The sequence below is a fragment of the Carcharodon carcharias genome, chromosome 1, assembly GCF_017639515.1.
Source record: "Carcharodon carcharias isolate sCarCar2 chromosome 1, sCarCar2.pri, whole genome shotgun sequence".
Lineage (NCBI taxonomy): Eukaryota > Metazoa > Chordata > Chondrichthyes > Lamniformes > Lamnidae > Carcharodon > Carcharodon carcharias.
The window spans coordinates 189685025-189903687 of NC_054467.1; the positions used below are offsets into that span (position 1 = coordinate 189685025).

The following is a 218663-nucleotide window of genomic DNA, read 5'->3' on the forward strand; positions in this document are numbered from 1 at the left end:
ATACATAGAAACTCTGTTTCTAGTGGTTCAAGGGGTCTGGGACAAGGATGTAAGAATAATTGTAAGATTAAAAACAGAATAGAAGTTTTGTTTCTTTATACAGAGGGTCGCAAGGCTGTGGAATATGCAAACAGAGTTAGTATGTGAAACAGATATCGTGAACATTTAAGAACGGGTTAGGTAAGTGATTGGTTACTTTTAGAGCTGAGTATTCTTTACATATTTCTGGTTGGTCTCGCAACTTCCACCTTCCATAAGGTTCAGCTCACCGAAACCTCTGCTGCCCATATCCTAACTTGCACTAGTTCATTTTTAAAATCATTCATGGAATATGGGCATCACAGGGCAAGGCCAATATTTATTGCTCATCCCTAATTGCATTTGAGAAGGTGGTGGTGAATCTTCTTGAACTGCTGCAGTCCATGTGGCGTAGATACATCCACAGTGCTTTTAAAAAAAAATTGTTCATGTGATGTGGGTGTTGCTGGCTAGGCAAGCATTTATTACCCATCCCTAATTGCCTTTGAGCTGAATGGCTTGCTAGCCCATTTCAGAGTCAATGACATTTCTGTGGCTCTGGAGTCACATGTAGGTCAGAACAGGTAAGGATGACAGATTTCCTTTCTTAAAGGACATTAGTGAACCAGATGGGTTTTTATGACGATCAACAATGGCTTTTTCTATGGTCATCATTAGACTTCTTAATTCCAGGGTTTTACTCTGCCATGGTGGGATTCAACCCTGGGTCTCTGAATTACCAGCCCAGTGACAATACCACTATGCCACTGCCTCCCCATTGGGAAGCAGGGAGTTCCAGAATTTTGACCCAGCGATGAATGAACAGTGATATATTTCAAAGTCTGTGTGACTTGGTTGGAAACATTCAGGTCGTGGTGTTCCAATGGCTTGCTCTCCTTTTGTTATAGCTGGTTGATGTCATGGGTTTCGAAAAAGCCTTGGTGAGTTGCTACAGTGGATCTTGCAGATGATGCATAATACAGCCAATGGTGCACCAGTTGTGGAGGGAGTTAATGTTTAATATAGTGGATTTGGTACCAATCAAATGGTTTGCTTTATCTTGGATAATGAGCTTCTAGTGTTGTTGGAATTGCACTCATCCAGACAAGTGGGGAGCATTCCGTCACACTCCTGATTTGTGCCCTGTAGATGGGAAGTCAGGAGATGAGTTACTTGCCACAGAACACCAAATTTCTGACTGCTTTTGCAACCATGTGGCTAGTCCAGCAAAAGTCAATGGAAGTCAATGGTGACCACCAGGATATTGATAGTGAGGGGTTCAGCAAAAGTACTTAATATCAAGGGGAGGATTCAGCAGCCATTGAATGTCAATGGGTGGTGGTTAGATGCTTTCTTGTTGGAGCTGGTCATTACCTGGCACAAATTGCCACTTATTAGCCCAAGTCTGAATGTCGTCTAGATCTTATTGAATGCAGGCTTTATTATCCACTATGTTGCAAATAGAACTGCGCACTCATCAGTGAACATGCCCACTTCCGAACTTATGATGGAGGGAAGATCATTGATGAGGCTGTTGAAGATAGTTAGGTCTAGGACACCACCCTGAGTAATTCCTGCAGCTGAAATGACTGGCCTCCAATAACCACAACCATCATCCTCTGTGTTGATTTGGCTCTTGCCAGTGCACCGCTGGCCTATATCAGCTCCCAACTGTGCAACACCATGATTTTTAAAATCTTTATCCTTGTTTAAAACTCAGTCTCACCTCTCCCTACTTCTGTAACCACCTTGAGCCCTAAAAGCCTCCCAGTTGGTTTTCTGTACTTCTCAAATTCCAGCTTCTTGTACATTGAGGATTTTAATTGCTCCAACACTGACAGCTGTGTATTTAGCTGCCAAGATCTAAGCTCAAGATTTCCCTCTCTAACCCTCTCCAGCTCTATTTCCCTTTAAGATCCTCCTTAAAACCTAACTCTTTGACCAAGCTTTTAATCATCAAAACAAATATGTTTTAGGGCTTGGGGACAAATTCTGTTTGATGACACTCCTGTGAAGCACCTTGAGACATTTTACTACATTAAGGGTACTATATAAATGTTGTTGGTTGAAAGCAAGTTGGATAATGGCATATGGGAACAGAGCAGGCACATGGGATTAGGACTGCTGCTTGTGCACAGGATAAACACCAACACAGACTGTTGGGATGAACGTTTTACGTTGTTACAGTACCTACATAATTATGTAAATATTTGTTCTAAGGATGATAGTGTTATATTTGTTTGATAAGTAATAGTAATGGAGAGGGAGCTTGAATACTCGTGAACAAAATCATTAGGTAGTCTATTACTTGAAAATGTCTTCAAAAAGGAAAGTGGTTTAAAGGGCTACTTATTTAATTGATCAACCTCAAAACTGATGATCTAGGATGTAGAATGTGCTTTATCAACAATGCACTTGATTACTGTACATATTTTTGCAACTCAAACTGGTATTACATATCAGATCACTGTACAAAAATACAGAATTGTGAGCTAGCAAACAGTAGACTGAGGTCCTTTAACAAAGGCATTGCTGTTCATTTTTTAAAGCATTTTTATAAACAGCTCGGATTATGTCATTATCTAAAATAAACTAATGGTTACCTGATAACTAGTTCATTAATGGGTGTAGTAATTTAGTTAAAATCCTTTCACTGGAGATACTGTCTCAATTTTTCTTGCAGTATTCAATGAGCACAATAGACTTCCTGTCCTCAGATTCTGCTAGGGAAAAATATTTAGCGGATAATGTCTAGATAATGTGTGTCAGGATAAAGGAAACTAATAAGAACAGCTAATAGCTTGTTGCCATCCAAAAGACAATAGTTTGGATTCTTGATAAACATAGTAGCCTGTGAAATCTCTTCTTGATAGTCTGCATACTGCTTGCTCAATGACATTGATTCAAGTCCATTCAGGGCCTGAAATACAAAAAATGTTATTTTATTTTGCATTATTTTAAAAGTACAGAATAATATATTTCACAACAGGGAATTATTGCCCATTGTATGGTAATTATAGATAGGTAAAGTAAAAGCTGATAGCATTCGGATTTTAGGATGAGCCAGTGAATATGTTTGGTGTTAAAAATATTGAACTGGTAATTTGGGTACATGAAAAATAAAAATGCCTTCAATGGTTGATGCATTCAATCTGGAACTCAAATAAAATCTTTTGCTTGTAGAAATCTATGGGAATCTATAGTTGGAACAGGTGTCACCTGTGGTTCAGTGGTGGCATTCTCACCTGAGCCAGATGGCTCTGTGTTCAAGTCTCACTCGAGATTTGAGTACACAATCCACGCTGACAATGTCAGTGCAGCATGGAGGGAGTGCTGCACTTTCAGATGCCGTCTTTTTATGACACGTTAAACCGAAGTCCTTTCTGCCCTCTCAGGTGGATGTTAAAAATCTGGCACTATTTTGAAGAACAGGGAAGTTCTTCCCAGTGTTTTGGCTAATATTCATCCCTCAAACCAAATTTCTAAAATTAGATGATTTGGTCATTTATCTCATTAATGTGTGTAAATTTGCTGCTGTTTCCTACATTAAAACAATGACTAAACTCCAAAAGTACTTCATTTGAGATGAAGTGAGGTTGTGAGAAGCACTATATAAATCCAACTCTTTTTCTTTTTTCCTTGTCTTCTTTTATACTTTCCTAGTTCCATTTTAAATATCTCTGCTTTAATAGTCACTTATGGTGGAAACCTATGGTCTAATAATACTGCAGAATTGAAACATTCCTTCCACCTATCCCCTTCTAAATCCTGAAATGGTGCTTCCTCATTACTAGTCTCCAGTCAGCAGAAATAATCTTCCTTCAGAATTTTCAGAACCTGTTTTTGAAAACCCTTCAACCCTTTCCTAGGAAAATTTCCATTTTTCAAAGGTACCATATAAGTGCAAGTCTTTTCTATTTACTTTGCATTTTACTATTCTGCAGGAGGCTAGAAAATCAGTATGCCACGGGATAAGCAATCCAGTCAGCTCTTTTTGCCCATTCTATCCCACCAGCCCATGCCAATTTATTTCCCTCAAATGCCCATCTAATTTCCTTTTGAAATTACTGATCGTCTTAAGTTCCATCAGCCTCATATGCAGCGAGTTCCAGATCTTTACCACTCCCTGCATAAAAAAGCTCTTCCTCATGTTCCCCTGTATCTCTTATCCAAAAGTTTAAATCTGTGTCCCCTTGTACGATAAGCTAATTCTGGTCACCACACATTAGGAAGAATGTGAGGGTCCTTGAGAGAATGCAGAGGAGATTTACCAGAATGGTTCCTGGGATGACAGATTTTAGCTACAAGGTTAGCTTTGGAGAAGCTGGGGTTGCTCTCCTTGGAGCAAGGGAGATTTGATAAGAGGTGTGCAAGATATGACAGGTTTAGATCAGATGCTATAGTGTGGTGGTGGAAGATAATGTAAAGTGTTTCTTGAGGGGTGAATTCTGATGAAATGAATGGTCTTCCTTAGCTGTAATTAACTTCTGGAAAAAAAAATCCAGTATTGAACTCATTGTGTAAGTTCTAAATACCTGCTGTGCTTTGGGAGATAACTGCAGTTCTGTGCCAGGCTTTATTCGAATGCGGTTCTCTGCAGGAAGCTGAACCAACAGGAACGCTGACATGCTTCGCGCCACCACTCTAAATCTATAGAGACAAACAATCGGAAATATGAATACCAACCGGCATGAAATGAGGGACTGAAGTCAGTTGCACAGGAAAGGCTGAAAATCTCAATTTCAAGGAAGTGAATATGTAGAGAAAGTGACTAACATGTGAAAGCAAAACACTGCAGATGCTGGAAATCTGAAATAAAACAGAAAATGTTGGAAATAATCAGGTCAGGTAGCATTGCCGAGGAGAGAAACTGAGCTAACATTTCAGGTTGATGACCTTTCTATATAAGTTATATTGCTGAAAAAGAGACATGCCATCAAAACTTTTTGTCTTGCACTCATCAGGACAGCTTGCAAGAAATACCAATAGTAAAGGGAACAACAATTTAAACTGCCTGAGAAGAGACTGCTGATTGGTTGGCAAGTGGACTCTGATCAGTAGAGGCATTGCCATCGAGAATGCAGCAGGGAACAGTTAACTGCCAAACTTCTGTTCAAGGTCAAATCAGGCAGGTTGACTTTGATTGGTCAAGGCATTATCATATGGAATGAACCAAGGAATGACTGCCCTCCAAGCTATCATTTAGCTGAAAAGGCGTTATGAATGGACATGCTCTTAGTGTCTGCAATGGACAGGGCCCTGTGTGCGAATATTTAAGTTTGGCCTCATCAGCAAGCTATATAGGGCCCGAGCCATTTGCTCACTGTGCAAGCTTGATGCTGAAACAGAGCACATTAAAGCCATCCTGTAGGATAATGGCTACCCTGATCAGATCATTTCATGCTGTATATCACGCAAACTCATGAATGGGCCTAAGGCCTTCACCTTCGGTCCTGAAAAATGTCCAGTCTACCTCAGATCACCCTGGAAGGGTAAGGTGTCTGAAAAATTTGAGCAAGTGAAGCTAACCATTGCACGCTGTTACTATGCAGTAGTAACATGAGTGGTATTCTCTACTAATAGGATACTGTCATCAAGCCAAAAAGACGTTCTGCCTATCACAAAAATGAGTAATATGACATATGACTTTTAAAACCAGTGTGATGCCAGGTATGTAGGCAGTACATCCCAACAACTGGCGGATCGTATCAAACAGTACGTCCCTTTGGCTGTCTGTAACAGGCAAAGCACTGACCTATACCCAACCAACCCGTGCTTGTAAAAGTCAAAACAGTGTCCAACATTAGATGTGATTGCACGATTGGACAATGCTCGCTAAACAATCTTGATTGTGCTAAGAATTATACTGAAAACCAATTTAAGATGATCAGTAGGACTTGCAGTGTGGCTCACTTATGCATGCTAGAAGCCACACATATTCACACATAGCACCCTGTTCTTTGCAAACAAAAGGAACACGTCCACGGATTGCGCCTTTTACAACTAAACAAAAGCTTGGAGAACAGCCATTCCCTGGTTAATTTCCCATGACAATGCCTTAACCTGTCTGGTTTGAATTTGAACAAAAGCTTGGCAGTTAACTGTTCCCTGCTGCATTCTCCATGGCAATGCCTCTACCAGAGACCACTTGCCTTTACCAGTTAGAGCATTTTGGCCAGCCAATCAGCATCCTCTTCTTATGCAGTATAAACTGTTGTTCCCTTTACTATTTGTATTTCTTGCAAGCTGTCCTGATGAGTGCAAGGTGGAAAGCTTCGATAGAATGTCTCTTTTCTCAGCAATAACCTATATGCTTATCACCCTCCTGATGAGTATTTCCAGCATTATCTAGATTTATATTTGTTTGCAGACCCCACATCATGTTCAAACAAAGAATCATTGCAATCCCTCCTATTTTAACTCACTGTGGAGTGTGAGATGCCAGCCACCTCCGTTAAGACCAGAAAATGACAAGTGTGGGATCGAAAATGCAAAAGATTGAAAATACGAAGTATGGTCTTGCGTTATATCATGAAACTGTGTAACTGTTGGTTTACAAACTCATCTGAACCCTGTAACTCTCAAACTACAATGTAATATACAATCCTAATCAACCATTATTTTCATGTAACTTACAAAGTCTTTCATAGCTATTATGAATTCTATAAACCTGTGATATAAAATAGACAATTTTGAAATCTTATTTATTTAGGTAAGCAATCTTAAAAAAAAAGCCACTTTATGCAAAAGCGATCAGATTTATATATGCTGCTGCTTCTAGCTGAAACCCATTAAAAAGCTGTTAGTATTTAGTGCGCTGGGCATTAGAAAATTTTGATGAAATATGTATTTTAATAAAATTTCTGATTTTGAACACAGCTTGCCAAAATATCTATGGGGAGGATTTTTCCCTCGTCGGGCGGGCTTGGGCAGTTAGGAAGCCGACTGCAATCATGTTTGGACTGCAATTTCATGATGGCAGCCAATTAAGGCCCGCCCAGTGTGAATTGTGTGCTGCAGTGCTCAGCTGTGTGGGGGGGGAGGAGGGTGAGTGTGAACATTGCGCTTGTATGAGGTTGTGCACTGGAAAAGAGATGTACAATTTTTGAAATAAAAAATAAAGAATTTTAATGTGTTAGATAAACATATTCCCTCATGTAAACTCTGTCACATGAGCAGGGACATGTTAGAATTTCGGATGAAATTAAAAAAAAAATTTTAATGACAGATCGAAACCTCATACCGCCCATGGATGAGGTTTCCTAACAAATTCAAAGGCCGCCTGGCCTTTTCGCCTGCCCACCAATCGTAAATCAATTGGATTGAAGTGGCCTTAACAGGTCTTTTAATTGGCGGTGACGTGCTGCCAACTCTCGCACATGCGTGCCCGCCGACCGAAAAATCACGCGAGTGCGTGATGACATCGGGACGCTCACCTGACGTCATTGCGTGTCATTTTACGTTCGAGCAAGTTGGGCGTGCGCCCGCCTGCTCAGCGAAAAATCCTGGTCTATGTCTTATATCGGGGTTAAGCATAAAGAAATACATTTCTGAAAATGAGAAATTAAGACTGATGTTGTGATCGTTCAATTTCTTAAGGAATCATATTAATTTATAAATTAGTTGTTGAAAACAGGGAGGAAGGCAAAATCACACTGCAAAATATTTAGTTTTGCTAGACTTCACACAAAATTCCCCACCTGTTGGAAAGGGGAGATTTCCTTCCAAGACCAATAGCTCCCAGAATTCCAGACGTTAGTTTCTCCTCTGCCAGATGACATTGTTTCATTTGAAATGCATTTAGTATCCTCATTAAAAAATCCAGTGCAGTTATATCGTTCTGTTCAAGTTGGATTAATGTTAACTGCAATATTTTGTGCCACCATAGGAACAGCTTAGCCTCATCATTTGTGTTGCTGTTTGATAAACAAATTAGCAAAGTTTACTTTCAGCAAAAAGAAAAATCTCACATGAATATCCACTAGATTAATAGTCACAATTCCTAAAGTCTGAAATGGCAAATTTTTGGAAACCCCTGTTGATCTAGTTGCCAACTTCTGTGTTTCCAGCTCACAATGAACCCCACCAATTGCTAAAATTGCAAAGAGTTTTGGTTAGACCACATCTGGAATACTGTGTCCACTTTTGGTCTAAACATTTGAGAAAGGATATACTTGCATTGGAGGCAGTACAGCAAAGATGTACTAAATTGGTCCCTGGAAAGAGGGGGTTGTCCCATGAGAGGTTGAGTAAATTGGGCTTATATTCCCTGGAGTTTAGAAGAATGAGAGGCGATCTCATTGCAACGTACATGATTCTGAAGGGGTTTGAGAGAGTAGATGTTGAGAGATTATTTCTGCTGGCTGGGTATCTAAAACACGTGGGCACAGTCTCAAGATAAGGGGCTGATCATTTAGGGGGGCATGAGGAGAAATTCTTCACTCAGCGTTGTGAATCTCTGGAATTCTCTACCCCAGAGGGTTGTGGATGCTTCAATGTTGAATACATTTAAGGCTGGGATAGACAGATTTATAGTCTCAGGGAATTAAGGGATATGGGGAGTGGGTCAGAAAATGGAGTTCAAGCCCACGATCAACCATGATCGTATTGAATGGTGGAGCAGGCTCGATGGGCTGTAGTCTACTCCTGCTCCTATTTCTTGTGCTCCTGTTCTAACTTTAAAATCTCTCCTTCAGCACTTTTCTTTGGTTTCTACACTATTAGCCATTTGACAGTGGGAATAACAAGTATATAACAAATGGGAATAACAAGCCTCCTTAGATAGCACCATCTAAATCCACGATCACTACCATCTAGAAGGGCAAGGGAAGTGGACAGATGGGAAAATCACCACCTGGAAATTCCGCTTCAAGCCACTCACCATCCTGACTTCCTTCACTGTCACTGGGTCAAAATCCTGGAACTCACTCTCTAACAGCATTGTGGGTGTATTTACATCACATGGATTGCTGCGATTCAAGAAGGCAGCTCACCACCACCTTCTCAAGGGCAATTAGGGATGGGCAATAAATGCTGGCCCTAGCCAGCGACACTCACATCCCATGAACAAGTATAAAAAAAAGCTTATAATAGACTCCAAAGGACAGTTTTTTAAACATTCAAATGACATGAACTGGAAGATTGAAAAGCCAAGAACTATCTTGAAAATCTCTGTGCACTTTTCAGCATCAAGAGCGGAAATACTGTTGACACTTACCGGTACCGGCAGCCAGACCATACCTGAACAATAAACCGGTTGATGTTACTTTTGGAGGTACTATTAAAAATCTTAGCCAATTAAATTGTAGCACTGATATCACTAGTGCACCTCTTTAACAGGTCCCTTGGCACAGCTGAAAGAAAAGAATTGTCCAGATGCCCTGGCCTACATTTCTCTAGTGCCGCCAAAAAAAAATCAACAATTTAATCGCTATTTATGCAATGTTATTGTGCAAATTGTCTATAATATTTGATTATGTAATAAGTCATTGAATAACTTCGAATTTCTTTCATCCATATATTTGTATTTCCAAAAGGCGTTCAAATAAGGTACCGCACATAAGGCTACTTAATAAGATAGGTGTTGTGGGTAGTTTATTAGCATGGATAGAGGATTGGCTGACTATTGAAGACAGAGAGTTGGGATAAGGGGAGCATTTTCAGGATGGCAACCTGAAGTGGAGGGCCACAGGGATCAGTGCTGGGGCCACAATCATTTACAATATATATATTAATGACTTAGATGAGGTAAGTGAATGTACCATTGCCAAGTTTGCGGATGACACAAAAATGGGTGGGAAGGCAAGTGGTGAGGATGACACAAAGAGTCTACAGAGGTTAAATGAGTGGGGAAAAAACTTGGCAGATGGAATATAATGTGGGAAAATGTGGCAGGAAGAAGAGGAGCTGAATATTATTTAAATGGAGAAAGACTGCAGAAAGGTGCAGCACAGAGGGATTTGGGAATCCTTGTGCATGAATCCCAAAAAGCTAACGTACAAGTTCAGCAAGCAAATGGAATGTTGGCCTTTATTTCAAAGGGAATGGAGTACCAAAATAGGGAAGTCTTGCTAAAACTATAGAAGGTGCTAGTTAGATCACACCTAGAATACTGTGAACAGTTTTGGTCCCCTTATCTAAGGAAATGTATACTAGCTTTGGAGGCAATCCAGTGAAGGTTCACTAGGTTGATCCCGGGTATGGAGGGATTTTCTTACGAGGAGAGGTTGAGCGTGTACTCATTGGAGCTTAGAAGAATGAGAGGCAACCTTATTGAAACATATAAGATTCTTAGGGTAGATGCTGAGAGGTTGTTTCCCCTAGTGGGAGAGTCTAGGACCAGAAGGCATAATCTCAGATTGAGGGGTCGGCCATTTAAGACAGAGATGGGGAGGAATTTCTCCTGAGAGGGTAGTGAATCTGTGGAATTTTTTACCGCAGAGGGTTGTAGAGGCTTGATTGTTAAGTATATTCAAGGATGAGATAGACAGATTTTTAATCAGTAAGGGAATCAAATGTTATGGGGAAAAGGCAGGAAAGTGGAGTTGAGGATTATCAGGTCAGCCATGATCTCATTGAATAGCAGAGAGACTGGATAAAGCCCTATATCATTTTAAATTGTTTATCTTTCTTTATTGTTGCACACTTATTCTATTAAAATAAAACAAGTATTTGGATTTTTTTCTGACACAATTGTGGCTCCAGATTTGAAGTTCCTTGCACATTAAACAACACTGTCTCATCAGTCTGATATTTCCAAAACTATTTATAAGAAAAATCTACAAAAATTCTTTCAGAATCACTTAATTTATATAGCTCCCTAAAGTTATTCTAACTTAATCAATATTACCTGGGAAAGACTTGCTCTATCCATTTGTTAAGTAGAACTAACATTTTCATTTCATTGGACAGAGTCTGCTCCATGTTCAAAAGCTGAAGAATGTACACATAAAGTGTCAAGTAACTTCCCAAGTCCAAGCACTCTTTTAGAAATTCTTCTGCAGTTAGCTCCGGAACTTGAAGAGACACTAAAATTGGTCCCCATCCAAAATATTGATCAAGGCATGCTCCTAGATTTGAAAAATGCACATCTTAGTTACTAAAAATTAAAAATCTGCTTCATCACAAATCATCATGGCAATGTGTTATATAAGTTGCTTGGGCAGAATTATTTTGTACCGTAAAAGTTTTAAATTAAAGGTCGAGACATATTAAAAGAATGCACAATATTAATATTGCTCAGTATTAAACCTAACAATTCTGAGACCAATTAACATTTTACCAATTTATATGGAATTGTAGATGTAGTGTCATGGATAAATGGGGTCAACTTATAGTCATGCAGAAAATACTTCTAGGTGAAATATTAAGCAATTGTACAAACAATAATATATTTATATAGTGCCTTTAATGTAATAAAATGTCCCAAGGTGCTTTACAGAAGCATTATAAAACAAAGTATGGCATCAAGCCATGTTAGGACAGGTGACCAAAAACTTGGTCAAAGAGGTGTGTTCTAAGGAGTGTCTTAAAGTAAGAAAGTGAGAAAGGTGGAGAGGTGTAGAGTGTGTATTCCTGAGTGTGGGGCCTAGACAACAAAAGGTGCAGTCACCAATGGTGGAGCGATTAAAATTGGAGATGCACAAGAGGCCAGAAATAGCATGAGGATATCTCGGAGGGTTGTAGGGCTGGAGGAGATAGCAGAGATAGGGAGAGGCGAGGCCATTGAGAGATTTGTAAACAAGGGTGAGAATTTTAAAGTCAAGATGTTATGTGACTGGGAACCAATGTAGGTCATTGAGCACAAGGCTAATAGGGGAACTGGACTTGATGTGAGTTATGACGCAGGCAGCAGAGTTTTGAATGATCTCAAGATTACAAAGGGTAAAATGTGGGAGACAAATCAGGAATGAGTTGGAATAGTTTAGAGATAATGATGGCTTGAATGAGGCTTTCAGCAGCAGATGAGCTGAGACGGGGCAATGTTGCAGTGGTAGAAATTGGTGGTCTTAGTGATGGTGCGAAAACGAGGTCGGAAACTCATCTTGGAGGTCAAATGTGACACCGAGGTTGTGAACAGACTGGCTTAATCTCAGATTGTTGTCAGGGTGAGGGATGGAGTTGATGGTTAGGGAAGGAGTAGGGAATTAAAACAATATTTTTCTTCTCAATATTTAATTGGAAGAAATTTCTGTTCATCCAGCACTGAATGTCAGATAAGCAGTCTGATAATTTAGCAACAGTGGAGGAGTCGAGAGAGGGGCTGGTGAGGTAGAGCTGGGTGTTGACAGCGTACGTGTATTTGAATACATGAAATAGGAGCAGCAGTAGGCCAATCGGCTTCTTGAGCCTGCTCCACCATTTATTAAGATCATGGTTGATCTGTTTGTGTTTCGAATTCCACATTTCCATCTGCCCCCGATAACCTTTGATTCCCTTGCCTAACAAGAATCTATCTACCTCCGCCTTAAAAATATTCAATGACCCAATCTCCACCACATTCTGAGGCAGAGAATTCCAAAGTCGCACAACCCTCAGAGAAAAGAAATTCTCATCTGTCCCAAAAGGGCGCACACTAATTTTTTGAAAACAGTGTTCCCTACTTTTGGACTCATCCACAAGAGGAAACATCCTCTCTATGCCCACCTCATCAATACATTTCAGGATCTAATATACTTCAAATGAGTCACCCCTCACTCTTCTAAACTCCAATGGAAACAAATCCAGTCTAACCTTTCCTCATAAGACAAACCGCTCATTCCAGGTAGCAATCTAGTAAACTTCCTCTGAACCGCCTCCAATACATTTACATCTTTCCTTAAATAGAAGACCAAAACTGCCTAAAATATTCAAGATGTGGTCTCACCAATGCCCTGTATAACTGAAGCATAACATCCTTACTTTTATGTTCAATTCTTCTTGTAATAAAGGATAGCATTCCATTAGTCTTTTTAATTACTTGCTGTACCTGCATACTAACTTTTTGTGACTCATGCACTAGAACACCTAGATCCCTCTGCAACTCAGAATTCTGCAGCTGTTCTCCGTTTAAGTAATACTCGGCTTTTTTATTCTTCCTGCCAAAGTGAACCACTTCACATTTTCCCACATTATACTCCATCTGCCAGACTTTTGCGCGCTCACTCAACCTATCTATATCTGTCTGCATCCTCCTTATGTCCTCTTCACAACATATTTTCTTACCAGTCTTTGTGTCATCTACAAATTTAGCCATCATGCCTTCACTCCCCTCATCTAAGTCATTGATATAAATTGTAAAAAGTTGAGGCCCCAGCACAGACCTCTGAGGTACTCTATTTATCACATTCTGCTAATCAGAAAAATATTCATTTATGCACACTCTCTGTTTTCTGCCAGCCAGCCAATCTTCTATCCATGCTAATATGGTACCCCCAACACCATGAGCTTTTATTTTTCACAATTACCTTTGATATGGCACCTTATCAAATGCCTTCTGGAAATCCAATTACAGCGCATCTACAGGATCCTCTTTATCCAAAGCATGTGTTGCTCCTTCAAAGAACTCCAATAAATTGGTCAAACATGATTTCCCTTTCACAAAACCATGCTAACTCTTCCTGATTACTTTGAATTTCTCCAAGTGTCCAGCTATAACCTCCTTAATGATCAATTCTAACACTTTCCCCCACGATAGACATCATGCTAACTGGCCTATAGTTTCCTGTTGTCTGCCTCCCTCCCTTTCTTGGATAGAGGGGTTATATTTGCTACTTCCTAGTCTGATGGAACTTTTCCAGAATCTAGGGAATTTTGGAAAATTAGCACCAAGGATCCACTACTAGAAGCAAAATATTTGTTCATTTCATCCGCCATTTTCTTACTACCTCTATTAACTCCCCATTCTCACTCTCTAGAGGACATAGACTCACTTTACTTACTATTTTCCTTTTTTAACTACCTGTAGAAGCTCTTGCTATCTGTTTTTACATTTCTAGCTAGCTTCCTCTCATGCTCTAATTTCTTACTCCGGATTAATATTTTAGTCATGCTCTGCTGTTCTTTATATTCTGACCAGTCATCTGACCTGCCACACATTTTTGCACAGTTATATGCTTTTTCCTTAAGTTTGATGCTATCCTTACATGTGGGAACTAATGCTGTAGTTTTGGATGATGTCGCAGAGCGGCAGCACGTAGATGAGAAATAAGACGGGGGCCATGAATAGATCTTTGGGGGAATGCCAGAGGTAAGGGTGCAGGAGCAGAAAGAGAAACTATTGCAAGTAATTCTCTGGCTACAATTAGATAGATAAGAATAGAACCATATGAGAGCAGCTCCACCTAGCTGGACGAGAGTGGAGATGCGTTGGTGGAGGATCAGCCACGTCGAAGGTTCAGACAAGTTGAGAAGGATGAGGAGGGAAAGTTTGCTGATGGCACAAAGATAAGTACGAAACTAAGTTGTGAAGAGGACATAAGGTGGCTGCAAAGGGATGTACAATGCTTCAGTTATATAGGGCATTGGTGAGACCGCATCTAGAGTACTGTGTATAGTATTGGTCTCCTTATTTAAGGAAGGATGTAAATGTGTTGGAAGCAGTTCAGCGAAAGGACTAATGCCTGGAATGGGCAGGTTGCCTTATGAGGAAAGGGTGGACAGGCTAGGCTTGTATTCGCTGGAGATCAGAAGAGTAAGTGATTGGAACATACAAGATCCTGAGAGGTCTTGACAGGGTGGATGTGGAAAGGATGCTTCCTCTTGTGGGAGAATCTAGAACTTGGGGTCACTGTTTAAAAATAAGGGGTCACCCATTTAAGACAGAGATGAGGAGAAATTTCTTCTCTCAGGGGGTCATGAGTCTTTGGAACTCTCTTCCTCAAAAGTGGTGGAAACAGGGTCAATGAATATTTTTAAGGTAGAGGTAGATAGATTCTTGATAAGCAAGGGGGTAAAAGGTTATCGGGGAGTAGCTGGGAATGTGGATTTGAGGTTACAAACAGATCAGCCATAATCTTATTGAATGGCAGAGCAAGCTCAAGGGACTGAGTGGCCTACTCCTGCTCCTAATTGTATGTTCGTATTCACACAATCACAGTCACATAGGATATTTTGATACTGTGGCAGGGTGGAAACCTGATTGGAGGGGTTCATACAGAGTTCCAGGAAAGACTGGCATTTATTTGGAAGGTGACAAACTGCTGAAGGACTTTGGAGAGGAAAGGGAAGTTGGAGATGGGAGGTTAGTTTGTAAGGCCAGTGGGGTCAAGGGTAGATTTTTTGAGGAGAGGGGTGATGATAACAGATTTAAAGGAGAGAGGGACAACACCTGAAGAGAGAGAACCGTTTTATCAGTTAACGTAGGGACCAGGAGAGGAAGGTGGGCGATTAGTGGCTTAGTGGTAATAGGAGGTTACAAGGTGGTGGGTTTCATGGACAAGGTGAACTCACGGAGGGCATGAGTGGAGTTATGGGAGAAACTTGAGAAAGATGCGAGTTCAGGGCTAGGGAAGGAGTGAGCATTACAGGAAGTTTGGCCAAGTGGGCTAGTGGAAGGGACAGCTTTGGCTGGTCTCAATCTTAGGTGACCAAAGTCCACGAGCTCTTGTTCTTATTGTTGGAGGTAAGGGTGGAGGGTATAGGGGAGAGGGGTTTAAGAAGATGGTTTGTAGTAGAGAAAAGAAGCCAGGGGTTATCTTTGAATTCCAGGAAGATTCTGGAATAGTGAGCAGCTTTTGCAGACGAGAGCAGGACCCTATAGTGTTTTAAGTGGTCAAGCCAGATCTGGTGATGGATGGCAAACCCAGTTATTCACCATATCCTTTCAAGTCTGCATGCCTTGGATTTAAAGACAAGGGAGCTTTATTTCCAGTGAAGCTTGCAATATGGCTCTGGCGATGAAGAAAAAGGATGGATGTATGGAATATTTTGTGGAAATCTATTGCACTGTTCAAATTAGCTTTGGCCATTTTGTAACAGCATTTTGTGGCCTCTGTTCCAACTTATTTTACTTAGATACACAAGCATAGAATCATGAACACAAGATGTGTGTAAACTCAGCAAAAATATTATTCCCTGTCTTAATGATAAATTTTTTCATTATGACAATAATTACCATTTATAAGAAATAAAACTCACATTTATTGCAAAAATTAACTTAATTTACATATTACACTGAAAATTTATCCTTGTTAATGAATGTACCTCTGAAGGTACATTGTAACACATGAAATAATACTTGTTTTCTATCTCAATTACACAGGTCACTTATGAATTGACTGACACTAACCTTAGAAAGCATGACATTAATATCTCATTCTGACTGCCAGATTCCAAACTGGCAAAAAAACTCCTTTTATCAGAAAGCAAAAAGAGGCAGACTGATCTCTAATTCCTTTCTCCTTGTTGAGAATTGGCTCACTATGCTGCCAAGCAACAATGATAGCTTGTATTTATATAGTACCTTTAATGCAGTGAAACAGTCCAAGGTGCTTCACAGGGGTATTCACACAGGAGTATCACATAAAGAGATATTGCGGCAGATGACCAAAAGCCAAAAAGATTTTAAGGAACATCTTAAAGGAGGCAAGAGAGGTAGAGGCAAGAAGGTTTAGGGAGGGAATTCCAGAGCTTATGACCTAGACAGCTGAAGGCTAGGTCATGAACAGTGCAGCAATTAAAATCAGGGATGCTGAGGAGGACAGAATTGGAGTGCAAAGATCTCAGAGTGTTGTAGGTTTGAGGAGGCTACAGGGGCAGGGGTGGGTGAGGCCGCGGAGGAATTTGAAAATAAGGATGACAAATTTTAAATAGCGCCACTGCTTCACTGGAGCCAAATGCAGGTCAGTGTGCACAGGTAAATGGTTGAACAAGACTTGATGTGAGTTAAGATGGGGGCAATTTTGAATGACCTTGTGTTTATAGAAGATGGATGCTGGGAGGCCAGCCAGGAGTGCATTGCAATAGTCAGGTCTAATCAAAGCTACCATCTTAAATGAAAACTTCTGCCTTGGTGTAATAGCCATGGCAAATACATGGTCTGTTTAGCTATGTCCTCAGGCATTTGTTCAGCACCACTGAATGAAAACCATTCTAATGTGCAAGGTGTGAACTTCCATAGTATATGGAAGACATCCAATTGTCTCTTGCTGATCTGATATACAAGAATACACAGTTTTGAGACAGCTTATTCTTCTGTTGTTTCAACCAGTTTGTCTTAAACTTCCTAGACAGCCTACTTCTTTGCTGGGACTCTTTGTGAACTTAACCTTCCAGGTCAAATATAAAAAAAATCTTGGAATGTTACAGGGTCATCTAGCTAGGTAAAAGGTGAAGAAAATGAAATCAGCTCCTCAAACATACACATATTGCTTACCATCCTTGAAATAAGCCATGATGCACCCTTCAGTCGTTTCTGCCATGTGTCTAACAGATGCCAGACTTTGACAAGTTGCAGTCAGTAATGGTAATGAGAGATTATAGTGCACCTTAGTCTCGATCCAAGACCGTAAACTCACTCGCAGTGATTCTGCTGATGTAACACTAGTGTTATTCAGCATCATCAGTACTTCCATAAAAAGGCTGGCTATTGCCATGTGACGCAATTGACTGTCCACATCTGAGGGAAGGATATGGAAGAAAAATACTATTCATGAAAAATTTACTGATGAATCATCAGTTTAACTAACTATACAATAGGACAATTACTAACTTACCTTCAATACATTTTAATGTGATTGTTGAAAGTATCTTTGTAATGCAAACATCTGGAATTTTTTCCTCTAAAAGTCTGTAGGCGTTGGATCAATTGAAAATTTTAAGACTGAGATTGATAGATTTATTGTATATAAATTCATAGATTTACTGTTATGTAAAGATATCAAAACATATGTGTCAATGCCAGGTAGATTAAGGTGAGGTGTAGATCGAGAACAATTAAGGATGGGCGATGAATGCTGGCCTTTCCAGTGGTGCCTCATCCTGTGAGCGAATAACTAAAAAGAATGACCTGATTGAATGATGTATCAGACCTAGGGAGCTGAATGGCCTACTCCATTTCTATTTCTTTCCTTCCTAGTTCAAATAAAATTGTGCACGTGCCTGTGCATGAGCATGCATCTATGGAAGTTTTTCCGCATCCACAAAGTGGGTCCAACACCCAAGATAATTATTTCTGTGAAGAGTGAAGGACTTCTGAAGTTATCAAAGGTTATCTGTAAATAATGGTACAAGTAACTGCAGTCTCATGTAGTTACTTGACTGTCTCTGGCAATCTTAGAGGGATTTAACAGTTTTGCCTTAATTAATGGGGCGGGGCAGGAGGAGAGAATGACAGGTGTAGGCAGTAACATGTCAGAATGGTTCAACTAGTCTTTCCCTATCTTTGACGGTTGGGCATCTCATCTCTATGTTGTTCTTGTTCCATTCACCTGGAGATGCTTTGGTAGTGCAGATGTCCTACTCTTTCTACATTTTCCACAAATATATGATCAAGTGTACTTGTTTTAAAGCAGTTAAAACATGATGAAAAGCACACTAGACAGTACATGATGTAATGAATAACACAAGTAAAAGCTAGAACTCAAATATTTAGAAGGTGCATTGACTAAATCAGAAACCGGATTTCCACTGACATAAACATCCCCCAGGTAGTTTTCAGACTGCACTGACCTGGTGGGTTAAAGATAACAATATCATCCAGTAGTGTTATCATTTCATGTTCTAGTTGAGCATGGACTATCTGAGCATTCTGATCCAAAGTGATGAGGTAATGGACAACTTGATGGACATATGCCCTACACTTATGTGTAGCATCCTAAAGAAACCATATATACAGCATTAGCAACTGAAGTATTCAGCAATGTGAGGTTAAAATAAAAACAATTTTCTCACAGATACAATTCTGCTTTTGTTATGTGAACACAGAATATTTAGCAATTTCTGATTTTTGTCCAAACCAGATGAATAGAAGACAGTAATCAGTGCACAGATATCAAAATCATGATTTCTAAATAAATCAATCTGATTTTTCCTCCCCTCTCTGCCCTTACAGTTGAGCCAGACGCTCAATGTTTCTTCTCATGCATGCATCAATTGTAGAATCTTGCTTCAGAATCTGAGGATATTCTGCAATAGTGGATTCAGAAACTCTCAGCATCTATACCAGCAAGGATTTCAGGGCATAGCAAGTGGCAGCCATTATTTAGCCTCAATTTCATTAGTTTTGTTTTCTAGCATTTATAATGAGTTTGCAATAATCACACTTCACATTGTGATGCAGGTAGGTCTAATTTCAGAGCTGCTTTAATGACACACACAAAGTATTACTGAATCAACATACAAGCCGATTTGAAATAATTGCACAAGATGCATTAGTCAGTGAATATTGTTTAAAGGCAACATGGTGGTGTATGACGCACTGGAAGACATGAATTAGAAAAGCATTCATGTAAATTCAATATAAGTCATCCTGACCAAACAATTATTTTTATTTTTTTATATATATATATATATAGATATACAGAGACATGTAAAAGCTTTTTGTCTTGCACTCATCAGGACACTTCGCAAGAATACCAATATAAGGGGAAAACAATTTATGCTGTATGAGAAGAGTGTGCTGATTGGTTGACAAGTGGTCTCTGATTGGTAGAGGCATTGCCATGGAGAATGCATCAGTGATGGTGACCGACAGTAAACTGCCAAGCACTGTTGGAATTTAAACTAGGCAGCTTGATCCTGATTCGTCAAAGCATTGCCCTGAGGAATGAGTCAGCGAATGGCTGTCACTTATGTTATTAGCTGAAACATGCATAATGTTTTTTCTGTCTGCAAAGAACAGGTCCCTGTGTATTAATACATGTAGCAAACGCACCACACTGCGAGCCCGACTGACAATCTTAAATTAGTTGTAATTCTTAGTACATTGAAGATTATTTAGCAAATGTTGTCCAATAGCAGAATCACATTTAATGTTGGACATTGTGTTTTGCAAATATAGGCCAGCTGGGTACAATCTGTACCTTGCCCGTTGTGAACAGCGGCTGGGGTATGCTGTTCGATACGATCTGCCAGTCTTTGGGACACATAGCCTACATTCCTAGCATCAGACTTGCACCAAAATTCATATGCCACATTACTCATTTGGGTGATAGGCAAAGCATCTTTTTGGCTTGATGGCAGCATCCTGTTCGCGGCGAATACCACTCATGTTGCTACTGCATAGTAACAGTCTGAAACGGCTAGCTTCACATGTTATTTTTGGGATACCTTGCCCCTCCAGAGTAATCTGAGATAGACTGGGCACTTTTCAGGACCAAAGGTGATGGCCTTAGGCCTGTTCATGAGATTGCATGATATACAGTGCAAAATCAGGTGTAGCTATTATCCCGCAGGATGCCTTTGATGCGCCCTATTTCAGCATAAAGCTTGCATGGTGAGCAAATGGCTCGAGCCTTATTCACAAGGTTGCCGATAAGACCAATTTTAAAGCATGTAGCACCATAAGAACCCCAACACGTATATTGACCAGTGAAGGTAGGCTTGTGGTAGACCATGATAGAGAATCCCCTGGCAGATTTTTCTACGAGCACGTCAATGAATTGGCCAAACGGTTGGGCGAATTGTTACAACCAGTTTTGAGCAAGTCTTCCAGATACACGGTGAAGGATTCCTTCACATTTGTCAAGGCCATTGTGTGTCATGAAGATAGTAACATGTATAATGTTATTGGAAATTATTTTAAATTGGACATGTAGTAGGGTCTGAGAGTCTGGGCGTGAATGTGTGTGTCTTAACTGAATTAAAGCCAGCTAGTCTGGGTGCCTTGATGTATAGTAGTTTTGAGATGTTAACAGTAAGGAACAGGGTACATTTGCATTTTGTTGAATAAACCATTCAAAGACTGGGGCTGAAATCTTGCACCTAGCTAGGAGACACCAAGCAATATGTTTATATTTCTAATAAAATTGGTACAATGAAAGGGGTTTCATTGCTAGAAGAGGTGGAGTTCAAAGGGCCTGATGATACAATGAGAATTTGCATTCAAAGGGAAGGCTAGGTACATATAGAAAAGTGGGTGTATAAGTCAGAGGCTTGCTGCCTGTAAGCCTACAACTGTGCGAAACCAAATTGAAAGGAAACTCATTTTGAATTTGTAAGACAAAATGTGCTTTGCCTGGTGTCTGTTTAAGTCTATGGGTTATTGTTGCCTTGGGAAAGATTACCTGTGAGTGATTAATGTGGGGATTTGTTTAGAAGTTATTAGGTAGCAATTTGTAGACATGTGCATATGTTTAAATTTGTTGTTAAATTAATAAATGTTTAATTTAATTTATGTAAAAAATCTCGAGGCTTAGAGGTTTTTATTCCTGAATTCAGAGCTGCATCTCAAACATACCAATTGAAAATATAGGTTATGACAGTTGTTTAAAGTTTCCCTCTGGAATTTTAAATAACTCAGCCTTTACCAGCTGCTGTATCGTAACAACAGTACTTGCATATCGATAGTAATGTTGTGTCCATGTTCTCATTTGACATTGCTAGCCGATTCACCAATGGTACAATTAAGGAAGCCATACATATTTGCGCTGCAGCAGTATGTCATGGCAATCTAGACCCACCACCACTGCGTGAATCAGTATTCACTAAACTTATGAACTCGGCCACTCGCGCAGTTGAGATCAGCTTTAACAACATGATGTTTACCCCAATAGATGGTGTTGCCATGGGATTCCCTCAAGGCCAGCTCTCGCAAACATCTTTGTTGGGTTCCATGAGAAACGTGTCTTTGATGGAATGACACTAAACCTCCTACCCCTTGCATATTTCCAATATGTGCCTGAAACGTTCACTATATTTAAATCTGCAGCTGCATGTAATAATTTCCTTGCATGTTGTTATGGGATCCATCCTGGACTCAATTTCACCTTTGAAATAGAGCAGTCAAATGAACTCTCCTTCCCTGATGTAGTAGTAGAAAAGTCTGCCAGGGGATTCTCTACCATGGTCTACCACAAACCTACCCTCACTGGTCAATATACGTGTTGGGATTCTTCCAATTCCACATGCTATAAAATTGATCTTATCGGCAACCTCGTAAATAAGGCTTGAGCTATTTGCTCACCATGCAAGCTTGATGCTGAGATAGGGCGCATCAAAGGTATCCTGCGGAATAATGGCTACCCTGATCAGGTCATTTTGTGCTGTATATCACGCAAACTCATGAATGGGCCTAAGACTGTCACTTTCGGCCCTGAAAAGTCCCAGTCTACTTCAGATTACCCTGGAAAGGCAAGGTACCTCAAATATTTGAGCAACAGGTGAAGCTAGCCTTTTCATGCTGCTACTATGCACTGGCAACACGAGTAGTATTTGCCACTAACAGGATGCTGCCATCAAGCCAAAAAGACATTTTGCCTATCACTCAAATGAGTAATGTGGTACATGAATTTCAGTGCTAGTGAGATGTTAGGTATGCAGGCTGTATGTCCCAGAGACTGGCGGATCGTATCAAACAACATGTCCCAGCCGCTGTTCGCAATGGGCAAGGTCAAGACCGTACCCAATAGGTCCGTGCTTGCAAAACTCAAAACACAGTGTCCAACATTAGATGTGATTCCTCAATCGGACAATATTCGCTAAATACTCCTCAGTGTACAAAGAATTATGCTGACAGCCAAATAAAGATTGTCGGTCGGGCTTGCAGTGTGGCACATTCGCATAAACTGGAAGCTACATATATTAAGATACGGGGCCCTGTTCTTTGCAGAAAGAAGATGTGCAAACATTATACCTGCTTCAGCTAAACAAAATAAGTGACAGGCATTCAGGGCAATGCCTTGACCAATTAGGGTCAAGCTGCTTGGTTCAAATACCAACAATGCTTGGCAGTTAACTGTCAGTCACCATCACTGCTGCATTCTGCATGGCATCGCCTCTACCAGTCAGAGTCCACTTGCCAACCTATAAACACTCTCTTCTCATACAATATAAATTGTTGTTTTCCCCTTCAATTGCTTTTCTTGCGAGTGTCCTGATGACTGCAAGACAAAAAGCTTCAATATGTATCTTTTTTCAGCAATACTCAAGTTCTGTACTACCAAATGACTATTTAACTACTTACACTGTGTATGTCCAAGGTTTCACAAAATCCCGCAGCAACCTTTAAAACCTTCAGTATCAGTTCAGCTGACGGATTTTTTAAAATGACAACGGAAGGTGAATAGTGGCTACTGAAGTAGTTGATGACATTTTGGTATGACGCAATGTCCACAAAGTGCCAGGGTATTGCATTTGATTGTCCAAGAAGGTTATGTAATGGAGATTCCTGCAGAGATCAGCATTAATAGCTGGGTTAGTAAACCTAACTTACAAATTCAATTAAATAAGCGTGATTATGTAACCTTTTTCACCAAAGTATCCAAGGTGAAACAGTAAAATTCTTTTAGATCATCTTAGAATCAAATAGGTTTAACTGCACCTACATGCTTGTGAAGACCTGAAGATACCAAGAAGCAATTACTTTTCAGAACATAAGAAATAGGGGCAGGAGTAGACCATATAGCCCCTCAGGCCTGCTCCACCATTCAATACAAACATGGCTGATCATCTGCATTTTCCAGCCCCCTCCCCATATCCAACCATTTGCTGAGACACCAAAAATCTGTTCATCTCAGCCTTAAATATATTCAACATTGAAACATCCACAACACTCTGGGTCACAGAATTCCAAAGATTCACAACACTTTGAGCAGAAAAATTTCTCCTGATCTCAGTCCTAAATAATTAGCCCCTTAACCCGAGACTGTGCCCCGGGATTCTAGATTCTCCAGACAGGGGAATCAACCTCTCAGTATGTACCCTATCAAGCTCCTTTGAATTTGGTATGTTTCAATGAGATCACCTCTCATTCTTTGAAATTCTAGGTAGCATAGGTCCAATTTAGTCACCCTTTCATTGTAAGGCAATCCTCACATCCCAGGTACCAATCGAGTGAACCAATTTAACAACATAAACAAATTTATTGCATAATGGAAATATTAAGTTTCTATGCTAATATCATGCTAATGGAGGACAAAAACATCAAATCAGAATTTTTGTAGCTATTAAGATAAATATATTTCATAATACTACAACCATCTAACTGATGTTTTCTGTATTCTTAAAATTCATTATAAAGCTACATTTCAGACACATGAAGGACAGATTGTTTCTCTCTTCTTAATGCTTTTTACCTTCTTTCTTTCTCCTCAGGTCTGCTATACAAAAGTTATCCATGTCCAAAAATATATTAATCAAACTTTTCCATCATTTGTGTTGTTTCAAGATGATGTATCTTGTTGACGTCACCTGCTCATTTTCCTCCATCACCGCCTGAGTAAGACACCGTAACTCTCTGCCCCTTTTTAGAATCTCTGTGGCCATATGATACTTCTATTTTAAGATTGGCTGTAGCCAGTTTGTATTTTTAATGTCCGTGAATTATGTCATTAACTTTAGTTGCACAAATAGATAGTTGTATCTCACATTTTTGACTGTGGTACATCAACTCACACATGGACTTAAGTACAGGTTTGAAGTTATACTTTTTAATTTTGAATTTTAAAAATTACTTTTCTGGATAAATTATAGAATAGGCTAAATTATATTTTAGCTGAGAAAATGGCTTTAAATACAGCAAATATATTATAATGATGCTCAGTTACTCAAATAATTCATGGATCTGTTGCTTTATTGATAAGTATTATGTTACCTCCTAATAGAAAGCTAATCAAGAGAAAATACAAAGCTACTTACTGGTTTATTCATAAGCTTGTCTTCTTTTGCTAGAAAAACCATCATAAACAACAAATAGATAACCATCATCCGTGTTTGCACGAGAGGTTGGGGATTCCACGCATCAGAAAGAACACTGACCCAGTTAACTTCACATAGCAAAGTTCCCAAAAATAGGAAACAGCTCTTTGGACTTCCTCTCTCTACCTGAAAAATAGCATCAAGATTAAACATTGAGAATGATCACTGTCCTCTCCTTGGGTTTATGCAGAACTAAATGAAGATTAAATATAAACACTGAATGGTTGAATATTCCTCTGCATTACAACAGAGTCGTTGCCAATTATAGCCACATCTCCACAAACAAAATAAATAGAAAATCCTTGCAGCTGAAAAAGTCAATTCCCTTATGCTCACAACACTTCCTCTGCAGCAATATTCTGTACTAATATTCCAAATATTTCTCTTTCTCAGACTATCTATCTTTTGTTAGTGATCTTCTCTCCACTGAATGATCTAAAAGGCAACCAATCATCTGGCAAAGTTCTATTTCATTGTTTTAGCAATGATGAAGTTATTACTTTTTACATGATTATCAAATGCTCAACTAGGAGCGTAAGAAAGCACCATTCTTCTTCCTTTGTAAAAGTGCAAAACTGTTAAATAAATCATTGTACTGCCAAGCAATTTAATGTACTGTTCACAAAGGCAAAATACTGTGGATTTTGGAAACCTGAAGTGAAAACCAAGTGTTGGAAAAACTCAGCAGGTCTGGCAGCATCTGTGGATAGCGAAACAGAGTTAATGTTTTAAGTCAAATATGACTCTTCTTCAGAACATACTATGTATTGTTCTTTTGTTTTATCCATATAACTGAAATCCCCTCCCCCCGGAGCCATTCTCGTAAATCTCTTCCAGGCCCTTTCCAATGCCTGCACTTCCTTCCTAAAGTGCGATGCCAGCAATTGGACACATTACTCAGCTGAAGTTGAACCAGTGGTTTATAAAGACTGATCATAACTTCCTTCTCTATGCCTGAATCCAAGAGCAATTAGGGATGGGCAACAAATGCTGGCCTTGCCAGCGATGCCCACATCCCAGGAATAAAAGAAAAATAAATAACATCCAGGACCCCATATGCCTTATTAATCACTTTCTCAACCTGCCCTGCCACCTTCAATAATTTGAACACATTTACCCTGAGATGAAATCTGTGGTTGCAAGCTGTTGTCTGCACCGACTGCGGTTTCAACACCTGTGTATGTTTAAGACAGTCCCTAATTGAAAAATAAGCCAAAGCTCCAGGGGCAGAATTTTGCCCTTGATGGGCGGGCGGGCCCGGCCGACTCTGTGGCGGGTGGGCAGCTGATCGCCGCTGCCGAAACGAGCCCTGCTGCCATTTTGAGTGGGTGGGCCAACTAAGGCCCGCCCAGCGTGTCGCCCGACAGGATGCGTTATGTGCTTGCTGTGCGGGTGGGGGATTCCCCAACTGCCAGAGTGTGTTCTTTCGCGCATGTGCGCGAAAGAGCGCACATCTCCCTGAGGCAAAGTGCTGCCTCAGGGAGATCGCTGAAAACAAGTGAAACTTTAAAAATAGAAAAATGAAAAAATCATTAACATGTCCCCATCACGTGAAAATGTCATATCAGATGGGACATGTTAATGAACTACACAAAGATGTTATAACAATTTTTAAATTCTGATATCAAACCTCATCCCGCCACTGGATGAAGTTTGTAAAAAAATCAATTACCCGCCTGCCTGTTGGGCCCGTGCACCGACCCGAAGTTTGCACAGGCCCCTCAAAATCCTGGTCGATTGGAGAGTAAGTGGCCTTAACAAGGCCTTTAATTAATGGCAGGTGCGCGTCCCCCTGCATAGTGCGCCTGCCGACCGAAATATCGCGATATCGGGACGCGCGTGCGACATTTTAAGCACTGGTGTGCTGACTCCACCACCTGCATGCCAGCCAGAAGATTCTGCCCCAGGTTTCTGGGTTTGGGGTTATAAGTTGGAACTTCTGGCTGTGACATCAGATTTCTGCCTGTGCCTTCAGTTGCTAGGAATATGAAAGCTGACTGGGAAGGTAGAAAAAACACAAAGTTGAGAGGTCAAATTTTATCAGTGGTCAGAACAGACACAAGGCTCTTGAAGTTCAGTTTTTTCAGCAGGAGAAGAACAGTACAGTGGCTGTGGGGAAGCTGCGTGTGTAAGACAGTTAAAGTAGAAAGTCGTGGCACAACAGAAGACCAAAAAGAGTGGTTCCTTGAATAGAATGGAGAAGGATCTGGAAAGGTGTGCCTTTGGTAGACATTGTACTTGTAGAACTTGGGTGTAGTAAATCTGCTGTCTCTTGGGACTTTTGTGCCTAACTCCTGCATGAAGAAAGGAACCAAACCTCTAACTGGAAAAGACTAAGTTTTGAGGGACTTTGTAGTTAGATTATTGCCGTATATGCTGAAGAGGCTACTGAAAAAATCGAAGAGATCTATCTTTGTTGTATCAGCTAGTGTAATGTATGGTATCTATTGAATACAGTTTACCTGTTAATTCATGTTTAATTTACATTGATTTTAGTTTGATTGTTACAGTATAAGTTTTAAAAAATGAAATCTTGTCCATCAATTTCTTCAGTTGGTGTTTGGGAAGTTCAGTTCTTTTACTGGTCTCCACGGGGATCATAACCACTTCCAGCTTCCTCTGCTCTTGTACCCCCTTGAGAATCATATACTTTATTCTATTTTGCTTCCCCTCATTCTTTCTACCAAAATAAATCACATCACACTTCTTTGCATTAGATTTTATCTGCTGCATATCCGTCTATTCCACTAACCTTTGTCCTTTTGAAGTCTAACCCTATCCTCATCACAGTTCACAATACTTCCAGGTTTTGTATCATCTGCAAATTTTGAAATTGTGCTCTGTACACCCTAGTCTAGGTCATTAATATAGATCAAGGAAAGCAGTGGCCCTACATCTGAATGCTGGGGAACTCCATTAAGTACCCTCCAGTCTGTAAACAATCATTCACCACTACTGTTCCCTGTCACTCAGCTAACTTCATATCCATGCTGCCACTGTCCCTTTTATTTCATGAGCTTCAACTTCTCTAACAAGCCTGTTATGTGGCATTTTAATCAAACACCTTTTGACAGTCTACGAACGCCGCATCAATCGCATTACCCTCATCTGTTATCTCATCAAAAAACTCAAGCAAGTTGGGTAGTTATATGGTAATAATGGATACCTGGCTCAACTTCTTCAACTCTTTTTTCCCTCTCTGCCCTTTACAGTATTTATATCTCAGTCTATATTAGGATAATTGACATCCCCCATTATAGCTACTCTAAAGGTTTTGTACACCCCAGTAACACCCTTACAATTTCTTTCCTCTATTTATTTCCCTCTAGTTGGTGGCTTATAGAATACAATCAGTAGTGTAATAGTACCTTGAATATTTCTCAATTGTAATCAAATCGATTTTGTCCTTCACCCCTCTAGGACATCCTCTCTCACCAGCACTGTAATATTCTCCTTAATCAATATTGCCGCCGATCCTCATTTCTTTCCTTCCCTATCTTTCCTGACCACCTTGTATCCAGGAATATTTAGTACCAAGTATTCAGTCCTGTCCTTTTTTGAGCCAGGTCTCTATAATTACCACAATATCATATTCCCAATATGGTTACCTGCACCTGCAGCTCACCAACCTTCTTTATCACACTCCCTATGTTCACAAACATGCAGCATAAACATAATTTAGGCCATATTGCATTTTCTCCTATGCTGATCCTACCTAATGCCTCATTAAATGCAAATGTTTGCAAATAATTTCAATGTTTTATTCATTTAGCAGGGAAGTCTGTAATTGGAAAAGACAAAGGGAATTTGTGGATGGAAATTTTATTCTCAAATGGTTTATTCTTTTATCAGCTATTCATTTAAGTCAGCTGGATTGTACATCCAATAAACGCAACAAGACATAAATATTGATGCACTCAGAACCTGTAAAATCAATAGTTAGAGCAAAAGTGTGTTGAATATATTTAACTTCATAGAAAGTTTGAAATGAGAACGACTTTTCAAAGTGACCTACTTTAAAGAACTCTTCCATTAAGGCTTGGTCAGGGTACAACTCTTTCCATGGCAGTTTGGAATATTCCGAATGGTAGGTATACAGGATATACTCTGACATTTTGGGTACAGTGCAAGTTTCACAATAATGCATCAAATGGAACCAGAGAGCTCCTCGTTGGCCAGGAATTAGTCTATCTGTAAGGAAAAGAGTGGAAAATATAATATTGTATATAATGAAGAGACTGATAACTGCTATGATGTTAACTATTTTCTGTTTAGGCTAAAACAGCAAAGAAAAACGACATATGCTTGTGTCTTTTTGTAAAGTACATGTCCCAGCAAACTAGAAAATCATTAATGCAACACCTCTATTCAAGGGAGGGAGGGAGACAAAAAGCAGTAAACTATTGGCCAGTTAGCCTAACATCTGTCACAGGGAAATGTTAGGATCCATTATTAAAGAGGTCATTGCAGGACATTTAGAAAATCAGAATATTAACATGCAGACTCAACATGGTTTTGTGAAAGGGAAATTGTGTTTAATTTGTTAGAATTCTTTGAGGAAGTACCAGGCAATGTGGATAAAGGGAAACCTATAGATGCGGTGTACTTGGATTTACAAAAGGCACTCCATAAGATGCCACATCAAAGGTTACTACACAAAATAAGAGCTCATGGTGTAAAAAGTAACATGAATAGAGGATTGGTTAGCTAACAGGAAGCAGAGAGTAGGGATAAATGTATCATTTTTGGGTTGACAAGCTGTTCTAGTGGAGTGCCTCAGGGATCAGTATTGGGGCCTCAACTATTTACAATCTATATCCATGACTTGAATGAAGGGATGAAACATATGGTAGTTAAATTTGCTGCTGCTGATGCAAAGATAGGTAGGAAAGCAAGTGGGTGGACAAAAATTTGACAAATAAAGTATAACGTGGGAAAACGGGAACTTGTCCACTTCGGTAGAAAGGCAGTATGTTATTCGAATGGAGAGAGACTGCAGAACTCTATGGTACAGAGGGATTTGGGTGTCCTGGTCCATGAATCACAAAAGGTTGGTATGTAGGTGCAGCATGTGATTAGGAAGGCAAATAGAATCTTGGTGTTTATTGCAAGGGGAATATACAAATAGGGAAGTGTTACTGCAGCTATACAGGGCATTAGTTAGACCACATAGGAAATAGAGGAGTAGGCCATGCAACCCGATTGAGCCTGATCCACGATTCAACTAGATCATGGTTGATCTTCTACCATTTTCCTGCACTTTCCCATATCCCTCGATGTCTTTAATATCTAGAAATCTATTGATCTCTGTCTTGAACATACTCAATGAATGAGCCTCCACAGCCCTCGAGGGAAACTGGAGTACTGTGTACAGTTTTGGTCTCCTTATTTAAGGAAGGATTTATTTGCATTAGCAGTTCAAAGGTTCACTTAACTGATTCCTGGGATGCAGGAATTATCTTCTGAGGAAAGGTTGAGTAGGTTAGGCCAATAATCATTGGAGTTTAGGAGAAAGAGAGGTGATCTTATTGAAATATAAAAGACTCTGAGGGAATTTGACAGGGTGGATGCCGAGAGGATGTTTCCCCTTGTGAAGGAGTCTAGAACTAGGGTTCAGTTTAAAAATTAAGATCTCTCATTTAAGAATGAGGTAGGGACATATTTATTGGGTGTGGAAGCAGTTTGGGACGGTCTGACAATGATGTATAAATGCAAATACTTTCTCTTTAACATTATTGTGTTATGAGTTACTTGCACCTGGGATTAACAATAATCATTTTGACACGATCATGAACAGCTGGGCCTGACCTTACAACCACCAATCTACAATATCTGAACATAAATTCATATTTCTCAAAATCCACCTTTCTTTCCAGAATTAAAGAATCTGTTTAATTAAATCAGAGTTTACCTTTAAAACTTTGATGCAGATAATCAACACATTTAGTGAATAGCTTCACCATGCCAGATGCTACTGGAGTGTCAATCTCTAGCCAGGGATACGAACGGTTATTGCTGTAAGTTAAAATACAATATTGGGAAATGAACATTGTTACAATTTGCAATTCACACTATCAAAAATGGTAGCCTGTGATAAAATGACCATTCAAAATCATGTAAGTAGCAGAATTAGGAAGAAACAACAACAACTCTCATTTAACATAGTAAAACGTCTCAAAGCACTTCACAGAAGTGTTATCAATCAAGATTTGGCATCAAACAAAGTAAGGAAATATTAGGACAGATGATCAAAAACTTGGTCAAAGAGGTAGGCTTTAATGAGATTCTTAAAGGAGATAGAGGCATACAGATACAGAGAGATTTAGGGAGGCAATTCCAGAGCTTAGGGACCAGGCAACTGAAGGTATGGCCACCAAATCTAGAGCAATTAAAATTGGAGACATGCAAGAGGCCAGAATTGGAGGAACTCAAAGATCTCAGAGTACTGTAGGGCTAGAGGAGAGAGAGATAGAGAAGTTGAGGTTATGGATTTGAAAACAAGGACAAAAATTTTAAAATCCAAGTATTGTTTATCCTGGGATCAATGTAGATCAGGGAGCTCAAGAGTAATGAATGAACGCGGCTTGGTGTGAGTTAGGCAGCAGAGTTCTGAATGAGCAAGTTTATTTCGGATGGAAGATCGGAGGTCAGCCATGATATCGATGGAATAGTCAACTCTGGACAACAAAGGCCTAGGTGAGGATTTCAGCAGCAAATGAGCTGAGGCAGGCACAGTTTGTGCAATATTATGAAGGTTGAAGTAGGTGATTTTAGTGACAGAGTGATATTTATGAACTTAAGAAACAGGAAAAGGCCATTTGGCTCCTTGAACTGCTCCACCATTCAGCAAGATCACGGGTGATCAGGATTATATGTTGCCGCCCTGGTGCCAGGATCAAGGATGTCACTGAGCGGCTGCAGAGTGCTCTGAGAGAGAAGGGTAAGCATCCAGAGGTCATATCGATACCAGTGACATAAGTAGAAAGAGGGATGAGATCCTGCAGGCAGATTTTAGGGAGCTAGGAAGGAAACGAGTAAAACCTTATTGATAGTAAACTCCAGATTACTCCTGGTACCACATGCTAGTGATTATAGGAATAGAAGGATTGAGCAGATGAACGCATATTTGGAAAGATGCTGCAGGAGGGAAGGCTTTAGATTACTGGGACTCTGGGATTAGTTCTGGGGGAGGCGTGACCTGTACAGGCTAGATGAGTTGCACCTGAACAAAGCCAGGACCAAAGTCCTTATACCGTGGGTGTACCTACATCACATGGACTGCTGTGGTTCAAGAAGGCAGCTCACCGCCACCTTCTCAAGGGCAATTAGGGATGGGCAATAAATGCTGGCCTAGTTGGCAATGCCCACATCCCACGAATGAATTAAAAAAAAAGGTGGTTTACTAGCACAATTGGTGAGGGTTTAAACTAACTTGGTAGGGGGATGGGAACCAGGATGTAGCAATGGAAATATGGAACAAGGTGTACATAGAATTTGGCTGAATATAAAGTGTTCAGAGGGAAAGTGATAAAGGAAATAAGAGAGGCAGGGAGAGTATGAGAAGAGACTGGCAATTACCATTATATAAATAGTGAAAATGTAGTAAGAGAAGGGATGGGGCCGATTAGGGACCAAAAAGAGGATCTGTGCATGGAGACAGACGGCATGGCTAAGGTACTAAATGAATACTTTGTGTCTGTCTTTACCAGGGAAGAGGATGCTGCCAAAGGCATACTGAAAGATGAGTATATTGAGACAATGGACAGACTAAAAATTGATAAAGGGAGGTATTTTGAAGGCTGGCTGTTCTTAAAGTGGATAATTCACCTAGACCTAATGGGATGCATCCGAGGATACTGAGGGAAGTAAGGGTAGAAACTGCCGAAGAACTGGCCATACTCTTTCAATCCTCCTTAGATAAGGGGGTGGTGGCAGATGATTGGAACATTTCAAATGTTAAATGTGCTCAAAAAAGGGTGTAAGGATAAGCCCAGCAACTACAGACCTATCAGTTTATCCTCATTGGTTGGAAAGCTTTTAGAAATTATAATGCAGGACAAAATTGTCACTTGGGCCAGTGTGAATTAATTAAGGAAAACCAGTACGGACCTGGTTAAGGAAAATTGTGTTTAACTAAATTGAGCTTTTGATGAGGAAACAAAGGAGGTTGATAAGGGTAATGCAATTGATGTGGTGTACATGGACTTTCAAAAGACGTTTGATAAAATACCAAAGTTGAACCAGATGGAATAAAAGGGACAATGGCAGAATGACTGAGTGACAGAAAACAGAGAATAGTGATGAACAGTTGTTTTTAGGGCTGGAGGAGGGTATGGGGTTCCCCAGGACAAGGGCGAGTGCTTTGCTTGACCTATATTAATGACCTAGACTTGGGTGTAAAGGCCACAATTTCAACATTTGAAAATGACACAAAATTTTGTTATGAACTATGAGGAGGATAGTGATAGGCTGCAAGAGGACAAAGAAAGGCTGGTGGATAAAATTCAATGCAAAGAGTGTGAAGTGATATATTTTAGTAGAAAGAATGAGAAGCTGGATAAAATGAAGGTTACAATTTTAGAGGGTGTGCAGGAGCAGAGGAACGTGGGGTTATACATGCACAAAAGGTCGTAGGATAGGTTGAGAAAGTGGTTAAAAATGCATGGGATCCTGGGCTTTATAAACAGAGACATAGAGTACAAAAGCAAGTTACAGCGAACATTTATAAAACACTTGCTTGATCTCAACTGCTGCCTGGTATCCAATTCTGGGCACCACACTTTAAGGTGTGAAGGCTTTAAAGTGGGTCCAGAAAGGATTTACAAGAATGGCTCCAGGGATGGGAGACTTCAGTTACGTGGTTAGATTGGAGAAGCTGGGACTGTTCTCCTTGGAGGAGAGAAGATTGAAAGAGCAGTTCAATTTCATGAGAGATCTAGACAGAGTACATGGAGACATATTGTTCCCATTGGCTGAAGAACCAAGAAACAGAGCACATTGATATAAGGTGAATGACAAAAGAGCCAAAGGTGACGTGAAAAGCAGTTTTTATGCAGCGAGTATTTAGGATCTGGAATGCAATGCTTGAGAATATGGTGGAAGGAGATTCAATTGTGGATTAGCACCCGAAGGAAAAAGTCTTGCAAGTGACAGGGAAAGGGCAAGGGAACTGGAGTTGCACTTGCAGAGAGTGAGGCTAGACACAACTCACTGAATAACCTATTTTTGTTCTGTCACCATTCTATGAGTCAACCTTAACCCCACCTTCCTGCATTTTCACATATCCCTTGTTTCCCTTATTACCCAAATATCTATCAATCTCTCTCCTGAATATACTCACCATCTGAGCATCTCTGATTGAAGACATTGCTTCTTATCTCAGTCTTAAATTGCCAATCACTTATTCTAAGTCTGTGACCCCCTGGTTCTAGGCTGTCAGTTGGAAGGCTGGTGAGATTCCCGCATTGCCTCTTTTTGGGAAGGCCTGCCGCATTTTGTGTCATCCCAGCAGTTCACAGGCCAGCAGCAGGCCTTCATTAAGCTGCAGTGGCATCAGGGAGGTGGTGGCTGCTGCCGGTACAACATTCACCTGAAGCTCAGGATGTTGCTGGATCCCAGTCCAAAGGTGAGTGATGGCGGGAGGGGGTTGCAGGTTGGGGGGGGTCACAATAGAGGAAGATCAGCAGCAAGAGCAGCGGAGTGGCTCTCAACAGCCTTGTGCTGAGTGCCTGACAACAAAGGACACCCCTTGGACCCTGCAAGCAACCCACAGGTTTGCCTGTTCTGCTCCCTGCACAGCAAGCACTGCACCTGCTGCTGGTTTAATACCAACAGCGGTGGGATGAAGCCCTTAAGTGGCCATTAATTGCCTATTTAAGGGCCTCAATTGGCAGCAGGATGGGAAAGTCGTCTATTGGATTTCCCACCATGGACTTAATTGGAGTGGAAGCAGGAAGGTGGCAGGGTTCCCCACCCACCACCCTCCCACCTGATTAACTGCACTCCCTGCCATCAAACTCACCACTGGAGAGCATAAGATTCTGTCCCTGGACCCCCAACATCTACCTTGTCAAGCCCTCTAAGAATTTTACACATTTTAATGAGGAGTAATTTCATTCTTCTAAATTTGAGGGAATAAAGGCCTCATAAAACAATCTGCCTAATACCAGGAACCAGTCCAGTGAACCTTAGTTGCACTGATAAGGACTGTACAGAGTTACTGGAATTTTTGGCAGAGGTGGCAGCCTTGCCCACAGGCTAAAAAGCAGGGGCCTCCACCGAGAACACCTTGCACCCTGCCACTGCTAACCAGTAGCAGCAGGAGAAGGCCCTGAAGTGGCCATTAATTTGCCACTTAAAAGCCTCAATTGGCTCAAGGGTGCGTGGTCCCCCAACATCTACCCTGCTGCTAGTAGATGGGTAGGAGATGGGCACGGTACAACCTGCCAGACCACCTGATTTTATGCCCCACCCCACCCCCACCAGATTGCTTCTGGGTGGGTGGGGAGAAGTGGGGGGGAGGTGAGGGCAGTACATAAATTCCAACCCTATTCTTGAGGTCGTTGCATCAAGCCCCTACATTTACAGGTTCCACCAGGGCTATTCAGCTCCTGACCTCATTACAGCCTTGGTTCAAACATGGACAAAAGAGCTGAACTCCTGAAGTGAGGTGAGAGTGACTGCCCTTGACATCAAGGCTGCATTTGACCGAGTGTGGCATCAAAGAACCCTAGCAAAACTGGAGTCAATGGGGGAAACTCTCCACAAAGGAAAATGGTTGTGGTTGTTGGAGGTCATCATCACTGCAGGAGTTCATCAGGGAAGTGTCCTGGGAACAACCATCTTCAGCTGCTTCATCAATGACCTCCCCTCCATCATAAAGTCAGAAGTGGAAATATTTGCTGATGATTGGACAATGTTCAGCAACATTTCTGATTCCTCAGATACTGAAGCAGTCCGTGTCCATGTGCAGCAAGACCTGGACAATATTCGGGCTTGGGCTGATGAGTGGTAAGTAACATTCGTGCCACACAAGTGCTGGATAACGACGATCTCCAACAAGAGAGAATCCACCCATCTTCCCCTTGACACTCAATGGCAACACCATCGCTGAATCTCCACCAACAACACTGACCAGAAGCTGAACAGGATCAGACACATAAATATTGCGGCTACAAGAGAAGGTGAGAGACTGGGAATTCTGTGGCGAGTAACTCACCTCCTGACTCCCCAAAGCCTGTCCACCATCCACAAGGCAATCAGGAGTGTGATGGAATACTCTCCTCTTGCCTGGATGAGTGCAGCTCCTTCGACACTCAAGAAGCTCAACACCATCCAGGATAAAGCATCTTGCTTGATTGGCACCCCATTCACCACCTTCAACATTCCCTCCTCCACCACCGACACAGTGGCAACAGTGTGTACCATCTACAATAGGCTTGTCCAATGTGCTGCCCACGAAGCCCCACTATGCGTCCCCCGGAACCAGTTTTCAAAATGCCAGTCAAATAGTTAAGTTTGAATGAAGGATTCTGCTTGGTACATCTCCTTCAATCACAGGCCTTTTCTCTTTCACGTTTGTGACTTGTAAGACTATGGAAGCTAGTGAGTGTATCGGCAGCAAATGTGGCAAATAGTCTGTGACTGGAGTAACAGTGAACATCAGCAGTGGCGAGTTTGGTGCCGGGAAGTGGAGGTGCTCAGGAGCAGGGCCCAGGCGGGCTGGAGCGGGGCTCAGGATAGTTCAAATGGGACTCAGGCAGGCCAGAGGAGAGCAAGAGGTCGCTGGGGCAGAGACTCAGGGTGGGACTGGCGCAGGCGGGGGCCGGCGCAGGGCCAAGGCAGACGGGCTGGGGCAGGCCAGCGCCAACAGCAGAGCTTGGGACGGGTAGAGTGTGGACGGTGGGGCATGGAGAGGGTCTTTGTGAGGCATGGAGAACATCGGTGGTCTCAGAGAGCAGAAAGGGAATGTGAGGGGGACAGGGAAAGAGTGTGAGGGCAGTGGTGTGTGGGGCAGAGCGTGTCCATAAGTCTGGCTCACACCCGGTATCTGGATTCTCATTCATCCTCACCTCCACAAGCCAACGTGCATCTTCATCCAATCTCACAATGGGTGTGGATGCATGAGTGAGCACCCAGAGACTGGGAATGAGCCGGACACAGACTCTCACCCTATAACACTCTTAATACTTATCTTTATTTGTTACACATTGTTTTTGTTCAGCAAGTTGTTTCTCTTCAGTAATTTTTAAATTCATGTTTAATGTTGTGCCAAACTTCATCTTTCCAAAGTTTGCTCACCAGCCCCTTGAGTGAGAAAAATTTTGAAAGTGGCCCCCATGCAAAAAGGCTGGGCAAGCCTGATCTACAAGATGCACTGCAGCAACTCACCAAGGCTCCTTCAACATCACCTTCCAAACCTGCGACTTCTACCATCTAGAAGAACAAGGGCAGCAGAGAGATGGGAACACCTTCACCTGGAAGTTCCCCTCTAAGCCACTTACCGTCCTGACTGGAACTATACCACTGTTCCTTCACTGTCGCTGGGTCAAAATTCTGGAACTCCCTCCCAAGCAACATTTACACCACATGGTCTGCAGCGGCTCAAGAAGGCAGCTCATCATCACCTCCTCACGGGCAATTAGGGCAATAAATGCTGGCCTGGTCAATGACACCCACATCCCAGCAAAGAATTTATTTAAAAAACTGCCATAAGACTGATTTCCTCTTATGCTCCAATCCTTTGTAATACAGGCTAACATACCATTTACTTTCCTAATTGCTTGCAGTACCTATGTTAGCTTTGTGATTATGATATCCTGGGTCAAATACCACATTAAGGTTGTGAATAGTCTCGTTCAGCCTCATACCGTTACCAGGGAGAGGGATGGAGTCAGTGTCTAGGGACACTTCGTATTAATAGAGAGGTAGTACTGGAAATAATTAATTGGATTGAAGGTTTGTAAATCCCCTGGACCAGATGAGCTGCATCCCAGAATGTTGAAGCAGGTGGCTGTAGAGCTAGTGGATACATTGATGGCTATGTTTTGAAATTCTAAAGATTCTGGAAAGGTTCCTGCAGACTGGAAAGTAGCAAATGTAAACCACTATTTAAGAAGGGCGGTGGTGGGGGGAGAGAAAACAGAGAACTACAGACCTGTTAGTTTGACGTGAGTAATGGGGAAAATATTAGAATCTATTGTAAAGGATGTGATAACTGGACACTTGGAAAATAATGATATGATTGGGCCGAGTCACCATGCATTTGTGAAAGGGAAATTATTTTTGATGAAGTTTTTTGAGGATGTTACTTGTAGCATAGATAAAGGAGAACCTGTGGGTGTGGTGTATTCTCATTTTCAGAAGGCCTTTGATAAGGTCCCAAACAGGAAGTTAGTAAACAAAATTCTAGCACATGGGCGGTATGGATTGAGAATTGATTAACAGACAGAAAACAGAGTAGGAATAAACAGGTCATTCTCAGAATGGCAGGCTGTTACTAGTGGGGTAGCGTAAGGATCAGTCCTGGGGCCACATCTGTTCACAATATTTATAAATGATTTGGATGTGGGAACCAAATGTAATATTTCCAAATTTGCTGATCCAAAACTAGGTGGGAATGTAAATTGTGAGGAGGACGCAAGGAGACTTCAAGGGAATTTGGACAGGCTAAGTGAGTGGGCAAGAACATGACAGATGGAATATAATGTGAATAAGTGTGAAGTTATCCACTTTGATAGAAAAAACAGAAAGGCAGAATATTTAAAAGGTGAAAGGTTGGGAAGTGTTGATGGCCAAAGGGATCTGGGTGTCCTTGTTCACGAGACACTAAAAGTTAGCATGCAGGTGCAGCAGGCAATAAGGAAGGCAAATGGTATGCTGGTCTTTGTCCCAAGGGGATTTGAGTACTGAAGTAAAGAAGTCTTGCTGCAATTGTATAGAGCCTTGGTGAGACCGCACCTGGAATATTGTGTACAGTTTTGGTCTCCTTATCCAAGGAAGGGTATACTTGCCATAAAAGGAGTGCAACAGAGTTTCACCAGACTAATCCCTGGGATGGTGTGACTGAATTATGGGGAGAGATTGGGGAAAATGGACCTGTATCATCTAAAGTTCCAAAGAATAAGAAGTGATCTCATTGAAACTTACAAAATTGTTACTAATATCTAACTAAATATCTAAAGTGGTGGTCACAGGGTAGAGCTGGGTGTTGCCAGCATACATGTGGAGCCTGACGTGTTTTCAGATGATGTTGCTGAGGGGGCAGCATGTAGATGAGAATTAGGAGAGATTAGATAGGCACTTCAGAGGGAAGGGCATGGGAGTGGGAAGTGAAGCTTCCCTGGTGATTCTCTGGCTACAACTTGATCATTAAAAATTGAACCAGGAGAAAGAAGCCCCATTCTACTAGACAATGGTGGAGGTGTTGGTGGAGGATGGTGTAGTCAACTGTGTCAAAGGCTGCAGACAGGTTGAGAAGGATGAAGAGGGATAGTTTACCATGGTCACAGTCACATAGGATGTAATTTGTGACTTTGATAAGGACCGTTTCAGTACTGTGGCAGGGGTGGAAATCTGACTGGAGGGACTCAAACGTGGAGTTCTGGGGAATATGGGCACAAATTTGGGAGGCAGCAAAACCTTTCAGAACTTTTGAGAGAAAAAGGAGGTTGAAGTGGGGCGTTATTTTGCAAGTACAGAGGTGTCAAGGGTGAGTTTTTCAAGCACACTGGTATAGATGGCATACTCGAAAGGAGGGGGACAGGATCTGAGGAGAGAGAACCATTGGAAATATCAACTAGCACGGGGGCCAATAAGGGAATTTGGATGGCCAGAATTTTATTGGAAATAGGGTCAAGAGAATAGGAGGTGGATTCATGGACAAGGTGAGCTCGGAGAGGGCATGAGGAGAGGTAGGAAAGGAACTAGAGAAGGGTTAGAATTCAGAGCTAAGCCAGTGGGAGCCTTTGGGGGAGGTTTGACCCAGTGGGCTAGGGGAAAGAAGGAAAGCAGCAGAAGTTGCTGAACAAATAGCCTCAAGTGACAAGTGGATGAGTCCCTCGCATCTGTTGGTGGAGGTGAACAGGGAAGAGGCAGAATTTTAAGAAGTGTTGTATTGGTCATTACCTAATAGGGAATGTGAGCTGAGTTCAGGCCATCACGCTCATCTTTCCTTACTGATAGCATGTTATTGCAATAGTAATCCTGCTTGGTACAACAGGAGCCACAGGGTCAGAGTTAATAGGAATTCTACAACTGATCTGAGATGATGGACAAATAACACTAACAGGAAAAGCATTTGGAGTAAACCGTTGAAGTTAGAAGCATATGTAGCTAATCAAAATACTGGCATTTTAGAAACTGCGATTTAAGTGTAATACAAAGAGATGGTTCTAAGTTTTCAGTACGTTAGGATTGATCCATCTGGCAAAACAAGGAAGCTACTGGATATGGGAAGATATATAAATGCCCCACAGTACCTCATAACAAAAACTGCAACACTGAACAGAGTTTGGAAGTTAGGTCCAATCAGAGATAGGTTGTAAAAATTCACTTTTGAGGTGCCTTTTAAAATTAAAGAGAAATTAAACAATACAGATGTGTAGGAAAAGTATTCCAGAAAGCAGGACCACTGTCCCTTCATCCCAGTGACAGGTGTATAGTAATCCGGAATTAAAAGGGCCAAATTGCGAGCAGATACGTGGGTGTGGAAGAAGTTGCAGAGATAGAGTGGAGTCAGTCCTGGAGGGATCTGTAGATATGAACAAGGATTTTGATGTCAACATGTTGTACGATGAGGCATGCATGGGAATTAGGCTTAGTGTAAAATACAATTGCAGGCAGTGGAGTTCTAGAGTTAAAGTTGTGTAAGATGGAGCTCAGCAACCTGGTGAAGAAACCATCAGAGAAATCATGCCAGGAGGTGACAAAGGTGTAGATGACGATTATTGTGGCATCAGGGACCCTAAATGTAGACTAGAGGGTTCCAATTAATTTAAGGTTCAGTATCAAACTTTGAAGATGGGGAGGGTATTCCAAATTGGTAATGATATTTTCCTGTATCAATAAATTTCTCTTTTAGTTTCATCATAATAGATACAGGGGAATGGACCCCTTTTCCCCTTGTGAACCTTCAAGTTAATCTTAATTTGTCAAATCAGATAAGGTCAAGCCTCAAATATTGAAGCATGTCTGATGAATGATTCTGAAAACTAATCTAGAATTTTGTAAAGCACATGATTTGACTGTTTTACATGAAAACATACATCAGGGGGTAGTATTGTACCATGATCAAATTAATAGTAAACTAGAAAATGGAAGTTCAAGATTAACTTCATATAAGTTTGTTAGGAATGATGCCCTAAACTAACAGTGCTTCATTACACATACAAAGACGGCAATATATTACAGTTCATATTACAATAAAAGTTTCCATAACTGCTACAATTAAGTTGCTTCCAGTTTTGTATTTTCCCAGATCACAGTCATTCTTTTGCCACAGTATACTTACCAGTGTTGGAGGTTTCATTATTTCCATTTTCAAACTTGAAAATCATATTATGTTTTACACGTAATTACAAAAGTAGTTACCTTGCTTCTTCTGTATTTAGCACCAGTAGCCATGGTCTGAAAAGTCCCAGCAGTTTTGAATATACCATTTGCAAACCTACAATGAAATGATCCCAAATCATTAATACTAGAACAATGAAACTAGTACCATGTTTTGTCCACCCAATTTACAAATGATGCAATAATATAAATTTTATATTGTGCCTACTAGAACATAAGAGATAGGAGGATTAGGTCGTTCAGCCCCTCAAGCCTGCCCTGCTATTCAATAAAATGATGGCTGATCTGCCCCAGACCTCAACTTCTCTTTCATGCCAATTCCTCATAGCCCTCAACTCCCCGGTATTTCAAAATTCTACCTACCTCCTCTTTAAATACTTTCAGTGATCTAGCCTCCACAAGCAGTCCATGTTCAAATGCAGCAAGACCTGGACAATATCCAGGCTTGGGCTAACAAGTGGCAAGTAACATTAGCACCACACAAGTGTCAGGCAATGACCATCTCCAGCAAGAGAGAATCCAACCATCGCCCCTTGATGTTCAATGATATTACCATCACTGAAACCTCCACTATCAACATCTTAGGGGTTACCATTGACCAGAAACTGAACTGGACTAGTCATGTAAATACTGTGGCTACAAGAGCAGGTCAGAGGCTAGGAATCATGTGACGAGTAATCCACCTCCTGACTCCCCAAAGCTTGTCCACCATCTACAAGGCACAAGTCAGGAGTGTAATGGAATACTCTCCACTTGCCTGGATAAGTGCAGCTTCCACAACACTCAAGAAGCTTGACACCGTCCAGGACAAAGCAGCCCACTTGATTGGCACCACATTCACAAACATTCACTCCCTCCACCACCGATGCATAGTAGCAGCAGTGTGTACCATCTATAAGATGCACTGAAGGAATTCATCAAGGCTCCTTCCATTGAACCTTCCAAACCCATGACCACTACCATCTAGAAGGACAAGGGCAGCAGATAGATGGGAACACCACCACCTGGTAGTTCCCCTCCAAGTCACTCACCATCCTGACTTGGAAATATATTGCCGTTCCTTCACTGTTGCTGGGTCAAAATCCTGGAACTCCCTTCCTAACAGCACTGAGTGTACCTGCACCACATGGACTGCAGTGGTTCAAGAAGGCAGCTCACCACCACCTTCTCAAGGGCAACTAGAGATGAGCAATAAATGCTGGCCCAGCCAGCGAAGCCCACATCCCATGAATGAATAAAAAAAAACACCCTGGGGTAGAGAATTCCAGACATTCACTACCCTCAGAGAAAACCCTTCGCATCTCAGTTTTAAATGAGTGTCCCCTTATTCTGTAACTTTGTCCCCTACTAAGTGACCAAATCGTAAAGTATATTAATGCAACAGTTAATCAAAGTGATAAATTATTATCCCCATTATTTGGAGTGTTCTCAATTTCAGGTGACTTTGTTGTTCTCAGAAAGTAAGCAGATTGCTAATCTATCTCCCCTTTCATTAATTAGATGTTCCCAATTTTGGGAAACCCAAAAAATGAGCAATATACTCTTAGGGAGTTATTAATACTGAATTTCAATATTAAGTGAATAGATTTTATAATCCTACTACACCAAATTATTCCACTGTGTCAGACATGGTTCAGTTGGTAGCATTCTCATCTGAGTCAGAAGGTTGTAGTTTTAAGGCCTCCTCCACCTCCAAAGATTTGAGCATAAAAATATAGGCTGACACTCCAATGTAGTTCTGAGTCTGTGCTATAGGAGGTGCTGTCTTTTGGATTAGACTTTAAACTGAGGGGCTGCCAACTCTCTCAGGTAGACATAAAAGATCCCTTGGCACAATTTTGAAGAGAAGCAGGGGTGTGTGCTGGTCAATATTTATTCCTCAATCAACATCACTGAAAAAAGATTGGTCATCACATTGCTGTGCAAATAATTGGCTGCCACATTTCCCACATTACAACAGTGACCATACTTCAGAAGTGCTTCTTTGGCATTGAAGTCTTTGGGGACATCCAGAGGTCACGGAAAGTGCTGTATAAGTGCAAGTCTCTCTTTTTCTTTCGAAATACTTGTTCAGGAAAATTAACGGTTGAAGCCAGACAACTCAAAACTGTTTTTTTTCTATTGAGGCCTGTTATGTGTCAGATTAATTTTATTCTTAGTCAGATCATCAAGTCTTCACAAAAATACTCCTATCCAGTGAATTTCTTCTAAAGCATAGTCAATTTAATGTATAAACTATGGTAGCAAGATACCAACAACAGTAAAATGTCAATCAGTTCTGGTGCTATTGTTGGAGAAAGAAATATTAGTCAGGACATCATGTGAACTCAATGCTCTTCTTCAAACAGGGAACCATAACAATCACCTAGATCAACTTAGAGATGGGACCTGGATTTAACACCTCATCCAAAAATCGCAGCTGCTATACCCCATGATTTATATGCTCAAGGCTTGAAGTGGGGATTGGGCTCCCAACAATTTTATTTAGACAAGAGTTACCAATTGAATCAATCTGACACTATGTTCACTAGACAATGTACTGTGTAAAAAAGCACTTAAAATGAGAGAATAAAATGTATTTCCACACAGAACATACTATATTTGAATTTGTGCAGTTTAGAAAAGGAGTCAATTGACATTTTAAATGTCATTGTGGTCATTTCAGCAGACATAAAACTGGACCTACTTTCTTGAAAGTAAACAATTTTCTTTCAGAAGTATTTGTTTAAAAGCTCGCTTTCAGTGCAATAGATATTTGTTAGAATTTTTAATTCATATGCAACCTGGGGCCCCGTTTTTCACTCTGATCAATTGGTTAATTTAAAAATGATTATAGCATTAAGGAATTAACCATGAATCGTCAATCCAAAGTAATATGCACATTTCAAAATGTCAGTTATTAGCATTGACACTACCATTTTACTTTAACACAGTATTCAGAAAGTGAAAGTACAATGCAGCTTTTCTTAATGAAGTATCAAATGCCGTTTCATCAATCCTTTCCTTAAGTTAATACCTGTTACATTTTTGCTGCTGGCTGGAGGTTCTTGGGCAAGTTTGGCAATCTCAGAATCAATGAGAGACCTAACAAGAAACATCAATAATTTCTTCACTTCATTCATGTATGGAGTCCACTTTGAGAACAGACCAAAGCTCCTTAAATCTGGTTTTGAAAGACGCAATTTCAGGAAGAAATCAGAAAGCCATTGTATGGTCTCCAGCACCTGTATGGTGAAACAAAGTTCAAAAATACTTTCAGTTCATAGTATGTACTTTTCTCACAGATTACATCTGAAAATATTTCGATGTTAAAAATAATCAACAAAACTTGCACGTAAAATATCAATTTTTGGAAAAGTTTTTGATTCCTCGCTGTTGAGCAAGTTAGGATGGTAGAGTGATTTGAATTTTGAATCTCCTTTTCTCATCCCAAATTCTTCAGCTTAAAACAGGATGATTCAGTACATAGATAACTCAATGCATGTTGCCAATGTTACTTCCTGGCAGTGTACTTAAAACTACATAGAAAGGGGCCCTTTGGAAACTATTGCCCCTACCTCTGCTGGCTAATGTGCTTGATTAACAGACCCACTCCATAGAAGCTAAAATGCAAATACTGCCTAGGGATACAACAACAAATGATGAAGCTACCAGATCAGTTTTAGTTGAGAATTCTTTGATAGAGAAATACTTTGATAGGAGCATGGTGTTTCTATTTGTCCAGTTATCTACAGCAAACATCCAAATTCACAGTTAATTGCACTCATGAGTGGTACCGCCGAAACTCACTTCTGTAATAGCTCTTATGAGATATTTCTCATTCTCCTTCATTGGGCTGATGAGCATCCTTTATACAATGACCCAGGAGATTACAAAGCTATAATTCATGATGAAGGGTGAGTTAGCAGTATAACAAACTACGGATCAATACTTATCTAATTATGCAAATGTCTGAGGAAAAAGCCAATCATGATTGTCAATGTCAAATTTTACAACACTGGTAAGCCATTTCTCAGGAATTGACCATTTTGTTTATTCAAAATTACTCTTATTTGAAGCCTTACTATTGTGTTACCGTCCTTAGTAGTTCCAATGGGCATGTTTGTGTGAACACAGTGTGCCTGCTATATGCAGTGGCTGGTGTAAAAAGCACAGAGTTCTGTCTCTCCACTTCTAACTAAAATGAAGCAATTAAAATGATACTGCTGTTCAAAGAAATGCACAAAGCATTTATATTAAATTCTTTGCTATGCTTTTTTAAACACAGGGTATATCATGGCTGGTCAATTTGCCCCAAAGAATCAGATGCACTAAATCTCACTCATTACAAGAGACAGTCACTTCAAACTTATTTAATTTTCTGTCAATATATTTATGGAAAATATTCCTGATTACAGATAAGCTATAAGAGGTGAAAGCTGTTTACCTTATTTATCTATAGAGAATTGCCTTTTCATAGGCATTTCTAAATGCAGTATTAGCAAAGTATTTGTTAACATTCCTACAAGAATGGAGTAAAACAGAGGAAGTAAATTATTTAGTTTCAGATGTAAATGTACTGAAACTAATGGCAACTGCCTATGTAAACTTGTCACGCTGTAATTACACCCTGTGCACCTACAAATTTATAATAGTTTATAAAACTAAGAACGTACAACCTTTAAAACATGAGTACTGAGTGATGTCTGCTTGCCCCAGGCAATTATCCCCTATTCTCTAACTCTATTTCACCCGAGGATTAAATCACAGTGCAGAAGAGGCCCTTTGGCCCATCAAGTCTGCACCGACATGTGAGAAACACCTGACCTACCTACCTAATTCCATTTACCAGCACTTGGTCCATAGCCTTGAATGTTATGACATACCAAGTGCTCATCCAGGTACTTTTTAAAGGATGTGAGGCAACCCGCCTCCACCACCCTCCCAGGCAACGCATTCCAGAAAGTCACCACCCTCTGGGTAAAAAAGTTTTTCCTCACATCCCCCCTAAACCTCCTGCCCCTCACCTTGAACTTATGCCCCTTGTGACTGACCCTTCAACTAAGGGGAACAGCTGCTCCCTATCCATCCCGTCCATGCCCATCATAATCTTGTACACCTTGATCAGGTCACCCCTCAGTCTTCTCTGCTCCAGCGAAAACAACTCAAGTCTATCCAACCTCTCTTCATAACTTAAATGTTTCATCCCAGGCAACATCCTGGTGAATCTCCTCTGCACCCCCTCCAGTCAATCACATCCTTCCTATAATGTGGTGACCAGAACTGCACACAGTACTCCAGCTGTGGCCTCACCAAGGTTCAATACAACTCCAACATGACCTCCCTACTTTTGTAATCTATGCCTTGATTGATAAAGGCAAGTGTCCCATATCCCTTTTTCACCACCCCACTAACATGCCCCTCTGCCTTCAGAGATCTATGGACACACATGCCAAGGTCCCTTTGTTCCTCAGAACTTCCTAGTACCATGCCGTTCATTGAATACTTCCTTGTCAAATTACTCCATCCAAAGTGTATCATCTCACACTTTTCAGGGTTAAATTCCATCTGCCCATATGACCATCCCGTCTATATCTTCCTGTAGCCCAAGACACTCAACTCACTGTTAACCACCCGGCCAATCTTTGTGTCATCCGCAAACTTACTAATCCTACCCCCCACATTAAAGGAGATTAACTACAAAGTAATTACCTCTCTTCAAAACTTAAAATTGGGAGGGGAATCACAAAACACTATTTCACACAAGGGATACAAAAGTCTGGAATTCACTCCCTAAAAGGCTGTGGATGCCCAGTTAAATGCCATTTTCAAGACTGAGATCGATAGATCTTTGTTAAGTAAAAAAGGGAGGTAAATGGACCTGAGGTGCAGGTCAGACATGATCTAACTGGATGGTTCTTCTCCATATTCATTTACGATCTGAAGAAATCTTTTAGGGAAGGGTTGCTTTTTCAGATTTCCTTAGTCATGTGCCGCTCAATTCTTATCCGAGGGTACTGCCAACATACTTGGGAATTGGCTGTTTGGAGCTAAGGAACTACAGAGTGATTTAACCTTCGCCTTCTCTCCACATGAGGAAGTACCTAACTTCCATCCTGATTGTATGACTGAGATATGGAATTTCCAAGCAAACTGAATGCTTGAATATCCTACGTCTCCATTGTCTAATTGCTGAGCCATTAAACCTCATTTCATTTGGATTTTTAAAAAAAATTCATTTACGTGGGCATCGCTGACTAGGCCAGCATTTATTGCGTATCCCTAACTGCCCTCGAGGTGGTAGTGGTGAGCTTGCCCTTGAGGCGGTGGTGCTGAGCTGCCTTCCTGAACCGCTGCAGTCCATGTGGTGTCGGTACACCCACAGTGCTGTTAGGGAGGGAGTTCCAGGATTTTAACCCAGTGACAGTGAAGGAATAGCAATATATTTCCAAATCAGGATGGTGAGTGACTTGGAGGGGAACTTCCAGGTGGTGGTGTTCCCATGTATCTGCTGCCCTTATCCTTCTAGATGGTAGCGGTTGTGCGTTTGGAAGGCACTGCCTAAGGAACCTTGGTGAGTTCCTACAGTGATCTTGCACATGGTTCACACTGCTGCCACTGTGCATTGGTGGTGGAGGGAGTGGATATTTGTGGAAGGGATACCAATCAAGCAGGTTGCTTTATCCTGGGTGGTGTTGAGCTTCTCGAGTGTTGTGGGAGCAGGCAAGCGGAGAGTATTGCATCACACTCCTGACTTGTACGTTGTAGATGGTGGACAGGCTTTGGGGAGTCAGGAAGTGGATTACTTGTCACACGATTCCTAGCCTCTGACCTGCTCTTGTAGCCACAGTATTTACAAGGCTAGTCTAGTTCAGTGTCTGGTCAATGGTAACGCTCAGGATGGGGATAGTGGGGGATTCAGTGATGGTAATGCCATTGAATATCAAGGGGCAATGGTTGGATTCTCTCTTGTTGGTCATTGCCTGACACTTATGTGGTGAGAATGTTACTTGCCACTTGTCAAGCCAAACCTGGATACTGTCCAGGTCTTGCTGCATTTTGACATGGACTACTTCAGTATCTGAGGAGTTGCGAATGGTGCTGAACATTGTGCAATCATTAGCGAATACCCCCAATTCTGACCTTATGATGGAAGGAAGGTTGTTCATGAAGCAGCTGAAGATGGTTGGGCCAAGGACACTACCCTGAGAAACTCATGGAGTTGAGATGATTGACCTCCAGCAACCACAACCATCTTCCTTTGTGCTAGGCATGGCACCAACCAGCAGAGAGCTTCCCCCCTCCCACCCCCAATTCCCACTGACTCCAGTATTGCTAGGGTTCCTTGATGCCACACTCAATCAAATGCTGCCTTGATGTCTAGGTCAGTCACACTCGCCTTAACTCTGGAATTCAGCTCTTTTGTCCATGTTTGAGCCAAGGCTGTAATTGGGTCAGAAACTGAGTGACCCTGGCAGAACCCAAACTGAGCATCAGTGAGCAGATGATTGCTAAGCAAGTGCCACTTGATAACACTGCCACTGACCCCTTCCATCACTTTTACCGATGATGGAAAGTAGACTAATGGGGCGGTAATTGGCCGGGTTGGATTTGTCCTCCTTATTGTGTACAAGACATATCCGGGCCATTTCTTGAAATGACATGGAGTGAATCGAATTGGATGAAAACTGGCATTTGTCATGCTGGGGACCTCTGCAGGAGACAGAGATGGGTCATCCACTTGGCATTTCTGGCCGAAGATTGTAGCAAATGCTTCAGCCTTATCTTTTGCACTGATGTGCTGGGCTCCCCCATTGCTTAGGATGGAACCTAAGTGGAACCGCCTCCACCAGTGAGTTGTTTAATTATCCACCACCATTCATGGCTGGATGGGGCAGGATTGCAGAGCTTAGATCTGATCCGCTGGTTGTGGAATTGCTTAGCTGTGGCTATCACTTGCTGCTTATGCTGTTTGGCATGCAAGTAGTCCTATGTTGTAGCTTCACCAGGCTGTCAACTCATTTTCAGGTATGCCTGGTGCTGCTCCTGGCATGCCCTCCTGCACTCTTCATTGGACCAGGGTTGATCCCCTGGCTTGGTGGTAATGGTAGAGTGGGGGATATGCCGGGCCATGAGGTTACAGGCTGTGGTCAAGTACAATTCTACTGCTGCTGATGGCCCACAGCACCTCATGGTTGCCAGTCTCGATTTGCTAGATCTGTTTGGAATCTCTCTCATTTAGCATGGTGGTCAAGCCACACAACATGATGGCGGTTATCCTCAATGTGGAAGTGGGACTTCTTTTGCACAAGGACCACAAGGTGGTCACTCCTACCAATACAGATGCATCAGCCGCAGGCAGGTTGATGAGGTTGAGGTCAAATATGTTTTTCCCTCACCATCTGCTGCAGACCCAGTCTAGCAGCTATTTCCTTCAGGACTCGGCCAGCTTGGTCTGAGGTGGTGCTACCGAGCCATTCTTGGTGATGGACATTGAAGACCCCCACCCAGAGTACATTTTGCGTCCTTGCCACCTTCACTGCTTCCTCCAAGTAGTGTGCAACATGGAGGAGGTAATCAACAGGAGGCTTCCTTGCCCATTTTGACCTGATGCCATGAGAATTCATCGAGGCTGGAGTTGATGTTGAGGACTCCCAGGGCAACTCCCTCCCGACTGTATACCACTGTGCCACCACCTGGTGGTGGAAGTACCCAGGTTGGAGATGGAGGTGTTTAGGATATGATCTGTAGGGTGTGATTCTGTGAGTACGACTATGTCAGGCTGTTGCTTGACTAGTCAGTGAGACAGCTCTTTGAATTTTGGCAACAGGGTTGACAAAGCTGGGTTTGACGTTGTCGTTTCCAGTGCCTAGGTAGATGTTGGCTGGTCCGAGCAATTTCATTCCTTTTTATTGACTTTGTAGTGGCTTGATACAACTGAGGACATTTAAGAGTCACATGTAGGCATGTAATTCCAGATATTTGTTGAATTCAAATTCCATCTGCCATGGTGGGATTCGAACCCAGCCCCCCAGAGCATTACCCTGGATTATCAGTCCAGTGACAATACGACTACCTCACCACCTCCCCCTATTATTACTGAAGATTTAGAAACTTTGCTTACCAAATCCACCATTTTGTTTTGTGAAGTGAAGAAAAAGAAAGGTATGTTAAACACTGGCCTAATTTGGTTCTAGTATTCTCAACTCCAACGCAATAATCTTATTGAATAGGATCAATATTACAGCAACAGGGTTGAATTAAGCATGGGCTGGTGCATGAGAATAAGAAAGGACCAAGAAACAAACGTGATGATGAATGTCATGAGACAGGGTAAAAGAGAGAATTTAAGGAGTTAATGATGTAGAATGTATGTGGAGGGAAGAAAGACAAGATTAAAATGAAAACGAATTTAAGAAAGAAAAATAGTGAGAGAAAAATATAAGAATACTTGTAATGAAAAACAAACCAAGAAACTCCAGAAACAATTTCAGAAGTCTGAACATTCTGAAGGTAAGTTATTCACCCAATTTTCTCAGGTTGGAAGACTTTGCATTACCTGTTCAAATGATAGGCTAATCTTTTGGGAATTTTGGGCTTCTGCACATCTCGCAATTCTAGGCTCATGTTCATCCTCAGAGGTACAATTTAAGGTTTTCAAAGCAATCTTCCAGCAGTCAGGGTTCACCCTTTGTTCTGAAGAGCCTTAACCAGAAAGAAAGAAAAAGGAGTGGACAACATTTCTTTCTGCAAATGCTCTTCCAATTCAGCACTATCTTGTGTTAATTATCTTTCTTACAGCCATTAAACAAATTGCCGTAGATGGCCGCGTACAAGTCAAACTCTGAAGCCTCAAAAAATCCCTCCAAAAACGGGGGTCGATTTACATGCCTCGTATAAAAGCGATCTGCCAGCTTGGGTGCGGATGCTCGCCATTTTTGTCGCTTGCCAAGTGAGGTTGCTCTGCGTGGGCATGCTTTAAACTCCCGCGCATCTTAGCAACACAGCCCATATTGCGTGCTTTATCCCTCACACCCTGTTGTAAGGTACTGGTAAGTAAAATATTTGTGGGGTGAAAAATTGAGGCTGACTACTAATGCAAATATAGTGCATCTTGATTGAAAAGGTGGGGTCGACATGTACACTGAGTATTTGCAAAAACATGATTTTTGGGGGACGATAAAGTAGTTGCTTAGCTTCCATGCTGGGTCAACTCATACAGTGCGATCTACAGTATAACAGCATTGATGCAAAAAATACTTAGTGCATCTGCCAACGCGAGACTAAATTGAAATTGCTGCCTCAACTTCCATTTGCCATCAGATTTCATGAATAGCTAAAGTTCATCTGCTAATAGGCTGAGGATGGGAAGAAATTAGACCAAAAAAATTTCACTGTGTTGGGGGAAGGTAATTTTTTCCAGGAGCCTTTAATAGAGGGCAGGATGGAGCCTGGATTTATTTCTTGCAGGTAGGCTTGTGGAAGAGGAGAGAAAGAGATTACAGGAATACCATTTTTGAAACTACACAACTTCAGAAGGAATAATGGTCATTTAAGGTTGACATAGGACTGAGGCATAGGAATATTATAACTATTAAAACATGAAAACACTTCCAAGCTAAATTAATATTAGCTTTCTAATATTCCATACTTTTCTATAACATACATTTGGGTAACAGCTTGACATACAGAAGCAAAATATTAATTGCTTCCTGGCAGAGCTTATCCATGAGGCAAAATCCCAAAGAGATTCAAACAGTTCAGACAAATCTGATCTGGGTTTGACAAGTCAACTGGATAAGCAATTCAGGTTTACCACTTAAAAATGTCACCTTCCATATTTGTGAAAATTTCTTCTAATAGAGAACTTACTCTGCATCAGAAGTCTGAGGAAGTCACTATAGTGATCAGGGAATTGATACTGTAGAACATACATCCAATGTTTGCAAAAAATGTTAAAAGCCATTTGAACTTCTTCTTCTGGTTGGAAGCCACACAAAGTAAGGGCTAAATGAATCATCTCCAACAGCCGAGTCCGTTCAGACATAACTGGCTTGGTAGAATTCAACCAGAGCTTAAGGTCAAACTGTAATATAAAAACATGTCAACTTTTATCTTGGGAACAAGATAGGATCCTAATTCTTGATCGATACATACATCCACACATAGTTGCATATGAGCACTGTCACCTTTTCTGGGGAAGCCACATGTTATACATGAAAATAGTATAGTAACCACATAGATTGCAATGTACATCAAGGAAGAACAATCAATTGCAAACTCCCTTACATGTCATGTACATAGTGACTTGGATATAAACTGCAGTACTTTCATTGCTGGGTCAAAATCCAAGGATTCCCTCTCTGACACCATTGCGGGAGCAACATTAGTAGATTTGATAAGGATGTTCAAAATCAAGAGAAGTCTGGACAGAGTAGCTATATAGGGAGAAACTATTCCCATTGGTGGAAGGGTCGAGAACCAGGGAACATCAACTTAAGGTGTTTGGCAAAAGAACCAGAAGCGACAAGAGGAAAAACTTTTTTTTTTGGAGTGAATGGTTAGGATCTGAAATGCCCAGTCTGACTGTGTAGTGGAGACAGATTCAATTGTGACTTTCAAAAGGGAATTGGCTAATTACCTAAAGAGAAAAAAACTGCAGGGTTATGGAGAAAAGGCTGTGGAGTGGGGCTAATTGAGTAGCACTTAGAAAGATAGCATGAATAGAACAGGCCAAATGGCCTCCTTCTGTGCCGTAACCATTCTAGGATTCTGGAATCATTCTAGATCACCTCAAGGCCTGGAAATGCTCAAAGACAAGGACTTGAGGAAAGCTTGGATTTGGTGAGGAAGACAAAAGAGAATAGTTACTTTCCTTCTATCTATGCAATAATCTGTTAGTTGTGAACACGCTTCTCTATTAAAGAAGGTGAAAAAAACATTGGATTTGGCAGTCCAAAAGTTGGATAGTTGGCAAAGTAAGAAATATGATCATTTTCAGCTGTGTAACTAGAGAATGTTAATCAAGTGTTCTGTCATACACATCCTTTTCAGCCAATGTTGGTTCAGCTCATAAGATAGCTTTGGCAACCATAAGGTTAAGAATGAGAATTGTGTGTAAAGCATTTAAGAAAAATCTGAGATCTCGACAAATTGAAAGTGCTGCTTTGTAGAGAGGAACTTTGCACTAAGGACAAAAGACAACAGGCTAACTAGAGAAATAAAGCTAAAAGGCAAGAAAGACAGGAACAAATGACCAATACAAAGATTACATCAAAAGAAACAAAGCTCTGTCTGTACTGGGAGATAAGTGAATTAAGTAAATCATATCAACTCAAAATGGCTACAACTAAAGACCAAAAATGTCAGGCAAGGAGCAAGTGGTGGAAGGAATATTTTGAATAAATATACACAATATATGGGGCAAGGTGGATGAACCAGTTCTGGAGAGACCACACTGTATGCAGGCAAGTTGATGGCAGATTCCTTGGAAAATAAAGTATAGATTCTTATTAATAGTTTGAAACAGAATAAGGCTGAGAGAAATAATTGCAGAAATAATTCTGAAACTGATGTAAAGGCTGTTTAACAAAATCAAAGAGCAAGTATCTGATGACTGGGAAAAGGCAATAATAATACCAATTTTCAAAATAGGAGACGAGCAAAAATAATAACTACAAATTCAATATTATTCAGGTTAGAAGACTTCGCTTGAACAATGACCCTGCCACTGAGTTCAATATCTACCCCCTCCATCACTGTTGTACTATGACTGCAGTATGTACTCTTGATCTACAACATGCATGGCAGCAATGCATCAAGGTTTTTGCGATAGTGTCTTTCTCTCCTGTGACTCTTAGTACTGATGAGGACACGAACAGCAATATCCTGAGAACACAATCACTTTCAATGCGCTAAGTAAATATCCCAGAATTCTGTACCAAACAGGGAGCGCAATCACCATAGGACCGCAGCATTTCAAGAAGGCCCACAACATTCAAAAAACAGTTAGGAATAGGCAATAAATGCAATCCTGCCAGTGTCACCTACATCCCAAAAACAAAACATATGAAATTTAGCTATGGCAGCTAAAAGAAGGCAGACAAAGTTGCACCATACCACTGACTTTGAATTCCTCAGCTTTGAAACAAGTTTTGATTCAGTGAAAGGGCAAATACAAAATAATTAACGGGGCAACTGGAATGAAACTAGTCATATTTCTACAGTTTTTAAAAAATGAACAATTTTACCTTTGTTAATAACATGAAGATGACATCCCCACTATCCGTGTGGAGGACCTTGACAACTTCCTCATAAAGACTCACAAATTCATCTGGAGATATATTTGGAGTGAAATATGGTGACAAAAGGTTGCATAGTCTTCTATTTTGAAGAACTTTTTTCAACACAGTTTTGCTTTCAGTTTTAGCACAACTAAGGAAAACCTAAATAAATCACAGAAAATATTTAAATATTTAAAAAGTTGAATTTTTTATTGCACCAAGTGAAGATTTAATAATCAAATTATGGAGTAAATATAATTTAATATATGCATTAAAAAGCTGCGCAACGGTTCAGTTGAACAAATTAGAAATTCTAACAATGTGTTATGTTCAGTGTTAGATTTCAAGTAACCTTGAATTCACTAATTCAAAACATTGATGATGCCATTAGTATCTGTTAAACTTCAAAGGGGAGATATTACTGTTAGTGATGCTACTGTCCAAACACTTAATGATTGCACCAGATTTCCCCCTCAATTTGCAAATAGGCACTAACTTGTGCAATATAAATGGGCTAATACCTTTGTTAAAATAGTGAGAAAGTAATTTGATACAAATTATCAAGGGCAATTAGTGATGAGCAACAAATGCTGGCCTTGCCAATGATGTTCACATCTCATGGAAGAAAAAAAATGTATTAAGTCTTAACATGATAACATTGCCATTAGATGTTTTACACACAAACTACTGTAAGAATACTTGCATAACATAACTTGACATACTTGTTTTTTATGCACATTTATGAAAAACGGCTGGCACTATGAGTGATGCCGTTACAAAGAGAAACTTTCACAGGAATTTCCATTATGATAGATTGCACCTCCTTTTTATGTTCAACACTTTAATGTTCCATCTGATGGAAAATCCATCAATTGCGTTTGCAAACGTAACAAAAAGAAAAAAAATATTTTACCTTTCTGGTCTACACTAAATAGCAAATCAAATCGACATGACAGAAACCTTAAAATTTACATTTGTCAATTATTTAATGGATAGATACACCTCATGCTGTGCTGCTATGCCAAACAGCACCCTTGATTTGGTTAAAAGCAAAATACTGTGGATGTTGGAAATCTGAAACAAAAAAAAAAATAGCTGGAAAAACTCAGCAGGTCTGACAGCATCTGTGGAGAGGAACACAGTTAACGTTTCGAGTCCGTAAGACTCGAGTCATACAGACTCGAAACGTTAACTGTGTTCCTCTCCACAAATGCTGTCAGACCTGCTGAGTTTTTCCAGCTATTTTTGTCTTTGCCCTTGATTTGGTTCCTGTTTTGAATTATGAATCCTGTTCATTCTCATGCCAAATTCCCTTCTCCACTATTTTAATAAAGCATCAACATGTTTATTTTAATTGGGTTTAATCGTTTGTTTGCCCATTGTCACCACAGCCCTAGTAGGGCTGTTGGCATCATCTTGCTTCTTCTCTGGCTTTCAAGCTTCCTGCAGTCCAAGTCTTAATGTTATCCAACCATTTGATTTTTCTTCTTCCTCTTCTGTTTTTACTCTCAATTTCTCCTTCAATTGTTGTTGGGACAAAGCTGGTTGGGTCTTGTTTTCAATGTCCGTACTTGGCTATCTTTGTTTGAATGAGATCACCTTTCATTCTTCTAAACTCCAGAGAATTTAAGTCCAATTTACTCAGGCTCTCATCATAGGACAATCCCCTCATCCCAGGGACCAATTTAGTGAACCTTCACTGTACCGCCTCCAATGCAAGTATATCCTTTCTTAAATGTGGAGGCCAAAACTGCGCACATTACTCCAGATACGGTCTCACCAAAACCCTATACAACAGTAGCAAGACTTCTTTATTCTTATACTCCAATATCCTTGCAATAAAAGTCATTTGCCTTCCTAATTGCTTGCTGCAGCTGCATACTAACTTTCTGTATTCCTTGTACAAGCACGCCCAAGTCCCTTTGAACATCAACACTTACAAGCTTTTACTTAACTTTTAAAAAATATTCTTTTTTATTCTTATGACCAAAATAACTTCACATTTCCCTATATTATACTCTATCTGCCATCTTGTTGCCCACTCACTTAACCTGTCTATATCTCTTTGCAGCCTGTGTCCTCCCATAAGTGGAAAGCTTACCTTTCCACCTAGCTTAGTATCATCAGCAAACTTAGATACATTGCCCTCCGCTCTTCATCTAAGTCATTAATAGATTGTAAATAGCTGAGGGCTCAGCGCTGATCCTTGCGGCACTTCCCTCCACTGCCTGCCACTTGAAAATGCTCCATTTATGCCCACTCTGTTTTCTATTCATTAACCAATCCCTTATTCATGCTAATATATTACCCCCTGACTACATGATCCCTTATCTTGCCTATTAACCTTTTGCATAGCAACCTATTGAACGCCTTTTGGAAATCCAGGTTTATGACATCTACTGGTTCTCCTTTATCTACCCTACTAGTAACATCCTCAAAAAACTCAAATGAACTTGTCAAACAGGACTTCCCTTTAGTAAAACCATGTTGACTTGTTCTAATCATACTATGCTTTCTAAATCCATTGTCAAGACTTCCTTAATAATAGATTCCAACATTTTCCCAATAACTGATGTTAGGCTAACTGGCCTGTAAGTTCCCACAACCCTTTTTCTGGTACATTGATGACTGCAGTCTGAACGTGGAAAAATTCAGCAATTTTGCTTCCAATTTCCACCCCTCTCTCACCTTCACATGGTCGATCTCCGACATTTCCCTGCCTTTCCTTGATTACGCTGTCTCTATTTCTGGGGATAGACTGTCTACCAATATTCATTACAAACCCACCTACTCCCATAGCTACCTCGACTACACCTCCTTACACCCTGCTTCCTGTCCAGACTCCATTCCATTCCCCCAGTTTCCCTGTCTCCATTTTATCTGTTCAGATGATAATAACATCCACAACGGTGCTTTGATATGTCCTCCTTGCTCCTCAAGAGGATTTTACCTCCGCTTCCCTTACTGTAGTTAACAGGGCTTGCAGCCTTCTCCCATCCATTTCCTCTTCTCTCATCCCTTCCCTTTCCTCCCCGAACCACAATAGGGTACCCCTTTTCCTCACTTTCCATCCCACCAGCCTCCATATTCAAAGGGTTATCCTCTTCCATTGCAGCCAACACCAGGATGATGTCACCACCAAATACATCTCCTCCTCCCCTTCTCTGTCAGCATTCCAAAGGGACCATTCCCTCTACGACACCTTGATCTGCTCCTCTAACACCCTCAACACCTCATTCAATTCCTGAGGCACCTTCCCATGCAATCATAGGAGGTGTAACACCTGCTCCTTTACCTCCTCCCTGTCCAAAGCCCCAAACACTCCTTCCAGGTGAAGCTGCGTTTTCCTTGCACTTTTTTTTAATTTATCCTCATGTATTCGTGCTCACAATGCAGTCTCTTCTACACTGAGGAGATCAAACACAGACTGGGTGACTGCTTTGTGAAACACCTTCGCTCTGTCAGCAAGCATGAATCCGACTTTCCTGTTGCTTTCCATCTCAATTCACCATCTTGTGCTCACGCTCATATTTCTGTCCTCGGCTTGCTACAATGTTCCAGAAGCCCAACACAAGCTGGAGGAAAAGCACTTCATCTTTCGGTTAGGCACTTTACAGCATTCTGGACTCAACACTGAGTTCAATAACTTCAGACCATGAACTCTGTCTCAATTTTCAATTCTTCCACCCCGTCCCCCCAAGTGCCAAACTGTTTCTTGTTCTCATGTTTTGCTTTCAGTCAGCGCTGACCTTTATTCTACTACTGACATCTACTCTGGACCAATGCTTTGCATCTTGAATGCTATTACCACTCCTTTTGCCTTGTGTTCCATGACATCTTGACATTTAATCTCCTCTCCCCTCTAACCTATCCCCGATCTTCTCTTTTGCTCCACTTGCTCCCCGCCTTTCAGCCGCATTAAACCCATTACCTTCCTACTTCTCTGCAGTTCCAAAGAGTTATACTGGACTCGAAAGTTAACTCTGTTTTTCTCTCTCCACAAATGCTGCCAGACCTGCTGAGTATTTCCAGCACTTTGTTTTTATTTCATAAGCTGTTATCTGCCTCTCATCCTCGTTCTTCAGAGTCCAACTCTCGTATCCATAGAGTGCAACACTCCACACGAGTGACTGCATTAGATGTTTTTTCAGCTTCACAGTGAAGCTTTTGGGGTGCTTCCAGGGTTTAATGCATCTGTTAAAATGGAGGAATTTGGACCAAAAGGAAGAGCACTTCAACTTGGCTTCAGGGCCTTTAGGAGGGAAATAAAATTAGCCAAGGCTTGTGTTCCTGATTAATATCTTGCAGCCTCTGTTGGTGCAAGGACAAAATGGGATTTACTGTTTTGTACTGCTAAATTATTTGAGAGAAGAATTTCATACATGCTTCACCAAGAAGGCAGCAAGATTGGACTTGTCTTTAATGCCACGGTCTCAACTGAATTTAATAGTTTAGGTGCACACACAGTTGGCCTTCTGGAACTCCAGCTCAGTTATGAGTGAGTGATCACAGGATAAAATGGGGGATAGAATGAAATCCCAAACACATTGTATTTTTTAGATATACCAAAATGGTGGATTTATACTTTATGTATTTATTTGTTTTAGATATCTATAACATACAAGAAAACAGCAGTTATACCTGTCCAAGAATTTCAATACACGATGTAAAGAACTGCCTTGTTGGTGGATGCCGCTGTGTTTCATCACAGACAAAAGAAACAATCTCATAGAACAAGGCAATGCCCACTTTTTGATAAGATTCTGTATGATGCAGCTTGAAGGCATTTACCAAGGCCCTGGAAATAATCATAACTTGAATGAGGAAAGTAAGCAAGCAAGAATGAGACTGGTAACAAAAGCTCAAAAACAATGCTGATGAATATACATATGTTACACACGCATACACTCTATGTATAGATGGCCACATATGTGTAAAATTATATATATGTATGTAATAAAAGTTGTCTCTATTAATTGATAAACCATTAACAAGGGTGCAAGTACGTAGGAATATCACTAAACGAATGAAATGGGAGGTGAAAATATTATAGTTAATTTGAATAAATGCAAAATGTTGCAGATGCTGGAAATCTGAAATAAAAATAAAAATGCTAGAAACACTCAAGTGTGTCATTCCTGTGACCTTTCATCAGAACTGGGAAAAAATGTAATAGGTTTGAGAAAGTGAAATGAGGTGAGTGGGGAGAGAAGATCTGTGATAGGATGGAGGGCAGGATACATTATATGACAAGAGATTTCATAGAGCAAGGCCAAAAGGAGTAGTAATGGGACAAGTAAAGAAACAAAAGGAATGTCTAGGGGTGTGAATAGCAGCATAGCTGATGTCTGAATGCGAAGTAAAGGAAAGAGAAAATGGCAAAACAGGCTGTAAGGTACCCAGTCAAATGATGAGGTGCTGTTCCATGTGCTTGTATTGGAACACTATAGCAGGCCAAGGACAGGAAGGTCAGATTGGGAGCAAGGTGGAGGATTAAAAATGACAGGCAACTGGTAGTTCAGGGTTATGCTTGTAGACTAAATGGAGGTGTTCCACAAAGTGGTCACCCAGTCTGCATTTGGTCTCCCCAGAAACTGAACTGGACTAGCCATTGCCATTGTGGCTACAAAAGCAGGTTAGAGGCTAAGAATCCTGCAGCGAGTAACTCACCTCCTGACTCCTCAAGTCTGTCCACCATCTACAAGGCACAAGTTAGAAGTATGATGGAATAATTTCCACTTGCCTGGATGAATGCAGCTCCAATAACACTCAAGCAGCTTGACACCATCCAGGACAAAGCAGCCCTCTTGATTGGCACCCCATTCATAAACATTCACTTCCTCCTGACGCACAGTGGTAGCAGTGCATACCAACTACAAGATGCACAGCAGGAACTCACCAAGCCTCCTTAGACACCACCTTCCAAACCCATGATCACTATCATCTAGAAGGGCAGGGGCAGCAGAAGATGGGAACATCACCACCTGGAAGTTCCCCTCCAAGCCACTCACCATCCTGACTTGGAAATATATCACCGTTCCTTCAATGTTGCTGGGTCAAAATCCTGGAACTCCCTCACCAACAACACTGTGGGTGTACCTAACCACATGGACTGCAGCGGTTCAAGAAGGCAGCTCACCACCACCTTCTCAAGGGCAACTAGGGATGGGCAATAAATGCTGGCCTAGCCAGTGATGCCCACATCCCATGGATGAATAAAAAAAATGTACAGGGGACCACATGGTGAGCAGTGAATACAGTATATTAAATTGAAAGTACAAGTGAATTGCTGTTTCACCTAGGATTGTCTGAGGTCTTGGACTGTGAGAGGCAGCAGGTAAAACTGCAGGTGTTGTACCTCCTGTGCTTACATGGAATGGTGTCATAGGAAAGGGAGGGGGTTTGGGGAGTGGAGTGGAGCAGGGAGTCATAGAGGGAATAGCCCCTCTGGAATGTCAAAAGGGGTGGGCAGTAAATGTTATGTTTGGTGGTGACATAATGCTGGAGATGGCAGAAATGGCAGAGGATGAGCGGTTGAATGTGGAGCTTGGTAGGGTGGAAGCTAAGGCCAAGGAGAACCCTATCATGGTGTTGGGTAGCGGAACAGTTGATTAATTAGAACAACTTGTATTTATAAAGTACCTCTAACATAGACACATGTTCTAGAATGCTTCACAGAGTATTTTCAGACAAAATTTGACACCAAACCATGTAAAGAGATATTAAGACAGATGACCAAAAGCTTGGTCAGAGCTAGGTTTTTAAGAAGCTTTAGAAAGGAGGAAAGAGAGTTAAGAGGGGTAGATGGTTTGAAGTGGAAATTTCAGAATTTAGGCTAGGATGGCTTTAGTCATGCTGATGTTAAATTGGAAGAAGATCTTGCTCATTCAAGCACATTAAATATTAGGTGGCGGTGTTCAAAATTTAAGAGTCATAAATATAAGCTTGTTACTAATAAATCTAATAAAGAATTCAGGTAAAGACTAGAGAGTGGTTAAAATGGAGAATATGCTGCCACATGAAGTATTTGAGGTGAATAGCATAGACACATTTAAAGAAAAGCTAAATAAGTACATGAGAAAGAAAGGAATAGAAGGATATGCTGATAGGGTTAGATGACTTAAGGTGGGAAGAGATATATGTGAAGTAAACACTGGCATTGATCATATAGACTAAATGATCTGTTTTTATCCTGTGAATTTGACTTGTTGGTCATGAAGTAGATGGTGTTGGTGTCATCATATATGTGGAAACTGACTTATGCTGCCAGGGATGGGACAGCATTTAATGAAGAAAAGGAGGAACTCAAGAGTGAATTTAGTGTTGAAGCAGATGAAGAGAGGTTGTAAAATGTGGGTTATAATCATAAAGAGAATTTTGGTACTAGTTCTGCTCTAAAGGCTAATCTTAGTGCAGTAGGATGATTTGCTTGTGGAGGGGGAAATGCAGTATTGTTTGGGCCAGTTCACCTAGATTTAGTGATGATCCAGATACCAGTGAAGGATTGCTTTTTTACTGACAGTGCAACTGCAAGTGTGATTGGTTTTGGCAAAAAACTTCCCATGTCGGAATGACTTAACACCCATCAAGTTCACTTGGATGAGGTACCAGAAGTTGACCTATACCCAAAGCAAAGTCTTCAGAAGAGGTGGGGGGGATGGATTTGGAGGGAGGTTATTGTCCAAAACATTCAACATTGAGGCAGAGGAAAGAGAGCTTTTCCTACATCTTCAGGGCATGCTGCACTTGATGTTGACAAGAATGGATCAGAAAGTAAACTTCAAGCAGCACTGCAGAAAAATCAAAAAGTAGGAATCAAAAATATTGATGGGACAGTAGATAGAATGATGCCATGTAGTGTGGAATGCCTAACAAGGTAGCGTAGTTACAAAGCGGTTGAAACATCAAACTGCAACAACGCAACTATAAAAAGTTTAAAATAAATACACTTCTGTAGGTACATTGTAAACGTCATCACTATGACTGGCATTTTACTAGTAACTCAATGGTGTGGGGGACTCTGACAACAAAATGACATCCCACCAATTAGTGATGCTGCATATTAGAGTTTTACTCCTTTGCCCTTATTAAAAAATAAACTGACATTTGTCCATGTGAACAAAAGTGTAAGAAAGGCTTAAGACAGGAATGGTGCTTGCAGAAAGTACTTACACATTCCATCAGGTGGCTAAATGAGACAATATTTAACTTTCTCTTTGGTATCAGAATTACATTTTCTAGAAAATAACATACCAATATTTCTTTTTTGGGTTCACTAACTTACGTGATAAAGTTTTCCACATGCACAGCAGCTTCAGCAATATTTTGAGGGGGAGGTTTGGCAACATCGGTTTGCAACTGCTTAATGTCTTTAATCAAAGCATCAAGCTGTTGTTTGATGGCATTATTCTTGTATAATTCCTTACACTGAAATTTGAACAGAAATTAATTGATTCATTTTACCAAGATGATTTAGATAAATATATACATCTGAAATATGCATTACCAAATATGCATATACTTTTAATTTTAATTTCATACAGCAAATATGCTTGTGTTGATGTTAATATCTCAATATTTTTAATTACACAAAATTTACAGGGCAAAAACAGGTCATTTAGTCTATATGATCAATGCCAGTGCTTATGCTTCACACATACCTCCTCCCACCTTAAGTCATCTAACCCTATCAGCATATCCTTCTATTCCTTTCTTTCTTTTGTACTTATCTAGCTTTCCCTTAAAGGTGTTCATGCTATTCACTTCAAATACTTCATGCATATTCCACATTTTAACCACTCTCCAACCTTTACTTGAACTTTTTAATAGATTTATTGGTGACAAGCTTATATTTATGACCCCTGGTTTTGGGCACTGTCACCTAATGATATTTAACGTGTTTTTTAGCAGCGATAATATATTTCACGTATTGTTTAATCAATTAGTATGATGTCTTGAAGTGGGTTTGAAGGTTTATTTAAACGAATCTATGAATTTATTTTGAACTTTACATTTGAATTCTTGACAGTGGCTAGGCTTTGCATGTATGTACTTCTCCACAAAGTTAACACAAAATTGGCACTAGGGCAACCATATTCAGGCTACTGATCAACAAAAAAGCTTTATATAGTTTCTACATATAAATTTTGTTTGTATACTATAACAAGCAAGTCAGTGACAACATTCATAATAAAGCAGTGGCAGGCCAATTGGCTAATTCTTATTCTTTTTGAATACTATTGAAATTAAGGTGACAGTAGTGTTTAACTTCTAACTGGGGCAATGACATTACGTCAGTAATTAAATTTCTAAGATACTTAATGAGTGATGTCTTTCCGTTTTCAAATCTCTCCCTGGCCTCTACTCTCTCTATCTGATGTCTCCTTCAGCCCCACAATCCTTTGTATAACTGCATTCCTCCAATTCTTGACGATATCCGATTTTAATTGCTCCACCACTGGTGGCCACACCCTCAAATGCCAAGGGCATAAGCATTGGAATTCCCATCCCAAATCTCTCCACCTCCACCGTTTTGCCTCCTGTAAGATGCTCCTTAAAATCTACTTCTTTGACCAAACTTTTAGTAATTTGCTCTAACATCCCCTCAAGTGGCTCAATGTCAAATTTTGTTTATAGCGCTCCTGTGAAGTGTCTTGGGATGTTTTATTATATTAAAGGCGGTATATAACTAGGCGATGACATAGTGGTATTGTCTCTGGACTAGTAATCCAGGGACCCAGGGTAATGCTCTGGGGACCTGGGTTTGAATCCCGCCGTAGCAGATGGTGGAACTTGAACTCAATAAAACTCTGGAATCAAAATTCTAATGATAACCATAGAACCACTGTTGATTGTTGTAAAAACCCATCTGGTTCACTAATGTCCTTTAGAGAAAGGATATCTGTCGTCCTTACCTGGTCTGGCCTACGTTTGACTCCAGACCCACAGCAACGTGGTTGACTCTTACATGTCACTCAGTTGTGACAAACCGTTACAAGGTCACAAAAAAGGAATGAAACCGGATGAACCACCCGGCATCGACAACAGCAATCTCAGCCCTGTCAACCCTGCAAAGTCCTCCTTACTAACATCTGGGGACTAGCGTCAAAATTGGGAGAGCTGTCTCACAGACTAGTTAAGCAAGAGCCTGACATAGTCATCCTCACACAATCATACTTGACAGATAACGTTCCTGACGCCACCATCCCTGGGTATGTCCTGTCCCACTGGCAGGACTGGCCCAGCAAAGGTGGTATTCAGTCAGGAGGGAGTTGAAGGAGGGAGTCCTCAACATCGACTCAGGACTCCATGAAGTCTCATAGCATCAAGTCAAACATGGGCAAGGAAACCTCCTGCTGATTACCACATATTGCCCTCCCTCAACTGATGAATCAGTGCTCCTCCATGTCGAACATCACTTGGAGGAAGCACTGAGGATGGCAAGGGCACAGAAAGTACTCTGGGTGGGGGATTTCAATGTTCATCACCAAGACTGGCTCGGTAGCGCCACTACTGACCGAGCTGGCCGAGTCTAGCACATAGCTGCTAGACTGGGTCTGCGGCAGGTGGTGAGGGGACCAACAAGAGGGGAAAAACATACTTGACCTCATCCTCACCATCCTGCCTGCCGCAGATGCATCTGTCCGTGACGGTATCGGTAGGAGTGACCATCGCACAGTCACACATTGTGAAGACGAAGTCCTGTCTTCACATTGAGGATATCTTCCATTGTGTTGTGTGGCACTACCACCATGCTAAATGGAGTAAATTTTGAACAGACCTAGCAGCTCAAGACTGGGCACCCGTGAGGTGCTGTGGGCCATCAGCAGCAGCAGAATTATACAGCACAATCTGTAACTTCATGGCCTGGCATATCCTCCACTCTACCATTACCATCAAGCCAGTGGATCAACCCTGGTTCAATGAAGAGTGCAGGAGGGCATGCCAGGAGCAGTATCAGGCATGTCTAAAAATGAGGTGTCAAACCGGTGATGCTATAACACAGGACTACTTGCGTGCCAAACAGTGATAGACAGAGCTAAGGAATCCCACAACCAACGGATTAGATCTAAGCTCTGCAGTCCTGCCACATCCAGTCATGAATAGTGGTGGACAATAAGACAACTCACTGGAGGAGGAGGCTCCACAAACATCTCCATTCTCAATGATGGAGGAGCCCAGCACATCAGTGCAAAAGATAAGGCTGAAGCATTTGCTACAACCTTCAGCCAGAGGTGCCAAGCGGATGATCCATCTCGGCCACCTCCGGAGGTCCCCAGTATCATAGATGCCAGTCTTCAGCTAATTTGATTCACTCCACGCGATATCAAGAAACGGCTGAAGGCATTGGACACTGAAAAGGCTATGGGCTCTGACAATATTCCGGCAATAGTACTTGTGCTCCAAAACTTGCCAATCCCCTAGGCAAATTGTTCCAGAACAGCTACAATGCTGGCATTTAGCCGGCCATGTGGAAAATTGCCCAGTTTTGTCCTGTACACAAAAAGCAGGACAATCCAACCTGGCCAATTACCACCCCATCAGTCTGCTCTCCATCATCAGTAAAGTAATGAAAGGGGTCATCAGCAGTGCTATCAACAGCACTTGCTTAGCAATAACCTGCTCACTGACGCTCAGTTTGGGTTCTGCCAGGGTCACTCAGCTCCTGACTTCATTACAGCCTTGGTTCAAACAGGGACAAAAGAGCTGAACTCCCAAGATGAGGTGAGAGTGACTGCCCTTGACATGAAGGCTGCATTTGACTGAGTGTGGCATCAAGGAGCCCTAGCAAAACTGGAGTCAATGAGAATCAGGGGGAAAACTCTCCACTGGTTGGAGTCATACCTAGCACAAAGGAAGGTGGTTGTGGTTGTCGGAGGTCAGTCATCTCAGTTCCAGGACATCACTGCAGGAGTTCCTCAGGGTAGTCTCCTCAGCCCAACCATCTTCAGCTGCTTCATCAATGAGGTCAGAAGTGGGGATGTTCGCTGGTGACTGCACCATTCACGACGACTCAGATACTGAAGCAGTCCATGTCCAAATGCAGCAAGATCTGGACAATATCCAGGCTTGGGTTGACAAGTGGCAAGGAGCATTCGTGCCAATGAGTGTCAGGCAATGACCATCTCCAACAAGAGAGAATCCAACCATCACCCCTTGATGCTCAATGGCATTACCATCACTGAATTCCCCACTATCAACATCCTGGGGGGGTGGGGGGGGGGGGGGGTGTTACCATTGACTAGAAACTAAATGGACTAGTCATATAAATACTGTGGCTACAAGAGCAGGTCAGAGGCTAGGAATCATGCGAAGAGTAACTCATCTCCTGACTCTCCAAAGCCTGTCCATCATCCACAAGGCAGGAATGTGATGGAATACTCTCCACTTACCTGGATGAGTGCACCTCCCACAACACTCAAAAGCTTGACACCATCCAGGACAAAGCAGCCCACTTGATTGGCACCACATTCACAAACACTCACTCCCTTCACCACCAACGCACAGTAGCAGCAGTGTACACCATCTCCAAGATGTACTGCTGGAATTCACCAATGCTCCTTTGACAGCACCTTCCAAACCCACGACCACTAACATCTAGAAGGACAAGGGCAGCAGATAGATGGGCATACCACCATCTGGAAGTTCCCTTCCAAGTCACTCACCATCCTAACTTGGAAACATATCACTGTTCCTTCACTGTTGCTGGTTTAAAATCCTGGAACTCCCTTCCTAACAGCACTGTGGGTGTACCTACACCACATGGACTGGGGTGGAGTTGTAATTAAAACTTATGCACAGCTACGTTGGAATTTCTTACTTGATAGTGCCATAAGAGTTAAGAAAGTTATCAATCATTGAGCTGAACACAGACCTCAAAGGGTGCGCCTTCAGCTCGTGACATCAAAATGGAGCAAGCACTGCATCGCTTGGCCTCTTCACTGACTTCACCGTTGGACTCACGCAGCAGCTGGGAACGCAAGTTCCCATTGCAGCCTACTGCTAGAGTGGGATCGTAGTTCATGTAGTCAGTGGAAAATGCCTCCGTTTCATCACTGATCTCAAGATCTGGACCATTGTTTTATAAGGTGCTTTGGAGAAGCCGGAGCTAATGAAAGGCACTATATAAAAGTTTGTTTATTATTTATTTCTTAACAGCAGTAAAATTCCCATCAAAGATACTTAATTGGTTATGAAGTGCTTTGGGATGTCCTGAGGATGTGAAAGGCACTATATAATTTTAAGTTTTTTTTATGAACCCATCACCTTCAGCTGAATGTCTTCTATGATGCAACTACCACTATAAAGGTCACTATAAATCCCCAGTCGATTTAGCAGTCTTAAGTGATAACAATTGAGTATCTATCCACTCACTGCACCATTATTGATTAGGTCCATTTTTCTCAATGTTCTTAAGGCATCGAACTAATGATCAAGCTATGTTTAATTTTACATTTTAGTTGCTTTATGTAGCAAACACATGGGGAAATAATTACCAACCTTTACAGAGATTTTTGCTGCTCCTTGGCATACATGATTTGAAGAGCTACCTTGACATTCTAGTTTCATTGTGATTTGCTCCTCCCGATTGCTGTACAATTTCGGTAGCGTGTCCAAAAGCTCACTGTCTAGTGCTATTTGCTGGGACTCCCATTGGGCTGCAATTCTGAAGAACGAAAAAGGTTATTCTGCTTCTCTCCATGATTCATGAAACACCTTAAGTCACTTCTAACAATATGTTGTCTTGCCTTTACATACAACAAATTCACGGTTAAAAAATAAATAGCACTAATAAGTGAGAATATGTGGCCAGTGTTGGAAGTATTAAGCCAAAAGATGGAATTATAGTTTAAAAGATACATCAAGGAGAGAACAGTATGAAATATCAGAAACAAACATCACCCTGGTGAATTATAAACCAATCTGTCATTGTTTATAAATCACATGTTCCCAGATATATTGTAACGTGGTTTCAGCCACCACTTGAAAGCTTGTCCCTTCAAGATGCTCACAGATACAGAACTCATAAGGTGGTAGAATCCTTTGATATTTTTCAACTGCTCCATATGTGCCATAATAATGTACCTTTTTGATATCATCACTGAAGTGTTCTTTTCACTATCAATTTGAACAACATAGGACTGAAGTAGATCATTTAGCCCCTCGGGCTTGTTCTGCCATTTAATGAGATCATGGCTGACCTGAGGCCTAACTCCATATACCCACCTTTGCCCTATATCCCTTAATATCTTTGATTAGCAGAAATCTTTCAATTTCAGATTTAGAACTGACAATTGACCCAGAATGGACTGCCAATTGGAAAAGGGAGCTCAAACTTCTACCACACTGCGTAGAAGCATTTCCTAACTTCACTCCTGAAAGGCCTGGCTTTAGCTTTTAGGCTGTTTTCTGGTCCTAGAATACAACCATAGTATGTGTAATCTTTCATTGTGACTTAACCCTTGGAATCCAGATATTACTCTAGTAAATTAATGCTGCACTCCTTCCAGGCTAATATATCCTTATTAAAAAGTGTGGTGCCCAGTACTGCAGTTGTGGTAGTCTAACCAGGGCTTGTTTGACTGCAGCATGAATTCTAACCTGGTGTACTCTAGTCCTCTAGATATCAAGACCAGCATTCTTTTAGCCTTTTGATTATTTTTTGTTCCTTCTCATAACATTTTAGTGATTTAAGTACAACTCTGTTTGGGCTTACTAGCTTTTCACCATTTAAAAAGCATTCTGATCTAGATTTTTAAGATGCAAAGTGGATGATCTTGCTTATATTGAAATCCATTTGGCAAGGTTTTGGCCTTTCACATAATCTGTCAATATCTGTTTGTAATTTTACCCTTCCATTTACACTGCTTACAATACCACCATCTTTGTGTCATCAGTAAACTTGGATATGAAGCTTTCTGTCCCATCAGCTAAGCTGTTAATAAATACTGTTAATCATTGAGGCCCCAACACAGATCTCAATGGATGTCACTAGTCATATCTTGCCAGAAAGTACCTACCTTTATATTGACTCACTATCTGCTTCCGCTCAGCCAATCTCTCAGGCAGGTCAATAATTTGCCTTCAATTCTATAAGCTTCAACTTTAGCTAACAACCTTTTATTTGAGAGACTTTATTGAATGCCCAGCTCATGTAAATAACATCCATAGCCATTTACCTGTTCACTATTTTAGTCACCTCTTCAAAAAAAATCAGTTTGATCAGGCATGACCTACCCTTTACAAATCCAAGCTGGCTCCCTCTGATCAACTGAACATTCTTAAAGGTTCAGTTACACTACCTGTAATTATATGCTAGTAATTTACCAAAAAAAAATGTTGGACTAACTGATCTACAATTTCGTCTCTCAGCTTTCTTAAATAGCAGAGTGACAGTTTCCAATCCAAAGCAACGGTTTATTGTCAAATTTATCTCAATTTAAGAAAAAAATTTCAGAATCTACCAATGGAGTAGGAGTGAGGGCTTTAGATTTCTGAGTCATTGGGACTGGCTCTGGGGTAGGTGAGACCTGTACAAGGACGGATTACACTTTAACAGGACTGGGACTAGTATCTGCACGGGGTGGTTTGCTAGTGCTGTTGGTGAGGATTTAAACTAGATTGGCAGAGGGATGGGAGCCTGAGGGGAAATTCAGTGTGCAGAGGAGAAAAACTGGCAATGGGAAGTAGTGGTGTATCAACTGATAACGAGGATATATCAGAGAGTTGCATCAAGGCAGATAGAAAGCTTGGAGAGTTTGACAGGATTAGAGTAGACAACAGTATGTCATTAGATGGGGTCAGAATAAGCGGGAAAGTAAAAAAACCTAAATCAGGGCTAATGTACATGTATGTGACTGCATGGAGTGTGATTAATAAGTTTGGTGAACTGCAGGCACAGGTTGACAAATGGAATTATGATATTATTGCTATAACAGAGACCTGGCTCGAAGGGCAGGACTGGGCGGTAAATATTCCAGGGTACAAGATGTTTAGGAGACACAGGAAAGGGAAAAAAGTGGGGGGCTGGGGCGGGGGTGTAGTGGCAATATTGGCTAAAGGAGGCATTACAGTATTGGAGCGAGAGGATGTTCCAGAGGGCTCAAGGGCAGAATCTCTCTGGCTAGAGGAAAGGAATGGGAAACATTGATTGGTGCAGTATATAGACCACCAACTAATGGAAGAAATTTGGAGAAACAAATTTGCAAAGAAATTACAGAGAGGTGCAAGAGTTATAGAGTAATCATAATGGGGTTTCAATTATCCAAATATAGACTGGGATAGGAATAGTACAAAAGAAACGAGAGTGCTTGGAATATGTTCAAGATAATTTTCTGCAGCAGCGTGTTTCCAGTCCAACGAGAGGACATGCAATTTTGGACCTTGTTCCGGGGAATGAGTTGGCCCAAGTGGATCAAATATCAGTGGGAGAGCCTCTAGGGGACAGTGACCATTGTATCATTAGGTTTAGGTTGATCATGGAAAAGGACAGAGAACAATCCAGAGCAGGGATAATTAATTGGGGGAAAGCCAACTTCAGTGGAATGGGAATGCATCTGAATCGAGTGAGTTGGAATTAAGTGTTGGCAGAAAAGATGGTAGCTGAACAATGGGCCACCTTGAAAGAAAAAGTATTGCAGGCAATGTAAAGGTATATTCCCTTGAAAGGGAACGGTAGGGCAAATAAATCCAGAGCACCCTGGATGACGAGAGAGATCGAGGTAAAGATGAAAAGGAAGAAGTGAGCGAATGACAGATGTCAGGTAGAAAATACAATGGAGAATCAGGCTGAACATAGAAGGGCCAGAGGGGAAGCAAAGTAACTAATAGGAAAAGCAAGGAGGGAGCATGAAAACAGGCTGGCAATGAACATAAAAGGGAATCCCAAAGTCTTCTATAAGCATGTAAATAATAAGGGTGGTAAAATGTAGAGTAGGGTTGATTAGGGACAAAGAAAAAGGGGACTTGCATGTGGAGGCTGGAGAAATAGCGAAGGTGTTCAATGAGTATTTTGCATCCGTCTTTACAAAGGAAGAACTTGCTACCCAGGCAGAGGTGAGAGGGGAGGTAACTGGTACAATAGAAGCACTTACAATCGAGAAGGAAGTGGTGTTGGAAAGGCTATCTTTACTTAAAATGGATAAAGTACCAGGATTGGTAAGATGCATCCAAGCGTACTGAGGGAAGTGAGAGTGGAAATTGCAGGGGCACTAGTGATAAACTTCCAGTCTTCCTTAGATATAGGGAAGGTGCCAGAGGACTAGAGAATTGGGAATGTTACACCCTTGTTCAAAAAGTGGTGCAAGGGTAAAGCTGGCAATGACAGGCCAATCAGTTTGACCTCAGTGGTAGGGAAACTTGTGGAAACCACAGTACGGGATAAAATCAATAATCACTTAGACAAGTGCAGGATAATTAAGGAAAGCCAGCATGGATTCATCAAGGGAAAATCATGTTTAACTAATTTGTTGGAATTTTTTGAGGGGGTAACAGAGAAGGTTGATAAAAGAAAAACTGTTGATGTGGTGTATATGGATTTTCAAAAGGTATTTGATACAGTGCCACACAGCAAACTTGAGAGCAAAATTCTAGGTCATGGAATAAAAGGGAAAGTAGGCACTTGGATAAGAAATTGGCTGAGTGACAGGGAGCAGAGAGTAGTGATAAATGGTTGTTTTTCAGATTGGAGGAAGGTTTGCAGTAGAGTTCCTCAGGCGTCAGTGTTGGGACCTTTGCTGTTCCTGATACATATTAAGGAGCTAGACCGCGGCGCGCAGGGCATGATTTCAAAACTTGGAGATGATACGAAAATGTAATCAACTGTGATGGGTTTAGTCGTGGACTTCAAAAGGACATAGGCACATTGGTGGATTGGGCAGACAAATTGCAGATGAAGTTCAATGCAGGGAAGTGTGAGATGATTCATTTTGACTGAATATAGAAAGACTATAGAAAGCCTAGAGAAGTATAGAAAGTACAGGGGTGAAGTAAAAATGGAAATTAGGAAAGCAAGGAGGGGATACAAAAAATATTGGCAGGTAAAATCAAAGAAAACCCAAAAATGTTTTACCAGTACATTAAAAGCAACAGAATAACTAAGGAAAGGGTATGGCCTATCAGAGATGTATGTGGTAACTTGTGCATTGACGCTGAAAATGTGGGCAGGGTTCCCAATGAGTACTGTGTCTTCATCTTCACTAAAGAGAGGGATGATGCAGATATTCTAGTTAATGAGGAAAGTATGAAATATTAGATACAATAAGCATAGTGAGCGAAGAAATACCGGAGCGACTACATGCTTGAAGATGGATAAGTCACCAGGGCCGGATGGACTGTATCCCAGGCTGTTAAAGGAAGCCAGGGAGGAAATAACGGATGCTCTGAGGATCATCTTCCAATCCTCACTAGGTACAGGCGAGGTACCAGAGGATTGGAGGTCTACAAATGTTGTAACATTATTTAAAACAGGTGCAAGGGATTTGCCAGAAAATTATAGACTGGTCAGTCTGACTTCAGTGGTGAGCATATATTGGAATTAATTCTTAGAGGCAGGATAAACTGTCATTCAGAAAGGCACAGGTTGATCAGAGACAGTGAGCATGGTTCTGTTAGGTGTCTCACTAACTTAAACAGAATTTTTTGAGGAAGTAACAAGGAAGATTGATGAAGGTAGTGCAATGGATGTTCTCTACATGGATTTTTGTAAGGCATTTGACAAGGTCTCACATGGGAGCCTGGTCAGAAAAGTAAGATTCCGCAGGATACAGGAGAAGGTGGCAAGTTGGATCCAAAATTGGCTCAGTGAGAAGAAACAAAGGGTAATGGTCGATGGATATTTTTGAAAATGGGAAAATGGTTTCCAGTGGTGTTCCACAGGGCAGTGTTGGGGCCCTTGTTGTTTGTTGTATATATCAGTGATTTGGTCATTAATGTGGGAGGTATGATTGGGAAATTTGCAGACTGCACAAAAATAGGCTGTGTAGTTGATAGTGAAGAAGATTGCTGTTCGTTGAGCGGGCAGAAAAGTGGCAAGTGGAATTCAATCCAGAAAAGTGAGGGGCAATGCATTTGGGGAGGGCAAACAAAGCAAGGGAATACCCAATAAACGGGAGGATATTGACAGGGGTTGAGGAAGTGAGAGACCTTGGAGTGCATGTCCACAAGTCCCTGAAGGAGTCAGGGCAGGTGGACAAGGTGATAAGGAATGCTTTCCTTTATTGGACCAAGTATTGAATACAAAAGCAGGGATGTAATGAAAGAACTGTATAAAATGCTGGTTAGGCCACAGCTGGAATTTTGTGTACAATTCTGGTCACCACATTACAGGAAGGACATAATTGCTTTGGAGTGAGTACAGAGAAGATTTACAAGAATGCTGCCAGGGCTTGAAAACTGTAGCTATGAGAAAAGATTGGATAGGCTACGATTGTTTTCCTTAGAACAGATGAGGCTGAGGGATGACTGAATTGAGGTGCACAAAATTATGAAGGGTCTAGATAGAAGGATATTTGGGGCATAAGGAAAACATTTTCACTTAGAGGGTGGTAGGCATCTGGAATTCACTGCCTAAATCGGTGGTTTAGGCTGAAATGCTCAACTCATTTAAAAGGTACTTGGATCTGCATCTGAAGCACTGTAACCTGCAAGGCTACAGACCAGGTGCTGGAAAAAATGAGTGGCTAGTTTCTTTTTCATCTTTATCTGGCCAGCACAAACATGGCCGAATGGCCTCTTTCTGTGCCGTAACTTTCCTGTGGTTCTAGGAAAGTTATGGTGAGACAGTATAAAATAAAGGGACAGCCTCGAAAGGAGATGCAGGAACAGAGGGACCTCGGTCATTGAAGATGGCAGGGCATGTTGAGAGAGCAGTTAATAAAACATCTTAGGTTTTATTAATAGGGGCATTGAGTACAAGAGTAAGGAGATCATGTTGAACTTGCATAAGACACTAGTTAGGCCCCATCTGGAGGACTATGCCCAATTCTGGGTGCCATACTTGAGGAAGGGTGCAAAGGCATTGGAGAGAGTACAGAGGAGATTCACAAGAATGATTCCCAGGATGAAGAACTATAGCTATGAGGATAGATTGGAGAGCTTGGGACTGTTTTCCTTGGAGGAAAGAAGGCTAAGAGGAGACTTGGTAGAGGTATTCAAGATCCTGAGGGGTGTGGACAGGGTAAATAGTGAGAAACAAGTTCTAGATGTTCGTGAGTGGGAAGAGGGCACAGATTCAAAATAATTGGCAAGAGGAGTAAATGTGATGTGAGAAAAAAATTTTTCCACCCAGAGGGTGGTTGGAGTCTGGAACAAACTTCCTGAGAGGGTGGTGGAAGCAGGTTTGATCGAGGTATTCAAAAGAGAATTGGATTGCTAGAATGAGAGAATGTGCAAGGTCATTGGGATAAGGCAGGGAGCGGGACCAGGTGCTATGCTCTTTCAGGGAGCCAGTGTTGATTCAATGGGCTGAATGGCCTCCTCGCACTGTAAAGATATTGTGATAAGCATTCACATTATTTTGAACTGAGTTTTCCAAGTTCCAAAGATCTTTTACTTTTCATTCAAATATGTTAACCTTAAAAAGGTCCTTTTATCAAGTAAGCGAAAGGCTAATTGAAGTTGCTAGTTACTTACTTTGCCTGCTGTCGTAAGATGTTTAGATTTTGCTGAATAAGTTCGATTGCCACTATTTTGTTTGACAGACTAGTTCCGACAATCTCTGGGACAGGAGCTTTCATATACTGTAGGGACACAGTAGGTACAGGGGTATCACAGGTCTTCAGGTTGCTGAAAATTCTTTCTTTTGCTAAAATGGAAAGAAAAACTACTATAAGTATTTGGGGGAAAAAAACTACAGCAGACCATACAATCACTGGTGCCATTATTTGCTACAATTTTGTGAATTATGGTAGAGTCTTCAAATTTTAACTCCCTGCATGAAAACCAGGTTGTGGAAACACGTTCTGGGAGGCTTCTTAGTCAAGCAAAACAAACTTTATTTACCCGAGAGCTTCTGTGGCTGCTTGTATCTAGCCAGCCCCTCATACAACCATTTCCTAGGAATTTCATCCCCTCGAATTTATTCCCCCATGCTAGCTATACATTGCTTGAACAAATCACGTGACCTCTACTCAGTCGAACTGATCTTAAAGTGGCAGTCATCATACAGATCTTAGCAGTTTTTTTTAAAGAGTTGGTGCTAATTCTGGAATCAAATTCCACTACTTGGTGCCCAACTTTCTCCTGCACTGTCGAATAACATGATTTCCATCATAGAAGAATGACAGAAATACAGCTTCTCATTGTATTGCACATGCACCATCATATTTTCCATACCAACCTTTCATTAACTGTACATACTTTACATTCCTTAACACTGTTATCCTAGGCCCAACCATCTTCAGCTGCTTCATCAATGACCTTCCCTTTAGTTAGCTATTAATTGCACAAAATTCAGTACCGTTTGCAACTCCTCAGATCTCCCCTTGACATTCGATGACACTGCCATCATTGAATCCTCCACCATCAACATCCTGGAGGTTATCACTGACCATAAACTGTGAAATAAATACTGTGGCTACAACAGCAGGTTAGAGGGGGAATTCTACAGTGAGTAACTCACCTCCTGACTCCCTAAAGTCTGTCCACCAACTAAAAGGCACAAGTCAGGAGTGAGATGGAATACTCTCCATTTGCCTGGGTGAGTGCAGCTCCAACAATACTCAAGAAGTTGGACACCATCCAAGACAAAGTAGCCCTCTTGATTGGCACGCCATCCACTACCTTAATCATTCACCCCCTTCACCACCGATACACAGTGGCGGCAGTGTGTACCATCTACAAGATGCACTGCAGAAACTCACCAAGGCTCCTTCAACAGCATCTTCCAAACCTGCACCATCTACCACCCAGAAGGACAAGGGCAGCAGACGCATGGGAATGCCACCGCTTATAAGTTCCATCCTGACTTGAAACTACATTGCTGTTCCTTCACTGTCATTGGGTCAAAATCCTGGAACTCCCTTCCTAACAGCACTGTAGGTCTACCTACATCACATGGGCTGCAGTAGTTTAAGGCAATGGCTCACCATCACCTTCTCAAGGGCAATAAATGCTGGCCTAGCCAGTGACACCCGCAGCCCGTGAAAGAATAAGAAAAAAATCTGAACATAGGACTTTCAAACACTTGCCTGAAAGTGGATCAAAAAGATTATTAAAACTTGATGCACGATATGTTGCAGAAGGCTCATAGTGGAGCTGGGTCCAGAGGTTCAACATCTCATGGAACTCATGCTTAATACGCTCATTATCAACATATTCAGTCCAAAGATCCTAGATAAACAGAAAACAGTTAGGTTCAAGTCTTGTAACATTTGCATTCAATTAGCCTCATTTTATTTCATGTCCCCTATTTAGTGATTTCATTGGATTAAAGCATGATAAGCAGGAAGATTACCTGCTGGTTCTGCATAACCTTTGCCAACCTATGCGTATCATACTGCACAGGTAGAGAAGGTAGATAAAGATCAGTCTTTTGTAGATTCTTATCCTCCAGCCAAAAGGCAAAAACATGGAAAAGCCTATTAAAAGGATAAACATGCATTTATGTAGTATCTTCTGTTCCAGGACAAAATGCTTCATACAATGAATTGATTTTGATTCACAGTAAATGTCATCAAGTAGGTAACCACAACAGTATCTCTGTATCAGCAACAATCCACAAATAGCAGAGAGGTAAAATTACCAGGTAATCTCTCACTGATGTTAAATAGCAAGAAATCAACATTATTTGAATGTTAGAACACAGGCACAAGAATGGGCCTTTAGTCCCTTCAGCCTGTTCAATGGCTGATCAGTGACCTAACTCCATACACCTATATATTTTGCCACATATCCCTTAAAACTTTTAATTAGCAATGGTCTATCAATTCCAGATTTAAAATCTAGCATCAATTGCTGTTTGTGGATGAGTGTTCAAACTGTTGTGCCCATAAGTGTTTCCTAATCCTACTCCTGAACAGCCTGGCTCTAATTTTTAAGAATATGTCACCTAGTCTTAGACTTCCCAACCAGTGAAATAGAAGACATTCTAAGTTCAAAACATCTGAAAATTAATATTTAAGCATCTGGTTTCTACATTGTCATAATAGACTGTTTACAGTATTTGCCGGACCATAAGATGTGTCAGGATTTCAAAAATAAAAAATTTCAGTGCATACAGGTATGTGCCATCACAGAATAAAAATAACAATGCATCACAAAGGTTAACTATTAACATTTACCATTAGGGAACAGAGACAACAAAGCAGCCAGAAATTTCTCCAATCGTAGAAGCCCAAAAATTCCTCATCACTGCTGTCACAGTCATCATCACTGGTGCCTTGTGAACTGTCACTTTCTTCAAGTAGCACGTCATCTTCACTGCTACCTAGGGCATTGTTGTTGTTACATTTCTTGAATGACTTCACAATTGTCTAATGTTTCATTATTCGCCACAAATTTCTCACTGACTCTCACACCTGAGAAGTGATAGGCTGCTTCATTCACCCTGTTTGTGTCAAGTCGTGATTTGAAGCCTCCACCCATTCAATCCCCAAATGTATGAATGCTTAAAATGGCTTGTTTATCATAAAAGGAATGATTGACTGCCTGGAATCACAGCAAGCTGCTTCTTCAATTTCACAATCCTCTTCAGTTATATTATTTTTCATTGGTTCATGGGATGCGGGCATGTTGGCCTAGCCCTAATTATCCTCGAGGTGGTGGTGCTGAGCTGACTTCTTAAACTGCTGCAGTCCATGTATTGTAGGAACACTCAGAGCCGTTAGGAAGGATATCCAGGATGTTGACCCAGCAACAGTGAAGGAACGGTGATATAGTTCCAAGTGAGAATGGTGCGTGACTTGGAGAGGAACTTGCAGGTAGTGGTGTTCCCATGCACCTGCTGCCTTGGAACATATGTGCCCAGAACTTATTACACACTGATAGGGTTGGGATTTTTTAAGGGAAGTGGCCACCTGGACGCTTTGATCGCACTCTTTTGGGCCACAACTACATCCCTTCTTCATTCAGCCATCCCTCAGGATGAACACAAACAAGAACTCTGTGTAATTTCAATATTTGGTGCCATTTTGTTTAACAGATAAGTAATGGTGGCAGGTTTTTTGCCGTCAGAACATACCAAAACAACAGTGCAGTAGATCTTCTCATGGCCAATTTTTAAAAATTATTATTTGTGGTTTTAATGTCCAAGGTCTTGTTCAATGGAATTTCAAAAGTTAAGAGAATCTTGTCTATTGGTCTAAGTTCAAAACACCATTTTTCTTTCCATTAATCACGAACCCCTGAATTCCAAGTTACTTTGCTTCACCTGGCATCTTCTGTGCTACCCTGGTTCAATAAGTATCCTCAGCCCGTGCCTTTTCAGAAATCTGTAGCAGTAAGACATTGATCTGTCAAAATCAGCAATGCCGCTTGCTACTGCTACTCTTCTTGCTTCACATACAATCATTTTGGAATAAACAGAAATCGCCATTTTGCCTGTGGTCTGATTTTTCACCTCTTCTCCGATTTTGTAGCATACCTTTGAAAAGTGCGCTGGCAGTTTTCTATTTTCATTAGGTTTTCTTCTTGCTACTTCCATTCTTGCACAATTTTCTCAGGTGAAAGAGAAAATCTTTCAGCCACTATTTCCATGCTCTTTGGCATACCTTAACACTTCAAGTTTGAATCCTATGGCATAGGCAAACCTTATGTGTTTTGCACTCATTGGGTTTGCGGCAACTACTGGTATGTGTGCATAATTGCAAAATATGTGCTAATTATCTGTGCAAAATGGTGTTGTTTGAACCATAAGGTCCATAACAATTTTAGGCAACTTTCATTTCAGAAAAAAATGCATCATTTGGTCTGGCAAATACAGTAACTGAAATTTCTTTAGTAGAAAAATGACTTCACATTATCAGAGGTAGACTATAGTGCCAAAAGATTTTAACATCCATAGGAAGGCAGAAATGGAAAAGGTCAGAGCAATGAAGGGCAGAATTTGAACTTAAAAAAACAGGAAGGCTTGGAGTGGGTGCGGGGTTGGGTAAATAAAGCAAAAAAAAAAAAATCTACATCCTGACCCAAATGTGCCTCCAACCTTCCCATTTCAGGTTTTAACAGAGGCTAGATAATGGACGGGCAACCAGCCTGATCCAAGGAGGCAGACTGCAACTTTAAATACGATAACGAGGCTGTGAGGCTCATTGTCATGCAGCTTTAGAAATTTAACAACTGACAGTTGGGTTTCCCCAAATGCTGGGTAACTTGGCAGTTTCCATGGGGTAAGAACATGGTGGATCGAGGAGGTAAGTGCCTTCACACCTATCTCCAGGTGCCTACCTCAGGAATCTCTGTTATCACTAACCACCTACCTCAATCCACTCACCTCCCCCACCATCCCGCCGCCCAAGCACGAGGCCTTTGATCTCCTACACACACTTTTACTAGGTCCCAATCCACCCACTATCACCATGCTCCCCCAAGGCCTCTGACAACCCCAAACCACTCCACCACCCCCCCAACTCCCCTAAGACCAGCCCCCAAAACGCCCTTGATTCCACTATCTTCCTTGCCTCCAATCAATACTCTTCCTGGCATGGGTTTAGCTACTCCTATGGGCTCCAGTGACAGACTCCCTGCCCAACGAAGTCCCAAGCTGTGATTCAAGCTGGGCCTCTGAGTGAGGAACCAATCCCAAATTGTGGGCTCCCCTCATCTTCTTTAAACATCTGCTCCCTGTGGGTCAGTAAAGTAATAATTCTGCACAATATCTCAATAATATGATAGAACAGCAGGGACATAACTACGAAAGACTGAAGTAATCAAATAATATGATGGTTCATAGCCTAAAGGAGAAAATACGGAGATGCAACAAACAAGCTAGTAAAACCAACTGTCCTCCTACCCACCCATTTTAATCTTCTACATTCTACATAAATATTCCCTTATTCAATATTAAATCTTGTCCAATACACACATTCAATCTTGGACTGTTATCCTCCCAGGATAAGTTTTGTCTTATGGGTTGTACCTCCGACCAGATGCATAAGAGTGATATTAGCTGTGGGGAGTACTTCCTATTTATTGTGCATGGTGACAAGAGGTACAAGTAGTAAACAAATTGCAGTAGTAAAATAATTTTATACCTGAGCAATTCTTTGTGCAGCTCTGGTGATGTCATGGATTCAGGCAGGTGACTTACAGTGTTCTCATTCAATGCTGAAGTGTCGTCAGGACGATCCATATTCTTCCGGATCTTTACTGCCTTACTTGCTATATGATGAAAATCTGCTATTTCAACAAGGCGCCTTTTCATTTCTTTCAGCAAGTTAGAGTGCGAAGTGCTACAGAAATATCGTTTTCCAATACAGCCACTTACAGGTAAACTGAAGCAAAAAAAACTGTTGTGAGGGACTTTATATATGTATATAGATATGCTGATTGCTTTTTATAAAATTTTAGAAAGAAAACAAAGGCCTTTAAAATGGCTGCAAATGTGTCTGCCTGTGGCCACTGAACAAAAGAAGCCATTTGGCAGTTTTAGGAAAACTCATACCTCATTGTCTCTGATGAGCAACGAACGACCCCCTGTGGGCTGTACAGCCCAACTTTAAAGAGATAAAAACAAAAAACTGCGGAAATCCAAAACAAAAACAGAATTACCTGGAAAAACTCAGCAGGTCTGGCAGCATCGGCGGAGAAGAAGAGAGTTGACGTTTCGAGTCCTCATGACCCTTCGACAGAACTGATTGAATATTAGAAGAGGGGTGAAATATAATGAGGACGCGAAACGTCAACTCTTTTCTTCTCCACCGATGCTGCCAGACCTGCTGAGTTTTTCCAGGTAATTCTGTTTTTCCAACTTTAAAGAGAGCTGTAAAAAGGCCATATGCATTTATAACCCAGGCTGGCCAGAAGGAGATGGATCAACTGCTAAAACAATGACCCCACAACTTTCCTTTCAATTCCTAATGACTGAGACATTTATCAGTCTTTGGAATCCAGACGATGGATACACATCCTTTGACAAAGATGGCGGAGAAGTGGAAGTCATGTAAAATGGGCCTCTGGCTTATGGAACAAGTAATGTTGCCTTGATGAACTGCATAGCTGAGTCTGCTGTTTCCCGTCTGACTAGCAGCCTCACAGATTATATTTTCTTTTATTTCAATTTCTGTGGCCTTTTAATTTGCTTTTATTCATCATTTCTACCATTTTATCTGCCTAGGTGGAATACATGGCCCGCATTTAAGCTGCTTCTGTTGGAAGTTCTGTGGCCTTTGCCTACAAGGCTGATTCATCTCTGCATGCCTATCTTATTGTATGAAATCAACACTGCCGGAAAAGTGAATTCTACATCATAGGTTTTCAGCTCGCCAGCCTCCATGAAGGAATACCTCATTGGCCTTTGATTCTGGAGTCTGGAACTCATGTGAACCAATATTTAGTTTCTCTGTGGTCTCTATACTATAAAACCTTTTCTCTACCCCTCTTAATGTCTGAGTTGTTGCAGCCCTCCTTTTACTCCTTGTTTGAATGCAATTAACGAATCCTTTTTTTGTTCATCTTATCTTGAGTTCGCTGTGGAGTTATTAATAGAAAATTGGATCACACAAAAACAGAGGAACTGGGAAATACACCACTGCTTATAAACAGGGAAACGAATCAAAACACCTTTCTATTTACAGACAGGTGGTTAGAGGAGAAATTAGTGCGAAATTAGTCCCCCTCCTCTCCATAACACGTGTATTTTCTTTCAATATTACAATTAAAATTACACTTACACATACATACTGTTTGTTCCAAAAGTGACAGATCTGTACTCAAGTACATTCCACCATTTCAATTCACATGATTTTTATATAAATATACAATTTATATTTTTTTAATATACAGAAATAAAAGAATTTCTAGCATTCTACAATCCCAATCAATTTATTTAACCTACACTGAAGTAATGATAAAATTGCAGAAATGACTAATAAAAACAGATTAAAAGGCCACAGAAATTGAAAAGAAAATATTATCTCTGGCACTTCACAAGTTTGTGCAGGATTTGCACTTCATTTGTTTTTATTCATTGCTAAGAAATGGGCAATCTGAAGCTGAAAAACAGGGATCAGGGGCACAATTCTAGGTATAGGAGACGGCAGCTGACTTCATTTTCTTTATAGTCAGGAATGGGTTTCAAAGAAAAGCTGCATGAACAGGCTTCTGGCAGGTGTAAAGTAGCCAAGACATTAAATGGAGGCAACAGGCTATTTGTATACATTTTTAACACGTTTAAAAATGCTTTAAAAATTCTAAAATAAATGAACAAGCAACAATTAAAAATGGAAAAGCAGTGTGTTTGTCAAGATTTCAGTGACTTTGCAACTCCATCACAACACTTACCATAAAATTAAACAGAACATGTTGGCATAGTAGTTTACAAAAGAAAATCCTGACAAACTAATCAAGTACAAATGTTGATAGCAAGAAATAAGCTCTGTAAACAGGAATGCGCACTTTATGCAATATTTTACATGAATATAGATCAAAAATAACCCATTTGATATTGAACAGGTCATCTGAAATGACATACCTGAAAAATCAGTAAGAAAAATAATTTTAATTAGTGTTGAAAGTTACCCAAACTCTGGCCCAGGCCGGTGAAGGTAGTGAAAGAAGAATTTCTGCCAGATGAGGGGGAGAAGCGGGTGATCTGCAGGAGTAGCTAAAGCCTGATGGGCCCAGCGATAGATCATAAGCCGCTGAATGGATGGCACAACTGGTAACTTTAAGTGGCTTTGGGCCTTCTGTGAATAAAATATATGAGGAATCACAGGTCAATTCTCCACTTTACTAAAACCTGGAAGCACAAATTGTTATGTTTAGGTGTTGTAAGTCACGTTAAAGTCAATGCAGAAGTCTGCTGCGGCAATTTCGTCACTTAATAAAATGAAAAATTAGAATAAAATGTGATACTACCAGAAAAATATTACACTAAAAAAAGTACTCACAGGTGGGATCCTTTTCGAGAAGTATTTCCCACATGTTGCTAGAATGGGATCAGCCTTTTGTACTGTTTGCTTGGGGTGGGTGGGGCAGGAATGGTGGGGAGGATTATCCATGAGCCTTCTAACTCAAAACCCTGCACATAGTGAATTTTGGAATATTTTGATCTAAAAGAGCTCGAGTATAAGAGTGAATTGCCATGCTCTACCATACAGAAACTGCTCTATCTCTGGGATTGAATATCGTACAGCTCTATCACAGGGATAGAGGAGTTTCTCTGCTGTTGTGGATGCTGAGAAAAGAGAGTTCCCTAACACTAAAGCTGGGACGTGTAGGTGGATTAGGAGGTGTGGTCAGTAAACAGGTGATCTGAAATTGTGGGGTCTCAAGATTGGGGTGGGGTGAAAGGAAGAGGAGAAGGAGAGGGTACAGAAATAGTGAGAATGGTTTCTCCTTTTACTGGTCCTTGGTTTCCCACTTATGCCAGCTCTTGGGTGGCTTCCTGGTTCTTGGAACTTGTCACAACAGGTGCTGGCATGAAGCCACAAATGATTCACAACTACAGGGACCCAATCTTTAAAGGTTGTTGTATTTGTCTTGTGTAGAAATTACATGCGCTCATTTGACATGGTGTACGCATGCCTAGTTTGTAGATTTTATTTTAGTAGGGTTTAGGGTGCATGCATAGCTTGATCATTTATTTTAAAGGCTTTTTACAAACAAATATTGTGCAACAAATCAACAAGGTCAAGTCGTCATTTTGTACTATTAGTATCAGGAATGAAGACACATTAATGTTGCTAACCTTTTACAACAAGCTAACTTAACATTGTATTGTGAAGTAGTCACCCACTAGCAACAGATATTAGAAGAGAGTACCTTAATTACCCTGTAATTGAAGGAAAATTAATCAAATAGTTTAGAGTCAAATTATATTTATTTCTGTATTTCCTACAAATATTCCTATGTTAGGATTAAAGTCTGAAAATTAAAATGCTGTAACAGCAGCCATGAAAAGGGAATCTAGACTATCCAGTATTGGCCCCTATCAAAAAACGCTGCCCTTGACTGGTTCAGTGCTGGCCTAAGGAATGGGGCACTTGTGAAGTATTAAGATAACGAATATATCTAGAAATAATCCATTGATTTATGTTTAAGGCAATGTGCGCTAATGGCTACATCCAATAAAATTAACCCTTACAACATTATTGACCAATTAGCTGTTAGCAACAACTGTGGGCTAAGGTGAGCTGATGCCAGAATTAGGAATAAAAGGGGGTGTTGGGAGGGTGCTTACTCCATGTCAAATAACATGTGACACATCAGCTCATGTGATTTCTTTGTGTACAAAGTGTTTGATTGATCAACAGATCTTGGGGGCAAAGGGAGTTCCTGTCAGTGCAAGGGTTGGTCGTGAAGCACTGGTCCCAGAGACAGGGGCAGAACTCCTATCAGCTTGGACACCGGGCAGTGAAGTCTTTCCTTCCAAGACAGAACAATCTAGTGACAAGTAACTTGCCTCCTGACTTTCCCAAAGCCTGTTCACCATCTACAAGGTAGAAGTCAGGAGTGTGATGGAATACTCTCCACTTGACTGGACGACTGCAGCTCCAACAGCACTCAAGAAGCTCGACACCGTCCAGGACAAAGCAACCCACTTGATTGGCATCCCATCAACAAACATTCATTCCCTCCACCACTGACGTAGAGTAGCAGCAGTGTGCGCCATCTACAAAATGCATTGTAGGAACTCACCAAGGTTCCTTAGATAACATCTTCCAAGCCCACGACTGCTAGCATCTAGAAGGCGCAGCAGATGCATGGGAAAACCACCAACTGGAAGTTCCACTCAAAGTCACAGGACATGCTGACTTGGAAATATATTGTCGTTCCTTCACTGTCACTGGATCAAAATCCTGGAATTCCCTCTCCAACAGCACTGTTGGTATACCTACACCACATGGACTGCAGCGGTTCAAGAAGGCAACTCACCACCACGTTCTCAAGGGAAATTAGGGATGGGCAATAAATGCTGGCTTAACCAGTGACGCCCACATCCCAGGAATTAAAAACAGAGGCAGAATTCCTGTCGGTAGGTAGGGTTGAGGGTACTTTCCACTTCTTCTGGATTAGCTATCCATTTGAAGATGTGAAGTCTGTCGTGTTTGATCAGTATATATAGATTTTTAATTAGTTGATAAGCCATTAGTTCAGAGTAAGTGTATTGTTAAATGTTTAGTTAATTGAAAAATGTATTGTTTTATTTTGCTTATATTCAATAAATTTTGGTATTATTTGCTAATTCAGTGTCTGAGTCTTTGCCTGATGGTTACATCTCTGTCAAACTAAATCAGTTTAAAGGGTTGATTTGGGACCCAGTATTTAGGCTGCATTAAACTAAATTAAATCAAGTCTAAATTCATCAAAACACCCTTTAAAAAAACGCACAATGGCTAAATATCAGCTAGAACATGATTTGATCTAACCTCCAGGAATGCCTCCAATAAATGTTGGCGATCCTACTTTTAAAAAATTCTTTCATGCAATTTGGGCATTGCTCGATAGGTCAGTGTCTGTTGCCCGCCCCTAATTGTCCTTGAGAAGATGGTGGTGAGTTACCCTTTTGAACTGCTACAGTTCATGTCGTGCAGGTAAAACCACAGGGCTGACAGGAAGGGAGTTCCAGGATTTTGATGCAGTGACAGTGAAGGAACGATGATATAGTTCCACATCAGGATGATGTGTAGCTTTGAGGGGAACTCGCAGGTGGTGGTGTTCCCATGTATTTGCTGCCCTTGTCCTTCTAGGTGGTAGAGGTCACTAGTTTGGAAGGTGCAATCGAAGGAGCCTTGGTGAGTTTCTGCAGTGCAGCTTGTAGATGGTACACACTGCTGCCACTGTGTGTTGGCAGTGGAGAGAGTGAATGTTTAATTTGATGGATGGGTGCCAATTAAGGGGACTGCTTTGTCCCAGATGGCACTGAGCTTCTCAAGTGTTGTTAGAGCTGCAATTATCCTGGCAAGTGTTTCATCAAACTCCTAACTTGTGCCTTGTAGTGGACGACAGGCTTTGAAGTCAGGTGGTGAGTTACTCGCCTCAGCATTCCCAGCCTCTGACCTGCTCTTGTAGCCACAGTATTTATCTGGCTGGTCCAGTTCAGTTTATGGTCAATGACTGTTGATAGTGGGGGATTCAGCGATGGTAATGCCATTGAATGTCAAGGGGAGATGGTTAGTTTTACTTTTGTTGGCGATGGTCATTGCCTGGCATTTGAGTAGCACGAACATTACTTGCCACTTATCAGCAAAAAAAGACATAGGAGCAGAAATAGGCTATTCGGCCCATCCAGTCTACTCCACCATTCAATGAGATCATGGCCGATATGATATTCCTCAACTCCACTTTCCTGCCTTTTCCCCATAACGCTTGATTCCCTTACTGATTAAATATCTGTCTATCTCAGCCTTGAATATACTTAATGACCTAGCCTCTACAATCCTCTGCGGTAAAAAATTCCACAGATTCACTACCCTCTCAGGAGAAATTCCTCCCCATCTCTGTCTTAAATGGGCGACCCTTCAATCTGACATTATGTCTTCTGGTCCTAGACCTGTACTCTCCCACAAGGGGAAACAACCTCTCAGCGTCTACCCTAAGAATCTTATCTGTTTCAATAAGGTCGCCTCTCATTCTTCTAAACTCCAATGAGTATGGGCCCAAACGACTCAACCTCTCCTCATAAGAAAATCTCTCCATACCTGGGATCAACCTGGTGAACCTTTTCTAGACTGCCTCCAATGCCAGTATATCTTTCCTTAGATAAGGGGACCAAAATTGTTCACAGTATTCTAGGTGTGGTCTAACTAGTGCCTTGTATAGTGTTAGCAAGGCTGCCCTATTTTTATATCCATTCCCCTTGAAATAAAGGCCAGCATTCCATTTGCCTTCCCTATTACCTGCTGAACTTGTATTCTAGCTTTTTGGGATTCATGCACGAGGACTCCCAAATCCCTCTGTGCTGCAGCTCTAGTCAGTCTTTCTCCATTTAACTAATATTCAGCCCCTCTATTCTTCCTGCCAAAGTGCATAACCTCATACTTTCCCAATTATATTCCATCTGCCATGTTTTTGCCCACTCACTTAACCTGTTTATAACCCTCTGGACTCTTTGTGTCATCCTCACCACCTGCCTTCCCAACTATTTTTGTGTCATCCACAAACTTGGCAATAGTACATTCATTTCCCTCATCCAAGTCATTAATATATATTGTAAATAATTGTGGCTCCAGCACTGATCCCTGTGGCACTCCACTAGTTACAGGTTGCCATCCTAAAAATGCCCCCTGTATCCCAACTCTCTGTTGTCTATTAGTTAGCCAGTCCTCTATCCATGCTAATGTACTACCTCCAACACCATGGGCTCTTATCTTAGTAATTAGCCTTATGTGTGGTACCTTATTGAATGCATTTTGGAAATCCAAATATATTACATCCACTGGTTCCCCTTTATCTATCCTGCTTGTTACCTCCTCAAAAAATTCTAATGAATTTGTCAGGCATGATTTCCCCATTCATGAAGCTATACTGATTTTGCTTGATTAGATTATGCATTTCTAAATGCTCTGCTATTACTTCCCTTATAATAGACTCCACCATTTTCCCAGTGACAGATGTTAAGCTAACTCGCCTATAGTTACCTGTTTTTTGTCTCCCTCCTTTCTGAATAAGGGTGTTACAATGGCGGTTTTCTAATCCTCTGGGACTTTTCCAGAACTTAAGGACTCTTGGACGATTACTACCAGTGCATCCACTATCTTTGCAGCTATTTCCTTTAATATTCTAGGATGCAACCCATCAGGTCCAGGTGACTTATCGGCCTTCAGCCCCATTAGTTTCCCTAGTGCTTTTTCTCTAGTTATAGTTATTGTATTTATTTCCTCCCCCCTTTTTGCACCGTGATTATTAAGTATTTTTGGTATGCTATTAGTGTCTTCTACCATGAAGACTGACAGAAAGTATTCATTCAACTCCTCTGCCATTTCTGTAATCATCAGCAAGCACCTGCACCTTTGATCTAATGATGGAGAGAGATGGCCTTAGGTGAAGCAGCTGAAGACTGCTCTGAGGAATTCCTGCAGCGATGTCCTGGGACCGAGATGACTGACCTCCAACATACACAACTATCTGCCTTTAGGTATGATTCCAAAAGTTGAGTTTTCCCCCTTTATTCCCATTGGCTTTAGTTTTGTCAGAGCTCCCTGGTGCCATACTTGGGTCAAATGCTCCCTTGACGTCACTCTCACTTCACTTCTTGCACTCAGCTCTTTTGTCATGTTTGGTCCAAGTCTGTAATGAAGTCAGGAGCTGAACTGCTCTGGTGGAACCCAAACTGACCTTCAGTGAGCAGGTTATTGCTCTGTAAGTGCTGCCTGATAGCACTGTCGACGACACCTTTTATCACTTTGCTGATGATCGAGAGTAGGCTAATGGGGCAGTAACTGACTTGGTTGGATTTGTCCTGCTTTTAATGGATAGGACATACCTGGGATATCTGCCACATTGTCGGATAGATGCCAGTGTTGTAGCTGTACTGGTACAGCTTAGGATGTGGCTAGTTTTGGAGCACAAGTCTTCAGTACTACTGCCGGAATGTTGTCAAGGCCCATTAGCCTTTGCAGTATCCAGTGCCTTCAGCAGTTTCTTGATATCACATGGAATGAATCAAATTGGCTGACAACTGACCTGGGATGGTGTGGACCTCCAACAGGAAGTCAGTTACTGATAACCTGCGAACAACCTCCTACTCATTCCCTAGCACATCAAATATAAACAACTGCAGCACACAGACGGAGGGGATCCCATACAGGGTTCTGCAAACCATTAACTATCCCCAAAAATTTGTTTGGCATCAGCCTAGCACTCAGGCCATACAGCAGCCACCTTGCCTCACCCTCTGAAGGTTGTCAATATAGTAGATACCAGGTCACCTTTCCCTCAATTAAAATGGACTCTAGGTAGCCAACGAACTACAGTCAACAAACAGAATACGAACTTAAATTGCATCAGGAACAATCCCAAGTGAGGGTGAAAGATATGCAGGAGATACAGCCAATACTGGTATATTTGGCTGATCAGATTTACTGCACATACAATGATCAATTTTAAAATAAGAACATCTGCAAATAAAGGATACTTGATGCAAGTTCCTTAAGTGTCCCTAATTTGCAGGTTTCACTGTATTTGACAGGTTGTAAAAGATGAATACACCACTTTAAAAAAATTCTTTCATGGAATGTGAGCATCGCTGGCAATGTCAGCATTTATTGACCAGCCTAATTGCCCATGAACTGAGTGGCTTGCTAGGCCATTTCAGAGGGCAGTAAAGGGTCAACCACACTGCTGTGGGTCTGGAGACACATGTAGGCTAGACCAGGTAAGGATGGCAGATTTCCTTCCCTCAAGGACATTAGTGAACCAGATGGGTTTTTACAGCAATTGATGATAATTTCATGGTCACCATTATTGAGACTAGCTTTATATTCCAGATTTTATTAATCAAATTTAAATTCCACCTCTACTATGGCAGGATCTCAAGCTGTGCCCTCAGAGTATTAGCCTGGGCCTCTGGGTTTCTAGTCCAATGTCATTGCCACAACATCCCATCGGCCCCCCCATCCGATTATTATGCCATAAATTCAAGTATTTTCTAGTCAACAGATGTTTATTAACTTGCAAGCATTCACACAAATTAGCCTTCGCACTCACTCACAGTGGGGGAGACGCACACTAAGCTGTGTTATATATAATTAGCTTACTAAAATATTGTAATATATACCCTTAGAGCTTGATCCGGAGTAACTGAAGGTTTGCTAATTAATTCAAGTTCCACATATCTACGGAGCTGGGAATCTTCTTCAAAGATTGCCTCCATGTTGAATATGATCCAGCAAAACCACACCTACAAAAAAATTATTTCTTAAAGCAAAAGTTGGGTAAGCATTGTAATACTAAACAGAGTCAATGTTTTAAAATAAGAGATTGCCAGTTATTTTTGACACAATAACTTGCATTTGTATTTTGTGCCTAAAGAATGATGAATGCAGAATTGCTTTTTCACCCGTCCTGAAAAAGAAAGTCCAGCAGGTCATTAGAAGGACTCTGCCAATCACTCATTTCACTATCTCCATTCACTGTCCCACTTATATTATAAATTCACATAAAAACACACATGCGTGCGCACATATTTTTATTCGCTTCATTCATTGTCCCATTTATATTCTGCTTTTGCTTTAGTTGTGTTGACAGCACAGACTAATATTCATATTCTGCCAACATTTTTTTGGGTAGTGTTAGCTAAACCAGGTATGACCCACTGAAATGTAGTCCTGATAATGAAAACTTTTGAATGGAAATAATCTAAGGGTGGTTCTTGAAGATTTCAAGTGATGGAGTTGTGACTTTTTCTTTGGCAGCTTGTTGGATTGTCCTAGCGAAAAAAGATTGTTGATACACTGTCTTGGAAACAAATGGTCTTTGTAGTTTGTGTGGATGGCTACCTCACGTTTCGTCATTGCTGGAGGGCACCATGTACTTGTTTCTGTTGATTCCCACGAGTCCATTCCATATTTTATGGAATGTGATGAGTCTATTTTTCTCTCTCCTTTGCTGTAATGATTCCTATTCCAAATCTTTGATGACGGATGATCCCACACACCCCACTCACCCACACAGCACACCCCACAGACATGTTTTCATTTCACTTTCAAATCTATTCATGTTTCTTAAGGGGAATAGTTTATTATTTGTTCAAGGATACATATGCTTAATTTTAATTTTTCTGATCTATTCATGGTAATTCCAACTGCCCCAATTGCTGCATTTATTCAAAAATCTCTCTCATGGCATTGCACATGCAAAATTAGGACCAAGTGCAGTCTTTAATGAACCTGGGTGAAAGGCCAGATGATAATTCCCATTTCCACAATTCCCATTTTAAAATCATCCATTCTGTGTTGTATTATTGTACATTTGGCCATCATAAATTCCTACTAGTGGAGTGCCACAAGGGTCAGTTGTAGGCCTCAATTATTTACTATCTATATTAATGACTTGGAGGAGGAGGCAGAGTGTAACGTATTCAAATTTGCTGTTGATACAAAAATAGGTGGGAGGGCATGTTGTGATGAGGACATAAGGAACCTGCAAAGGGATATAGATAGGTTGAGTGAGTGGGCAAAAACTTGGTAGGTGGAGTTTAATGTAGTTAAGTGTGAGGTCATGAGCTTTGGTAGGAAGAAACAAAAGGCAGACTATTATTTAAATAGAGAGACTCCAAAAAAGTGCAGCACAGAGGGATCTAGGTGTTCTTGTGCATGAAACACAAAAGGTTAGCATGCAGGTGCAGCAAATAATTAAGAAGGCAAATTGAATTTTGACCTGTATTGCTAGGGGGCTGGAGTTTAAAAATAAGGAAGTCTTTTTACAACTGTACAGGGTGTTGGTGAGGCTGCACCTCAAGTACTGTGTCCAGTTTTGGTCCCCGTATTTCAGAAAGGATATACTGGCATTAGAGTCAGTTCAAAAGAGATTCTTTAGGTTGATTCCTGGGATGAAGGGGTTGACTTATCAAGAACTGCTAAACAGGTTAGACCTTTATTCATTAGAGTTAGAAGAACGAGGGGTGATCTTACTGAAAAGTACAAGATTCTGAGGGGGCTTGATAGGGTTGATGTTGAGAAGATATTTTCACTAGTGGGGGAATCTCAAACTAGGGGACGTAGTTACAGAATAAGGGGACACTCATTTAAAACTGAGAAGCAAAGGAATTTCTTCTCTCAAAGGGTGGTGAATGTCTGGAATTCTCTACCGCGGAGAGTTGTGGAAGCTAGGTCACAAAGTATTTAAAGGAGGTAGATAGATTTTCTGAATATCAGGGAGTTGAGGTCTGGGGCAGGTTAGCCATGATCTTACTGAATAGCGGGACAGGCTTGAGGGGCCGAATGGTCTACTCCTGCTCCTATTTCTTATGTTCTTATATGCAGCATCGCCACTGGGGGAGGAATGTAATTACAACTTGAAATCAGAAGTTTCCTTTATAAATTTGGCCATAAAAATTTAGATTGGAATAGGTTAACATACCTAGAAATGATGTATGTCGATGTAAGAATTTAATTTATTGCAGATGAACTGTATTGTTTCTGAAGTACATGTAGCATATTTTCATGGCTATTAGCCAGGCCAAGGCAAATATGATGAATTTATATTCGTAGCTATGCTTTGTTTCTGAACCTACAGCAATCAAAGTGGTCACATTCGTCTTAATCGGACATCCCTACTACAGTGAGAGATCCTCTTTGCAACGTGCAAGCGATTAAAAATAATTATAGAAATAGTGGTAGAGAGCTGGGTGTCTTTTTAGTGATGTGATTAGAGTTTTAATACATCGTGTATATACACATACCGTATGTGTTTATATTATATAGAAAAAAAGTTTCTACTGTACCTCAGTTGAGGTGGCACTGCCTTCAATGAATGATGGAGTTATGTTGCCAGCTAACATCCAGCTCATGAATGAAGTTAGTAATCCACGATCACCATGGTATCCAAGAGCAGTCTAAACATTTTGTTAAAATAAATAATATCTCTAGAGATTTATAAGAAACAATACGACATATTTGTACATGTGCAAACAGGCTTCACTACTCTAATTATAAATTGTAAACATGAGGGAAGCAAACTGACATTTTAAATTAATGCTCTCGAATCAATGATTAATAATACTACACCTATTTTGCAATTTATGTTAACATATATGCTAAATGTTCCAGGATGAAAATTCTTTTAAGTTGGTTTACAGTATCAATACTCTTAAATATGATCAATGAAGGAAGATCGCTCTGAAGACATTTGGCTACTGTTTCATCTTTTGCATGAAACCATTTATGCATTTTAGGCCACTGTACACCTGAAAATTTAATTTCTGTAAGGTACCTTGTGCAGTTGGTAAAGAGGCTTTTGCAAACAGTCTTCTTGTTGGTGAAGAAATGCAACCTTACAAAGATTATCCATCAGAAATAAAACACTTTTGTCTCTGTGCCACAGCTGTTGACTTGTCAAGACCTGAATCCAGAATTCCAGAACAGCAACTGCTCCAACTCGGCCAGGTTTATTGCTCTCAGAGACATGAGTCTGTAAACATGAATGGCAGTTAGTTTCTTTCAGTGCATAACATTCAAGTTCAATGACTAATTGTATTTACAAACATAGACTTTAACATATAAAAAGTAATTCCGACATCAAAGACTTGCCTTTCATGACCACCAAACGTGCTAAAGCTCTTTACAGTGAATGAAATGCTTTTTTAAGTCCCTGTTAAGTGGGAAACAGCAACAATTTGCATATAGCTACTCCCACAATAGCAATCAGATAATCTGTTTTGTGGTGCTGATTGAGGGATAACTATTAGCTAGGACAGAGGGGTAACTTCCCCTTTCTTCTTTGAAATAGTGCCAGAGTTTATTTTATTTCCATTTGAGAAAGCAGATGGGTCCAGTGTTATGCCTAGAGAAGGCATGTCCTATTCATAACTTAAATATGGACTGTGTTCGTATAGAAACTTCTGGAACTGTCTTTTATCTTTTAAAATGAACACTTACAAGGTGGCTAAGATGGCTGCCAAGGGTCAGGTGACTGTTATAAATTCGTCAAGTTCCTAATTGATTCATCCTGGGGGCCTCCCCCTTGATTAGATATGCCAAACAGCACCCCTCTGTGGAATTCACACCTGCTATTGTTCATAATTTACTCCAAAGACAGAATCAATGGACTTCCAAACTCCATATCTCCAGTTCTGTTGAAGGGTTATGAGGACTCGAAACGTCAACTCTTTTCTTCTCCGCCGATGCTGCCAGACCTGCTGAGTTTTTCCAGGTAATTCTGTTTTTGTTTTCCATATCTCCAAGTTTGCAATTTAACAAAAAGGAACTGAAGAAAACCAGTTTATCACAAGTGGGTGTGAAGAGGCTTCATCTACCTCCATTTTATAACAATGACTTTTTAGCTTTAAACCTTTCTGGGTGGGTAATAGCATTTAATCATGTGACCAAGACTGGCTTCTAATACCAAAATCCTTCATCATCTGAAGACCCAGAGATACCTGGGCAGTCTGCAAAGAACAGCACTGCAGAATATTAGCTGCAGACCAAGACAGTAACACCAAAGTCTTTTTAGATTTGGGAGGCTGCTATATCTTAAAAAGCCTTCCAGTCTGATTCCCCAATTCAAGTCCACCTAAGAAGATATACAACCGCCTGGCACAAAAACCACAAGTGCCTAACTTTGTGACCTTTGCTGAACATTCATCTCTTCGAGGGAATCCCACAATCACTTTGAGGGAATCCTGCAATAATCCTGATAACTGATTCCAGCTATTTGAACCCATTTGAACTACAATTCAAGAGTGGAAAAGATTATTTTCTTTAATGGGCCAGCAATAACAGCAACCTTCCAAGACAAGCCAAAACAAGTGAACTATGAGCTATTCTTTTGGTTTACAACTTATAAAAGTAGACTATTCTTTCTAACTGTATTTTTTCTCAAGTGTGAGGACAAGAGTGCTGAGTGACTGACGTAGCTTTAGACTTTCAGGGTGATTGTGTGAATAAATGATCCTCTTTATTTAAGTCCATGAAAGCTTGTTACTGTTATTTAAACTGACCACACATTCCGGGAGCTAAGAACATCTCTAAAAATCAGACTGAAGATAAGCAGTATGGGAAAGAGTACAAGGATTTCAGTTCTCTCCCAATCCTGTTGGTAACAATAGCTTAACAGTTCATCTGAAAGAAGGCATTTCCGACAGTCAGTATTGCACCAGTGTGTTGGTTTTAATTTTTGTGCTCAAGTCCTAGAGTGGGACTAAAACCCACATCCTTCTGACTCAGATGCGAGCGCACAACCAACTGAGTCATAGCTGACATCTTAAATGAACATTTTTCCAGCATTCTTTGTAATACTCAACTTTCCCACCGTCTTTTGAAGATACAGGAAAAGTGACCTTTGTTTTAAACCAACGGAAAACCCATAGTCATAATGCTAATTCTGAGCAGTTCAAATGGTATTTTTAAACCAAAGGACTCTGGCAGTTAGATCTAATTACTGACTGCAGCAGGGCATACATCTATTGATAACGGATGGAGGATGACATCTGGGAAAAGTAAGGAAAATTAGGTATGACTCAAAGAAAAGCTAGTTTTACCTTGTGTTGTCCTGTTTATGATTACTTGTTTCAGGAGAGTTTACCAGCTAATAGAATGTCTGTTTTTGCTAAATAATTAAAATTTTCATTATAACTTGATATATGTCTGTTCAAGTGATCAAAACTTAACAGTTAATCCCTGCGGGAAAAAAAAAGGTTCCAGATCACAAAATAGTAGAAAAGAGCTCTCACTTTGTTAAATTAAGCATGGAAAATATTCTTGCTTTTGGTAAACAAATTACAAAATAGAAAATATGGAGAAACCCAAAGAGGTATTCAAAAAATAGCCTAGAAAATGAAGCCGACTTTCAATCTGAAAATGTGTTAAGGCTGAAACTTGCAAGCTTAAGATATATAGTATTAGAGGAGTAAACGTTTAATGTGGATTACATTAATGTGAAACCTATTAAGATTGATTTATACTTAAAAATACAGGTATTTGGATATACCAGGAATAGAAGCGGACAACTTAAGTGGAAAAAAACCCCACAAAAATGGATGGTTCTATCCTCGGGTACCCCCAGAACTGTACCTCGGCGTAAAAGGACCAGTTTTTTCTTATTCATTCATGGGTTGTGGGCAGTCCTGGCTAGGCCAGCATTTATTGCCCATCGCTAATTGTCCTTGAGAAGGTGGTGGCATGCTACCTTCTTAAACTGCTGCAGTCAATATGGTGTAAAAACACCCGGAGTGCTGCTAGGAAGGCAGTTCCGCGTTTTTGAAGCAGCAATAGTGAAGGTACGGCAATATAGTTTCAAGTCAGAAACAAAAACAAAGTGTTGGGAAAACTCAGCAGGTCTAGCAACATCTATGTAGAAAGAAACAGAATTAATGTTTCAAGTCCATATGACCTTTCTTCAAAGCTAAAGAAAAGTAGGAATGTGATGAAATTTATACTGTTTAAGGGGGTGGGGCAGGTGAAACTGGATTGAAGGTCCACGATAGGTGGGGACAAAGGAGAGATTGACAAAGATGTCATGACTAAAGGACAGAGGGAGCGTTAATGGTAGTGGTTAGTACTAAAAAAGGTGCTGAGAGTGGCGTAAAGGCAAGGAAGCAGAATGTGACAATAGTAGAACAAGAGTAAACATTGTGTGAAAGAACAACATGGAACAAGTAACAGATGGCCCTTTTGGGGACGGGGTGGGAGAAAGGGGCGGTGGTGGGGAAAGAAAGGATAGAAAATGGGATAAAGGGGGGATAAAAATGGGATAAAGTAACAAATAAAAATAATTGGATTAAAAAATAAAAATGAATGTAGAAAAAAGGGATTAAAAACGGGGTGAGGATAGAGGAGAGAGTTAATGGTCTGAAGTTGTTGAACTCAATGTTAAGTCCGGAAGGCTGTAAAGTGCCTAATCGGAAAATGAGGTGCTGTTCTTCCAGTTTGCTTTGGGATTCACTGGAACATTGCTGTAGGCCCAGGAAGGGCACATTGGCATGAGAGCAGGATGGTGTGTTGAAATGGCAAGCAACAGGAAGGTCTGGGCATGCTTGCGGACAGACCAAAGGTGTTCCGCAAAGTGGTCATCCAGTCTGCGTTTGGTCTCCCCATCGTAGAGACGATCGCATTGGGAGCAGTGGATGCAGTAGACCAAACTGAAGGAGGTGCAAGCGAAGCGCATGCTTCACCTGAAAGGTGTGTTTGGGCCATTGGATGATGAGGAGGGAGGAGGTAAAGGGGCAGGTGTTGCACCTTCTGCAATTGCATGGGAAGGGGATGAGGTGTTGGAGGTGATGGAAAATGGAACATGGTGAGAGGGAACGGTCCCTACAGAATGCTGACGGGGGTGTGAGGGGAAGATGCGTTTGGTGGTGGCATCGTGCTGGAATTGGAGGAAATGGTGCAGGATGATCCTTTGAATGCGGAGGCTGGTGGGGTGAAAAATGAGGCCAACGGTGGCCCTATCATGGTTCTGGGAGGTTCACCATACCCTCTAACCTTTCCCTCTCTGACACTGAACATTCTGTATTCGGCAAAGGACTCAGTTTCCTACCCTTACGCTCTCACCTTAATGAATTTCGGGCTCGGCATGATGCTGAGCTCTTCTTCTGCCGCCTTCGTCTCCGTGGTGATGTTGAAGAAGCCATATTTCAGAGTTGCTGCAGTGCATCTTGTAGATGGTAGACACTACAGCCACAGTGTGTCAGTGGTGAAGGGACTGCATGTTTAATCTGGAGAATGGGGTGCCAATCAAGTGGGCTGCTTTGTCCTGGATGGTGCTAAGCTTCAGGTGTTGTTGGAGCTGTACTAGACCAAGCAAGTGGAAGATATTTAATCACTGATCTTTACTATTAGATGGTGCAAAGGATTTGGTGAGTTAGGAGGTAAGTACTTAGCACAGAATACCCAATCTCTTACCTGCTCTTGTAACCACAGTATTTGTTATTCAAACCTATTAACTCGTCAGCTATACAAGTGAAGAGGCATGTCAAGCTGCATCATGGGATTACCCAGACCTTTTCAAGTTGCAGATATAAGTTTTAAAAAGCGCTTGCAGTTAAAAAAAACTGCAATGAATATGACCTTTGGCAGGCCTAGAAGTTAATGACTAGGGACAGTCCATGATAAAGCTAAAGGAATGTGATCTTTGGGTCAGGATAAAATAAATTGATGAATGGTCTATGAGTTATACTGTATTAAACTGATAGCTTGACCTCAGGGTCAAGATATGTAGATGACTTGGCACAGCAGCAAAATATCAGCGTAGTTAAGCAAAGTTCATGTTTTGGAATGAACTGTGAACATTGTTTGTGCCGAAGGTCAGGTCATTCCGAGCTCGTTTTACAAATTCCTCCGGAACTGTGGAGGCGACAAACAGGTCATTCCATTTTTATGTTGTAAGCTCCTTTGTAATTAAGGAAGTAACAATTAGACATACAAGGTAAGAACATTGTGATTTAATGATGAGTTACCCCAAAGATGACATATATAACCAACAGAAACTGTGTAACTTCAAAGTGCTTTTTGAGGCATTCTGAAAGAGCATTTCCCATGCATGCACGTTTGTACTGAATGAAAAAACTGCAGCCTGAAACTACCAACAGTCAACTCTGTGCCAAGTGTCTTTCAAATACTCCACAACACAAGGAATCCAATCATAAAATAGCTGTGTTGATTTATGCAATCTTGGACAAGTGTAATGTTATGCATTATTAGGTACAGCCGTAGATACATGCAAGCACTGCCACTTAGGTAGGTAGAGTTGTGTTCACAACATACATAGTATTAGGGAGTATATGCTTCAAGAAGCCAAAGAATTGCAACTGGGATAGAATCATAAGGCAGAATTTAGCCCTCGATGGGCAGGCAGGCCCCACCGGCTCGGTGGTGGGTGGACAGCTGAACTCCGCTGCTGAAACGAGCCCCGCTGCTATTTTGAGTGGGTGGGCCAATTAAGGCATGCCCAGCAGGTTGCCCAATGGGAAGCCCTATGTGCTCCCTGTGCTTGGGGGGGGGGGGAAGAGAGGGATTCCCTAAATGTCAAAGTGCGCTCTTTTGCGCATGCGCACGAAAGAATGCACTGCTCCCTGAGACTAAGTGCTGTCTCAGGGGGATTGGTGACAGTTTAAAAAGCCTCAAAAATAGAAAACTAAAAAAATTAACATGTCCTCCTCATGTGACAATGTCACACGAGATGGGACATGTTAATAAATATGACAAAGTTTATTAAAGATTTTTAAAACGGACATGAAACCTCATCCTGCCAGTGGATGAGGTTTCATGATTTTTCTATTGCCCACCAGGGCTCTTGGCCTGCCCGCCAGCCTTAAAGTTGGATGGGCAGGGCCTTTAATTGGATTGACAGATCGGCGGGCAGACAGCTGATTTCACTGTCCACCTGCCTTCCTGAATATTTAAATGGAGTGGGATGATGTCGGGGGTTCTTCCCAATGTCATCCCGCATCGCTGAGCGGGCCCCACCCCCAACACACTGACGGAAATATTCTGGCCATAGGGTTGACAATGGTCGCTGCTGACCTCAAAGAAATGTAAGGTTATTAGATTACTAACAAGAATACTAATTGTTAAAATCTAACTATTATTAGAAAGTAACTGCTAACTTTGTAGTTTAGTAACAGTTCACCTTATTAGATACTCTCCTTTGCAGGATAGTGAAATGGGAAAACTTAGAAATGGAGCGAGGTATAGAAAGGTACATTGTAGAGGGATTCTGGGAATTAATTTGAAGTAGAAATAGATTGCTCATGGCAAAAAGGCAAGACCTCAAAGGCTGTCTTGAAAAACTGTCAGAGAAAGAATGGAATATGGATGTCTCTCTCTACCAGATAATGTAAAAGGACTGATACACCGTTGGACAAACAAAGGGCAGTATTTACATAAATATGTCAGGTTAACAATAGCCACATAGACTATTCCTGATTGGTGAAGGAAAGTGTCCTCACATACGTAGCTGAAGATGATTGGGTGAGGGAGGGGTTAATTGGATAACAGCCAAAATAAAAAAGGCACTGACTTTGCTTCTCGCATGGCAGAGAGAAAGATCATCCAGAGATAAGAATAACACAAGACAAGGGAGTGAGAGGAGGAAGAGAAGACCAAAGCTGTGAAAGATGCTTTGTGTGGTCCGTCGTCCAGATCTTAATATGAGAGTATATTCCGTGCTAAATTGTAAATTACCACCCGGGTTTATTCACATAGTTTATCTGAGAACGTAAGAAACTCGTCTTGATTTTATCTCTATAGGAAGTCGATTCACAATAAAGCTTTGTTGCCAAGTCTGTTTCTACCTTAAAAGAGGTGCAAGACCCCAAAAACCTTCTGGAAAGATGCCCACAAAAATTTAGTGATCTCTGGCAAGGATTTTCCCTTTCCCACTATTAGTTTGAATCTGGTGCCAAGTCAAAGGGATTGCCAGGTTTCCAGCAACAGCGATGCCATCAAGCAGAACAAGCAGCTAATCACATTGAAGTATTCTCACAGACAAAAAACCAGGAAGTAAAAAGCTCTGATTAACGTCAGTTTATAGTTAACAGAGTGTGAAACAAATGCTTAGGATACAGGCAGGGGATAATGGTATAAGCTAAAATATCAAACTTTAAAAAAAATTAAATGTATGGATTTTTTTTAACATAATGAAGAAATTTGATAAATCCACATATATTTAATTAATTCTCCAGAGCCAGAGTGCTTTCTCAGTAGTGATAACGAATTTAGTATGCCATTAAAAACCCAGTTATACACCATTCAACAAAGTCTAACTTTTTCAAGGTTTTCATTTTGGCAGCCTTCTTTCTTGTGAGATGATTGTTTGTGCCTTGGTGGTCAAATATGTGTTCTTTTTCAAGGTTTTACTGTAAGACTAATAGTGTAAAAGAGCAAGTTCTCATTCTTTTAGTGACAGCGGTTCAACTGCACACCCTATGATGAACCGGCAGCAACTTTTGGATTTCTGCATTTAACAGCATGGACTCCGGAAGTTGCTGAGCGTTTCAGAGGACCAATGATGGCAAATGTTGACAGTTTTGTCATCATTACTACCATAAAGCCAGGCCAATCACTAGTTAAAAGTGGCAGTGCTTACATGTATCTATGGCAACACTCAACACAAGCATCTGTACCCTGCACAGTGATGACCTTTCAGAAAATACTTTGTTGGTTGTAAAATGATTTAGGACATCTTGAGGTCAGCGAAAGGTACTACATAAATGTAAGTTCATTATTTCTTTAGTATGATTATCTCCTGAACTAACCCTTTATGATCAGCTAACTAGTTTCTTTATACCTGGATCATACTGTTTAATAATTTAATGTTTTCTCCATAGCTGACACCAGTCAAATGTTGTGCTACTTTCTGTGTCACTTGTTGAGTCACTCCCTGAAGCACGCCACTGTCAGTTTGAAGGAAAAGCTGCAGACACGTTAAAAACCTAAGGTGGAAGAAGAAACAAGATATGATGAGTTTTCCAATTTGCTTAACATTAAGTTGCCTAATCATAAATCACAACCATGTTGGAATTGAGAAAGCACATAAATTAAAACAGATTGATTTTCATATCATGATGCTGACCAACTAATGAGCTGGAACGCTTTGTCTTATAATAAGTCAGGATCGATGGACCAGCTGGTCTTTTTCTGTACTTTGACTTGGAATGCTTGTATGTAATTGCAACCCACCTCAGAGTCGCACAAAAAGTGCAGCAGGCTTACCTTAGTAGTTAAGAACATGAGAGTATTCATAATGCAGCGGTCTAAAATATGTGCTTTTGTAAATAAAACAAAACTAATGTTGTCTAATTCCGAGAAGTCATTCATGTGAATGACTTAGTTTACTGGAATTCAGTTAAAATAGAAAAAAGTAATTATCTTTTATGAGAAATTATTTTATCAATTAGTTTGGATTTGCTGGGATGTCAGCAATTCAGAATATCAAATAATAGTGAGGTAAATGATACAGTTAAGTAATACAATTAAAACAATTTCATTTGTGATAGCATACTTTTCAGAATTAGTCAATAAAGGTCAAGTAATTTTGTGACCTAAATGGTCAAATAGTAGCTAAAATAAGGTGGTTAAATTACATTGTTAAAATGACTTAGAAAAGAATTTAATTCCAAATTTTTAACCAGCGCATTAAAAATAGGTATTGAAGAAATTAAACACCTAAAATCAGTATATCAATTGCTTTCCAAATTTACCAATTGGCTAGTATGCCTTCCACCAACAAAAGCCATGACTATGAATAAGAAATATAATCTAAAGAATGCAAGGTTTTATCTTTCAGTAGAATATAAAATAGCTTCTACTTAACTGTTCGTTTTTCAGGAGATAATATTGGCATGAGTAGAAGAGTGGCAAGATCTTATCCAACACATGGACTACTGCTTTAAGATGCTTTGACTGTACTAGTACACCCAGCAGAAGTATGCCTTCTGAGCAGAATTTGTCAATGCTAAAAGAAATTTTAAAACATGAACAAATTCAGAAGATCATAATATTAACTTTACATCTTTTAATCAAACGTGTCCGTATATAAAGCTGCCATCTAAACCGCTTTATGTGGCACAGCGTGCAAATAATTAACAACAGGTCCAGGAAAAAGTGGCATCAAGTAAGTGTTAAAATATGGCTCTAGAGCTGAAGGCCATTGTATAATTTTTGTTCCCTAACAAATGTTGGACTAAATCAAAGATACCTATCAAGTCACCTATCATTTGCGCTTGGTGTCTCAACTGTACACAAACGTGCCTATTAATTTCCATCTTTCACAATATACGAATGTGCAAAAAGATGTTAAAGCTACATCATTCTGAGTGCAGTTGCTTTCACTTTTTAGAAACCAACTTTACTTAAGTCTTAGAAAGGCTGTAAAGTAAAAATAAATGTCCTGATTTAATGTAGTACATACGAGTATATGTACACATGAACATATGAATTAGGAGACGACCACTCGGTCCTTTGAGTCTGCTCCGCTATTCAAAAAGATCATGGCTGATTTGATTGTAACCTCAACCCCACATTCTTGCCTACCCCCAATAACCTTTCACCCCCTTGTTAAAAAAGAATCTATGTAACTTTGCCTTAAAAATATTCAAAAAAAATTTCTCATCTATCTTAAATGAGTGATCTCTTATTTTTAAGCAGTGACCTCCTAGCTCTAGATTCTCCCACAAGGGGAAACATTGTCTTCACATCCACCCTGTCTAGACCCCTCAGGATCTTATAGGTTTCCATCAAATCACTCCTTACTCTTCTAAATTACAGTGGATACAAGGCTAACCTATTTAACCTTTCCTCATAAGATAACCTGCCCATTCCAGGTATTAGTCTAGTAAACTGAACTGCTTCTAATGCATTTACATCTTTCCTTCAATAATTTGCCATTTAAGGGCCTTACTAGACCTAAAGGCTGGCGAGCTGCCTGCATCTTCCCCGACCACTGTAATATAGAAGACAGATCGGGGGTATGCAGAAAGGCGGCGAGAAGGCCACCTGCTTTATTATCCGAACCGTCCACCACCCCGCCTTCAAAAATGCCAGCAGAAAGTTGTAAAATCCAGCCCATAGAGTTGCATTTTTGTCAATGGAATCATACTCCAGCATAGAGTTGCCTTTGGAGTAGGGGCAGCAAGGCGAGCAAATTGAACAAGGTGAAGGAACACTGAAAAATGAAATAAATCTTCCAGTAAAGAACTCCCAAAAATGGTATGACAGCACAACAATATCAGCAGACAAGAAAAAATAACCAAAGAGAAGTGCAGTGATGCAGTATTATAGATCTCACCTGTGACCTATTGATGTTATTGACAGTGCAAGATAACATCCAATAGGAATTCCAGTTTTTACAGCTTTAGAAAGAGGATGGAGGATAGGTGACTCATTCATTTCAGGTGCAATAAAAGAGTTGTTAATAGATGGCCAACTCTGATCGTTGCATGGATGACTATTGTGCAACTTCAATCTGACAACCAACTCCCATGCCCAGTGATTAAATAAGGCCTCAGGAGTCTGACTCAGGCGAACAACATTAGCCAAATAAGACACCTAAAATTAGACAAACGATGAAAAATGTTAAAATGGATATGGAGTAGCAAGGCTTTGAAAGTTTAATAATCACAAAATCTTTCACAAAGGTTTTGCTAAAAAAAAATAGACATACTGTCGGAGCTTTTTGTCTTGTACTCATCAGGCCAGATTCACAAGAATACCAAATCTAAAGGGAACAACAATCTATACTGCATGAGAAGAGGGTGTTGACTGACTGACAAAATAACTCTGACTATTACAGGCACTGCCATGGGGAATGCACCAGGAAAGAGTTAACTGCCTAATTTGGTTGAAATTCAAACCAGGCAGGCCGACTCTGATTTGTCAAGGAATTGCTATGGGGAATAGCTGTCCCCCAAGCTTTTGTTTAGTTGAAAAAGGCGTAATGCATGGACATGCTGTGTTTGCAAAAGACAGGGCAGTGTGTGTGACTATATGTAGCTTCTAGCACGGGTAAGTGAGCCACACTGCGAGCCCGACTGATCATATTAGTTTACTGCATTAAATTGAATTACTGAAGTATATGTGAAAGATTAGATATTGTCACGTTTAAGTGGAGCCCATCCCAATGTACCAACTCTCTCTTTCTTGAGGACTGGTACCAGTGGCCCATGAGTTGAAACCCCTTCTTCCCACATCACACTTTGATCCACAAGGTTAATTTTCTAATCTGCTTGACCCTATGCCAATTGGCTTGTGGGTCAGATAACAGGACTTTTGAGGTTGTATTTTATTTTGGACCCTAACTCCTCAAATTTTCACACTAGGAAATCATTTCCTAGTTGTACCTATGTTATTGGCTCCTATGTGGACCATGACAACTGGACCCTACCCTTACTTCCAACACCCCCACCGTCCATTCCAAGTGCGTCTCCAGTCTTGAGAAGAAATCCTTAACCCTGGCACCAGGCAGGCAATACAACCTTCGCAGTTTCCAGTTGCGACTGCAGGGAACAGTATCTATGCCCCTGACTGTACTATCTCCTATTGCTACCATGTTTTTCACTCCCCCCACTTGAATGGCATCTGGCATCATGGTGCTATGGTCAGTTTGTTCATCCAACCTGCATTGTTGTTCCCATAAACACAGATAGCAAGTATCTCGTAACTGTTGGCCAAAGTCAACGGCTGAGGCTCCTCATACCTGCCTGACTCACAGTTACACCCTCCTATCACTAACCATTGACCAATTGTAAAGTTCTACTTAACCTAAGGTGTGTGACTGCCTCCTGCAACAAAGTGTCCAGCTAATGTCATACCTTCCTGATTCCCCACAACGTCTGCAATTCAGACTCCAGCTCAGCAACTCTGGACCAAAGTTGCTTATGCTGCAAACGCTTACCACAGATATGATTGTCTGGGCCATTCCATAAATTTCCACATGTTGCAGTCATGCACACCATCATCCCTGCCATGTCTAACCCTATTTATTTAATTGATTAGTTAATTAGTGTTTCTTTTATTCTTTCACGGGATATGGGTGTCGTTGACTAGGGCAGCTTTTATTGCTCATCCCTAATTGCCTTGAGAAAACAGTGGTGAGCTGCCTCTTTGAAAACTGCACAGTGCTGTTAGGGAGCAGTTCCAGGATTTTGACCCAAATTATTAAATTAGCTAGCTAAAGCAACAATAAATTACAGTCTCCTAGCTTGCAGACAAATGAATGCTCACCAGCTATTGTTGGCAAAGTAAAAATAAAAAGTAGCACCTCCTTCCCCCTCTGCACTCATTTCTCACTTGCACCAAATTCCCAACTTAGTGTTCAGTTCATGAAGCACTCTGTTCTCTGATCACTCTGCGCTTCCCCATTCTTTAGTGTTGGCACCCATACACATATTTTGAAATCATTTACAAAATTAATAAAAGTACATTTCTTGTATTTGACAGGATTTGTGGTCAGCATATACATTGTGGGTGTCACCTCTTACAGAAATACTTAAAGTCAAGGCGTTTTGTCTAAAAATTTTTGTTAATAAAAATAAGCGAAGGGAAAAAAATAGATTTTACATGTAATATTATCCACCTAGCTGGATTCCTGCATGTCACCTGCTTTATGCTTTCAGAGATGAATCCACTGTAAGGCTTGTCAGTCAGGTACTTCTGATATGCTTCTAGAACCATCAATGCTACTTCTGTATGAAGGGAAGGGTCAAGAGCGAGGATCGATTGCTGGAAAATAAAATAAAGTACTAACTCAAAGATATTGTGAAATGAACAGGGTACCTTATTTCCTGCCTAGCAGATTAGGAACTTTAAAGTAAAATGTTTACTCTAATGTTCAATTACATTTACTTTTCATTAATCTGCGTTCTATTTTCTGGCTATAATCTGAATGAATATAATATGTTACATTAAAGGTCCCCTATAACTGCTTTTTACCGAATGCACTGTAGATCTTAAGCTTATTTTATCTTTTCTCAGTGAGAAAGTGTGTCACCTGGAATTGTGCCTCTTCTTAGGCTACAATTGGCTGAGGGTAATCCAGTAGATGCAGTTTGTAAAACAGCTTTTGAAAATTCAAGCAAAGTTCCTCATGTGAAGCTAGGAATTAATATTAGGGCTTATGGAATAGGTAACAAAACAATCAAGATATTTAAGGGTAGGTCGGATGGAAAGAGAAATAAAGCGAATAAAGGGAACAAAGCAAGCACATGGGATTGGGACTATTGTGGTCATGAAGGATAAATAACACAGAGTGATTGAGCCAAATGGCCTGCTTTGTGCAAATGGGTTTAGATATACAACAGATTTGGCAAAGGAGGGCAGGGAGTGATAAAAGGAAAATACTGAACCTGAGAAAAAGTAACCAATAGAGTTCCACATTATTCTATTGTGGAGCCCATGTTATTTTCAATATTTATGAAGGATATGGAATAGGATGTCTCCAGTAGTGTTATTAAATTTACTGATGGCAAATATTCTACAAGTACATTTCAAGTTAAGAGGAGCCAATCTTGAGAGACTTGGATCAATTTCTAAACTACAAAAAATAGATTTGAATGTTGATACACATAGAATGGCATATCTAGGAAGAGTAAAAACAAATGTTACATGAATAAGTCTCAAATGACAAGTCAAAAAGATAAAAGACTCAGAACTGATAATTGGCAATGTGCAACTCAATGGTGAATCTGAGCTGGGGTACAACGTGCAGCTTTGGTTGTGCACATAGATATGTCCACAATACAAAGGGGCCATAGGAGAGAGACCAGAATAATCCAAGGCCTTCGAAAACAAATTTATGAATAAAGACGACTGAGTGGAAGCATGATTATAGATTTTCAAATAAGCACAGACCTAGAAAGAACAACTACAAAATTCACAAGCATTGATAGAGGTTAGAAAAAAACTTCACCCAAAGAGCAGAGGGTATGTGGAATAATTCCCAGAAAAGGTAGTTGGTTTGTGTCTATTGGGAAACATGATGGAAGGTTACTGAGCATATTTATCAGCATCAGTCAATTTCCTCTGCTTCACATCCACCCCAACTAACCCTGCAACCAAGAAGAGCTCAAAGAAAGAAACCAGTATCCAATAAAAAATAGCATCAGTAGTCCTGTTGAGGGAAGTCCATGATAGCCATAGTCTCTAGATGGAGTCGCATGGCTTTTAGCACTCTGGACTTTCTTAACATTTCAAAATAAGAACTGTATCTAAGAATCTAGAACAATTTTTTAAGTAAGATTTTCCTGGAAAATCAAAGTTTAGTATAAGAGAAAGGGAAAGAGAAAGTAAACAAATTTGCCGTTTTATTTTATTGATAGAGCGTCTGAGTGTCTGAAACCTCTGGCCAGTCTTCCCTAACATACTTTAAAAAAAGTCTTGCCCAAAGTTCTGAAAAGCTGGTCCAAAAAAAGTTTTCAAATTAACTGCAATTAGACTTTGCGGCCTTAAAAGTTTAAAGATTCACTTTAGAAGCAGAATAATATATTGAAAATTTTATGCCACAATGATCCTGTAATGCTATTATGATCCCCATAGAGATCGATAACTATTAAAAAGATATTTGAATTTCCAGTTACTTGACTGGAAGGATCAAATGACAAGATTTCAGATTTGAAGTGTTTTACTGTAACAAGCAAACTAAAAGCAATATTGACTAGCATTATTTTCTGGGAAGCTTATACTCTAAACTACAGAAAAGTTTTCCCATGGACCTTTAAACACGATCGATAATCTCGCACCATGGTTATACTTTATTCTCCTGGAACCAATTCAAAGCTATACTCTGCTCCCTTTTTCCTTTTCCAGTTGGGTAAGTTCTAATCCCAGGACAGATTTTCACTGTGCAGGTTACACTGGAGATTTCTTTTCACCAGTCCAAGCTAGTTGAATCTTCTGGCCTCCTTTATATCCTCATGAACGCGGTCTGTTCAATCTGAGTGCAAGCTCTCATTTGTGTTCTGCGTGGTGGACAATAGCGTCAACATTTTATCTGCTTCACGTGCAAGACTGGCTGCCTCTATTTTCTAGCTTTCTCTCTCTCTCAGATCCTTGCAGTCTCTCTTGGGTCGGTGAGGTTCAGTGAGATCTTAAGAAGCTCTGTAAGCTGATACTACAATGGCTTGCTATTGACTTTTTCTCTCTCAAAGTCCATCTGCATGACAACGTGAATCACATAGGCCTTGTGTCCAGGTAGAAATGCCAATTAGTTATTTGCTGGACCCTCAACTCTATTCTATCATGGAATTCAAGAGAGAGTTTTAAAATGCAACCCTCTATAAAACTTGACATTCCTAACATTTCCCTATGAGACTTGATGACTAACAGTCTACCCACAGTCAGCACAACTGCTCCTGCAATTGTCTACAGGTGTGAGAACTTTGCACCTTGCTCCCTTTTAACTTTTAAGAACCCAGCTTGTTGTTGGGCAGAATGCAGAGGTCACATGACCCCTTTCTATCCTCTATTTAACCTTAAATTAAAGAGACAGTCCCAAAACATAACCGTATATAACTGCATCATCTGACTTACCAATTGCCAATGTGCCCAAGAAAGAAAGACTTAGATCTAATACAGTGCTTTTCGTGCTCACCAGTTTTCTCAAAATGCTTTACAGACAATGGAGTGATTTTTGAAATGCAGTCACTATTACAATGCAGGAAAGAATGCGTCTCAAAATGTAAACTCAGTTACACATGCAAAGTGCTCTTAAATGTTAGGTGTATCCATGCTACAACCTGTAAAGTGTAGTCCAATATGAAAAGTTTCCAGACCAAACAATATTTGAATTCTGTGACAGCCTGTAATTAATTTTAACAATTATTCTTTCTAGTTTTAGAGGTATAGGCCAGCTTAAACAAACTTTACCTTAACAGAAGAATATACATTACATAATATGATACAAATATGATATTATGAGCCTCAGCGTCAAGAGAACCAATGATTAAGCTTTGGTAAACTGGAAATGAAATGTTACCCTTTGCCCCTTTGCAATTCTTACAACATACCTGTTCGTCAAACCCCCAGTTCAGTCCTTCAAGTATGATGCAAGCCAACTTGTTCTCCACAGTGGATAAATTGTAGTTCAGGAGCCAATCACGAATTACATTCATTTCAGTTGAGGTGATTTTCCATTGGTGCAGGGGAAGTTCTTTAAATAGGTATAGAGAAACCTACAACAAAAACTTTCTTTATTTTCTTTCCCCAAAAGAAAAACTCAAATTTATATATTGTTTTCAAGATAGATATTAGAGTGTAGATTTTATTCATTCATATTTGTGTCCAAATTCCCAACTTGCATCTAAGTTGCACAAAGCCGTTCAAAGCCGGTGCAAATCATAAAATCTAATGTTATACCTCTCCTACTCTGAACGTTTCACTGCTTAGCCTCTTACGTTGCTATTGCAATCTCACACGGTCTTAAAAATGACAATATTATGCTGCTCTGTAGCATTTTGATTTCTTATTCCATTTTGGGATTTGTCTCTCAGAGCTGAAAATTGTAACATGTTCCCAATAGAAATGATCTAGAATAGCGATAGAAATGGCATTAATAACATTCCCAAAGCAGGAAATACACATCATGCCATTAACAGCAGAAGTGTCAAGAGGACTTGTAAGTCTTTGTGAGAAGAAATTTAAAATGCTAAAATAAAAATGTTAGCAATATATTTTGAAACATATATGTAACTATAGTAATGGCTATCATTAATTTTTCAAGTGTCACTAAGTTATTTTGGTAGAATAAACAAGTTCATGGAAAGTACTTTACGATAATCTGTAGTCTATAGATTAGAATTGAAAGTAGAAAATATTGAAGGGCAAGAATTTCTTAATTTTCTGCCTTTTGCTCATCATTTAATTATGAAGCATTAACAATATAAACATATTCATGTTGACTTTTCCTTTCAGATACTGATGAGGCTGCTGTGCATTTTCAGTATTGTCTGATTTTATTTTAGAATTCTTACATTCAGAGGCTTTCACCAGTATGAGCCAGATATGAATTTAAATTCCAGAAGTAGAAACAACGTATAATTACTATATCATTTAATCATCATTCCAATGCATTTTATGGTGTATTACACTTAAAAATGTGCACCTGCACTTTCAATTCCAAGGCTCTGCTGTAACTGCTTCAGTTTATTTGCTGCTAAAACCCATGCCTTAGTTACCTCTAGACTTGACTATTCTAACATTAGCCTGGCTGGCCTTCCATCTTCCACCCTCCAAATACTTTTGCTCATCCAAACCTCTGCTGCTTCTAAGTTGCACCAAGTTTAATTGGCCCATCACCCCTGCACTCAACGACCTACATTGGCTCCTTACTCAGCAATACCTCAATTTTAAAATTCGCATCCTCGTTTTCAAAACCCTCAGTGGCCTTGCCCACTCTATTTCTGTAATTTTCGAGATTTCTTTCTCCTCCAATTCTGGCTTCTTGCAAATCCTCAATTTTAATCACTCCTGCATTGGCAGCCATACCTTCAGCCACCGAGACCCTAAGCTCTGGAATTCCCTCCCTAAACCTCTCTGCCTCTCTCTCCTCTTTTTCAATGTTCCTTATAACATCTTTAACCAAGCTTTTGATTACCTGTCCTAATAGCTCACGTGGCTCAGCGTCAAATTTTGTTTGATAATGTTTCTGTGAAGCGTCTTGGGACATTTTACTATATTAAAGGTGACATCTATATGCAAGTTGCTGTTGCAGCAAAAAAACTTTCCCTCCTCATAATAAAAACAAATTGTATTTATCTAGGTAACAGCAGCTCACACTGTTAATGTGACATACACAGGTAAATTAAATTTCTTCAAGCAAAAGTAATCAACTAGTTTATGAACAAACTTCGGCAGTCTATTCAAACTTAAAACAGGACATACCATTCCAACTTTTTCAATGGTTTCTTGGACACGATCCAGAAGTATGGAGATTATATCAGGGTGAGCAGTCGAAATTGTGGCCAAAAGTTCACGGCCAACCTTGGAAAAGGTTTCTCTGGTGCAAAGGCTTACATAAGCTACCTATGTGAGATCAAAACATGAGATATTTTATAAACACACACAAGGACACTACTATCTAGAAGGACAAGGGCAACAGATAGATGGGAACACCACCACCTGGAAGTTCCTCTCCAAGTCACTCACCATCCTGACTTGGGAAATATATCGCCATTCCTTCACTGTCGCTGGGTCAAAATCCTGGAACTCCTTTCCTAACAGCACTGCAGGTATGCCTACACCACATGGACTGCAGCAGTTCAAAAAGGTAGCTCACCACCACCTTCTCAAGGGCAACTAGGAATGGGCAATAAATGCTGGCCTAGCTAGAGAAGCCTACATCCCATGAATGAATAAAAAAGGAACTGTATTACTATACCCTAGTAGACCAATTCCAAGGTGGTGGTGACAATAGTATTTCTGCACTGCTACATTTACAATTTTTTTTGATATAGCGTTAAAGCAGGCATCATGGTCATCATAAGAAATATTGTAAAATGATTTCTCCAATGTATACAATGAATTGCGCAACAATGCAATTATTTTCTATTTAGTTTCTCTCGTTACTTTTTTTGCTCCACACTATTGCTTTTAATTAGAAGCTTCAAAAGCATGTACTCAATCCAATTCGACTTACGGCTTATGGAGTATCCTCCTCAAATTTGGCTGCCCTCAGAAACTTGTCACCATCCTCTGCCTACTCCATGATGACATTTGAGCTGTGGTGCACACCAATGGAAGCGCCACAGGCCCTATCTCAGTAAAGACTGGGGTCAAACAAGGCCGTGTCATCGCACCAGACCTCTTCTTCATTTTCCTTGCTGCAGTACTGCATTTCACCTCCACAAATTACCCACAGATATGGAAATAATTTACAGAACAGATGGGAAACTGTTCAACTGTTCAATCCAAAATCAAAACCGCTCCAACCTCAATCATTGAGCTTCAGTATGCAGATGATGCTTGTGTGCACTCACTCAGAAACTGAGCTCTAGGTCATTGCCAACTCCTTCTACGAAGCTTATGAGAAAATGGGACATTTACTAAACACCCAGACAACTAATGTCTTCTTCCAGCCAGCTCCCACAGCACAACACCTCCCCCATTAAGATCAATGATGAAAACCTAGGAAATGTGGACCATTTTCCATATCTTGGGAACCTCCCCTTGACGAAGGCAGACAAAGACAAGGAAATTCATCATCAACTCCAATGCGCCAGCTCAGCCTTCAGCCAACTGACGAAAAGACTATTTGAGGACCAAGATCTCAAACACGGGACTAAGATCATGGTTTACCAAGCAGCACTGATCCCTATTTGCTTTGGATACTTGGACAATCTGCAGCAGGAACCTCAAACCACTGAAAAGTACCACCAGCCCTGCCTTCGAAGATCCTCCAAATCTGGCAGCAAGAAAGGTGGTCCAATATCAACATCACCTCCCAAGCCAAAATGCCCATCATCGAGGCACTAATCACTCAAAACCAGCTCCGCAGGGCAGGAAATGTTGTTCCAACGCCTGACACCAGGTCTCGAAGCAACTACTCTATTTGGAGCTTTATTGTGGCAGGAGACTCACAGGAGGGCAATGGAAACACTTTAGGGATGAATTTAAAGCATTCCTAAAGAGATCAAACATCCCCGCCAACTCATGGGAGTTCCTACATTACGATGGAACAAAATAGAGAAGGTTCATTCAGTAAGGCACCGAAGACGTCAAGAATACATATTCACCGGGAATACGCAGAGGTGAAATCGAGGCATCAGCGAAAGCCCACAAACCTCCCAACGATTGATATACCTGACCCTCCAAGCACCACCTGCCCGCATTTGGCAGAGTCTCCAGGTTGCACATTGGACTTATCAGTCATCTCAGAACACATCAAACCAGAGTGGAAGAAAGTCATCCTCGATCCTGAGGAACTGCATAAGGAGAAGACTACATTTTTTTTTTTAAACAAAGTATTTACAGCACAGGAACAGGCCATTCTGCCCAGCTGGTATATGCAGTGTCTATGCTCCACACCTCATCTAACCCCATCAATATATCCTCCTATTCCTTTCTCCCTCATGGGTTTGTCTAGCTTTCCCTTGAACGCATCTATGCCTTCAACTACTCCCCATGGGTAGTGAATTTCACACTGCAATCGCTCTCTGGGGCAAGAAATTTCACCTGCATTCTATATTGGATTTATTAATGACTATCATATGTAGTTTAGGTCTCCCCTGCAAGTGAAAACATCAACTCCACATCTACCCTATCCAACCATTAAAACCTTTACCAGAACACCCTGTAGTCTTTTTCTAGAGAAAAGAGTCCAGTCTATTAAATCTTTCCTGATAAGTATAACCTCTTAGTTCTGATACTTTTCTCGCAAATCTTTTTTGCATCTTGTCCAGTGCCTCTATATCCTTCTTATAATATAAAGGCTAGAACTGTTCATAGCACAGCAAGTGTAGCCAAACCAAGAATTGACACAAGTTGAACATAACTAGGCTTGCTAATTCTATCCTTCCATCGTTTTTTTAACAAAGCAAACAAATTGAGTTGCTACTTTTAGTGATCTCTACTCTCTCTGATTCTCTACCCCATTTTTTCAAGGAGTAAATGTCCTCCTTATTCTTCCTACCAAGTAGTACCACCTCATACAGATCTATATGGAAGCTCATTTGCTAATTCCCATTTTTAAAAAAAATTGCAATGAGTAAAGGATAAGCTAACATGTATTCAATATAATCTTCCAATATCCTGTTCTAAGCTATCCATTTAGATAATGTAACTTCACTCTTACATCAGACTATATCGACTAAACTTGGTTAATTTATTTAAATGAACAAGATACTATATTGCACTTATAACAAATTAATGAGGTTTTAAAGATAAGAACTGTATTTTTTTGTTTGTATCAAATAACATAGTGCATACATTTCACCAGATTCAATGGACAGTAATCAGGTATGGGGACAATTTTCTTCCACCCTTAGTTTGAGGACACCAAGGTTCAATTCATTTCACTGTTATCCGAACTGACAGAATTTCGACACAAATTAGGAATCAAACCTGGGATCTTAAGTCTGTATCGTATTCTAGCTGATAGGACATTTCTCCACTGAACCAACAGGGAAAGAAAGGCTTTTAAAAATATTAAGGCACATTATACAACTTGAGCAGGATTTTTAGCTCCCAATGGGGACTTGCACAGAGGCAGGCATGCATAAAAATTCATGTCACTGGTCAGGAAGCCAGTTTGCAGGCCCCATGTTGCCTCCAGACCATTTTCCTGGAGGCAGGATGGAAGCAGTAGCGCCCGCAAGCAGTAAGGTAGCTAACTGAGCTACTTAAAGTGTACTTAAGTGCTATTTAAGGATAATTAGAATGATTATTGTTGATAGTATTTAGATTTATAAACTTAACTTGGTGCATATCCGGATGTGCTGTCTATGAATATGTAGAATGCTTGAGCTACATTATTTTAATTTCCTGATGATGTGCATACCTCATATATTTCTAAAGCAACTGTCTTCACAAACTCTTGATCCACATTTCCTTGCTTTGGTTGGGTCATATGTGCAAATGTTGTGAGAAGGCATATTCCTTCTGAATTCGTAATGTTGGACAGACATTGTTCAAACATATGTTTATGTTCAGGATCTGCATTAAAATAGAGACAAAGTAATTCAATGTGTTTCAAAGTTTTGCACAAAGTAGAAACTTTAAACACAAGTACTGTCATATACTTTGGAAGCAGCACACTTTAAAAAGAATTGAAAGCAGTAAAGTGCCTGAATTTGTGAAAACTTAATGCTTGGACCAGATACCAGATCTTTAAATTGCATTTCTCTTGCGACCAAATTACTTAGAACTTTTAATAAAAATCATAACCACTCTACTTCAAAGAGTTCCAGTCTCTCTTGAAGGGTTGGAATACTTCGTGTTGTCTTTGTTTCTCAAATGAGTACGACAGGAAAGGCTCACAATTTATTTATGAGCTTTATCTTCTACATAATTTTTGATTTCGGTGATTCTGCCAATTAACATGACCTGAGGGTACTAAATCTGGGAATCAAGTCACATGCAGGCCAGACCAAGTAGGGGTTACAGTATTCCTTCCGTGAAGGATATTAGTTTTTACAAAAATCAGCAATTTTTATGTTCATTTATTCTGGCGCTAGACCACAAATGACAAGGTTTCCTGCAGAGGACAAAAATCCTGCAAACCCACACTTGGGGTTATATTTAGAAAGCTCTGATGAAAGGCTAGATCTATATTATCAATATTTCTTCTTAGAGGTTGTCTCTTATCTCCTATCTATCCAAGTTAATATTAATCCTGTAAGAAATAACATATACTTTTCATAAATCAACATTGCTACTTATAATTATGTGCAGAACTATGGGTGAAAAATGTCTTTTCAGTACCTTTAAGTTTGTCCTTGCACTCATTAGAATGTAGACTAGCACACAACCCCTCAATATTTTCACTTTCTGCACAATGCAGAATATAGAAGAGTTTCCATATCATATGGGTTGATAAGGTTTCAAATGGCATTTCAGACATGAAAAGCCAAATGCCCAACCTGTTACAACAAAGGAGAATTAGTTTTTTTTCTTAGAAGAATGAATATATTACATACATCCTGATTCTTTTTTTAGATCAGCTAAATGCCTGACATGTACAGCAATAAATCATGTTTAAGATTCTCTAAACCTAGCTACTTGGAGAAACCCACACAGATAAAGGCTTAATTTGCCTAATACAAAGTGCACAATTTTCACATGTAGAACTGCCATTATCCCATATACACCCCATTAACCACTCTAGAGAGATTGGGTATGGAATGACTGAGTCCAGGCATAGAGATCACAGGTATGTGGAGGGGTTTCAGCTACCAGTAGAGCATGCTGATAAGTTCACTGCTGCATGTCCAGCTAGGCTTACCCTACCCATTAGGACATGGCTTACAAGGCTGTCTCAAGAAAAGTGGGAAGATTTCCACCCTCAGCAGCAGGTATTCCCCTCCAAGTTTCAATGTGGCAGGTTTCTTCATCAATCAATAAAAGCATCCTGGCATATAATGCACTTAAGAACAGATTACTGAGTCTGTCACAGAAGGTTGTCTTGATTCTGAAATGCAAGGCTCAGTATCTTGTAGTCCACTTTGCCTACAAAGAGACTGTACTTAGCTTCCTCCTCCCTCGCCAATTGGCTAATAGGCAACAGGGATGATAAGCTTGTCATGGCTGGTATGGAGAACACAACTGAGGTGTGAGTGATTGCTTGACATGAAGGCAGTATTTGACTGAATGTGGCACCAAGGAGTCCTAGCAAAATTTACTGATAGCAATTGAGGGGAAAACTCTCCACTGGTTGGAGTCATAGAGCACAGTACAGTGGTTGTTGAAAGCTAAGCATCTCAGTCATAGAACATCGCTACAGAAGGTCCTCAGGGTAGTTTTCTCGGCCCAACCACCTTCAACTGCATCATCAATGGCCTTCTCTCTTTCATAAGGTCAGATGCGGGGATGTTCACTAATGATTTCACAATGTTCAGAACCACTTACAGTTACTCAAATACTGAAGTAGTGCATGCCCCTATGCAGCAGCAACTGGACAACATTCAGGTGCGCTGATAACTGGCAAGTAAGAGTCACGTACGAATTAGGAGGAATAGGTCACTTGGCCCTACAAGCCTGCTCCACAATTCAACATGATCATGGCTGATCTGATTGTAACGTCAACTTCACATTCCCGCCTACCCCCAATAACCTTTCATCCCCATGTTTATCCAGAATCTACCTAGCCCTGCCTTAAAAATATTCAAAGATTCTGTTTCCACCACCTTTTGAGGAAGTGTTTCAAATACACTGAACCCTCAGAAAAAATTTCTCATCTCTGTCCTAAATGGGCGACTCCTTGTTTTTAAACAGTGGTCCCCTAGTACTAGATTCTCCCACAAGGGAAAACATGCTCTCCACATCTACCCTGTCAAGACCCCTCAGGATCTTATATGTTTCAATCAATTGCCTCTTACTCTTCTAAACTCCAGCAGATACAAGCCTAGCCTGTCCAACCTTTCCTCATAAGACAATCCAACCAATCCAGGTATAAGCTTAGTAAACCTTCTCTGAACTGCTTCCAAATCATTTACATCCTTCCTTAAATAAGGAGACCAATAATGTACACAGTATTCCAGGTGTGGTCTCACCAATGCCTTGTATAACTGAAGCATAACCTCCCTTGCAGTAAATTATTCCTAATTACTTGTTGATACTGCATACTAGCCTCTTGCAATTTATGCATTAGGACCCTTGGATCCCTCTGCACCTCAGCGCTCTGCAATCTCTCACCATTTAGATAATAAGCTTTTTTATTTTTCCTGCCAAATTGGGCAATCTCACACTTTCCCACATTATACTCCATTTGCCAGGTCATTGTCCACTCACTTAGCCTATATCCCCTTGTAGCCTCTTCACATCTTACTATCCTAGCTTTCTTTGTGTCGTTAGCAAATTTAGCAACCATATCTTCGGTCCCTTCATCCAAGTCATTTATATAAATTGTAAAAGGTTGAGGCCCCATCACTGATCCTTGAGGCACACTGCTTATTACATCTTGCCAACCAGAAAAGGACTCATTTATACCTACCCTCTGTTTCCTGTTAACTAGTCAATCTTCTATCCAAGCCAATATGTTACCCCCTACATAATGAGCTTTCATTTTTCGCAATAATCTTTGATGTGGTGCCTTATCAAATGCCTTGTGGAAATCTAAATACTGTACATCCACCAGTTCCCCTTTATCCACAGCATATGATACTACTTCAAAGAATGCCAATAAATTAGTCATTGGTCATGCCACACAAATGCCAATCATAAATCTCCAACGTGAGAATCTAACCGCCCCCCCCCACCCCGGACATTCAAAGGCATTAAAATCACTGAATTTCCCACTACCAACATCCTGGAGGCTCCATTGACCAGAAACTGAATTGGACCTGCCATATACTGTGCTACAAAAGCAAGTCAGAGCCTGGGAAGTCTGCGTGTATCTCACCTCCCATACTCTAAAGCTTGTCCATCATCTACAAAACGCAAGTCAGGAGTGTGATGGAGTGCTCCCCACTTGCCTGGACGACTGCAACTCCAACAACACTCAAGAAGCTAGACACCATCCAGGACAAAGTAGCCTGCTCGATTGGCATCCCATTGTCATGAAGAGATATTAACGTATAGAACGTTATTGGAAATTTTTTTTAAAATCGAGATTTAGCGCGTGTCTGCGTGTGTTAATTGGATTAAAGCCAGCTAATCTGGGTGCTGTGAAGTACAGTGGTTTTGAGATGTTAAACAGTAAGGAAGTTAAGGTAAAAAGTACATTTGCATTTTGTTGAATAAACCTTTCAAAGGATGGGGGTGAAATCTTACACCTAGCTAGCAGACACCAAACAATGTGTTTATATTACTAATAAATTTGGTAATATGAAAGGGGTTTTATTGTTAGAAGAGGTGGAGTTCAAAGGGCCTAGTGATACAATGAGAATTTGCACTCAAAGGGAAAGGTTGGGTATAACTGAAAGGAGTTCGTGTGTGCAGGGCAGAGGCATGGAAGATCTAAGCAGCTGTAAGCCTAAAACTGTCTGCAAAGGAACCAAATTGAAAGGAACCTCATTTTGAATTCATACTTTGCCTGGTGTCTGTTCAAGCCTACTGGTTATTGTTGCCTTAGTGGAGATTAATTTGGGAAATTGTTAAAAAGTTATGATAGTAGTAATTTGTAGACACATGTGTGAGTTTAAGACTGTGTTGTAAATTAATAAATGTTTCATTTAGTTTGATATAAAAACCTCTGGAGGCTTGGTGGGTTCATTTCTGAATTCAGAGTTGCATCGCAAGCATACATACCAATTGAAAATATAGGCTATGACAGTTGTTTAAAGTTTCCCTCTGGGATTTTAAATAATAGCCTTTACCAACTGCTGTCAAAATATCCATCCACCACATTAAACATTAATTCCCTCTATAACCGATGCACAGTGGCAGCATTACGTACCATATACAAGATGCACTGCAGCAACTTGGCAAGCCTCCTTCGACAGCACTGTTCAAACTGGTGAGCTCTATCACCTTGAGGGATAAGACAGGCAAATACATGGGAACACTACCAACTGCAAGTTCCCCTCCAAACCACACATCATCCTGACTTGGGACTACATCATTGTTTCTTCACTGTCACCGAATCAAAATCCTGGAACTTCCTTCCTAACAGCACTCTTGGTGCACCCGCACCAGGTGGACTGTAGTGGTTCAAAGCGACAACTCATTAGCACCTTCTCAAGGGCAATGAGGGATGGGCAACTAATGGTGCTAGTGACCTCACATCCCATGAAGGAATAAAAAAAAAATCGCCATAATATGTATATATATCTCCATTGGTACCATAGTCCTGACTACAAGCATGAATAAATATGACTATTGCATGGAAAAATATTATACCTCATCAACTGACAGTTCCATCATTTGGAGTTATATAACTTCGTCTGCACACCTAAAATCTGTCACATTTCCAACTTCTTCCAGTTCTGACAAAGGTCACAGACCTGAAACATTAACTTGGTTTCTCTCCCCACAGATAGCACCTGACCTGATGAACATTTCCAGCATATTCCGTTATTATATTAGTTGTTGTACACCTTAAGTCAATGTTGTTAATCCTTTTGTCACTCTACAGTCCAATTACAGCAGGCACCAAAGTCTGGATATATGACAACACATTTATGTATGTGTCATCTTATTAAAACCTTTCAGCAGCTGCTGTCGGTAATTTGATTAAAGTTCCTCAACAGCTATACAACAAGCATCTGCTTTCAGCATGATGAAGGACCTAATAAGTCAACCAACTGGCTTTTCCAAATATCAAAATCCAGAACAAAACAGAATTACCTGGAAAAACTCAGCAAGTCTGGCAGCATCGGTGGAGAAGAAAAGAGTTGATGTTTCGAGTCCTCATGACCCTTCAACAGACTCGAAACGTCAACTCTTTTCTTCACCACCGATGCTGCCAGACCTGCTGAGTTTTTCCAGGTAATTCTGTTTTGTTTTGGATTTCCAGCATCTGCAGTTTTTTTGTTTTTATATCAAAATCCAGTGTTCACTATTCAGGGCTTAACCAAGGATCTCTTCTGAGCATATCTGGCAAAGTAATGTCCCAGCTCAAAGAAAACGGGAGCACATCCTGCTCATCGACTCCAAGCATATAAGACTAACTAACCCCTCTCAGCTCAGTTGTAAAGTGAAGGATATGGTTGCCAACCAAGCTACTTTTTGAATTCAGGATACGGAAGTCACTGTTGAGCCACAGAATGTGAAGCTCGGTCAGATAGGACATACAGCAAACTTAACAAATAATGAAAAACATAATCTCAATTTTGAAGATTTATCCCTTTTGCATAGGACACAACCAGTAAAGAATTTTCTGTTTACTCCACAAACTGATAAATTAACTGCAGGTGAAAGATTTGCCAAGTTATTTTTTACCTTTAATTTATAGAAATTCTGAAGGTGTATTTCTTGATATACTTCTTTAAGCATTTCCCTTCTTATAACAAACACACAAAACGTGATTTAGTCCAAAAGGCAAAGTTATAAATGGGTGTGCACACCACAAATGTATAATCTGTCATTGCCTCCCCTTCAAGTTTAATAAGGCATTTGGATGATAGTAAATGAAATTTTTAGTCTCCAGTTGCAGATTAGAATATAAAAAGATGTTTTTTTCTGAATGGATAATGCTAAATCCCCCAATTCAATCTAATCTACAACTTAATTTAAAAGAACTTCTGCCCATGCACAATATAGGAAGTGTGAGAAACAGCAAGTTAATACTAGAAATATGCAGCCACATTTTTTCAAATTGTAAATCTTATTTCAGTAGAGGTACCCTCTAAGATCCAACTGGACCTCAGTCACTTTAAAGACTGTTTTGCTTGTTGTTGTTTCAGTCCATTGGCTTGTTGAACTTGCAGGTGAGTTTAGCAGAAAAGCATAGAGGATTATGCATTTGACAGTCAGTTATTTGCCTTAATTTGCATCTGATTTAGTCTAGGGATATTCTTGGTATCTTTTACCTGCTTCCATAAAAAATAAATGTTTTACTTAATTGCAGAGTTTTCACTTCTGCAAATTAAATGGTGGTTGTTTTCTCCAAATACAATTTTAATTAATATGAAATCTGGGAGTTTTGGAGGAGGGAGGGTGGTGACTCTCTGGAATTGGAATAAGAAGCCCATGCACAACATAGGAAGTGAGAGAAACAGGAAATTAATATTAGATGTGGGATTTTATTATAATGTTACGAGATCTGACTTATCTTAATTGTCGAGAGAGGACCAGAGGCTGGGAAAGGGTGGTGCATGTGCAATCTGGTGGTTTATAGTTCTTCGGGCTGAGGACAGGCCCAGTGCACCTGCGTGAAAAGAAAAAGGCGCGAAAACTCCAATCAGGTGACACAGGAGCAGGCCACCATAATTGGAGAAGAGTCCCAGGCTGGGGGCAGGGAGAGGTCCCAAAGGGTGTCCCAGATAGGCGACAGGGAGAGGTCCCAGTTGAAGAGGAAGAGAGAGAGAAGCAGAGAAAGAGGCTCCAAGTAGAAAAACGGATGCAGTTGGCAGACTAAGTAGCGAGGGCTTGGAAGAAATCCTGAAGATCTGAAAAGGCAGAAGGTTGGTGACTCTAATGCAGGCCATTGGGGCAGGGTAAGCTTTTGGAGTAGTAGAGGTCTGTTTGGTGCAGCCAAGAGCTGAAGCTGCGCCTGTGAGTTGGTGCCGTACTGCAGGCTCGGGAATCCAGGGGAACAGTGTCTTCGCAGATGAGATTGAAATTCTGTGAGGTGTATAGTCATTACGGCAGTCTGAGTCAGAGTGACTTTTGGAGAGAATTCCAAGGCTAGATCTTTGAAGGTGAAGACTGGAACTCCTTGTGAGAGAGACAGAGTTTCAACAAGATTGGCTGACTCTCATGTATATTGATGTCCAGATGGATTACTGGGAAATCCACGAGATCTGTCTTGGTTGCATTGGCCATTTATTGTCAGTGTGGTGTGTTTGACCAGTTTGCCTGTTAATTCATGTTTGCCTCATATTAATCTAGAATGTTAGAGTATAAAGTTAGAGATTGTAAATCTGTTTTTTTTTAATCCTTGTAAAACTTATTTTGTTTGTTCAAACACCGTGGAATCTTGTGGCTTTATTCTCTTTGCAAGTGTCTTGAACCTCAAACTTTGTCCACTTTAAACAGAAGGTTACTGGTCCCTAACTGAATCGTACCAAAAACTTGGGGGTCTGGTCTAGGATCATAGCAGTAGAGATCTATAGCGACTTTTTCAGGTTGTAAATCTGTTTTTACCTCAATAGAGGTACTCACCAGGATCTAATTGGACCTTCGTTTGAGTCCCATTTCAGAGACTTAAGCACAGAAATCTAGGCTGACACTCCACTGCATTGGAGGGAGTGCTGCACTGTAGGAGTTGTCGTCTTTCAGATGAGACATTAAACTGAAATCTTGTCTGTCCTCTGAGGTGGATGTAAAAAATTCCATGGCATTATTTTGAACAGCAGGTGATTTATCCCTGGTGTCCTGGCTCATATTCATTCCCTAATCAACATCACAAAAATAGATTATCCGGTCATTATTACATCACTGTTTGTGGGAGCTTGTTGTTTGCAAATTGACTGTTGTGTTTCCTACATTACAAAAGTAACTACACCTCCAAAGTACTTAATTGGCTGTCAAGCACATTGGGACTTTCCCAAGGTCAGAAAAGACACTGTAATAACACAAATCTTAAGTTATGTTTGTATTTGTGGGTGTTAGGAATGAGTTTTAGCTTTAAGTTTAATGTATATTTTTCCATTTGTGAGTTAAAAAGGTGAAACCTGGGATCTAGTTTCATTTAGAGTGGAGGCAGCAGGTCTTCGTCTCATCCGACGCCTCAACAAGAAACTTTTTCTCTTTCTCTCAAGTGCTAAGGAACGCAAGCTCCAACAACTCATCGACATCAACACCCATCTAGGACCCGCCACCCCTGCCTGTCCCTCCGTCCCCACCCCATCTTCCAATCCCAGCCCCAGCCGTGTATTCACTAGACCCCCTGACCTTCCCCTCTCCAATGCTGAACGTTCAGTGCTCAGCAAAGGACTTAGTTTCACACCCCTACGCCCTCACCTTAATGTATTTCGGGCTCGGCACGATGCTGCACTCTTTTTCCGCTGTCTTCATCTCCGGGCTCACTTCTTTGGGCAGGAGTCCTCTCCCCGTTCAACGGATCCTTTCACCCACCTCCAATATTCTCCCTCCACCTAGACCCCTCCCTCTGGATTCTTACCTTCTCTTGACCTTTTCATTGAGAACTGTCGGCGCGACATTAGTCGTTTCAATTTCTCTGCTCCTCTCACCCATTCTAATCTCTCTCTCGCTGAACTTACTGCACTCCATTCTCTCAGGTCCAACCCTGACATTGTCATCAAACCCGCTGACAAGGGTGGTGCTGTTGTTGTCTGGCGCACTGACCTCTACCTCACGGAGGCTGAGCGTCAACTCACAGACACTTCCTCCTCCCTCTCCCTGGACCATGACCCCACCACTGAACATCAAGCCAGTGTTGCCAGGACTGTCACTGACCTCATCTCCTCTGGGGATCTTCCTCCCACAGCTTCCAACCTGATAGTCCCCCAACCTCGGACGGCTCGCTTCTACCTCCTACCCAAAATCCACAAACAGAACTGTCCCGGTAGACTGATCGTGTCAGCTTGCTCCTGCCCCACAGAACTCATTTCTCATTATCTTGACTCCCTTCTCTCTCCCCTTGTCCAGTCCCTCCCCACCTACGTCCGTGATTCCTCTGACACCTTACGTCACATCAACAATTTCCAGTTCCCTGGCCCCTACCGCTTCCTCTTCACCATGGACGTCCAATCCCTCTACACCTCCATCCCCCACCAGGATGGTCTGAGGGCCCTTAGCTTCTTCCTCGAACAGAGGCCCGAACAATCCCCATCCACCACTACTCTCCTCCGTCTGGCTGAACTTGTTCTCACGCTGAACAATTTCTCCTTCAACTCCTCTCACTTCCTCCAAATAAAAGGTGTGGCTATGGGTACCCGCATGGGCCCCAGCTATGCCTGTCTCTTTATGGGGCATGTGGAACATTCCTTGTTCCAGTCATACTCCGGCTCCCTTCCACAACTCTTTCTCCGGTACATCGATGATTACTTCGGTGCTGCTTCGTGCTCTCGTCAGGACTTGGAAAAATTTATTAATTTTGCTTCCAATCTCCACCCCTCCATCGTTTTCACGTGGTCCATCTCTGACACTTCCCTTCCCTTCCTTGACCTCGCTGTCTCAATCTCTGGTGATAGACTGTCCACCAATATCCATTACAAGCCTACCGACTCCCACTGCTACCTTGACTACAGCTCATCACACCCCGCTTCCTGTAAGGACTCCATCCCATTCTCTCAGTTCCTTTGCCTCCGTCGCATCTGTTCCGATGATGCTACCTTCAAAAACAGTTCCTCTGACATGTCCTCCTGCTTCCTTAACCGAGGTTTTCCACCCACGGTCGTTGACAGGGCTCTCAACCGTGTCCGGCCCATCTCCCGCGCATCTGCCCTCACGCCTTCACCTCCCTCCCACAAACGTGATAGGGTCCCCCTTGTCCTCACTTATCACCCCACCAGCCTCCACATTCAAAGGATCATCCTCCGCCATTTCCGCCAACTCCAGCATGATGCCACTACCAAACACGTCTTCCCTTCACCCCCACTATCGGCATTCCGTAGGGATCGTTCCCTCCGGGACACCCTGGTCCACTCCTCCATCACCCTCTACTCCCCAACCCCCACCTATGGCACCACCCCATACCCACGGAAAAGATGTAACACCTGCCCCTTCACTTCCACTCTCCTCACCGTCCAAGGGCCCAAACACTCCTTTCAAGTGAAGCAACATTTAACTTGCTTTTCCCCCAACTTAGTCTACTGCATTCGTTGCTCCCAATGCTGTCTCCTCTACATTGGAGGGACCAAACGTAAACTGGGCGACCGCTTTGTAGAACACCTGCGGTCTGTCCGCAAGAATGACCCAAACCTCCCTGTTGCTTGCCATTTCAACACTCCACCCTGCTCTCTTGCCCACATGTCTGACCTTGGCTTGCTGCATTGTTCCAGTGAAGCCCAACGCAAACTGGAGGAACAACACCTCATCTTCCGACTAGGCACTTTACAGCCTTCTGGACTGAATATTGAATTCAACAACTTTAGGTCTTGACCTCCCCCCTCCATCCCCACCCCCTTTCTGTTTCTTCCCCATTCCTTTTGTTTTTTTCCAATAAATTATATAGATTTTTCTTTTCCCACCTATTTCCATTATTTTTAAATATTTTTAAATCTTTTATGCTCCCCCCACCCCCACTAGAGCTATACCTTGAGTGCCCTACCATCCATTCTTAATTAGCACATTCATTTAGATATCACCAACTTCGACACCTATGTGTTCTTTTGTTCTGCTGTCTGTGACATCTTTTGATGATCTGCTTCTATCACTGCTTTTGCCTACAACCACACCACCCCCCTCCACTTTTCTCCCCCCACCACCTTAAACCAGCTTATATTTCACCCCTTCCTGGGATCCGCCTGGTTCTGTCGAAGGGTCATGAGGGCTCGAAACGTCAGCTCTTTCCTTCTCCGCCGATGTTGCCAGACCTGCTGAGTTTTTCCAGGTAATTCTGTTTTTGTTTAGGTCTAAGGCTTTGTTTGTGTGCTTGCATTCTTGAAGGGAAGCTCAAACAAACAGGAGGTAGAGAAAAAAAGTGCTGTTGCCTAGCAACAAGGGTCCAAAGAGAGGGATCCACAGAGACCGGGAAAACCAGAAAAACAATTTTCGTTCAGTTGAAGCCAGGATTCCAGAGAAGCAGGACAGGAGAGGGAATGGCAAGGAGCAGGTTCCAAAACCCAAAGAAGAAAGTCCCCAAAACCAGGAGTGGAGCAGGAAAGGCCCCAAGAGGACAGTTAAGTCAAAGGACAAGGACAGGAAACTGGAAAAGGTCCTGTGGAATGAAGTTAAGAGTGAGAAGCAGAGAAAGGATCCAAGCTTAAAGAAAAGAAAGCTGCAGTAAGCAGACGTAAAGCAATATAGGCCTGCGAGAAACCAGAAGATCCAAAAAGACAGGTGGAGATCTGTAACTCTTTACAATGAGCATGTAAAGCAGTGGTGTTCTGTTGGTACAGCTGAGTCAGTGAGAGAGTGGGCTTAGAAGAAAGCTTGAATGCACGTGGCAGTCCAGGAGAGAGGAACATTGGAAGGAGAGTTCAAAACCCTGAAGGTGGAAGGCATCTGTGAGAAATCATCATTTGGGAGAAGATTCCAAAGTGAGGTCTTCGCAAGTGGCGACTGGAAACCCTGTGTGAAAGGCGGAGGTCAGTGAGACCGGTTGGCTCACGGTGTGACAAGCATCTGGGGGGAGTTGATGAGGGATCCACAGCATCTGTTTGGGGTGGAATCTGTCACTTGGTTTCACCGTGTGGTGTGCCTGACCAAAGGTCGCCCATTGGTCTACATGGACTGTGTGCTTACTGTGAACGTTAGAGTATGAGATAGCTTTTGTAACTTGTGTTATCCTTACAAATCTATACATATCTGTAAAGGTATAGTTGTGGGCGAAGCAGTATTGTAACATAGTTCATTTTTTCATGCTTAATAAACGTTTTATTCTTTTGTTAAAAGATCAGCTGACTCCTGTGACTCTGTTCAGTAGCCACTCTCCATGTGTCTAAACAAAAAATAAAAGTTAGGATCTCTCAAGCCAGGTTCCACCCTGAGATCTGGCTTGTCCAGTAGTAACATCAGCTGGGATCATAACAATGGCACTAATCCTATCCAGTTTTTTTTGAAACTTACAGGGAAACTGATGGTGAGATCCCATTTTACAAGATAAGAGTGGAGTGGTGCAAATGATCCAGCAATTTGTGGCGATTTACAATTCATGTCATATCACTATCTTGCCACCAATAACAGTAAGCGCTTTTAACTTGTTTTCTTTTTCCCAGAAAAATCTGCATAATGCACTGAAATCTAAACCTTGGCTTTTCAGGAAACTGAAGCCTTCCAGTAAAAACTTTAAAGATGGAATTAGAAGACAATTCAAAGTGTAAACCGTGTTATTGCGAAATATGTAATTGCTTTGAATTGTTATTGAAAAACTATTTTGGAAACCAGAAATTTCAGTTACTGAGGGAAAAGTAACTGATGACAGAAATTCAGAAAGAATTTTGAGAAATTCATTGGGAAAAGATGAGTATTACCAAATGGTCAAATTGCATAACTGCAGGGTAACAGAGTTTACAATGGCAATTCTCATTATAAATGTTGACATTAACAAAATCCATAAGAAGTGACAACAGGAAGTCAGCTCACCATCAAAAGAGTCCTTATGGAGTGAAATACCAGCCCTAGCTTTCTGTGGCAAATTTAATTTCTATTTATGGCTCCAATCCAGCACTTTCTTGCAACTCATTGGGGATTTGTAGACAGAAAGTATTTGGAGACCTAAGGTTTATAATGATACAGAGTTGTGTGCGATAGGCTGATTGAACCAGGTGACTGTTTCTTGTCCGACACATACAAGAGTACACATGCGAGCTTAAGTGAGTCGGATGATATATATATGCACACAATTGAACTCATAAGCAAGCTATCTCCCTTATGAAGGGTCATCAAACAATATTTAAAGAAGACATTAAAAATGTATTAGTTCTAAAAGGCAAACAGCTTATACATCTGCATATACATCCATTTAGGCATCAGCGTACCTTTTGGCTTTCAACACTTGAAGTACTGCCCGAAGAAACAGTTCATCAAATTCCATTTGCAACTTTTCTAAAGAGTAAAACTGGTGATTCATCCTGGTTCCCTGCTCTTTATGGAAAGTAACATACTGAGCCCAGTGGTCACTTACGTAACAAATTGTCCTCCTAGTAATCAATTTGAAAACAGAACAAACATTTTAAAATCTGAGAAATGATTAATAATCTGAACAAAACATAATGTTGCTTTGTCTCAGTCTCTCCTACCTAAAGACACCTAGGGCAGGATTTTCCATCCTGTCACATGAAGAGTTGATAGGGAATGTATCCCGGCTGTTATCGGCTTCACACTCAATGCAGCCTTAATTGACTAGAGACGGGACTTTTGCCCCTCAATCAGGAAGTCTCACCTTAAGCCTATCAGATTGGTTTGTTAAGTCCGAGGACATGTTCCCAGTTTTTAAACGTTTAAGCACCCCTCTCAGCTTGCAATGGTCAATTAATATTGAAGCTGAAGAGATTGCCCACAATTGGTATTAAATAATTGGTTTATAGTTACCTAGATTATGCTTCTCTCTCTTTTTGAATAAAGGTGCTATAAGACTCTAGTACAAAAGCCAAAGGAGAGCTAAAAAATTGTGGCCAGAGCCTATACTACCTTTTCTTTGACTTCTTTCAATAATTTTAAGATGTATGCCATCATAGACAGGTGACTTATTCACCGGGAGCTCTGTTAAGTTTGTCAGAACTAACTCCTCTAATTAACAATTGTTCCATGACCTAATAATCCAACAATTTCATTTCCACCAATGTAAAGTATTTATGAGTTCTGCCATATCTTCAGTCTCCACAATTAAAGCACCCCTTCATCCCTGAGCAATTTTAATCGCTTTCTAAATATTATTTAACTTATGTACTTACACAGCAGCCCTTACTAATTCCTTTTATAATATTTGGTAGCTTTTTCCTCTATGCCCTTTTAGCCTGTCAGTTTTCAGCTCCACACTACACTTTTCATATTTACCATGATTATATTTGGTCTTACTGGCTCTAATTTTATCATACTCCTTTTTAAGTTCTAATTCAAATTTAGTTTTAATACACTTACTTTTTGATCCATTCTAATCTTGCTGATTTTGCCTCCTTCAGTCCAGCACTCTAATGTTTGTTCATTATTCTGCTCGAGCCTTGCATTCAATCTATCTTTTCATTATGATTTCCCAATTGATGATCACTCTCAGTTCCCTTACTTTATTTTCTAGAACAAAAATTAATCAATGCTTCTCTTCTTTTTGGACTAGAAGCATTAATTTAGAAAAGTAGTCCTACCCAACATTCCCTCTAATTTCCCTTCGCTGTGCACAGGACGTTACTCGGTCCCCATAAGACTGCTGTGTAGATGCATATGCTTGCATCTGTGCAGCACATTCCTGATTGCTGCCTGGCCACGCCCCTGCCACCTAGAGATAGCGTTGGTCCTACAATACGAGGTACGAGTGCTAATATGGTGGTGGGAATTCAGTGCTGAAGGGGAAGGAGGTGCTGTTTTAATATAGTTTTTCAGCCTCCAGAAGCTGGTGAATGTTCAAGACTTTAATTAGATGAGCAGGCAGAGATTGTTTGGTGAATTTTTAAGACTTTATCTCTCTAAACCAGGCCAGTAGTTTAAACATTACATTTATAACTTAACTAGTTAAACTACTCGGTATAACTACAGACAACAGTTCAGTGATATTTCTAAAACTGAAACCTAATTAGTAAAATTAAACACAATAAAGATGGCAAGGCGGGTAATGTGTTGCAGCTGTAGCTGGTGGACACCCGTGTAATCAATGGCAACCACATTTGCAATAAGTTTCTGCAACTCAGGGAACTTTGGCTCAGAGCCGATGAGCTGGAGTCTGAGCTTCAGACACCATAATGCATCAGGGAGGGGGAAAGTTACTTAGACGCTTTTCTCCAGGAGGCAGACACGCCCATTAGGCTAGGTGCTTCAGATCTGGCCTGTGGTCAGGGACAGGAGGCGGTGACTATGAGTGAGGCAGGTATGAGGATCCAGATGGTAGTAATGGAGGAGCATCAGCCAACTGGTTTGAGATTTTTGTAGCTTGTGTGGGCAAGAGCAGGGGCTGCAGGGAGGATCAGCAAACGGATCACTGCTCCGTGTGCAGGGAGCCATTCAAGTGGGGAAGGTCAAAAAGAACGTAGCTGTAGTAGGGGGTAGTATGGTCAAGAAGATAGACACTGTTCTCTACACCCAAGAGCATGAGTCTCGAAGGTTGCGTTGCATGCCTGATGCCAGGGTTAAGGACATCTCCTCAGGGTTGGAGAGGAACTTGCAGTGGGAGTGGAAGGATCCAGTGGACTAAGAAAGAGCACCGCTAAGGGAATATGAGTAGCTAGGGACCAAATTAAAAAGCAGAGCCACAAAGATAATAATTTCTGGTTTACAACTTGATCCAGGGGCAAATTGGCCATAAGTAAACAAGATTAGAGAGTTGAATGTGTGGCTCAAAGATTGTTATGGGAAAATTGGGTTTCAATTCATGGGGCAATGCCACGAGTCCTAGGGAAAGAGGGAGCTGTTCAATTCGGAACAACTTCACCTGAATCAAGCTGGAATCAGTACCCTGGCGATCAAAAACTAAGGCTGTAGAGAGGGGTTAAATTAAATAGTGGAGGGAGGGCTCACATCAGGGGAGATTTGGAAAGTTAAAGAGAAAGGACAAGGCAATAGTGCAGGGCAGTGATGTGAGTAATGATAACCAGAGTGTGACAGGAAGGGACAGAATTTACAAACACAAGAGTCCACCAGCAAACATGATCAGAGTAGGAAAAAATGGTAAAAAGACAGAATTAAAGGCTCTTTATCTGAATACACACAACATCCCTAGCAAGATGGATGGATTAATAGCACAAATAAAAATAAATACATTACCATTACAGAGACATGATTGCAAAGTGGCCACTGCAGGAACCTAAATATTCTAGGGTATTTTGACATTTTAGGGGGACAGGAAAATATGAAAAGGAGGTGGGGTGGCTCAAGGTCAGTACAGTAGTGATAAATGATCTTGGTTCATAGAATTAAAATATAGAATTTGTTTGGGTGAAGTTAAGAAATTGCAAAGTAGTAACTGGTGGGAGTGGTTTAGAGCCCCTGTCCCACAACCGCAGCTACACTGTAGGACAGAGTAAAAGTCAAGAAATAACGGGGGCTTGTAAGAAAGGTGTTGTAATAATTGTGGGAGATTTGAGTCTTCATACCGACTGGACAAATTAAATTGACAAAAGTAGACTGGAAGATGAGCTCAGAGTATATTCAGGGCAGTTTCTTGGAACAGTGTGTTCTGGAACCAGAGAACAATCTATTTTAGACTTGGTAATGTATAATGAGACAGGGTTAATTAATGACCTCCCAGTAAAGGATCATCTAGGTAAGAGTGATCATAACATGATAGAATTTCACATTCAGTTTAAGGGTGAGAAATTTGGGTCTGAAACCAGTGTTTTAAACTTAAATAAATGCAATTATAAGGGCATGAAGACAAGGTTGGCTAAAGTGGAATAAGAAAATAGGTTAAATAGTAAAGACAGTAGAAAAGCAATGGCAGATATTTAAGGTGTTGTTTCATAATGCTCAACAAAGATATATTCCTGTCAAGGAAACGGAATTGTAATTTTTTTTTGGTAATAACCCTGGCATATTTTCTAATGTGCTGGAAGTCAGGCTATATTTGGATTAAGAGCTAGACAAGTGACGGCAACGGTCTAAAGTCAATAGTAAAAAGTGTTTTTGATATGTGAACCAAGGGGAACTTCAATCAGAGTTTTACATTAAGCACTAACAGGAATAGTTTGAATTGAGTTGTTTTAGTTCAAAGGGAGATTTATGCAGGTTGTAAAAAGATGTAAGGAAGTGAGGTAAAGATAGGGTAAAACAAAAACAGAATTACCTGGAAAAACTCAGCAAGTCTGGCAGCATCGGCGGAGAAGAAAAGAGTTGACGTTTCGTGTCCTCATGACCCTTCAACAGAACTGAGTAGTTCTGTTGAAGGGTCATGAGGACTCGAAATGTCAACTCTTTTCTTCTCCGCCGATGCTGCCAGACCTGCTGAGTTTTTCCAGGTAATTCTGTTTTTGTTTTGGATTTCCAGCATCCGCAGTTTTTTTGTTTTTATAAAGATAGGGTAAGTTTGTTTTTATAAGCCTAAAAGTGAAAGTAAAGAACAATTTAATTAATTCTGGGGAGAAAGCATTTCTAAAGAGACAAGTTGAAACAACAGAGAAATCAAAGGGAAGGAATGCATTTAAGGGAATACCGAAGCCTATGTGGGGCAGGGGGGTGGCGGCAGCTGCTTAGATCTTCCAGAATACAGCAGGATAGCTGGTCAGATCTCCCCAAAGATGGTGTGAACAAGGCCAGACTGAAAGAACCAGTTGCTGTTGGCCTCAGAGGACACACCAATGAAAAGGCACTGTGTGGTAAAATTACTGGACTTCTATAGATTTTAAAATCTGCAAGGATAGCTGCAACAGAAAAGGGAAAGATTAGCTCTGTGGGTAGTTAAGATAAGATCTGAGGAACTGTTTTAAAGTGCTGTTTACTGTGTGAAGCCATTCTTGTGTTTAAATGTAATTTTGTTTTTTCTCCTTTATTTTTTAAATAAATGTTTACTTTATTATAAAATCATCACAAGTAGCTGGGGAAATCAGTTCCTGATTTCAGAACTGCTCCTCATACTATACAAGTTGCAAAAATCGATTTGGCAGCTTTTTCAAGCTTCCCTCTGGAGTTTGAGCAGCTCGGTATTGACCATCCACTGCATCATAACATTTCATTGAGAAAGAAAAATGCAACGAGAAGGATGCACCATTGGTGGGTAAGAAGGAAATAAACGATCAAATTGAAAGAAATGATGTTGCAAAGATTAAAGGTAGTCCAGAAGAGAGGGGAAATGTTTGAAACCAGCAAAGGATGATTAAAAGAATAATAGAAAAGGGAGAAATTGGAATGTGAGTGAAAGCTAGCAAGAAATATAAAAACAGACAGTAAAAACTTTAACAAGTATCCAAAATGGAAGGCAGTAGCGAAATTAAGAATTGGTCCCTTCGAGGGTGAGATTGGGGAATTAATAATGGGAAACAAGGAAATGGCAGAGGCTTCGAACATATAATTTATATCTGTCTTCACAGTAGAAGACACACAAAGCATGGCAAGAATTGTAGAGAATTAACAGACAAATGGAGGGAGGAACTTAAAACAATGATGATTACTGGAGAAAAAGTACAATGAAAACTATTGGAATGAAAAGCTGACAAGTCCCCATGGCCTGATAGCATGCATCTCAGGGTCTTAAAGGAAGTGGCTGCAGAGATGGTAGATGCATTGGTTGTAATCTGCCAAAATCCCTCAGATTATGAGATTGGAAAACCACAAATGTAACACCACTATTCAAGAAGAGGGAGGCAGAAAGCAGGAAACTATAGGCATGTTGGTCTAATATCTGCTTTGGGAAAATGCTAGACTCCATTAGGTAGTAGCAGGACACTTTGAAAAATCATAATGCAAATACACAGTCAACATGGTTTCGTGAAAGGGAGATTCTGTTTGACAAATTTATCAGAGTTCTTGGGGGATATAACAAGCAGGGTGGGTAAAAGGGGAACCAGTACTGTGAGTGGCTACACGTGCGTGATATTTTCCTCTAACAGGATGATGCCTTGAGTTCAAAAAGATGGTCTGCCCACCACACAATTGAGCAACATTATGTATGAATTTCAGTGCTGGTGCGATGCCATGTATATAGGTTGTACATCCCAAAGGCTGGCTGATTGAATCAAACAGCATGCCCATAAACGGCAGAGTAGAGATGGTACTCAACTAGTCCGTGCTTGCAAAACCCAATGCAAAACATCTACCAACAGAAGTGAATCCGTGATTGGGCAGCACTTGCTGAACAATCCTGAGTGCACTAATAGCTACACTAAGAACCAATTTAAGATAATCCACCTTGATTGTAACATGGCTCATTTACACTTGCTAGAAGCCCCATAAATTCATAAACAGGGATCCATTTTCTGCACACAAAAGGAATTTGTTCAAGCCTTGTGCCTTTTTGAATTACCCGGAAGCTTGGGAGCTGAGTTCCCCATTGCTTTCTCCATGGCAATACCTTGGTCAATCAGAATTGATTTACCAATCAGCGCCCTCTTCTTCTGCAGTTTAAACTGTTGTGATTGTTTGAAATTTGGCATTCTTGTTTGTTCTGATGAGCGCAAGATGAAAAGTTTCAGCAACATGTCTCTTTCAGGGAAAGAGTTAAGTGAGTGGGAAAAAAATTGAGAGATGGAGGACAATGTAGGAAAATATGAGGTTGTCCAGTTTGGCAGGAAGAATAGAAAAGCAGAATATTGTTCAAATGGAGAGAGACTGCAGAATGCTACAGTATAGTGGGTCCTGGGTGTCCTTGTACGAATCACAAAAAGATAGCATGCAAGTACAGCAAGTATTTAGGAAGACAAATAGAATGTTGGCCTTTATTTCAAGGGGAATGAAGTATGAAAGTAATGAAGTCTTGCTACAGCTGTACAGGCCTTTGGTGAGACTGTGCATGGGGTACTGTGAACAGTTTTAATCTCCTTATTTAAAATGGCGGGAGGGTCAAACATACTTCCATTGGAAACAGTTCAGAGAAAGTTCACTAGGTTAATTTCTGGAAAGTGTTGTCTTATGTGGAAAGGTTGATGGGCCTATACTCGATGTTTATAAGAATGAGAGGTGATGTTATTGTAATATGTAAGATTCTGAGAGTGCTTGATGGGGTAGATGCTGGGAAGATGCTTCCTCTCATGGGGGAATCTAGAACTAGGAGGCACAGTTTATAAAAATAAGGGGGGGGGTCTCCCATTTAAGATAGACATGAGGAGGAATTTCTTCTCTCAGAGGGTGGTTGGTCTTTGGAATTCCCTTTTACAGACAGCAGTGGAGGCTGGGTCATTGAATATATTCAAGGCTGTGATGGACAAATTTTTGATCAACAAGATAGTTGAGGGTTATGGCGGATGCCACAATCAGATCACCTATGATATTACTGAATGGCAGAGCAGGCTCGATGGACTGAATGGCCTACTCCTGCTTCTATTTCTTATGATTTTGTATACCTCCACTCCACTGATTTGGCAGCTGTTTCCAAGTCACTTTACCTAAATCAAATCTCAGCTTAGTAAAATTAGTTCTTCCCCAATTGAGAACTTTTATTTCTGGTCGATCTTTGATGTTTTCCATACCTATTCTAAATCTAACTGAATTATCGTAATCTCCGCTAACGTGTTCCCCAACTGGTACCCCTTTCACCTGCTTAGTTTTATTCTCTAAGTCCAGAATCACCTTCTTGTTTGGCTTGTTACGTACTAGCTAAAAAAGCTTGCCTGAATACATTTTATGAATTCTGCTCTCTCTATGCCTGTCGCACAAATTCTATTCCAGTTAATAACAGAGTTGTCAAAATTCTCCACTATAATGATCCATTGTTTTAACTACCTATTTGGTCTTCTATCTTTCCCCTGCCTGTTTGGGGGGTCTATAGTACATTCCTAGTAGTGAGATTATCTCTTATTTGTTTTTCATTTCAACCCATATGGCCTGATTTGATGATCCTTTTACCTTGTCATTTCTCCTCACAGCTATGGTTGTTCATTTAATCAATAATGTGACCCTTCCCCAGTCATTTTTTTAAATTATCTCCCTCATTCTCATCTGGAACCCACTGAGCTACCATTCCTGTCCTTCTTTCAGCCATGTCTCAGTAATAGTGAAATCATACTCCCATGTGCCAATCTGCACACTCAGTTCATCTGCCTTCTTCCCTTGTTGTCTATTTTCTAGCCTTTTTCTCCTCTGTCTTCCAAATATGCTTATTAATTTTCTGTCTTCTATTTCCAACTTTTCTCATCTCCCTTCTGAATCTACTCTGAGGTTCCCATCCCAAGTTAGTTTGAATCCTCCCCAACAGCATTAGCAAGACACCTGCAAGGATATTGGTCCTGGCCCTGTTGAGGTGTAACCTGCCCAGCTTGTACAGGTCCCATCTACCCCAAAGGTGGTCCAATGCCTCAGGAAACTATAACCTTCCCCTGACTTCTCTCCAGCCATATATTTATCAGCTCTACCTTCCTATTTCTGTCACAAGTATGTGGCACTAGGAATAATCCGTAGATGGCTACCTTTGAAGTACTGTTTTTCAGTCTCTCGCCCAGCTACATAAACTATGCTTTCAGGACCTCAATCCTCTTCTACCTACATAATTGGTGCCAACTTGAATCACGACCTCTGGCCATTCACCCTCCCTGTTCAGAATGTCCTTTTGCCGTTCAGTGACACCTTTGACCATGGCTCTAGGGAGGCATGTCTGCAGCCACAGAAACGCTTCTCTGTTCCCTTCACTAGCATCTACCACTATAGCTCTACTCTTCTTTCTCCCCACCAATGCAGCTGAGCCATCAATGACCCATGGACTTGGCTCTGCTTACACTCTCCAAGAGGAACTATCACTCTCATGAGTGTTCAGAACTGAATACCAGTTGGAGAATGAGATGCACTCAGGAGCCTTCTGCGCTATCTGCCTGGTCCTCCTTGCTCTTTTCTGGCGGTGAGCCTTTCCCTCTCTCCTGCCCATTTTTAAGCTGTGGAGTAAATATCTCCAGAAACTTCTGGAGGTGGTCACTCCACAGCTATCCATAAAGCTCTCAACCTTGCGGGTGTACCCTAGTGATTCCAGCCACCCGCTCAAGCTGCTCTAAGCGTGACATCCATCTTGGCCAACATTCCGGTGCAGTACTGATGGAGTGCTGCACTGTCAGAGGCGTTGTCTTTTGGATGAGGTGTTACACCGAGGCTCCCCATCTGCCTTCTCAGGTAGTTGCAAAAGATCCCTTGGCTCTACTTTGATGCACGAAGGAGTAATCCCTGGTGTCCTGGCCAGTACTTATCCCTCAACCAACATCACAAAAAAACGTTATCTGGCCATTATCATATTGATGCTCTACACAATTTGGCTTCTGTGTTTCCTACATTACAACAGTGCCTACATTTCAAAACTACTGCGTTGGCTGTTTGGGAAGTTTAGTGGTCATGAAAGGCATTATGCAAGTGCAAATCTTTCCTTTTTTTTCTACTCCATCTAACCTCTGTTCTGACAAAAAGTTATTGATCTGAAACATTACGTTTCTTCACAGATACTCCGTGACGTGCTATTTGCAGCATTTTCTGTTTTTACCTTCTAATCTCTCCTCTGGTTTCGCAACCATTTTTTCTTTAGAGGATATTTTGTTAAGTTAAAGGCACTATCAATATGTGCTGCTTTTATTTTGCAAATACAAAGTCAAAAAATCATGTTTCATCGGGTATAACTGGTATAGTATCACCTCTATCTCACCTGATCATCTGACCAATTCTTTTCACAAACTGCCTGTATCGTACCCTGTTAAAAGTTTCCAATCCCACCGCCAGAAGGTCTATCAATGAGGATGCAAATCCAATGATCTTCATCATCTGATCACATGTGGTTTTTTCTGGCTTGTATTCACCTGGTCAACATGAAAGTGAAATGAAAATCTTTTTGTCAAGCATTTGAAATCAACTTTAAATTCCTGCTTTATTAAACATTACATGGATGTAACAACTAGTATGCAAGTTATTTAGAAAATCCTCAAGTTCATTGTACAGTCACTGCACAGAGTGTGATTAAATCATTTTATTATATGTGTGAAAACATTAGTTGGTGTTTTCTTTTATCTGAATCAATACATTGAACTTACAAATGTGTTAAAATCTCATGATATTTGATGTAAATTTGCAGACTTTACAACTACATGGTCCTGGTCCAGTGACATTCATGTTAATGAATTTTCACTTTGTAAATAACTACTACACAACAGCTACAATGCTGCCATCTACCTGAAAATGTGGAAAATTGCCCAGGTATTTCCTGTCCACAAAAGCAGGACAAACCCAACCCCATCAGTCCACTCGCGATCATCAGCAAAGTCACAGAAGGTGTCATCTACAGTGCTATTAAATGGCACTTACTCAACAATAACCTGCTCAGTGATGCTGAGTTTGGGTTCTGCCAGGGCTAACCTTATTGCAGCCTTGATCCAGACAAGGAGAAAGGAGCTGAACTCGAGAATTGAAATGAAAGTGATGGCCCTTGACATCAAGACTGCATTTGACCGAGTGGTGCCCTAGATAAATTTAAGTAAATGGGAATTGGGGGAAAACTCTCCCCTGGTTGGAGTTATACCTAGCACAAGTAGTTGTTGGGAAGCCAATCATCATAGTCCTAGGATAAAATTGCAGGCCTGCCTCAGGGTAATGTCCTGGTCTCAACCACCTTCAGCTGCTTCAACAATGACCTTTCCTCCATCATAAGGTTAGAAATGGGCATGTTCGCTGATGATTGCACAATGTTCAGTACCATTTGCAACTCCTCAGATACTGAAGCATTCAGTGCCCAAACACAGCAAGACCTGGACAACACTCAAGTTTGGGCTGATAAGCAGCAAGTAATATCCACACCATGTAATGACCATATCCAACAAGAGAAGAACTAAACATATTCAACAGCATTACCATCACTGAATCACCCACTATAAACATCCTGTTACCAGAAACTGAACTGGACTGGACTAGTCATATAAATACTGTGGCTACTAGAGCACATCAGAGGCTGGGAATTCTGTGGTGAGCAACTCATCTCCTGACTTCCCAAAGCTTGTCCTCCATTTACAAGGCACAAGTGGAATACACTCCACTTGCCTGGATGCGTGCAGCTTCAATAACAGTCAAGCAGCTTGACATCATCAAGGACAAAGCAGTTTGCTTGTTTGGCACCACACCTACCACAATTCACTCTCTCCACCAATGATGCATAGTGGCAGGTGTGTACCATATAAAAGATGCACTGCAGCAACATGCAAGCCTTCTGTGACAGCACCTTCCAAATCCACAAATACTACCACCTAGAAGGACAAGGGCAGCAGTTGCATGGGAACACCACCATCGCCTGCAAGTTCACTCCAAGCCACACACCATCCTGCCTTGGAACTATATCACCATTCCTTCACTGTCGCTGGGTGAAAATCCCGGAACTCCTTCGTAACAGCACTGTGGGTGTACCTACACAACATGCACTGCAGTGATTCAAGAAGGTGGCTCACCACCACCTTCTCAAGGGCAATAAGGGATGGACAACAATGCTGGCCCAGCCAGTGATGCCCACATCCTATGAAAGAATAAATAGCTTCTACATAAGAAATGCTGAAATTAATTCATTAATAAACATGTTTCTAAAGGGAGCAGAAAGAACTGTGAAAGGGACATAGCAGCAGATGCAAAACACTGCTAAGATATTTTTCCAACCGAGTCACAGAAGGATAATCTTTAGCCTAGCATATCCATTTTGGCTCTTTGCAAGAGCAAGCCAAAACTAATCTCGCTATCTCTCTCCCTCAATGGTCTGTATATTCCTCTATTTCAAACACTGAGCCAACTTCCTCAAAAAGATGAAATACCTGCTTCAGCTCCTCCCTGTCAAAGGACACCATGCTTTTTTATATTCGTTCATAAGATGTGGACGTCATTGCCCATCCCTAACTGCCCTTGAGAAGGTGATGGTGAGCTGCCTCCTTGAAATGTTGAAATCCATATATTGTAGTACACCCACAATGCTGTTAGGGAGGGAGTTCCAGGATTTTGACCCAGTGACAGTGCAGAAACGGCAATATAATTCAGTCAAGATGGTGAGTGGCTTGGAGGCGTACTTTCAGATGGTTGTGTTCCCATGTGTCTGCTGCCTTTAGATGGTAGTGGTTGTGGGTTTGGGATGTGCTGTCCAAGGAAGCTTTGCGAGTTCCTGCAGTGCATCTTGTAGATGGCAGACACTGCTGCTACTGTGTATCAGTGGAGGGAGTGAATGTTTGAGGATGGGGTACCAAACAAGCGGGCTCTTTGTCCTGGATAGTGTCAAGCTTCTTGGGTGTTGTTGGAGCTGCACTCATCCAGGCAAGTGGAGAGTATTCCATTACACTCCTGGCTTGTGCCTTGTAGATGGTGGACAGGCTTTGGGAATCAGGCAGTGAGTTACTGGCTGCAGGGTTCCTAGTCTCTGACTCGCTCTTGTAGCCACAGTATTTATGTGGTTAGTCGAGTTCAGTTTTTGGTCATTGGTAGCTCCAGTATGTTGACAGTGGGAGATTCAGTGGTGGTAATATTACTGAATGTCAAGGGGCGATGGTTAGATTCTCTCTTGTTGGGGATGGTCATTGCCTGGCACTGGTGTGGGACGAATGTTACTTTCCACTTGTCAGCCCAAGCCTGGATATTGTCCAGATCTTGCCACGTTTGGACATGGACTACTTCAGTATCTGAGGAGTTGAGAATGGTATTGAACATTGTGCAATAATCAGCGAACATCCCCACTTCTGACCTTATGATGGAAGGAAGGTCATTGATGAAGCAGCTGAAGGTGGTTGGGCCTAGGGCACTACTCTGAGGAACTCCTGCAGTGATGTCCTGGAACTGAGATGATTGACTTCCAACAGCCACAACCATAACCATCTTCCTTTATGCTAGGTATGACTCCAACCAGCTGAGAGTTTTCCCCTGGATTCCCATTGACTCCAGTCTGCTAGGGCTCCTTGATGCTACACTTGGTCAAATGCTGTCTTGATGTCAAGGGCAGTCACTCTCACCTCACCTCTGGAGTTCAACTCTTTGTCCATTTTTGAACCAAAGCTGTAATGAGGTCAGGAGCTGAGTGATCCTGACGGAACCCAAACTGGGCGTCAGTGAGCAGGTTATTGCGAAGCAAATGCTGCTTGATAGCACTGATGATGACTCCTTCCATCACTTTACTGATGATCGAGAGTAGACTGATGGGGCAGTATTGGCCAGGTTGGATTTGTCCTGCTCTGTGTGTACAGGACATACCTGGGCAATTTTTCACATAGCTTGGTAGATGCCAGTGTTGTAGTTGTACTGGAACAACTTGGCCAGGGACTCCAAGTTATGGAGTACAAGTCTTCAACGCTAATGCCGGAATATTGTCAGGGCCCATAGCCTTTGCAGTATCCAGTGCCTTCAGCTGTTTCTTGATATCACGTGGAGTGAATCTAATTGGTCGAAGACCGGCATCTCTAATGCTGGGGACCTCTGGAGGAAACTGAGATGGATCATCCATTCAGTGCTTCTGGCTGAAGATTGTTGCAAATGCTTCAGCCTTATCTTTTGTGTTGATATGCTGAGCGCCCCCATCTTTGAGGATAGGGTTACATGCAGAGCCTCCTCCTCCAGTGAATTGTTTAACTGTCCATCACCATTCACGACGGGATGTGGCAGAGCTTGGATCTGATCTGTTGGTTGTGGAATCACTGAGCTCTATCTATCGCCTGCTGCTTATGCTGTTTGGCATGGAAGTAGTCTTGTGTTGTAGCTGCACCAGGTTGACACTTCATTTTTAGGTATGCCTGGTGCTGCTCCAGGGTTGATCCCCTTTTTTGGTGAAAATGGGAGAGTGGGGGATATGCCAGGCCATGAAGTTACAAGCTGTGGTTGAGTAAAATTCTGCTGCTGCTGATGGCCCACAGCACCTTGTGGTTGCCCAGTCTTAAGTTGCTAAATCTGTTTGAAATCTATCCTATTTAGCACCGTGGTAGTGCCACACAAGATGGAGGGTACCCTCAATGTGAGGGCAGGACTTCACCTCCACAAGAACTGTGCAGGCAGGTTGGTGAAGATGAGGTCAAGTATGTTTCTCCCCCTTGGTTCCCTCACCCCCTGCTGCAGACCAAGTCTAGCACCCATTTCCTTTAGGACTCAGCCAGCCTGGTCTGTAGTGGTGGTGGTGCTACTGCGCCACTCTTGGTGATGGACATTGAAGTACCCCACCTAGGATACATTCTGTGCCCTTGCCCCACACAGTGCTTCCTCGGAGTGGTGTTCAACATGGCAAAGTACTGATTCACTGGCTTGGCGGCGGGGGGTGAGATGGTTGTGGTGGCAATCAGAAGGAGATTTCTTTGCCCATATTTGACCTGATGCCATGAGACTTCATGGGGTCCGGAGTCGATGTTGAGCACTCCCAGGGGAATTCCCTCCTCACTGTATACCACTGTGCCTCCGCCACTGCTGGGACTGTCCTGCCTGGAGGACAGGAAATACTCAGGGACGGTGATAGTGGTATCTGGAACATGATCTGTAAGGTATGTTTCGGTGAGTATGACTATATCAGGCTGTTGTTTCACTAGTCGGTGAGACAACTCTCTCAATTTTGGCACTTGCCCCCAGATGTTAGTAAAGAAGGCTTTGCATAGTCTACAGGGCTGAGTTTGCCATCGTCATTTCCAGTGCCTTGGTTGAAGCCAGGTGGTCAGTCTGGTTCCATTGCTTTTAGACTTTTAAGAGGTTTGAGACAACTTAGTGGTTTGCCAGGCCATTTCAGAGGGCAGTTAAGAGTCAACCACATTGCTGTTTGTCTGGAGTCACATGTAGGCCAGACCAGGAAAGGACGGCAGATTTCCTTCCCTAAAGGATATTAGTGAACCAGATGGGTTTTTATGATAATCAACAATGGTTTCATGGTCATTATTAGACATTTAATTCCATGTTTTTATGGAATTCAAATTCAAACCCGGGTCCCCAGAGCATTCCTCTGGGTCTTGTGATTACTAGTCTAGTAAAAAGGCCACCACACTACTGCCTGCCCTATGCTCCAATGCTGTAAAGAAATTTCTTACTCTTAGTGATGATTTCAAATTGATGATCCCCTCATCACTGATTCCCCAGCTAGAGCAGTCATCACCCCTTCATCATTTTAAAAACTTCTTGATTAGCTTTCTCTGCTTGAGAGGAAATAGCCCACAAATCACAGGTTTCTCCTTATGACTTTAGTTCCTGCTTCTTGGATTAATCTGGTGAAGCTATGCTGTTTGTGTTATATGGTTTTAATGTTTGTGTTATATGGTTTTAATGTCCTCTCTACAATGGAGCACCCAGAACTCCACATGGTATCCTAACTGATACTTCGTATAAATTTATCATTGGTTGTTCACTCTTGTTCTTTATGCCCATCTATAAATTCAAAAACACTACTGGTATTTTTACTGGCTTGAACTGGTATTTGTACTTTCACCTTCCCCTCAGGAACTGAATAATATATTGTGCTTTACCTGGCATAATGCTCTTGTGATTATAAAACCATCCAATTCTGTAAGCATTGCCCTATGAAATCTGTCGTCTAGAAAAGAAAGCATTACCTTTTATAGTTATTCCAAGTAATTGCTTAAACAGTTCATCAAAAGGAAACTGTGACAAAAGGGTAACCAAGTCATCCTCGGACAGTAATAGCCAGCTGGTGTCAGGATCTTCATCCTAGATTAGGAATCAATACAAAACTGACAATTAACTACCTCCTAATTTAATAAACTATTCCAAATGCCCCATTGTTTCCATGCATTTGAGTTTCTTGCTACACTCTTATAGTAGACATCACCCAGCCTTCAAGTATGTGATTTCCCAGAACCTCACTCCTATTATCCTCTTACGCTCGCACTGTACATAAATTTTAATCATCCATAGTTGTTTAAGGCATTTTTCGAACATTTTCTATCAGATTTTAAGCATAAGAATAAGCCAGTAGATAACAAAATGTACAAAAATGCCTTGCACTTATTGTGCCTTTCACTTCCTCAATGTTGAACGTGCTTCACAGCCAATCAATTACTTTTAAAGCTAATTATATTGGCAGCCAATTCACACACTAAGATCCTACAAACAGCAAAGGAATGGTCAGTTTTGATGATGTTGGTTGAGGTGAATCTTGACTTGAAGACAAGAAGAACTCCCTTTTCCTCTTAAGTGATCATTTTGGCTCATTGGTCGCACTTTCATCCGAGTCAGGAGGGCGCTGGTTAAAGCCTCACTCCAGAGACTTGAGCACATAGTCTAGGCTAACACTGCAGTGTAGTACTAAAGGAATGATGCCCTCTCATCAACTAATGCATTTACAAGTCCCTAGCAATTTCCCAACCAAAATCCCCTCTCTTCTTTCCTTACTTGAGCTCTGCAATGTGTGACTCCCCATTCTTGGTGATTTTGAACCTCACTTAAAGTTCCATTAAGCCACATCAATCCTCCAATATCTCATTATTTCTCTGCACCTATTTCCATTTAAATGACTCTTCCCATTGTTGTGAAAACATGCTTTATACAAAAAAAGTGATTTTTAATGTACTGGCTGGAAACCCTTAATTGATTTTTTAAAAAAAAGACTAAAGTCAGATTCCAGTGACTTGGGATCATAGTTAAAGGTGGCTGCACATTTTCATCACTGTACCTTCTACATTCCAAAAGCCATTGGAATGGAGACCACCTGCCTGAACTGCTGCACCAGGATGAATGGGGGCCATTTTCAATTCCATTAGCAAAGTACTCACCTGGGTACGCTACTGGATGGTGACAAACCATTAGACATAATCATTTGGACAATGGGACCATGGCTGAGCAAGGAATTTCCATCCATGATCCACAAAGTTACAATTGGAATATACTAGCTATGATCTTATTTAGATCACTAGGCAGTTGGAGAGAAGTCATGTGACAAGCTGACCCTTTGTATGTTTTAATCACATGCTTACTCTGCAAAGCTAGACAAGAAACTGGGACGCTGAAGGAACACGACATTTTTTTCTCTCTCCCTCTTTCAATCTAACTTGTAAGCTTTTGAACTGTGTGCTGATTTTGGCTATGCGGGTGCCCCAGACAGAGATTTTGAAAAGAACTCCTCTTCTTCAAGCGCTGTTGCCTCCAGAGAACAGGTAGATCATCCATCTACAACTTTAAACTGCCTTGATGCCAAAAGCGGCAGGACCACTGAGTAAAAGTAGCAGGACTGCAAAATTCAGTCTGAAGCCAGCCAAATCACCAACCTTCAAAAATCATATACCCCTTTAATTTTACTGTATCCTAAATTATTTAATCTATCTTTCCCGCTCTGTAATCTATTTGTGTGTGAGAACTTCAAGTGCATCTGCGTATGAAAGTCAAAGCATTTTTAAAAAATTATTTTACTTAGACTGGGTTAAGTACATTAAAAACTATGCCCTTTTTTTAAAAACTCAAGAAAACCTGTTTGATCATGTCTTTTACAGTCACAGCCTATAAACAGTTAAGCACTCACTGAATTGGCAAGTATACCGTTTTTAAGCAAAAACCTGCTGCAGTCAGACAAGGAGAAGGAAAAGGAGGGAGCCATTTGAGCCCTTTGTAACTGATCATAACACCATGAAATCCCGTATTCTAATACCAAACATTCCAATCTTCCAAGTTCTAAACTCCAACTCATTACCATGCATGCATTCAGAATTGACCTTAATACATGTTACAAATGTCAAAGATTAAGAAATAAGAATAAGACCATCTGAAGTCGAATATAATTCGACTGATCACATAAGTGTAACAGATCCTACAGTACTACATGAAGAGGAGAGTTCTTTCACCATTCCTTTTTCAATCATCAATGAATGATTAATTGGCCATTTACCTCATGTGCAGTTTGAGAGATCGTGCTATGTGTAAAACTAGTGACCACATTTGCTTACACACAATGACAACATTGAAAAATAATTAGCTGTAAAAGGCTGATGATAAAACACTATGATTTATTTTTTAGATGGTTTTAAAATAGTATTTTGAGACTAAATCCCATTATAAACCAACATAAGAACTAGGAATAGGAATAGACCCAATAGACCTCAAGCCTGCTCTGCCATTTAGTGCAATCATGGTTGATTTTCTGCCTAAACTCCATGTTCATGCCCACTCCACATATCCCTTGATTCCCCGAGACACCAAAACCTTGGATATATTCAACAATGGAGCAACTACAGCCCTGTGGGCTAGGGAATTCTACAGTCTTCCGAGTGAAGAGATTTCTCAACTTAGCTCTAAATGATTGGCCCCTTATCCTCAGACTGAACTCTCAATAATAAACTGCTGCCTAATTTTATGTAATTTACTTAAAATTTAAGGATTAACGTTACTTAAAATTCAAGGATTAACATAACTTAAAAAAAATCCTACCAGATCTATCACATTGTAAAATTTCCAGCCGCTAGTTTCAGTTCAAATAAATTATTTAGCTTCTATCAGACTTTTCTTATAAATTTATAGTTAGGAACATAAGAAATAAGTATAGGAGTAGACCATTTGGCCCCTCGAGCCTGCTCCACCATTCAATAAGATCATGGCTGATGATCTTGTGTTTCGATTTCCACGTTCCCAGCTACCCCTGATAACCTTTGATTCCCTTGCCTAACAAGAATCTATCTACCTCCACCTTAAAAATATTCAATGACCCCACCTCCACCGCCTTCTGAGGCAGTGTTCCAAAGTCACACAACCCTCAGAGAAAAAAATTCTCTTCATCTCTGTCCTAAAAGGGCAACCCCTAATTTTAAAACAGTGCCCCTAGTTCTGGACTCACCCACAAGAGGAAACATCCTTTTGATAACCACCTTGTCAAGGCCGCTCAGGATCTTATACTTCAATCAAATCATCCCTCACTCTTCTAAACTCCAGTGGAAACAAGCCCAATCTGTCAAACCTTTCCTCATAAGACGACCCACTCATTCTAGGTATCAATCTAGTAAACCTCCTCTGAATTGCTCCAATGCATTTATATCCTTCCTTAAATAAGGAGGCCAAAACTACACACAATATTCGAGGTGCGGTCTCACCAATGCCCTGTATAACTGTAGCATAACATCCTTACTTTGATGCTCAATCCCTCGCATAATAAAGGATAACATTCCATTATACCTTCTCTTGATCTTTTCATTGAGAACTGTCGGTGCGACATTAGTCGTCTCAATTTCTCTGCTCCTCTCACCCATTCTAACCTGTCTCTCTCTGAACTTACTGCACTCCATTCTCTCAGGTCCAACCCTGACATTGTCATCAAACCCGCTGACAAGGGTGGTGCTGTTGTTGTCTGGCGCACTGACCTCTACCTCGCGGAGGCTGAGTGTCAACTCGCAGACACTTCCTCCTACCTCTCCCTGGACCATGACCCCACCACTGAACATCAAGCCATTGTTTCCAGGACTGTCACTGACCTCATCTCCTCTGGGGATCTTCCTCCCACAGCTTCCAACCTGATAGTCGCCCAACCTCGGACGGCCCGCTTCTATCTCCTACCCAAAATCCACAAACAGAACTGCCCGATCGTCTCAGCTTGCTCCTGCCCCACAGAACTCATTTCTCGTTATCTTGACTCCCTTCTCTCTCCCCTTGTCCAGTCCCTTCCCACCTACATCCGTGATTCCTCTGACACCTTACGTCACATCAACAATTTCCAGTTCCCTGGCCCCAACAGCTTCCTCTTCACCATGGACGTCCAATCCCTCTACACCTCCATCCCCCACCAGGATGGTCTGAGGGCCCTTAGCTTCTTCCTCGAACAGAGGCCTGAACAATCCCCATCCACCACTACTCTCCTCCGTCTGGCTGAACTTGTTCTCACACTGAACAATTTCTCCTTCAACTCCTCTCACTTCCTCCAAATAAAAGGTATGGCTATGGGTACCCGCATGGGCCCCAGCTATGCTTGTCTCTTTATGGGGTATGTGGAACATTCCTTGTTCCAGTCCTACTCCGGCCCCCTTCCACAACTCTTTCTCCAGTACATCGATGATTACTTCGGTGCCGCTTCATGCTTTCATCGGGACTTGGAAAAATTTGTTAATTTTGCTTCCAATCTCCACCCCTCCATCATTTTCACGTGGTCTATCTCGACACTTCCCTTCCCTTCCTTGACCTCTCTGTCTCAATCTCTGGTGATAGACTGTCCACCAATATCCATTACAAACCCACCGACTCCCACAGCTACCTCGACTACAGCTCCTCACACCCCACTTCCTGCAAGGACTCCATCCCATTCTCTCAGTTCCTTCGCCTCCATCGCATCTGTTCCGATGATGCTACCTTCAAAAACAGTTCCTCTGACATGTCCTCCTTCTTCCTTAACCGAGGTTTTCCACCTACGGTCGTTGACAGGGCCCTCAACCGTGTCCAGCCCATCTCCCGCGCATCCGCCCTCACGCCTTCTCCTCCCTCCCAGAAACATGATAGGGTCCCCCTTGTCCTCACTTATCACCCCACCAGCCTCCGCATTCAAAGGATCATCCTCCGCCATTTCCGCCAACTCCAGCATGATGCCACCACCAAACACATCTTCCCTTCACCCCCGCATCGGCATTCCGTAGGGATCGCTCCCTCCGGGACACCCTGGTCCACTCCTCCATCACCCCCTACTCCTCAACCCCCTCCTATGGCACCACCCCATGCCCACGCAAAAGATGCAACACCTGCCCCTTCACTTCCTCTCTCCTCACCGTCCAAGGGCCCAAACACTCCTTTCAAGTGAAGCAACATTTAACTTGCATTTCCCCCAACTTAGTCTACTGCATTAGTTGCTCCCAATGCGGTCTCCTCTACATTGGAGGGACCAAACGTAAACTGGGCGACCGCTTTGCAGAACACCTGCGGTCTGTCCGCAAGAATGACCCAAACCTCCCTGTCGCTTGCCATTTTAACACTCCACCCTGCTCTCTTGCCCACATGTCTGTCCTTGGCTTGCTGCATTGTTCCAGTGAAGCCCAACGCAAACTGGAGGAACAACACTTCATCTTCCGACTAGGCACTTTACAGCCTTCCGGACTGAATATTGAATTCAACAACTTTAGGTCGTGAGCTCCCTCCCCCATCCCCACCCCCTTTCTGTTTCCCCCTTCCTTTTTTTTCCAATTAATTATATAGATTTTTCTTTTCCCACCTATTTCCATTATTTTTAAATATTTTAAAATCTTTTATGCTCTCCCCACCCCCACTAGAGCTATACTTTGAGTGCCCTACCATCCATTCTTAATTAGCACATTCGTTTAGATATCACCAACTTTAACACCTATGTGTTCTTTTGTTCTACTGTTGTTGACATCTTTTGATGATCTGCTTCTATCACTGCTTGTTTGTCCCTACAACCACACCCCCCCTCCACTTCTCTCTCTCTCTGCCCCCCACACACACACCTTAAACCAGCTTATATTTCAACTCTTTCTTGGACTCGAATTCAAGTTCTGTCGAAGGGTCATGAGGACTCGAAACGTCAACTCTTTTCTTCTCCGCCGATGCTGCCAGACCTGCTGAGTTTTTCCAGGTAATTCTGTTTTTGTTTTCCATTAGCCTTCCTAATTACTTGCTGTACTGCATACTGACTTTTTGTGACTCATGTGACTTAGATCCCTCTGCACCTCAGAATTATGTAGCTGCTTTCCATTTAAGTAATACTCTGCTTTTTTGTTCTTCCTGCCAAATTGAACAACTTCACAGTTTCCCACATTTCATTTGCCAGATCTTTGCCCACTTACTCAACCTATCTATATCTATCTGCAACCTCATGTCCTCTTCACAACATACTTTCCCACATATCTTTGTGTCACTTGCAAATTTAGCTACCATGTCTTCATGCCCCTCATCTACATCATTGATTAAATTGTAAAAAACTGAGGACCCAGCACATGGCCCTGTGGGACTCCACTTGTCACATCCTGCCAATCCGTAAAAGACCCATTTATGCATACTCTCTGCTTTCCGCCAGCCAGCCAATCTTCTATCCATGCTAATATGTTACCCCCTACACCATGCACTTTTATTTTCTGTAATAACCTTTCATGTGGCACCTTATCAAATGCCTTCTGGAAATCCATGTTCAGTATGTCTACAGGCTCCCCTTTGTCCGACATGCATGTTACTCCTTCAAAGAACTCCAATAAATTAGTTAAACATGGTTTTCCTTTCACAAAATCATACTGACTCTTCCCAATTGCCTTGAGCTCTTCTAAGTGCCCAGCTATAACCTTCCTAATGATTGATTCTAACAACTTCCCCACGACAGTTGTCAAGTCAACTGGCCTATAGTTTCTTGTTTTCTGCCTCCCTCCTTTCTTGAATAGAGGGGTTATATTTGCCACTTTCCAGTCTGTGTTAGGGCCCATAAAATTAAAATGTCTGTCATTTTTAATCCTTAGCCAAATGAACTCATGCTCAGTTCCGCCTTTATGGCTTAAATCAATTAATCAAATTAATTCTAATCAGTAACTTTGATTAAAACAGCATAGTAAATTTTTATTATCTTAATAATGAAAACGGAGAGCACAAGCTCCACAATATACTCAGTAATTTTTCAGCCAAATTTATTCACAATATATGCATGCGTTTCTTATTTTTTGATAATGCAACAATCTACATTTATGACTTCGAGGATTAAACAAAAGGTAAATACCTCTTCACCAGCTTCATCTACCAAGGTCCAGTTCTGTATGTCTTTTCCTGCTGGCATTGCTGGAAGTGGCTTTTTGTCACTGGGTTTTATGTTCATCAGAAACTCAGATCGATGCCTAAGATTATTTGGACACAATATTTTTAAAATGACTGTTTAAAATCACATGATTAGTCATAGCCAACATCTTAAATACAATTGCAGATACAAATTGCTACAGAAATTATGAAGTTAATTAAGACTAAAAATGTTCTTCTTTTACTACTTTTTTGTTTTAAAGCAATTCAGTGTTAGAAGACAAAGACTTGGTGAGCATCAAGAAATAGCACCAATTAATGTTGTGGCTCAAGACTGAATACAACAATAAATATTTTATTAGTCAGAGCCTCTCACGTATGGCCACAAAATTGAATTATTCAAGAAAATAAAACACTTGAAGAGCTGGCAGAGGATGCAAAAGTGCCTATTCCAAGAGCACAGTATACTTCCTGTCAACAAATGAATGCGTGGCATGATTGACGATGCTATTCAGATTTTTCTTCCAATTAAAGGAAGGCTATGTGCAACGGTATAAAGGTAATCTTTCTGAAAGCTAAATACAACATCCCTCTCTTTAAAGAAAATGACATTTTCTTCAATTTAATTGCTGGAATTATCACCTGTTTGAAGGAGAAACTTCAGTAGGATCTGCCAAAATTTGCAAAATGAAGATTTGCAGAATGAAAGTTAAACACTCAATGCTGCTAAAAGACAATAAGTAGTTCCCAGAAGACCTAATATAGTTTTTAAAAAATTCCTGCGGGTGACAGTGGCAAGGCAGCATTTATTCCCCATCCTTAGATACTACATGTAGGCCAGAGCAGGTAGGTGTAACCCAGCTGGATTTTTACGACAATGGGATAGTGATAGTCCACAAATTACCAGTTACTGAATTCAATCTCTCAATGCTGGGTTAAACCACAAACTCTGGGTTACTGGTGTGGACACTTAATCAAGTTATTAAATACTCAATAACATGATTTGAATTTCCTTCAACAGCACTTTCCAAACCTGTGACTTTTGCCACCTAGAAGGGTAAGTGCAGATGAATGGGAACACCACCACCTACAAGTTCCCCTCCTAGCCACATACCATCCTGACTTGGAAATATATCACCGTTCCTTCACTATCACTGGGTTAAAATCCTGGAACACCATAACAGTACTGTGGGTGTATCTATACAACATGGACTGTAGCAGTTTAAGAAGGCAGATCACCTTCACCTTCTCAAGGGCAATTAGAAGCGGGCAGTAAATGTTGGCCTAGACAGTGACACCCACATTCCATGGACAAATAAATGAAAATAATGATTCCCCAAGTAGTACTTAATTTCCTCAGTATAACAGCTAGACATTTCTCCAAAGAGTAGTTAAATCAATGCATGTACCAAGTAGGCTGCTGTCTCGTGAATGACTTTTCAATGATATTGATGCTGGCAGACAGGGAGCCAGTGCATGGGCAGGGGAAGGAAGTAAAACAAAAATATTAAAGAAACCTTAACAAGACACAAAGACAGTGATACTTACTTGATTGGTGACAGAAGTAAGGCTAGAGCTTGCATAAAGAGAAAGATGCCCGAAGGATTACCGAACACTGTTATCTGAAATGCAGAAAAAAAGTTGTATAAATTTGTCCTAGTATATTTCATCGCAGGGAAAAGTGTATGGCACTGCAACCAAGCACCAGGTACAGCACATCTCAGTTCCACTTTCTAATATTTTTTATGTAATGAAATATGTGTTGAGATAAATGTCACATAGCACCTTCAAATTGCTATGGGATAATAGGTGTGAATGCTTAACTTGTTTTTTAATGCAAAGATGTTAAAAACTTTACTGAAAGATTACAGACAAGAACTTTAAACAAATACATTAAGATTTTAGTCTTAAAATCCCACGAAGTATTTCCAAAGTTCATAACTTTTTAAAATTTAGCTTTAAAAAATGCTTTTTTGGGAACTGGGCCTCACAGGACATTTATTTTGGAGGAAGTGATACGCTTTAACTGCTGCCATGTGACAAAAGTGATCCCAGAATGCTGTAAGGGAGTGTGTTCCAGGATTCCAAGGAGGCTAATGGAATGCTACCCTTTATTATGAGAGGGATTGAACATAAAAGTAAGGATGTTATGCATCAGTTACACAGGGCATTGGTGAGACCATATTTCGAATATTGTGCGCAGTTTTGGTCTCCTTATTTAAGGAAGGATTGTAACTGTGTTGGAAGTGGTTCAGTGGAGGTTTACTAGATTGATATCTAGAATGAGTGGGTTGGCTTATGAGGAAAGGTTAGACAGACTGGGCTTGTTTTCACTGGCGTTTAGGAGAATGAGGGGTGACTTGATTGAAGTATATAAGATCCTGAATGGTCTTGACAAGGTGGAAATGATGTTTTCTCTTGTGGATGAGTCCAGAAATAGGAGGCACTATTTTAAAATTTGGGGTTGCCCCTTTAGGACAGAGATGAGGAGAATATTTTTCTCACAGAGGGTTGTGCAATTTTGGAACTCTCTGCATTGGAAGGCGATGGAGGCGGAGTCACTGAATATTTTTAAGGCGGAGGTAGATAGATTCTTGTTAGGAAAGGGGATCAAAGGTTATCGTGGGTAGATGGCAATGTGGAATTCACATCACAACACAAACAGATTAGCCAAGATCTTAATGAATGGTGGAGCAGGCTTGAGGGGCCGAATGGCCTACTTCTGCTCCTATTTCATGTGTCCGTATTTTGGCACAGTAACGGGGCAAACTTCATTATTTGAAGAATTATCAATGGAGCTGGACATTGTGCAAACAGTGTAATGGCACAGCTGATGGTAAATGCCGAGCTGCTCAAATCCCAGAAGGAAACTTAAAACAGTTGCCACAACTGTTTTGCAATTTGTATTTTATTTTGAAAGGTATGCCTTGAATTCAGTAGTAATAAGTCCACTGAGGCTTATTGGTTAAAACTAAATTAAACATTTATTAATAGAAAAAAAATCTTAAGCACATACATAGGTCTACAAATTACTACTATAATAACTCCTAACCTCCCTTAATTAATCTGACTTCCAGTTACACCTCTGTTAAGGTAACAGTAAAACAAAATAGATTTCAACAGACCCAGGCAAAGCGCACAATACCCTGGACAGTGATATTCAAAGTAAGTTTTCTTAGCTTTGGTTCCTCTAGACAGCAGCTAGATGCAGCAGCTGGAGGCTTTTCATACTTGTGTTAGATCTTAGAATGCCTTCCTCCTTACACATAACCTCATCTCCCTTATATATGTTGCTCCCTTTTTAATATAAATTACATTGTTCCAATATGTCTTTGTGACTTTACATTTTCCATACAATAAATCTTTCATAGTACTCATATTATCAGTAACCTGTGGGAAAAATAAATACACTGTTTGACTTAGCTTCATATGGCTAGGTGTAACATCTCATCATCTCTTGGAAATTCAAACTAATCTAATTTATCTAAAAATGCAAATACTCCTCACATCACACACTCTAAAACATCAGCCATGTTTACGCATTTAGCATTTCAAACCTTGCTTCCTTTTTGATAACTCAAAAGATTCAGACTAGCTGCCTCTAATTCAATCAAATCCCCCCAAACTAGTAAATGGAATTAGGTAGGTAGGTCAGATGTTTCTCACGTGTCGGTACAGACTCGATAGGCTGAAGGGCCTCTTCTGCACTGAGATTCTGTGACAAACACACATTCACACAGAGCAACTAATCCAAACCCCACTATTAACCTACCTTTACAATAAATCACAATAATATGAAAATTATTATATTTTTATGACACAGTTTTGCTTCTGACATTATGATAGAATAGCTGAAGATTGTTGGGGCGAGGCTTCTGCCCTGAAGAGCTCCTTCATCAATGTCCTGGCATCAGCATAATTAGTCTCCGACAACCACAATTACTTTCCTTTGTGTGAGTCTAACTGCTGGAGAATTTCTCCCCACACCACCCCTCCCCTGGCACCCAATGATTTCAGTTTTACTAGGTCTCGTTGGTGTCACACTCAGTGGAATGCTGCTTTGATATTATATCAAGGGCAGTCACTCTTACCTCACCTGTTTGACAAGGTAAACAGCATAAACTTTCGATTACTGACAAATATTCTAGTTAGGACTCATTATAAAACCAAATCTATTTTCCAAAAATTTAAACCAATGTTAATTTGTACTGAGTTTTTTCTTGCATATCAAAATGAATTGTTAGTGATAGAAGTGTCTTGGAAAGATGTTATTATCTGCAGCAAACGTTATTAAAAGCACAGATTTACTGACTGTTGGCATGTGGAGTAGAGTGATGAAAGAGTGCAATTGAAGCTAATTGAATTAGAAATTTTAAAACTACTAATCAGTTTACATCTCAGGATAACCTAAACTGACTCCAGTGTGTACTATCTATAAGATGCTCAGCAGCAACTCACCAAGACTTCTTCAACAGCACCTTCCAAACCTGCTGGAAGGACAAGAGCAGATAGCACATGGAAAGACCATCAACTGCAGGTTTCCTCCATGTTACTCACCACCCTGGCTTGAATTATATTGGCCTCCCTTCACTGGTTGCCAGGGCAAAATAAAATCCAGGAACCCCCCCCAAATAGCAATGTGGGTGTACCTACACCACATGGACTGCAACGATTCAAGGAGGTGGTTCACCACCACCTTCTCAAGGGCAATTAGGGATGGATAATAAGTGGTCTTGCTAGTGAAGCTCACGTCCTAAGAATAAAAAACATAGACTACAAAGTCCCTGTTTTGATTCTTAATCTGTGCCAAGTAATCTGATCTGAAAAAGAATTTACAGTAGCACCATTGCTAAAGATCCAACACTGCTAGGCTTGCAATGAGAAAATCAGCCAGGGTTCCCAATGCTGGCTGGTTTTCAATAAAATTAAGCTGTATAGTTTCTTTCTTCCTTTCTTATTTGTTCTTAGGATTTGGGTACTGCAGGAAAAATCAACATTTAGTGCCCATCCTTCTTACTCCCAGAGGTGGTAGTGGACTTTCTCCTTTAATTGCATGTTGCATGCAGTCCAACAGGTCACTTCAGAGGGCAATTGAGAATCTAAGGCACCATGGAGCTGGATTCACATATAGGTTCAAAATAGTAACACAGGAACAGGAGTAGGCAATATAGCCCCTTGAGCATGTTCCGCCATTCAACGTAATCATGACTGATCTGTGACCGAACTCCTTATACCAGCCTTTTTCCCCACATCTCAACACTTTTAGTTAACAAATTAAAATCAATTATTGATTTAGCAGCAATTGCTGCTTAAAGAGAAGAGCTCTAAACTTCTGCCAGCCTGTAGGTGTATAAATGCGTTTCTGAAAGGTCTGGTTCTAATTTTTAGGCCATGAACCCTTGGCCTAGACTCCACAAATAGCAGAAAGAGTTTCTGTCTACCCTATCTGTCTTCATCAATTTCTTGAAAATTTCAACCAATTTGCCCTTTAACCTTCTAAATTCCATGGAATAGTTGGTGTAGTCTCTCCTGAACCTGTGGGGTCCAGCTACCATTCTGTTAAGTCTACAGTGCACCCCTTCCTAATGTCTGGTGCCCAGAACAGCTTACAATACTCCATGTGGTCTAAGCAGGGCATTGTATAGCTGACACATGACTTCTACTATCTTGGTTTCTAATTCTCTAAGTATCATGGCCAACATTCCATTATATATTTCATATATAATATAAAATAAAAACTGAAAATATTCAGTAGATCAGGCAGCATCTGTGGAGATGGGGAGGGGGGGGGGGGGGGGGAGAAGAGAGGGAGAGGGGGGATGGGGAGAGGGGGGAACACACACTAATGTTTCATCTGACTGATCTGAGTATTTCCTTTATTTTCTGTTTTTATTCCAGATTTCCAGCATCGGCAGTATTTTGCTTTTGTATCAGCATTTCTCTAGCTTTTTGATTATTTTCTGTACCTATTTATGACATTTTAATGATCTCTGTATCTTGACCTCCTAGCCTCTTAGGGCTTCCACTGTTTTTATAGCTTTTCACCATTTTGAAACCTATTCTACCCTTTTCAGGTCCAAAGTGAATGACTTCACATTTACCAATACCGAAATCCATTTGCCACAGCTTTGTCCATTCACTTAATCTATTAATACTTTGTAATTTTATAAGTCCAACCGCACTCCTTACAATGCCACTTATCTGTTATCGGCAAACTTTGATATGTGGCCAGTCAGCCAATTTTCTAACCAGTTCAATAATTTATCTTAATTTCCAATTCAGCTAACAATCCCTTATGAGGAACTTTATCAAGTGGCTCCTGGAAGTCCATATAAATAATATCCATAGACACTCTTATATCCACTATTCGTCACCTCTTCAATTCAATTGGGTTCATCAGGCATGATATATCTTTTACAAATCCATGTTGGTTTTCTCCAATCAGCTGAAAATTTCAAAGCGTTTTGTCACTATTTTGAAACTTGAGATGTTAAGCTAACTGGTTGATAATTCCCTGGCTCCCTTCCCTCATCTTTCTTAAATATCGAAGTGATCTGTGCAAGTTTAGATCATAAGACGTAGGAGCAGAAGTAGGCCATTCGGCCCATCGATTCTGGTCCCCCCATTGAATGAGATCATGGCTAACCTAATAATCCTCAACTCCACTTTCTTGCCTTTTCCCCCATAACCCTTGATTCCCTTACTGATTAAAAATTTGTCTATCTCAGCCTTGAATATGCTTAATAACCAAGCCTCTACAGCCCTCCGCAGTAAAGAATTCCACAGATTCACTACCCTCAGAGAAGAAGTTCTTCCTCATCTCTGTGTTAAATGGGCATCCCCTTACTCTGAGATTATGCCCTCTGGTCCAAAACTCTCCCACAAGGGGAAGCAACCTCTCAGCATCTATCCTGTCAAGAATCTTATCTGTTTCAATAAGGTCGCCTCTCATTCTTCTAAACTCCAATGAGTACAGGCCCAACCTACTCAACCTCTCCTCGTAAGAAAATCCCTCCGTACCCAGCATCAACCTAGTGAACCTTCTCTGGACTGCCTCCTATGTCAGTATATCTTTCCTTAGATAAGGGGGCCAAAACTGTTCACAGTATTCTAGGTGTGATTTAACTAGTGCCTTGTATAGTTTTAGCAAGACTTCCCTATTTTTATACTCCATTCCCTTTGAAATAAAGGCCAACATTCTATTTGCCTTCCCTAATACCTGCTGAACTTATATGCTAGCTTTTTGGGATTCATGCACGAGGACCCCCAAATCCCTCTGTGCTGTAGCTTTCTGCAATCTTTCTCCATTTAAATAATATTCAGCTCCTCTATTCTTCCTGTCAAAGTGCATAACCTCATATTTTCCCACATTATATTCCACCTACCAAGGTTTTGTCCATTCACTTAACCTGTATGTATCCCTCTATAGATTCTGTGCAATCCTCGCAACTTGCCTTCTCACCTATTTTTGGGTCATTCGCAAACTTGGTGATTGTACATTCACTTCCCTCATCCAAGTGATTAATATATATTGTAAATAATTGTGGCCCCAGCACTGATCCCTGTGGCACTCCACTAGTTATATCTAGCCATCCTGAAAATGACCCCGTTATCCCAACTTTCTGTCTTCTATTAGTTAGCCAATCCTCTAACCGTGTTAATATACTACTCTCAACACCATGGGCTCTTATTAAGTAGCCTTATGTGTGGTACCTTATCAAACGCATTTTGGAAATCCAAATATATAACCATCTACTGGTTTCCCTTTATCTATCATGCTTGTTACCTCCTCAAAGAATTCTAATAAATTTTTCAGGCATGATTTCCCCTTCATGAAAACATGCTGACTCTGCTTGATTATATTATCTATTTCTAAATGCTCTGCTATCACATCCTTTATAATAGATGTTAACATTTTCCCAATGACAGATGTTAAGCTAACTGACCTATGGTTACCTGTTTTTTGTCTCCCTCCCTTTTTGAATAAGGGTGTTACATTGACAGTTTTCCAATCCTCTGGGACTTTTTCAGAATCTTAGGATTCTTGGAAGATTACTACCAGTGCATCCACTATCTCCGCAGCTACCATCAAGTCCAGGGGACTTATTGGTCCCATTAGGTTCCCTAGCAATTTTTTCTCTAGTGATAGTTATTGTATTTATTTCTGCCCCATCTTTTGTCCCTTGATTTAGTATTTTTGGAATGCTATTAATGTCTTCTACCATGAAGACTGATGCAATGTATTTATTCAACACCTTTGCCATTTCCTGGTTCATTATTATTTCCCCAGCCTCATTCTCTAAGGGGCCTATTCTCACTTTGGCCTCTCTCTACTTTTGTGTATATTTAAAGCTCTTACTGTCCGTTTTTATACTACTTGCTAGTTTACCCTCAAAGTTTATTTTCTCCCTCTTTATTTTTTTGGTCATCTTTTGTTGATTTTTAAAACCTTCTGAAACCTCTGACTTATCACTAATCTTTGCCAAAGTATGTTTTTTTTTCAATTTGATACTATCCTTAACTTCCTTAAATTCTACCAAGTTGTGGTCAGTGTTTCCTAGGGGATTTTTTACTCTGAGATCATTTATTAAAACTGCCTCATTACACATTACCAGATCCAAAATAGCCTGATCACTGGTTGGATCCACAGCATATTGTTCTCGGAAGCTGTCCCAAATACACCCTATGAATTCTTGCTCGTGGCTACCTCTGCCAATTTGATTTTCCTAATCTACATGAAGATAAAAGTCACCCATGATTAACGTACTGCCTTTTTTACATGCCCTCATTATCTCCTGATTTATTCTCTGTCCTACTCTAACAATATAGCTACTGTTAAGGGGACTATTGACTACTCCCACCAGTGTCTTCTTCCCCTTGTTATTTCTTGCCTCCACCCATTTGGATTCTACATCTTCCGATCCAAGGTCATTTCTTGCTATCGTACTTGTTCCATTTTGTATTAACAAAGCTACCCCACCCACCCTTTCCTTCTTGCCTGTTGTTTCGAAAAGTCACATACCCCTGAATATTTAGTTTCCAACTTTGATCTCCTTGTAACTATGTCTCCGTAATGGCTATAAGATCATACCCATTAACTTCTATTTGCGCCATTAATTCATTTATTTTGTTCAGAATACTATGTGCATTTAAGTAAAGAGCTATTAATTTTGCCTTTTTACCATTGTTTCCCCCTTTGCTGCTGTTTTTTTACGTTTGTACACTCTGTCTCTTCCTGTCACACTCTGGGCATTATTACCTAAATAGCTGCCCTGCAATGCTGCCATATCCTTTCGCTTTGTAAGGTATCCCCACTCCAGAACCCTTTCCCAAGCCAAAGAAATGATTCCCGAATCAAGAGAACTTCAGGAGATTATAATTAGGGCATCTGCAATGTTCTCACCATCTGTCCTTGGGGATCTGTCACTCCGAAGTGCCTTTGTATTTTGTGTTAATTTTGGTGAGTCCTTGACCCTGATTCAGTATTTGTTTCCTTGGGACGTCTGGCATGCTAACCTCTTACCCTACTGCTAATACAGACACCGACTACACAAGATTACAGACCAAGTTCGGCAGGCTTTTTTTTCCTTTAAAGTATATTAATGAACCAGTCAGGTTTCTCAGACAATCTGACAGCTTTGCGTTCACTTTTACTAAATGGTTGTTTTTAATATCCAGAGCTTTTTTTAATAAACGGATTTCAAATTCCCAAACAGCTAAGGTGGGATTTGAGCTCATTATGTTCTCTGGATTATTGGTCCAATCCTCTAGATTACTAATCCAGCAACATAACTACCAAACTGTTATACCCCATCAATCTCTAAACCCCATTTTCTGGTGTGGACACAACTGTCAACTAAACTACAGCTATGGATTTTTTAAAAATATGATTATTGCCAGCAGTTTTGAAAAAGGATTGGGTGTAGTGGAGATTATATTTATGCTTTTGCTACTTTTGAGCTTTGTTAAAAAAACTCCTTAAATTTTGTACAATTAGGTAAATAAACAAAGAAATAACCGCTATCAGCAGAATTAGGGGTCACAAGTCTGAGGATACGGGGTGGGCTATTTAGGACTGAGATGAGGAGAAATTTCTTCACCCACTGAGCGGTGAGCCTGTGGAATTCACTACCACATAAAGTAGTTGAGGCCAAAACATTGTATGTTTTCAAGGAGTTAGATATAACTCTTGGGGCGAAAGGGATCAAAGGATATGGGGGGAGAGCGGAGGCAGGCTATTGAGTTGGATGATCAGCCATGATCATAATGAATGGCGAAGCAGGCTCGAAGGGCTGAATGGCCTACTCCAGCTTTTATTTTCTATGTTTCTAAATTACTAAAGGAAATTATGCAAGGCATCACATGCTGTGGCACCCTCTGGGGGGTTGTTAATGAATCAAGAAAACCCTCAGCAACATTTTTGAACAATACCCTGAAGCTGCCACAATTTATAGAACAAGCTGAATTTCAAAATGTCAGGCATTGTGTATCAGTTTTAAAAAGTATTTAAATTGGCAAACCATAAAACTTTGAAATCTGTACTGTTAGATATTTCTGGTATTATTTTATCACAAACTAGAACCATCATAAACATTTCAGAAATGGAAAAAAACTTGGAATATTAAATTAAAACAAAAGCAAAGTTACAGTAGTTTCATGCAGAGTAAAATCATACCTTTACAAATGGGGCTGCCCATTTGCTCACACCACCTGGGCATCTAAGGATATGATTCAGAAGAAAGAGGTGGTCAGCAGTGGAGCCAACTCTGTGTAACACTGCAACCTAAAAGGATTCATTATTATTAACTAACAAATAGATTTATAATACACAAATAGATTTATAATACACAAGGTAAGATAAAGTGATTTCTATAGCTATCACTTTGCCTCACTGCTAAGATGAAAATATGTCATAAAAAAGTAACTTTTCTAATTACTTATACTGGTGAAACAGATTTTAACTGTTTCCAGAATCGATTCTGGGCCTCAGACTTTAACCTCATACAGTAATGATTTGGATGAAGGAATAGAGAATCGTATATCCAAGTTTGTACATGACACTACATTAGGAGGTATAGTCAGTTGTGTGGATGGAAGGGGGAATTTATCAAGGGGCAGAAACAGACTAAATGAGTCATCAAAACTATGGCAGATGAAATTCAGTGAGATAAGGAGCTGTGGGAGAGCAATGGGACTTAGGTGTCTATGTGTATAGATCACTGAAATCTAGAGCTTAGGAACAGAGATTTATAAAAAAATGTTGATGGAATGTTGCTCTTTATTGTAAGGAAGCTAGAATATAAAAGTGAGGAAATGATGCCTCAGCTGTAGAGTTCTGGTCAAACCTCATTGGAAATACTACATTCAAATTTGGGCACCGAACATCAAGGAAGATATAAGCAAAAAGATAAAAGCAAAATACTGCAAATGCTGGAAATCTGAAACAAAAACAAAAATTGCTGGAAAAACTCAGCATCTGTGGAAAGGCAGAGTTAATGTTTCAAGTCGGTATGACTCTTCTTCAGAACTAGAGGAGTAAAAATGTGGTGAAATATATACTGTTGCAGGACAGAAGGCCAGTGATAGGTGGAGGCAAAGGAGAGATTGCAAAAGATGTCATAAACAAAAGGTCAAAGGGGTGTTGATGGTGGTGATACAGGCTAAAGGAGGTGCTAATGGTGACATTAAGAGTAGAAAGCAGGATGAGCAAATGACAGATGGCCCTAGTGGGGATTAAAAGTTGGGGATAAAACAATGAGTGCAAATAATTTTTTTTAAAAAATAATAAAAATAGGTGAGGAAAAAAGTATATATATAAAAATTTAAAAATAAATATTGGAAAAAAGGGGATCAAAAAGAGGTGAGGATGGAGGAGAGAGTTCTTGATCTGAAGTTGTTGAACTTAATGTTAAGTCCAGAAGGCTATAAAGTGCCTAATCGGAAGATGAGATGCTGTTCCTCCAGTTTGCATTGAGCTTCACTGGAACATTGCAGCAGGCCAAGGATGGACATGTGGGCATGAGAGCAGGATGGTGTGTTGAAATGGCAAGCGACAGGAAGGTCTGGGTCACGCTTGAGGACAGGCCAAAGGTGCTCCTTCTCTTTAGCTCTGAAGAAGAGTCATATGGACTCGAAATATTAACTCTGTCTTTCTCTCCACAGATGCTGTTAGAACTGATGAGTTTTTCCAGCAATTTTTGTTTTTGATCAAGGAAGATATATCAACCTTGGAAGGTGCACAACACAGATTCACCAGAATGATATAATTTAACCCTATGAGGTATTGTGAGACTAGTCTGCATAAACCTATCTCATATTCTCTCAAATTTTAGAAGGTTGACGGGTGATCTAAGCTAGAAAATCATGACAGGATTTGGGTCGATTCAGAGAAACTATTACCTCTGGTGGGGAAAATTCAGATCAGGGGAGCAAATTCTTAAAATTAAGAGTGAAATCAAGAAGCTTCTTCTTCTACCCGGAGATCCAAAACTCATTGTGCTAAAAGGATGCTGGGTCAATTGAAATTTTCAAGACTGAGATAGATTTTTGTTACTTACGGATATCAAGGGTGATGGAACAAAGGCAGTTAAATAGAGTTGTAGTACAGCAATGGTCCAACTGAATTGCACACTTATGATGCTTTCAGAAGTTTTAATACTGTGGAGATAGGAATTTTTCCACTGTTGTGGTTCCAATGGAAACTGCAGTCTTGTAACACCAAAATATACATAATGGTGATGTGTTTCAACAATTAAATTATGTGAGAAATTACCGGGGACGCGATGGCATAGTGGTATTGTCACTGGACTAGTAATCAAGAGACTCAGGGTAATGCTCTGGGGACCTGGGTTCAAATTCTGCCATGGCAGATGGTGAAATCTGAATTCAATAAAAATACAAAATTAAAAGTCTAATGATGATCACGAAAGTATTGTCAATTGTAGTAAAAGCCAATCTGGTTCACTAATGTTCTTCAGAGAAGGAAATCTGCTGCCCTTACCTGGTCTGTGACTCCAGGCCCACAGCAATGTGATTGACTCTTAAATGCCCTCTGAACAAGGGCAACTAGGGATGGGCAATAAATGCTGGCCTAGCCAGCGATGCCCACATCCCATGAATGAATAAAAGACTAGCACAGGTCAAAGATGGGGATGTTAAATGTTGAGCAATGGATACAACTAGTATTATTGGTGTCTAGTGGTGACGTATGAGAACAGAACTATGAAGAAACCAAAGCACTAGATTCACCCACAACAAGACAGCTTAACTGCTTAATGGACATTTTATAACAAGGCTCAATATTGTAATTCCATACCAATTTCTGTAGCCAGAGAAGAATGTCACTGTGGAATTGACTATCTTCATTTGTTCTTCGGGTAAAACTAAACAGTACACTGATACTTTCTTTTAAAAGTTGCAGGTCTGAATGGCTGCAATCTACTTCTTGCTCATTGGTACCTAAATAACAAGAAAACTGTTAGGCCAATGTATGCTATTTGCGACAATTTAAAAAACTTAAGTACCGGTAACACAAAATTGCATTTTCACCATGTTTATTATTTCAATTTAAATTTAAAATCATACTTATAAGGGAAATTCCATCATACAACTAAAAATGGGTTATATTCTGTATTCTCTAAATTTACTGTTGCCTTAAGTATGGGTACAATTAATTATAGGTAAAACATTAAGGTTATATATATCTCGGATGGATACATGATAGAATTCCACAAAAAGATTCCTATCCAAGTTGGAACTAGTCTTTAACAGCAAGGCATCAAACTGCTAATATTAAGTGGTGCAATAATGGAATTCCCAACAAAAGTAGGGAAGAATCCTACCAACTGCTGATGGCAAGGCTGTCAATGGGATAAAGGGAGGGTGCATGAGGCCAAGAACTGAGAGTTATGGGAAGATTGTAGAGCTGGAAAAGATTACACAGATGCAGAGGGGTGAGGCCATGAAGGGATTACACATGAGGATGAGAATTTTAAATTGGCAGTAGTGGTGACCGAGAACCAACGGAGGTCAGCATGGACAGGAGTGATGGATGAGTAGGGCAGGATACAGTCAGCAGACGTTTACAGAGCATAACAGGATGAGAAAGCACTGGAATAATTAGGTCAGAGGTCACAAAGGCACAAATAAGGGTTTTAGAATAAGGCTGTCTGAGGCAGGATGAAGGCAGGTGTGCTTTGGAAGCAGAAGTAGGCACTCTGTGATAGGAAGATTATGGGCTCAGCTCAGGGCCGAATATGATGCAAATAATCTGGTTCAACCTAGGATGGACGCCAGGGCTGAGAACGGATTCAGTACCAAGGGTATAGAGTTTATGGTGGGGGGTAAAAGACAATGACCTGAATTTTCCCATTGGCGATTTAGGGGCGGGGCCTGCTCACTAAGGGGAAAATGACATCGGGAGGAACCTCAACGTCATCCCGCTCCCTTTAAATTTTTAGGAAGGCGGGCAGACAGCAAAATCAGCTGTCCGCTCACCAACCTGTCAATGGCTAATTGAGGCCGTCGAATGGCTAATTAAGATAATTAAAGACCTGCCCACCAACCTTAAGGCTGGCGGGCAGGCCAGGAGCCCCAGCGGGCTCCTGATAATACATGAAATCTCATCCACTGGTGGGATAAGGTTTCATGTCCGTTTTTAAAAAGTGTAATAAAGTTTATGTCCTTTTTATTAACATGTCCCATCTCGTGTAACATTGTCACATGAGGGGGACATGTTAATAATTTTTTAGTTTTTCTATTTTTAAAGTTTTTTGCACTGTCACAAATCTCCCTGAGACAGCACTTTGTCTCAGGGAGCAGTGCACTCTTTCGCGCGCTTTGACAGTTGGGAAATCCCTCTCCCCCCCACCCCTGCACAGGAAGCTCATAGCTTAATTGGCCTGCCCACTCAAAATGGCGGCGGAAGCTGCACGCCCACCAAGGGCAAAATTCTGCTCAATGCTTCAGTCTTCCCAATGCTTTACTGGAGAAAATTACAGCTCAGCTTAGACTGGATGTTGAACAAGCAACCTAGGTAAGAGCATCATGGGGTATAGCACAAAGACAGGTAAGTGGTGTTGAGGTACAGATCACAGAACAGGCTTGAAGAGCTAAATGATTCCTATGTTTCCATTTCTTTCATTTGGATTTTCTCATTCATTCCTTTATTTTCCTATGCTGTGATGATGTGTTTCCAGTATTTTAAAAATTGCTTCACAGGCTATGGTACCCATTAGCTGCATCTTTGTTAATATACCTTCATTCCTGACCTGTGCCTGTCCCCTTCTCCCTTTTTTCATTCTGATTAGTCCTATGAATTTGCTTCTTCAACCTGGCCATTTGGTTTTGGTGAAGGATCCAACCCCAAATCTACCTATCTTTCTGTTTCAGATGCTGCTTAACCACATTCATTTCCAGAATTTTCGCTTTTATTTCACATTTCCAGGATTTTATTCTTCTTCAGAGAATTCTTGTCTTGATGTCAAAACAATCAGACATGGTCAAAATAAAGACTGCTGTTTGTGCTTCCCAATCGGAGGAGGTGCACTTTTAAGATTTTGTGCCGATTGAAAAGCTCCTAGTGGATTAAAATCCAGTAGAAGAGTGCGCCTACTTATCACTTTAGCCTTTATTCTATTTGTTTTAAAAGGAATTTGGTAGATTGTGCCATCAAGACTTAACATATTACTAAAAAAACTGGAAATCTAGAGAAATAAAGATAGAAAATACCTGAATTACACAGCATCTGTCTTAAGTGAAAGGACCATTTAGCATTTTGGTGTAGACCCTTCACTGCACTGAAGATCTACATTCAAAATAATGAGCTATTGACTTAAGGTATACTAACGTTGTCTTTGCAGAACTGCCACTTCTCTAAATGCTGGAGAACTGTTCAACAACCTGTATATGTATGATTCCACCTGTAGGCGAGAAAGCACTGAGGTATAGGCATGCAAAGCCAATGTTTGATGTAAGTGATCAGCCTTAATATCCAAAACCCGTTGCAGCTCTCCAAGAACCAAATTGTTCATCTCCACAGTCTGAAATCGATGATAGGCTGTAACTTTTGATTGATCAGCACAAACTCCCTGTAAATTAAAAGACACAAGGTAACATTAACAATGGCGGAAGCCAGAAGGAAGGTCTAATCTTTCATACAGAAACTGTGGAATTATACAATATTGTTATGACCACAGCTGATGTTAATTGCTATGCAAACCAAATCCCAGAGGGAAACTGGACTTACAGGCCATACTTTTTTATTGTATTGTGAAAATAAATTGTCGTCGTACTGATCTCAGCAGCAAGAAATCCAGTAACACTTTTGGGATTTTAAAAATTAAAAGAAGTTTTATTAACAAGAATAAAAGAAAACTTAAGCACACAGGATTACAGTTACACATTTCCCCAAAAAGACACACTAATGGTCAGACCCACAAGTAAACACCTTCCACTCCCTTATATATAAAAGCAAAATACTACTGGTGCTGGAAATCTGAAACAAAAACAAAAATTGCTGGAAAAACTCAGCAGGTCTGACAGCATCCGTGGAGAGGAAAACAGAGTTAACGTTTCGAGTCTGTATGACTCTTCATCAGAACTAAAGAGAAATAGAAATCTGGTGAAATATACGCTGTTTAAGGGAGATGGGACAGGTGGAGCTGGATAGAGGGCCAGTGATAGGTGGAGGCAAAGGAGAGATTGCCAAAGATGTCATAAACAAAAGGTCAAACGGGTGGTGATATTAGCTAAAGGATGTGCTAATGGTGACATTAAGGGCAGAAAGCAAGATCAGCAAGTGACAGATGACCCTAGTGGGGGTGGGGTGGGGGGAAAGAATCGAAATAGGCTGAAAGGTGGAGATAAAACAATGGATAGAAATAAATTTTAAAAATAATAATAGAAATAGCTGGGAAAATAAAAAAAATATAATAATTATTAGAAAAAAAGGGATCAAAAAGAGGGTGAGGATGGAGGAGAGAGTTCATGATCTGAAGTTGTTGAACTCTGTTAAATCCGGAAGGCTGTAAAGTGCCTAATCGGAAGATGAGGTGCTGTTCCTCCAGTTTGTGCTGAGCTTCACTGGAACATTGCAGCAGGCCAAGGTTGGACACGTGGGCATGAGAGCAGGGTGGTGTGTTGAAACGGCAAGCGACAGGAAGGTCTGGGTCATGCTTGCGGACAGGCTGAAGGTGTTCCCTTATAGATGTTTAATATAAACTCCAGTAATATTACCCAATACAAACTGGTATAGCTTCAGTAAAGGCATTCCACATGACCTGCAACACTCTTCCACTCTGCTGTGAAAATCTAAACTTCAGAATAAAAATGCTTTTTGCAGCCTAAGACTTTTCTGGCTCGACTGGATGGTTGGTTCAAACTGCATCCTCTCTCAGCCCACAGCTACAGCTGCTATATCCCACAGTTTCAGCTCAACAGGCCAACAGCTACTGCCCCCCAAGCTCTCCACAGTCACTCTAAAATACCTTTTTTCCCCTTTCATCTCAGATTCCATTGTTTTCACACCTCTTTGAAACTCAGATCCTTCCAAATCTAAGATCCTTCACGTTTCCATCTTGTCTTTGCTTTCGGTTCAATAAAATATAATACCCCCCTTCTATTTACCTATGGAACTTGTGTAAGATGCAAGTAAATTTCTTGCCACCTCTGACTCCCTTTTGAGAAAAAATTTAATCCTTGGGCATGTTCATTACAAAGACCATGTGCACTATCATGGTCCCACCTTCCTTTATATTACAGACAGGAGGGTGCTCAGTTCAAACAGAGATCTTTTCCTCTCACCACACAGCGTCAGAGTTATACAGCATAGAAATAGGCCCTTCGGTCCATCGTGTCCATGCCAGCCATCAAGCACCGATCTATTCTAATCCCATTTTTCTAGCACTTGGCCCATAGCTCTGTATGTCATGGTGTTTCAAGTGCTCATCTAAATATTTCTTAAATGTTGTGAGGTTTCCTACCTCTACACCACTTCAGGTAGTGTGTTCCAGATTTCAACTACCCTCTGGCTAAAAAAAAATTTCCTCAAATCCCCTCTAAACTTTCTGCCCCTTAATTTAATTCTATGCCCTCTGGTCATTGACACCTCCACTAAGGGGAAAAGTTTCCCTATCTACCCTATCTATGCCCCTCTGCTCTAAGGAAAACAACCCTAGCCTTTCTAGGCTCTCTTCATAGCTGAAATGCTCCAGCCCAAGCAACATCCTGGTGAATCTCCTCTGCACCCTCTCCAGTGCAATCACATCCTTCCTATAGTGTGGCGACTAGAGCTGCACACAATACTCCAGCTGTGGCCTAACTAGCGTTTTATACAGCTCCAACATAACCTCCCTGCTCTTATATTCTATGCCTCGGCTAATAAAGGCAGGTATCCCATATGCCTTCTTAACCACCTTATCTAATTGTGCTGCTGCCTTCAGGGACCTATGGACATGTACACCAAGGTCCCTCTGATCCTCTATATTTCCTAGGGTCCTACCATTCACTATGCATTCCCTTGCCATGTTAGTCCTCCCAAAATGCATCACCTTACATTTCTCAGGATTAAATTCCATTTGCCACTGCTCTGCCCATTTTACCACCCCATCCATATCATCCTGTAATCTGAGACTTTCCTCCTACAACATCATCAATGTTTTCAGCATCGTAAATTCATCTAGCTGGCAGCTGCAACTGACAAAGGCTTTCGGAAAATAGTTGGTGTCTCCACAATATCCTTCCTACAACTGTATACAATAGTCTACTCCTAATTTCAAGTTCCTTTGTTTCAACTACCTGTAAATTCAATTTGAAATAATCCAAAAAACCTCCCATTGAAAATTGGCTGCTTAATTTGTACTTCTCTACCAGAAGTATTAATTTGAGTTCTTACTGTAAATGGATCATAACTCTTGAAATCTACTGTTAATTTGAATTTAAACAAACGATCAGCAGAGGATTTAACCTAAGATAAAAACAAAAAAACTGCGGATGCTGGAAATCCAAAACAAAAACAGAATTACCTGGAAAAACTCAGCAGGTCTGGCAGCATCGGCGGAGAAGAAAAGAGTTGACGTTTCGAGTCCCCATGACCCTTTGACAGAACTTGGGAGAAGAAAAGAGTTGACGTTTCGAGTCTCCATGACCCTTCGACAGAACTAGTTCTGTCGAAGGGTCATGGGGACTCGAAACTCTTTTCTTCTCCGCCGATGCTGCCAGACCTGCTGAGTTTTTCCAGGTAATTCTGTTTTTGTTTTGTAGAGGATTTAACCTTCCTGGGTAATCTTACTTTATCTTGTAGGATGAGGCTGATGAATTTGGAACTGAGTCCAATTCTGCATCATGGATCAGCTGCTTCAAAAATCACAATGCAATCAAGTACAGGTCCACATGTAGGGAGGCAAGCAACATTTTCCACCCTATCACAGACGTTCCCTTTTATTCTTTTCCTCACTCCTTCACTTGCTTAGAGCCAGTTACATCTCTAACATTTCTCAGTACTGATGAAAGGTTATCGGCCTGAAACATCAACTCGTCTCTCTATCCTCAGATACTACCAAACCGACACAGTATTTCCATTTTCAATCAACAACTGATATCAATTCAATCCTCAACTGATGTTCACATTTGTATTCCAAACAGGGAGAAAACAGTTGGTGCACGGTAAAAAGTAATAAAGTGACTTAGCGGATAGCCATGGCAATTGGGACTGCTGTTTTATCTCAGTTCTGACAAACCTATTTTTTTCTTCGTTTAAAATTCTCTAGGGACAGAAATAAAGTTGAAGTGTTTAAAAACGCTTGGCTCCATAACTGTTAACAAGAATAAATGCAAAGATTTGCATATCTCCACTCCATGGGGAGGCGGTGGCATAGTGGAATTGTCACTGGACTAGTACTGCAGAGATCCAAGGTAATGTTCTGGGCACCTGGGTTCGAATCCCAACATGGCAGATGATGAAATTTGTATCTAATAGAAGTCTGGAAATAAAAGTCTAAAGATTACCATGAAGCCATTGCCGATTGTCATAAAAACCCATCCGGTTCACTAACGTCTTTTAGGGGAGGAAATCTGCCACCCTTACCTAGTCTGGCCTACATATGACTCCAGACCTACAGCAATGTGGCTGACTCTTAAATGCCCTCTGAACAAGGGCAATTAGGAATAGACAATAAATGCTGGTCTAGCCAGTAACATCGACACCCACATCCCATGAATGAATAAAAACAAATTTGGAAATGGAAAGCAATGTCCCAATTCTTGCCATTTTTACACTGATTTACATCCATGTAAGAACTGGAATTCTTGGGTTATGGGTACTTTGTGCAGTCCAGCTTGCAAATTCCAATATAAATTTAATATAGTAGTGAATATTTTGGGCCAACAGTCTAAAAATGGAAATATATCCAATTATTTGGGTGTCAATCCAATTAACTTTAGAAATACATAAAATTCCAAATAGATATATATATTACATTGGAATTATAATTCACTCTCAGACCAGGACTTAATTTATAATGTCAGACTAAAGACTTGAGTACTTTGTTCTTTTTGGATCAGCTTAGTAAATTTTACATGAACCAGGTGAGTTCTTCCACACTGCCACACCCATACATCAGCTTTGAGTGACATGCTTTCAAACTTTCCACATGACATGAAGAATTTTTTGAGTGCATGGGACAGGACAAATATTTATCCTGATAAAATGCCAGTGGTGGCTCAGAAGCTGTACATCAGAGATAGCTGGTGGAGTTATTGAAAGATGTGCAGCTGCAGAAGTGGGCAGTCGATGGTCTTGTGTCTGAAAAGACAATTGACAGCCAGTGATTAATTGACACAGGAGATGAAAAGAAAAATCAGCTCCATAATAAAGAAAAATTGAAGCCTCTGTGGACTGACCTAATTCTAGCCCCGAGCCAAGCTGTCTCAAGATAGCTTTGACAATGGAATCTACGCAACAATGAAGAAATTTGCCCAGTTATGTCTTAATCATAAAAGATGAACCCAATCTGACAATTATCACCCTATCCACTGCTCCCACTAGCCATCTGGTGGTTTACACACTACACATGCATGTGATGACAATGCTCTAAATGGCTGCAATTATATTTATATAGCACATACAAATGTGGGATAAGCCTACTCCAATCATCAGAAAAGTGATGGAAGAAACTATCAATCGTGCCATCAAACAGTATCTATTTGCCTGTATTCATTCAGTAAGATTCCTTCAGATTCAATGGCTATGCAACTCATTAGAGCCTTGATCTGGAGGTGGATGCAAAAGCTGAATTCCAGATGAAAAGTGTGAGCAGTTGCCCTAGAAATCAGAGCAGCATTCGACCACATGCAGCACTAAGAAGCTTTAGCAAAACTGAATTAAATGGGAATCAGGCAGAAAATCTCCACCTTGTGATGTTTGTGTTTAACGTTTATGCTTTTTTATAAAGAAAAAGTGCTATATATAAAAAAAACCTGCCAGTTGGGTGTGCTAAGTCCTGGATGTACTGCCCTGTGGTGTAGAAAAAGAACAAATGAACCCACAGGAAGCTGGGATTCAGAAGCAGTTAGATGTGTGTGTCTGTATTCTAAATTGTTAAGAAGAGGCAAAACATTTCAAATGGCAATAAGGATGGGATCATCATTATTAGGGGCTTTAGAGGCTTTTGATCTAGCTACAATGGACTTTGTAGTTTATGTCAAGCAAATGGAACTGTTTTTCATTGTGAATGAGATTGAAGAGGAAAAGCAGGCCTCAGTGTTCTTCCAGTCATCAGTATGAAAAATTTCACTTTATTCAGGAATCTCATTACCCCTGACAAGCCAGCAGATAAAAGCTTTAAAGAGCTTGGGGCTGTTTTGAAAATGCACTTCAATCCCAGACCAGCAATTATTGCTGAGAGATTCAAGTATCACCGAAGAAAACAGCATGAAGGTGAGTCAGTTTCCCAGTTCCTCACTGAATTGAGAAAATTAACAGAACATTGTGACTTTAAAGATTACTTGGATGAAGCTTTGCGTGCTCACTTGGTTTGTGGACAAAGAAATGAAAGAGTTCAGCGCAGATTATTAGTGGAGCAAGAGATACTGAAGAAAGTGTTTGAGATTGCACAAAACATAGGCAGAGGAATAAGTTGGAGGCTTGAAAGTGCATTCTAACAATGCCAAAGTTAAAATAGTGAAGTCAGGGAATATTCTCTTCCAAACAAGTTACCGCTGTAATGGAACAGGGCACTGTGCAGAAGCCTGTAAGTGGAAAATCACTGATTGTCGCTACCGTGGATAAAAAGGACAGTGTGTATGTAGATCAAAGGCTGATCACAGTAAAGCAGTACTGCCAAGAAAAGGGCATCATTAAGAACAACAGACAAGTTTCATTTGAAAATAAACAGGCAGTTTAAAAAGATGCATTACCTGGAAACAAAGTACAAAAGTAGTGCAAATCCAGACGCGACAGAAGGTGAAACTAACAGCAACAATGCAGAAGAGCACATTCAGCCTGATCTGAAACTTGATGAAGAACTAAAAGTTGGCATTGCTTTACATGGTAAAACAGTTGAAATGGAGGTTGACTCTGGAGCATCTGTGTCCATTGCTTCAGAGAAGACATGGGAGAAAATTTTCAAGAAATGCCATTGGAGCGTTTCTCCTCCAGCTTAGTACCTACACTGGTGAGCCTGTAAATATATTTTGAAAAATGTGCATTCAAGCTAAACATGGAGATCAAATAGCAAAGGTGCCACTTATCATTGTGAAAGGGGATCGTCTATCACTTATGGGCAGAAACTAGCTAAAAGAAATTCGGCTGGACTGGAATAAAATAAAGTGCATTGCAAACCCATGTTGCAATCCTTGTTAGACAAGCAAACTGATGTGCACCCCAAGAAGTGACTACTAAGCTTAGACCTTACTACGTGGGTCGATTTGAGCTGACTCTGCAAGACGGTTGTTTGTTATGGGGAATCAGAGTTGTTATTCTTTCAAAATTCCAAACAAGAGTGGTAGAACTTCACCTCAGTCACATGGGAATCGTCAAAGTGAAAGCACTGGCTTGTCCACATGTATGGTGGCCAAACCTGGATAAAGGCATCAAAGGCAAGGTCAGTGACTGCCTTCCATGCCAGGAAATGAAGTCTATTCCTGCATCTGTCCCATTACATACTTGGGCTTGGCCTGACCACCCATGGCAGAGACTTCATGTGGACTTTGCCGAACCACTTCTTGGACATACCTTCCTGATTGTGGTGGATGCCCACATAAAGTGGCCTCCTGTTATTCCCATGAAGTTGACTACTTTAACAAAGACCATTGATGTTCTCTGGGATGTGTTCACTACTTTTGGATTGCCAGAGCAGATTGTAGCTGACACTGGCACACAGTTCACATCATGTGAATTTCAAACATTCCTGTAAAACAATGGGATCAAACAAATTCTCAGCTCGTCTCAAAACCCATCCTCAAATGGTGAAGTGAAGTGCCTTGTCCAGACATTCAAAATGGCTATATTGAAGGGGAGGATGCAAATAGATTGGAAGTTGAAGCTGAATAACTTTTTTGATGATGTATCATTATACTCCACATTCAACAACAGGTGTATCTCCTGCTGAGCTGATGTTTGGAAGGTGACTGAGCACCAGAATGGATTTGCTGTATCTGGATTTGAAAGGAAAAATTGGTTCAAGGCAACTTGATCAGAAAAGGTCACAATGACACAAGTAAACCAGCTCACGGGCAGAATTTTACGACAGTGAGCTTTTCCGTTCCCACTGTCGTCAATGGGATTTATAATGGCCCGCCACATTTTACAGCTCCGTCCCCGCTGAAATAGGGCTGTAAAATTCTACCCCATGAGTTTAATCTGGATCAGTCTGTTTGTGTCCAAAATTACTCTAGAACACCAAAGTGGCTCCTGGGAAGAATCAAGTGTTGAGGACCACTGACCTATGATGTTGAATCTTCCTGTGGAATCTGGAAGAGACACACTGACCAGATTAGAGAAGCCAAATCCAAGGAACCAAATTCCCAGGGATCTCCAGTTAAAGTGGAAGATTCCTGGGAAACAGCTGCTCCATTTGGTGAAACCCGACTTGATTCAACTGACAAATCTGTCATACATGTAGCTGAAACTGTTTGACTTGGACAGAAACAAGTGGGAAAGTAGACCCTTCCATTTTTAAGCAAACAAACTGAGATACCTAAGCCGACACTATTCTCTAGACCAAAGCGAATCCGCAAACTGGATTTGTTCCTGGCTAAAGGGGGAGGAGATGTGTGTTTTGTGTTTAATGTTTATGCTTTTTTGTAAAAAGACATTTTTGTTAAGAAGTGCTACATTAAAAAACCTTCCAGTAGGGTGTGCTAAGTCCCGGATGTACTGCCCTCTGGTGTAGAAAAAGAATAAAGGAACCTTCTGGTTTTACATAGGGAGCTGGGGTTCAAAAGCCGATAACACGTGTGTGCTTGTATTCTAAATTGGTAAGAAGTGACAAAACACTTCACGGCTGGATTCATATCAGACACAGAAAAGGAGTTGTGGCTGCCACAAGGCAACAATGGGAACCTCAGGATATCACTGCAAGAGTTTTTAAAGGAAGCCCCCTTAACCCAACCATTTTCAGCTGCTTTGTCAATGAGCTTTTGCTATCATTAAGTTGGAAGCAGAGGCTATTCCCTGACAATTCAACTGTGCTGCTCCATTCACAATTATTCTGATAATGAAGCAGCCTACACCAGCAGCAACTGGAAAACAAGTGGGCCCAGGTTTACAAGTGGTACATTCACCGCACCTAAGTGCCAGTAACAGCCATCTCAAATAATAGAAAGCCCAGGTATCTCTCTGACCTTAAGGATGCCACTATGTCCCTCACCACCAACATCGAGTCACTACTGACCAGAAACTTAGTTGAAACAGCATGTCAATACCGTGGCTACAAAGGCATGGTAGAAGCTGTGCACTGTCGAGGAGCTCACCTAAAAGCCCCTCCATTACTTACAAAGCTCAAGTCAGGAGGATGATGTAAGACTCATCACTCAACTGTATGGGTGCAGCAGCAGAAACATTGAGCAGCACATCCATCCCGTCAGTTACCTGTACATTGTAGCTGTGGTATGTATTACTTACAGGATTCACTGCAAGAAGGTTGTTTTGACAGCATCTTCCTCCCCATGACCTCTACCATCAAGAAGGAAAACAGCAAAACCATTATAGGAATGCCCTCAGTTCAGCTTCAATCTGAATCTGATTTTGGTGCATCACAATTTCTTCATGAGTGTGAGGTTGATGCTCTGGAATTCCCTACTTAACACAATGCTAGAAGCATAATCACCACAAGGACTGCAGCACTTTAAGAAGGTCCATCACCAACCACTCAGGCAATCAGAAAAGGGCAGTAAATGCAGCCTTGCTGGCTTTACTCTAACTCCAAGAAAGAAGGAAGTAAATTCTACCCCCACATCCTCTGTCATTTTACATTGTTAATCTGCACCCTGTTACATATTCACTGATTTTGAAACAGCAACTTGGACTTATATGGTGTCTTTAATGTAAAGAAACAATCCAAGGCATTTCACATGCTCAAGAGAAAAAATGAACGCTAAGCCAAAGGAAGATCTATCAGAAGTGATCACAAGCTTGGCCAAAGGCATGGATTTTAAGAATCTTAGAACAGGAGGGAGCAGTTGAGGCAGAAGGGAATTACAGAGTGGAGAGTCTAAGAAACTGAGAGCATGGTAGCCAATGGTAAGGTAAAGGGGTTATAATCCCAGCTAATGTTAATACTCAATAAATTAGATCCCAGAGTGAAACCTGACTTCCTAGATCCTATCTGTTGGTTAAAAAAAAACTGTGGAGGAAGTTACTGAACAATTTCACAGGAGTCTGATGAACTTTTACCACAAAGAATAAAATATTTATTAAAACAAGAAAAATGAGCTATATTACACCAGACAAAAAGGTTGGAAAGATCTCAAAAACACAAAATGATTCAAATCATACTATTCCGTTACCCCAGCAATACCTTTACAGACACATGCAACTTCAGGAAAATACAATTTACAATATCTAACCTACACTATAATATTCAAAGTAAGTGTGAGGTACATGTAAATTAACAGGTGAACTGTGGTCAGACACACGACATTCCAAAGTAAATGACAGATGTGACCAAAGCAGATTCCATGGATTTCTTAACAACCCACACTGTGAGCCAACTAGTCTCACTGAAACTTTGTCTCTCTCACAAGGGCTTCCAATCTCCACATTTGAAGATCTCGCATTGGCATTCTCTTAAAACATTTCACCCCCTTGGATAGCTTCAACACTTTCAGATCTTCGGCCGCTGCCCCAAAGAGGTACCTTTGCCCTTATGACCCGCAGCAACCTTTGGCTCAGATCTCAGATGTAAAGCCCACTGTGCTTGAAGTCTGCTCCCCACAGCTCTCACTTTAACTTGGAGCCTTTTATCTCTGCACTTGTCATTTGTCTTGACTCATTGTGATCTATCTCTGATCCCCGCCTTTGTCCCTGCCTGGATTTTCTTCTGGGACCTCTTTTTGTCCCACTCCCAGGTTTGGGGCCTTCTTCCTGTCCCCCTCCTGGTGTCCTGCTCTCTTGGACACCTTATCTTAAATGGTGCTCTGGTGCCAGGTCACCTGACCTGCTGTTTCGCACTGTTTCACTTCTTTGCCTTCTGCATATGCGCAGGGCCGGTTCACAGCCCAAAGAACGTTAAAAGAACTAACTACACACGTGCAGCCCTTTCTCAGCCAGCGCACATGTGAAAGGTCCAAATTCCATGAAAAAACCGTGAACTGCACATGTGCACCCAGTTCCAGGCTGACGATTTCATTACAAAGAATAACACACAGGCTGCAATCAAGGGAATGGAGAATTTGGTCCTGGGAAGGGTCTGTTGTAACGTGAAATAGGTTACAAAGGTAAAGTAAATCGGTGGAGGGATTTAAATATGGAATATCATTTTGAATTTATGATGTTGAGAGGCTGGGAGTCAAGTTGGTTAAATAAGGACAGGAGTTGTGTGCAGGTGGGATTTAGAGCATAATGGAAAATAGGAAACATAGTTTTGCATGAGCGAAAGCTTACGGAGAAATGTCATGAAAAGCCGATTACAGCTGCAAGTTACTTAGAGCTTATTGAACTTTTTAAGGAAGACTTGTGTGTTTTTAAAGAAATGCAAGAGAGGATGCTGAACAAAAGATGGCTGATAATGGAAAGTGACCACTTTCTGGAAAATTCCTATGTGGATTATACTGACCGACCTGTCCCGAGAGAACATGGAATGTCACACCTGAAATGGTGTCATAGCCTTCTTCAAGCAGAGACACTTGAAAGGGCATTAGAAAGATGCAAAAGACTGAATCTTATTCTCCTGTGGTTGCAGAGACAAAAGACTGATTTGCACGTCTTAGCAGTCACCCAAAAATCCATCTCCTCTTGATTTATATCTCAGAATGTGTTAATAGTTCAGAGATGGATGCAAGACATACCTATTTCCTTGCCTGAAATACACAGGGGAAAAACATCAGTTAAAAGCTAAGGTGCTGGTGTGCTGGGAGAGTGGCAGCACAAGGCAACCAACTAGTCACCCCTGCAGCTGCAGGCGAAGTCTCTCTCTCTGTTGCAGGAGACAGGCTCAGCAGCAGCCACAATCAAAAAGGAAATAGGACAGCTGCTTCAGCTACCCTGCAGAACCAAATGTCTCCAAATCAATTGTGAAACTGTCAAAGTCAGCTCTACTGAATCACCCAACTTAACGGCTGCAATGTTCCACTATCTATGCCTCATGGACAAACCAAAGACTGATTTGTATATTTTTTAAAACTTTTATTTAGACTCTTAACTTCTCATTTCTAATAAGTGTGAATGTGTGTTGCGTTTTTATTATTTTTTCTTCAGGTTTTAGTAACTAATAAACTTCTCTTTGACTCAAGAAAGCCTAGTTAAATTGGCTCCTTCTAAAAGTAAATACATTTGGACTGAGAAAAGGTATCCACGGCAGGAAGGGATCCCTTTTAAATTAATCTTGTTGAGGCCAACCGAGGAGGTTGAAGAAAGGAGAACCAGCTCATTCGTTCTCACCCGGGAGCATAACAAAAGTTGGGTCCTATTCATGAAGTTAACAAATTGGGGTACTTCACCCGGGGACCAGTTGTAACTGGGGGAGGGGAGGGGGCGATTGATCAGGAGAGCATTTTAATAGTTGAGCCTGGAGGTGACAAAGGTATTGATCAGCATTTTAGCAGCATAAGGGAGAGGCAGTGGTGGACAATTTCATGGAGTGGAAGTAGTTAACAAGCAAACAACATAAAAGCAGCACAGAGGTGGTGAAGAGGTAAAGCTGTAGTCATCAGCGTAAATGTGAATGCTGACTCCATGTGTGCAGTGCTCTTGGTGGGTCAAAAAAACAATTCGAGAGATTTGAAGATGGTGTTGCAGGGAACTTGGGAATAGATCTGAGGCGCAACAATATGTTCAAGGTCTTGGACAAGAAAGGCAAGTTAGAGATAGGTATTTTGTAATGATTAAGGTTGAGGATGATTTTATTTGAGAGATTTAATGATTATGGCTTTGAAAGGGAGGGGACTGTGCCCAAGAATAGGGAACTTGGGTGTTCAGCAGTCTTTTTTCAGAAATCGGGTTTAGAGGCAGAAGGTGGGGTAGCACAAGCTGGCAGAGAAATGAGAGGGGTAAATTGGCTTGGCTGTAGTTTAGATTTGACTTGTTGGGCAGGGCAAAGCAGCTGAGGCAGCTGGCTGCTTGGCTTCTATCTTTGTGGCAAGGAAGTCCTGAGTCTTTTGCATTTGTTGAGAAACGTAATGGGTGGTGGGGGAAAGAGGGAGACTTATGAAGGCAGTGGGTAGTCGAGTGGTCTATGCACTTAGTAGCCATGCATGTTGACTCTATTTTGCCCAATTGCATCTTATTCTTCATCTCTATTTTGTACTCATTCTTTCACCAATATATACCACATTCAATAGGACTGATTGGAACACGCACACTTTTGATGAATGGTTTTGAATTTTTACCCAGCCGTATGTAATAACTTACCACCAGCACTAACTGAAGATGCTGTTCAGATAATTTTTCATGTTACCATTTGAATAAGTGAATACAAAAAAAACTGTATAGTAGTTGCTATATTGGCACCCATAGAAATTAAGCAGTATGTGACAAAAGGCAAGCACAACATATAGACAAAGTAGAGGCTCCGGGGACCACTGGTAATAGGTCCCTGAAAAAAAATTACGTAGTTGCACGTTGCCTGTTTAATACATGCAAATTTTTTTTAGGTTAATCCTGAAAGGCTAGGAAGAATTTGTAGTTTTGCAATGGCATTAAGCCATGTGAGGGATGAAATACTACTTATAATGCTTCACGCATACTATACTTATATCACACTAGTTAGAATTAAAGAAATGCTCCACAATATACTTAAAAGTGTACAACCATTCAGAATAAGCAGCTACCGTGATTCTAAAACACATTCAAGTGTTTGTCTAATTCACTTAGAATTCCCTCATAAATGTTCCGATGGATTGAATTGTAATTAGAACTTCTGACATTACAGTTCGGCTAGGCATGAAATGATTCCTTCCAACCTCCTCTTTTATGCTTTTAGTAGAAATCCTAAATTTATACCCTATCTAATCAATTCAGTGGAAATAATCGTTCACCATTCATCCTTCAAACAAAAGCTTTCACATTTTTGGACACATCAGTTAGATTTCCCCACCCCATAAAAACCAATCAGCTCTGCTCCTGTCAATATAATCCTAATTTTTCAATTTCTTCTCAATAACTAATTTAACTATACAAATAAATATACATTGCACCTATCAAATAGCTTCAATATTCTTTCTATACTGATCTGCAAAAACTGCAAACACCACTCCAACTATGGCCTAACCATTTCAAAAGGATTCTTCATCACTTCTTTACTTATTAATTGAATGACCCTTTCAAAAATAGAATTTCATGTACTCTTACATTTTTTTTAACCTGCGATTTTGCTTTATAAGACTTGCATATCTATGCTACTGAATCTTTCAGCTATTGTGAATTTTAACATATGGTGTTACATTCTCCAGAGACACAGAAACTTTTAAAAAGAGCTTCTAACTTCCAGTTATTAGTTGAAAGAATGACCTGACAAAATATTCACGTTTCAAAACTTTTACTGTAACAAATTACCAAAAAAAACTCACTAAACATTATATTTTGTAGGCAACTTATGCTTTAAACTACAGAGAGGAACATTTTCCTTTAATACTCATTACTCATCGCACTCTCCACGGAATTACAGTCCTTACAACAAATAGTCCAAGTTGCTCCCAGCTTTCAATAAGTTCTGATATTCCTAATTCGCCGAGTAGTAACATCGAGTGACCATCTCAAAGACTCCCCTCAGTTTTCAGAACGTTGCTTACACCCAGCAGCACTAAAGCCTGTTCAATGACTCTTCTTCCCAGGCCATATCAGGACAAATCTCCCAGAATCCTTAGATGGCAGCAGGATTTATCTCTTTGACTAGAGATCATCTCCCACCTGCATTTGGCTGTGGTAGCCTGCAAAGTCAAGCAGCCTTTTCACTCTCTGCTCACCACACAGAACTGTTACTGTCTGTGATATTCACTGATTTGTAGGGAAGCCTGTAACCTGACCCCAAAATGGCTTCCTCTGTTCTCTCCCCCATGGCAATGTGAAACATGTTAACTTTGCATTCAGGTAGAAAGCGATCCTTGATCCCAACTCTCTTTCATCTTAGAAGCAAATGGACGGTTCTACAGCACAAGTGTTACAACCTGATACCTACAACACTGCTCTCTCCACCACCCTTTTTTAAAGAATACATGAGACTAAGGACAGAACTTTGACCTGATTAGCACAATTTCAGGCTGTCTAAATGCATCATTATACTTGATTTTAAAGGTGCCAAATGCATACTTGTATTATTAATACTGTTCATAAGTTAATGCATATAAGGTGGTGGAAAAGATGGACATCTGACCAAAAAAAAATCACCTATCTAACTATGAGCTTTGGAAATCGGAAAACAGAAGAAGAGCTAGAATACATCAAAAGGCAGCTGATAAAATTTAGGTGCAAAATAACTAAACAAATGGAATCAAATGGGTGTACCCACACTGCATTGACTGCAGTGGTTCAAGAAGGCAGCTCACCACTACCTTCTCAATGGCAATTAGGGTTGGGCAAAAAATGCTGGCCAGCTAGCAATGCCCACGTCTTATCAATGAATTGAAAAAATGAAAGGAGGGAGATAGATTAGAGTTAGATACGCAGACAGATCATGAATAATAATTCCAACTCCAATCTTTGGAGGGGGAGCAACAGCATGACATGGAACATCAATAACAGAAAATTAAAAACACACAAAAACAAAATAAGCTTTATTGCTTATACAGGTGATTTTATAAAAAAAGCTTCAAACAGTGGCTATAGATGCAGCTTCAATTGTATGTCTTTTGTTTTTAGCTTTGAAAGTTATTCTTTGAGTTTCATCATCTGCAGTCCAAGCAAATGAATAAACTTCAGATTTTATTTTTACATTTGTGATGAAAGTATAACAATTTTCATTATTTTTTCTGGTTTATTGTGAAGTAGCTTTATGGGTGTAAGTATAGGCGGTTCTGTCTGTGTAATTTAATTACATTTGGAGCCAAGTTGACTGCAAGCTTGAAATTATTAAAAGAAGCTTGGTGTAGAAATGTACTGACATGCTAATAAGTAAACATGGATGTTGGTTAACATGTAAGGTGTGAAGGGAATTTGCCTTTTTAGATAAATGAAGGGATTGTTTGGATTTCAAAGTGACCTTAGTCTGTTCACAACTACCCAGATAAGCAAGGCTAAAGAGTGTGTTTATTTTTCCCAAAAGTTACTGACAATATTGGCACATAAAAGTTTTTATATTGAGTAAGATACAGTTTTAAAGACATATGGAACAATAGAATTTACATGTTAAAGAGATAGAAAAGGCTATGTGAACAGAGGGCCATGTAAAATCTAACAGGACTGTGTGGAATAGCCTTCAAGAAGCTGCCAGCCATTTGTGCATAAGTCTGCTATGTAAACTAGCTGAAGTTGAAGAAAGCCATATGGAATTCCATTGTCAATTGGGTAACTGTATTAACTTGTCGTTTTTGTTTTAAATCTAAATCTATTTTGAACTGTTGCCTTAAAGAGGGTGAGTAACTGGGAGTCAAGTCAATTAGGAATTTTAGGATTTGTTATAGTAATAAGTAATTATAGTCTTATGTATGTGCTTGAAAGTTTTTTGTTAATAAATATTTTAATTTAGTTTTTAAAGTCTCTAAAGGTCTTGGTGGACTCACTACTTCTGGATTCAGTGCACACATCTTCTTATAATAAATACAAATTGCAAAACCGTTGTGATAGCACGACCAAGTTTTCCTTGCGGATTTGGTCCGCCTGGCACACATCATTTGTACACATTTCCATGTATTGACACCAGCATAAACCAAATGATTATACCACCCAGACATGCAACTATATCTATAATATAATAGATGGACCAAACATAGAACTTAATTCATAAGCAAAATACTGCAGATTCTGGAAATCTAAAATAAAAACAGGCAGCAAATATGAAGAAAGGGGATTAAAATTTCAGATTCATGCATTTATTAGTTCTGATGAAAGGCTAACGTCCAGTTCTGATCTCCAATTTTGTAATAGCTTGTCAATAAAGCTGAACTAAAAACAATACAAAAACAGAATTACCTGGAAAAACTCAGCAGGTCTGGCAGCATCTCGGAGAAGAGCAAAGTTGGCGTTTCGAGTCCTCATGACCCTTCAACAGAACTGAGTAAAATTAGGAAGGGTGAAATATAAGCTGGTTTAAGGTTGAGGGGGGGTGGGGGGTAGAAGAGGAGGAGGAGGAGAGAAGTTGGGGGTGCTGGTTGTAGGGACAAGCAAGCAGTGATAGGAGCAGATAATCAAAAGATGTCACAGACAAAAGAACAAGGAGGTGTTGAAGGTGGTGATATTATCTAAGAGAATGTGCTAATTAAGAATGGATGGCAGGACACACAAGGTACAGCTCTAGTGGGGGTGGGTGAAATAAGATTAACAGGACATAAGAGGTACAGATTTAAAAATAATAGGTGGGAAAAGAAAAATCTAAATAAATTATTGGAAAAAACAAAAGGGAGGGGGAGGAAATGGAAAGGGGGTGGGGATGGAGGAGGGAGTTCAAGATCTAAAGTTGTTGAATTCAATATTCAGTCCGGAAGGCTGTAAAGTGCCTAGTCAGAAGATGAGGTGTTGTTCCTCCAGTTTGCGTTGAGCTTCACTGGAACAATGCAGCAAGCCAAGGACAGATATGTGGACAAGAGAACAGGATGGAGTGTTGACTAAGTTGGGGGAATTGCAAGTGAAATGCTGCTTCACTTGAAAGGAGTGTTTGGACCCTTGGATGGCGAGGAGAGAGGAAGGGAAGGGGCAGGTGTTGCATCTTTTGCGTATGCATGGGGAGGTGCCGTAAGTAGGGGTTGAGGAGTAGGGGGTGATGGAGGAGAGGACCAGGGTGTCCCGGAGGGAACAATCCCTAATGAATGCCGCCGGGGGGGTGAAGGGAATATGCGTTTGGTGGTGGCATCATGCTGGAGTTGGCGGAAATGGCAGAGGATGATTCTTTGAATGCGGAGGCTGGTGGGGTGATAAGTGAGGACAAGGGTGACCCTATCATGTTTCTGGGAGGGAGGAGAAGGCGTGAGGGCTGATGCCCGGGAGATGGGCCGGACACAGTTGAGGGCCCTGTCAACAATCGTGGGTGGAAAACCTCGGTTAAGGAAGAAGGAGGACATGTCAGAGGAACTGTTTTTGAAGGTAGCATCATCAGAACAGATGCGACGGAGGCGAAGGAACTGAGAGAATGGGATGGAGTCTTTACAGGAAGCGGGGTGTGAGGAACTGTAGTCGAGGTAGCTGTGGGAATCAGTAGGCTTGTAATGGATATTGGTGGATAGTCTATCATCAGAAATTGAGACAGAGGGGTCAAGGAAGGGAAGGGAAGTGTCAGAGATGGACCATGTGAAAATGATGGAGGGGTGGAGATTGGAAGCAAAATTAATAAATTTTTCCAGGTCCCGACGAGATCATGAATAAGCACTGAAGTAATCATCAATATACCGGAGAAAGAGTTGTGGGAGGGGGCCGGAGTAGACTGGAACAAGGAATGTTCCACATACCCCATAAAGAGACAATACTTTCTTTTAAACACAATTGACATCGCTAATTCATTAATTCTATTTATAAGATTAAGTCTAAGATAAGTTGAGCAACACTAAAATCAAAAACTGACCTGGATAGTCAGTTGCTCTTCCTTGAATGTCCACAGCCTCTTTTTGGTATTCTTATAATCACACACCATTGTCTCCAGTTCTGCCTCAGCCAGCAGAAGTTGTTTTCTACATCTCCCATAGTTCATAAGGAGTTCAAAAAAATCATTTTTATCCTGATTAGCCACAGAAAGAAATTCTTCAGTATATGTATCAACATTTTCTAGCCATGAACCTAATGCAAACATTTTCAGATCTTCTTTTGAAAATGGTACAACTTCAGATGGAATCACCGGATACAGTGTTCCGGAATGAGGCAAAACCTGCTCAGCAAATGCAGTTCCAGGTTCTTCCTTGACCTCCAATGGTAAATCAGGATACAGTCTTTCTATGGTCAACTGTACAGGAAGATCTGCCATGATGTTATGCAGTTTCATATCAATAGACTCTTTCTTACGATCATCCAGTATTAAAATGGCAGGTTTTTTCCTGTCCATCCTACTCATGACCTCCTTTTCCTTCAAATCAACTGTTACCTTCTGTGAAGAAACACTTCTAGAGTGCAATAACATTTGGCCCGAAGCACTGTAAACAGCAGGTTCAACATCACTAGTATCCTGCAAATTTTCTTCATTTTGACCAACAATAGTCTCACTGGAGTACGATAGTTCACTAGCCTCTGGAATTTCAGGCTGCTCTTGGAGCACAGTATTATTGCAATTACAATGGCAATGGCGAGAGTTCATCTTTTTTGTTTGATCCACATAAATTTGTTGATCTTTATTGTCTAACCCAACATGCTGTTTTGAATCAATTTCAGATTCAGCAATTGCAATAGGCACTGCTTCTATACAAGGTTCAGACTCCTGAGTATTTTTCACAGTCACCTCAACTATTGGTGAATTTGGAAGCAATTGGTGATCTTCACTTTGGCCCTCCTTATTAGGTTTTACAATAGTTTCTTCTTTTTGGCTCTTGTCAACAGCAGTATAACCAGATGAAGAAAGTCCTGTTTTTGTAATAACCCAAGAAACTGATTCCTGGTCTGATTCAGGTTTTGAACTTTCTTTTTTCTTAACTTCTGTAGTAACTTTTTTCTTTTTATCCTGAAAATCCAAGAAAACATTTCACATTAGCCTTCTTTCAATATTTCTCAGACATCATTTCACTTCCTTGATTTATTCAGCATCTCGTATATATTTGAGCCCTTATGTTCACATGCTGTACTGTAGTCACAAGTTTCCGTTTCATCTAAGGACGCATCGACAGTGACTTGCGTTTTAAGAGAAATGGGGAATTGTGTGTTTCTTTGCGATTATGAATATGCTTTATAAGTAACAAGTAGTTGAGGCGGAAGATTACATTTGGTAAGAGGGATACCTGTTGTGAAATTAAATCACGAAACTGTTTTAATCAACCGTGCCAAATATGTGGCAATGTTTATTTAAGTAGACATCTTTATTTGGAGTAGGATTGCTATCAATAGTAAGTATAAGGTGACTCCAAGGGAAGAAAATACATTATTGTTTCCAGGAAGATAACAAACATTCCACACAAGCCGAATACCTAATGCAGACAGAGCTATTCCAAGTGTGATATCCCCCTCCCTCTTGATTATTGACAACATTTGCCCCCACCCCGCCGCGGACAATGATTGCGTAAACAACCGCCATAAATGATGCCTGATCATCCGGTCCCACAGAGCGGGAGCCTCTCCTGCTTTGCGTTTGGCTTTACCTGCACTTTTGCTGCCTGTCTAGATTTTTTCGGCCGCACCGCTTCCGCCATCGTGAAGCACTGATCCAGGCCGAGCACGAGTGGCCACTCCGCAGAGTCACGGGACCAAAGGTCAGAGGTCAGACAACCATTCACCGTGACGCGTGAGGCTGAGCATGCGCTTGGGAGGAGGCGGGGGCAAGATTTGGGGGGGGGGGGGGGAGGGGCAGGATTGAAGGGAGATGAGAAGGATTGGGGTGCGGGAGGGGCAGAGGAATTGGGGTGGGGGAGGGGAGAGGAGAGGGATTGGGGTGGGGTGGGGGAGGGGAGAGGAATTGGGGTGGGGGAGGGGAGAGGGATTGGGGTGGGGGAGGGAGAGAGGGATTGGGGTGGGGGAGGGAGAGAGGGATTGGGGGAGGGGAGAGGAGAGGGATTGGGGTGGGGGAGAGGAGAGGGATTGGGGTGGGGGAGAGGAGAGGGATTGGGGAGGGGTGGGGGAGAGGAGAGGGATTGGGGAGGGGTGGGATGGTGGGTTTGGGGGAGGGTGGGATTGGCGGAAAAGGAGCAGCGATTAAGGGGGAGGGCAAGGGCAATTGTGGGCGGGGAAGTGAGATTTGGGGAAGGGGAGGGAAAGGGAGGGGTGCACATCAGGGGGATGGTGCAGATCGGGGAGGAGAGAGCGCAATCAGAAGGGAAGGAAGGGGGATCGGGGAAGTGGGGTGATCAGGGAAGGGAAGGAGAGGGGTGTGCATCAGGGGATAGGAAGGGGAGAATGGGAGGAAGGTGAGTGGGGATTGGGGAAAGATTGTGGGGAGGGAAGGAGTGACTGGGGTGAGGGGAGATGTGGGGGATTGAGGAGGAGAGGGTTGGGGAGGGCGTTGGGGAATTGGGGAGTGGGAGAAAGAGGAGAGTGGAGTGGGGGGGCTAGAGGAATAGGAAAGAAGAGGGGGTTGGGGGAGACAGCGGGGAGGGGGAGTGGATAGAGGGCTTTGGGAGAGGGGGAGAGAGAGAGGGAGCAGGGGAGAGGAAAGAGGAGGCGGAGAGAAGGGGAGAGGAAAGAGAGGGGAGGGAGAGAGGGGAAGGGATGGGGAAAAGAGGGGAGGGGATGGGGAAGAGAGGGGAGGGGAGAAGAGAGGGGACGGAAGAGAGGAGGGGGAGAAGGGAGGGGATGGGGAAGAGACGGAAGGGGGTGAGGAAGAGGGGGATGAGAGAAGGGAGATGATGGGGAAGAGAGGGGAGGGGATGGGGTCGTCAGGGAGAGGGTTGGGGTGAGAGGGGATGGGGAGAGAGGAGAAGGGGAGAGTGGGTCAGGGAAAGGGTAGGGGGGAGTAGTGGGAGAGTGGGACAGGAGGGAGGGAGGGAGAGGAGAGGAGAGGGGGGATGGATGGGAGAGGTGATAGATGGAAGGGGAAAGAAAGGTAAGGAAGGGGGATGGGGAGAGAGGGGAGGGGGATAGTGAAGTGGTACTGGAGGGGGTGGGAGGTGAGAAGAGAGGGGGAGTGGGGGAGTGAGGATGGATGGGAGGGTGGGAGCGGAGGAGGAAAACGAGAATGGTGGAGTGATTTACAGAAGAGAATTAAGGGATGGAACAGAACTTTGATTTCTATCAATAATTAATCGATAACTAACAGCCAGCAGCTGGGTCAAAATCTTGCAACTCCCTCTTAAACAACACTGTGGGTGTACCTGCACCACAAGGATTGCATCGGTTCAAGACTGCAACTCACCACCACCTTCTCAAGGGCAATTAGGGATGGGCAACAAATGCAAGCCCAGCCAGCAATGCCCACATCCCATAAATGAATAATAAAAATGTAATATCTCACTGATGTGTAACTGGTAGTAATAACTGTAATGCGTTAATATCTTGCCTGTAACTAGCAGTAATCTTGTATGCTGCTATTATTCACATAGCCAGAAGTTTTCTGGTGTGTCAGGTGGTCAAGTTGATGTCATTTTTAATAGGCCCAACCTCTTCTCCATTTCCTTGGACTCTTATTTTTTGTGAAAGTAACAACTTTGAACTGGGAATCATAGATGGAGTTGATATATACTTGGAGTTTACATGTCAAATGACAGAATAACCTGAACCAAACCAGCAGATTGCACAATGGACATTACTCGTGGTCAATATTTGCAGTTTTTTCAAAGGCACATAAGCTTAAACTCAACCCAACACCAACAATTCTAAACCACTCCCTCCGCCTGGACACAATAAAGCAGTTTTCATTGAGCTCTCACATCAAGTCCTGTCCATCCATCATCCCCGTCCTACATCACTGACCTATGTCAGATCCCAATTAGCAATGTCTCATTTTAAAAATTCTCATCCTTGTTTTCCTCCATGGCCTTGTCTGTCCCTATCTCTGAAATCTCCTCCAATTCCACAATCCTCTGTGTTCCTTCAATTCTGCCCTCTTGAGCATTCCTGATTTTAATCACGCGCCATTGCTAACTGTGTCTTCTATTGAGAGCACCCTAAGCTTTGGAGGTTCCTTTCTAAACTTCTTCGCATGTTCTCTCTTTCATCCTTTAAGATGCTTAAAACCTTCTTTAATCAAGTTTTTAATCATCTGCCTTAATATTATGTAGCTGAATGTCAAATTTTGTTTGATAATGCTCCTGTGAAATGTTCTGCCATGTTTCACTACATTAGAAGTGCTATGTAAACACAAGTTATGATATTTAACCCCCTCCATCATAAAAAAGTTTCAGTCTCTTCCTTAATATGGCTATGTATCCAATGGTTTAACTCCTTGTTAGACTTCATCTCATTGACACATTTGTGTAAGTAATAAGGCCTAAGTTGTCCTGTATATAAGTTTAGTGATGAAACATCTTAATTTGTATGTATTATTGGGAGTTAAGAAGTCTTTAAGTTTGCATCTCGTTAAATGCCAAAGTGCTGTAATGTAGCTATAAGAAGAAAAAAAAACAAGAAGTGAACTGAGGTTGTAGTTGAACATGTGTTGCATTCGGGTTCTGGTGAGTCCAGCATTAGCAGCAAACAGAAGCCAAAACTGGGATATTGGCTAAAAGGATGGCCTGAAGGCTAGAATTGTACGAAAATGGTACAAGTCAAGGTTATTTTGTTGTAGCGAAGCCACAAGTACTTCTCCCATTGATCAAGAATTGTAAAATTAGAGTGGAAATTGAGGCTAGCTTATTGTAGGGAAGCCATGAGCATTCTTCCCAATGGTCAAGAGTTACAAATATTTGAGAAAAGTTATTAGTTATGTTGACACAGGTACTCAGGTTTGGGCTGAATGTTGCAAAAGCTGCCCGCAAAAATTATATAAAAATAGAGGAGCAGCATTGCAGTCTTTGTATTTGCCAGGGGATAGCATTAGTCTTAGGACACTTGGCAAAAGGGGACACTTGCCAGGAGAGAGTTAGGTGTTTGTAGTTGTGCTAGTCGACAGTAAGCTTTAGAGTTGACCACAAGAAACCTAGAGGTAAATATGGGTTTAGGGTTTGCCATAAGAAGTCCAAGGCATCAGTATTAGATGAGTATTAGAATTCACTATTAGGAATAGAGGTAGTTCCTTTAAGAAGAAAGTGAAAGCTGCCTTCAGCATTCAGCAGCAATTATAGACTGGGAGAGAGAGAGAAAGCATTCAGCAAGTGGCTGTGAAATAGGTAGACTGGGAAATTAGAAGTCTTAAAGCTGCAAAGGGGTTTTTGTATGTATATTAGAATTAAATTGACTAAGGTAGAATCTTCAAGGCTCCTTGAGTCAAGAGATCAGGTCCTGGGGACTAAAGAAAAGACTTCAGAAGTCCTGCGATCTGTGTGTGTCCACACGCATGACAATGTATCAAGTCATGCCTCAACTATTGAAATGTTCTGTATTAATCTTTGTTGTCCAATAAGCCTTGGTAGTTTGCATTCTAACTTAGTGATTATCCTTTTTGCCAATAAGGTTATTCCCTGACAAGAATTTCCTTGTTCTGGGATTTAGTATGGAGTTCAAATCCCAACAAACCCTTATTCCAACAACCTTCCTTCTCTGACCTTGATTCCTCCAGTGAGAACTGTTCATATCCTTTGGTTCCACTGGTGGGCAAATGGGGAACAATCTTTCACTATTTACACATAGTAATGTCCCTGGGTTTCACTGACCTCTTCTCTGACTCACTGCTTTTTCAATGCTTCTCTTATTCACCACATTGCTGCTGCTGCTCCAGGCACTGTGGGAAACGTGGGTTCCCTCTGTCACCTCACACCCATTCCCCAGTCTCCCTCTTTCCCAAAGCTCCCATTGCTCATTCCCCCTCTTCTTCCAGCAAGGGCCCCATTCCAAATATCCCACTCCCCCATATCTTAATTTCCCAATCTCCTTCTTTCCCCCAATTCCAGAGACCTATCCCCTGACAAATTTCAATGACCTCTCTGCTGATGATTTCAGAGCCCTCACCCCAGATTTCAGAAGCTCCCCCTTTATCGTCCACCCTGCCCCTTGAGTACATAGGACCCCCCTTCTTACTCCCACCCACCTTACCCTGCCATCCAACCATGTTGGTTGTGACTTTCTGTGGGTGACATCACTAAGCAGCTGCTAGTGATGCGCTCTGTGGGGATGACTGGGAATTGACTGTGTTTAAAGTTAATGTAATATGAGGTCCCCAGCATCATAGATGCTAGTCCTCAGCCAATTCGATTCACTCCACGTGAGATCAAGACACTGGATACTGCAAAAGCTAAGGGGCTTGACAACATTCCAGCAATAATACTGAAGACTTGTGCTACAAGTCACTGCAGATACAGCACTGGCATCTACACGGCAATGTCCTGTCCACAAAACGCAGGACAAATCCAACCCAGCCAATTAACGCCCCATCAGTCTACTCTTGATCATCAGCAAATTCATGGAAGGTGTCATTGACAGTGTTAACAAATAGCACTTACTCAGCAACAGCCTGCTCAGTGACACCCACGGCCACTCAGCTTCTGACCTCATTACAGCCTTTGTCCAAACATAGTCAGAGGAGCTAAACTCAAGAGGCGAGGTGAGAGTGACTGCCCTTTACATCAAGGCAGCATTTGCCCCAGTGTGGCATCAAGAAGCCCTAGCAAAACTGAAATCAATGGGAATCGGGAAAAACACTCTGATGGTTGGAGTCATACATAGCACAAAGAAAGATGGTTGTGGTTGTTGTAGGTCAATCTCTTCTGCCCTGGGGCATTGCTGCAGGAGTTCCTCAGGGTAATGTCCGAGGCCCAACCATCTTCAGCTGCTTCATCAAAGACCTTCCCTCCATCATAAAGTCAGAAGTCAGATGTTTGCGGATGGTGGTGCAATGTTCAGCTCCATTCACGAATCCTCATATACTGAAGTAGTCTATGTCCATATGCAGCAAGACCTGGACAACATTCATATTTGGGCTGATAAGTGGCAAGTGACATTTGCACCACACAAGTGCCAGGCAATGACATCTCCAACAAGAGAGAATCTAACCATTGCCCATTTGCATTCAATGGAATTGCCATTGCTAATTCCCCCACTAACAACATCCTGGTGGTTGCCATGACCAGAAACTGAACTGAACCAGCCATATAAATACTGTGGCTGCAAGAGCAGGTCAGAGGCTGGGAATTCAGCAGAGAGTAACTTACCTCCTGACTCCCAAAGCCTGTCCATCACCTACAAGGTACAAATCAGGATTGTGATGAAATACTCTACACTTGCCTAGGTGAGTGCAGGTCCAACAACATTCAAGAAGCTTGACACCATCCAGGACAAAGCAGCCTGATTGATTGGCACCCAATCCAATATCTTAAACATTCACTCCTTCCACCAACATTGCAAAGAGGCAGCAGTGTGTACCACCTACAAGATGCAGTGCAGCAACTCACCAAGGCTTTTTCGACAGCACCTTCCAAGCCAACAAACTCTACCACCTTGAAGGACAAGGACACCAGATACATTGGGACACCACCACATGCAAGTTTCCCTCCATGCCACAAACAAATTGACTTGGAACTATATTGCTGCTCCTTTGCTGTCACTTGGTCAAAATCTTAGAGCTCCTTTCATAACTGGACTGTGGGTGTACCTACATATGGCCTGCAGCGGTTCAAGAAGGCTGCTCACCACCACTTTCTCAAGTGTAGTTAGGGATGGGCAATAAATGCTGGCCTAGCCAGCTATGCCCACATCCAGTGAAAGAAGCAATTTTTGAAAAAATGGCCCTGTTCTGAATCACCACACCAGGCTAACAGTTAGTGATTGGGCAGAATTTTCCCATTGCTGCCCCGCACGCCGACGCGTAAAATGACGTGCGGTGACATCAGGCGAGTGTCCCAATGTCACTGTGCACCATCGTGATATTTTGGTGGGCAGGCACGCGATGATGTCCGATGCGTGCATGCCATTAATTAATGGGCCGCTTAAGGCCTTTGAGGCACCAATTGACGGAGATTTTTCAGGCCCGTCTGACCTTCAGGTCGTTGCATAGGTGCAATGGGCAGGCGGGTAGGAGACATTTCGATAAATATTTTATTAATTAGAATTATAATTCTAATTTTTAAGTACTTTAGTACTCGGTCGATAAGGGGGATATCAGCGGGCAGGATAAGAGGGGTCAGTGGGATTGTCAGTGCTCAGTCAGATATTTAACTTAGAAAGTTATTTATACTTGCCTGTGTGAGTAGAAATACTTCAAAACTCATACCAGCTGCTTGGACAGACCTCACAAGCTTCAGGTCAGCACTCTTTACTGAAGATCCTTTTTGGGGCCTGCAGGTTTCAGAAATCCTTCCCTTAGCCTGGGAATGGGAGTTGTGCCCTCCACTGGAGGCACCTCCTCTGAGGGGGAAGGGAGGGCCAGAAGGAGGAGGAGGCCAGGAGTCCACATTCAGCCTCCAGGGGAGCCACCTTTGGGAGGGGAGGCGCAGGTACAAGGGGTGCAGGGCCAACAGGAAGTCCAAGGTGGAAGGGGCTGCAGAAGACGCCACTATCCTGCTGCCAAGATTTACAGGCAGTGAAGCAGCCATCTCAATATGTCTGAGGTGCAATGTCGAAAGAGTCTCCGTCTCTCAAGGGAGACAGTCAACTCTACCTGTCAGATGATAGGCCCTGAGATTTCCGCTAACTGTGTTGGTGGACACCCCGTGCCAGTGGCTCTAAAGGTCACAGCTGCCCTCAACTTCTATGCTTCTGGCTCTTTTCAGAGCTCGGTGTATGATCTTTGCAGTGTCTTCCAGTCCACAGTTATGTGAAGCAGGTGACAGATGCTCTACTGCTAGGACGATGCCAGCCAGACAGAGTGAGCCAGAGGCTTTATGGCGGTTGCTGGCTTCTTCCGCATCCAGGGTGCAGTAGACTGCACACATGCAGCCATCAAGGCGTCAGCAGGTGAGCCCAATGCCTTTGTCAACAGGAAGGGTTTCCACTCCATGAACATGCAGATAGTGTGTGATCACAAGCTGCAGATTCTACAAGTCTGTGCAAGGTACCCAGGCAGCTCCCACAACGCCTACATTCTCAGACACTCCCAGGTGCCGGGGCTCTTCAGTGCTCCAGCCCGGCTGGATGGATGGCTGCTGGGTGACAAGGGCTATCCCCTCAGAAAGTGGCTCATGACACCTCTTCATGATCCAAGAACAGAAGCTGAGCAGTGGTACAATAGGAGCCACGCCTCCACAAGGGCTGTGGTGGAGAGAGCCATTGGTCTTCTCAAGATGCGCTTCCGATGCCTGGACCGTTCAGGGGGCGCACTCCAGTACACCCCAGATTGTGTGTCGCTGATAGTGGTTGCATGCTGCGCTCTCCACAATCTTGCGCTGAAAAGGGGCGATGCTGTGAACGAAGAAGATGTAGACACAGTGGCTGCTGTTGCACATGATGAGTCCAGCAGTGAGTGCGAAGATGAGCATGCACAGGGAAATGCTGAGGGGGTAGATGCTAACCCAGGCATACTCCAGGGAGGCAGGGGCTCCTGGGAGGCTTTAATCCAATGAATCTTCAGCTAGAACACCACAGATGGACCTCCAACAAAAGCCTGTGCTGCAGGTTCCATTCTTGATACCTGAATACTAAATCTGCCTGGATAGGAACATAACTAAGGGCCTTGTCAATAAAGCTCAATGTGACACAACCCACTCATAATATCAGGGGTAATCATCAACCTGCAGAGGAAAAGAGGCACCCTCAGCCATGGTGACATGTCTAAATTTAATTGTATAACAAAATGAACTTAAGAAAACAAAATGACAAAGGTGTTAAACACCACACCAACTAATCATGACCTCATTGCAGGGCAACACAAAAGCACCAGTGAGAAAGCTGTGGTGTACCTAAGGTGCCTTAAATTTACACTTTTGGGTGCTAATTCTATGTGCTGTCCCCTCACTGGCAACAGCATCTGAGACAGCCTGCTCACTGTGTTGTCCTGTTGATGACCTTGGCGGTCGTCCTCTGGCCCGTGGACCCTGTGATGGCCCCGCCTGGGAGGGAGCGGCTAGTTCCACAGCTGGCATTGCCCCATTCGTTGCAGCCTCATCAGATGCAACGGTCACTGCCCTTGTCCGGAGCACCCTGAGAGGAGCCCGCAGAGACGACAGGCAGCTGCTGCGCCAACATGAGGTCACTTCGGAACTCCCTGCTTACTGTAGATGGATGGACACCGGGCTGGGAAACTTGGTGCCCAGACCATCTCCCACACTGGCACTGAGCAGCTGAGGTCAATGCCGATGTGAGGGCTTGCTGGTCCGAGCATATCCCCAGGAAACCCTGATTGGTCTCCTGGAGAAGCCTCTCCACGAGAGCCATCACTCTCTCCACGGAGCAAGCATGGCGCTTAGCCTTGAGGCTCACTACATTAGCTATGGTCCGCGTGGACTCTTCCACCACAGAGACCAAGTCAAGCATAGCCTCATGTATCTCCGCCAGATCCTCTCACACAATCTGCTGGACATCCAGCATTTGCTGCCTCATGGACAACTCCAGAGCCACATCATCAGCCACCAACTGAGAATGCGCTTGGTCCCCTGCAGTCCTCTGACTGCTGGTGCCATGGGCACTCTCTGACTCCACCAGCTCCTTCAGCGCCTGTGATGTGCCCTCACCGTTGTGCCCCGGGACACTAGTCAATTTTCTAACTCCCACCGAGATGCTAGTATCTGCGCTTTTGTCTGCCTGGCAGGGATGTTGTGACGCTGGTGGGTCAGAGATTTCAGGGCCCTCAGGTGTGAGAGGGGACCCCTGTGTCCCCTCCTCCTGGCCCTGATCCGCTGATGCTGAAAGGAAGAACAAAAACATTTGATCAGTTAACGTTGCGACAATGTCAATGTGCATCCCTGTCCCCCGGATCATTATGTGCTTATCTTTTCATAAGCAATGGTCAAGCCATGTTGCAAACTTCAATCACTGAGCATTCAGCAGTGCCATGACTGCTGGGACACTAATGGTGACCTCAATGCTGGGCTAACATACCTGCCTGTGGCACCCCAGCCTCACCGACACTGGTGGACCTGGGCGCAGGGCACCTCTCCAGAGGCCTCCTGATAATAATGGCCAACTGGGCTTGCCCTTTGTCTGTCCTCTACTGCTCGGTGGTATTATGTGCATTCTTCTCCTGAAAAGGAGAAAAGAGCATTGATTAGTGTAACTTGTACCTGGAATCTCTTCACTGCTGTCCCACCCCAACCAGACCGGAACATTGCAGGGCTCCAGTGCATCCTCACCCACATCTGCCGCACACTCACACAAAGATGCCAGGCCTCTTGTCCCCACCCCCCTTGGCCAAATGCAGCCTACATCACATTTGGCACCACACAATCCAACCTTGCAAAGCAAGGTGGTGCAAGCACGTGAAACGCAAAGGGCAGAAGATGGATTGGTGCCCCGCCACCTGGAAGCTCCCCGCCCAGCATGTCAGCACCCTGACTTTGACATGTTTTGCAGTTCCAGCACTGCGCCTAGGTGCAGGTCCTCCAGGTTGCCCTCAAAACAGTAATATGGGTGTCAATGTACCACATGCTGTGGGTGCAAAACCCATCTCATCATCACCCTCTCAAGGTGACCTTGACATGGCCAATACCTGCTGGCCCACCCGATGAAGGACACATGCCGTCAATGATTCAATGCAGTAACTGCACTGGGGGGGGGGCGGCCAGGGGGGAAAGCCGACCTGCTGGTTTAAGTGACCAATGCCAACATGGTACTCACCCTTCCAGAGCGCAAAAGGTCATTGAAACGCTTGCAACACTGGATCCAGGTGCGTTGCACCATGTCATGGGAACTCACCACCTCCGCCACCTTCTACCAGGCACCTTTGGTGATTTAGGGGGGCCTCCTCCTCCCTGGGATTGAGGACGTCCCACCATGCTGCCACCTCCTTGAGGAGGGCAGCAGGGCAATCGTCTGAGAAACGAGGGGCACAGTGCCCCCCCTGCCCTACCCTCCTGCCTGACCTGCTCACTGGCAGTGCTCTGGAGAGCCTTTCTGCTGGCCATGTTTAACAGCCTTTGCAAGGCTGCAGGAGCACTTTTAAATTGGCTGCCATTGGACCGGGCAGTCATAGCAGTCCTGCCGCTGCCCGCCCACTACCCGCTGTCCTTGGGAGCTGGGTTTCACACTGGGTGGGCCTTAATTGGCCCACCTGTGTAAAATGGCGGTGCGGACCCGATCATGGGTGGTGATCGGGTCCGTGCCCACTTCCACATGGTCCACTTCCCGACAGGCAGAAAATTCTGCCCATTATTTCCAAGAGTTCACTTGAATGAAACAAAAACAAAAAATGCTGGAAAAACTCAGCAGGTGTGACTGCATCTGTGGAGAGAGAAAAACAAAGTTAATGTTTTGAGTCTGTATGACCCTTCTTCAGAGCTCACGCAAGTGCTTGTTTTGCATATGGGCGCACCGAGACAAGAAATTTAAATCGCTGATCTCCTGGAACTCCCAATTCTGATAGATTGCAGTCATCCTGAGAGACTGAAGAACCCTACATGAGTCAGAAGATTGTGGGCTCAATTCCCATTCCAGAAACTCGAGCATGACATCTAGCTAACTCTTTAGTGCAATTCTGAAGGAGTGCTGCACTGACGGAGGAACCATCTTTCGAATTAAATATTCAAGTTATTGTTTCATTGCTGTTTTGGAACCTTACTATACAAAAGAATGGCTGCCATTTCCTCCAACAGTGACTAAATTTCAAAAGTGCTTAGTTGGCTGTAAAGTTCTTGGGGATGTCCTATGGTTGAAAAAGGAGCTAAATAAATGCAATTTGTTTATTTCTTATAAGGAGAAAATCGGTTGCAGCTCTGTCACCAGAATTCTCAAGTGCAGCCCACACTGTTGTTGGCTTTATGGGTGTCATTTTAGTACATTGATGAAACATCCATACATGTCAACTAGAAAATTTGAAAAAGCTGATGTCACAAAACAATATCTAACTGAAAAATGGTCCTGCATAAAAGCCAATGACCAAGGACATTGAATTCCTTTTCATTGCATTAGATAAAAATTCTGAGATTCATTATTTGGAATCACATTCTGAAATTCAGTTTGTTCTTCGTGAAAGCTGAAATTCAATATCCTCATTTACAGCATGCAAAGAAAAACGATTACATTGGATATGCAGTGGTATATGATCTTGTCCTGAATTAAGTTATAGCTAATGTTGTTAAACAATATGGGTACAAAGGGGTTATTGCTGAAATTGGAAATTAAATGCTGCAGAAGTGAATTTTTTGCAGTGATGCTGTTCCAAAATTGGGCCCTTAATAATCAAATTCTATTACATATGTAATTAGGGAAGGGCAATAAATACTGGCCTAGCCAGCGACACCCAAATCCCCTGAACAAATAACAAAAAAGGAACATAGGAATTGCTAGATGAGATAAGACCAAGGTCCATATTGTATGTGTTCAGCATAATGGTGGCCATATGAGATGATGAATAATTCATTAGTTGCGATTTTAAGGCTCTGATCCCACTAGCATCCAGTACAAGTATTTTCCTAGATTGAAGGAACAGACATACACTTCTGCTCCATATGCACAAGATTAAATATGGATGCTTATCTATACCAATCTGACTGAACATCTGTAATAGTAATTGATTATTAAGGGCCCAATTTTGGAACAGCATAGTCTAAGTTTACCATTTTTGCATTGTGCAATGACTAGGTTTGATATCCATGGAGATGAGTTGATTCATTCAACGAATAGGTTTGTTTTGAGTCATTTCAGCTCCTGTGACACTTTGGCATGGATCACAAATGGAAACCATCTCAAATTTTGTGAAACTGCTGGAATAGATTAGTTAATGTGAGGAGCGTGACGGTACCCCTTAATCGCCCCGATTCCAATGAATAGGAAGGGATATGCTATGCATAGTCAGTGTCATCAATCACTTTAATGTGTGCTGTGGTGGGGTCTTCAAGTTTGAAGCCAAACTTATCGAACAGGCCATAAGGCTTCTGCCTCTGGCTAAGTAGAACATGAACTTAGCTAGATTGATGTTTTTGTAAGAACTGTGATCTTTCCCAAAAACAGAATAATCAAGTCATTGTAACTTTGAAGATTGTCTGCCACAGGAGTGAGAGAAAGTATCGAAGATTAATAATGGTTAAGTTTGTGGCTTAATATAGATACTTTCATGACAAAATTGATGAGGAGCGACACTGAGACACAGAAAGGAAAAGTACAGGAGCTGGTAAGTTTAAACTATTCTCCATCTTCGTCACCAGATATTGTCTGTTGTACCTTGGAGCTATGCAGAGGTGACACACACCAGGTTCATTGTTTGAACAGGAGCTTTATTACAAATGCTATTAAAATATCTTCTTTCTGATACTTACAGCCATAGGCTGCACTGACAGCTCACAACACAGTGAATAATCAACAAACAGTGCAATCAAACACTGAACAATTGAACACAACACCCTCCACCCCTCATTTACTAGTATAAGATCCTTCTGGCCAGCCTACTAGGACACTGTCCCAATGGTACCATTCTTTCCAATCCCAGTGCTGGTGCCAGTGCGTCCTATGAAATGGAACTCTTAGTGATTCTACAAAGTATTTTCCCAGTGGCTACAGCTTGGGTGTTGGAAGGCTATTGAGTTTCCACTGAGGACACTTCAGATGGCTTTGGTGGGTGACATCAAACCTGGCTGAAGATTGCAACATTTCAGTGTAGGTCAGGGCAGTCCAGTCGAGCTGCTTCTGCCATTGTGGCAAGTCCATTCTCCTGGGACTGTGCCTCATTATTCCTGCAGCTCTGTGCAAGAAGAGAGGGCAGGAGTGATCTGATGCTTTAGAAGGCCCTGCAGTCACTCCTGAAAGTCAAGGTGATAGTTGTCTAAGCTTTCCTTGAAGCTTGATAAAAAGTGAGGCAGGCCCTGACAGTTTGCACCATGTTGATGAAGCTGACTGCTTATGCAGAATGGTCTATGTTATCTACTCAAAGCCTTGTAAAAATTTAGAGCTGGTCTCCTCCATGCCTTGGGATATTATATGCAAGCTCACAAGCAGGCTGTCCAGTGCATTAATATTTCCCAGTGTGTGCCTGTTGGTCTTCTTCAGAAGCCTGGGCCCTTGAGGATTTTTCTTTATTAATTCATGTGGTGTGGAAGTCCAAAGTTTGTCCACCATTTCAAGGCACATGTGGAATGCTCTCCACTTGCTTGCATGAGTGCAGCTCCAACAACAATCAGACCAGCATTTTTTAATCCATCCCTAATTGTCCTTGAGAGGATGGTGGTGAACCACTTTCTTGAACTGCTTCAGTCCTTATGGTATATGTACATCCACAGATGCCTTAGGGAGTGAGTTCCAGAATTTTGATCCAGTGATGTTGAAGGAATGGTGATATATTTCCAAATTGGGATGGTGTGCAGCTTGGCCTGGGAGCTTGTACGTGATGGGGTATTCAATGCTCTGTTGCCCTTGACCTTCTAGCTGGTGGAGGTCACGGGTTTGGAAGGCATGTGTGAAGGAGAATTGGAGAGTTGCTGCTGTGCATCTTGTAGATGGTCAACATTGCTGCCCCTGTGTGTTGTTGGTAGAGGGATTGAATGTTTAAGGTGGTGGATGGGCTGCCAAACTAGAGGGCTGCTTTGGTGTTGAGCTTCTTCAATCTTGTTAGAGCTGCGCTCACCCTGGCAAGTGGAGAGTATTCCATCACACTCCTGACTTGTGCCTTGCAGGGGGTGAACAGGCTTTGGGAATCAGGAGGTGAGTTACTCGCCACAGAATTCTCAGCCTCTGAGCTGTTCTTGTAGCCACAGTATTTGTATGGCTAGCCCAGTTCAGTTTCTGGTCAATGGTAACCCCTGGAATATTGACAGTGGGGGATTCAGTAGTGGTAATGCCATTGAATGTGAAGGGAAGATGGTTAGTATAGTAATTGTAAGTTAAATCTTTCATACTGTAAGATTTCAGGGTTTGAGAGCCACAGATACCTAAATAGGCAGTCAACTAGTCATAAGTAAGTTTAAGATAGTTTATTGAGTTCATTAAGAAACAACAGTTTAGATATGATACATTAACTAATTAGAAGAAAAAGTATACAACCTGTAACAGCTAGTGATAACAGCATTCCGCTCTCTAGTTCAAGTGTTAGAAACTCTTCCATCGATCTCTCAATCTTCCTCCTCCTCCTCTGGTCCATCTTCCATCTGAAGAAGGCAGCTGCCCAGTGAGCACTGCCACCTCACCAGCACCTCAGCAGCCCCTCAGCCACTACCACCAGTATGACACAAATCTATATACCCTTTTTTTGGGGGGCTGGGACTCAGTGTTTTCTGGCAAGGATGTGTTCAATAAATGGAAGGCATTCAAAGGTGAAATTTTGAGAGTGCAGAGTTTGCATGTTCCTGTCAGGATTAAAGGCAAAGTTAACAGGCATAGGGAACCTTGGTTTTCCAGGGATATTGGCGATCTGGTTAAGAAGAAGAGAGAGGTGTATAGCAGGTATAGGCAACAAGAAGCAAATGAGGTACTTGTAGAGTATAGAAAATGTAAGAAAATACTAAAAAAGGAAATCAGGAAGGCAAAAGAAGACATGAGGTTGCTTTGGCAGACAATGTGAAGGTAAACCCGAAGGGTTTCTACAAGTATATTAAGAGTAAAAGGATAGTAAGGGACACAATTGGTCCCCTTGAAGATCAGAGTGGCCGTCTATGTGTGGAGCCTCACGAGATGGGGGAGATCTTAAACAGTTTTTTTGCATCAGTATTTACTCAGTAAACTGGCATAGTGTATAAGGAAGGAAGGGAAACAGGCAGTAGTTTCGTGGAACATATAGAAATTAAAGAGGAGGAGGTGCTTGCTGCCTTACAGCAAATAAAGGTAGATAAATCCCCTGGGCTTGACATAATATTCCCTCGGACCTTGAGGGAGACTAATGTAGAAATTGCAGGGGCCCTGGCAGAAATATTTAAAATGTCCTTAGCCACGGGTGAGGTGCCGGAGGATTGGAGTATAAGAGTTGGGATGTTATGATGAGGTTGTACAAGACATTGGTGAGGCCAACTTTGGAGTATTGTGTGCAGTTCTGGTCGCCTAACGACAAGAAAAATATCAGTAAGATTGATAGAGTGCAGAGAAGATTTACTAGGATGTTGCCGGGTCTTAAGGAGTTGAGTTACAGGGAAAGATTAAACAGGTTAGGACTTTATTCCTTGGTGTGTAGAAGAATGAGGGGAGATATGATAGAAGTTTACAAAATTATGTGGGGTATAGACAGAGTAAATGCGAGTAGGCTCTTTCAACTTAGATTAGGAGAAATAAACACGAGAGGACATGGCTTTAGGGTGAAAGGAGGAACTTTTTCACTCAGAGGGTGGTGAGTGTGTGGAACGAGCTACCATCTGACATGGTAAATGTGGGCTCACTCTTAAGTTTTAAGAATAAATTAGAAAGTTACATGGATGGGAGAGGTCTGGAGGGTTATGGACTAGGTGCAGGTCAATGGGACTAGCGGAATAATATTTCGGCACAGACTAGAAGGGCCAAATGGCCTGTTTTCTGTGCTGTAGTGTTCTATGGTTCTATGGTTCTATAAGATACGGATTAAGATATTTTTGTAAACAAAAGTGGTGTCAAACAAAATTAAAGGTGGAGGAATATAATGATTGTAAGTTAAACCTTTCATGCGGTTATGGGGATCATGTGACAAATCAGCCCTAAGTGCAGGTAACTTTGTAGCTTCATCAGGAGCTCTGTAAACAAAGTTTATTTTTTCTTACAAGTAACCAGCCCTGCATTCCAAACATTTTACAGTTAGTTTGTCTTTTTTTGGAGATAGTCATTTCCTGGCACTTATGTGGCATGAATGTTACTTGCCACTTGTCAGCCCAAGCCTGAATATTGTCCAGGTCGTACTACATGTGGATACGGACTGCTTTAGTATCTGAGGAATGGTGCTGAACATTGTGCGATCATCAGCGAACATCCCCACATCTGAAGCAGCTGAATGTGGTTGGGCATAAGACACTGAGCAGCCTGAGCTTGAATGTTATCCAGTTCTTGTTGCATGTGGACACAGGCTGCTTCGGTATCTGAGGGGTCGCAAATAGAACTGAACGTTGCAATCATCAATTGGACATTCCTCCTTCTCACTTATCATAGAAGGAAAGTCATTGATGAGCAGCTGATGATAGTTGGACCTAGCTCACTACCCTGAGTAATTCCTGCAACAACGTCCTGGGGCAGAGACGATTGACTCCAGTCAATGGAGAGTTTCCCCCCTTATTCCAATTGACTTAATTTTGCTAGGGATCCTTGATACCACACTCAGTCAAATGCTAAAGTAAAATCCTGCAGATGTTGGAAATCTGAAATTAATACAGAAAATATTGGAAACACTCAGCAAGTTGGGCAGCGTCTGTGGGGAGTGAAACAGGGTTAATGTTTTAAATCCAACATGGCTCTTCTTCAGAACTGAGAAAATATAGAAATGTAATAGGTTTTGAGCAAGTAAAAGAGGGAGGAGGAAAAAAAATCAAAAGGGTAAGTCTGTGATTTGGTGGAGGGCAGAAGAGTTTTAAATAACAAAATGTTTCATGGTACAAAGGAACAAAAGATATTTCCAGATGAGGTGTGAATGACTGGATAGCAGCAGCCTGAATGCAAATTAGACAAATAAGGAATGAAACCAGAAAAAACTAAACCAGCAAAAAAAAAGAAACAAAATGGAGGCAGAGGTTTTGATCTAAAATTGCTGAGATTAAAATTTCCATGGGCTGCTACAGGGTTTCAGTGAAGCTCAGCACAAACTCGAAGAACAGCACCTGATCTTTCGATTTGACACTCTACAGCCTTCTAGAGACTTCTTCGTCTCCTACTTTCCATCCGTCTCACTTCTTCTCCACCCTCTTCTTCCCCGTCTCTCCCTTGAAATTAATGGAAATGAAATCAGTCACATTGGATAGGGAGTATAGATCTCTTCTCGTAGAGTCCTGCCAATGAGTATGAAAACTGCTTCTAATTTACTTGCTTTTGCATGTGTAAATCATGATTTAAAAAATAGATATGAGCAAACATGCATGATCATGCCAGTACAGCAACAAATATAAATATGGTTGAAGTAAATTATTCAAGTTCATGCAAATACCAAAGTCTAAAACCTGATAGAAAGAAAAGTACACATACAATTATCATGAGATCACAAGCTAATTGTAAATGAAGAAGGCCATTCAACCCATCTAAATTTCTCCAACCAGAAAAACCCTGTCATCCTACTCAGGTTCTAATTGTTTTTAAATGATTCCAGCATTTTTACTTCCAGACACATACATGGTAAAATGTACAAGAGGCACTCTGAAACTGGAGCCATAAAATACAAACTACGGATAGGCTTTATGAGACCAAGTCCTCTTACAATTTAAAAATTTGGACATGCAGGTCAGCACGGTTGGCAGGTTTTGTGAAAGAAATGGCATTTGTGGAATGGAAACCCCTTTCTCTGGTATTTATCGTGGCAGAGAAACTGACTATCTCTAGGACTGAATGTTTGCACAGTTCTAGCTCAGAGATAGCGGTTTCTCTGTTGCTACAGATACTGGGGAAAGAACTGTTCATTCTACTAAAAGAATTTACAGTACCTACAATGACCATTTTGAACATAAAGTCACCTGCAAAAAAAGGACTGCCAATCATGCCCCTATTTTGAAACAAAAAATCAAAAATAAAAAATACCTGGAAAAACTCAGCAGGTCAGGCAGCATCGGGGGAGAAGAAAAGAGTTGACGTTTCGAGTCCTCATGACCCTTCAACAGAACTAAGTACAAATAGGAGAGGGGTAAACATAAGCTGGTTGGGGGGGGGGGGGGTGGTGGGGGAGGGTGGGTGGTGGTTGTTGGGTCAAGCAAGCAATGATAGGAGGAGATAACCAAAAGAAGTCACAGACAAAAGAACAAAGAGGTGTTGAAGGTGGTGATATTATCTAAAAGAATGTGCTAATTAAGAATGGATAGCAGGATGAGCAAGGTACAGATAGCTCTAGTGAGGATGGGGTGAAATAAAAGTAAAAGGGCATAAAAAGTATAGATTTAAAAATAATGGAAATAGGTGGGAAAAGAAAAATCTATATAAATTATTGGAAAAAACAGAAAGGAGGGGGAAGAAACGAAAAGGGGGCGGGGTTGGAGGAGGGAGTTCAAGATCTAAAGTTGTTGAACTCAATATTCAGTCCGGAAGGCTGTGAAGTGCCTAGTTGGAGGATGAGGTGCTGTTCCTCCAGTTTGTGTTGAGCTTCACTGGAACAATGCAGCAAGCCAAGGACAGACATGTGGGCAAGAGAGCAGGGTGGAGTGTTAAAATGGCAAGCGACAGGGAGGTCTGGGTGATGCTTGCGGACAGACCGCAGGTGTTCTGCAAATCGGTCACCCAGTCTGCGTTTGGTCTCTCCAATGTAGAGGAAACCGCATTGGGAGCAATGAATGCAGTAGACTAAGTTGAGGGAAATGCAAGTGAAGTGCTGCTTCACTTGAAAGGAGTGTTATTTAAGAAGGCTATCCTTTATTAAGAGAGGGATTGAACATAAAAGTAAGGATGTAGTTAAAACTCTGTGCAGTTTCAGTTCAGTTTTTTGCTGACCTCCAAATTTTGCCGCCTTTGCCAATGCCTGGTTTGCCAATTGGTTGCTCTAGCTCTGAATTCATGTGTGAACCACCATTGATGGGAGAGCTGCAACTAATATCAAATGAATGAAATATAACAAAGCCTGCGACTCTGATGGTATTCCAACTTAGATCTTCAAAGCTGGCAAACCTTTGCTCTCATTAAGAGCCCATGCATTCATCTTGCAGATTTGAGAAGAAAAAGAGCTCCCACCCAACTTTAGGAATGCGACAATTGTAACTATCTTCAAGAAGGGAGATAAAACATGTTGTGGAAACTCTCGAGGTATTTCCCTTTTGTCCATGGGGAGTGAAATCCGAACATGCATTCACCTACTTCCTGTGGTGGGGAAATCCTCCCAGAGACACAGTGTTGCTTGAGACATTCCAAAGGAAGCTCCAGCAGTTTGCATACAATTAGCCTTTAACAAATCTGCAGGCACATGAGCCACGTTTGTCCCAGTTGCCATTATGCTGCTAACCACATCTGCAGGTCTTGCTACACCCAATTGTTTGTGAATGAAAACATCTGCCTCCACAGGCTCCAAGCAAGGAAGAATTAAGTTGCAGAGCTTTTCCATCTGCTAAAAGGACAGGTGCAATCAACCTGCAAGGTATGGCACTGCCACTGGTAGTCAATGTCACTCCAGTTCTCAACACCTTTGCCACTAGCTCATTCCAGGAGAGTACTTCTTTATAAGTCATGTGCTGACCACATGTATCAAACAGTGGCTACGATGGTTGGAATTTACATTTTCATTCCCACTAATGATGCTTCAAATTTAAAATTCTTATATTGTTTATATTGTTCTGTGGACTTGGCATTCAGAGAAAACCTGGCATATTGCAAATTTGTCAATCTTAGTTTTTAACTAGATCTCCCCATTTATAAAAATGGTTAACTGTTGCAAATATATAATCACACTGTAAAGTTTGTGCAGCAAGCAATTACCCTGATCTTGAAGGTTGTTACAGATAATTGCCCTGATTGGTAATTGCTAACTTGATGGGGTATCACTAAAAGATTGAAGTGAGTTTTTAGGAGTTTTTTTTATACAATGTGTTGTTACGTACATATGAACATACAAATTAGGATCAGGAGTAGGCCATTCAGCCCCTTGAACCTGCTCCACCATTCAATATTTCATGTCTGAGCTGATTGTAACCTCAACTCCACATTCCCACCTACACCTGATAACCTTTCACCCCTTTGCTTATCAAGAATCCATCTAGCTCCGCCTTAAAAATATTCAAAGACTCTGCTTCCACTGCCTTTTGAGAAAGAGGATTCCAAAGACTCACCACGCTGGGAGAGAAAATAATTCTTCTCCTCACTGTCTTAAATGGACGACCCTTTATTTTTAAACAGTAAATCCTAATCCTAGATTCTCCTCATTCACCCTGTCAAGGCCCTTCGGGATCTTATATGTTTTAATTAAGTCGTCTCTTAATCTTCTAAACTCCAGCGGATACAAGCCTAGTCTGTTCATCCTTTCCTCATAAGTCAACACTCCTAGTCCAGGTATTAGTCTAATAAACCTTTTCTGAACTGCTTCCAATGCATTTACACCCCCCCCCCTTTAAATAAGGAGACCAATACAGTACTCAGTACTCCAGATATGGTCTCACAAGTACACAAGTATAACCTCCCTACTTTTGTATTCAATTCCCCTCGCAATAAATGATAACATTCTATTAACATTCCAAATTACTTGCTGTATCTGCATACCACTCTTTTGCGATTCATGCACTAGGACACTCACATCCTTCTGTATCTCAGAGCTCGGCAATCTTTTACCATTCAGATAATATGCTTTTTCATTTTTCCTGCCAAAATGGATGATTTCACATTTTCCCACTTTACACCCCATTTGCTAGATCTTTGCCCACTCACTTAACCTATTTATATCCTTTTGTAGCCTCCTTTACAGCTTACTTTCCTACATATCTTTGTGTCATCAGCAGCTTTAGCAACCATACCTTTGGTCCCTTCTTCCAAGTCATTTATTTAAATTGTAAAAAGCTGTGGCCCCAGCACTGATCCTTGTGGCACGACACTTGTTACATCTCACCAACCAGAAAAAAAGCCATTTATGCCTGGTCTTTGTTTCCTATTAGTTAGCTAATCTTCTAGCCATGCCAATATGTTACCCCACCACCCCCCCCCCCCCCCCCCCCCCCCCCCCCCCCCCCCCCCAACCATGAGCTGTTATTTTCTGCAATAATCTTTGATGTGGCACCTTAGCAAAATGCTTTCTGGAAATTGAAGTACAGTATATCCACAAGTTCCCCTTTATCCGCGGCATATGTTACTTTTTTGAAGAATTCAAATAAATTGGCTAAATATGATTTCCCTTTAACAAAACAAAACCAGTTGACTCTGCCTAATTACCTTGAATTTTTCCAAGTGACCTGCTATAACACCTTTAATAATAGTTCCTAACATTTTCCCTATGATAGATGTTAAGCTAATTGACCTATAGTTTCATGCTTTTTGTCTTCCTCTCTTTTTGAATTAAAGAGTTACATTTATTTTTTTCCAATCTAATGTAACTTTCCTGAATCTAGGGAATTTTGGAAAACTAAAGACAATGCATCAACTCTCTCCCTAGACACTTCTTTTAGGACCCTAGGATGAAGTCCATCAGGACCCGAGAACTTGTCAGCCCAGAGCTTCAACAATTTGCTCAGTACCACTTCCCTGGTGATTATTATTTTCCTGAGTTCTTCCCTCCTTTCCATTTCTAGATTTACACTATTTCTGGGATGTTACTTGTATCCTTTATAGTGAAGACCAATGCAAAATACCTGTTCAATTCAACTTCCATCTCCTTATTTCCATTATTAATTCTCCAGCCTCATTTTCTATAGGACCAATGCTCACTTTGTTAACTATTTTCTTTTTTAAGTATCTATAGAAACTCTTAATATCTGTTTTTATATCTCTACCTAGCTTTTTCTTGTGCTCTAATTTTTTTTCTCCTTTTAGTAATTCTTTGATGTTTTTTATATTCTATGCAATCTTCTGACCTGCTACCTGTCTTTGCGTAATTATATGCTTTTTCTTTAAGTTTGATACTATCTTTAACTTTTTTAGTTAACCATGGGTGGTGGGTTGTCCCTTGGAATTTTTCTTTCTTGTTGGAATGTATCTACTCCGTGTATTCTAAAATATCCCCTTAAAACCTGGCCCTGCATCTCTATTGACCTATCTCTTAACCTTATTTGCTAGTTCGCTTTGGCTAGCTCTGCTTTGATGCCCCCATAATTGACCTTATTTAAGTTTAAAATACTAGTCTTGCATCCACTCTTCTCTCCCTCAAACTGAATGTAAAATTCAATCATATTATGACTGCTGCTATCTTGTGACTTCACTATGAGGTTATAAATTAATCCTATCTTGTTGCACAATACCAGGTCTAGTCGTCTTCTGCTCTTTGGTTGGCTGTTCTAAGAAACTATTCCAAAAAACATTCCATGCACTCCTTAACTAAGTTACCTTTGCCCATCTGATTTTTCCAACCTATATGTAGATTTAAATCCCCCATCGCCATACCATTTGAGCAAGCTCCCATTATTTCTTCCTTTATACTCCATCCTACCATGTGGTTATTGTTGCAGGCCTCTGCACCACTCCCATAAGTGACTTCTTGCCTTTATCATTTCTCATCTCTGCCCAAACCATTTCTACATCCTGGTTTCCTGAACTTAGGTCATCCGTCTCTATTGTGCTAATATCATCATTGATCAACAGAGCCACCCTTCACCTTTTCCTAGCCTCCTCTCCTTCCTAACTGCCCTGTACCCTTCAATATTCAGGTCCCAATCTATGTCATTTTGCGTCATGTCTCTGTAAAGGCTATCAGACGGTACTTATTTAATTCTATTTGCACATCCATTTGATTTCAAATGCTGCGTGCACTCAGATACAGAGCTTTTGGTTTTATCTTTTTATTGTTTTTGTAACCTCTAGCCTTACCTGTGGATTTACTCATAGGTTTGTACTCCCTGTACACTCTATCCCTTCCTGTCACAGTATGTTTATCATTTCCCATATTAGTACCTTTCTCTCTTGTCTGTCTCTACTCTTTCGTTTATCAACTCTTCCCAAATTTGATCCCTTTCTCCCACTATTTAGTTTAAAATCTTCTCTACTTTCCTAGTTATGCAGTTTGCTAGAACACCTATCCCAGCAGAGTTCAGGTGAAGACCGTCCCAATGTTGCAGCCCCCACTTTCCCCAGCACTGGTGTCAGTTCCCCGTGAACCAAAACCCACATCCCCCATGCCAGTCTTTGAGCCACGCATTCATTTCTCTAATCTTATTTGCACTATACCAATTTGCATGTGCCTCAGGTAATAATCCAGAAATTGTTACCTTTGCGAATTTTCCTCTTAATTTAATGCTGAGCTCCTCATACTGACTATGCAGAACCTCCTTCTTTGTCCTGCCTATGTCGCTGGTACCTACATGTATCATGATGACTGGGTCCTTCCCCCTTTCACTGCAAGTTCCTCTCCAGTCCTGAGCAGATGTCCCAAACAACAGCACCAGGCAGACAAGACAGCCTTCTGGATTCTCACCCTTTGCGGCAAAGAACTGTATCAAGCACCCTCACTATACTGTCCCCTACTTGCACTACATTCCTTTTTGCTTACCCGCACTTGAATGACTTCCTGTACCACTGCACCATGGTCGGTCAGCTCATTCACCTTGTAGCCCCCACCCTCATCAAAACAAGCTGAGAGAACCTCAAACCTGTTGGGCAATTGCAAAGATTGAAGCAACTGCACTCCTGCCCTCTGTGTCACCTTACCTGCCTCATTTGCCATCACATTCTCCTGTCCCTGACCGCAGACCAAATCAGAAGACCCTATCCTAATGGGTGTGACTGCTTCCTGTTACAAAGTGTCCAGGTAATTTTCCCCTCCTTGATATGCCTCAGTGTCTGCAGCTTGCCCTTCAGCTCATTGACTCTGAGCTGAAGTTCCTGAAACCATGCACACTTACTGCAGATGTGTTTGCCCTGGATCACACTGATATCCAGGAGCTCCCACATGCTGCAGCCATGACATATGACCTGCCCTGCTATCCTTATGTGTTTTAATTAATTACTTAATTATTTTGTTCACTTCTTTATTTTCTTTTTAAAATATATATTTATTAGCCTAACCACTACTTCTTGTACTATTTTAAACCTTAGGAATAGATTAGTCCTTAACCACTTACCAGGTACTCACCAAACAGTTAGCTTCTTCCCCTGTAGTAGAGTAAGAACCAATTCCTAAAGGGAGAAAAAATTAGAAAAAACAAAGAATCACCTCCTTCCCCTCCACACTTTACCTCCCCCACTCACCAAACTCACAGGTATCACTCAGTCACAAGATGTACTTGTTTGCAAGCTGCTCTGAAGACCCCTGTATTTATACTAACTGAACTGCAGCTACAGAAACCAGATTAAAATTAACTAATTAACTACTCAGTTACTCTCAGTAGAGAGTGTTTACCCAGCATAAGGCTAGAAGAAACTTCCTTTACTTACACAGTACTTTCCAGTTATTACTAATTACAGACAAGGCTAGATTTTTCAAGAACAAGATTAACACTTTAAACCCCCTTATTCACCAAACATGAATGCAGCAGTTCAAGAAGGCAGCTCACCACCACCTTCGTAAGGGCAGTTAGGGATGTGCAATAAATGCTGGTCTAGCCAGCGAAGCCCACATCCCATGACAGAATTAAAAAATCATAATTTTCACCCCTGGAGGCAGGGATGGGATAGGGCCGCTGATCCTGGAAGCAGACCCTAGGCAGCTGTGGGGAAGGGCGAGTGCTGATGTGGGCTGGTTGGAAAGCCTGCCTTGATTCTGTAGGACCTTGTCCCAGTTGTAACAAAATCAGCTTGGCCCACTAGCCCTCACCCCTCACACCCCATCATCCCCCTGACTCCCAATGCTTTCTCCATTGCCCTCCATGCCAACTCAATGCCAACTCACACCACCAACCCCCCATGGTCTCTCATGCCTTCCATGCCAATTCAACGCCAACTCATGGCTACACCCCCCAGTCCCTCATACCTTCCATGCTAACTCAATGCTTTCCATGGCCCTCACATGCCCATTCACCCAGTATGTGCTATGTACAGAACTAAAGAGCTATATATTAACAATGGCAAGTGTGGAAGTGCTGAGGAAAATAATGTTTAGAAACGTTTGGTGAAAAAAAAGTGGCTATTACTATAAATGTGTCAATCAGGCAGACCATTAAAGTATTAATAACAGAGACTTCAAACACTTCACACCTCTTAATCTTGTCCGAATAAATATAGAGACATTGAGAAAAGGGATCAAAGAAGAAACAGCTTATTGTAACCTCCTAAGAAGGCACTCAAGTAAAGTCAACACTTTATTGCAGATTGTTGGAAAACTCAGGTGCCTGACCATATGGTTCTACTGACAACAGTTCTCCACTTTGACCCAATCATGTCGGGAATGTGCGTACCAGGAGTGGGAATCCGGAATTAGGTCCGGCCCACCATTTTTAAATGGCCCAAGAGCCGTCACAACTCCATGAAAATCCAGCCTGGAATGTTCTACCAAAGACAATGAAGAAGGATGCATAATTGTTTTTATAAAGTGAAAGTGAATAAATACTTAAAAAGAGAAATTTAGAAGAGTATAAGGAAAGGACAGATAAATGGAATTAAGTGGATAGTGATCAGAGAGCTGGAATAAACAAAATGGACTGAATGGCCTCTTTCTATGCTGCAAAGTTCTATGGTTATATCCATAAAAAGAGAATACGCTGAATTTAAGTAATTTCAATACAATCCCCACAAAGCACCACAAAACAATCCTCCATTGGCATCAAATTGCAAACCTCTTCAAAGAAGCTGGTGTAGGAAATTAATAAACTTGACATTTTTGCAATGCACCTGTAGGAGTGGTGCTGAAATAAATCTTTTGAGATACTCAGTGGGAGATTTACTCTGCATTTGATTGAATCAAACCTGAATTGTCAATGCTACGTGCTGGGTATCTGAATTAGAAAGTGTCACATTGCAAAACACTCATCCCTCTCATACTTGAGAAGTACAAAATTCAACAGAAAAAGGAAGGAATCTAACGAATGAGAAAAAGCTTTGATTTGTCACCAAGCTCTTGAAATAATCTAATTTTCCATACATTTCTTACAGTAGTATTCCCCAGGACCTTTTTGAGCCCAAGACTTCCCTCCAGAAATATAGACATGATCTGCAGAGGGAAGACAGTATGCATGATTAAACTTAACATTTTTATTATATCTTTTTGTACATAAGTAAAGCCAAACGTCTTAAAGGGGCATAGTCTCCTTTCACATTTGATATCAAAAATCACATTGAAGCACATTGATGTGTCACTTGTGTGTGCTATCATTGTACTAAGAAGTGATGGAATGTTTGTGGTGCCCTGAGAAGTTACACTTACTAACAGCGACCCCTTTTTCATTTTTGAAAAGCATCACTTTCTTCAGTAGTTCTCCATCTTGACTGAGAACTCCAGGTGGGCCCCACTTCTACTAATTGTCAGCAAGGAATGCTGACTTGCTCTGGAGGTTAAGAAAATGGGATATCCTGATGTTGGGATTTCCTGCAGCTCCACACTCCTCACTCACACTGTTGACCTTGTTCATGGTGGATAGAAACTGTGCTAAGACCACCATTCTGAAAATTACCATGCAAGGCCAGCACCCAATGTATCTAGGTCGCTGCCTTTCTGGCTCCTCTGGCAGATCCCACCAAAGTTACAGCAGGAGTGCACTGTGGCCGTACCTGCACCAGATGGATTGTAGTGGTTCGGGAAGGTGGCTCACCACCATCTTCTCAAGGGCAATTAGGGATGGGCAACAAATATTGGCTTTACCAGTGACGCCGACATTTCTTGAGAGAATAAGAAAAAATATTGTGGGCTGTGAGGGCCTGTGCCATTATATTTTATGTTGTTTGTGTACACTTTTACAACTGTAAGTGTGATTTTTAAAATTTTTGTATTAATACAAATATATTAACATTGTATACAAAAACTTCCCATGAAATATTGTAAATTTCAGGATTGTGTTTCTCCTAATAAAATTTATGGATTACATGATACATTTGTGCCATCTACTGGTGTAACAAGGAAACTAAAACCCTTGGTTGTCTCGTGTTACAGAGTTGAACTGCAGGGGTGATGTTTAGGAGTTAGCACCCCTGAGCTTTTTTGTCATTAAAGTTATTAAATTGAAAATTGGGCTAACTGTGAATTAGTTCAATGCCCATGTGATCAATCTGCTGTCCTGTTGAGCGAGACTGGGTCAGACACGCTATTTTGTTGCATTTGTCTATATGCCTGTGTGAAATGCAAAGAAATGTTTCTCATATTGGGGATGTATGAAAATCTTGTTATACGCTTACCTCTGTCATTCATGTAGGTGTACCTTTTATCCCATGCTTGCAACAATTAAATTAACAACTGAATAGTAAAAAACGTATAATTTGCACTTGCTTGTTTTTGCACAGGAAAGTCACACCAGTTGATGATAATCAGAAGTGAGAGACTCCAAATTTGGTGATTTCTTGATATTCCATGAATTTTGTCACGATTATAAATTGGGTGTAGAACATATTCAGCAGTGAGAATCATTTCTGCTTCTACCAAAGATATTCCTGTAGGTTGGCCATTCTTTCTGACAGTGCAATCATTTGACTGGGAAACCCTTAATCAATTTAATCTGACTGGAGGAAGGTTTTAGTGGAGTTCCCCAGGTGTTGGTGTTAGGAGCCCTGCTCTTCTTGATATATATTAATAACCTATACTTTGGTGTACAGGGCACAATTTCAAAATTTGGGGATGACACAAAACTTGGAAGTTTTGTTAACTGTTAGGAGAATAGCGATAGAACTTTAAAAGGACATAGATAGTTGGTGGAATGGACAGATGAAATTTTATGCAGGGAAGTGTGAAGTAATTCATGCTGGTAGAAAGAATGGGCAGAGGCAATAAAAAATAAAGGAAATGACTCTAAAGTGCCTCTGATGGGCACAGAGGACCCCCAAAAGAGGCCCTTAAGTGGCCATTAATTGGCGCAGGGCTGGCAGGCCACTCAATGATGCCTCAATCCCGTGTAAAATGGAAGACAGATCGGGGCCGGGCAGCACTTTACAAGCCTTCAAATCTGCTGGCGGTGGGGGTGGGAAGGGCTGTAAAATTCCACCAGGGCGTGTAAAAAAAAGTTGAATAATTTACTTTCTATTGGTGCAGACAACATCAAAAACCAGGAAAATGCAAGTAAGCAGAGATCAATACAAAGAAATCATTTTATAGGCCCTTGGGTGGAATCATCCCAGATTTGGACTAAGTGCGGTAGCAGGCTAGAAAAGGGATGTTTTACCCACCGGCCGCAGTGATGGCTTCTCATGCCATATCATCCCAATCCTGCCTTATTATTTATGCATTCCCGGGAAACACGCCTGTCACGCCATCACCTCGCTGCTTCATCACGCGGTGTTCCATATTTAAAGCGCAGCCACGTGCACACTTCTCGGGGCTTCCAGCCCAGGACTGCTGTAAAGAAGACATGGCCTCAAAAGCCAGGAGGACTGCATCTCCCAGGTTTAATGACACTTCCCTTGACTGCCTTTTGGATGCAGTGGAGGCCCATCACGATGCCCTCTACCTCCACTCTGGGTGAAGACTAGCAAGGAATGTCACCAATCCAGCATGGGAGGTGGGGCAGCAGTGGTCAGCATCCAATGCCCTGCAAAAAAGAACAACCAGCAATGCCGCAACAGGGTAGGTCACTCTTCTCATCACTCTCAACTCACACACTCACAAGCCCATCACACATCCACAGTGATCTCACATCTCAAGGGGAAACACCAATAATGCTCACACACACCTTCATACCTCCATCAGGCTCATGCCCTCTGGAGTTTGTGTCCTCATCCTGTGCACAGCACCACTCACCACACAAACATTCCACGCAGTGCCGTGTATCCTGCTCACACTCTCTCCATCTGTTTTCTTGTAGGAGAAGCTGGCTCACAACAGCAGGGAGAGGTCCTAAACCCGGGGTGGAGTGGCCCACATTAGGCCCCTCACTCACTTTGAGGTGTGTGCCATCGCATGATTGGTGAGGATGTGGACCACGCCTGCGGTGACAGTGAGGTCAGCAGCGAACACCTTAGTGAGGATCCTGCACCAAATCATTCCTCTCTCAGTGCAAACGTGGGTTCTCTCTTTCCTGCTTTTGACTCTGTTGCTATGCACTAATTACCTCTACTTTGGTTCACAGGGAGCTCTGAAAAGCGACCGACACTCTCAGCCAGCCAGTCCCTCAGCTCCATCCAGCTCCTCACCTCACCTCCAGTCAAGAGGACTCGTCCTCCATTGAAGAGCTGGAAATAAGCAGCCTGGAAGACCCATCATAGCATTTACCCACACCCTCCATCAGTGCAGAGACACACACCTCGGTGGGACCTCGATCTAGAGCAGGCTCGGGTTCACAATCTGGTGGTCACCGCACAGACACGTGTCCGCAGCAGGAGGAGGCAGGTTCAGCCGAGCTCCCTGGCACTCGGTGGACTGCTAGGGAAGGGGTATCTGTGGGGTCCGAGTCAGATGATGACCCTCTAGATTCCACCTTCTACCTCACCCTGGAGAGTCAACAGAAGGCATGGGAAAATCACGTAGAGCTGTTGGAAGCCCTCAATGGAGTGGCATGCGAGTTGGAGGAGTGCATCCGCCTGTTCTCTGATGAAGTGGTGCCCACATGTGTGTATATGGAGGTCTCCAAAGGGAGGATGGCAGGGGTGATGGACAGCCTGGTCCAGCAGAATGAGGAGATGTGTGCAGATCTGCATTCCATCATGGTAGCTATGGCTAAGTTCCTGCAGTGGCAACGCGAAAGGGAAACAGGCACCTCGACATCCCTCCAGGTGCTCCATCTCCTCAAGAAGTGAGGCTGGGGCGCTTGGGCACCCAAAGGGAGGAGGAGCAGTAGCTGGATGTCTCTGGGTCATCTACTCAGGGCTCTCAGAGGCTGTTCTCTCCTTCTGAGTCCCTTTTGCCTGTGACCCCCTCAACCTCATCCTCTGTCACCGCAGAGGGAGCAGCTGGTCCACAGGAGGACAGCCAAAGCAAGCTGGGGCCGTTAAGGCCTCGGATCTCCAGAGGACCCATGCCAAAGTCATCAGAGGCAGCAGAGCCAACCATTGCATAGCCTGTCTCCACCCCTGCTGCGGATGTCAGGGCAGCACCCAGTAATCTAAGGCATTCAAAAGTTAAGAAATTCTGATCACAGTTCGTTGCATGGGTGAACATATTTTGTCACTTTACAACATGGAAACATATTCTCTTCAGTGAATAATGTGTAATTGCATCTTTCAGATTTATTGACAGGCTTCATGAGTCCTCCTGCTACATCCCTGCTTCCCAACCCCTGATCCTACCCCCCCACAACCACTAGCAGTTCAGCTGCACACATCTGGCCCTCAAGTGATTCTGGAGTGTGTGTGTGGCAGGGCCTTTCGGAGTGTCTTGTAAGCACTCTCCCACACACGTGGAGCCTTCTCCCATCACATTCATCTCAATGCCCTGAGCATTTTCAATGCTGCCTGTTGGGGTTTGCTTTCAGTTGCTCATCTGAGCTGACCTTCATCTCGACCCACCCACTGATCACATTCCCATGCAGCATTGTTCTCACCCACTATGACTCTCGTTTCACTTTCAATTTAGTAAGCATGGTACATCTAACATTTTTCTTCATCTTTCCCTTCCTTTCCCGTACCCCATCACCCATTTCCTTTCCCCATCACTGTTGACCACCCTGGCCTCACCTTCCACCTCCTCTCTGTGACTTACCAGCCACAACTCTTTTCCTTTGGGGATGTCCAGATGAACGTGCACATTCCCTCCCTTCCTGAAAATCCCACCCCTGTTCACATTAACCTCCCCAACCTCCTCCTTCCCACCTCCAGGGTCTGGGAGTGACTGACTTCGAATCCCCACCAACCACCCTTGCTGTCCCTTCCACGATATTGTCCCTCCCTAACCCTCCTACTCTACCACCTCACTCTGCCCTCAGTCATTCTCACCGGTCCCTCCTACCACACCCATGCTCAGTTTGCTCTCCAGGAGGCAGCCATAGACTCAACAGAATCCTCTCTTGCACATTCACCTGGACATCCCCCCCCCTCCAGACTCTTTCCCCTCTTGGAACTCCTTCCCTTCTTGAAAGACTTACCCCCCCAACAGCACCCCCCTTCCTGACTCCGTCCTTCAACCTTCCTTCTTCCTCCAGTCTTACTCCTTCCCCTACCCAG

At 41.5% G+C, this 218663-nt stretch overlaps 1 protein-coding gene across 1 annotated transcript; it reads right to left on the bottom strand.

Annotated features, from left to right (window-relative positions):
• Window positions 1-2400: 2400 nt before the first annotated feature.
• epg5 (ectopic P-granules autophagy protein 5 homolog (C. elegans)) lies at window positions 2401-187371 on the bottom strand. Its single transcript, XM_041187115.1, has 44 exons — window positions 187271-187371; window positions 185557-186639; window positions 167043-167283; window positions 164511-164653; window positions 161871-161978; window positions 152744-152817; window positions 151182-151296; window positions 144100-144214; window positions 138222-138372; window positions 128791-128952; window positions 116348-116505; window positions 115425-115579; window positions 111812-111952; window positions 109939-110103; window positions 106535-106657; window positions 104226-104485; window positions 102753-102893; window positions 101727-101871; window positions 93714-93911; window positions 93226-93336; window positions 90559-90681; window positions 83358-83524; window positions 80873-81112; window positions 77137-77260; window positions 76871-77012; window positions 75315-75486; window positions 68184-68349; window positions 62968-63110; window positions 59325-59481; window positions 54651-54845; window positions 52273-52486; window positions 50960-51105; window positions 44438-44645; window positions 41443-41518; window positions 30764-30867; window positions 28868-29043; window positions 24793-24978; window positions 23120-23323; window positions 18667-18811; window positions 17372-17614; window positions 10868-11087; window positions 7719-7934; window positions 4554-4668; window positions 2401-2938 (listed from the first exon to the last, which is right to left on the bottom strand). Exons 1-44 carry the CDS (start codon window positions 187319-187321, stop codon window positions 2756-2758), a joined length of 7905 nt encoding a protein of 2634 aa, XP_041043049.1. The 5' UTR covers window positions 187322-187371; the 3' UTR covers window positions 2401-2755.
• Between the last annotated feature and the right edge of the window lie 31292 nt (window positions 187372-218663).

Coding starts and splice junctions, on each gene's coding strand:
- epg5 (XM_041187115.1), bottom strand. CDS start 187,321: ATGGCGGAAGCGGTGCGGCCGAAAAAATCTAGACAGGCAGCAAAAGTG. Junction 93,337..93,713: donor CTCTTTACCAACTGCACAAG/GTACCTTACAGA, acceptor CAAAATGTTTAG/ACTGCTCTTGGATACCATGG. Junction 75,487..76,870: donor TCTTTTTGATCCACTTTCAG/GCAAGTGTTTGA, acceptor TTTCCATTTTAG/CAAAAGAAAGAATTTTCAGC.